Consider the following 283693-nt stretch of genomic DNA (forward strand, 5'->3'; position numbering starts at 1 on the left):
AGAACTACCTGGCGACTTCGCACATGATAGACCAGCAGCGGAAAAGCGCGATGTCTCGGTTGTTCTCGTTCAAGCAGTCTGCTGTGGACACGCCGATGTCAAGCTGCCAGATGCGCTTCGATGGCTCTCTGCACGTGTCCATGGGCCCGGACGCCCCGGGTGCGCACCGCGCGCTGGACAGTTTCGCGTTACCGGCGCCTCCGAGGAAACAGCACGCTGTGGGTTTATCCCATTCGCTTGGCGTCGGACACCCTTTACTGGAAAGCCCGGTGGCCTCGCCCCCTGCTAGAGGATCCCCATCCAGCGAGGGTTTGTGCGCTGTGTGCGGGGACAACGCAGCCTGTCAGCACTACGGAGTGCGCACTTGCGAGGGGTGCAAAGGATTCTTCAAGGTACGGTTTTTTTTTTATCACTGACGCTACAAATCTTTTATCGCTTATTACAGTCACATAGTCCCACTGGGGTAAATGATTAGCCTAATCGAGTTGTCTGAACCTATAGCCATTTGGTTACCTGCTCGACTAGAGATTAGAACAAGAAAATGTATGGTTTCTGCAGTAGCCTAGGCTACCCTTAATTATCTCGGTTGTATTGATTTGACCCAATGTGCACCTAGGGACGCCTCCGTTCATCTCTGCCACCATTACTTTCGTCTAGAATTAAATTGGTTTGCGCTGAGAGTCGTATCGCGCCTAACCGAGCGTAACGGAACTCCCAGCGGTGACATTAAGACCTCTCTTTATGTCGCCGTCGTGATAGAATAATCTCGCTAATCCGACAAGAGGGGTCGCGGAGAGAGCGCCGGGGGACCCCAAATTATGGCTGCCCACGGATCTGTATTTACCGAATGTCTGCTCTGTCCGGCCCTTGAATGTATTACACAGCTTTGGACTGGAGTGCCGGGTTTGAGTGTCCCGTACCATTGTAACTTCGCGCCGTGATTGCGGTTCAAGTTGTCCGCGCGAATGGAGTAGATTTACATGCAATTAATGCGCCGCGTGCGTGTGCCGTTTCTTTGTAGCGCACGGTGCAGAAAAACGCCAAATACGTTTGCCTGGCAAACAAAAACTGTCCCGTGGATAAAAGACGGCGAAACCGATGCCAGTATTGCCGCTTTCAAAAGTGCCTGGTCGTAGGGATGGTGAAAGAAGGTAATGTCGAGCACTTTTTTCACACGTCCAAGCGCTATTTCTTTCACATTTGTGGCGCGGAGTGTAACCAGTGTACATTTTCACAGTTGTGAGAACAGCCAGTTTAAAAGGTCGAAGAGGTCGACTCCCCTCCAAACCTAAAAGCCCGCAGGAAGTCCCTGTCTCTATGACACCCGTCAATCTCCTGAACGCCCTAGTGAGAGCGCACATAGACTCCAACCCCTCCATGGCCCGCCTGGACTACTCTAAAGTAAGCATCAAACTTTCTGCAAAATGTGAATGAATTGAGCAGCTATTTAACAACTATTCAACTATTCAATAGAACGCGAGAGAGCCTTATTTAAGATAACAAAGTTGCATATTATTTGAACAAATATCGAAATTTCCCTTATTGATCTTTTTTTTTTTAAACCCAGTTTCAGGCGAGCCCCGAGTATCACAGCGGAGGAGACGAATCTCTACACATTCAGCAGTTCTACGATCTTCTCACTGCTTCGATGAGCATCATCCGCGGATGGGCCGAAAAAATCCCCGGCTTCACCGAGCTGCCCAAATGCGACCAGGAACTACTTTTCGAATCAGCCTTCCTTGAACTTTTCGTGCTGCGGCTGGCTTACAGGTAAGCGGTCGTGCTCTAAAAACGCTGTCACTCGCCGTTTTTTCTTTCTTTCCTGGATCCAAATAACCGCTTTGCCGATTTTCAGATCTAACCTGGCAGAGGACAAACTTATTTTCTGCAACGGCGTGGTTTTGCACAAGCTGCAGTGCGTGCGTGGCTTTGGGGAGTGGATCGACTCCATCGTCGACTTCTCGTCCAACCTTCAGAACATGAGCATAGACGTCTCCGCCTTCTCCTGCATAGCCGCCCTCACCATAGTTACAGGTAAGACGCGTCTGACCTTTTCCAAGCGATGCGCAGAATATACAGCGCGCTTCGGATCTCTGACGGACTGTTTCTTATCTCCATAGAGAGACATGGACTAAAAGAGCCCAAGAAGACGGAGGAACTTCAAAACAAGCTCATAAACTGTCTGAAGGATCAGGTGTCCTGCAGTGGAGAACTGTCTAAACTGTTGGAGAAGCTGCCGGAGGTGCGCGCTCTGTGCACGCAGGGACTGCAGCGCATCTTTTACTTGAAACTGGAGGACTTGGTTCCCACGCCTGCGATCATCGACAAACTCTTCCACGACACCTTACCGTTCTGAGCAACCCGCTGAACTTCGACAAATTCACAAACCCTTCACGTGTTTAGACTTGAAGAAATGATATTGCCGGATGGTATTTTGTTTTTTTTTGGTTTTTTTTGGGAAAGTTTGAAGCACGGCCGCCTGGGGACAAAAAGCGAACCGCGGAGGATATAATATCAATAGAATATTCAAAACATTGCGAATAAAAAATATTGCGGAGAGAGAAAAGGACTATTATGCCTGTTTAAAGTGTATTCGGTTATATACTGAGAAAAGTGCGGTGTGGTGGAAATGTATTTGTATCGTTGCGCGTCATATCGTTTATGTTACCTGCAAAGCGTTTATATAAAACTTCTCATGTGTTATGCAAGATGTAGCCTAACGATTTAAGGGATCAAAATCATTTCGACAAGGTACTTTAACCACTAGCTTTAAGTCATTCTGCATTAAGAGTATAGATTGTACAGAGTGAACAGAGGGATTTTTAAAACTCTATTTGCAGCGTTTCAGATTTCAGAACGGATAAAAGCATATATAGAGCGCGTTTTGTGTTTATGATTTCATTAGTGCATTTTACTGTTATTAAGAAACGAATCGCTTTTTTACAGTTCAGAAAGTATGCATGGAATTCGTTACGAGCTATTAACTTTCTCCAGCACTTTGTATTAATTTCATATTGAAATAATGTCCGAGGTTTACGTGCAACTGGTTTAAAATTCTTAACATTATCCTTATATATCAGATCATTGTTTTCTATGATGTTATGTTTTTTTTTTGCACTGCATTCTATGTTAAGCTTCTCTCATCTAGTGTATCGCTGAATAAACCTAACTATTATATACGTTCACTTGCTTTGTCTGCATGATTCAGGCTGCTTATGTTCTATTACATTTACGAATTCGCTCATGAAAGTTTTTCCTTCGAGCATTTCATTAAACTGGAACGAATTATTTATTTATTTTTTACTGCGGCAATATTTATAAGCAGCCTTTATGCAAAAGATTTACGATTTAGGTTTGATAAAACAAATAAGCAGGAATTCGTGACAATGCCCCGCGAATGATTCGAGACGTTTTATTGCAAAGAAATAAAAAAGAAAGAAAAACCTTCACTAAAAGGTGACGCCTACCTTTATTCCCGACCGGGTTCAGTTCAGATCGAAAAAAAGCTTTCCCCTTAATTAATACTCTTTTGCTTTACAGTTATTTCGTAAACCGATGTTTAATATTCTCCCCGAATTACCGCGATGATTTTTTTTTAGAGGAAGCGATGTAATGAAAATAACTGTTCTATCGTTTAACAGCGTTTCCGTCTCGGTGTAGCCTGAACTTTTCAAAAGGTCGTATCTTTATTGAGCAGATGAAACGAGAAAACACAATCAGGATGCAGCAGCCTGTGAAACACCTCAGAGGAGAGTGGAGACACTTTACAAAGACCTGTTTTAGCCTGCAAACACCAGAAAGTTTCATGGGGGAAAACTGTGAAGGATGTGCAAAAACACAGATCTGAAGAAATCTGAAGGATGTAAAGATATTTGAAACTAAACACATCATGAGAGACTGGTCTTAAATGGACTAAATGGACCCCCTCCCATTAATTATTATGAGGTGATAAAAATAAAGTTGACATTATTAAAGTCATTACAGATTGTTCTGTTTGGTTCTGGCGTTCGGCTTGAGTTTCACATACTTCTTATTCAATTGTGCCCCGGTCCAAACGTCTCGGATTTGAGTTTGTTAAATGAATGATGGCCATTCCTTTAACAGTATTCCTTTTCGAGATTAGATTTCTTCCCTCTGAACAAGGTATGATCTGATTACGGGATAAAAAAACAAATCAATAGTTTCGTCCGTGCTGCTTAATTTATATGTATTTGAGGATATAGATGAAAAACGGTTTAACCAGGTTATCAAGTATCTCTTTTTGAGGCCAGAATGCGATCTACGTTCTGGACGGAATTCTCTAAATTTAATTTTGAGATGTGACAGGCCTCCGAAAAGATCGTGAGAGCAATCCCGTCCGTTTGTGGACGCATGGCTCCAACGCGTTCATATTTTTTTTCGAACCGAGTCATTAAACATTCCTGCAGTTTAGGTGTTTCTCTCCAGGTGTCAGGTCTCTGTCCAGCGATATGATCCTGTACCCCCCCTCCCACCTCTCTGAGCTTGGGAATATAAAATATTGATTTATGTTTGGTAGAAAGGCCTTATAAAAATGATCACATACACGAAAGGGATTCATGAGCCCCAGATCAATAGACATCCTGTTTCTCAACGCTTCGGACCATCACCGACTGTGAAATGTTAAAATAAAGAAATCAATATTATCTGAGAAATGTCAAATTTATTATAATTATGAGGGTGAAGGACTGGCAAAAAATGTTCCTATGGGAGCGGGTCTGAAAGGAAGGGGTCTACAGTCCCTCCTCTGAAACTAGCTTGTGTGTGTGTGTGTGTGTGTGTGTGTGTGTGTGTGTGTGTGTGTGTGTGTGTGTGTGTGAGTGAGTGTGTGTGTGTGTGTGTGTGTGTGTGTGTGTGTGTGTTGAGTGAAGCCATGCGCTACAGACAATAGATTTGTCATGTTGATACTTTACATGTGTGTGGATGTGAGCATGAAAGAGAAACACGCACTCTTTCTTGAGCGACATATAGCTTAAAAACCTGCACAAAAACATGAAGAATGTCGTTTAGATGAATAAGCTCGCTTCAGGAATCCCGTTCCTCGTCAAGACACACTATTGTGCAAGTTTCTTCAGACGATACCGAGATTTGTTCTTGTTACTTTCTTGACGTTTTTCACATATTTTTCTTGATATTTTCCAAAATGTGCACAATCTAAAGCAAGACCACAGCGACTGGATTTCTCAGAGGAGTCTTCTGTGGTGTAAAACATGCAGATGGCCGGTCTGGAATCAAAGAAGGACCGAGGGACATGCCATTTGCTCCGAGCCCAGACCAGCACACCGACGCTATGTTCAGTTATGTGTTTCATGCGGCCTTTATTAATAATTCATCTACGGTTAATGGCACGACAGGGAACTGTCTGATTCAAAGCTGCAGCGCTTCACTAACACTACGATGAAATCACGTTTTATTGAGCTGTGCGCTGATAACTGAAAAGTGTAAATAATTAAACAAAATATATATATATATATATGTAATAATTCATGAGCTGATAAGCTGATGAAACATCTATCGACTCTAAATGAACTCTTTTACCATCCCCAGATATCCCACACACACACACCATATGTCTGCGTTAGAGAGGAACCTCAAGATAATACATATTTCAGATATCTAGTTGAATTGCAATGAAAAAGTTTTCATTAGCCCGTCCCGTGAAATGCCGAAAAACTCTTAATGTTAGAAAAGAAATCGACTGCATTAAATGCGCTGAGCAATTAAGAGCAAACGGCACATTTGCAAACACCTTAACATTGTTTCATTCTCCCTAGCTGAATTTTCCTGTTTTTCACAATACCGCGAGCGCCATGCCTTTACAGATAGTCATTTGCATGTGACCTTTAATTTAAATGTCTGGAAAGATTGAACGGCAGAGGGTTGCTATTATTTGAGGAAAGGGACTCTAGGCCAACATCCTCTATCCCTCCTCCCTTTCAGAATTCTGATAGAAAAATTGACTATTTCATTGATTAAACTCAATCTTTATCACCATTAGAGATATTTTAGGTTATATTCACAAATGATATTCAATAAAGGCAGAGACACAGTAAAAGCATTTTATAATGAACAAATAAATTCAACTTATAACAAATGTATATGCATGCAACATTTTAGTTTTTTTGTTTTTTTGATAATCTTCAGTGACCAGTACAATAACCCCAATATTTCTAAAGTAGAACAAAATCTAAAAGTTGCATCTTATTTATCCCTAAATGGTGTAGTGGTCAGTATCATAAAGGTACATATTCTCACTTTACATGTGACATGGTGACAGTTTTGTATCTTTTTTTCAAATGTATTCTTTCTAAGCGTAAAATAAAAGCTGAATAATGCTGAAATCAACTTCACTGCTGGGAATAAGAGACCAAAAACTCTCTTATTGTTATTCACGTGGGCTATAATTAAAGTCTTTGTTAATTAGTGGCACACAATTAGTCCTCCGCACAATATTTTTTAGTCATTACAGGTTAGTTATAGATTATTGATGAAATTTGCCAATTGCCAATAATACATGCATATTTTTGGTTATCTTTCTTTCAGGATTAAGCTTAAATCTGACAGTGGCTTAAAGAGATAGCTCTGCCGTCATTTGCTAGTGTTGCCTAAACGCATACACTTGTCCCGTATGCTATGTTTTAATATGTAAGAGAAGAAAAATCATTTCTGGGGCGAACTATCCATTTAAAATGAGCTGTATTTCACGTCTGCTGTCTCTCTGCTTCTCAGCACATTTATCTCATCTTGTGAATGACCGCGCACCCCTTCCCTCGCCCCTTAATCTGCATTTTGAATGGCACTGTAAATCAAGCCGTGGCCCCTCCCACCTCATCCACCGTCGTCGCGCCGAAGGAGCCTCCCTCCACCTCGACCGTCGTGTGCAGACCCCGCCGCTTCATGTCACGGGGGTTGGCGAGTGTGCGATCACCATGGATACACACAAATGAAATATGACAGAGTGGATGCTGTTAATTACTCTAAGAGAAATCAAACGGAGGGGAATCGAGCTTTGAAATGCGAGCGGAATTTAAGTAGTCACGTTCCGTAATAAGGTCATCTTCCACGATAGATCAGTCTCACCGCGTTAAATAAACAGCTGACCCTTTGAGAGGGAGAGACACAACCACCGGCACAGTCATCTAAACAAAGTTGATTCATCCGCATTCCCTCGATGCCACTGACAGCCTTTAAACACAAGCTTCCACATGAATGAAACGCTTGTCTTTAGACACAGCAGAGGCAACGGCGGCTTTTAAATATGTATTTGACTTTTTTCACTTAACGTCGCGTGTTGCCCAACATACTAATTTTGTGATGCCGGTTCTGAGGTGTCTGTATGGCACTTAACCACAGGAATTAGTTCTGTGAACTTTGGAGCTTTTGATGTCAGTATTGATTCAGCTACAAAGCGGTAAGACCCTTATCAGAACTCACGCAGAGGATTGCTATAAGAGCCAGTACTAAGAGTCTATCTGTGACCGATAGGAGCGGGATGGGGGTGGTTCGTGCAAATCCTTGCAGGGCTTAAATTGACAGCCGAGCACATGAAATATGAAGTGGACATCAAAATGAGGAATAAATCGTATCTGAACCAGCAAAACAAGCTTGTGTTATTCAGAGATACAGAAGTTTTATACGCGTTAAATCGATGCATGTCAAACATACCTGTAAATGAACAGCTTTTTTTTGTGTCACAACTAAAAGTTTACAAAATTAGTTTTGGATCGAAAAAGTGACCATTGGAATGGACCATTGGGGAATGCATAGTATGTGTGTATATGTAATTAGTCCACATGGCAAAGTTGTAGCTGTAAAATATAGAGTTAATGGAAAATGAATTAATATAGTTTTTCACAAAAAAAAAATCGAAAAGTTTTTGCCAGTTATGGCCTTAAACACACAGCCACACACATTAGTCCTAACCAATATTTTCAGCTAGTGATAGATTATTGATTTTTTTTCTCAATAATACATCAAGTTCTTTGGTTATCTTTCTTACAGGAATAAACTATAAACTACAAGCAATGGCTTAAAAGAACAGTTCACTTAAAGTTAAAATGATTCAACTATTTACTCATGTTGTTGTAAACCTCTGTGCATTTCTTTCTTCTACAGATGATATTTTGAAGAACACCAGCATTTCATTTTAAAAGTATGCCAAAGTGCACTTTGGTCAAAAAGTGGTCTTATTTTTTCAAAGGGTCATTTCATGTCCGATCATTTCCAAATAAGACCTGAATAAGTCCTCTTTCGCATACTTAAAAAAAATGAGTACTTATTAACGAATATGCTTAAGAGCAAAGTGAATGAAATTATGTTAACTAAACTGTTGGTAAACAGGTGAACTAACACATAAAGTAGGGCTTAAGCACATCTTTATAACTCAATTTTCATAACTCACGTTCATGGTATCGTTTGAATAATATGGTTCAAATGTATTGCTGAATTCACAGACAATCATTTATGATAAACAGATATACCGTAATGTAATTTCTATTGAAACGGGTGTCCTCTATAAACATATTTAAATATAAATACGTGCATTAATACATTTGTAATTACACATCTGTAATGATAATGTTGCAATGGAGAAAATGTAAGTGTGATATCAACACACTAGTTAAAATCACAAGCAGCATGTGATCTAGAATGTTAAAATAATTCTACTTCTTGACAAAATAATATTAAAACGTATACATTTTTAATTTGACATTAATACAAAGTTGCATTTTTTACAGTGAGTTAAAAGTATTTAAGCATGAAACACACTGTAGTCATAAAAGTGTGCTCTTCTTAATTAAACAGCCTTTTATTCTGCTATTATAGTATTTTAAAAATATAAACTACAGAATCTGAAGTACACTAATTAAGCACGCTTTTTTTATGATAGCCCTGGTGTTTTGTGCTGACACCCATCATCTAGCCTAAAGCTATGTATTCAATCTCATGGGACGTTTGAATCCCACCTGGAGTTAAAGCGACTAAATTCACTGTGTGCATCAGTGTTTGTTAGAAAGAAAGGTTTTATTTATTTATCTAGTCTTTTCCTCTAACTCAACCCTGAGGGCAGAGGTTGCAGCCGCACAGCCCATACAAATATCTACGTCTAATCAAGACCGCTAATTACTAATATTTAAAGATTAGATTCTGTATTCTGAAATATATGCTGTCTCTATCCATTATAATTAGTTTGTATACGGATTACTATGAATATTTTGTTTATCACTAGACCTTATCATCAGAATTATTGTCCGGCACTGGTAAGAGGCACAGTGGGATGGTGTTTCTGCCCAGAAGAACATCAGAATACCCCACAGAGACTATACATCCACACCTGCCTGGCCATTAACCCATTCAATTAGCTTCCACCAGAGGGTTCTGCTAATTATCTTAATTGCATCTTTAATGTTGCGAGTCCTTTAAAACAACGAAGACAGCTCATCTAGAGCAATCAAAACGCAATAGACTGTAAGGCTGAGTGAAGCAGTAAATATTACACCAGCAAAGATTTCAAAACACACTCATTGGCCAACATCGTTAAGCAAGAGATGTTTGCAGTACATTACAAATATTTCACGAAGAAATCTTCTAATTTGTTCATTTTTCATCGCAGGCTACTCTACTGTGGATTTCCACACTAAAATATTACATATTTAATTATTATTAGATTAAAGAGTTATTATTCTCTTTGCACAATTCCATTTCTCTATCGAAGGACGGGTTACTTTCAGAAACAGAGAGACGACAATAATAGACTGTTTGATCACAACCAGAAATTTTAGACTATTACTGGAATATGAACAACTATAAAAAAATACGCGAAGGAATGAAAGAGCAGATGCAGACCTTTAAAAAAACGAAACGCCAATGCTGAATGCGAATGGCTAAAACGGAGATGAAAAAAATCAATAAGCCTGGCGGATATGCATTAGCTAAAACAGATGAATTTCATACACACACCTGTCATACTTGTATTTATGCTGAACTGCGTCTCATCCCTGCTTCATTGTAATGGAGAGTCTCGTAGAACTAGAGCAAACAGTTTCACACTGTCTCTCCAATATGACACGGACCGCTGGGAATCAGACCCTATGTTTACCTGTGCTGTGTTTGGTCATTATTCCTCGCCATCAGTATTCAGAAAGCGATGCTCAGATTACGAACAATATGACCCAATTCGGCCTAGAGAAACACACAAAACATAAAGACGCCGTTCCAGAGCACAAGCTCTTTCCATGAGGCATTTTTAACCATTTCTAGACGAAAGCACGGAACCACGGGCACGGGTTTCCTAACTCTGAATAGGGACACCCACCGATCGAAAATGACTCCTGTTTTCTGTGCGAAAAAAATAAATAAAATAAAATGACAAAGCAGTCCTCAAATGGTGATTGAGCTCTTAGCGAAAGGTCATCAATTTTTTGGATTCGTAAAGGATTCATTGAACATGATCGATTGGATTCATTAATGACACATGTGAAGACACACCAGATCAATCTAAATGGTAAACTGGCATCATTGTCATCATTTTGCAGCTCAGTGCTCATAAAGCCTATTAATTTGTGCTCAGAAATGATCGTATATCATTTAATGAAGATAGCATGCAGCTTCGGCGTGACATAAACATCAGTCACTGTTCAACGCGATTTGTAGACAGGAACCCCTTTGTAGTATGTAACATGGCAAAAAGCTAATTAATCTTACGAAGAACAAAAAAAAGAGAGACTTTTAGCTTTGAGTCCACGTCTATTAGCTTTGCAGCCAGTGTACCTAGTATAGTTGACATTTCTTATCAGACGTTGCTTTTTGTCGATCAGGCGGCTGTGAAATTTTAAGCGTGGTCTGTAAATATGCCGTATATCAGAGTGGAGAGTAGGCCGCGCTCGCTCTGTAATTGCTTCTCAGTCACTGTTTTCAGTTTATATCAACTTATATTCAAGTCAAGGCTGTGCATTTAAAGCTCTTTATAGCCCGGTCGCACCAAAAGCCTGAGATCCTTAAACTGCCGGACTGGCAGCATGACACAAATCACTTAGGTGTAACCTGGGCTTTGCATAGGCTGGAAAGTTTTCCGAAGCTTTTTTCCAAAACATTTGCTGCGAGCTTTCCATCAAAACAACAAAATTTTGAGCGGTATGCATACTGCTTTATTATTTACCTCACAAATTCATCTCGGTCAACACGCTGTGGAAATGTATTAAACATCAGATAAAATCTCTTTTAATGGCCTATATTTCCACGTTTTCATGACTACAATGTACTAAAATGTACTTGAAATGTTTCACGGATAGACAATGTTGCCAAACCATCCCCCTTCTCACAGATCTGCTAAAATGACTGTAATGCTGTTATGCATGCTAAGCCAGTAGTGGGCAATGCCACTTTGTAAAGAAACAATATGCACCTGCGCACACACCTATGTATATATGATGTCACCGTATTCAAAAATGTATGTTTTTGTACTTTATACAGAGTTTTTGTAGTTCTATTTCAGGCTTTCAAAACACTGCTGTGTAAAGAAAGGTCAAATTGCATAAAAAAGCTTTCTTTTAAAATGAGCTAAATTGGTTTAGCTCATATAACTTCAAGTGGTCACATCATGCACATTTCTGATACACAAGTTGATATGATTCTTTAGAATCTTAATGAAAGGAAACATAGTTTGGTTAAAATTTCTCGGGTCTGAGGTAAGACCTCGGTCCGGTCAGTGGGAGGGGCCTGTATGTGTGACATCACACAGAGCCGCTGACAATCATAAACTACTGGCCAGATTTCCGAGAGATAAACTAATGATTAAAAATGGCAAACACTGCTGTAATTTCCTCAACTTTATGGCGAGTGTGCATGAGAAGCACCAGTTCTTGCAAAAAATATTACTTCTCCTTATTGTTATTTTATCTGTGTCTTATTTACTATTAAACCTTTCCCCGAACTAAACGTGCTTTTCTACAAGAGTAAGTGACGTTTGAGGCTTAATGCTATATAAAAGCAATAAAAGTTTTACACTTAGAGTTTTTTCAGCTTGCAGTGAAAATATGGCATGCAGTTGCTTCAAACAATTGTATAAACATCATTCAGTGTGAACATATATCTTCCCAATGCTTCAGCATGCTTTGTGGAAAGGGAAATGCATAAGGTCATCTGATTCTGGGGAGCACTAAAGGAAATTGTGCAAGCTTGGACAATCACATTTGGGGACCGAAACGTACCATTGTGAAAATGTTTACACGCCTATATAGTACAAATTGTGCACAAGATAACTGACTAAATGCTGCGCTACAGCAGAGCAGGACTACATTTCCCAGTAGGCATTTTCTAACAATATTTACTGAAGTGTAATCCAGGATGGTGGAAGGCAGTGTGGTTGGTGATTCAGATCAAACTATATCTTCCATAGGAGGCCACTCTCGGAGCATAATTAAGCCGTAGGACCCTGGCAATGACGAATGCCTCTTAACATGAGCATGCTAAGACACCGCTACCGCTGCCCTTTAGCTGTGCATCTTCTGTTAAGCAAAATACCACCATAGCATCCATAATTTTTTTCTCCCAATTCCCTTCTTACAACCGTAATTTGATGAATAACGCCACATTGGTTTGAGTCAGAGATTCTGGTGTTTTCCAGGGCGTCTTGTCCATTTTCTCATGTTCGGAGCATGACAGTGCAACTTGACTGCCGGAGAGATCTTTCTGGATTCTCGACTCTTTTGGTGTTTCCTAGCATCGGCCTATTCATCACCATCGCAAGCCTCTTGTTCTGCTCTGTGTCTTCCTTCATCACTGCAGCTAATTAAAGAGCTCGGAGGTCTGCTACTGTTTCCACCGCCTTGTATTACCATTAATTACAATGACATCTCAGATCCTCGGCATAGCAGCACAGTGATTCATGGCGCAGTGTGTCTGAGTAAGAGACTTATCTTGCACACTCACACACACTCCTGTACATATGCATGGATGCACTCACACACACACACACACACACACACAAACATAATAAATTAGGCTCTACTGAAGACTGATGGGCCACAATGTAACACCATAGATCAATTAAGCGCGTAGAGAACGGGAAGGCTAATCTCTGAATATAAAGAGTCGGCTTTTCTGCCTCTTTTAAAGCAAACATCATATTTCGAGATTGCGCAAACAAATAAAGCCCTATTTGAATAGAAAAAAATATTTTGATCATTTGTAACTACATTCTGTGAAATTGTGGAACAGCACACCAAAATCTGACTGAAGCTTTTTTGAAACTTTTTTTTTTTTTAACAGGGTATATTCTACTGCTGTGGGAGGCTGCTGTATGTTAGACGCGTGACAAACTATTGAGCGTGATCTTCCTGTGACTGAGGTCACTCCGTGTTTCACTTCTGGGTCACAGGACTGATGGAAGACACACATCAAAGAAAGGAAAGGAAAGGACTCAACATCAGCTGTGTGTTTCAGACCAGTTTGAAAAATCTGTATCAAAAAGGCTTATTTCTGCCTCTAACTTTCATTTATTTATTTGAATATCCATAGAAATCCTATAAATATAAGTATAATTTAATGTGATTCAATCAAATATAATTCAATTTGTATTTATACACTTTGCACCCAAATGCAACATATTATATGTGAATAAAAATGTTACTTATTTATTTATTTTTATTTTCTGCATTTGTTGTTTTTGCTTTTAAGTTATTCAGCATTGACAAATGAAATTAATCACAATTTCAATAAAGCAGTTTTTTCTGTTTTCAACACGAATCATAATGATAAATGTTTCTTCAGATTTGCATCACAGGAATAAATCACATAAAATATATATAACTGGAAAACAGTTAAAAATGTACTGTATTTGTGATCAAACTAATTAAAAAAAGCAAACCAAAAAGGTCAGGGCTCTCTTAACCAAACCTTTTGGGGGGTATATTATTCACACACACACACACACACACACACACACACACATATATATATATATGTTCTTTTCTTGATACATTTGTCTGATCATTTGTATTTCACAGAACACCATCTGTTAATGCTGCCTTTCTGAAATATAATTAACATCTGATACCCATTCTGTTGTCTGTGAATGAGTCTAAAACGAAACTGTATAAATGTCCCTAATCTAATACAGCCATGATGAGGCTAAATGCTGCCATTTTCTTTAAATGGACACAGCCACCGCCGCACAGAGAGGGGGTGAATCTTATGGGTGTGTGGCAGAGAGGGAAGTCACGGAAGAAAGAAAGAGAAGAATAGTAGCGTTTTGCTCGGGCCCAAGAGTAGATAAGCAGCACCCAGGGAATTGGTCTGTAAACATTGTCAGTGATTGACACGGCACCCCAGCCTGTGGGAAACTTTACATTTTATTATCGGCCTGTAAAACTGCATTTTACAGATCCACATGCTGCTTTAGCGGTGAGTGCGGGAGGTATATGGGTCGAGGGTGGTGCACTTGAAGCCTGTTTTGATCGTTCCTCACTAAATATCCACCCAATTTTCACAGGTCTGGGTGAGCTTTGAAGAAAATTGAGCAGATTTGCGATGAAGAGCCCCTCTGGAGGAATTTGAGAGTGTTTGAGGATTAGGAGGTTTTTATTCTCAGCATAAGGCCCGGTTGAAGAAGTATCTGATGCCTCAGGAGGTGAAGCTCAGCTGAGTATTCCAGTAAATAGAGATTCTGAAGATAAAGAGTTGAACTGACAAGCTTATGGACTTGGACAAAGTGAGTTGGCATACAGTTCAGCTTTTATGCAAAGCAAATCATATTCTGAAATGCAGAATATTATTATATTAATCAAATAATCGAAACATAAAAGAGAAAAGGGTGTTTACTGCGAGGAATGCTTACATGCGACTCTTAAAAAAAAACTCTTTATGACTTAAAAGGTTTTATAGTTCACGTCTGAATGCACAACGATGAGAAATGAAGAAATTGGGAATCCATTCTAAAAAATGAACCACGGTTGACATCTAGTGGTGATATCGGGGTTGCACGGTTAAATTGCCAAAAGGTGTCGCTATTCGCAATGTGATATAAAAAAGTTATAAATATATTTCTTTTAACAAATGCAACGTTTACATCTAAATATTTTCACACACACCCGCACATTTAATCTGTTTCCCAAGTTGTACTGACTGAGTGTGTTTTTTATGAGTTTAGGACATAAATAATAATTTATTCCATAACTGGTTTATTTCCTATTTGGGTTTATGTATCTGCTTTATTTCTTTAAGATTAGCTGTATTTTCAAAACCGTCATTTGACGCCAGTGTCTACAGATTTGTTTTCAAAAACAGTACCATAGCAACTGTTTCGTGTTACGATATTAAATCTGCATACAACCCCGGAATGGTCTCATAGTAAAAAGAATGGCTGAAGTCTGATTTGTGACGTCGGACATTTAAAATGTAATTATTATAATCTTAACTCAAGTGAAGCATTTTATAGCCTGACGGTTATCGTCAGTGTTGAGTACTGCAAGGTTAACCCTGCCCGCTTTGAACAGTTTAAAAACATGTATTGGAAATTTAGAAACGTAATAAAAAATAACAAAATGTAATCAGTTACATAAGGCCACTTTAAAATAAGTTAAGTAAGCCTTGATACGGTAATTTGTAATCTGTAACCTTTAACGTTACACTAAAAGTAATGCACACAGAAGAAGTGGACAGACCTGCAATAATATGCTGAAGAAAGAAGAAGAATTTAAACACAGTGCTAATTGCACGCGCTCTTCGCCATAAGATCAGAGTTACAAACCCCTCCCCTCTCCTGCAGGGGCGGGGTCTGACGCGTCCGGACCCGCCCTGATGTCCCGATGACAGCACGGACAAGATGGCGGCCAGCTGGGAAGTGAAGTGAGGATGTCAACATCATTTCTTCAGTTCAAACAAGTCGGGATTTTCACCAACCACCCCCTCGACCAATCCGAGTTATAGTGCATGTTCCGCGCGTCCGTTTTAGGAGCCGAAACCGGGGCATTTTTACGCAAACGCGCGCATGTTTTTGCGCTATGTTTTGGAAATCCGTTTGCGCAAAGAGGACCATCAACTCTTGACGAGCGATCTGGCCTGCATGAACCTCCAAAACCCACTCCAGGAGTCACCAAAAGAGCGTTTCGACGTCCGATCGCACGCTACGTCGACTGAAACTCCGCGATCAGTCCGATCGACGCTGTTTTGATTGGTGTTTGCGCTGATTTCCGCGAGGAAGAGCAGCAGTTCTCATTAAAGCTGCGGAAGTGGAGGAGAGCTTTTCACGCCAGTCATCTTTCAGATGCACTTTCTGTCCTCCCGCGGATGCTCTTCGCTCCATTATCCAGCTGTAAAACATCTAAGACCGCATTAAACCCGGGCAAACGGGATCCAGGGGTGCATTAGCTGTATTTTGTCCGGAAACAGTGTTTTTTGCTGACTTGCTGGCCAGTTTTAGTGGCTAAAGTGACGCCATGGCTCATTCTCCAGTGCAGGGCAGTCTGCCTGGGATGCAGGTAAAGATAGCACACGGCATCTTTTATTTCAAGTCTATCTACTGTGGAACACATTTAGTGTATATGTTTTGTATAATATCCCTGACTTTCTTAAGCTTAAGAGTTTCCACTCTCTTGATAAGTTGAAGAAGACTCTAAATCAGTTTGACTCCCTCTTTGTCTAATGTGTGAACAGAGGTGAACACAAACTTGTGTTACGCAGCATGAGTATTTTCTGAGTAAGGCCGTATTATTGCTTTGTACACCACTCAGTTGTTCAGGGGCTTTCAGTCTTGTAGATGCCACTGGAACCCTAAATATGATGGTATGTGCCAATCTAATAACGTAAAGGCATCTATATATTTTCAGAAATAAATAACCGAATCGGTTACATTAATGTAAGTTGAAATTGATACACTGCTTATTTTAAAAAGAGCACCATGTAATCTGTAGGCTAGCCTATTACATTCCCAAAGTAGCCTTCCCAACAATACCATTGGATTTACTCTAAAAGTAATGCAAATAAGACGGGTAGACAAACCTAAAATATGATAATATAAAAGTTTATGAAAAAGATTAATTGGAAAATATTTCTGTAATATTCTGGTTGCTTTAGTAGTGTTCTTAGATGCCTTTATTTTAATCATTTTTATTTAAAAAAGTGTTTATTTCATTTAATCGTATTTTATTTGTTTTAATGTGCAGCCTTACACTACCAATGAATTTGCCAGTTAGGATGCCGGTTTAAAAACCCATTTACTAATAGACTGGAGGTGGTTTGGTTAGGTGTGGTTTAATGTATTTCAGATATTCACTGAGAAACACATACAATATGATGCTTAACAGAAGAGGCTTTGAATCCTTCATCATCTGCGAAGCTTGGAGGACAACAATTTAGAAAGCATTTCCATTAAATATTAAAATATTTTATGTTCTAGCTGTCTAAAGAGCATTAGCACCACCATTCTGGGACATCCTTTATGAAACCACGATCATGTATGAAGTAGGACAGCACCAATGTAGAACCCTTTTCAGGGTCATTCTATTAAAATTTTCATGTCCTTGCCCTCTGGAGAGCATTAGCACCACTGTAACCTTTCTGGGACACATCCTTTATGAACCACGATCATGTATGAAGTGGGACAGTGCCAGCGAAGAACCGTTCTGTTCTTCAAAACACAAAGATCCAAAAAAGCAAGAAGTGGAGGAGTAGAGACAAAAGGAAAGAGGGCGATAAGGGAAGGAGAGATGTCTCCAGAGAGTAGCCATCATAAATGGGTCACTTGGTTGGGTCTCTATTCATGCTGGGCCATATGACTGGTTTGCCCTCAGGACAGAAGAGCAATCTGCCTTATCGAGTAGTCGAAATGGCTTATCGTTCCTTTAGGTTAAATATGCAGGAAGCCATTGTTGGCAAAGAACCTCTATTTTTTTTTTTTTTAAATGAGGCCCTAAAACCGCAATGAGTCCATGTGAGATGAGGAAAACCAAAATTATGTAGGAGGTCACAGACTTCCAGGGAGGGCCACAAGTCACCAGTTCTGAGAGCGCAGTGATGGAATAAGCGTTCATTCTCTACTATTTCCTTATGGGTCACAGAGGAATTGCGGTGGTCATCCATTAGGAACATTTCAAAAGCCAGCATGCTCTCACCTGGCTGTAACGCACCTCATATGGCCGGCCTCAGACTTTCCAGCTCCCTAAAAACACAAACACAGATGGGAGCCAAGGGATGACGTGGCCTTCTAAAAGAATTTGTTGGCTGTTACACCTGTCAGTGTGCATCGGGATCAGGATTACAGAGATCAGCTGGGAGTGTAGGCGAGCAATCAGCATTAGGGCTGAATCAGGGAGCAAAGCCTTCATCATCTCTGTGATGGGACGAGTAGATGACAGCTAATGAATCTCTGAGTGATGCATTAAAGGGCTTCTCTGAGGGTGTGTGCGCTTTGAGGAAAGATGTGCGAAAATCATCTGTGTTTGAGAGGATCGATTTGTGCGCTTCATAGGACGGCATCGCTGACAGAGCGCAGAATGGCAGTCGGCCTCCAAGATATTTGTCAGCATGTGTCATTCATCACGGTGACTACTGTTCACTGGCCTCCTTTTCCCCTCTCTCTTGAAGGCTTTTGTCATCTTTTGAGATATATTGCTTGTTGTTGGAGTCGGTTGATTTGTGTTGTTTTCAAGCAGTGGCGCTCAGCTGAGTTTGTTCTGGGGGGTTTAAACACTGAGAAATGCGTAGGAAAAAATGCAGCTACCCAACATAGCAGAAAAAAAACCCGTTTATAATTGTTCAAGTCTGTGCCCAATCAAAATCTGTGGCATTTTGTTTGTAAGTTCCCTTGGTAAAAATCACAGATGCTCAGATTGTCTCGTCCATGAAAATAATAATGAACAAAAATATACTCAAGGCTGAACTGAGCAAAATACAGCAAGGAGTGTAATATTGTTAAATGTTATTGCAATTAAAATATTGATATTTTTTATGTTGAAAGCACTTGTATTGTGTGAGCAATTATTTTTCTGGAAATGTGTATATATATATATTTTAACAATACTGCATATTGAGTATAGGTTAACCATAGTAATTCAAAAGATTAAGTAGAAAATAATTTCAGTTGTGTTATCCAGCTTATGTTGATAATTTTGCCCATTAATGAGAATGATTCGGATTTCAATCACTTAAGTGTTTGTTAAACAGTAATGGGTCAAAATGTGAAATCTGTGTCCTGTAATAAAACGGGTTCAGAAGCACTCAAATAAAAGAATCTAATGCTATTACTTCTATAGAATGAAATGGAAAACACGTCTTCGATCACTTTAAACCTTTGCTAGAGTTAATCAGCCCTTTCAGCCTCCTATCAAACACGGACAAGATATCCCTAAACAGATTTCCATTTATTCACGGTACCCTGAGGTATGAGGCATTAGAATAATGTACTTTAAGCTGTAGGCGAAATCTGCTCTCTTTCATCTTGTATCTTTGGCGCGCTAATGCTGGGGACGATCGGCTCTGTCGTCATCCATTTAACTGGATTTCACACATTTATGAGGTCCCCGTGAAATCCTGCCTGCATGTACCTCCCGCAGCGCCTCTCGTACGGCACTGGACAAGCTGTTCTGCTGTTGTGTTCGGCATCAGTATGACTCTGCGTTCGGTAGGTTTAGAGTTTACGCTAGCAAAAGAGCTTTGGAGGATTTTAAGGTCGTGAATTTTTGCGGGCTCAGAGGATGGATTCGGGATTGTCTTAAATTCTGATCACACTGATGGTTAGCCGAGCATGGTTTGTGTTACTTTGGGGATGTTCGGGTCGGTTTTGCGAGATTAAGTTAGCATGCAAGTGTTAAACCCAGAGCAGTTTGAGATTTAGTTAGTTCTGTTATTTATTCAAGTGCTGCACAGTTTAACCACCGTGGACTCTGCAACGAGCTGCTTCGTGCTAATAATATCGACGCTGTTTGTAGCTCTCTCTGCGTTTCCTTTTAGAAGGCCTCAGGGTTCTGAGATGTTCAGGGTCATGGCTGAGACCTCTGGGAACTTTGGTCCCAACCAGATGTGTTTCAGTTCTCAAACATGCTCTCAAAGATCCTGATTCAGTAGCGTTTCAGAGAACGTCTAGTCAAACCAAACAATGGATTATAAAAGACTATTTTAAGACTGCTCAGAAGTAACACTGTCATGTGTTTAACCATAACCATTACATTGAGGTCATTTTAGGTAATTGTCATTCTCTCGGATTGCTGTAGGTTAGAGAAATCCTCCTGCTTTTAAAATATAAAATCCTTTATGCAGTGTAGACCGTTAAAAACGTATACTGAAATGTCTTTGTTCTTCTTTTCAGAATTTAAAAGCAGATCCTGAGGAGTTGTTTACCAAGCTGGAAAGAATCGGTAAGGGTTCGTTTGGAGAGGTGTTTAAGGGCATCGACAATCGTACGCAGAAAGTTGTGGCCATCAAGATCATCGATCTGGAAGAGGCTGAAGATGAGATTGAAGACATTCAGCAGGAAATCACAGTGTTAAGCCAGTGCGACAGTCCCTTTGTCACCAAATACTACGGTTCCTACTTAAAGGTGAGTGGTCAGCATATACAAAAAGTCACTTTGAGGTCATGCCGTGTGACCTGAGGGATGTAGGTCATGGTGATCAGAGAGCTCAAGGAAAAGTGATATTTCCTGGGTTAACTGGGTTCCACTTGAACAGTCTGGACCCCATAGGGCTTTATTCAGGTCTCAAATCTTTTTAGCTACACTACCGTTCCAGTATTTTTACGTCTTTGTAAGAAATTGATACTTCTGGTCACCAAGGTAGGATTAAAAGCTTAGTTCACTCAAAAAATCTAATTCATTTGCTCATTCTCGTGTCTTTCCAAAAACCTTTGTTCAACTTCTGAAGCATTAAGACATTTTTAATGAAACCTGAGAGATTTTTGGTCCCTCTGTTGTCCAAAAGATATGATGCGTCAAAAGGTTCATGAGTATTTTGTAAAATAAATCTACCTGAATTGAGCAGTTTATGAAGTCTTATGAAGAGACGTTTTTACGATGAACAGATTTAACATGGATGCACACTCCTCACATTTTGGTGAACATTAATCTTTTTGTGATCCCTTATATGATCTGTAGATCCAATGAGAAAGTGTTTTTTTATGGAGGGAGTCCAATTCATCTGTTTCAAATTACAGATGTTTATTGCAGTTCTGTAGCTAATAACAGGCTTCTCTGTTGAAAGCAGTGTCCAATCATATGTATTTTTCTGTAGGTAAATTAAAAGAATCCCCTTTGAACTAATTTATTTTAGTAAGTTTACGGAGTTCTCGCTTGCAACTCTACCTAAAACGCATTAACTTTTTGTAAATAAAAAAACATTGATCGTGTAGTTAGTCATCGGTTTATCAGGAATTATTTATAAAGTGACAAACGTGAGTTTAAAAAATTATGCGATTTAAACCCAGTAAATTAATATTTAGCATTTTTAGTTAAAACACTTTTTTGATGTCGTTTTTAAGGAAATGTTGGCAAAAAATATATTTGGAATTAGCTCATTATCATATACATAAAACATGAAATGAATGCGTTATCATATGTCTTCGTCACCCTTTTCACTCGTGATGCATTTGCCTCCCTGTTTTAATCACTTAAACATTGATCAGTGGATATGCGCAGAGCACATCAAATACAGTAAACAAGATCTCAGAAGTGCTTGCCTGACATACATTGACCAACGAGGTTTGTTCTCACGTGTCACGTAAGCACATTGGAGCCTCCGCAGGAACTACTGACGTTTGTTTTTGTGCATTAAGCAAGTACGGTTGATCTGCTGTTTACCACACATGATGTGTGTTTGATATGGGTTTGGAATGACAGGAAGGTGAGTAATTGATGACTGCATTTATATTTTTGGGTGAAATGATTTACCCTTTGATTTCAAAGCCTTATTACTCTAGCTTAGAAGAAATCAATGTACCCTCCTTCCTCAAGTACTCATTTTTTGTCTTCTAATTTGGTACTAAAGAGAGCTTGTTTATCTTACCACAGTTGAAAACAGTTGTGCTACTTAATGAAGCATGGAATTGGCAACACAATGTCTTATTTTTTTTATTTAATTTTTTTCTGTTGCTGAAGTGATGCCAGTAGACTGACATTTCTATAGTCCAATTTTGGCTTCAAAGAAACAACTTCCTCTAGAAGCTCATCAGTCTATTGAGAGATGAAGGCTGTTCCATCTGCGAGTGTACAATACTGTCTTGAGTCAGCATGCTGGATTTAAACAGGACATAGAGAAAGGGACGGCCCAGATACGTGCCAGCAAGAGGACATTAGAGTATGAGAAACGGACACCCCTCAGGTCCTCAGCTTGCAGCTTTTTTCAATAGAATATGCCAAACAACAGTTTCATCTAAAACCACGAAGAGCCGACTGGGTTGTGGGCCTTGTAGGCAGGAAAAAAGCCTGTGGTAGAATGAGCAACTCGGAGACTGGATAGTAAATGGTTAGATAAGTGTTATGGATGACTGAAACGAGGTTTGAGGTAATGGGAACAATTTGATACTAAGATCTGTGAGAACTGCCATCCAAAACCATGTGAAAAGCTACAGAAAGTGAGTTTATTAAAAAAACTTCTGCCTAGATGTCATTGTTCACACTTGGTGTGTGTCGCATGTCTTGGAAAGTGATGCCCCTGGTGGCTGGCTGCAGTACAGGTCATAAACCCCGAAATCTACATGTAAACGAATTTATGGTAGTTGTTGTCACGTGGATAAATGTTTAATTGTTTTTGTCATAAGTTTGATTTTAGCTAATAATTTGATGCTTTAAAAACGGACCGCGTCATTGATTGGTTCTGCGGGAGTTTGATGCTGCGGCTCCACCTCATGACAATACTGCACAGACTCTGCCTCCAAATAACGTCATTTACTCTTGATGTCAGCGGCAATACTGAGATGATTTGGCTTCAATTTCCTATAGTGGAAGGAAGCGGAGACGCGTCGTCCATCTTTTTTTACAGTCTACGGTTCACACAAGTTTGAAGAACACAGCATTTTTCTTTGTGACATTATTTTTTCAATAAAGAGAACTAGAAACTTTTGAATGGTATATTTTATGTAAGCAGAGCATTTCTCTCGCACATGAACCCTTTTAAATTGACCATAGAGCGAAATATGTGCATGAATATATAGCGCTACAACAAAATAAATGTTTTACTCATTTCAAAGTCAACATTAAATATGACGTGTGTATATAAAAGCTCAGCAAGCCTCAGAATAATGGCAAGAAATTGCATGTTTATTGAGCTGACCCCACAAAACGAACTGATTCATGAGCAATCAAGTGTTAAAAACTTGTTCTTTGAATTGCTTATGAATTGCTTAACTCACAAAATGTGTAGTTTTGTATTCAGTACGTCACAAAAAAGTTTCTGAAATTTGCATCGTGTGCAGAAATATGTTGTTCATGACAACATGTAGTTAAAAACAGATTTTTGGTGCCATATTACTACCACTCCTAATTTTAAAAATGGCAGCTATATTTAGCGATTTATCCGGATCTGACAGCGGTTCGTACATACATATTTTACGAGCTAGCTAATTTGTACGCATTCGCATGACCCCACTTGTGCAAATTCGTACGACGTTTGCAAAACTGTACAAATTTCACGAGTTGCCAATTTGTATGAATTCATACGAATGATTAGCCAATGAAGTTAGCCACCCTGAAAATACGTCGTAAGATAGCACTTCATAGGTTAATGTGAAATGGTTTCGCGCTTCCTGTTTACATTTATGAGAAGTTGACCATGTTTTGTTCCGTGCTAGTTAGCTAAATTAGGGAAATGTGGTTCCTGTATTACATAGGCAGTATGTAATTTGTACAGTAAAACACATTTCTTTTATTTTTTGTTTCATGTAGGATTCAGACTTGAGCTTACACCGATGACCTTAGTTATTACTCTTTGGCAGGCCGTCAGGCGGCATGATCGGTCCACTTCCCACTGTGAAGAAGTGTAAAACTAGCGTGCGTGGGTGTTGTTTAAATCCGCCTCAAAACCGTTTCAGCCTTTCTGTTTCACGCTCTCTCTTTCTCGACCACAGCATGCGCCAAATGTTCATAATCTTTGATGCCCCATATGGAGTTGCGATTCTCGACATTAAACTTAAGCTGAATTAGCCCCGGTGTCACAAATGGAAGCAGAAAAACGTGGGTGTTCACTTAACGCTCAAGTTAAAAGGAACCGTAGTGAAATCGCATTTCTTTTTCTTGTGCTTTTAAAGCTGCTAGCCAGAATAAGAGAGAAGCACTGTAATTTCGGCCTGGGGAAAAATACGACATGTTTTTTTTGGGAGAGATTCTCAGCCCGTAGCACCAGTTAGCACTTTGAAGATCTGTAAGGAAGTTGTAGAGAACATGTTACTGTTATTTAGGTACATTTTCCTGCCTGTGCAAAACTCACCGTTAATTAACTGTGGCAGTGTTTGCTAATCCATTGCTAAGTTGTTCCGAATGGCTTACGATCTTGCCAAGATATACTGTATGGTTGTTTAGATGTTTCGTATGGTTTCTTGGTGCATTTTTACGGTTGCGTGTTGAAAGAGCAAACCTGTATTTTCTTTAGCATTATTTACACTTAAGGCACTTAATATGGCTTTCTGTTGGTCTAAATTGCCGGAGCAACTTGAACACCCATGTGTGAAATTTTCGATCACATAAATTCCAGTTAATGTCACTGGGTTTTGAGGACTACAGTTCGCTGCACTTGATGCACGCCGATTGCGTAGTTTCCCAGTTATTGGGTTTTAACCACTCAAATTTAAAGCATGTTTTTACTGCTTTTTCAAACAGCTAGTCATTTGTGAACCTTTGTTGTTGTTAATTCACTTACTTTAATAAGCTGTAATAGCTGAATGGGGAAAAAGACAAGATGATGTGTATCTTGGTTTTGTCCTTCAGTGTTTTTTTGCCCATTTTATTCATCTATTGCACTCAAGTACAAAATAAAAAAGCAAAAAAAAAACAGTACATTCAGTAACAAATAATTGTCTCTTTTCTTTATTTCAGACGCTTTAAAAGGTAAAAATGTAAAAGCATTTAACATGACTATTTAGAGGTTTTCATGACGACACGGCAACAAACCGTCCTAGCGTGGAGCAAGACATTGAAATGAATAAATTTCACGGCGCAGCTCATTCTGGGGAAAGAGCTTGTGAGCGTCATGTGAGTGATAGCGGAGCTCAGCCAATGAGGGGGAGGAGAAAAGAGATTGAGATTTATGATTTAATAGCGTTTAGTTATTGTGTGAATGCAGCATGATCTGAATGCAGGGAAATACACGGAACTATCTGAGATTTTAAGATTGAAAAATTACATTTTTGGGAAGATCACCCACCTCTAGTGTGAGATATGCACTGAAGTTTATTAATTGGGATTAGTGGTCAGTATGTTAGTTAATACAAATTAAAAAAAGTGTGCATTTTAGTTTCAGATTGATTTGCCAGGACTGCATTGTGCAGTAGAGTAGAAATGAATTATTTCAGGTGCAAAAGTGAGAGAGAGACACAAAGCGCTCGAGTCAGGCACAGAAAGATGAAAAAGCACATTGAACTTTGGATCTGCGCTGTGGAGAACCATTAGGTGCAATAAATTAATCGTTCACTTTTAAGAGGCTCTCTGCGTGCTTCTTCATTTTCAGTGTCTGCGCACACACACACACACACACACACACACACACACACACACTCACTCACTCAGGCTCACGTTCTCTCACTCTTAAGCTCATCATGTGAGGTGGGAGGTATGTAACCCAATTTTCACTCTTCCCTCTCTCTCATTCTAGCTAATCCCAAATTAAAGGAGAGATTAGGATTATACATTTACCCTCTCACTAGCAAAAGCCCTGACTCCTCTGGTAAAGTTGTTGTTGCTTATTTGTGAGTTGATGGGTTTTTCTCTCTTTTCAACATCCAATTCCTCTTCATCTCTTTCTCTTGCTCTAGGACACAAAGTTATGGATCATCATGGAGTATTTAGGTGGTGGATCGGCCTTGGATTTGGTACGATTCTAAACTTTTATTGATGAATTGTGATGCCTCTTATGTAGCTTTGGCGTCATTTGTAGAATTTTGTTTTTAAACCTAATGTAATGTGTAGTATGTGTTTTTGCTGTCATGATCAGCTAGGGCTTGCAGTTAATCATTGTTCACTTTCAGCTGGAGCCTGGTGCTTTAGACGAAACGCAGATCGCCACAATCTTGAGAGAGATCTTGAAAGGCCTGGAGTATCTTCACTCTGAGAAGAAGATTCACAGAGACATCAAAGGTATGGATTGTGGAACCAAGGTCATCTTGACCTTAACGACCATCTCATGTATATTGCTCTAAAAAACGAAAGAGAATGTTTGAAAGTGTCCTTTGCAACTTTCTGGAGTCAGGATGCACCGTTTTGATCTTTTTAAGTTTCATTTACAAAGTACCACATTGAACACTTCTGAGGACTTTTGTCTGCTTACAACATAATAAGTTATTCGCAGAAATGGTCTGTTAATATTATATTTTTTATATTTATTATTCTCACCAGCACAAGACAAAGTCATATTTTCATATGCAAATGAACTTTCAGTCTATTGCATAAAAACGTCAGCGGTTGCCATGGTTACTCCATTATTCAAAAATCTCAATTTTTTATTTTTTTATTTTTTATATTTATATGTTCATTTATACATATAAATATAACACCAAATTGTTTTGTTTTTGTTGTAAACAGGCTTTTATGATCTTTATCCAGAGGTTTCTAGATCATTTTATTTATTTTTTAAGACAGCAAAATTAAATATAAACAAATTATATTTGCATTGTGCTAAAGCAAGTTGGGAAAAATGATCTGGATATATTTAGACATGCAATAAAATGTTTCGCTATTAACGGCGCTCCACCCAAAAAAATGAAAATGTTGTCATTAGTCACTTACCCCCATGTTGTTCCAAACCTGTAAAAGCTTTGTTTGTCTTCAGATTTAAGATATTTTGGGTAAAAACCATGAGGCTTGTGACTGTTGACATTGACAGCCAAGTAAATAACACTATGAAGGCCCAGAAAAGTGAAAGACGTGGTCAGAATAGTCCCTCTGCCATCAGTGGTTCAACAGTAACGTTATGAAGCATTCCACACTATTGTATGGAAAGAGAAAGATAAGTAAAAGTAACGACTTCATTCAACAAACTTGGCACCGTAGCGTCATCGCAGCACAATTTTGGGGAGTATCACCTCACACAAGAATAGCGGACGTTGCTCTGTGTCAGCTGCGACACACAGATGTGCTGTTTTCAGTGAAATTAAAGCATAAATACACACAGAAGACATATCCTTGTGTTGCAGCTGACACAGAAGAGCATACACTACAAAATGACGCTCTCCAAAGTGACCAAAAAAAAAATTACATTTTCTGGTTTCTCGATATAGTAATATCAGCCTTGCTCAGTAAACACTATTTAATATTTTACACATTTCTGGTATTATAGGTTAAAGCTACAAATACTATAAAATGCTATAAAAATGTTGTTGTTGTTCAGGACACCTTTGGGCCCTCTGAGGGTTCCCAGAGCCCAGTTTGAAACGGTAACACATCTCACTGCTCGTTGGCACACTCTCAACTAAACGCTAAACGCAGACTTTCCCTCCATCCCTTGTTTGTTTCTTTCAGCTGCAAATGTATTATTGTCAGAGCAAGGGGAGGTGAAGCTGGCAGATTTCGGCGTGGCCGGGCAGCTCACAGACACGCAGATCAAACGCAACACGTTTGTGGGCACCCCCTTCTGGATGGCCCCAGAGGTCATCAAACAGTCTGCCTATGACTCAAAGGTGAGGGTCGCCGTAGACATGCCAAGACTGACTCGCTAGCTAGAAATCCATCATTGCGCCAGACGTCTGGCTCTGGATTCGGTGTTAAGTTATCTTGGCGGTTTTTCCATATGATTCATTTAGATGAGCGATGACTGCTCCGCTTCCACATGACAACGCGTTTTTTTTGTTTTGTTTTGTTTTTTTCCTGTCAGGCTGACATTTGGTCATTGGGCATCACGGCGATTGAGCTGGCTAAAGGAGAGCCGCCCCACTCTGATCTGCACCCCATGAAAGTGCTGTTCCTCATTCCAAAGAACAACCCCCCCACACTGGAGGGCAACTACTGCAAACCTCTGAAAGAGTTTGTCGAAGCCTGTCTAAACAAAGAGCCCAGTTTTGTGAGTATGCGCATAGGGGATTCCCTGAGGTCATTTCCTCCTGTCTGGTTCACTGATCCTTCTGGCAAAACAGTTTATTCTATTTCTGCTCCTAAGGTCATGATCTTTTCATCGTTTTCAAGGCATGTACTATAACTGTACTTGCATCGAAAGACAAAGCTGAAGTTTCGTTTCAAAGGACCTGTCTCATATATTCGTTTTTTCATTTTTCTCTCAGAGACCGACAGCCAAAGAGTTGCTGAAACACAAGCTCATTGTGCGCTATGCGAAGAAAACGTCCTATCTGACAGAGCTCATCGACAGATACAAGCGCTGGAAAGCCGAACAGTCCCGAGCGGAGTCCAGCTCCGATGAGTCCGACTCGAACGACACTTAAGACAACTACAGCGCTTTTTATATATGTGCTACAGAAATAATCCACCGAACAAATAATTTACTCTCTCTCGTGTCGGTCCTTAACAGTACGCATTTCTTTCTTCTGTGGAACAGAAAAGGATATTTATTTATCTCATTTACATCCTGTATTATATTTTGTTTTGTATTGTTAAAGATGAAAAACACAGACCGATTCAAGAGTTTTGGAATGAAATGAGACTGAGGAAATAACTAAATGTTTAATTTCAGCTGGTTTTCAATCTTGAGTTTTTTTTTTCAATCTAATACAAATAGCTGAAATATTTACATGCTGTCTTATTATTGCGATTTGTTATTTTAGATTATTAAAGCTTGATATGATACATTGAGAAAAAAATTATATATATATATATATATGGGAAAACCTTAAGGTTAGTATACAGTGTTAAATTTAAAGCTTTACTACCCAGTAAATTCAGCACTTAAAAGTATAAAGAGTGTGAAATGTAAAAGATCTAAGAACATAATCTGGGATTACTTTACTCCAGGGTTAAAGAGTCAACAGAGTTAACAGCTTCCATTATACAGTCATTTGATGCTGCTTGGTTAAACAGTCAAACAAGTTAAATAACTATCTTCGACGTCCTTTAGTTGGCACAATCAACCCCTCTTTGTTTTTGGCCCTCTAATAAAATCTCATGCATTTAATGTTTCCTTCTCTTATCTGCTTAAAACGAATCCCTCTCATTTTCTCGCGTGTCTTTGTCTCAGGGAACCCGATGGCCAGGCGTCTGGCGGGAACGACTTTGGCAGTGACGACTGGATCTTCACTATTCGCGAGAAAGACCCCAAAAAGCTGCAGAACGGGGCCAGTCCAACAGGAGAGGAGGTAGACGACTGAGCTGACTGTTGTGTTGTGCAAGCGGTTTCTTTACCTCACGGCGTGATGTTTTCTGCTTCCACAGGAGCCCAACAAGAGGCCTCTGTCCCAGAGTCTGTCCACCGTCATCACTCCGGTCTTAACTGAGGTAAGACGCATCAATCACCGTCACAGGCGAAACCTCAATACTAAAATCAGAACTCTAGCGAGGCCAAATATCGTCTGTGGTAGCAGCTGTCCAACGTTTTGGGACCCCAAAGTGTGTCTTACGCTATATGTAAGGTCTCGTTATTCTGTGTCTGCTCACTATAGGATTTCTGGTATATAAAAGATATCGGCACGAAGATTAAAAGTGGCCTTTGAATGCTTTATTATATCTTAAAAGCATCTTTTAAAGGCAGCCGTCACTCCCTCGGGCCTCTTACTAATCAGTATGGAGCAATGAGGTATGTGAGGCGGAGAGCGGAAAATAGAGGGATGCTGGGAAAAAAGCCCAGGGACAAGTGACTGCACACTAATTTGTTCCACCCTCTCCTTCGTTCAAGGACAAATCCTTCCATTTCCTGTCATGCTCTTCATGAGAGCGCAGTGCACTGTAGTCTAGACTCTTGACTCCACAAGAAGATTGTTTTTAGTGTAGGCGATATTATGATACATATTATGTAATACAAGTGTGTTGAATGGCAAAGCTATTTTTGTATATGCCGGTATATATTGAGCGCAATTTAAAACAATCAAAGTACTCCAAACCTTTTGTGAAAGGGAGCAATTTCGCTGCTGTCGGATGCTGTCTCTATGACGAGTGTGCTTTGGATGAAAGCGTCAGCTGCATGACAAATTCCGTGTGTCCTCAGCTGAAGGAAGGGGCGGGAGATGCTGCAGCAGCCACCGTAAAGCCTGAGGTTCTGGAGCAGCTCGGAGAGGCCATTTTTCTTGCTGAGGAGGCATATCCAGGGATCTCGGATGTCATGGTCACCCAACTTATTCAAAGGCTACAACGGTAAGGACTGCATACTGCATGGAGCCTCATGTAGCTCTTTACTCAAATTGATCGCAATAGAAGTTGTTTTTGCTTTTGATTTTCTAGTTGGAATAATTCTGGTATAATTACAAGTCACAACGATGTGGGCCTGCTTTAGAGAAAAAGCTGACAGTTTTAACTTTTAAATGTCAGTAACAAATAGAAGCTAAAGTCAGGGTGAATATGAGACATTCAAAAAGTATGATAATATTATTATTATTTTTTTTTTTTCTTTAATGTTTTTAAAAGAATGCACAACATTAACAATATAAAATATTATTCCAATTCATTATTATTATTATATTTTTGAAGTGCATTTCTTTGATCAAAAAGCTACATTTTCAAAAAAACTCAATGTTGGTATTTTGGGTTGCTTTCAGTAATAATGCTGAAATGATTTCTGTATAAGCAATAAAACATATATACCGATAAACTAGCGAGCGCCCTTCATGAGCAGATTCTTCAGCTTTGGTTTTTCTACATGCAGGTTCTCTAGGGGAAGAACATCATCCTCATCACACCAGTGATTATTCCATTAGCCTGTCCATCTCTCTTCAGACCCGCCCCCCCGGCATCAGCTCAGCGAATCCTGACACCAGCAGACTCTGTGACGTCTACCCTGGAGGACCAACTGTCCTTCACTAGCTTATCAAGAGAACTTATCAAACTCCTCAAGCTTCTCCTAGTTTCACTTTTCTTTTATAATCTCCTGGAACACTCTATGGAGTGTGAACGTGTGTGTGTGTGTGTGCGCGTGTGTATGCGTAGTGCGTTTGTAATGGAGACCGCTTAAGCAATGGACAAAACGTAGATGTAACTCCTTTGGCTAAGCACAGAGCAGAGATGGAGGCAGGCGGTTTTGCGTTATCGTACCCGAGCTTTTGGAAGAATGCATTAAGTGTATGCCATCACAGGGCGAGGAGCCCTGCCCGTTGCCGCCGCCGCCTCCACCCTAAACAAAATACAAGATAGTGTGCATGACTCTGAACAAAATGCATGTGTGAAGATGGATGTCTGTCGGAGTGTGTGCGCCTCCGAGCCCTGAAGTGAAGGAGATTGCAGTTCTCACGCTGAAATCTCAGGTAATCTGCCACGAGCAGAACAGTCATCCAGGAAGACAGAGGGCGCTATGTTTGGATTTGTGTACAGATCTGTGTATATAGTCTCAATTTTACAGACCTTTAAAAGAGATGATGGATTTTTGCAAATGAATCACTGTGTACAGATGGCCAAGAGCTTCTGTAGATATTGTTAGAAACAAAAGAAAGGTAAATATTTAAAAATCAAGCCTCTGAAATGGCCATTACTGAAATGCCTTGCCTTTTTATCAAATGTACATTTTTGGGGGTGCTCTGTTAATTTTAATAAGAAATTAAAGGGTTTTACTCAAGGTTTGAGATCCTATCAATGTTTTTTTTTATTTTTTTTTGTCTGTCTGAGCAATCTTACATAAAGTAATTATATAGTAGTAACCATTTCAAAATAATCTGCAAAATATTGTTATTGTGAGACACAAGTTTATTTATTTTTTTATTGAAGCACTTCATCAAACATTGATTTATTCACAGCTTATTGGACCCAATGTAGTTTCAAATCCATTTACAGTGTTATGTAGAAAAAATAATTTAAAAACACATAAAGGAAAACACTGAACTTCAGTGCTCATAGTTATACGCACGTTCTTCTTGTAACCCCTGCAAATTTCACATTGACTGGTGAAAATGAATTAAACTTTACGATACTTTGTTATACCCCTTTGCTTGGTATAGATGAATGGCTATTAAAAATTATTTAGAGGCACTTTAGAATATTTTCTGAAAGATATAATCCACAGTTTTTTAAAGTACAATCAGCATTCAAAATGGAATTTAATAACCGTGTGATGTATTTCCACTTTTCCATAATAACAGTAAATTTAATTTCCCGTAAGAGCGTAACTTACTTCACCTCATCTATTCGTCAATAGTAAACTTATTATACTTATAAATAAATCCCGCCTGCAAAGGCACCAATGCACAGGACAGTGACACACGGCCACTTTAACGCTGATCTTAACCATATCAGACTCTATAAACTACCAAAATCTTCTACCCATGGTTGCCGTCCCAAACACACCATTCAATTTCAGGTAGAATTTACTTTTCTTGGGCTGATTTAGGGCCGTGTTGTGTTTGTACTACTGCATAACAGATCCTAAGCCCAACTTCGATCAACAGTAAAGGGAACACCAACGCTTTCAAACCATAGATCAAGAGAAAAACGCAGCGATGGATCTAGATCTTCGTCTGTTTGGCGTCTGTTTTTTCTGGCGTCTCGTTGTTTGCGTAGGCCAAATTGTCTCTAGTCGTCATTTCAAGCTCTTTCTTTTTCTTATCTTCTGGCTCAAGCTCCATAAATTTAGCCTCAATTTCCGTCGGGTCTATGTAGGTGTAGAAGTAAGCCATGACCGCGAAGATGATACTCACGGCCACCAGGAGACATGCAAACAGCACGTATTCTGCCCACTGCAACGACACGGAAGCGCAGATGAGTCGGTAACAAAACCGATGCAAACGGTAAGTATCGTCTGACTAGGAGTTTTGTCCAAAAATACAGCAATTTATATGGTTTACCTGATCTGGAAGTGAGCCTGCCTCAGCCACGATGAGCACAATGATGTTTCCCACTGCAACAGTCAACAGCCAACCGGCCTGGAGAACCGACTTCATATTGCTTGGTGCCTAAAAGGTTACGCAGCCAAATTATGAGAGAACTGTTAATAAAGAGATTGCTTGAATTATTTTCCGAACGTTCCAGACAGCACAGCATACCTGTGAATAGGAGAAGTCCAGGCCAGTGACGGAGAAGACCACTTCTCCACAGGTCATCAAGAAGTACTGAATGACCTGCCAGGCCATGTGGATGCCGTTCGGTTCAATGTCCTGGATTGCGTTGATGGTATCTGCACACTGCACGCGCATTCAGACACAATTATTTTTGCAATTTCCACTTTTGAAAATGGCAACGAACTAAACTATTGCTAGATCTGCTGCTAGGTCTAGTAGGATGATTTATTTTTTGTTAGAAGAAATTGGGAGGCTTGCTATAATTAAACAGAATATCCAAGACTCTGATTGAGAAAAAAGACATTTGACTTCTAGTTACCTAGATGTTTAAATTAAGTTGAAATATTTTAATATTATTAATGTTGTCAATAGATTTAAAAATGAATCATTATTATTTGCGAAAATCCCCACCTAACATTAAAGTTTTATTAATAATTGCATATCAGAACAGTTAATGCGTGACTGCGAAGCACGACTTACAGATTGTCCAAAACTGAAGTTTCCTGGGATCAGGACTGTGTAGGAGCTTCCGAAGCCCAGTTGAAGGATGTAGTGGCACGTCTCTCCTTCTTCGTTTGTAATGGTAAAGTTGGCTCTGGGAAGGGGGATATCGAATCAAATCAGTGTAGAAATGCAGCTATGATATATTAGTAACTGTAATACAAAATATCTGAAACGCAACACATACTTGCCGTGGGTCACGTTGAAGTAGCCTGATCCTTTTAAGGGAGCGATGGGACCCAGATTATCAGACTTTATTGTGAAGTTCAGATGAGATCTGAAGCCGTTCACAAACCTACAACATACGTCTGCTGTTAATCAATTTGAATAGGCGTTCTAGTTTCAAAACATCTCTTCCAATACATTTTGTAAAGAATGTTCAAAAAACAATTAAGCGGCGCACTAACCTGATCGCATTCAAGCCTTGATTCGGTTTCTCGGTTATGTCATTGAGCTGTAAACAAAACAATTCATCAGAACGCACCGAACAATACAGTAATAATTACTATATCTGTAAAAAACAAATGTAGCACTCACTGTTTGTAGTATTCCGTTATTATTTATCAAAACTGTGTGCCTCGTTTTCATCTCGAAAGAAACTGTAGCGTTTTGTCCTCCGGCAGAAACCACAACGTCCTCGGTGTCGAGCATCATGTATTCATTAGAGGACTGGGGGAGCAGAACACGACTCTGATGATTATGTACAGTTTACATATAGCACATATACATTTTCTTAGGAAAAATATTAATAAAAAAATGTAAAGTGCCTCTCTTGTTAGCAACAAGGTAAAAGAGTTCACATGTAAAATCTGTGAACGTTAATTAACTCTATCACCTTATAGATTTACATAGTTTTATGTATCAGGGCGCAATAAAAAATATATAGAAAGAAAAAAATAAAAATAAAAAGAGCAGCAACAACATGATATAACACCGTGTCATTATTTATTAAATAAAAATAAGGCAAAATGGAAAAGTCACGTGTGAGAAAGTTAGAACTAGCTTTACTGTTAACAAAGAAAATGATTACTTAAGGACAATATTTTTCCTGTGATGTACCGTTTGCATATACACTATTAGACATACAATAACAGTGCTTATTATGTACAGTACATAATTCATGAGACACCCATTTGTTACTTTTTTTTAATTATGGTTCTCAACGATTGAGTTTGATGTGCAATCGTGTGAACTTACCAAACCAGGAACATCAAACTGTTCTTGCCCCTCCACTATAACAGGCAGTGGTGCGTTCTCCAGGTTCAGGAACTTCACCTGGGTTTGAGAGCTTGATGGGAAGCTAGGCATTGTTTGCTGTTGGGTTACAAGACAGGCATGTCAGAAACTTACCGTTTATTGTTCTAGAAAGCTAAGGGCATAAAGCAAGCCGTACTAATGACAATCTAAAAGCGGCATCGGGATTTGTTTCGCAGACGTCGTTGCAAAATATCTACTAGACTGCAAGAAATCTGTTACTCACGTCTATTTGAATCTGCAAAAGAGCAGCAGCCACAAATGCCAACGCGGCCAGCAGCATACCAACAGTCATCCTCCGCAGGGGCCTGGGAAACACCACACACACAGTCACAGTCAAATATCACGGCTCTAAATCACAAAGGCAAATGCAGTACACATTATCCAGGACTTACGTGAAGTTAATATGGCATTTCTTGATAAGGGGATACACTGCAGAGTCCATGATCGGCACCATTATCACAATCAGTATGGGGTTCACAATCTGCCCCAGAACATAAATGATGAGTACAAATGCACTGTATGTAAACTGCAATGTATAATGTTATCATCACATACTATCCTGGTCATTTCACATCCCGTTAATCATAGTAAAACACAATTATGGACACACACAAAAAAAGTTCAGTCTCACCTGCATCTGATCTGGCTGAATTATAAATGCTCCCTATGACGACACAAAGAAAGAAAGGGTTTACCATATAAAATATCACAACACAACTGGACAGTTGTATGTGCATTTGGTTCAAAATAGTTAAAATATATATTTTTTTACTTACAAAGTTACCATTCATAGTGGTGGCTTGAAGAGTCCAGCGGGAGCCCTGCAAAGACGGCAAAACTCTCATTTAACATCAAGCCCAAGAACAGCTGCGTTGAATCTGTATGAATTTGATTGTTTCATTGTGTTTCTACACTGACCTGCTGGTCAAATAAAGCCCAGAACATTGGCAGAGGGATATAGAGGAACAGAACCTTCAACACCATCTTCACCTGAGCGATCAGGAGTTTCTGTAAAAAGACAATGTCTGTGAACTTCTGTGCATTGAAGAGTTGGTGCATATTTAAAACATGTAATCGTGGTGGTTTGTGTAACATACTTCATATTTCTCTTCCGCCCAGTCCATCCAGTGCTCTCTCTTGGGGTATTGCTTACTGCGGTGATTGAAACGGTTCTTAACTGCAAACTGTAGACGATGAAAGAAAACAATCACAAAATTAGACTTTTCCACATGACTTGATGTTACCAGATCAATTACACTACCAGCCAAAAGGTTTTTCAACAGTGAATTTTATATGCTTTTTCTTAAAGAAGTCTCTTCTGCGCCCCAAGCCTCTATTTGTTTGGGCTAAAGTACGGCGAAAACATTTCAGATAAATGCTTATCTTTGTATTCATCAGTGAATCCTGAAAGAAATATTCTTTGGTTTAAATATTGATAATAATAATATGTGACCACATAAGTGACCATGGACCACAAATCCAGCCATAAGGGTCAAGCTTTGGAAACTGAGATTTATGCATCATCCGATAGCTGAATAAATACGCTTTTAATATGATTTGTTAGGGTATGACTATATTTGGTTTACTTTTTGAAAATCTGACTGCGCAAAAAAATCTAAATATTGAGAATATTGCCATTAACGTTGTCCAAATGAAGTCCTCAGCAATGCATATTATTAATCAGTAGTTAAGTTTTGATATATTTCTAGTAAGAAATGTACTAAGTATCTTCATGGAATATAATCTTTACTTAATATCCTAATGCATGTTTGGCATAAAAGAAAAATAAATTTTGACCCATACGATGTATTGATGCTACCTTGCTACTTAAGACTCGTTTTGTGGTCCATCATATCATATGTGGTTTTCATTTCATTTTTTGGCCATGTTTTACATTAATCCACATCATCATAATATTTCTATACTAAACATGCAAGTCACTTTGTCGCTTAACGGAACTGTAACGTAGAGGTCTCGTTTAATCTCTCCCTTTTTCCAAAAAACGTAACACTACTTCTTAAAGAAAGAAATGTCGTCTAAGCTCTTACTCCAATGCATTTCATGACTTGCAGCAGGATGTTGCCTTTGGGGGATTCCATAATGTACATTTTGTGGCCTACGACGAACACAACTGCAGAGAGAAGAGCAAGCTCAGTCAGACACGGCTGCCACCGTGTGGTCATAAAACGTACAAGCAGAGCCAAGCAGCTGTAACTTACTGAGGGCAACCACCATGAGAGCTGCAGGGACTCCAAAAGCCAGCGGGAAACAACTTTGCTTCGAGTAGATACCACACTCTTGAGCTGGACAACGTGACGAATGCACACAAAGACGAGACGTATTGTTCATAAGCACATTCACCAATCTATACTTGTGCATTAACAACAGTAAAAGATACTTTTTTTAAGGTGTCCTTGTTACAGTGTAGTTATATATTTGAGTACATTAATATTTACCTTTAGTCATTTAGCAGATGCTTTTATGTGCTAAATAACAAATTGTAACAGTACAGGCAACTGAAGCCAACAAATGCAATATGCAAGTGTTATGACGAGTGTTGGTATAGTTATAGCATATAGATATATGTTACACTCCACTTTGAACAATACAGTGGTTTCATTTTAATACAAATCTCATTAACTACATGTGCTTACTATATAGTTAGGGTTAGCCTTGCACATTAGCACTTAGCGTTAGAGTGAGTTAGAGTTACTAGCATGTAGCCAAATTATACGTCATTTATTATTACAATGGTATGTACATGTAACGTGTATCAAGGACGTCTTAAAACAAAGATGCTATTCAGACTGTGATTGCTGTAAATACACACCTCTCAGGATGGGCGTGATGAGAGTGGAGAGAAGACTGCCAGCGTTAATGGACAGATAAAATATGGAAAAGAATGTACTTCTTTGTTTTTCCTGAAATAAAACAAAAATCATTAGACACATCATTTATGTACATTACTTTTCAACCATTTGGGGTGAATCCGTTTTTAAAATGTTTTAATATTACTCTTGTCATTATTTAAAAAATATTTATTACAATATTATTACATTTTATTATTTAATTAAAGCTTCAGTTTGAATCATTTTTTTTTATTGCTGTGATAAAGCTGAAAGTCAGTCTTTAGTGTCTTACAATCTTTCAGAAAGCTTTTTTATAAGCTGATTTGTTGCTTAAGAAACATTTCTTATGATTATCAGTACTGAAAACACGTGTGTTGCTTAATATTTTGTGACAATTTAATCCATTCTTGCTGAATAGTTTTATTTTAAACAACAATAAAAACAATTTAACCTGAGTATACCATAATAAAAACTTTAGTACTTTAAGCCAATAAGATCACTAGTATCACTTGTCCAGGTACTACTGGCTGAAAACATGGTGAAAATGTTAGAATATGAGGAATGCTGACTTTAATCTAATAGAAACTCCAGCATTCCTCATATTTGAACATTTGGCAAAAAATATGCATATTTCACCTTTAGACTGGATATCCTTGTGGCAGTGCTGGAGGGGGTAGGAGTCTACAAATCACTTAAGTATCTCTATTTGTTAATCTCTAACACTCAATATCAGAGACTTAACCTTGAACTGATAACAGCTAATTGATTTACACACAAGAATGTGCTGTTATGCTTGAATGCAGCTCTTTCCCCTTGTGTGTGTGTGTGTGTGTGTGTGTGTGTGTGTGTAAGGGTCCACATGCCTGATGGTCTTCAAACTGATCTCCTCCAAATGCCGCCACACAGGGTTTAATACCTCCGGTTCCCAAAGCAATGAGCATGAGTCCCAGCATGGACATGGCACTAAAATAAAAGAAATGAAATTCAAATGCACGTAATAACAATCACGTAAAAAACAGTGGCAGTAGATTTAAAAACGATAACTTAATAGGTTATTTGGGTTGGTTACAATAATATAGCAACAAAGCATATCCCCAGCAGTAACTCACATATGGAAGGTCATGTTGTCAGGTGTACCGTCTCGGTCGGTATCTGTGATGTCATGGATGGCACTGATCGCCATGACCACCTGGCCGATGGTGTATACTATGGACAGATACACGATAGTCCTGCGAAAAGCGGAGAATACACATTTGCATTTTAGAAGAGAGAAAAATCATAATCGAATGTTGTTGAACTAAGCCTTTTGACTGTGACAGTGTACTAGGAGCGTATAAACTGGGGCCCGGGGACCGCCAGGAGACCACAAGGTGGTGCTTGGGGTCCAAGTAAATGTTCAGGGGGAAAAAGTTATTTAAAAAAAAACAAAAAACTTTGGATCAGTATTTATTGTAAAGAAAAGGCAAATAAAATTGAGTTATTGATAACTCTTTCTTAAAAATATTTTAAGAATTATTTTTATATTACTGCATTTTAATATTGCACTTATTATTAATTCGTAATTAATTTATCTTAAAATTTGTTTTAAAATAATCACATTAGGCTGTAAAGATTTTTTTACGTTTTGAAACAAAGTTGCTTATGCTCATTTATTTAATGAAAAATACAGTAAATAATACTGTAATGTAGTTACAGTATTTAAAATAACTTGTTTCTATTTTAATGTATATTTCTAAATCTCATTTCATCCACCATTATTCCAGTCCGCATATACAGTATATATATTGCATTTATTCCTGGTGTAGTTAATAGTATGTTATTCTGAATATTTTCCAAGGCCTAAAACTCACTTGAACTTCCCCAGCCATGAGTCTGCAATGATGGCCCCCAGGATGGGTGTCAGGTAGCACAGAGCCACGAAGGTGTGGTAGATGGTGGTGGACAAATCATTGTCCCAACCGATGAAATACTTGAAGTACAGCACCAGCACCGCTGCGACACACAGAGACGGGAAAGACATGAGTCAAACATGAGATCATCATGTGAAACCATCTACGTGAAGGCTGAGAACCGAGATAAACTCATATTATTTCATGTGCATGCTCTCACCTTTCATGCCATAGTAGGAGAATCGCTCACAGAACTCATTCACCACAATGAAAAATATGCTGACCGGATATCCCAAGCAACTTGGCTACAAAGGAAAATAGCAGCTCTATTAAAATACTTCCTTAGAACAAGAACATTGACAAATTAGTACTGTATATATTTGCATTTTTATATACGATTATAAAACAGAGCTTACTAATGGCGCCGCCATTATATTTATTGCACTATTAAAAAAAAAATCATTACATTTAATAAAAAATAATGGCAAGCAATTCTGAATTCAAAGTCTCACCCTGTTTTTGGTCTTCTTTGTCCTTTGTTCCTCTTTGTCTGCAACAAACAAAACACAAACTGAAGTGAAATGTCATTAAAATAGCTCTAATGCGCGCTCAGTTTAAGAACAGGCTCAGCTCCATGTGCAAAGTTAGTAGAGTTAGCAGGGATAAATATTATTATATTGTTCCATATCGACCTCCAGGTTTACTCACCTTCCATGGTGACTTCTTTGCCTGAGGCTGCCTTCTCGTAAAGAATATCCTTTAGTACAGAGACGCACACTCACTCACTCACACACACACACTCACACACGACCCGGGACAGACAGAGCTGTAATCTGAGGGAGACAAGTAACAGGGTTTTATAGACTCTGGACAATAAATTGTATCCTTAGCCACCACTGGGTAAAAATGAGATTGACGTAGATATTTATGACGGTGTTTGTGACTGTGTGTGTGCGTATGAGTGGGTCCAGTTTAGTTATTTATGGGAGTCTTATCAATATATGCTGAAAATCAAATCATGTGAACGTTTGGCCTTTGTAATGAGATAGGCAAGTTAATGAGTAGTTAATATACTGAAAAGTGCAAAATTATCTTTTTTTTTCTTACGATTGTGTGTGTGTGTGTGTGTGCGTGTGTGTGTGTGTGTGATTTAAATCAAACATTTAAAAAAATAAAAAATATATATATATATATATATATATATATATATATATATATATATATATATATATATATATATATATATATATATATATATATATATATATATATATATATATATATTCATATATCACTTTTCTATATATATAAAAATGTTTTCTGGTCTATAAAAACTTGCTATTTCATTTTGGGTGTCCCAAGTTCGAGTCCCAGCTCCCAGACCTTTCCCGACCCCATCTCCATTTATCTCTCTCCCACTTTGCTTCCCGTCGACCTGTACTGATCTATCTAAATAAAAGCATAACTGTAACATAAATGTAACCAAATCTTAAACAAAATTCTGCTGAATGGTAAATGGAGGCTGATTTAATATAATAATTAACTCTCATAGCTAAAAATGCAGGTTGAAAGAATGTTGATTAGATAGGCTAGATAATTCTGAAACATCAAAACATCGCCAACACATCATATGACTGTTCTAAATAACCCTAATAATTCCATTTATTACCCTGTCCAGATATGACTCCATAACTGCAACAACTGTATATGTTATTACATCACAGACATTTATATATTGTGTGTATTGTGTATATCTGAAGAGCTCTTTTGCAATTACAGGTCAAAAATCATGTTTTTTCATTGTTCATTCCAATTAATATTATTCTAACTGCAGTTGGGTTATTCTGATTGGATAAAAAATACAGCTAACTACCACAATGAAAACATAACATCATTTTTTTTTGAAAAACATATCTGTTTTTGCAAATAATTTATATCATATATAAATATATTTAAAACGGAACATATTTTTGTTAAATATATACATGCGTACGTGTGTGTGTGCACGTAATAAATTTACACAGAACATACACATATTATTGGACGCGAATCACTTGACAGCACTAATATATATGTCCATATACATCCAAAATAAAAGTTATAAATATATATCACATATCATGATTATATTACAATCCACAAAGCACATCGTCAGCTGTTATACAATGTTAAAATGGCTTACTCAAGCTGAGAGCTGTAATTCATTGGAAGAGAGAGGGGAAACAAACAGCCCTCATCCACACAGAGATGCTGCTGTTATACAATGGAGACAGCGGTGGAGAGGGCAGGGGGAGGCCGGTGGGAGCCAGCATGCGTGTAGATCGACAACAAGTCAGCAGGTTTTATTCAGAATGAACTTTAAAAACAAAACTGAAAACTGAAACTTCATCGGTATCATCTACCATATACAGTATATGATTTGAAATGGGCAGGATTCAGATACAAGAACGTAATTAATGGGCTGCATGCGTTTGCAGTGGTGCTAAAGGCCCATAAATACTGTATAGATGAGGTTGTACAGACCAGGCTTTAACGACCTTTATAAGGGTCTCGGTTGGTAAATAATAAAGTTGACAGCAGTAGAGATAAAGTAAGTTTAAGGGCAGCCGCTGATAATAATGAAAACCACATGAAAGCTGATTAAAGATAATACATTTTATTCAGAGATTTTAGGGACATTAATATATTTCCAGAACAGATTCTTTTAAATAAAAATACCCCCCCGCCCCATATCTAACCCTCGATATAAAACAATTTACATTTAAACAAACATAAACGGTTATAAAAATCCTTGTGTTCATCTCTTTTGTCCATATATATTTAGATATTTCACATCTAGCCTTTTCACTTTGGCAAGAGATCTTCAGGAACCAAAACAGGACAAAGAAAGAGAGAATTATTGCACTCCGCTACAAAGAAACAGCAATTGTTTCTTGATTTTTAACGAAAAAAAAAAAAAAAAAAGGGAAACAAATGATGAAAGTGTGGGCTAAAAAAAGCTTGAGTGGCTCAGGTGATCATGGGTATTTTGTACAGTAATGCTCAAACTTCCTGCTACACTAAAGCATAGTTATATTCTCTTCATTACTACTCAATGGACGGCTGCTGCCTTAGACACAGGAAGTGAGGTTGCAGCCTCTCTTGCAGCACAGAGCAGCATAAAAACACGCAGAATTGGTGAATATATGGAAACATGAAACATTAAAATTAAGGAATGTGAAGGTAAAAAGGCAGATTTTTCAAGTTGTTCTGGTTGTGTAAAAAATAAAAGTGATAGTCTCAACAGGAAACCCCTGTGAACGGAGGACTGGAGTGGGTGAGAGAAGAACAAAAGCAATGAGTCTTATGGGAATAGTATGTGGACGTCCCAAACACCAGACACACCTGCTTTTCCCAGTGTCCTGGATGCTGATTGACGGGCGATTCATTCAGGAGTGTCGGACTATGAAATTCCATTCTTTCCTTGTTCTTTCTCTTTCGGCGCTTTTCAGTCTGTCTGTCCGTCTCTCTGGCTGTGGGCAGGGTCAGAGTTTTAAGGCCAGGGGTGAGAGTCAGACGGAGGAGGCGGAGCTAGGTATGCCATGCAGGGTGGTGCCGCTGGGCGTGCCACTGATGGCATTGAAAATATGCAGCGAATCAGAAAGAGAGCTCTTGGTTCCGCCCTCCACAGCGGAGATCTGATGGAGAGGAAGAGTGCAGGTTGAAAAAGAACGGCTCAAACACGCACTTGAACTGTATTGTGTTGTCTTTCATGTATGATTAATCGTATGCATTATTACCATCCGATCTACAGAGGCCAGCACAAAAGAGAGAGAAAATGAGCATGATGAATATGAAATATAAACCAAATATTCAAGTTATCCTACTAATGTTCTGGCGGGCAAAGTTTGAGTAATAGTGATTTTTAAATGTTTTTGAAAGAAGTCTCTTATGCTCACGAAAGCTCCATTTATTTGATAAAAAAATACTGACGTTCCTGTGTTGTTTTCTTAATTCAACAAATTTAGAGACTTGGTGAGATTTCTTTCAAAAGGCATTTATTCCAATCCACTGCCAGTGTATTTCTGTGTTAGTGGCATATGAGAAAGAAGCTTTGCAATTTGCCACTGTGTACGTGTATGGTTACCTGTTCATGCATGATGTGCGAAAGCTCTCTGGCTAGGTCCTTGTAACTGGCCTTCATCTCATCGTGATATTCCTGTTGGTCCTCCTTGATCAACCTTTCGTTCACAGCTAGAGCCTGTCCACATGCCTCAACAAACTGCCTGCATGCACAAATAAACACAATACACACACAGAATAAGAAAGCAGGCACATGTGTGGAGATTTTAGAAGGCATTTCAAATGGTGTCTATGTACCTGAAGACCTCTTTAAGCTGTTTGACTTTGTTATCTGGGTATTTTTTGGCGCAGGCGTCATCAAGGAAAGCTCTGGCATATGCAAGTGGCCCAGCGTTGACCTGAAGAGAAATAGAGAACAGAGATTTAATAAAAAGGTCATCTGCTGGTCGGCTTAAACCTGTATTTGTCACAGGCTAGATACACAATGCCTAGAAATGCTGGCTTTTGGAACAGGCCAATGGTGTGTGTTCATATGTGTCGCACACACACTCTCACACACACGCACCTGTACACTAATGCTTCCCTGCAGCTTAAGTTGCAGGCGGATCATGTCGACCTCACTGGTTGCGCAAAGGGCTCTGAGTTCTGCCACCTTCCCGCTCATCTCATCTATGGCCACCTCGATGGGACTCAGGTCTGTGTGGTGCTGATACATCACTGCTATGCGCTTCTTTACATACGGGAAACAGTGTGTGCCTGAAAGGGACAGATTGGACAAGACAGAACAAATAAGCATTACATGAATGCAGCAGTACGTTCATAGAAGGGGTGGCTAGAAGAACAAACACATTAAGGTCCTAGCTGAAATCTACTCATGTTTGTGCAGTAATCAGGATTTATGTTCCATGCGGATTGCACACTTTGAAACTGTGAAAAGTGGTTTATTTAGAACACGTTCGCTAAAAAGGTCATTCTGCCTCAGTGGCCAGAAGATCAGGGTTCGGCTTTGAAATGTCCTGATTGCTTGTAAAACGCTAAACAGCGTATAGCAATAGCTTGAGACAAAGACAGGGATTCATTGTTTCTGAACGCAACTGTGGCCCAGAGCTCATCAGGCTGTGCAGTATTAATACAGGAAGTACAGACTAAAATCTAATCGTTAAAGATTAGGGTTCAGGGAATAGCTGGGTAAATAAATGGATTACACCATATGGAGGCCAGGACATATGTTCATTAAATCTTGTTTCCCTGTGTACGGTGAATGTAATAAAGCAATGATTTAAGGAAGTTAAAGATTAAGGAACAACTGAACTATACTGTATACTGAAGTAAATTAAAAAATAACTAAAAAGTAAAAAAAAAAAAAAAAAAAAAAAAAAAAAAGGAATGTATACCTTAAATTGATAAAAATGACAGCAAAGCAAATCATCACTACTGAGATTGTCACACTAAATTAAAAAGGTAAATACATTTTAAAAGAATATACGGTAACACTTTATAATAACTGCATGCTATGAATCATTAGGTAAGCATTAGTCTTCTTTATAAAGCATTGTTCCAACATTAATAGTCATTAGTAAGCAGTTCATAAATACAGATATAAATGCCTTTTTCTTGATTTATGAGCATATCTATTACAAAGGAGATTTTAATTATTTTCTATGAAATTGCAGAGGTTTGTTTTTCATTTATTTATAAGTGTACAGTTGTACCGTTTCATTTTTTGCATCTTGAAAAATATTTCTGTGCTCTGTATCCCTCTGTGTTGTGTTGAACTTTTCTGGTTGAAAGATAAATGAGTCTTTACATCTCCTCTGTAAATGTAAATGCTTATAAAACAGATACCTGACAACTACTAAACGTTTTATAACTACCTGACTCAATCATGAATTACATCATTTTATTATGAAAATAAAATGATTAAACATTACATATATGCTATATAAGAACAAGGCATTTATGGCTTTACTTGTAATCTGCTTACTAATGCATATTAATTTTGGAACAATGGTTTATGAAAGATGAATTAAGCATTTACTAATGCTTAACCTATGAATTATAGCGTGCAGTCATCATAAAGTGTTACCGAATATACCCTAATAATAATAAAAGTGCACTCAAAGTGCTATCAAAAAAAATAAAAAAATAGTGTGCAAAACACTTAAAACTCTCTTTTAAAGAGTTTAAAAACCTTTTGCTAAACATGATCTAATTTAAATTTCTTGGTCAAATTGAGTGCTATGAAATCAGGATTATACTTGACTGATCTATAGTATATGCATTTATGTGTATTAACATTTGAAGTGTGCACAATATTCCTATATGTGTTATATGTGTTTTTTGTATTCACTGCAGTAACTATTCTGTGATCAGTGATAGTGATCACTCACTGGTGAGCACCGTCCTCCGTTTGCACTGTTCCTCAACCCCACCATGTCTCTTTCCTGACTCTGTAAATGGCGTCTCAAACACAAAGCGCCGAATGTTGTGGCTCCTCTCAAAGTCAGTCTTCCTCTCTTCCAGCTCCTTTTCCTCTAGATACGGCGTCACGTGTGTCACTTGTATATATGCAAACTTTGCCTCCAGATCTTTAGGGTTGACCTGAGACAGATGAGATGTGATACATTAGGGTGGGAGGAGACCAGTAAAACACTGATAAAACGTGAATAAACAGAATTCTTGTCTGTAAGTGCACTGAGGTTAAGGTTTGACTGCAAACCTCCCATATCAGGAGGTCTGTTGTCAGAACTGAAATCATCTGTGGTGTAATGCTCTTTGTGTGTATGTTTTTGTAAAACTGACTCTTGGATAAAGTAAATAATCATGATACAGCTCTTCTATTATAATATATGCTCCAACAAGCATAGATTAATTTTTGTGCAAATAAACCCACACTAAAATTTCCCTATGTGCAAATGTACTTTAATATGCTTACATAGTTTGATCGATTGGCATTTTTTTCACTGAAATTAAAATAGTACACTATTTTATCATGTCATGGCAAGTTTGTGCCTTTATTTTGTATAAAAGTATTACGTTGTTACCTTGTTTATATTCATGTATCATATGTTTTTTGTCTGACGAGTGTACATGTGATCAGCATTCCTCTCATCACGTGGTGCTTTTATCAACAAGCACTTTGCTCTCTATGACATAAGCATTTGTACATTAGAAATGCACATTAGAGAGTTTTTCAAATACCTAAAGGCCATAGACGGCCTTATTTACCTGCTGACTTCAATTGAATAACATTTCTTGAAATCTTAATAATAAGTCATACAGTTTCGAAACAACATGAGGGAGTGTAAATGATGACAAAAAAAAATGTGAGAATTGTTGCTTTAAGTTCTATAAACTGAGCTTCTACTTATTCACAGAATACTCATTTTCTCACCCTGCCAGAGTCCTGGATCATTTTGACATTTTCTTGACCAAATTTGTCCGAGTAAAGTTTGAGGAGACGCTGGGAGATTTCTGAGAGAGGAGTGAATTTTGGTTCCTTATAGATATACTCCTTTCCGTCCTCGTCTTCGAAGAAACCCTGAAACACACACAATGTTCCAGTCATATTTTGTGTGTGGCATACAGTATGCATACACATTTGAAACTATTAATGTGTACAGCTAACAAAATCAATCCCAACAACCATCCTCTACATCATCACACACGTGGAAATGAAGAGTTATGACCAATGGACACACACGTTGACGCTGAATTGTCTTAAAAACCTCCAACGTATTCAGGATTTCAAAGCATGGCAGAGCTCAGGCTATCAATATCACGTCTTCTGCACTTCAGAGAATTTGTGTTATCTTTTAATAATCAGTGCTATCTTTTATTTTCTGTAGTCAAACATGGATACTTTTGAAACATCAGCACTTACGTAGAACACAAAGCGTTCGCTGAGTTTTTTGTTGAAACAGCTTAAGCCATAAAATCTCATGGCCTCTGTCAGGTTAATGGGCACAGCGTATAGCGAAAAAGCTCTCTAAGTGTTGCCTAGCTCATTTTTATGGTCCAAACCCATTTAAAAATGGCTTCCACAGTAAACAAAGAGTCAGAGTGCTGTCTGGCTCAACCGGGATGAAGAAATGACAGGATGTACAGATGACAGGATGTGTTAAGCGTTTAAAGATTGATGAATGATGCTAGCAGCACACAGAAAAAAAGGCTTTTTCAAATCCAAGGGCATTATGCAAGCAGACAAACAAGCGCTAGTTTAGTGAGACTACTATGGTCAAAGCCAAACTTGCCTGACAATGAGTAAAACAGCACACACACAGTTCACAACAACACTTACCGCAGCCTTAGGAAAGAAAAGAAAGCAGAAAAGATTGATTAACCGAGACCCACAATGCCTTACACATGCTTTAAACAAGACTTCGGCTATCATGCAGGGTATATCATGCATAAAGGAATGCCTGTGTCTCCTTTCCATTTTTAAAGAGGTCACATCATAGACTTTTATTATTCAATGTAATATTAAGGTGGGAAATTTTAATTGCTTAAAATTAGTAGCCAAAAGCGTTCTGAATATTCACATCACGTAAGTCATACAAATAAAACATTGCATGTGCAGACTTGCCAATAGCTCTGTTTACATCACCCTGTTTTAATGCACATTTTAAAAAAAGTCGCATCAGAAATGCTCATTTTCAAGAAAAAAAAATGTTAATGTGAAAAGGGGTTAATGCAAATAATGGGAAATGGAAACGCGTTGGCCAAATAAATTTCTCTATGTGCATTAAAAAAATACACGCTATGAGACGGCAGAACCTCACTAACCAGTGGACCAATCTCGTAGAACATCATCTGAAATGCTGTTATGGTCATTCTAAAATGCACGAGTCTGGCATCAAAGTATTTCTGTATTATTGTAAAAAACTATAAAACACAACTGGCATTTACAGAGGCATTTACAAAAGCAACGACCACATTCATTGTATTTTTCGCCCTGCTCGCTCTGAGACACAAGCCATTTATTATATATTTAAGTTACTATATTGAGTGGCCTCTCACACTTTTCTTAGTGATATTTAGTGCCAGCTTATCAGGAAGTGATGATTTTGTTCTCTTTGGTTTGATTGATGGAAACGGTGCTCATTGAGTGATATCATTGAGTGATTTTGAGTAATAAAAGTCAAAGTATGTTTTCATAATACACCGGTCTTTTTTCATCTCAATGTGATGCCTAATGTAATGACCTCTTTAAAATAAAATGCATTTGTATTGTTTCCATAATGCAGCTCAATTCTTAGTCAAACTGTATAAGCTGGACAAGTTGAAACCACTGTAACCTTTGCAATGTCTCACCTGTCCGAAAAATGCCACTCTAAAGAAGGTCCCAAGTAGCCTCTTCCCAGAATGCATCACTTCCATCACTTTAGTGTAAGCTCGATGTAATGTGTCATACAGGTGGGCCAGTTTCTACACAAAAGCACAAAAACACATTCATACTGTCCAAATACTGCATAATACTATATTTCTGTACAAATGTTCTGTAGCTTGTATGCGTGTCTGTGAGTGTGAGTGCACCTCAAAATCTCTGCGCTGTTCGTAAATTGGAATGATGAGTTTGTAGATATCTGAAATAAGTTCATAACGTTCAGCTTTCCATAAACCATCAGCACAAGCTTCCAGCAACTCCATCAGCACCTCCTGCAGAAAAACATGCATATATCATTACTGATTCAACTCCATTTTAGCAAAAATAAACTTGCATTACACCTTCAGATACAGTACATTATATTCTCTCCACAAATCATTCTACAGCAAAACAGCTGTTGTAAGTTGACTGGTAACTAATCCTTATGTCATCAAGTTTAATCTAAGTATCTTGATAAAGAGGACAATGATTCATGAGGCGCCTTTTTGGGGTTTCCTGCAAGTCTAACTCAAAAAGAGGTCTAAAAGAAAAGATGATTTTATCACAAGTGTAAGCATGGCAAACATGTAGCTGCTACACAAAGAGTTCATTAAACATGCAAACTGATTCTTCACAGCGACGAGGGACTCTCAGGTCTAATCAGGGCTCATTATCTGGACTTCCTTTACTAACACACCCACTGGAAAGGGGCAATTGATACTGATTAGATAAGAAATCCAAGAACATTTTCTACCATGGATTATTACTGACGTTGTTATAAAAACGTTTTGAATTGAGTCCAAGTGCTGATGCAGTCAATGTGAAAGTGTGGCAGGATTGAGGATGTCGCTCATAATTGTGGCTATATATAAATGAGATCAAGAGTGAGCTGGTTTGAACCTCATTGAAGTGAACATCCTGCATGCCCACATCCTCCATCATGGCCGCCTCCTCATCAATGTTGGGTGTGATCACGCGAAATGCTGAGCACCCCTGCCGGAACATTCCTGCCAAGAAGAAGGAATAGTAAACAGAATAGGTCAAACGAGTTAAATAAACTGCCAAACCTTCACAAAACATCAGACATTTGGGCACGCGCTAGGTATGAATCTCCTCCATACATAATGTTGCTTAACACTGCATAATATGTGAATGTGTGTGTTTTTGTGCATACATGTGTTAATTTTCCTGACCCTGTATTATTACAGCTGTTATCACACACACAGAAATTACCTCCTGTAAAAGAAATTCACAAAGAACTACAGATTGCAAAATACAGTTGAACCTTGAACAAGAAGCCTTTATGTATCTGTCACTGTGTGTGTGCGTGCATTCAAGCAGGGAAAAACATTTTTAATTACCTTTCACCTGAATACTAAAAAAAGGCTCATTAATTAAAGCATACAAAGTATATTTGATGAGATTTATTACTTAATTAAATCTATTAATATACAATATATACAATGCATTGTAACTTATGTATTTAATGCTTACTTTTACAAGCAACATTTGTCCAAAATGTGAAATTGTCTTCAATTAATGATTCAATTTAAGTATTTTACATAAATAGATCACAAACTGTGTTCAGTAATGGACAGGAATATATATATATATATATATATATATATATGAATCTTGATTAAAAAAAATAATTTCTGATTGCAATCTATATTGTCCCCTAGTGGACTCCTCACCTTTCCTTTTCAGGTACTCGGACACAAGCGCTGCCACATGCACATAACACATTGCTGCCTATAGAAAAAAAATAAGACACATCCTACATCACCAAACAAATTGATGCTGAATGTTAACTCAAATAATGAGTAGAAGTTAAAAATATAAGATACAGGATGTATTTGATCTAATTTAGCTAAATAAGTTTATTATTTGGAAAGCTTGCCTCAGACAGATCTCCATTCTTCACATGAATTTTAGCCATACTATCCAGCCAGGTTTTGCGCAGCTCAGGGGTGCTGGTGTAAGATTTGGCCAGGCTGTACTGCAGGTCCACCAGCATCTCTGGGTCTTTTTCATGTTCCTTCATCTGCTCAGTGGCCATCAGTACTGTCCGGATTCGCTTGGTCAGATCTTTCACATCCGAGGGAAAAGCAGTGTGCTGGAAGAACAGGAAGAAAGTACACAATAGGCAAACAGTCATGTCTGAAGTGACATATACACTGATTTGAATTGGAAAAGCTGTTCAGTGTTATTGCGACATTCATGTTATTGTTAACATTTATGTAGATGCTTTTTTAAGGTTGGAATACAATCCATGACATGACGACTGAAGTTGATATTATTTGCTTAAAGTAATAGCCAGTGTAGAGGTGCTTTGTAATCTATTCAGACATTCATGTAGGGTATTGCAGCATTTACTCAAATAGACACCTACAGACTAATATGCAATTTGTGTACCGTATAAACAGAAACGTCTAATTTTACCTTTACAGTTTTATCACTGTTGGCACAGTTATTAATGATGGACAGTGACTGCTGGAACCGTGTCCCTCCGATCCCAATGACATCAGCGATCAGCTGACTCACTGCAATCACCACCTAAGAAATAAAAATTTGTATAAATAGCCAGGTATTTCAGCAAGATTGTGTTTTGCATGTAAAAAAAAAAACGGCTAATATTGATTCTAGATTACAAGAATGGGTAGGAATGGGTAGGTCTCTAGAATGGACGGTTCTCAACCAGTGGCCCCACTAGGGGGCTTCATAAAATCTCCAAGGGGGTAGCAAGATGGCTTAAAATAATTTTTGTAAGGATTTGATTGACATTTCTGGTGCTTATTCGACCTCCCTTAACCCTCTTATCCCTCTCTTGCCTGCAGGTGTGTGCGGACAAAGGACTTCCTGCCATTGTACTCAAAGTTGCTCTTCATGAGGAAATAAAGAAGGTGGGCAGCATCACTGCGTATGGAGCTCAGTTTGGAATTACAGCATTTCAGGATCTCATAGCACAAACAGGCACACATATCCGCTCGTCCGTCAAAAAATGTACAGGGAAACTAAGGAAGACAGAACAAACATGAGACTTGTGATCAAAATAATGAACACTAGTATGTGTTAATCATCGGTACAATTATGTGTACGATTACCCAACTACGTGATTAAATAATTCTTAAATAATGACATCAGGGTAAACTGTCAGGGTCTCCATTGGGGATTTTCTTCTCTCATATCCCATGAATCACCAGTGAGGGTGGCTCTTTTGATTACCTTGTAAATGAAGGTACGTAGGGAGGTGAAGACCTGCTTCAGTGCCGTCTCTGACTGAGGGATCTGAAGGAAACAGAGGTGCACCTGGAAAACCTTCTTCATCAGTGGGTTGTGACCCAAATCTGCACACAGCTGTGTCTGTGGATACATGGCTTAATATGAGAATGCTTCAAGGAAGAACTGAACTTTGACTTGTACTTATAAACACACACTTCCACTTGTTGTCTGTACCTTAAAGCCCATAATGAAGACACTGAGTGTGTCCAGCACAGTCAAGCACACCTCCGTTGAGACATTAGCCTCCAGGAGAAACGCGTCAGCATCACCATGGCAATATGCTGGAGGAGAAATAGGAAAAGAAAGATCATATCATTTAATAACTAAACTGAACAGAGGTGAGATAAGCTGCTTTGACCACTCAGTATTGCTTTGCTGTCTTTGGTTGGACAACACCAGTGATCTTCAAACCTGGTCCTGAATAGTATTTCAGAACCAAGGATGAAAAACACTGAGTTTACAAAACCTCTGCATTGAATATAGCACGAAGGATGGCATGTAAAATATGCACAGTACTTTGCTTTCTGGTACCCTTGAAACCTCTTACCAGTTATTCTACAAATTCTCATACTGAAACATACACACACACACAGTGTAACTTTCATGATTGTCAAAGCACATTCAATTCTTCTAAATGCCATCTTAGAGAGGCTGTGAAGAATGAGTAATTAAGGAATGAATGTGATAATGTGTCTTACTGTGGTTGAAAGTGTGTGCGTTCTCCAGGCTGCCCAGCTGGTGTAAGCGTGTGTGCATGACGCCCCCTCTGTTACGAGACACAGGAAGAGTCAACGACTTCCTGTCCGGAGCCATAAACCCCACCCCATCCTGGCTTCTGAGGGAAAACAAAGCCTTTATTAGAGATCTGGTGAGCTGTCAATCATATACATATATATGCAGGGGTCATGTCATAGATTTCATAGAGGCCTGCTTATATTGTTATTTTACACCATGTTCCGTATTTTCCTAAAGTTGGGGGTGTATTACAATTTAAAACTCTAAATAGAAATAGAAGAAGTGCTGCTTAATATATTTAAATGCCAGTGTATCCTTAAACAGCTTCTTTGGCAATGAAATGAGTAACGGCAGCTTATGATCAGCGGTTTGCTGACAAGTCAATACATTTTGCATTATCTATTCTTCAATAAAAGCAATAAAACAACAAAATGTGCAATAAACAAACTATCAAGGTTGGATTGAAATAACTAAGGACCACATTTACAGATTAGTTTCAACAGACACGTTTGTTGGATATTTAGAATTTTTTAAAATTCACATTATTTCAAAATATCAACAAAAGCTTGCTTCTCATGATATGACCCCTGTAAAACACCTGCATTAACTATGGTTGACCTCTACTCTATTTCTGACACTGTATATTCATTACATCATATTATATAAATATAATATGCCACAAAGTTGCACCTGTATTACTGCTCATAAACCAGCTGTAGATGGTTTATAAAAGATGTTAATACAGTGCATTAGATGTTCCATTAGTCATGAGCAGGTCATGTGATGATGTGCACACTGGAGGGAGAATATTATTGTGCTTGATGTGTCGGATGATGAACGCATGCAGGTGAAAAATATCTAAACGGATACCACAAATCATTTTGCTCTTAGACTACTGAGAAAGCATGAATGTGGAAATGTCTCAGCACACATACACACAGAGCAGTGAGTTAGTTGAATGAGTCAGCATGCTGTTAGTGAAGCCCACTCAAAAGCACACAGCAGCTCTTACCCTGTTCAGGGGTGCCAGGATGCTACAGTATCACTGACTAACTGAACCCTCGCCAGCATTTCAGCCAATAAAACATATACACACATAAAGGAGTAGCGTCATTCAAGGTAGTGTAGGACTTGATGCCATGTATGCATGTATGTGTGAGTGCATGTTAAAGGCTAGAGAGAGACAGGTAGATATGAGACAGCAGTGGTGGTCTTGAGCTTGTGTTTGTGTGCCTAGTTTTACTAATTAGAAATGGTACAATCATTTGTGATGAAATTAAAACTGTAGCTATCAACTGATAAAAAATGTAAGCGAATTCATGGTTCATGACATCCTAATAATATCATTTTATTTTTGTAATCTATGAACTGATAAAAAGATAAAAATGCTTTTATCCCTTTTATAAATGCATTTTTTTGATCATCACTAATTATTTTCACCACATGAGGTTAATTCAAATACAATAGGCTACATTGTGGTCACAGGCAAAGAAATCTTTGAACAGACATCGGAAAAAATTACCTTGCAGATAAAAAGCGCTATCTTTTAAATAATTTAATGTTCTAAATTTATCCATTCAATTAATTAATAAATCTGAGTAATTTATGTTCCTGCTAAAATACATATGATTAAGCATCAAAATTGAAAGACTTCAACATTTTGGGGGGATTATTAAGAGTAAAACATTTTTTACCTGGCGATGAATCTCTTTCCCATATACCTGAACTGATGCAGACACACTCTGTGGATGAGAGAGAGAGAGAAATGAGCTGAGTGCTTAGTATTAGGTTACAGGACCTCAGTACTCTGATGCTTTGATGTGATTAGTGGCAGTCTAGATGACTTACTCTACTAAAGTGAAAAAGTCCATCAGCTCAGAGGTTGTGGCTTTGTTCCAGTATGTAAATAAGGCATCTGGAAAAATAATCAACAGTGAGGACAATCACGGACACTCATGTGGAAAATTAAAGCCATGTATGCATGTTCTTACCTTCAGACATGCTTTTTAAGACATGAAGGAAACACATGAGCAGGTTTTTGATTTCTTCTCTGTCCAGTTTATCACAGCGCAGCATAGAGCTACCCAGAGCAGAGGCTGATTGGGTCTGTCATACAGACACACGCATAAGTATATTGGAAGAAACATCAAAATATCACATCACAGCACACTGCAGGTCACCGGGACCTTCACTGCTCACCCCTAAATGACTTTAAATGAGCAAAAAAAACACATGCACAGAGTTGCACAGAAAAAAACAACATGAGAAAGACATGCAACACCCTCATGATGTATAAAAGATTAAAGAGATGGAAGCAAACACACTCCCCAGATGGGGACACTCTAGGGTTGCTCTACTTGTATGGTGTCAGTAATTCTGTTAGTGTCGTTTTCGCAGAGGGCAGGGCTTGAAAGCAGTGAGAAATCCATTGTGACACGTTTGGCTGCCCGGCTGAGAGGGGCGGAGTCGTCTGGCTCAAGGGGGAAGGGCAACACCGTGAGGGTGTGTCTACGTGTAAACCTCTCTTTCGGCTAAGAGGTCAGAGGTCAAGGGTGAGAGGGGAGAATAAGAGTAAGGAATGATTAAGGTAAACTAATTAGCAATGGCTACATGCCTCTAAATAAAGCTGAGGCTCAGTTCAAGCAGTGATTTTTTAAATTTACGTTTGCGTACTTATAACATTTCAATACAATAAAATTTGTTTAGATAAGTAAAACAAAAAACATCCACCCTAAAAGATTTTAAAGATTACATTTGGCAGTTTGCATGCACCCATTACTAATGATGTCATTTTAATGGTTAAACTGAACAATAAACAAACCTTTTAAACAACTTTGTGCTTTTATTTAAATACTTATTATGCTTTTTTTTCTAAAACATTTTGTTAAATGCCTTTATGTATTTTAATATAAAAGCATGTTTCTCTTACATAAAGCATAATATTTTATTTAGAATGGGGACAACCTCTAATACTAAAATAACGTGAATATATATACTTAAATATAAACATATTCAAATAATAAAACATGAATTACAAAGCAGAGTTACTTAAGAAAAGTAACTATGGGTATTTTTGGGATTATTAGTTATTAATTTAATTTACTACTGAAAATGCCCAATATCTATGGAGGTTTTGGCTTTGCTAGTTTGCTAGACAGAGGGACAATAAAAAAGTGATTTCTTTTCGAAATTAAGTTAAAAACTCTGAACAGCCAAGAACTGACCCAGGGAGTGAGAAATGCAGTATAGCAGATGTTTCATGACCTCACATGTTCCTGTAATGTATTAGACACATGTGGAAAAATGAATACATCACAGCTCCATTTAAAGGCCCCTGAGCACATTTGGAGAAGGAAGGAACTCCCCTGAACATTTAATGCATCCATTTACCATTGTTTTTAAAAGACAAAGTAAAGTCCATTTTAATTTGGTAAAGTTCCTTTAAGAGTATATATCATAAAAGCAGCAGATTCTTTTTAAAAATGCAGATAAGAGATTATTACAGGCCTGATGGACATCATAACATCATTGTTCGCCTTTACCTTATCGAGGGAGCTGGTCTTCTCATTGGCCTTCTCAGGGATGCTGTTTCCTGAGTCTGTGCTGACCAGAGAACCTCGAGAGTCAGCATGACGCACAGAGCCGATGTTAGGCGTAGAGGTGTGAGGAGAGGCTATGCACAGAATGAGCGTCATTCATATAATGAAATCATTCACAGAAACATCTCCTGATAATCTCATTAATGCCAGAAGGTGAAAAGCCTTACTCACCAGTTCCTGAGATGACCCCAAATACGTCTTTATGAAGGCTGTTGTCAAGGTTGCCAACAGGCTTTTGAGGAGTTACTGTAGAGATGCTGGCAAGATGTTCATCTCGCCCATTCTGAGAGATGGCATATGAAATGTGTAAGGGTTGCTCAAAGTGTAAACAATACGCTGCTGAAAGATAGTAGTATGAAAGTGCAAAAGATGATTCACCTGGTTGGTGTTAAAATTAGACATGTCTCTCACATTCAGCCTGTGAACGTTTTCCTGCAGCAACCCAAACAAGGGCAGGTAGAGCGTCGCCAACCTTGCCTGCTGACTCTGTGTACACACGTACAGATACACAGCTTAGATATTTACCAGTTCAAATCAATGTCTGTTTAAGGAAAGTCAATTCACTCCATGGCAATCTTGCAAATGTTTCCAGCCACTGTTTTTTAAATAGGCAATTGGCTTGCAAGTACAACTGCTATGTACTTTAACTGGGAGCTAAAATATACAAAATAAGATCATGTTCAACGCACACAAAAATCGCAGTTTCCCTGGTAACGCTGTACAGAAAACACTCACACTCACAAACACTGCTATATCAAGAATTACAGGCTGAAATAATGTTGAAATAAAAATGAGACCAATCTGATCAATCACTGCCGATTAGTGTCACACAAAGGAGGGGTTTGGAAAAATTAACTGTTGAGTGATTCGTTTGGGTGTCGTTGAGCAAGTAAGGTAAAAATGAATGCATAAGACAATGAACATGTTTTTTGACCTTACATGCATGCCAACCTGTTGTCGGAGACTCTCAAAACCAAAATATGAACCTTTAATAACCCATAATAGGTTAAAACTGTTATTTTTCTTAACCTGAGGGGTTTGCGGCAACTGTGCACTGACCTTTGAGGCATAGCGATCGTCGAATGTGTGTTTGATCATCAGACTCTTGAGAACCTGAACGGCAATCTGACGGACTTCCCCAAACTCCTGAAGGGCCCCACACACCTCCCTCAATAACAAGCCCACTAGGAAGTGATTCCTGCAGAAATCATCAGTCAGTGAATAGTCCAACTGTAGATCTACGAGGGTACAGAGAAAAGAGAGAGAAAAAAAGAAAGAAAGACATTATACCGCAAACACTAAACATAACCACCAGCTAATTTAAAAACTGTTTGAAAGCTTTAGCTCAATAACACAGAAAAATACCAAAGAAAACTAGCTGTTTTGCATTTAACAATGCCTTAAACAAAAACAGCTCTTCGGCTTTTTATAATAAAACCAAGAGCACTGATTTGATTTATGCACTTTAAATAACAATTTCGCTGGTAAAGCAAACCACAATAAACACACATACAAATATTTCACAGACAGACTCAACAGCCAGTTTGTGAACAGTTATTACAAAACAAAGGTAGATGGAACACCAAATCAATCATCAAGACTCATGAATGAATTAGCTTGAATTTTGCACATATATATGTAAGACAGACCAGAGTATGTCCATTCCACATCAGGAATGAAACCAACATAGCAGTTATGACACTGAAAAGAGACATAGACTGTGTCATTAAGACTAGACGCATGAACATTGTTCAGTGCCTGGCAAGCAGGACTGCTCACCTACTCTTCTTGCATGATTCTCCTTAATGTGACACAGAAAAGCTAGCACACACAAAGAAAGAATAAACAGTGGAAAGGCATGGCAGAATACAATCATTTGAGCAACAGGTACAGAAAGCCCAAACAACAGAAGCCACAGAGAGAGGAAAGAATAATTCTATTCAATCTAATTCTCCTGATGAACAACTTAACCTTTCGAGAGAGATGCCAGATCATTTTTTTAACTATTTCAACAACAGTGTGGTGTAGGAAAAATACAGCTGTATGTTTACCTTGAAACCTCTGAATGCGACCCTTCCCGAAAGGCATGGGCAGATTGAGGGGGACATAGTGTTCATGATTACACACCACCCGCAGAAACTCAAACTTAAACTCATACAGCGTCTGCAAGACACAAAGAGACACAATTATTATATATTATATTCTATGAAATTACTTTAAAAGAAAACAATAATTTAATAAACAAACATAATTTTACATTTCTATTTCAAATAAATGCTTTTCATTCATCAAAGAATCCTGAAAACAAATGATCACGGCTTTTACAAAAGTATTGGGCAGAGCAACTGGTGAAAATTAACACTGACAATGAACAGATGAAACAGATGTTTCTTGAGCAAAACATCAGCATATCTGAATGATTTCTGAAGAATCAGGTCACACTGAAGACTGGAGTAATGGCTGCTGAAAATTCATGCTTTGCCACCAAAATATATTAAAATAGAAAACACTCTACTTTAAATTGTAATTATATTTTAAAAAGTACTGTTTAAATGTATTTTGGTTCAAAATAAAAAAAAATGTAGCCTTGATGGACATAATAGATTTCTTTTCAAAAAACCTACAGACCCCAAACCTTTGGAAATAGGTAGATTTAAGGTTGGTTAAAGGGTCTAAAGTTTAAGCCGTTTAAGATGTATACCTTGGGATCTCCAGGTACAAAACAAGAGATGTAGTTGTTTATCTGCTTGAAGACAAATCCTCGATCCATAAAGGTAAAACAGCGCTGTAGGGCAGATAACAAGAAGTAACTATTGTTAAATGAACTCAAATAGTCATTAATGACACAAGCCTTTAAATACAACTCAGGACGTCTCACATTTTGCAGACAAATGATCAAATATTAGTGTATTAAATGAACTGTCTGCACCTTTATGAAGACGGCCAGGCTATGATTGGCATTGCGGGCAGCGTCCAGATTGTCCTTATACTTCTGTGTGATGTGGGGCATCAGCATGTTCACCAGCGTCTCCACAGCATGGTGGAACGAAGCCGTGAATCGTTGGTTCCTGGACAGCTACACATAAAACAACACAGCTAAGACAATTCATAAAAGGTACATGGTAAACTTCCCAACACAACATTCCTTATAAAAACCAAAATCTTCATTTACCCTTTTACACGGCCTCTTTCAGGAGAGTAACAAGCTTTCAGAACATGTTTATTTTATACATGTTCATTATTTTATTGCTGATAACAGTAAGGGGAAAAACCAAGTTTTTGCTTGTCTTAATTGAGATATATTGGGGGAAAATATGGTTACCATGGCAAATCTTTTGCAAAGTAAAGGTACGCTTTTAGTAAAGTAGAGTTTATTAAGGTTTATAATTGTGTTTACCTTGACCTTGCCACTTTCCATCAGGTACTGTGCCATTGACTTCACCAGGGCTTCAAAAAAATACCACGAATACTGAAACAGCGAGGTAAACATTTTAACCGTTGACAAATAGAACTCATAACAAACTTGTTGAGATTTAAGATTTTAAAACAGAAACTTTAAAACAAAATTACCTTTAGCAGCTTGTTGCTGGTTAGGAAGTCGGTTGAAGGCTTTAAAATTGATGTCATGGCTTTGGCCAGTTCCTCATGGACTGTCTTACTGTTATTGGTTGAATAGGACTGTGTTTTAAACACGTACTGGAATAACAGGAAGAAAAATATGTAAACAAGATTTTTTTTAGAATCTGCAAAAAACCATGTCAGTGTATGTTGTGTAGAGAGCGTGTATGACAGTGTTTCAGAACTTACCTTCACATAGGACCTTAAATAGTGTTCTAGGCCCTCTTCGTGGCACTGAGCAACAATGTGAACCATGACCCTGCAGGGAAGAGAGACGAACAAAAACGGGGCATGTGAGACTGAATGAGAAAGATAGCATGTTCTGATTTTGGTGACTCTTATTCTCTCACCTGGTGGTGTTTACAGCAACATCCTCATTACTGGCGCTGGTCAGAACATGAACCAGCTGGTTTAAAATAGTCGGCAGGAAGTTGATCATAACATGACCTTCCATAGCATGAAGACTCTGGGGATTTATGGTTAATGTTTTGTCATTTAACCCACCATAATTAGAATAATTAACGCAGAAGAATCCTGCCTCTCTAACATCTCTACGCTCACCTTGAGGTATTTGACAAGCTCACCCTCGGTTGGACGGGTGGCACCAGACTGCATACTCTGGAAATGATGGAAAAAATTGTGCAGGTGCTGATCCTGATGAGATGAAAAGAGATGGTCAAATTACAGACTGTGACGAGATTAATAAGGAACCTGTGACTAATCATGACTGCAAAGCTAAATATACAATATGCACTGTGCATGACATTGACGTTGATTCTCTGTGTTTATAAGACCATAATATATTTATAAGATGAGTTATATATATTCATACCTGAGTGTAGATGGTAGAGACCAGATGGGTAGACACTTTAAAAAGAGGACGTCCTCCATCCACCCACTTCATCTCAGGACTGGAGTGCTGCAACACAACACCAATAAAACAATATCACTTTTAAACAGTTTATTTTGATTATACTGACAGATCACCCACTGAAAGATCTATTTCATGTCTTTCACATAGACATCAATGAGATTAAATGAAGGGCGGTCAGAGACTTCTGCTGAATCTGTATCATGCGTGTTATAAAGCCATGCCCTCTCATATTTCCTAATTTAATTTTCATGAGAAAAGAGCCAACTAATCTTGTGTGTTTTTCTTAATGCGTTTTAAAATAGATCCCAGTAAAGTCCGAGACCTCAATGAGCTATTATACCCGCATAAATGTTACAGCTCTCTATACTCCTAATACTAATACTAATTTTTACCTACCTGTATTTCAGTAATGGTTAACACTTTAGTATACTGTTCAATCGTTAACAAATAACTACACTGCAGCAAATGACAAATGCACCATTAACACTGTAATATAACAAGAAATAACAAGAAACTAACATTTTAGTAAGTAATAGCACTCAGTTGAAACCGGTAGTTCACAATTAACTAATCAAAAAATAGAGTTTTTTATATATTCTGGAGAATCCCTAAGAACTACTGTACACGGGTTGATAATTAATGTGAATTATGCACAATAATGCATAATAATAAATTATCAATTCCATAATTAAGATAATGGTAACCCACGTAATTGCTCAAATGTAACCAAATCCTTCTAAAGGAACTACTATTTATTTGGATCACTATTCTAAAGTGAAAATCATGGTAACCCACTAGTAATTATGGATATAATAATGTTAATCAGGATCAGCTTACAGCGAACACTGAACTAGAACACTTGACCATGCATTGTAATTGGCTGCAGGAGCAGCAGAGCCAATCAGCTTGTGCCAAATGATAAATAAAGTGAATGCTAGCATGTAAAGGACCCATCAGCCTGTACTTATCATGACTAAACTAGATATGTCGCCTATGGAATTTTCAGAGAAATATCTAAGACAAAGTTGAAAGAGTCTCCTGCGCTATTAAAGAGCAACCTCTTCCTGTGTAAAAATGATAGCATGCACTACAATCCACTCAAAAGATCAATAATAATTAGATGCAGATATTCACAAAGTATAGCAAATTGGACCACACACACAAAAGCTCAATTGCTGTACAAAGAACAGGTACAGGTTCACATTTGCTCGGCAAGTGGCTAAATTTTTGCCAAGCATGGCATGTTTTTGTTATGACTGCACATAGTAGGTTTACCTTGCTTACACCCTCCTGACAGCTGAGGTAACCATTTGGTAGGTTGGATGCCACTGAGATGTGCTGTTCACTCATTACAACACGACCATCTTTAAGCAGAGGGAGCCAGGCAGAGCCCACTGACAGAGAAGCAGACAGACGGTGTGATGAAGTGTGGAGGAAAATATTCACCACATCCAAAGACTACTCTTACAAATTGGTCATAGGTTGATTGGTATGTCTCTCACTGATAATGCTGCTGAAATGCTATGCATAATAAAACAAAAACAAAAAACGAAGAAGCAGTTTCTGTAGCCCTAACCCATGCTTCAAAATATAAACACCGTCAGCAACCCAATTACCCAGCATGCTGTACCTGGGGTTTCCACTATGTCCCGCTTCTTCGTGCTACTGTCACAGCTGATGTGGTAAAAAGTGAAGAGCAGGTGATGTTTTTCATGTAGTTGTGTGGGCAACTCGATTTTTATCTGCAGCACAAAACGACATGATTTAAAAATAAATAGATTAAAATAGAAGAGATCGGTATAAAAATTATCAGTATATTTAATATTTACACAAAAAACATTTTATTCTCGTTTAATTAATTAAAAACAAGTATTTAAAATATATTAATGTACATTTCAGTGTACAATGATCAACTTCCTCATATGTGATCTTAGACCACAAAACCAGTCACAAGGTTCAATTTCTTAAAATTAAAGCTAAATAAATCAGCTTTCCATTGATATATAGTTTGTTCCACAATTGGGCAGTATAGTTGTATTTGTTGAGTAGTTGTTAAGATACAACTACTTGAATATCTAAAATCTAAGGGTGCAAAATATCCTTTAAAGGTGCTGTATGACTAAAGTATAAAAATACAATAGTATGCTTGCAGATATATTTGATAATCATGCAAAGTTAACATGTTTATCTGAAAAACAATGCTACAGTCTGATATTCTCCTTTTAAAAATGTGTCCTGGCCCGGATTGTCAGCATCTCGGTTTAGGTTTTTTAAACCCGCCCACTGCCAGTTTACCCAATCATGTTTCGGAACCTCAGATTGCCAGTTGACAGAAAACAGAGCGTATATTACTTCAGTCATGGAAACTGGTAAACAAAAGGGCTCTGAGAGGGAATCTGGCAACCTGAGTGTGTCAAATCTGAGCAGGAGGGGCCGGGTGAAAAAAAAATTGCAATACCTAGTTCAACCACTCTGTGTCAATCCTACATACAGCACCTTTAAAGTTGTTCAAAAAAAAGTTCTTGCATGAAGTTTTGATATTTTTATGGTAGGAAATCTAAAAAATATGTTCATGGTACATGATCTTTGTCTAATAGCCTAATGACTTTTGGCATAAAAGAAAAATCACAAGTGTAACTTGAATTTCATAAAAACTAATGATAACATCCTAACATTTTGGTTTACAGTTTTTCTAATCCTAAATATTTTTCTAATGTAATAAGGTATATTACTTTGGACTTGGCCCATTATTGAATATATATTGCGTCCCATGCATTACCTCATCATAAAACTCTGGGTTCTGCTGGTGGTGAAGTACAGCTGCATAGGCATGTTTGGTGAAGAGAGCACCTCCTGGACGACCACAGATACACTATACATGACAGTGACACACAAACAGAGCAATTTTTTAAAAAGCTGTTTGGCCTTTTTAACTTTACTGCAACAGGGCAATGCAAGGAAGGACAGAAAACAGTGGAAAAATCTTTAAATCTTATGCAAAGGACCTTTAAATTGATTTAACATGAGTTATTTATTGTATATGAAAAAGGTATTAGGGCAGCGTTGTACCTTCAGAGGTTGGGCATCTTCTTCATCTGACTCTTTAAATTCCACACACACTGCGATGTTCCTTGCCTGAGTCACATAAGATAAAGACCGAACATCAGTCAGAAATCTACTTACTGTGGGATCTCTAAGGGCATGTTTTATGAGCGGAGGGTGTCAGCCTTTATTACCCTGACCATCTCATATGCCGATAGCTTTGGCAAACAGCACTAATATTGCAAGAAAATGGAAAATTCAAGAAGCTTTCAGCTGATAACGCTAATGTACCTTGGCAAAAGATTTCTGGCTGTCATATTTGAGGTGTTTGGGATAGACATAGAGATGATTGTTGTAGGTGGTGAAAGGCTGAGAGCACTTGGCGATACAGGGAACAAACTCCTCCACCTCCAACAGAACACCGTCGCTCGGCCCGTCACTCTCAAAAGGCCTCACTGGGATGTAGGATGGAGTGACACAATCTAGCCAATGGTGAGGACAAAAGCTGAGTTTAAGTGACCGATTCATTGCACACAAGTTTCAGGTAGAAAATATCAGAAAGGACGTGCAGTATGTTAAAGTTACTAGCAAGACTTACTAGCAACATCAGGAGGGACATTATCAATGGTAACGTCTAGGTTACCCAAGATGACAGGCAGTTTAGCCATCTTCTCAGGTCTGTTGATGCAATTTTGACATACACGGTTTGACATTAATGGTTAAATATCGTATTAAACGAAATTGGACAAAACATTACAATAAATGTTATAAAATTTTTATTTCGTCCCTTTAGCTCACTGAGGCTACATTCATTTGATTTTATTGTCACATGATCCTTCAGAAATCGTTCTAATAATATCAGTTATTATCAATTATCAATACTGTTGCGCAATTATTAATAAAGTTTTGTATTATTATCAGTGTTGAACATATTTTTGCTCCCTAAAATTTCTGTTATTTCTGTTAGTCCAAAAGAACAGCATTCATTGGGTGGAAATCTTTTGCAAAAGCGACTCACTTTTGATAAATACAATGCATATATTGCCATTTATTTTAACACTGAGAATCATAATAGCATATTATAATGTTGCCTAAAGGATCTTGTCACGCTAAAGACTGAATTAATGGCGGGTGAAATTTTAGCTTTTCCATTACAGAAATTAATTACCTTTTAAAATATATAAAAATAGGAAAGATATATTTTGCTGTAAGTTTTAGTAACCTTTCACAATATCACGGCTTTACTGTATTTTTTATTAAATAAATACATTCTTGGTGAGCATGTTTAAAAATATTTAAACATCTACTTATTCGAAACTTTCAGGTAGTGTACATTCATATAAGAAGCTCATATATCTGTAGGAGGTCTGAAAAAGTGCCCCTCTGAGAGGTACTACAAAACACATTCCTAACAGTGGGACCATCCACAGCTGCAAAAACACTGCAGAAGAATATGAATATTTCCATTTAAAGTTGTTTTAATATACTGAATCCGCTCTACTGTAAAAGGGACAGGAATCTCTAGTGAAGATAAGCCTGATGACATGAGATGAATACTGACTTCCTAAAATCCGCCAGCAGTTTGAAAAGATCCTCTTCTGAGAGTTTATTACTGTCTTGTCGGTACAGTGCGGAGAAGCGAGCGCTTTTATCCAAAGTCCCTGAGGCATCTTTAAACACAGGCCTGTGGAAAAGAACAAAAAGACTAAATATTGTGATTGACACGAGACACAGTGAGAAGAACAGAACATTTCCAGACAGTTTTGGCTCACCGGGCAGCCCATGCGAAAGGCATCCTGTACTGGCCCAGTCTGCTGCAGGCCATCTTGGCATTCTTCAAAACCTTCTGAGCAACCTGTGAAGCAAAACACACATTGTTCTCCACAGCCTCTCTAGAGGCATTTTTTTAACAGTGAACTGGGCAGAAAGCACGTTCCTGGCAGTCTCGCAGGGGTTTTAGACGTTATGCTTGTAGTTTTAGGCAGGGGTCGTTGTGGGATGTGGTAGAACTGCTTGCAAGTTTATGGATGCTAAAACCTGATAATCTTTCCTTATCCTTGTAATAACCACTCTTTGTTTTGATCGACAGTGTGTATTTGGTTCTTCTGTTTTGTTTGGTATATGAGTGTGTGTTTGTCTGGGAGAGCTGCTTTGTTTCTGTGTGTGTGTGTAGTTGTTTAATGTTCATTACCTTGCTGGAGTCGGAGCTCTTCATGTAGGGTTCAGCGCAGTGAGTGATGCCTCCCTGCAGAACTTTCTCGATTCGGGCAATCAGGAAGATGTCAGGGTGAGGACACGTCACAGAGAAGACACCCTGAAACACAACGCATAGACTTTTCTAACTGAAAAGACTGTGCCAGTTATGTATCTCTTTTCTAAACAAGGATATCCCCAAAGGGAGGTTAGTTATAGATAGCTATGCTTTAGGGACAATTTGTCCCAGAAGTTAAGTAAACACACTCAAACACTTCACTTTGTAACTTCGCTCTTACTTTTTAAAAAAATTTATCTATCTAGTTCTCTCTATCATTCGATCTATCTATCTATCTATCTATCTATCTATCTATCTATCTATCTATCTATCTATCTATCTATCTATCTATCTATCTATCTATCTTTCTAGTTATCTGTCGTTCTGTCTATCGTTTTGCCTATCATTCTATTTATCTTGTTGTCTGTTTTATCTATGTCTCTCTGTCTATCTTTCGTTTTATCTACATTGTTCTCTCTATTGTCCGTTGATATATCTATCTGTTTCATTGTCCCATCCTTCCATGTTTTTATTCATCCTATCCATCAATCTATCCATCCACATCTGAAAAAATAAACTGTTAGATCAGTCCTCTTACTTTTTTGGGGTACTGCAGCATCCCCTCCGGCAGCTCACTAAGCAGGGTTTCTCCGTGAGGTGTGTCCACCCCTCCATTTATCTGCATGCTGGGTGATGGGATCATAGAGCGGACCAGTGGGTGATTTAGATCCACATGAAAATCTGCAGATATTTTTCGGCTGTTCTGCACATCAAACAGCGAAAGCACCACGAAGAAGGGCTCCACCTGAAGAAAACAGCAAAGCTGCATCTAATCTGTACCAGAAGTGTGGGTCGCGCTACGAGTTGACATGCTGAACCGCTTCAACAAACAGAGGAATGTTTGCAAGCACCACAGAGACACAGCATTTATACTTAAAGCTTATTGAGAAGTCGTGTAAGCGTGTGTGTACATTGAACTGGAATAGGAGAAACTGGTTAAACCTTGAAATAATTAGACATTTGCCTTATGTAATCATATACAGGACTGACTATCAATGTAAACACAATTCTCCCTATCCCTTGTCGTTTGGTTGGTTTCCACAACTCATCAGAGACAAATGTTTAGCCGAAGAGCTTTATTACCACAGAACAACTGTGACTGTGCATGTGAATCTTACATTAGTAGTAGGTCCCTCTTCATTTTCTGCAACACAGCTTTGAAGGTTGAAGGACAAATCATTGCAGCTGACCAAAACTCTCTTCCCGAACTTCTCTTCAAACTGCTTTACATCAGGTTCAATGCCAGACAAATCGAGTCTCTACAGGCCAAAACATACACGCATAGCTTAAAACCAGTAGCTCACCCTGTGATTTAATGGATTATTTATTATTGGAGCTGCGGCTCACCTGTGTGTCAGGGTCCAGAGTAAAGAGTTTCAGACGAGTTTCACTCCTCATCTTGGTCTCAATGTCTCTCGCACTCTGAAAAGCAAAAACAGGTCGCTAATTACCACAACTGATTGCGTTTCCTGTTCCAGCATATTGCATGATAAAAATCATTTTCTTAATTACTATTTTGTCTTGGTTTCCAGTGGAATATCTACAAATACTTAAAACAAGATTATTGTACAAGAAGTAAAATAACATAATATATAATTTTTTTGCTGAATATTCCTGAAAAATTTAGTTACATTTAAGATTAAAATGGCATGTTTTTTTCTACATTTATTAAACAGAAGGAAGACAAGAATTACTCTTTGTGCATTTGTAACATAATTAGCAATTCCCCAATTATCTAATATCTAGTTGCAGTTACTTTAGAAGTAAATTCATCACATTTTATGAATGTTCAAATATTTTCACTGCAAAATAAGACAAAAGATTTAGCCTAAATACATTCAACATCATTACAGTGAGATAAAATTTGATGTGCGAGAAAATATTCTGACTTCAGAGAAAAGAGGCGCCTAGACGATTGATTCCAGGGGAGAGAGAGACGGCAGACAGGAGAATAAAAAGCGAGATAGAGATGTGTGTGTGTGTGTGTGTGTGTGTGTGTTCCAAAGTGTGGGTGGTTCATTGTGGAATGGTTGGAAAACATTAGCCTAGAGGACTAAGGGTGTGTGGAAAAATTGTGGATGTGTAGAAAGGGCAGACAGCGAGGACGCCAGCGTTGAGATCATACTACATTCAAGACACAGGAGCTGAAGACCAGTATTCACCTTCAAACACACACACACACACACACACAAACACACACCCTGTGAAACTGTAGATGATTGTTTGTATAATCAGCTAAATGGGAGATCATGCGTGTCTATATGTACGTCTATGTGTCCACAATACCTGGAAACTGTCCTGAAAATTCCCCGGCGAGATGTCTGTCTTCCCCAGCTCATCATCTGTTTGAGAGAAAAAACACTTGATGGGCTGAAACCCTCAAAACCAGCAAACACAGTCCATTAGTCTATAAATCAACAAGTAGTGACTTGAAAAGCTGTCAGATAATGGTGTCAAATCGTAACAACAAACACAAAAGTTCTGCTCAAACATTAAAACTGTCAAACTACATTTTTTATGATTAAAGACTGAGTGGAAAAAGTTTTTGAACAGTAAGATTTTTTTTGTTTTTGAAAAGAATTCTCTTCTGCTCACCAAACCTGCGTTTATTTCATCCAAAGCACAAATGTAATTTATTCCTTTGATCAAAGCTAGACTGTTCTGGGTGGTTGCTAGAATATGGTGGGTGGTTACTAGGGCATTACTTTGAAGCTTCTTAGGTATTCCAAACTGGTTTAAAATGATTATAAGTCATACATGGTTTATAGGGTGTTATGGGAGGTTGCAAAGGAGTGTTTGGATGCTAACTATGCAATTTCTAAAGTATTCAGAGTTGCTTTAAAGAGATCCTGTCATTAATTACTCACCATCATGTGGTTCCAAACCGAAGATCTTCAAAGCACAAATTTTATTTTTGATGAAATTCGAGAGCTTTCTAACCCTGCATTGACATCAACACAGCTGACACTTTCAAGGCCTAGAAAGGTAGTATCATCAGTTGGTTCGACCTTAATTAAGCCTTAATTAAGCTATGCGAATATTTTTGTAGCTTCATAAATAGCTAGAACGCCGACTCCTGCATCAGCAGCTTTACAGGTATGCATTGAGGTTCCGAAGAAAAGAAGATAATTTAAAAATTTTTGTTTTCTTTTTGCTTTTTTCATAGGTACATAAAAAGAAGGTTGAACCACTGATGTCACATGTACTAGTAGTCCTCATTGAACGTGGTGGTTCTCTTGTTGTCTATGCAGGGTCAGAAAGCTCCTGGATTTCATCAAAAATATCTTTATCTGTGTTCCGGAGATAGAGAAGGTCTTAACGTGTTAGGAAGGACATTAGGGTGAGTTATTAATGATATCATTTTCATTTTTGGTGAACTAACCCATTAGACATGAACATATCTGTTATGGGTTTTTAGGGTGTTGTGGGTGGCTGTTAGAGGGTCCCTAGAGTGGTATGGGTAGGTTCCTGGATCGTTGCCATGGTGTTGCTACAGTATGTGGCTTCCAAGGAGTAGTTTTTTTTAATAAAAGATAAAAAGGTTGTTTTTAGGATGTTGTTGGCGGCTGCTTGGGGTTTCCTATATAGGGTTAATATGTTCATGTTACTTTCCCAGGATATTCCAGCCCCTATGTATGATTCGGACTCCTCCCTATAGGCAAGTCAAAAGGATTCTTTGCCCATTTCATTGCATTAATCTGTCTATTGTAACAGCACACATCTCCTCAGCATGATTTGGTATCTTTCATGTCCATAGAACAAACATTGCGAGACGCGTTAGGCGCCAAAGTTTAATTCTTAGGGTCAGAAGTTTGTACTGAGCCCAAACCTTAAGTATGACTAATAGCAACAGTCATGCTCGCCTTAGCAAGCTCCACAAGTAATTAGTTATATTTGTTTCTACACTCTGATTGGTCGACAGGTGTTTATTGTTTTATTCGAGGCGAGAAGAAAGGAATGTGCTGTCCTTTGAAACTCATCAAATGTAAATAAAGACTCCCAACCTCCTCTCCTGTGTGAAATCCAAAGGCTTTAAGAGGTGTTAAGTGTTACTGTTTGTGCATGGCTATGTGTGCGTCACTTCAGGAGTGTTGGGTATATGGAACTATCTTTTAAAGGATGTTAAAAGAGTGGGTGGTCTCTTCAAAGAACAGATACGTGAAACACAAACACACCAGCCGGCTCTGCAAATATATGTCTATATGCGTATTCTGTGTCAACAATCTTATATTATCCTATATTAACGTATCAACACATGCCAGCGGACATCCGTGAAATCAGACACACACATCTGTGAAGTGCACACACTCAAACACACACCATCGTGCAGTTCTCCGTTCCTCCTCTCCTGCATGGCAAGCTCAAAGCTGCTGTGGAGGATCTTGTTGAGGGTGCTGATCCAGTCCTCCATCTCTCCTTCGCTGTCTGCCGCCAAAAGATACGTGCTCTTGTCCTGCATCTTCAGCTCAAACGCGAAACGACGCACCTTACTGTTCTGCATGGTGACAGAGAAATAAAGATATTTCTAATCACTGGCAGTGAATATCATAGCTCATATAATTTAGCTTAGGAAGAGGTTGATAAGATATTTTTGACTGGTATCTTGGCAAATTCGAGACACTGTGAAATTATTAATTAATGAGTATTAATGAGATAACAATAAATTCTGGGAACTGAAATCTTTACTTGATCTCCTTTTAACCTCATCGCTGTCTAGAAATACAATTGAGACACAAGTTCTTCTTTTTTACTTTTCTTTCCTATGGGAATGTGAGCACACCCAAGACATTGGAATGATTTTACACTTTATGAATTTATGACTAATTTACACCAGAAATGACTCTGGAAAATATATCCATCCTGCGGCAGGAGCAGAAGGCCATTTACTCCCAGACGACTGCTGAGGAATATCTGGCTGCTTTGCATGTGCACCTGTTGAAATGTTTAGGTTTTGGACCTAGAAATAACTTTTACTATTTCTCTTTTGTCTGAAATGTGGAAAACAGACAAAATGTCAAAAAACAGATGTTGAAAACAGACAAAACAGGTTGCGCATACCAAAGGAGTACTTTATTCTTTCAGGGGGGCTGGTGAATCGAGGAATGTAATTACATTTGCACACACACACACACACACACACACACACAAACACTCTGTGCGCACCACAGGAGAAAATGGAAATATTTGACCCTGGGAGAAATCATGCGTGAATTAGGCTGGACCTCATCTTTTCCTCTCTGCCGCTCGCTCGTTTTCATCTTTCTCTTTCTCTGCAACCCTGAGTAGCCCCATCTGAGGAACTGGCCATCCAAACACTGATATCCCCTCATGAGGATGTTATTAGAGATCTGAACTCCTTCTATAAACTGCTTTGTGCTGCAGTAAATATACAAAACAAAGCATTTCTTCTCCTGGCACCCTTATGAACTTTAAAAGGAATGTTCTGGGTTCAATACAAGTTAAGCTGCTTCGATAAAATTTGTGGAACAATGTTGATTGCATCAGAGTAAGCTTGCTTTGATCGTTCAGTAAAAAACAAACAAACAGCCAATTACAGTACAATACGTTACAATAGAAGTAAACTGATTGATAAAAATAAATAACAGTTTACTTACACACTGAATAAATTTGTATGCATCTGATTATCATTATTTTCCAATAGAAAATATGTTTTTTACTCGTAACTAATATGTATTACATAATACATAATAATACATAATATGTATTAATCATATATGTTTTTGGTGAGTTTGAAAGTTTCTCTGTGTCATGATCATTGTAGCAGTGGTGTGAACACTACTATTCTTTAATATTGGGAATGATTTTTAGAACTATATCTTTATCATTATCTTTATACTTCTCGTTATTGGTGTAAGTGGGGCTTTATACTGGTAGTTACCTGAATGACACCCATGCAGGAGTCCAAGAAGATGGTTCCCTTGGGTTCTTTAGATATTTTCTCATCTTTGTAGAAGTTCAAGTTGTATGATCCATCTCCCAGCTGGGTCAAATGGAAATACCTTCTCTTAAAAGACTAAGGGGAAAGAAAGAGAGAACGCAAAGATCATTAAATGAAAAAAAAACAGATGTAAACACTATGTTTAGATATTAAACTTGTGACCATTCTAAAAATAACATCTAGCGGAATGGGATCATGGGAAAATGGACTAGTGAGAAGTGGCAGTTGGTAAGACCCCACTTCCTGTGTATGGCATTGTGAGCACAAATCTGCTTTTTAGAGCAGGACTAAGGGTCAGAATTAGCTTAGCTCTGTCTGTGACTAAAAACAAACAGATGAACACAAACATGAACATAGCTGCTGGAAGCCGTTAACTTGCATAGTAGTTTTGCTATGACATACTATAGAAGTCAATAGCTACCATCAACTGTTCTGATATTAAAACTCTCAGAAATCAGAAAAACACTCTTGAGGTTTGGAACAACTTGAGAGTGAGTAAATGATAACAGTACTTTCTTTTTTAATTTAATCTATGCCTTTTAAAGAATTAAAGAGATGTTATAACCTATCAGCGATGATTTATAGCATAAAGAAGTTTAAAATAGTACGACTTTTTTCCACATACACATATTGTTTCACTTCAGAAGACACTGATTGATCAACTGGGGTCATGTAAATAACAGATGTGTCATTTACAAGCATGAATTCTTTTATTTTCAACTTTGAGAGATAGATTCCATTTAAGCATGCATTATGGTGACAACAACTATTCAGTAAGCTCACAAATTCCTAATCATTGAATGAAAAGGGTTTGTGTATATTGCTAACTCACCCTCATGGTAACACTGATGGCACTGTTCATGTTTGCTTTATACAGCCAGCCATGTTTGGACACGCCCCCTCTTTGAGAGCCCAATGAGGCGGCATCCTTCAGGAACCAGAGAGGAACATAACAAGCACATATAAGAACACACAGGAGCAATCATCCACCCGCACACTGTGACTTCATCTGTTTCTTCAAGCCTAAATGAAAACACGTCGATGTCTGACGCAGTTTCCAACATTAGAGCCTCTAGACGCTCTCCGTGTTTCAACATGAAGTCCATTTTCACCTGACCCCCTCAATTATTCATGTTCTCTCTCATCCCTACAGGGAACAGTCTTCAAACTGTACAAACAAACTCCATCCCTGAGTGAGAGCTCAGACAAAACGGCAGACATGGAGCTGGAATTCTGGGAAAGGTAGGTGAAACCCAATCAGGGAATCAGATAGCCCAGAGGCAGAGTCCTGCGTCTGCTCTTTCTCTAAGGCTAATGTAGTCCCAGAGGCTCCGCACGAACGCATTACTAATAAGCTGTAAGTTCCTTATTATTTATTTATTCTGCTTATCAGTCAGTGAGAACAGAGAGGAGGAGAGCGAGAGAAGTCGTGTGTTGTAATAGGCTGATGAAGCATGGTGCATGTACCTAGTTGAATACCATTTCCTTTGCCTGTCACCATACTAAGGAAACGGGTAAAGTAAAGAAATAATAGCGCATGAGTTTCTTGTGTGTTTTATCAAACAAAGGTCTAGACAGAGGGATTTGAAACGGCTAAATATGATCAAATTCCTGGCTGCATAAAGACATGAATCACTGTAATTACAGATTAGAGTGCTGCATTCTGAATCACATAAATGTCCTTATTTGTTGGTTAAAAATAAGATAGACAGAAAGATGGACAGAAAGACAGATAGATAGATAGATAGATAGATAGATAGATAGATAGATAGATAGATAGATAGATAGATAGATAGATAGATAGACATTAACAATTTACATAACCTAATTAAAGTTTGATTGTAATTAAATGTATTACTTTTCTCATATTTCATCTTAATCATATTCTTCACTGACATCGTTGTTATATTTAGAAAAAAAAACCTGAAACATTATTTTGCTGCACTACAACACTGTTAACAAATATTAAAAGAGCAATTTTTTTGCTTTTTGCTATCATAATTTGAAACATAATTCAGGGTTCATTATTGGTTCTCAGTGACATCAAAATAATCATGTTCTGACATATAAAAAATACAACCACAAAGAATACAATATAATAATTATTATTATTATAAATAACAATTCTATCATAATAATAATTTATATTTCTATAATACAATTTTTGTTCATAGCTTTGTAGACTGAAAGTGTAAAAAACTTTACATAAAAGTCTTTTAAGATGAAAAATTAAGAAAGCATATTAAAAAAATACAAGACAGTTTTTTTGCATGACAAAACAAAAACATCTGTTAGTTTGACTTAAAATCAACCCCTGCTGCAAGTGTTTTTGTTTGTGTGTTTGTTTTCCCAGTAAAAACAGTCAGGCATCGTGGGCAAATGACTCTTACCTCCTCCTTATCTGCATCTTCGTCCACCTCAAATACGTGACTAGCTAATTTCTCTGGCCGAGAAACTTTACTGTAAAAGAAGTTAAAAAACAAACGTGAGACACAGACTTTTAAATTTGTTTCCCAGTGCAAATGTCATTTATCTGTCAAGTATTTTCTTAACTGTTCTGAGTGTTTTTTAGCAGGTGGCTACGTGGTTTCTAGGTGAAAAAAAAATCTCGACAAGCTAAACGATCATTCATGTCTGTAGCACATATTGTACGTCTAACAAAAAGGTTGAGTGCTTATAACTCAAGGACCCTGTCGCTCTTCCCTCACACACAGTATTTGTGAAGCAGTGGTGGGCGGATCGTAATGTTGCTCATGATGATGATGATGATGATGATGATGACTATGGAGCTTCATGTGAACAGCACACATTATCTCGGTCTCCTCCGTCACCATCATCCCTCCTGCTTCCTCTGCGACCTTTACCAAATGCCAGACGCTGGCTGTCTCCTGATCTCCACAATGTGATTTGCCAGTTATTGACCGCTAAGGCATAATTGCTCCATCAGTTAGTTGAGACAGGAAGTGACATCGGTGGTTGCTGCCCTGTCCTGAAACAGGTGGAGTATTTATGTGCTGAATGACAAAAGAGAGAGGAAGAGAAAGCAAAGGAGAGGAGGAAATGGGCTGCTGATGGGTAGCTGTTGTGTGAAGAAAGGAGGATTTCCCGATTTAGCTCTGGACGAGACCTCGCTGTCAACGCAGGGGCAGGACAGGATGAGGACACTGATAAAATTAGTGAGTTAAATAGCATCTCTCTCTTTCTCACACGCACACACGCTGTGAGCAAACAATGACTCGTTGGCTCTCTTCCAATACCTAGTGAGCTGCCTTGCTGTCGACTACCTGCATAGGCAGCTGCTTTATAAGTAAAGGTCAACCGATATATCTAAAAGTGCAGAGTGGCTAATGGCTGATAAAATTACAGATGCTGTCAAATTAAAAGTCTTGTATCCAATACTTGTAAAATAAAAAAAAAGCCAAATACTGACCGACAGCAGTCAACTGATGGACTTAAAATGATGTCTAATAGCTATCTTCGCCTCCTTCCTTTGCTTTTCCCTTTCTTTGTTCAATTTTAGCAGTCTTGTGGTTCTTACTTTGGAAGTTGGCGGAAGTCTGCAGAATAATCTTCATACTTGTAGTTCACCACATGCCAGTCTGAGTTGTAAGTCTTGATGCACTGTAAAAGAAAAATAAATGAGCAAATCTGTCTTCTCTCTACTGTCATATGGAAAGCACATAAATACATACCAAAAAGCACGAGCGCACGCAAGGACCCAAACTCCCAAAAAGGCTAACGCACCTCTAATAAGTAATCTAATAAGAATCCTGTTTTCCAAAGCAATCTGTGACAACAGCTTTTTAGAAAATAATTTCCTGACTGTATTCTTTTACTAATCACTGTTAAAGCTGTCACCACACTGCACCACAAACAGACACTAATATATCCTCTCAGCATTACATTAAAGCAGATTCAATTCTATTTGTTTTGTTGGCAGGGCAAGCATTCAGTCCTCAGCAGTTCTTAAAGGGATAAGATGAAACTAAAAGCCTATAAACCCAAAACGGCTTTCTCACTCTTATTTTAAATCCAATTAATGGAGAGGAAGAGGAAGGCAGCGAGAGAGTAGATGAGTTGACAAAGTAGATTTTAAGACCATTCTGAACTAAGTATTTATTCTGAACTAGCAGTCTCTTGTGCTCTTGTACTTTTGAAGTTATTGCTTTATCCCGATACTAAAACAAAAATCAACCAAGCAAAACAAAATCAGCGACACTGATGACTTATGCCATTATAAGACAAAAACTTGAAAATAAATAAAAGTTGTTGGGCAGCTCATCTTGTTTGCCTTCCCTTGTGGATCAGATTTAATGAACTCTTTTGAATCTAAATGACATCAGCTCTGGAGTAAGAGCATGATAAATGTTTACTCAATGATTCAATTGCACATATTTTATGTCAGACAATGTTGCTTCCAAGAAGTTGTTTGCAAGTTTAACGGAACAATCCTTCATAAATGCGTGTTGTTCTGGGGTGTACATCGGACATGTGCACATGACTAACGGTCTGCGCAGATGTTTTGATTTGTGAAAAAGTAAAAAACTGTCTGGCTCTGGTCCAGCTGTCCTTGATGACGTCACGGGCAGGAGGAAGTATGGTTTTACGCTCTCTGCTGATGACGCCCAACGCCCGTGATATCCACACAACATTGGCCTAGACCTTACACACGCATATGGTTTATTCTAATGCAAACGCATATGCACATATAATAGAATTATTGAAGAAGTCTGTTTTGACCTGTTGGAAATTTCAGTTTGTTAAATACATTGCTCTGGTTTTACTTGTATCTAAAGTCTTATTCCTTCCGATATGATCAAAGATAGTTCGTGGTAAAACATGTATTTTTATTAAAATAAGATGTCATGGTAAAATGAGATAGATAAACATTTCTGAGAGAGATGATAAGGCCACTTAGAGGCCTTAGAAATTTGCAAATCAAATATGATAATATAGGTTTATAGGCTTAAATTTATATTATTTGTGAGTCATATTATTCTTAGGAGAACTAACACGTCTCATTTTAAAGTAAATAATGCTTAGCCTATTTAATTCCAAATTTTTCATAGACAAAAAAAACATCCAAATGATGTGTTTCCGCAACTGGATAAAAAATAAACAAAAGAATTATTGCGACACACATTTCTGACTTTTTTTTCTCAAAATAGCTTGAAACAAACTTGCAATTGTGACTCACTGTCTCAGAATCAGTTATAAAGTCAGAATTGTGAGATATACATTTGTGAGTTATGCTGTTTGAGTTACCATTATGCATAAAAAAGCTTGCAACATTAATAAACACTGAGATAAAAATAACAAAAATATTCAACCATCACTTTATATGAAAACCTTATTTCCAGTCACTATTTTGACCGGTGGGATTAAATGGGTAAATAGTAGACTTACATGGCATTATACTGCAATATTAAGCTTCTATTGTTTCTATTAGAGAAAGGCAAGATGTTTGTATGCATTTCCTGATCTAACAGCAGTAATTCATCAAGCAATGATCAAATGCCTGAGAAGAGAACGGTAACCAGGCATGTATCCAGACACGCGTTTAAGCCCATTTTTAAGAAATGATGCAGGTGTTTGGACTGCAGCGTAGTACAGCCTCAGTAAAGTGTGCCAGATTGTGGTATTCCACTGCATCCTCTCAGATCCAGCCTTTAAATTGTGAAATGCAAATGCTGTGGCAGCATGCAGCACGGTCCAAAATTATTGGGTGGGTTTGCAATCCGATTAGCATAATTCCTTTAATGAATCGTATGCTAACACAATACAGCACGTACAAATAAACGACGTTATCAATGAATGCGATTCATTAATAATTCACACTCCTTTCGATCTGATCCATGAATATATGTTTTATGCATATGAGGTCTTACCTCCTGCACGAGCAGGCTGCAGGCTCTCTTTTCTGCCCCATCTGGTACTGAAGAATACAGAGTTCTGCCCTGACGCTTCAAAGTGGAGATCTACACAGATACACGTGGAAATGTTTTCAGATACTAAACAGAGATGAGCACACGAACATGCATAAAAAAAGACCTTTAAGTGTAAACCTTGCCATTTTTTTGTAGCAATAAATCAAATCATATTAGACTTTAAACAAAAAAGAGGGGCTCGGGTAACAAGGAGGATTTGGAAACACTCAAACAAGTGAAACAACCGTGTGATTTAATTCTAGTTAATTTTTTATTAGTATAATGGAAATAAATCAAAATATCATTTTTTTTAAAGGCATCACCATAAACTGTTTTAAAGTTATATTTATTTTAAGGTAGTAAATTAATTTAGAAGTCGACTATTGAAAATTCTTTATTTTTAAGTTGGTCCAAAGTATCTTTTTTTCCCAGTGTAGTGAGAATACGGACTGATTTAATAAAACCAGCATATACAGGGTCTTGTCTCTGGCTCTGTCATTATACAGAGTCTCGGATGTGCCTTTCTAGGACACGTCGTCTCAGTCTGCATTCATACTCCAATACACATGTAAATGTCTCTGTGTTGTGGAGCCTGAGGCCTGATGTGAATCTAACATTGAACGTGAAGCTAAATTGTCCATTGCTGTCCAGCCCTGGATTTTACATGCAGCGCCGTGCTCATTTTAACCAGCTTGTCTGCTTGTAAAATCTTAAATAAGCAAACTATGCATTGAAAATAATCGTGGTGAACTCATCCCTAACCACTCAGAGGCGTTATGCTCTGAAGTCAGTTTATAAGACTTGACTATACTGGGCATGACTTTATACACGGCTGAAACATTGTGTGTGTGTGTGTGTGTGTGTGTGTGTTTGTAAATCTATTTTATTACGGGTGTATTTTTATATACGAAATGCATTACAGTCATTTACTGTATATTTATTGTGTAATGTATGAATTACAATATTTAACAATTAGTTTTGTTTGTAATTGTCACCAAAAATAAAACGCTTCATAATCATTATAAATTATTATCTTAATAAAATGCATTTTTGTCCGAGCGTTAAATTTAGGCTTTAGGTAAAATGTGACCACATACAATACAGTATATGTCATACGTAAATAAACATAAACGAGTGCAAGTCTTCATAATACTACTAACACTCACAAGATTTTCTATTTGTGATTGAGAATTATATTTAACATTTACATTTTTACAATAAGATTTAGAAATTCTACTTAGATTAAAGTTTTAATTTAACTGGACTGTTGCCTACAGAACACAGTTATGTTCTGTTCCTCATAAACCAAGGCCCATAACAATGATCTCTCGCATGCATCCACACCCATTTCTAAAGGAAAACAAGTAGACGGACGGTTCCATTCAGAGAAGCAGCTTGAGAAATCCCCTGAGACAGTGTTACTGCAAAGTTAGTTGAGGGTTGTATAATGGTTGCGACGGAAAAGCAGGCTCTCGCGAACACTGAAAGAACAGTGATGTATGACTAGTGAGCCGAAGGAGGAAGCAAACTCAAGACACACCGCTGAGAGACTGTGAAAACTAACATCTGCACAGGTTACTCAGCGCTCAGAATCATGCTGAAAAATAACATTTCAGACGAAACCGCAGCATGAATTCAGATAAGAAGAGAACAAAAAATACTGACGGGACTGAAAGTGTACATGTGCCTCTAGCAGAGAAAAATAGCAGGCAGAAGAATAATGGAATGGATACTGAGGTAAAGCAGATGGTCTGAGAACTGGATGTGTGCAGATAAACAGACGTTCTTACCTGAAAGTCATCAACAGGAAACTGCAGCATGTCTCGGAGGACATCGCTTAGTATTTGCGTTTTCCTCTGGACAAGTACGCTCTCATAGTCCAACGGCTCGATCACTTTTGGTTTTACCTGGAGACAAACGACACACACAGGCTTAACAGGAGTAAACCAGAAAAAAAAAAAAATCAGGACCTAATGAACCATGAATGACCATCAGTTAAAAAGCTTTTGGAAGGGCTTTAACATTTGCTTTTGTTAAGTGACCGCAGACAGACCAATCTGTTATGTTGAATTCAGTCGGGACATTAAAGAAGTCATATAGGTACACTTTTAACTTACTGTGTAAATCATAAGTAAAATATAAGAAGTTATTACACTATATAATATTTATATATAAATGTACAGTATATAAATGAAAATAATCAACATTCATCCATATTTTTATTCCCTAAACTGCATCTTCTAGGTCAAAGGAAATTTAGGAAACAGCACAAAAAGAATAAATAAATAGCAGAAGAGATAAAATTGTAAAATAAAATAGTGTGTAAATCAATACGTTTGTGTAAAATGGTACATAAAACTGAACTTGGAGTTCATTAATAAAAATCTATATATTTGATTAAACTCAAAGATCACATACCGTTAGTGAATATAATGGGTTAAACTTATACTGCAACTGTTAAAATATACATGTATTTTGTGTATATAGAATATGAGTAGTATGAAAGAAATCTGTATGTACTACATGTGTTGTGTCATGCTTTTCCTCCACTATAGGCTATGCTGTATATGTAAGCAAGCATATTTACATGCAGGCTTTGTCTTCCCATTTCAGAAGTAAGACTTGAGAAGTAGTTTCAAGGGACTCTATTCAATTCAACAAACAATAATTTTGAAATGAATCAAAGAATCAAGGAAATAATATCATCCCTTTAGGGAATTCTATTTGTCAGAAAATATATATTATAATATTCTCTACATCAGCATATAGTCATGTAATCCAATACTGAAATAAAGTGGTAAAAACTCTTCAAAATACAATACAGTGAAGGATGTGACAACATCAGCAGTTAGCAGAGTTAAACACAAACGTCTTTGTGCCCAGATACTCTGTTCTGTTTGTTAGTGAGTGAGGGAGAAGAGAAAGCATAAGAGAGTTGTGAATGAGTATTGTGTTGAACTGTACCAGGCAGTTCACACACTGCTTCCCATAACCCACGCTATGATTGGCTATGGTCAGCAATAACAAGCCTACATCATCCAATAAAGACAGAGCGAATAGGTTTCTGTTACAATGTCCATTGTGACATCATTGCTTCGTGGGGACCCACAGCACAGAGCGTCTGGCCTCAGGCACTAACTGGCTAACATATAATGGAGAAGATGCTAACCTCTGGGGAGAAATATTTCCTGTTTAATCCACACACACACACACACACACACACAGATACACACTTTCATAAAGCTGTTTGCCACAACCATCTCTGAAATGTGTTCAGACAATCAAGTAAGCACATATTTAACGCAATATGCCTTTGATTTACAATATGTCTGTGCAGATGCATGCAACATTGGGATGTCAATCTCTTCTTTAATATATTAGTATGCAAACGATGAGCTGGAAAAATGATAAAATTTGCCAGTACACATTTAAATTACATAAAAATAACATAAAAAATGTAATTAAAAATAAAAATAAAATTATAAATCTCAGTTATTTCTCCTACTGAGCAATCTAATTAAATCTCCTTTATCTTCAGTGAATGGTTGCCATCAGAATGAGAGTTCAAACAGCTAATAAAAATATCCCAATATTTGTTTTTGTGTGTAAATGGTGCACGATTAATCATTTGACAGAGCTACGTTAGACAATGTTAAAAGTAGTGTAACATAGCTCTCCATCCAGTCTTTACGAAAATCCTGCAGGGTTTAAACTAACATGTTTGTGTGTGGAGAATTTCTTGGCCATAATCCACTTATTGCGTGCACTGACTGGGACTCCCTGCTGAGGAATGTGTTCCAGTATTATAATCTTACGTTTACAGTGTTACGTTTACATTTCTTGCGTATAATCACATGTAGCGCATTATAGAAGCCCATTAAACTTCACATATCAAATTTATTAGGTCTGTTGTACAGCTCAGTCCACTCAACATCTCTATTCAGGTGAACATTACACAAAGACATAACATCTGTTCTAAACGTACACGCATAAGCCTAGAGAATGTAAAAATTAAACTATGCACTCTGTGAATTGTCGTATCTCCGTCATCTCACACTTTGCGTAGACTTTAAAAAATAATCAATATTCTGGCAACACAAGCAGTCAACGTGCCAGCGTGAATGCCAGCCGCAATTCCCACAGGTCACTCAGCACAGCCAACACAAACACCTACTAATGAATACAATATGAGACTAATTAGGAACTTGCCAAGGCTAGACACACTCATTTAAACACTCGTGAACACACACACACACACGCACACACACACACACACACACACGTATGTGCAGTATTTGGAAGACAGCGATGCTTCTTTTAGAAGAACATCCTGACAAACTTCTGGCACACTCATTTGCACACACACACACACATGTTTATGTGTGCAGGACTGTGTGTTGTGTCAAATGTCAAGCTGGAACTGCGAAGGAAGAGGAGGGAAAAGGGAATCTCATTAAACTGTCTCCCTCCCTTCGGGCCGAGGGAGGATCTTAAGGTAGGAGCAGACGGCCCTCGCTGTTTAACTGGGCTATAAATCCTTGTACTCTCGCTCTGATTTGCCACAGACACATGGACACACGCTATACACACACAGACAAACACACGCAATTTCATTCTACAGTTCAATAAATCAGGAAAGTTTTTGAAGCGAAACGTTGCGAGCTGATCTGAGCTTCACTAAAGGCCAATAAAGAGGGCATATGCCAACGCAGGTGCGACAACTCTAAACACACACACACACACACACACAGCACATCAGCACTCTCACACACATTGTTCATATGCATACTCAACACAGCAAACAAGTGTGTCTTTCTACTTCATCATTTTTATTTGTTGTTTTTCTTTGTAGTTGTGAAATTTAGGAATTTCTAAAAAAAAAAAAAACACATTTTTCTATGTGCAATGTAATTTTTTTATTTTAAAAATATCTAAGATTATTGTAGCATTTATTTTCCTAAGTAGTAGCATGTTTTTGCAATAAAATACTGCTGAAGTTTTTCTATTTCTCACTTTATTTAGTGTGTTAATTGCAGTTTCTTTACTTTTTTAAATGATTTCAGACGTTTCCTACAAATTTATTGTATTTTTCCCAGCATTTATTTTTATTTTCTTTCAGAATAATGGGAGATTATTCGGAATAGTATTCAGTCAGTAAACAGTAAACATTCTGTTTTAACGAGATGTGAAGGGAAATGTGCGTAACATAAAAACATTAAATAAAATTACAGTGCCATTTATTTTAAATCTGACTTCATTTTACTTTTTACACAGCAAAAAAACATTTGGTTTAGTTTCATGATGACACAAATATGGTATAGCACAGCGCTATTGCTGTAAGTCAGAATTACTAGACCTGTTCGCTGTGCTTTAAATGGCCACGTTAAAGACTTACCCCTACAGGCGCTGCTGTTTCCCCCTCTATCTCCATCTCCCCTACACTCCTGCCCTGCTGAGGTGTTTCACACGCTGCATCCTTACGGCCGGCTCGTCCAGCCCTGCCCTGCATGATCCACGACTCGCTCCCTCCAGAAAGACCAAGAGCTAAAGCCTCAAATCAGCGTCAGTCCCAGAATAATAAACCAGGTTATGTCTCACACAGAACTGAGAGCTCTGCAACAGCCTGCACACCCCGAGGGTATTCTTCCTTCTCTGCGTCTCTCTCCCCCGGCTGAGGCTCTCTTTCTGTGCTTCTACTCCTCTCTAGTTTCTGAACTTTACCATGTGGAGTTCTCAAGAGTGTTTTCCTCTATCACAGTCCCTCCTCCCTCCCTCTCTCTCTCTCTCTCTGCGAGAAGCAAGCACCACTCCTTCACACAGCTGTTCTGGTATGGGGGAGTGTCTGTGTGTATGTGTGTTTGTCCGTGAACACTATTGCGTTATGTCACGCTCATCTGTCCTCCCTCTGCACTGAAACAGAGATCTTAACTGTCTGTTTCACCTGCCAGAGAGCAACACCCAAAGCCCACATGTGAACACAGAATAGAACAAATAAAGAGACAAATCCTTCTTTTTATCACAAAAATAGCACTGTAAGTTTGTGAGAGTTACTACTAATGATCATAGTATGAAGGAAGATGTATGAAAAGACATAAAAACATATTTTCCCTATGTTGATGTGTTTCAGAACAACTTTAAGTTTGTAAGTTTAGACACACAAAACAGCCAATAAGGTTAAGATCATCTTGGCAACTAAGTACTTATAAGCGCAACAATTCCTAACTGGAGTTAAACTGACGCTGAAATAGTTGTGGCTTAACAGTTTGACACTGAGTGTATTTAATTTATTTGTGCTGTTGTCTGAAGAAGCGCAAGTGCATGGTGTACGTAATCCAATGTAGACAGTTTCTCTGCCTACAACAGGCTCTATTTGCTTTTGCTCATGTCCAATATAAAAATGGTGTAAAATTGAAATCAAAATGAGTTCAACCTAAAAACTATTACTTTCACATGCAATTTCTAAGGCACATTACAAAATGCCTAAAAGTTAAACTAAAATGAAAAGAAAGTAGGTAAAGACATGTTTAATCTAGAGAGCTTTTGTTTGGGCAAAAACTGTGTGGTGCAAAATGAGTTTTCAGCCAAGCTCATATGGACACAAATGTTTATCTTGATCTGTGTGAATACACCGAAATATCAGCCTGCACTCATGTCTCTTCATATAGAGATCTTTTCATAAGAAAAAAAAATGTGTCTCATATTATAAACAACTCATTTCCTTTTAAGTACGTTCACACAGCAGGATAAGACACACAATTACAGATCTGCTTATCTGCACCAGTCCAGCACTCTGGTGTCCTCGGGAAAGGTCAGGCGACAGTCCGACACAGAGTACAACTGATATTCGTTCATATTCAGAAATTCAGCAGGAGCACATGTACACAAATACATACGCACACGTCCTGTAGTGACATCTCTGAGGTCAAAGGTCATCCTTAGGAAGTGCAAGAAAGCAAAGCAGGGATGCAACGAAACCACCCGTAGTAGATTCTTTCTGTCATACGAACTATGTAAATGTTAAGCAACAAGCTCATTGGCTTCAGATGTGCCATTTAATGATCACGTGATGTCGAGTAGATCTGGGGGCTGTGTATGAACTGTTTAGACTACTCTGATAAAAGTGATCAAATTTCTCTTTTTCTTCAAGACTGGAGGTACTTTTTTTATTTCAGTTATAAAAAGTAAGATTGGTCTTATTTATATTGGAAAAGTAAGGCTGATTACCCCTTAGCAACTGCTAATTGGTCAAACTAGTTCTTAAGACAGTCTTAACACAGCGGCTAAGCAGCTGGGCCCTGACTAAAATAAGTATTTGTATGTTTTGCTCTAAAGGCAGCCATATGGAAATATATTAGCCTATATGACCTTACAATTCCCACAACATCCAAACAAAATATTTTTGGACCTTTTTAAAAGGATATTTTCCCCCCAAAATAACCAAAGAGTTGATGGTAACCACAGACTTCCGAAGTACTGACAAAAAAAACTTAAAAATTTCTCCAGTTGTGCTCAACAGAAGAAAGTTTGGAACAACTGGGCAAGGGCAAGTAAAAGATTGGTTTTTAGTATTTAGGTGAACTATGCAATTAAGCTAGGAACCGTGCAGCATGATTGACGGCACATGAAAAAAAAGATGTCATGACACTTTAACACTGAATGACAATATTAATCCATAGTCTTAAGGATATAAGCATCGTTCTTGTTTTAACAAGCATCACTGAATATTTAAAAGTATAACTTCCTATCGTGTGTCTCCACATTCAGTCAGTAACATCTTGTCTATGAACAACTACAGTCAAACACATGAAACGCATCAATAACCTACACACACACACATATGCGCTCTGTTATCCACACCCTTGAGCTACAACATTAGCTTGAGCGAGTTGCATAATCCCACTTTGACGCAATAATTGGGAAGATTCCCAAAGGGGGTCAGGGCAGGGAGCCAGGGCGGGGACCACTGACTGAAAACACATCCAGAAAAAACACATCCAGAAAGCCCCGACCTCACTGTATACACCCATCCACAGGGGGAGATTCATGGCTGGGCCTGAACTTTAGCCAGCTGCTGCTACGTAGCGGCTGACAGTGCGATAAGAGCATTTTACAGGGTTTGCGCACCTTTTAGTGAAAGCATAAGCTGTGGAGAACAGCACATTATCTAGAAATGAGCTGAGCTCGTCCGACTGAAAGCATGTGTGATATATGATCCCAGCAAAGAGAGGCTCACGCAACTATGGCAGATCATGGAAAAGTCGATTATGTATCCTGCAGTATGGAGGGAAGATTAACCTGCGATCAAGCCTCGGTTACATGCAGCTCTATTGGTGAACAGATGGGTCGCTCAGACTAATCAATGTGTGCAAATGTGGTGTTGTTCTGCTCTCATTCTCCGTCTGGAAAAAAACCTGCCATGTTGTCACTGTATTGCAAGATTATGTGGCACTTGGAGTCATAGTCTTGCTGTTGAGCACATGCTTGAGACAAGTTGTTTCAGCTTCGTGTCCCACATCTCCTTCTCATCTGTGTTACAGAGCCACACTCAGTAAGGAATACATCACTGGCCACTGCTGCATCCCTCCAGATTGCTTTAGGATGGACTCCAGTGCTTACCCTTTAATCATTCTTTTAATGACTTGAGAATGGAACATTCAATTATTTTTATTGATGTAAATATTAATTAAAATGCGCACTACGCGTTTAAATTTGGGGTCTGATTTTTTTGTTTTAATTTAGCAAGATTGCAGAACGTGAAGATTGTTAAATAGTTAGAAAATATAAACTGTTCTTTTAAATGTTCTGTTCATAAAATAATCCTGAATTGTAAACCTGTATCAAAGTTCCCATCCAAAAATATTAAGCAGCACAAGTGATTGCAAAAATGACAATAATAAAAACGTATTCCTAAGCACCATATCAGCATATTAAAAAAATTCTGAAGGATCATGTGACAGTAAAGACTGGAATAATGGCTAATGAAAATCACATAAGTTACAATATCTATCCATCTATCTATCTACTAAGTATTTTTATTATTTACTCACAGAATAATATTTACTCTTTAATTCAAATCAAAATTTTACAAGATTTTAGACCATGCTTGTGCAATGCCATATATACGCTAATATAGTCTTTGTCAAAATTCACTTCATATTTACAGACTTAAAAGCTGTTTCCTTTGGGAAATAAGATTTGAAAAAAAATGTGACTGTCAATGACAACTCACACTGAGATGAATAAGAAAGAATTTCTCCAGGAACTTTAGAATTGCTTGGGTTTTATTTTCCATAGTGTATCTCTGGAATAGTATATAATATAAATAATATAATTTACAATGTTGCCTGGACTAACACTGAGTCAATCCCATTCTCTCTCTTTCTCCCCCTAAATTTTCTGTCCTATCTTTGCTACTTCAAACAAACCTTGTGGAAAAAATAATGTGGATTAATCTTATATGTACCTATATCTGTGAATATACACAGTATATAAGCCACATGTGATATATATTTTCTGATTTCTGATTCCATTATCTTGTCGAGTAACTCAAACCACCCTATAGTAACAGAAGGAATACCCAAGCATACTTTATAACCACTACACGACTTTCAGAGAGATACATAATACATAAACCCACAGGCACACTTCCACACACACACACACACACACACACACACACACACACTTAAAGAAACGTTCTGCTCAGCAAACAGCTACTTCAGAGAGTGCTGAGTAATACTGTCAGAGGAAAGCCCGTAACTCTGTCCCCAATTCATGAGGTATAAACATAAAAATCCCTGCTAAAACCAGTTAAATTGTCTGAAGCACAAATAAAAATGACAATTTCAAAAATCACTCACACACACACACACACACACACACACACACAATACCGATGATGCAGCTGCTGGTGGAGTGATTGCCAGTGATTCTCTACGGCTGAGTGTGTCTTCTTCCTCCTCTGGCTCTTCAGCCTCCAGCTCTGGTTTACACACATATCCACAGTTCCTGTGCAACACACGCCGCAGTCCCTCAAACAAGATCACACTCGCGGTGCAACCCATCGCACCCGGTCCCAGAAACATGCACACACTTCTGTGAGCCGTCCGGATGCGACTTCTTCAGCCTTCTTTCCAAAAAAACACTCTGTTTAAAGACACGGCTCGGGAAGCCCAGCCGGAACTACCCCAGCTCTCAGATATCCAGCCCCAGCGCAAACCTCTCTGTCCTGAGAAACATCACTCCATCATCCGTCCTGAACCAGGATCAGAGCGGAAGGGAAATGAGGAAGCGTCCTCCTCAGGGGTGACAGCAGACTGACTTCATCCATTCAAATGAAGGAGATTAAAAGTTGCCGGATTTCTAAAAGTGTGTTTTTATTCTAAACCGCCCTTGGGGTGTTAAGATGACAAGTTCCTCAGGGGAAAAGTGCTCCAGTGAATCTAGGACATGAGGGAGAGGAATGCTGAGGATTGACAGAAGAGAGGAGTGAGTGATGAGCTGCTTCTGGAATCAGTGCTGGGCGTCGACTTCTCCACTGCCTGGAGATGCTGATCTATTCCTCCCTCTCTCTCTCTCTCTCTCTCTCTCTCTCTCTCTCTCTCTCTCTCTCTCTCTCTCTCTCTCTCTCTCTCTCTCTCTCTCTCTCTCTCTCTCTCTCTCTCTCTCTCTCTCTCTCTTTCTCTTTCTGTCAGTATCACACTCCCGTGCCATGCTCACTCTGTGCTTCCTCTGCACACCCCCCCAGTCTCATTCTCCTTTTAACATTGCTCTCTGTGTTTCCTGACCCATATTTAGCAGCACAGCACTCACTCATGCGCTAACTATAACATATACACAAACATGAGAGCATCTCTGAACATAAGAGCATCCTTTCGTTTATTTAATATGTCTGGAATGTCAGGAAAAATAGCTTAAAGTATTTAAAGTAGTTAATACTAGAGATCAATGAATAATTCGTTTTATTGGTAGATATTGCTAACAGCTATTTTATTGGTTTCATGTGTCTGAGAACTGACAAACAGACATTACATAAACTGTGTGCATGATTTACTAAAACATGCACACGATTACTGTTTCATTCCCTTGATTTGCTAAAAAGTGTGCACAATTTACTAATTTGTTCCCTCGATTTATAAATCCTGTGTATGATTTAGTAAATCAAGGGAACAAGTTAGTAAATCATTTGCACAATTTATAAATCGAGGGAATGAAATACGTAATCATAACCTACTATTTTTTTCCCTGCATGTCATGCGCAGGGCTCCACACCCATAAAAAGATTTTACATTATGCCTTATTTAGTTTATAATTATTTACTAGGTTTCGGTTTATTAGTACACTGATTAAAATATTTATTACTAATTATTGTAATTGAAGTATAAAAAAGTATCACCCAATAAAGTGTCACAAAATTGCATTGAATATAATTACTAAAATAAGTCATTTTACCTTTGGAACAAGTGAACAGAGCGTGGTGCAATGTAGGCTTCAACAACTACTTTTGATGACCATCGATAATGAAAATAATTAACAACTAATATTGATGATTTGTGATTAATCTCTGAGAACACATATGCCAGTCAAGTTGCTTTACAGCAGTGAATATAGTAATTATATGGACAAAACACATTTGAAAAATATTTGTTTTCATAATATGTAAAACATATTTGATGGCTATTTCCTTAAATGTAAATATCAGAAAAAATATGCGTATTTCCATCAACTTGGTGCACATGCATCAAACAAATGGAGCAAATTAAAAAATATATATATTTTGCTGTTATATGTGTGTTTATTGCATGTTAACAATTTTCTAACAAATGTAACTTTTAATAAGAGCATTATGTGTAAAGGGGCCATTGCAATATAGGATATTAATCCTATTTATATATGCTTTTGTATTTTAATCCTAGATTATTTTACGATCCAATGTTTATATCGTAGATTTAGAAACACAAACATCAGTGAAATTTGGTTCAACTGGTTTTTAGGCATTCAGACACACATTACGGCCGTAACTAAATACTTCAATAGCAGAAAAGCCCCTTCTGTCAATGTGCGTTAATATTTCATCAGGCACTGACACAGTCACCTACTTTAGAGTAAATGACTCAGACATATCAGGGATGACATGCTGCAAAGACCTGAAGAATGGGGGTGACGTGTGTGGACACATATGAGCAGATCTGTCTCAGTGTATCTCATACATGACATCAGAGTACATTATGTGTGTCACGTGTACGTAACTGTAAATGTAAACATGTTTTTTTTTTGATGACAATATGCCTCTAATAGATGTTGTGTCCGTCTGCGCTAAGACTGACTTATCCCTGCTCAGGATCGCCAGACATTGGTTGGGCATTACATTTAGAGCAGATTTATCAAAGCCTGCAGCTCACGCTTCAGTGCTACAGTACAGTGACTTGATCACCAATTGCTGCTGGCCAGGGGACCTCAACCAATCAGATGTCTTGTTTTGGGTTTTTTATGGCATGCATTCCTACATACCTTTAAGAAATCAAACTTTAGTCACAGAAACACCCCTTGACGTCATCACATGCACTCCTCCCTGTTGTGAGCTGGTTTGAGTTATTTATTACTTCAGTTACACTTAAAAATCACTGACTTTTATTGCACTACAAGAAAAAACTCCCAAAACAATTCAAAGTCGGGTTGGGTAGAGCACATACAAGGATGATTTCAATATATATAAAAATAAAATTTGATAAAATACTACTTTGTGGGAACGTTGTAACTTTGCTCTCTCAGGTTTTTCTGTGTGAAACACCAAATACAAACTGCTTTTGAGAACATAAAGATTATTCTCTGACTTTTTGCAATGCGAGGTTAACATTCTTTACAAGGGCTTCTTTTCTCACAAAGAAAAGGACATTTTCAGTACAGACACATCACTGCTCAGCTTCAAACGCCCTATCCTGCTCTTTCTCTCTCTCACACACACACACACACACACACACACACACACACACACACACACACACACACACACATTCATGACAGCATATCAGAAAGAGAAGATCAAAAGCGTGCACACTTTGATAACTTTTTGTCTTTCAGTCTCTCACACAGAACTCAAGAGTAGATTCCTTGAAATATTTATTAAGATTCATTAAAATAAAACCAAATCTGTACACGGGCCTTTTCTATTTAGAAACACATAAAAATATTTAAGCTGCTTCAAAAAAAAAAAAAAAAAAAAGCAAATTCAACTGCTGTCCAGCATTTTTGTTTGAAAATAGACTTGTTAACAGCAAAAATGTAAGAGTGTGTAGAACTCCTTGCTACGTAACACACCACCATTGCTCATACTTGGACCAGAAACATACTTCATGCTAGTACATGAAAAGCATTTGGTCACTGGGTGCATTCATTTATTAGCTTCTAGTAATGCAAAGTCGGCTTCTTGCAATGTTATACTGAAAAATGTGTTGGCACAGAATTCATAAATGCAAGTATGTGAAATGGATAATTGTAATAACAATTTTGTTATTAATCCACCCTCTAGTTATTCTAAACCTGTATCAGTTTCTTTCTTCTGTTGAACACACACAACAATATTCTGAAGCAACTTTTGTCGGTTACCAAATAACCAGCAACTGCTTGGTAACCAGCACTCTTCAAAATGTCTTTGTGTGTGCATGTGTGTGTTCAGCTGAAAAAAGAAACTCATACAGGTTTGGAACAACATGAGGATAAGAAAATGACATTTTTGAGCACTTTCTGGTTTACTGGATGCTCCGAAAAGACCATAACAATCGGTGTAAAAAAACAATAAGGTGTAAAAAAAACAACAAAAAAACAATTAATAATTAAATAAATACAATAATACTAATATGTTTCTTCAAATGTTGTATTTGTGTTTATGGGAGGGTCGAATTACAGACTTCATCCTACAGTAAGAGTGTTTTGAGCTGTCACACGAATGAAGCTCAAGCAAGAAGACAGAAGAAGAATAAAGACCATTTGAAACGGTTTTCAGTTTTAGGTGGAGTATCTCTTTAAAATTAGATTTCAATTTACTCTAATTTTATTTATTAAACATTTGTCACATTTATATAAAATTTTTGAGGTGGGCTCATCTGGGCCAATAATCAAGCCCCAGATCCATATGGAAACATCTAGCAAAGCCCTGACAACAACCCACAAAGACCTATCATTTGTGGTGGCTAGTTGTACATGAAAAAACACTACTAACATTTTCTTCACAACATTAAAGCATCTAGTTTAACATTTACAACAGCAATGCAACTGCCAAACTATAGTTTAAAAACTGGCAAAAAGAAACCTCACGAGACATTGCAGAAATAAAATGAAAGTTTGCTAGCTTTAGTTTTCATCACATTTTTAAATGATGTTTTTAAACTCCATTAATTACAGTGTGAGCTGTTCTGCTTTCATGTGAGTCCAGTGTGCTTGTATGAGAGTCTATTTCTAACATTTGTTACTTGGAGCCTGAAGTTTATTTGCTTCATTTTTGCTCCTTGAGGGCACGTTTTGTGCATATTGTTTTGGTTTGCGTCTGGATTTCATTTCGGAGCTGGACCGGGTCGTAGGGTTACTGACGTCAGAGGCCTGGTGGTCCAGGTGACTAACTATGATGTAATGTGTGTGGTTGCCATAGAGATAATATTGTAATACTCAGCGCTGGACATTATTATACGAGGCTGAAAACTCATTCTTGTGCACACACACACACACACACACAGGACAAAGCACAAAACATGGCTGAAAACAATTCCATATAACAGTGTATGCGCATATGGAAATAATTGGTGTAGGAAAAAATGAGAAAATTTGCTTGCAACTTGAATAATTAAACAGCAGGTGTTTCATGGGAGAGAAAATTAAAGAGACAGAAAAGGGTATAGAGAGAGAAAGAGAACAGAACGTTAAAAGTACATTAACGGCTGAGGAACGTCAGCTTACTATTAGCTCTGATCGATACTTTTCAGACAGTCGATAGTCAGAAAACTTCACATGTGCCATGACTGGGCTCTTCTGCCATCTACAGGCACAAAACAAGGTGATTCCATAAAATATGCTGCTTTTCTATTGCTATACTAGTAAATACCAGCACATCAGTTTATTATACCTCTCTCAGGAAGTTGGTCTCAAAATTATATTCGTCGCTGTCATTGATATTCAGGATATGTATGATTCAAATTTAAAATACTTCCTTGCTTGGTATGCATAACACCGTAGGGGCTGTAAGCCATTTGCAATCATATTTTTCCAAAACTTGGATGCTCTATGGCAATATAAAAACAAATATTGTAGATATTGCACCTTGACTGAAAACAGCATTATGGAGGAGTTTATCCACTAGTAGGAATATGCATAGTGCTGAAGTGATAATGTATTTTTGTTGGCAAACCCGAAGTTAGCATCACCCTGTTTCTCTCTACAAAAACCCATCAGGATTTTTCTCCCGGCTTTTTGTATTATGGCAGAAAATAAGCTCTGTGGCCTACAAAAGTTTATAGCACTTACATGGTTTGTTCATCATGATAATATCCATGAACTAAGAGCTTGATGGATTTCAAAGCCTAAACACAATCGTCAAAAAAAAAAATCTAAGCATAGCATGACTTCAACGCCAGCACCATTAAACTTCATAGTAAAGACCTAAATGTTCTATGTTGGAATAGTTTGCAAAAAAAGTTATTATAAACACAATAAAGCTGCGAAAGCGAACTAGTGAGTACATGTTTGGTGTGATGACATTTATGACCCTTTTTCGAGACAACCACCAGCTTTAAGAAGTCACAAGGAGGTATTACTGATGTATTTTATGTTGCAGAATAGAGCATGGAAAAGTGAGCTTGTGTCAACCACAGACTTTAAGCTAACCAAATCCCATTCAAAAAATCCACTTCAGTACCATGGATGCTAACTTCTTTCTGGGCTTTGGCCTACAAAAGTACATTATCCTTGCAGAACACTATATAGCTATATACTACACAGCTGGATCATTCTGAAAATATTAAGCACAGTTTGAGCCAAAATCTGTGTAAATGATATTTTTCTTCTCAGTATATATAGCTGATTTTGAATGTTTTTTTAGAATAACATTGAATAATTTTAGCATCATAATGGCACAGAAATTACACACTGTAGCTTTCCACACACAGCTGGTCTTTAGTTCACATACGGTATATAAAGCCCTGTGTACTATGAGGTTACATCAGGACAAAAAGAGCTGGAGCTGGGCTTAAGTTTGGTGTCCACATGCAGGCTCTGGCTATGCTCACACTTCGCTAACAGTGATCCAGCACAGCGCTAATCAGAACACAGGACAGTGTTAGCATTGTTCTTCATGTGGAAATGTAGCACGCAGAGACCAGGCCCTCTCTGAACCTATACTATGCAGAATGTGGCTGAATGTGACTTCTAATGGCCAGAAATAGCATACAAAATGCTAATTAATTTATATTTTTTTTCGTAATTATTCACTTTGCGATGGAAACCAAATTATTCTATGGGTGGTTCACAAAGAAACAAGTTTCAGTTTGGCTATTCTTAGGTCATTATGCATAATAATGCATAAATACATTTTAAAAAGGCTCTTCCAACAGGAAGTAGTCTATATTTGGCACTAAACTATTTCCAAAATCTTGTGGCTGTTTTTCTTGCTTTGGTTGCATTACTAAAACACTCCGCTGCGCATAAACCAATCAAATACATATTATATAATGAACCACAAATATTAGCAAAATATGTTTTTCACACATGTGAACATCTGTCTAGCCCCCCAAAACCTAAAAATGAATACAACATAAAGTCTTAATCGATCAGCTAGTTTCTGCGTAATACAGTAGTGAAGTATTAATGTGGCAGAAGTTTAATTTTACATTCAAACTTTAGTCATAAATGCAAAAGCTGAAGGCATTACTTAATGGAGCTTTAAATTAATGATGGAAAAACTACACTCACATTTCAGCCTGTTCTCTCACACATGCAAATACAAATGCACGCCTTAGAGTTACAAACGAAAATGGAAATCTCTGCTTGTTCTCTATGCAAAATGACTGATATGTATTAAAATTTAATGGATGCAGAAACAAACAGACATCTCCAAGGCACTGGTATGGTTATTGACAAAACCCGATCTTTTCCCCATTCACAAAACAATAAATCATAGTCTGATTTTGTCAGTGAATCAGATAACCCAGAGTGAACTGCATGCTAATCTTGCATTTGAGATTATTTTTATAATGTAAGAGGAAAAGTAATAATACATCATTAATGTGTCAGATGATAAATTGCATTTGTGATTAATTCTGTCAGCGGCTTTCAAAGCTTTAAAAAGCGATCAGTCGTGGACAATCATTGCTCAGCACAGATATAATTATGTGATAGGGATATAATGTTTTTTTTTTCTCTTGTACAAAAAGACCTTTCATATAAAACTGAAAATTAATACATGCTGGGGTGAGACTATTAGTTTAGAAATCATTTTAATACCTGGCCAGAAACAGCTCCTATTTTCATGGTTTAAGTTTTAAAATGATGACATACAATCTGTGAAATATATTAGTACGTTAGGGCATTGTCCTTTGACCAGTGTTCTTTATGACTAACTAGCGGTCAACTAATGTAATGTTTTTATTTAAATAATCTGACAATTTAAAGACTTATTAAGACCACCTAAGACAACTTATCACGCCAATAAAATGTATATATATTTTACAAAAAAAAAGATATATTTGAGGGTATAACAGCAGAAATCTTCTATCATATAAGCATCCAGACAAAATGTCAAAGAACAATAGCGCAGTTAATATGAGGTTATGAGTGTTTTTTTGTAAAATAAGTCTAAAATTTAAATCTAATGGCTGCATTGGTCAAAGTTTGTGAGGTTTGTGGAATGAAATATGCATTAGCTATTCAAAAAGTAGTGTATATTTCATAACTGCGTGTTTGCCAATGCTGACAATATAGGACTCCTATAGAGATTTATAATTGTTAGATAGTCAAAGAAAAAACAAACAAACTTAGAGTTGGATGAAGAAACTGAGCTTCAGATGCAGGAGCAAATGCGAGTCTATGCTCTGGTTTCTTATCTCTGTCAAAATAAAAGTCCTGCTTTTAAAACATAAAAGTCCATCAGAAACCCAGAGTATGATAATTATGACAAAAAAACATCATTTGTGACAACAAAAAACAATGTTGTTAAACAAGCACAACTTAATCCAAAAGGAACAACCTTCTAACTATAAAAACGATGATTCTCTTTGCAAAGTTTCCACTACTGCACACTCCAGAAACTCAGCTGATTGTCTGCTTGCATGAATACTATGCTTGTGAGTACGCCATATTCCACTCATGTGACATACTGTTTTTTGAATATTGTGTATACACACGGTTGAAGACAGTACACAAAATCCTCGAGATAACCCTACTTATCTCTGCTTCCCTCTTGCTGTGTCTTTCATTTGACCTATTGACCTTATTCTTTTCTTCTCAAATAGCAGGTTCCAGAATGCAAAAAGAGAAAACGTTCCACTTTATGATGGTGAACGCTCTGAAAAACACGTTTTGGAGCAAGAATAACAGTTTGGGTGAAAACAATTTCTCATTTTACTCCTATGTGTACTTATATTTGGTAAGACATCATAGAGCGAATGCTGAATGAAAAGATGAGGATGAATGAATAAAAAGAGAGATGACCACATAAGAGAGCCAGAATCAGTCAGTCAGTGAGCCCAGTCTGACCCACTAGCTGGTTTGCTTAATCTTACACCGTGTACACTGTACAAATATAGGGCGCCAGATCGAGAGATAATCTACTCCTTTAATCATGGGAAATCCTTTTCACAACAAGCAAGCACTGACACTAGGATGATCCATTAGAGGAGGAGGGTTTCAGACCTTCTCTCCTCTGCAAACATGCAATCTTTATTAGTCAAAATTATCCTCATGTACTATACACACTGTATGAAATTGAATTTTACCATTCGTAAGATGCGGTACTTCATAATTTAATCATATGCCCAGTTTAAACACATTTAAAGAACGTTGCGCTTATTCTTATACGTCCTTATAATCCACAATCATATTTCTATGATTTCTATGATCTATGTATATTCAAAAAGAAAAATCTAAGTGTATTTCCTTCATTGCAAAAAGGTGGACATTATATAAAAAATGGAGCCAGGATGGAGGGTTGAAAAAGTAAGAGGGATTTATGACATCAGCCAAAAAAGATTATGAAGACAGACCTTTCTTATTTGGAATACTGTGCACCAGTGAATCACGCACAGTGCAATGAGAAATAAACCAGGTCAATTTTGGGTTCATGTTCACTTTAATACTCCAAATACTTATTAATGGGTGAACGTTAGATCCCTCTCAGTTACTACAGCTTTGTGTGGAACAAGAGTGCATCATGGGAAATGGCTGTACTTAAATATATGATATGATAGATAGGTATGTTGCTGCTGATTTGAGCTCATTTAATCTGGTCCTTTGCTGGTTTAAGATGAGCAAGACATAGGACCAGCTCAAGACCAGCACTCAACAATGTAAGACCAGCTCATTGCCATCTAAGGACCATCTTAAATCAGCTCAAAACAGCAGCCACGCTTTAAAACATACTTCATCAACAGGGAATAAACAAATAAATGAAAGGCCCATTAACCAGTGCTGTGCAAATATAGGATAACAAATTGCCCAGTTTCTGTCAGCCCTAACGCGCAGAGCGTTCTTGACTGGTACATTCCTGTAGCTCAAACAGCAAAGCGTGGATGACCCAGTGAATGCATGAAAACGTGATAATTAATGGAAGTCTAGGGGATAAAAAGGAACACTGTCCTGGGCTCAGTGACAAAGGGAGGTCCACTCTGCAAGACCGTACTCATTAGGCCCTAAGGAAAGGACAAAAACCTCAAACAACCGTCTAATCATGGGTAAATACTTATTATTCTAATATGACCATAATGCATAATGCAAAAGCAACATTGCAGTTAATAGGATAATTCTCTTATTTTTTACTTACCCTCATGCAATCCCAGATATATATATGAATTTCATTTGTCTGTGAAACACGAACTGAGGTTTTTATAAGAAAATAATCCATGTCTGTATAATACAAGTAGATGAGTCGCTCAAAGTTGATGCTTCAAAACAATGCAAAATAAATACTATAGTATAATATATATATATGGTATATTCTATAAGTTTGTGTGAGAAAAACACCAATATTTTAAACCTTTTAAACTATAAACAATTGCTTTCGACAACTATTAGACCAACTGAACGGTGATATAAGTGCATTGTGAAACTCGGTCAAGAAGTGACATTTCACAACGTGCTTCTATCACGTGTCACAACATGCTGACAGGTGGTCTTAGGCAAAGGTTTATGGTTTAATTATTAGTATTTTCTACACATTGGAGTCATATGGATTACCCTTTTTCATTTTCATATTGTTTTTGAAGCTTCAGCACTCTATTTGTGTCCACAGAAGAGAGAATGTACATCTGGGACAGCATAAGGATGAGTAATTGATTCATTTTTGGGTGGAGTGTTCTTTTAACAGCTGTTGAGGAGACTAAAGATACTACATGTATGGTCAACATCATCATCAAGACGTCCAAAGTGAGGAACAAAAAGAAAAACAGCTCTCACCACAAATGACAGCTCAACTGACCGCTTACGTGCGGCGCTTGTGTCCGTGCAAACCAGAGACAGAGCTGTTCTCATCAGACAGACTGCTTCAAAGCTCACAGGGTATCAGATGAAATCCCCTTCTCAGCAGCCTGGTTTCTCACTTAGGCCTGAGTCAACTGGCTTTATGTAACAAAGTCTTTTCTTCTCTCAAAAGGCTGAGTGAGAGAAGAACACACAATATAGTACTTCAATATGACTCCTCGCTCTAAAATCCACAGCTAACTCTGCTGCCTTTATCACCAAAAAGTATTACATTGGTTAAAGTTGTGGGATATAACAATAGTTTTATATGAATGCTTTGTTTTGATCGAGCAGATTTTGTATGATGACTTCATGCTGGATTTCAACTACAAAAGAAAACAAACTTCATACAGTTGAAAAGAATTGATGTGGGCATCTGACGGCATGATCCTATCATTCATATTATATAATGGTGGCTGCAGCAGCATGTGTGTCATGCCTGGGTCAACATTAGTGATACTTCATGGGTCAAGTAATTAAAATGGCCTTGTAGATTTTTAAAGTTTAACCTTAACTTCTGAAACAGCCCGTGGCTATGAAAAAAATTCAATCATAACTCTGACTTTAGCCAGAGTGAAACAAGCTCAGAATGCTTCCCGAGAAGATCATGTGGATTCCACCCACTCATATCATCCAAGATATTATGCTAATTAATCACATCTAATTAAGGCTGGAACAGGATGTCACCCTGCAGGTGGAAGTGAGAGCCAGATTTTTAATTCTTTGGGACTTTTTTTTTGGTCAGTGCAGATATCTTTGCAGTTCCAATATGTTAGTAAGTTTTTTAGTGCCCCTATTACGGATTTTTAAAAAATGACCTTTCATGCAGTCTGTAACACTTTTTTTTCAAACAGATCTTAAGCCGTTTCATGTTGACGTCAACATGAAACATTAGCATATTGCCTGTCCACCTGTTAAAATAGGATTTGAGCTTAGATTTTCATAATGGTCTGAATGAAAATGTAAATTCATTCTTTGCCACTAGGTGCTGCTTTTGGAGCGATAAAAGCTAGCTAGCATTGAACTAAATGAAATCAATCAATCACCAGAGGGGTTTGGAAAATTTTACGAAACAAACTGAACGCTTGGGAGTCAACTTTAACAAATTATTATTATTTTTTTTTTTTATGTTTGGATCCTAACAACCATGGACAGTCAATATAAACTGTTGTTACATAAATGGCACTTAAAGATATATAAACTAATATATAAAACTACATATATAAAAATTAAAATAAGGATGATCTGTCACGTTCGTGGTTACGACGCAAGGAGCACAAGGCAAGTAACATAAACTTAAACAGATTTAATCTTCTTACGGGCAAAAGAATAATAAATACAAAGGCAGGCAGGCAGAACATTAACCACGTAGGGTATAAGGGCACTGACGATCGGACAACGTGAACTCAAAACACAGAACTTACATACACAACGTAATTGACTAAATTAACGAGACACGGCTGAAAGACAATTAACTAGAACTGAAAGTAGGGCACATTGAGCACATGACAACAACAAACGAGTCCAAAGACGTGACATGATCATGGAAAATTTCATACGATACACCCCTAATATATATATTAGGTATATATATGTATATATATATATATATATATATATATATATATATATATATATATATATATATATATATATATATATATATATTATTAGGTGATTATATAATGTTTTAGGTCAACTATCCCTTTAAGTAAAAATATGTGTGTGAGAGGGACAGAAAAAGATTGAGAGAAGTTCCTAAAAACGGAGAATTCAATCTTTCAGTAGTAGTTCCATTCCCTCACTTTCAGTGTGGACGTCAGACAAATTTCCACAATAAAAAAACAGGCTTGATAGATTTTCCAGTGGTGTGGTAAGTGAGGATCTGCAAGTCTCACTAAAAAAGAAAGGTCTCCATCATTTCACCAAAGCACAGCAATATACACTGAGACATCACGACTTCATGCGAAGAAGGGAAAATCATTAGATGAAGTGTCTAGAAGAGACATTTTCCAGAGCTTTCTTCTTCAGTTGTTAATGATGTAATTGGTGGCAGCTGTAAAATTATGGGTACATTGCCATGGAAACAAGCCTCGAGCTCTATGACAATAACTATGCGGCTTTACAGAGGAAGCGATACGAGTTTGTCAGCATTTAAAACAATGGCATTTATGATTTAATGCAAGTTCAGGAAACAATAACAGTCAATACAAGAACTGCATCCTTTTGCCTTTTAGGTGCACAGAGTACCAAAAGATTTAAACACAAGCTTACTAATGAAGTCAAGCTAAACACCATTAATATCACTGTGGACCAATTACACAGAATAAGCTTGACCTGCTGTTTACAGCAGTGCCAGGATGTAATGAGAGAGAGGCGGTAATGTTCTCTCTGATGAGCTGCTCTGTGACGTTTGCTGGAAACTGTTTCCGCTGTAAATTAAGTTAGGACAGCCGTACACCTCAGCAGAACCGTCCAAAGCCCCGCTTTGAGTATCTAAGATTTTTTGCAAAAGATATTAAATAAATAAACAATTTAAAATAAAAAAATATTCTTAATAAACATTTCCAAATTCCATGATTAAACCGTAAAAACAACTGTACTACTTACATTAGAAAACTGAAAGTGATGATAATAATAATAAAGCAAAGTGCCTCTTTCATGTTTCCATTCACTTTCCAGGAAAATAATAAAGAGCTGTCTGCAAGGGAATAGCAACCTTTTTATTATAGTGATTGCTTTGCATCCTAATGGATTTAACAAGCAAAACTGTTTTGTAAACAAAAAATTCTTTAAGTATCCTCTTAATGAATATTCTGCCATCGTTTATTCACCAAAATAATTTTTTGCAGAACTTCCCGGCTACTTTTTTTATTTTTATCAAACCCAGATGATGTTGTTTATGGAACAAAAATTGCAAAGCCCTGCACAGAACATGCCAGATTAACACTTTATTCCAATAGTACACTTTAGACATTCTACTAACAATAAGTAACTTTGTAACTACATGTTGACTAGCAGTCATTACACTATTAGTAGACTGTCTACGTAATAACTTGTAATACTTCCACAGCATACCACATCCTGACCAAGAAAACTTCATGTATGTCAACTTATTCTACTAACCCTGACAGTCTGCTCTGAGAGTAAGCAGACATGTAGTTGCAAACGAATGAGAATTAGTTGAATTGTAATTGATCTGTAGTTAGTTCTACTTAGTAGATTATCTAAAGTGGACTATCAAAATAAAGTGTAACCCAGTTAACCGTGGCCAATAGAAAAACTTGCTAAAGAGGCAACTACATGGATGTGTTACTGTATATCTATGATTGCAAAATACTCAACAACAGTGTTCAGCATAGCAGATGTCAAATCAAATTTGATTTTCGTTTCATTTAATAGCTTAATTTTAGTTTGTTCCTCCCACAAAGTGACTAAATGTCTTTAGAAAACTATAACCCTTTTATGCTGCTCCTTCGCAATTATTGAACCTTGACAGCATTCATTTACTGTTATTGTGTTCTTTGTCAACAGTCAGTAAAAAGACTTTTGTGTTTGATGTAAAAAAAGAGAATAAATTAATTCAGAATGACATGATGGAAGTAAATGATGACAATATTTCTGTGTAAACTACTGGTAACATCTTATAAGAGAATAACTCTCACTGTTAACTACTTGCTTATTAGCATGCCTTGTTATTAAAATATTAGCTGTTTATTAGTACTTCTAAAGTACATATTCTGCATGACGTACTAACTTACTAACTATTAATAAGCAGTAACTTAGGAGTTAATTGAAGGAAACGTTCTAGTTAATGGTTCGTTAATAGCGAGAAACTTAAAACAAAGAGTGACAGAACTATTCATTTAAACCTAAAAGGTCTGAATCAAATGTTTCATCACATCACAAACGAAGCTGTTTCTTCTCAAACTTATTGCATTCCAGGACAGTCAGAGACTAAAGATGTCATCAGACCTCTCGTCATTCAGCGTTCTGTGACTTTCAGCTCAGCATTCGTACCGTCCCGGCAATGTGTAGATCACATGATCGCTGGATTCTCAGTGTCCTTTAACAAGCCCACAGGACAAAGAGCGTTTAAAAATAGAACAGACACCCAAGCTGCTCTCATCCATAATAAATGGTAGTGGATATCCAGTCAGCAGGCGTCACCTGCTCCCTACACACACACACACACACACACAACCACCAGTGCACTAATGAGGCCAGGCCACGATATTTTACACACATTTAGAATACAAATCCACGATAAAACAGCAAGTGAAAAGTATTTGAAATCGGTTTGCATTGCATCGCATGGACTACGGTACACATTCTAAATAAAATGCAAAATATGATACTGTGCTTTTGGTGACCATTTCATGAAAATTTCCTCTCCTATAGGTGATTATTCGGTAACTTGATCTGCAATAGTGAGAGTTCAACCTAACGTATGCCGTCCACAAGCAGGGCCAGTAGCAGTCCATCTGGGAGGGTAACGGACACCGCAGGCAGGGCCTTTGATATGTGTTACGGGACACAGATGCATACACATACACAAACGTCATGAAAGAAACAGACACGGACAGCTGTGTGATTGCCACTGTGAATGAACTGCACCAGCTCACTGAAGCGCGTGTCGCTGGAGGACGTAGGCCATTAATTGAAATGTAACACTCGTATTGATCCGAATGCACATTCGTGCCCCTGGCCGCCTATCCTCATTTAGCTGATCTCACAACAGCCACAGGAAACTGAGAAAATAAGGAGAGATCGGTCACACAATCTATCATTAACCACAGTGTTAAACAAGATTGAATGCGCACAGAAAAAAAGGAGAGATTGGTCACAAAATCTATTGTGCGATTAGAAATGTCAGGCTTTTTATGACACGCGGCTTAAGTAAGCGTATGAGCTTCTGAGAACTTGTCAGTCTCTGAAGCTTTGCGTTAATCTAGCATGTGTCCACGATAAAGAAAACTGAAAAAATCATATTCAGGGATTTATTTTTTTACACACCATAGCGTTCAAATGTTTGGGCTCAGTATGATTTTTTAAAAAGAAATTGATTTTATTCAGCAGGGATGCAATATACTGATCAAGACTGACAGTGAAGACATTTAGATTATTACTAAAAATTTCACCATCGTAGAAATGCTGTTCTTTTAAATTTTCAGGATCCTGGAAAAAAAAAAAAAAAAAAAAAAGTTTCTTGAGCTGCAAATCAGAAAGATTTCTGAAGGATCATGTGAGCCTGAGGACTGGAGTAATTATGCTAAAAATTCAGCTTTGCTATTAAAAGAATAATTAAAAGAAATTTTACAATATTGTACTGTATTTTAATCAATTACTTGCTACCCTGGTGACTTATTATCAAAAAAAAAAAAAAACTGACCCCAAACTTTTGAGTGTTTTCTTTCTTTTTAATAATTTAATTCCTAATAATGAGGCTTTTTCTTCATTATTATATCAGTATCGCCTTGGCATTTTTTACTTCACACCTTCCAGAAAATGTAATACAGAAATAAAAACATAAATGAGCTGTATTAGCTTTTGCAACATATTCCTATGTATTTTTGAATAACAGATTAAGACATACAAAATGAGCATTGTGCACTTAATTCATGATAATAATTACGTGCTGTTTAAGGGGTTCAAATTAAGACCCTTCCAGGCCCCTTCTGTGCAGATCTGTTTGATCAAGTGACCTGTGAACATCAGAGTAGACAAATCCTTTTGGATTTAATTTTACGCCCTGATTTCCCATGAATCCCCTCTAAAGTTGTTTGAGTGACATATTAAGAATAATGATCAAATGGGTTTTTACAAGAAAGCAGGGACAAAGGAACAGAGAGACACCAGAAAGGGAACAATATGCCACATATGTTCATCTGATTGAGAGCTAAAATATGTGAAAACAATTAGGAGGCATTGACCCAAAGTTCCATTAGAGGACCCCAGCATTCCTGCTTACCAGCCATTAACACAAACACACTATCTGTGTGTGTGTGTGTGTGTGTGTGTGTGTGTGTGTGTGTGTGTGTGTACATTTTATAAAGCATCTGTTTATTTTCCATCTTTCAACATGGATGATAATCAAAGACGTCATTAAAATGTACAGCACTAAGTCACAAAGCCAAACTTAATTGATGTCAAAAGGCTAAATCCAAAGTCTAATCGCTGAACCATAAGTAACCATGGTAACACTAGCCGGACAGAAAAACCCTGGACTGATTCAAAACCTCGTGGGCCGACCCACAAACCCAGGGACCTGCCAGTAGCGGGACGTGGTTACACAGAGAGTTTATTTACAGCGGAAGTAGACGTAACAGCATTTTAATGCACTTGGGAGTTAAACAAAAGTAAGCAGAGTTGCTCTGGTGTAACCCTTGGGTTTTATGCTTCGCTAATAGTCATAAAGGTGACCGATTAAGCATGTAAGCTTTAAAATTCAACATTTGTGAATTAAGAGGCCAAGGACAAACACTAAAACTAAAACAAGTGTCACTTTAAAGCAGAAGTCGATCATTAAAACCTTTTTGTTATAGTTTAATCCTCATGCCATGGATCACAAGAAAAGAGCCTGCTCTCATGTATCCAGTAAAAACTGAAGACCAGAGACCGTCAAGGTCTAAAACTGACAAAACACGACCAAAACTGTACAAGTATTGTACAAGTATTATAAAAGTAGTCCAAACAGTGCGCTGATTTGGTGCTTGAGAGACGTTTCTTACTATTATCACAATTAAAGCTCAATTTTTGTGGAAGCCATAATAAATATTTAATATAAACAATTTTTATCTTTCCATAGTAAAAAATCACTTTCGGGTTAAATTTCATGCATTTTTGCTGAATTAAACAAAATGATCTCACTAATAATCCAATTTTAATACACCTTTGAATATGTATATATACATTTTTAAGCTTCACCGTTCAGCTTTGATCGTATGGAAGAAGAGCATCGACATTGCGCTCCACAGAGAAAAGAAATGGGGTTGAAGCGATACGTGAGCAAGTAAATTAAACTACTTTCAAAACTTTAGCTGGAACCGTTCCTCTAAGTGCACGAAATTCCTTCATCTTTAAATGCTGTTCCTGGAACAAAAGATTGTTTTGCGCAAAGCGAGGATGGCAAACTTCGGTTTGGCGCTTTCGTGTGTATTCAAGTGTTACTTTAGTAAGGCAACTTCTGAATTATGGTGAAATCAGACAGCTCCTGTAGGCGATTACTTCCAGATGGAGCTTTCCTTGTTTCTTTTTTTTTTTTTTTGCATAACAGGTAATGGATAAAGAGACGGCACTCTGGAGACTCTTTGAGAGATGAAATAATGCAGGTGACATGTCAGCTGTTAAGTAACGCTTCTGTAATCATTTCAGCTTACAATCCCTCCAAAATGGCTTTTTTCCCTTTTCTCCATCAACGAAGCTATTATTTTCAAAGAGGAATGGCTGAAAAAGATGATGGAGATTTGACAGGTGGCAGGTGCTCGATTTATGAGCTTTCAAACGCGTTTGATCCCTCACTGGCATTCATCTGATGCCCCGGTTTTACCTTTTAGTTAGAAACTCCCATCTGAGCGCGTTAATAGCCCTGTCCTATATTTCATATTTAGGTCATTACGCGAATAAATTACCGAGGTCGTTAAAAAAAATGTTGCTCTGATACAATACAAGTGGCTTGAAACATACGCGGACTTTAAAGCTGAACTTCACTCACCACCAGTACAGAAGTGCGCACCACCTCGGAGACGCTTTGGCGTAACTCAGCGGCGGTGCCCGGCTTACTCAGACCGCGTGTGAACTTTCGTGTCTCGGGCTGAGCCGAAGAGGCCATCGCACCTTGCTCGCGTTGAAGAGATGAGTTCTACGATTACATGTCTATAGGCAAAAAAAAATGGTCCTGCGAGGAAGTCCTCAGTCGGGACCCGTCCTTCACGACAAGACGCGGCGACGCATTCCCGGTCCCTACAGCGAACAGCACCACGGAGCGGGTCATCGGTCCTCTTCCAAACTACATACTTCTGTTTGTTTTCGCAGCGTCGGGTGGAAGCTGAGAGGTGACGCGTTCCCCGGAGTCCCGCGCCGGTGTCGCGCGCCGTGCGTGTCAGCGCGCGCTGGAGCTGCCGCGCGAGCAGCAACGCCTCCCCTCACAAACTCAGCGGAGCCAAGGAGATCAATCGCTTCCAACGCAAAAAGCGTATGTCATACCGAACCGAAGCGTGTGTTATTTGTTCTTTTGAAACGCTGTGAAACTTATTACGCAATTTAATGGCACGTTTTTTTTGTTTTAAACAGCAGGGTTGCGTAAAGCCATGTAAGCTACTCTGAAATATTTTTTTAATTAACCATATGATAGGTTAATTGTTAATAATACGTTACCTACGTTAGGCTACATTTAAGCCAAACAAAACAAAAATAAAATATTAACTTTGTTATAGTTTTAATTGTACAGTCATTATAGTAAAAATATCCATAATCTCCGGATTCAATTATTTATGAAAACATGCGATGCGGTACAACGTGCATTTATGAGGGATTGTGAAGACCTTTATGCAGGCTTTATAAAAGGTGCAAAAAATTATTCCACACATAAATCCTTATATTTTTTACATGTTACCTAAGTGCACGCGCCAATTCTAATGGCTCAATGTTAGAGAAACGTGTTGAGTGCGCCGACTAGTGGTGATACTCCTGTATCGCAATGCCAAGCGCCTTCCTAACAGCGAAACAGCTTTTCATCACACTGTAAATAAACAGAGACTGTGCAAATGCAAAGCATAATTTAATTTAAATCTGCAAATAACAATACACTTTTACAGTCTGCACCTTCTTATACAAATCACAATTTTCAAAATGTCTCAGCAAGGGGTAATAAAATGATTGATCACGACACTACAGTTACGATTGTGTTAACAGGAGAATAACATCATACAGACACTCGTCCACGCACACATGCACAAACACACTAGGGCCGCAGCTGAAAGTATCTTGTGCTCTTTAAGATGCATTTAAAGACATGCGACAGTCAGTTTTGTGTGGATATTATGGGACTCCGTTTATACGAATATAATAACAGCGCCCCGATTAATCATCACTGACATGCCAGAGCCGTTCAGTAACGCAAGAAGGCTTGATTTCAGACCAGAGCTACTTGCTTCATGTCTTTGTGCATAGCAGAAGCTACTGCTCCTGCGCGCTGTGCTTCGAAAAAAGCTTTTCTTAGGTTTCCGTCCGATTCAACCTTTGCCCTTTGTCGACTTCTCGCTCATCAAATGATTAGAAGACGCACATCCCCGAAGGAATAGGTTACAAACATGCAGCACAAAAACCTTTCGCACGACTAGAGACGAAGACGCAAAGACACACTCACACACACATAGAAAATATAGCAAATAACAAGTAGGTCCAAAGCATCGTCAGACAGTCTAACAAGATCCAGAACAGTCAGTTGACCAAGTGCAGCTTTGTCTTGCGTCTCTGAGTAAAGCGAGAAGTGTGACGTCCGCGTCTGATCGCATCAGATGTCGCCTCGGTCTCTGTTTAGTCACACCATTTCTAAATATTGTCTCGAGCGTCTGATGCTGAGATACATAGTGCCACCACAGTGAAACGTGTTAAATTGCTATCTTTTGTAGTCTGTCGGCTTCTTTCAGACCTCAGAAAAGGGAAGCCCGCTGTTATTTTGCGCACAACAGCAGCGCTTGCGATATCAGACGCCGACGGAAACCTCTGTAAGATCGTCTCGTGAATCTCATAGCTGCAGGAAACCGTGCATGGGAGAATATTAGAGAATGTAAACGTATTTAGCAGGTCTGCATGGGAAAAAAAAACGAAAGCTTTGTAACCTTACAAACGAAATGATTAAAGTTAGCGTTGGTGAGTAACCCTGTAACAGGACTTATTCCACGTATTCCGAGTCTGACTCTTTTTTTTTTTTTTTACGATTTTCTTTCTGCACTTTTTATATATTTTATAGAGGTTACACTCACAAAGAAAAAAATAAATATTCTGGAGCACAACTGATAATTAATATTGTCTATTAGTAAATTTCCGTTAGTATAAGATTTTTTTTTTTTTCAGGTCTAGGAGTTAAAATTCCCTGACATCTTAGGAATGTGAGGATTAATAAAACATTTACACCGGTTTAATATTAGGGACCGTTTCAAATGGTCAAAATAATTATGATTTATAACTTCAAGCAAAAGAGTGCAACCAAAAAGTGGCTTACTTAAAAAAACCCATAAACATTAAACTAAAAGATGGCTGCATAGCTCTTTTGGATGTAAATAAGACTCTTACTGTGCTTACAACTGGGTTTAAGTTTAAGACATTTATATGGTCCAGTCCACGAACGTGAGACTTTTTAGAGATTTTGGGTTTGATTATACATTTCTATCGAGAGCAGAGTGAGGTTAATGTTCAAAAGTCACAGTCATTGGGATCTGAGAAGCGAGATCCTCCCAGACCGCCTAGATAAACGGCAGAGGCTGATTTCGGTCTGCTGGTACCGGCCTGATTCTGGTTCTGACCGGGTCCTCCGTGACGACTGTTGTTGTTGACTTCAGCGTCCAGTGTATCTGTGGTGATAACCCAGCTGGCAGGACGCCACTTCTTCAGAGCGTACGGCGTCTTCACTCGCTTCTTGATTTTATCTCCTGATCCCTCCGTCATGTCACCGGCAGACTTGCCTCCTGTGGACGAGCACGTCATTTTAAAATGTATTCATCATACACATGAGAAGAATGGATTTGTGCATTAATTGTTCCAAAAATGACAATTAAAAAAAAAAAAAAATTACAGAGCAATTCGTTATGCGATAGCACTTTATTTAAAGGTTTTCTTGTTACTTGTGCTTACTATATAACAATAAATGATGCGTAATTACACGGTAATAAAAAACCTAACCATATAGTAAATACATGCAGTTAATTAATATTACATAAATGTATAATTATCCTGTAACAAGGACACCTTCAAATAAAGTGTAACCCGTTATTCTCATGCTTCAGGAAAAAAGGCCATATTGGTGTAAACGTCAAACATGAAAATAGTGAAAAATTAACTTTGGCTGGTGAATGTCTAATTCTGGACAATTCAATTTTCCAATGCATTTTGACTCCGCCCCCAAACATCTGATTCAACCATAAAAATCCTTAGTTGGAGACACCCCTAAAAAGGTCAAATGCTCTATAGATGAGCTTGCTATAAGACTATAAGTGCTATAAGACTATGCAAGATATGATCAAAAATTTTGATATATAAACAGATCCAGTTATTTCACATACACATACATAAAAAAACAGCAATACAACTAAAATGGGAGTATCACAACACACATGCATAGGCTTTCCTCTAGGTGTAAACTACTGCAGATTACATTCATACGCATGCTTTCACCCGGATAAAAAAAGTAAACAAGGCTGATTATGTCAAATACGTTAAAGCGCGTGTATGCAAGGTGTCTAAAATGGCGGAAGACATGAGTCAGGGGGTTGAGTAAACAATGTTATTTTTGTTTTCTTTTATGCAAAAAAGTATTATCCTAACATCACAAAACTGAAGTTGAGCCACTTATGTCACATTGACTGTTTAACCAATGTTTTTACTACGTTTCTGGACCTAAATCATTTCAGCTAGTTTTTTGTCTATGGAGGGTCAGATGGCTCTCTGATTTCATCAAAAATATCTTAATTTGTGTTCTGAAGATGAACGAAGGTGCCATGAGGGTCAGTAATTAATGGCAGAATTATAATTTTGGAGTGAACTAAGCCTTTAATTACACTGCTGTTTATGGAAAGATCAGAGAGCTGTGTTCTGAAGGTGAACGGTGGTCTTGTGGGTGAGTAATTAATGTCACAGTTTTCTTTTTTGGTTGAACGTTGATACTCACCAAGTAATGGCAGTGTGGTGATGGACAGATCCAGAGAGTTGGGTCTCTCAGGTCTGCGCACACGGTTCTGTCTGAGCAGGGCCTCTCCTTGTGTCTGAGCTTGGGTTTGGGCCTGTGGTAGAGCCACGGTTGGGGCAGGACACGGGCCGGGCAGCGCAACGGGCTCCACGGTAGAAGCTGATGGAGCATCTCCTGTTGGACCAACATTCTCACTGTTCTCTCCTCCCTCTCCTCCGCCCTCGGTGTCTCCATCGCCCTCTCCCTCACCATTATTATTATTGCTGTTGTTGTTGTTCGCATTGTCAGGATGCGCCTCTCTTCTAAGTAGAGGCTCTTGCTCGTCAGGGCTAGTGTTCAAGAGGCCGAAGGTCAAGTCCTCTGAACTCACGGCGCCCTTCCAAAGGACATCAGCAGCGCTGGCTGCATTTCCTGCTGACTCAGGTGTTGCTCCGGCTGAATATTTACTCACTGCTGCCGCAGCATCATTATTGGCGACGGTAATCGGCCTAACCTCATGTGCTGCTCTGACCGCACTGGCTTTAGCAACACCCATCTCGACTTTCTTCAAATTCGACTTTCCGAGTTTCCCAAACTTCATCCGTAGAGATGAAGACGACAAGGCCGGTGTTTTCCCAGAAGGCTTAGCATGGAGACTTAGGCTGCTCGGCCTCTTAGGAACGTTCTGCTGCTTAGGTAGGATGGTTATTGGGGCGTCAGTAACCCGAGCAGAACCCTGTGACCCTGAAACGTCAGAAGCTATCTTCATGAGGGGGTAGAGAGGGCCATGCGAGGTTGATGTTTCTGGAGAGCAGAACTGCTTTTGCGAATGCTCCATCAGGCTCTCGTCGGAGCTCTCTCTCAAGTTCCTCTGGACTTCACTTGGGTCCAGTTTTGGTATCTCCAGGTCTTCCTGGGTCAGCTGTGCACAGGGAGGGACACTGTTGCCCACTGGTGGAGGCTGTGTGGCATTGCAGGACTCTGAGACAGGAGTGGGGGAGGAGCTATCTGTCCCAGACTGCCGTGATTGGGCCTGCTGCCACTCGTAGTTGATGCAGTTCCTGTTCTTCTCTGAAGGGTTAGACCCACCCACTGAGGGTGTGTCCATTGATGTGTCATTGTGGAGGGGTTTATCAGCGCTCTCGTGGTCTTCAGTGTTTGTAGATGAGTGTTCAAGGAAAGAACCCACCTTAGGCAACTGCCTACCAGCAGAGAAGTTCCTAGAAAATTTAAGTTGAAATAAGAAGCACTTACAGTAATATACACAGACTTACGCACATTGCAAATGACAACAATTGACGATGATTTGTGACAGTTTGTGCTAATTGATTAATCATCTAGAGTTCTACAGACTTATTAACTGAGATTAACTGGTGATGTGCATTGTGCATTAGTAATATTTGATTTGATTTTTATTAGTTATGCAGCAAGTACTGGTTATTTATTACTTGTGGTCGTACAGTGCTGTAATGACGTTGTTCAATCAGTGATTGCTGATTATCTGCAGTTTTAAAGTAAGTGGTCAGTGATTACTGGTTACTGATTACCTATGGATGTAGAGAAAGTGGTCAGTATTACAGACTACCCGTTGCTCTACGGTTATTGGTCAGTGATTTTTAATTACTAGCGATCATACAGTGATTTATTATCATAGAGTGCAATTATTGATTACATGTTATTCATTTACTGTGGTTGTACAGTGAGTGGTGAGTGGTTATTGGCTAAAAAAATTCTGGTTAGCTCAGTGATTATTGGTTATTAATTACTGATTACTTGTAGCTGTACAATTAACGGTCAATGATTATAGATTACTGGTTACTTTTGGTTGTATAGGTACAGGTTATTGATTACTTGTGATTGTACAGTAAGTGGTCTTTATTGTTTTTTTTGATTACCTGTGATTGTACGGTAAATATTAGTTACTGATTAACTGTAGCTGTACAGTGAGTGGTTAATAATTACTTGTTTTGTGATTACCTGTGACTATATGGTAAATATTGGTTACTGATTACCTGTGATTAAACAGTGCAGTGCTGGGGTTGAGAGCAGGACTGACTGATTTTTCCCTGTCCCAGATAAGGAGCAGTTCAGCAAGTCTCTCCTCTGCACACTGTGCCGTCAGCCGGGCTTCAGCGTCCTGATCCCAGCAGTCCTCCATTGTCTCTTTAAGAGAGTGCACCGTCTGCACATAAACACAGACACATACATCAACATCAAATCTATTTTAGTCCACCGAGAGTTGATAAGCTCCATTTGTGTGTGTTAACGTCTTAATTTCTCACCAGGCTATTTTCTTTCCAGGCCTCTGGGAATTTGGGTCTTTCTTTTTCTCGGGACACAAGTGCCTGCATGTCTTCTATGGTAGGGTGATTACCCACCTCTGCCTGAAAAGCCATCTGAAATGCTGGAACTGTCTCACCTGGTGGGACAGGAGATTTTTATTGAGTGCAAACAGCAGCTGTGACATGAAAAGATTTGCACATGTGTACATGCGTGTGGTACCTGGGAAGAGGTCCGCACACCGCATGAAGGTCTCCCAGTAAAGCAAACCCAGCGCATAAACATCCACTTGTTTCAGCGCTGACTCACAATCCCTCAGGTTCACTGCCCCTTCTAACACTTCTGGAGCCATGTATCGCACTGTACCTACCTATTGAGTGAGATGAAGAGGTAAAACATGTGATTAGTCCGAGTTATTATTGTTCAAACCACTGGTCTGCTTTGTATTTTGCTGGGTTGGATCAGACTGGACCGTTCTAAATTGCTGTTTGCTGACCTCGCTGATGGCACTGTTGTCCTCTTCTCCATGCCCGGGCGGTCTCTTTCCAGTCAGAATCATGGACAGTCCAAAATCACTGATCACGCATGAGCCATCTGTCTTCACCAGCACATTCCTACTGTTCAGATCCCGATGGGACACGGCCGGTTTATACACATCTAACAATGAAAAGAGGAGAGGGAAGGAAACGAGAGAGATTGAAGGGTGGAAAAGTGGGATGAGAGAGGATAAAAGGAGAGAAAATGACATGAGAGTGAATCTTAATATCAGAATTACCACTAGAGAGCACTAAGCGCCTCTTGTGTCTCCAGAAATAACCTATGTAACAGAGATTGTGCCAATGTAAGTGGTCCAGTGAGGAACGAGTGCCTAAAACACTTTAAATACAGTAAATACATTTAATCCACAGCCTTGAGTGGCTTATGTTTGTTTGCTCTGTTTTACAAAAGACAATGAAATATATAATTTAACAAATGACTAGTTTATTAAATTTGTTTATTTTATCATTTCATTTTGAATGCATTTTTATCAGTATACGATTGCATTTATTTACTGTTTACTAACATAGGCAATAAAGGGCATTAAACTGTGGAACATCCAAACAAATTTTAGAGCCAGTACATTCTGTGATACATTACTGCCGTGTATGAGAGTATATATGAGCGTGCATTTGTGTGTGGACGTGTGGCCGTAAAAAAACGAGCTGTCGTTATACATCAGTATGACTGCATTGAAGATGAAGACGTAACATCTCTTACTTTAGTTTCTCTTTCTGTCGCAGACTTTGTGCCTTTCATTTCCATGCATTTTTTGAAACTAAATAAAATGTGTACACTTTTAGAGCCTTTCACACCGAAACAAAGACAAAGAAAACTAAAAAAAGCATTGAGAATTACTCCCCATCCCTGCCTTCCTGCTTCCTCAGACTGAAGCTATAAATAAAGCGCACACACCCACTATCACATCCATACGCCGAGCTTAAAATCTAATGAGTATTTAAAATAGTTGATAAAATAGTTCCATACCTTTTAAAAGTTTAGAGGCAGTAACTTATTTTAAAAATAAGTCACCTATGCTCAGGCTGTTTTTAATAAAAAATACAGTAAAAACAATTGCAATTTAAAAAATTTAATATATTTTAAATATAATTTATTTTTAGCAGCCATTACTCCAGTCTCCAGCGTCAGAAATCAGTCTAATACGCTGATTTGATGAACAAGAATCAATATTAAAAATTGTTGTGCTGCCTAATACTTTTGTGCAAACAGATTTTTCTTTTCAAGATTGTTTGATGAATAAAAATGATTTTCGTTAGAAATGTAACAATATCTTTATTTAGCTTTTGATCAGTCTAATGCGTGCTTGCTACATTATAATAGTACTGTACTCTCTCGTAATTGTACGAAAAGAGTGGCCTTTCTGCTTTTGTATTAAGGAAAGAACTTGAGTCTGAAATATGAATTTATTCGTTATTTTGTGTCTCACCCCCTCTCTGTATCTCTGTGTGCAGGTACGCCAACCCTCTGGTGACAGACAGAGCCAAACGACAGCAGCTCAGCCAGTCCACAGTCCGCCCGCTCAGATACGTGCACAGAGAGCCCTGGGAAAGACAGAGGGAGTACTCTATTCAGAGGAAATCAACTGCAAAGTACAGGGAGGAACGCACAGGAAAAACAGGGGGGGGAAGCAAGGGAGGACGAGATTAAAGTGCAGAGCAAGAAAGAAAAGCGGCGGTGTATCGCAAAATTACAGGAGTAGCACAATTAATGCACTCCCGCCATATTTCAGGACTTCCTCAGGGATGCCTCCTGTCACTATGGCAACCTGGCTTGAGGTTAGCCCACAGGAAGTACAGGCTGAAAGCCCACGGTTATGAATAATTGAAAACTTCTCAGCTCAGTCAATAATCGCTCTCTTCCTCCATAGCACCGAGAGAGTGTGTTGTGGGTGTGAGTATGCGGCGAGAGGCAAAACGAGGATATTCTGCTAAATTGTAACCTTTTTTTTGTTCCATACGTGCAAAAAAAAAAGTGAGAGGAGTTGCAGAGGAAAACTGAAGGAAGAGTTTTAGGTGATATCCGAAGATATCGCATTACACTTGCGAGATGCTGTTACCACGAGATCAAACATGACATCAGATCCCACGGGTCTCTAAATATAACCACAAAATAAATGCGTGCGCTTGCACTTTTGGAGCCGTGATGCAGAGAACAAGGAATGTGAGAGAAAAAAAAAACAGGAACAGACTAAATGGCTGAGAGGAAAAGAATAATCAATCTTAAACCAAAATAATGTTTGCTGCTTTTCGGGTGGATAGTTTGGGTTTCTCTGTGTTCTTGTGATACTCACATGCGGGTAAAACTCCAGCAAGAGGAGAAACTCTGTCCGGCCTTCTGTACCGACTCGCTCCTCGCTCTCTAAGAAGCGAGCTACGTTCTTATGATCCAGGAGGAGGCGATAAATCATACGCTCATTAGTAAACTGCTGCCGGTTAGAAGAAACGAAAACTTTCACTGCCACAGATTGGTCTTCCAGTGAACCGCGATACACTGTTCCATACCGGCCGCGGCCAATCAGCTGTGAGGAATAGAAAGAAATATTGTAATGTTCAAACCCTTTGTGTCGGTAAGATTTTTTAATGTTATTGGATGAAATCTCTTTTGCTAAACAAGGCTGCATTTACATGATCAAAAATAAGATTTTATATTATAACACATTATTACAATTGAAAATAACTGTTTTCTATTTTAAAGGAACAGTTCACCCATAGATGAAAAAGGTTGTAACGGGCTGTTTTGAGTCACTATTGACTCCCATAGTATTTTTTTTCCTACTATGGAGGTCAATGGTGACCCAAAACAGCCTGGTTGCAAACTTTTTTCAAAATATCTTCCTTTGTGTTTGGCAGAACAAAGAAATTCATACAGGCTTGGAACTACTTGAAAGTGAGTAAGCGATGACGGAATTTAAATTTTTGAGTGAACTAATCCTTTAATAAGTTTTTAAATTATAATTTATTCCTGTGATGATCCTCAAAAAAATATTTTAATATGCTGATGGAACATTCATTATTATCACTGTTATTATCACTCAAGGCTGTGCTTAATATTTTTGTAAAAAACGATGCATCTTTTTAAGAATTCTTTGATGAAATGGAAAGTTAAAAATATTATTTATTTTAAAATAAAATTATTTTGTGACTTACTTTCACTTTAATACTCACAACAGGGCTACTGGTCTTCTGGATTATTTTTTTTTTTATTTAATAAATAATATATTATACCATAACATCACAGCACTACGTGATTTTTAATCAAATCAAACATTTTAATATTTATTTTTACATAGTCTGTGTCCCTTCATCATTGTTCAAATTTTCCATAGGGGATTATATTTACAATATTTTATTTGCTTAAATGAGGTGGAAAAAACAATCAAGCTGTGATTGGTCACCTCCAGCAGGACTAGGTTGTCCAAATCCAGAGAAGGAGGGGAAAGCGCAGTCTCCAGTATATCCAAGCTATGCAGAGAGTGTTTACCACGTCCTAGAATACACACAGGTATACATAAACTCACACGCATATAGGGAATTACAGTGGCAGGATTGAATCATACATGAAAAGCATCATAACATCACTACAGCAATGCACCTCTTAGCATGCGGTAGCCGAAAAAAAGCAGAATGACGAGGACGGCAACCATGAAGACAGTTGCTAACGCGACAGCTATGACTTCCTCTTTGTAAAGATGGCGGGAATCTTGAAGGATAAAAAGACAAAACGTTAAATCATGGACCAGATAATAAACTGTTAACAAAAGCATCTTTCACTCGCACTCATTTGATTCCATTTGCTGAACACTCTCTGTATGTCTGTGAACCACACACACACACACACACACACACACACTCACGGAGAGGCTGTACGGTGGTGGGGGAAGGCGGTGGGAAGTCCTCAGTAAAGTTCAGGTTGCACATGTCTTTTTTGCAGCAGCAGAATCGAAGCGTTCCATTCTTGGCCATTGACGGTGGGCTGGTCACCACGCAGTGGTCATAGCACTCCTGATGCTCACCCACATTTGTCCAGCAACCTGTTTCAAATGGAGGAAATGAAGGTGAGACCGACTGTAAAGTTATTTCTGTGTGAGTGAGTGGAACTGATTTATTTACCTTGCTTCTCTAGCAGAATTTCATTATTCTTCTTCACCCAGAGTCCAAAGCAGTGAGCTCCATGAGTGCAGCGAATGGTGGAGTTCTCAAGAAAGACACGTCCCTCTCCATGCGGCTTTTCTGTGTACGCGCACTCCCTCTGTTCACTCTGTGCAGCTAAAAAGTCAAAAAGAAGGGAAATGAGTTGAAATGAGAACAAAATAAACAAATAGGACAAACACAGCAGTATGTAAGGATAAGGGAAAATGAATGAGTATTTTTCAAAATATAAATATGAAGTAGGCGGGTAATGGTGATGGTGACTGTTGGCCTCTGCTAGTAATTGGCCACATTTTATAATGATGGCTTGTTAAAACCACTGAATCCTAATGGGGTATGGCCCAAAGCACACTAAAGGAAACCATTTTTAAAACCGTTTTAATGGTTAAAAGTTCGTAATGGATTTGTAGTGGAAACCATTCGAATTTTCGTGATGGTTTGTACTGTTTGCTTTTTCGGTCCTACATAAGGCCTTTGAAGACCTGCCTTACCACATGATGGATTCGGTCTGTCTGGGTCTCAGGGGAGGGCTGATTATGATACGTGCTCAGTACTAACCAGCAGCAGAGAAGAATATATCACAAAGCAAACTCACGCAGGTGATACATGATGATTTCTTTTTCTTAAGAGCTGCGGTTTGAAGACACTATCATTGAGGAACGCAGATGACGCTTATCTCGGAAGGGAGCTCAACTTCGGGAGATTATGTCCAAGGTCATTCCTAGCTATGATGTCCGTAGAGGCATGTCTCTCTCCCCTCCCACTCTCTTCTCTGCTCATGGTCTGCTCGTGGAGGAGGATGTGAATGTGTTCTGATAGCAACACAACTGAGCAGTTACCCAGGGGGCTCTATTCTACTAAACCCACACACAAACCCCGCGAGTGCATGCAAAGACACACACAAACACGTCACAGCTCAGCTGCCTTATGCCAGCAGACACGTGTACGTGCAAACACGTGTTTTTTAGGTATTATTGATGTATATCCATACTACCTACTTACAGTAAGTATAAAAAGCACTGTTCTAAAAGTCAACGGCTATATTTTGTCTACAGATATTGAGTTGTAATATTGAGTTGAGTTATATTGAGTCCATTCGAAAAGTGTTCTCCTGCATTAAAATCATAAACTGTGAAATTGAAATTGACGAGATGGACTAATAAATATATAAGAAAGCCAGTTTAAGGTTTTGTCATCATTTACTCACACTCATGTTCTGCAAACTGATATGAATTTCTTTCTTCTGTGGAACATAAAAGAAAATATTTTGAAGAATGTCGGCAACTAAACTGTTTTAGTTCCAAATATAGAAGGCAATGAGAAACTGTTGGGTTACCAACATTCATATTTTCTTTTCTGTAGTAAAAAGAAAGTCATACACTCTCAGAATGAAAGGTAAAAAAGGCTGTCACTAGGGTGGTAGGTTTCAAAAGGTAGACATTTGTATCATTTAAATACCTGTATGCACACTTTATGTACCTTTAAGGTATGAATCTTTTAGGGGTAAATACTATACGGTGTTGTACCAACTGAAAGTGTACCAAACTGGTAGCTTTTGTACCTTTTTTTCCTGTGAGTGTACAGGTTTGGAATGACATCCATGGGAGTCTAACTGTTGTGAACAAAATATCTTGAAATGTCCTTCAGTGTAACAACAGTGCCGTGCGTTGTGACACACACTCAAAAAAAATGCTGGGATGTTTCAACCCAACTTTGGGTCAAACATGGACTGACCTAACTTTGGGGTTAAAAACTGAATGTAAAATTGAACCCAACAGCTGGGATAGTCGATATTCAGAGTAGACACAGTTGCTACTGGTGGGGTAAAAATCCTGTTCAGGTGGGATAAAATACCAATTTTTAGTGCGGTTCCATTGATTAAAGTCGCATTAATAGGGTCGCTTTAACAGGCGGGAAAAGATCCTGCGGAAAGAGAGTTAAAGAAGCCCAATTATGCGGGAAAACCACAGACTTGGCAACGCTGTCAATATTTGACCCGGTTGGGTTGAAACAACCCAGCATTTTTAGACTGAAGAAAAGTGCTCTATTAAAGCACTCTGCTAACTGTATTATCATTGTATTATATTGTATACAACTCTGATTGTGATTTGTAATGTTGGATGAAAGCATCGGATTTTAAAAGAGTATCAAAAAGACCTTTCCCTTGTGCACATACATATAAAATCTAAAATATTGATCTTTTTCTACAGGATCATTTATAATGTACAGATTACTCTGCGAAGCTTAAAGCTTAATTCAGTTTACTGAAGTCCACTATAAAATCAGCCAATGGTGCTTTCTGACACTGGCTGACATATCAACCTAATGAGTGTTCAGCCAATGAGAAGCTCTGACACAAGTTGACATATCGGGATAATGAATGTGGTCTGTTCATCCCTTTCTGTATTCAAGTGACAAGCACACTGGGGGATAGAGTGTGTTTATACTGTACGTGTATTCAACAGAGATGACTCTTTCTGACAGGGCGAGTACAAAAAAAAAATGACTTGCTGCAGCGTACATTAAAAAGCAAGAAAGGAAAAGTGAGAAATGCCTTAAAAATGTTTCTTAGTCACATCAGATTAAACACAAGGACTCTCGCTTTCCTGCAGCTGAGCTCCACGCCAGCATTTCACTGCCTCCTCATCAAAAAGCTGCTAAATATTATTAAATTATAACTCGAGCAACCTGATATCCCTGCGATCCAGTTTATGAAGCACTTCGGCAGCATAACTGCAAACAAAATCCAACTCAGTGAAGTGGATAATTCATGACTCTCCACTTCTAACAGCACTACAAAGCACAGCAATGTGCTCACGACCTACATTCTGATTCACATCTAATGCTTCCAGCCAAAAAAAAAAAAAAAAAAACTCCCTTTCCCTTTCCTCCAATCTGTCCATCCAGCCATACTTTCACCCAGCTGCTCTGCCTAACCGCCGAGTACGCTAAAATGCTCACGAGATAAGAAATGTATGCGTGTGAGAGAGAAAGCGTGAGTCAGAGGTGAATAAGACTGACTCGCCATCGTCCCGTAATTCCCACAATACGAACCGGGGAAGTGTTTTATCACCTTGAGCAATGGTTCACCCAAAAATAAAAACGTTGTGAATACTTATTCGAATTCAAATATGAAAAATGGTGCTACAAACCAAAAGAGTGACATTTTACTTTACCTAGTTAAACGTCCTTTGCTTAATTATGCTAATAATATTAGTTAGTAAGCAACTTATTAGTTTTTTAAGACATCTTAAAATAAACTGTAACCTCAAAAACATTATTGGATGCACTGCTGGATGTATATTTAATTGTCCACACTCATTTTCCCTTTTAATACAAACATAAGTTCACTCAATGTTCAATGAGTGGCGCTAAAAGTACAATGAAAAATATGAACGTAAATGTTTTTTTTACATAGGATATTGAAAAATAACACTAGTCGGAAATTTAAATGTCCAGGGAGTTGCACTAAAAGGCTAATATTCATTGAAAAAAATGCACCACCTACACTAGACCTAACCATTTGTTAAGCAAAAGCAAATGCGATATAAAAACGCATTGGCTGAAGCGACCATGCCATTTTAGATCTGCATGTCTTTGAGCTCTTTTACCGTGACTCATGTTTCACGAGAATGGCATCTGACTGCAAACCAAGAAGTTTATCTACGGCAGAAAAGCCATGCACATGGAGATGGTTGTGTGACGCAAACACCAAAAAGCATTAGTTTACAAATCTCTGCAAGTGTGGCATATAGCATTGTGCAACTTCACATAGATCTGCACAAAAATAGGTCTACATTAATCAATAATGGGCCACGTGATAATTTGTGAGAAGGAATCAAATTTGTGTGTGTTTTACTGCCTCTAGTTGTCGTTTCAGCTGGAAGCACGGTACATGTTCTCTAGCTGTGCTTTAGAGACACATTTTTCAACTGAATCTGGAAGCCACTGTCGATTTTAACATCTAAATAACACTGTTCGCTTAAAAAACAGCAGATTCCTCTGGTAGAAGAATCTTTAGCAAATGTAAAAATATCGAATTCCCATACTGTTTTGATGCTTACATTTCTAACATTTAACATTTAAAATGGTTTTATTTTTAATTTCCAATGTAGACATACCTGCCATTTTCAGTCTTCAGCCATACCTTAAAAATAACATTATTAGCAATATCAGACAGCATTTACTTTTTTTAGATGTCTTTTTTAATACCCTATTATCACTTTGTTCGTCATAAAAATGTATGAAAAACCCTTGGAGGTGGTCACTTCATTTTGAGACTTTGGCAAGTCATGCCAATAAAGCTCAATGAATTGATATGAAAGTCAAAATATAATAAGAAACTGGATTCTTTTTCCACTAGGTTCACTTCCAATACAAAACTCTGTTTGACAAAAAAGAAAATCGCTGAAATTTTTATACCGTGAACGCTCTAAGCGCACTTTAAGGCTTCCCGAACCACATTAACTTATACTGTGTCTTCTGAAAAGCAAATCTCTCCGTGTTCATCTTGAGGACTGAGTCAAATTTCAAGGCCAGGAACAGAACGAAAAGGTTCACTGTTGCATACATCCACTTAACATACAAAAAGACTAATAATTTGCTTGACCGATTAACTGTTCCATGCAAAACGTTAATATTGTGTCAAAGAGCGCTCTATTTCACAGCAAAAAAAAACATGCATTTGGAATGAGACGTGGATGAGTAAATGATGACAGACTGTTCATTCTGGACTGAAATATTCCTTTAAATCTTGGTATGTAAGCAAAGCTTTTTTTACAGATAAACCACCCTTATCAACATACTAGAGTACAGAACAAATCAGAATCACACAACCGAAAGGACATCGTCTCAAATACACAACCTTCCCTGTCCCAAAATAACACTTACTTCTGATGTACGGTATTTAAAAACACACACATTCAACCACAGACGATCCCACACTATGGAACGCAGTGAATATTTCAGGAAGAGCACAAAATGACTGCTACACACACAAAAGAAGAGAATTTTAATATAATGTGAGAGCATCCCAGTTCATTTACAGAGCAGTGGCTCAAAACTTTTAGAAAAAGGCCCTAATTTTCCATAACAATATTTAAGGGCCACAAGACTTCCTGAGGGTTTTGTTTTAGGGGTAGGGGCCATACTGGATAAGGCTTTTGAAGCGGAAATATATTATACTCACAATACCTACTGAATAAAATATTTTAAAGCTAGAAAATGTACATTTAATGGGCAAAAAAATGCCCAGGGAATTTTATAAATGTAGTTATTCAGGTTTAGAACTTGCTAAATTATGTTTTTTTTTATACGTTTTCACAGGTAAATCAATTTAACAATTTAACATTCTCTTTGAATATTTTTACATTATAGTTACATTAAACATTACAGAACGTACACAAATGTTTGAATTCACTTACAGAAATTTGGGATATTTATAGAATTGTTATTATATTATCAATTTAGACATGTATGAAATGTATTACAGTAATGGAAGTATTTTTGGTGGTTAAGCTATAGCGTTTATTTCTATACTAAATGTATTCAGACTATTGTTTTTCATACAAATGCCTAAAAATGCAAATAAAAAGGTAAAATATGTGTGGTTATTAGGATGTAAATTGATATATAACTCAATTGAACATGCAGAAACCAAGAAATAGATTTTTTTGAATTAGGTTTATACGATACATTTTTAAGGAACTGGAAAAGTGTAAAAAAAATAAAGGTACAAAAGCTGTCACTGGGAAGGTACCTTTTCTAAAAGGGATCTATTTTGGTACCTGAAAGGTGCATATTAGCACTTGCATATTTGAACCTAATAGGTACGAATGTGTATCTTTTGAAAAGGTACCGTCCCAGTGACAGCTTTTGTACCTTTATTTCTGAGAGTGTATAGCTTTCACTTTAGCTGGGTACGCACCACATGACAATCAGACTTCTCCCCTTACAATCCTAGGTAACGTCCCGATTATCTCGGTGGTTTTAGAGATTGTCTTATCAGATTTTTTTTTGTGATGTGTGTTAGGAGTCTGCTAAAACTAAATCTGCTCGAAAGAAGGTCGGAGGTGCCCTAATAATTGAATAATGTGATGTAATCATTTAAAAAAACCCAGCCTTAGGAGCAAAATTTATTGTCTTGAAAAAAGAAATTTATTGTGATAATTACCGACAAAAAAAACATGATCATTTTCTTGTCCAAATCATCCAGCACTAAAAACTTTTATGCACTAAAAGTATTTAAAATGTCAAAATTAGCTTTTTTATTTGATTATTTGTTGTTGCTGTTTTCATTTTAATTTTAAATGCAATATTTAGTTTGTTTTAGTTATTTTGTTATGTGCTTTGGTCATTTTTATTTCTATTTAGATTTTTTTGTTTCCATTTTCCATTTAGTAATCACAACACTAGTACATACATTATCATTTAATTTTTACAAACAGCATCATTTCAGTTACCAAAAACATTCACTCTTTTGGCTTTTTTTTTTTGTTTGTTTGTTTTATTTTCCTTTATTACGATAGGACAGTAGACAGGAAGCGAAGTGAGAGAAAAAGAGAGGACTGGATCGGTAAAGGTCCACAAGCCAGGACTCAAAGGCTATTTTCACCGTCTGAAAACATTCTTTGATAGTTTCAGTTAATGATAACAGCTCGATTCATAACGCTTAACGTCTCAGTGTTAAAGTCAATCAAGCCATCATTGTCTCATTTTTCCACACACTGGTCGTAAAAACGCTTTGACTGACTGAGCGAGTTTGGTACTGCTCCGCAACCAATCGCAACACCACTTTAATAGCTCCGTAGTAACCACAGGCTGGCGTGAAGCTCAAGTGGACATGAGCTAGCTTTTAGCGTTCTAGAGTGTTGTGATGGCCTCGGATATCCGTCCGAGCGGATATCTGGCTCTGGTTCGGGTCCGGATGGTCAGACTGCAGGGTTAGCTGTGAAGAAGGCCGATCTGCAAGCCGTTGGTGTGCCTATTTAAGCATCAAACCGCGAGATGAGAAATTAAGTTTCATGCTTGTCTTAACGGCTAATCAGCGTTTGGCCTTTATTCTCCCCACATGGACCACGAGCAGGGTCAGCTCTTATCTTATCTGTGTGGATGCTCAGTAGCTGTACTGCAGCTCAGGGGCTGGTGCCAGAGACTGAACACACACACACACACACACACACACACACACACAAAAGAGAGATGTATAGCTATTTCAAATGGACGCATAAACACGGATACAAAGGCACAATTGTTTATATATATACACATCCCCACAGATACGGACACAAAAAGTCCAGTTCTCTTGACTCACACACACCTACTGGCTTTGTTACTTATCCACAAATGCACAAACACACACTCACTCAGGAAACGAAGAGTTCCTGATGGATGTGGGTGGCAGTAAATCCACCACAAAACTGGTAAAACACAAACACATACACTCAATGCACGATTAATTACGCCTTCACTTTAAGACACGGAGGGGTATGGAAACTAGGGTGTGGAAGAGCAATTTTACTCTAATTCTATGATATTTACCGTCATCCTTTCTATCGCTATTGTTCGTTAACTACTACTTACCAGCCACGGGACCCAGAAGAACCACCATGGCAATCAGTCCAACGTGAAGAATTGTTATTCGGCCTTCAACTGCCATGTTTTGCTTTTTTTCTCCTCCTCTTCAAAGACAATATATCGTGATTTATCCTCAGTCAGTGCCTAGGCTTCAGACCGAAGTCGCTCAAGAATACCTGTGCTTTGGAGAGTCCAGCATCACGCTTTTTTTTTTCAAAACAGCGTCTAAAAGCAACTTGTTCCTTTCAGAAATGCAACGAAACGGCAAAACAAAAACTATTTTAAAGGTCTTGCGTTAACCATTGCATTGGTTTTTTTTTTTCCTCCAGCAGGAAGCATGTGATGACTCCGATCTATCTACCGAGAGCCCGTGTCTGTTGTAACAAACCGAACGAACAAATCGCATCAAACTTTGTTTTCCCCCTTTGTTCCAAAGCAGGCGCCCTGTACATTCGCCTCATCGGAGTTAGGCGCAGTTATGTGGGACATCCCGAGACCACAAGTCTCCTCGATGGTAACACACAGTTTGTGGTACGGGGTAACATCCGTTTCGTGACTCCCGACTATTAAAGCGTCCGTTTGTCGTCATATTCCTCGCCTTCTTTATCTTTTGATCTTCGCTTCAGGCGTTTTCTCTGCTCCCACGATTCATTTAGCGGAGAAACTGTGCGTTTCGCGCTTTTCGCCCGTACTCCGGACGAGGGGAACGGCGAGAGAAGACGGCACAGCAGACCCAGACAGCGACTGGAAACGCCTCGTCTTCAGATTGTCTCCGGGATCCGATTGTTCGATGTGGGGGCCGATTTATAAGAGAAGAGATGCAAAGCGCCCTCACGCGGCAGACTGGGAGAACGACGCCATTGTGAAGACACTGAGGAAAACATAAAGGCTGACTAATAAACACTGGCCTCAGAGGAGAGCTGCAGTTTTAAAACTTCTTGTTTGAAAAATGACCCAAACAAACGTTTTGCATATGTAAAAAAATATATAGTATAATTTACATTACGCTGAGGCGTTTGGCAGACGCTTTTATACAGAACTACTCACAAAGAAATCGACAAAAGAGCAATAATGCCTAGGTGCTGTGACAAATCTCAGTTATCAGTGCAGTATGCAAGGTTTTTTATATAATGGATGAACAGAAAACAAGTTGATAGAATAGGACAAAAGAATAGGGAACAAAATAAATGTGCAAAATAAAAATAAAACCAGTCTAAAGAATAAAGTGGTGCTGGAGGGGCCTTTTTGTAATAAAAAAACCTTATTTATTTATTACAGGAATAAAAAGTAGTATATAGAAATTGCAAGTATTGTTGTTTTTTATTAAATGAAAAACAAATAGATAAACTAGGCAAGAGTTAGTGCCAGAATTAGAGAGACAATTGAAGATTAAGGAGATGTGTTTATTGTACAAATATAATTTGAAATATATATGATTAAAGTCAAAAATATAAAGTCAAAAATTATATATATAGCTTTTTCTTTATTATATTGTAACATTATATATTACAAATGTTTATTACTTTTATATCGTGTTTATTTTTACATTTGTAATACATTTATTTATTATTAAATATTACAATATATTAAAATATTATCACACACACACACACACACACACACACACACATATATATATATATATATATATATATATATATATATTATATATTTTTTTTTTTTTTTTTTTTTTTTTTTTGTTCTTTGTTCTTTTGTTCTTTTGTGCATAATACAATATATGCTGCTATTTCTGGTATATTTTCTTACATTTGTTATCCATTTTAAAAAACGTAATTATACATAAGAATACATACACCTAGGCGTTACATTGTCTATGGTACCTGTGACTTTTGATATTTTTATGGCATGATAGCGCCCATCTCTGGTGGTGGAGCAGACATCAGCAGCACGGAGGAAAACAGCACCACGCGCCTCAGCAACAGTAACGTAGTGTGGCGCGCGCGGGCACGGCCACGGAAGCGCGCGCGCACCTCAACGCCAGCTGTCCTCTGTGGGGGGACCCTTCCAGCCCCTCCCCAAAAGACATGTCCGCAACCGCATAAACCAGACAATTCTGAGCGCTTTATCCTTCAGCCGACGACACGGATCGATTCATAAGTTCGATATATTTTGCAGCACGGCTCCGGCATCACCTTTTTTTTCACACAGCGACGACCCATCGACCACCAGCAGCGCAGCAACGCCCATAGCAACGGCACTGCGCATCCTCAATCTGTTTCTCTGACCCAGCAACACCGGCCGCCCTCCACCAACAACCACAACCTGTTTTCCGACGACCTTCTGAACGCCGGGATCCTCACCGCACCGTCGTGTTTTTCTTTTTACCGCGAAGGACCATGAACGCGCCGCGTGCGGTTATTGTCTCATCACCAGTCAAAGGTGCGCGTGCAACCCCGTGCGCTTATTTACTAACGCATTGCATGTTATTGTTCTATTGTGCGCGCTGTTTTTAAGTAATTTAATCCCCGAAAGCGGTGCAGGTTGTGAATAGTGTGGCCGGTGTAATCTGTAAAGCGTTGGCACAAACCGAGATGCATGCGGTTCATCGTCTTGTTTTCGTTATTCCTGAGCGCGGGGTGCGGTGCCGCAGATTTCACACGGGTGCCGCTCTGCATCTATCGCGATTATTTAATCCATCGCTAAAACAGTTATAAACGCGTAATCAGGTTTACGCATGTAATTATTTGTTTCGTTGAAGCGGTGATTTTATATTATATGCACGTAATGTTTTGTATATTGCTTTTTAATGACGTATCATATCACCTTATATTTTATTTTATCAATACATTTGATTAATTTGGTCTTGCAGCGTGTTCTGCATCGCTTTAACGTTACACCTTATCAAAATTGGTTGCCATGGCAAACGCCTGACTGAAAACAGTCTTTAGGGGGCACTATGTGGGTAAACAACATTACGTTTTAAACAACAACCATTACAATCCCCCCGCCTTCGGATGAATGTAGGCTGCAGTTCAGAAATGTTTATATTAATGCATAGAAATCTGTTTCAGAGAATGTCACACCAGGACACAAATGGAGTGAATTTTGCAAAGCCGCCTCGGCAGTCTTGTGTTTTTGTTTGTTTAAACGTGGAAAGGAAGAAAAGGACGCTGAGTGTAATACGATTGCGGAGAATGTAGAATATAAATGGGGAACAGAGGTTAAAACAAAATGGAGCCACACGTGATGGATTAAGAGATTATGGATAAAGGCCAAGAGATAATGATTGTTTTACTGCAGGAGAGGAGGGTGAATGCTGGGTCAGCTGGTCTGTGCAGAATCAAAACTAAATCATAATCTAACCTGCAAAAATAACGATAAATATGTATTAATGTCTGTGGGTCTGTATTTAAAATATACTTCTTTTTCATCTCTTTTAAGTAGTCTCTTGTCATTTCGAGAGCCCTTCCTCCAGCTGAAACACTAAGGGATCCCCCTCCCTTCAACTCACCTTTAAGTTCTGGCCTATCAAGGACCTGGCAGCGGCACGGGAGCTCCGCCCACCACACCCTCTAAATGAGGGACAAGGCCACCCAGGTGACACATTTACACTGTTTAAATACTATATATATATATATATATATATATATATATATATATATATATATATATATATATGATCAAAATAATACCATAAGAAGATATAAGTATCAAATATATAGTATGTAGCATATTAAACACTGAAGTAGTTTTTTTTAAAGCTATATGAAAACAATCTTCCACTTCCTTGTGAATGAATCAGTCGATTCTTAAATTGTTCGGCCCAATCTTTTTGTTTGTCTGTCAGACCCCTAGGGCCTGGGTAGATGAGCGGAGGAGAGGCTCTCATAAGCGCTCGGCTTCCTGCGGCAGCACTGACCAGCTGAAAGAAGTGAGACATCTAGAGCTGATCCGCCCTCCTCTTCTCCATGTATTATGCTGTTCATCACCCCTGTGTTGACTTCTTTTAGATTGCAAAATTGCGACAACAACTCCAGCGGAGCAAACGCAGCAGCCGCCACCGTCGGGACAAAGACCGCAAATCCCCCTTTAATGGCAACCATGCCATCATCCAGTCACAGGTGGGCTTCTTCTCAGCGGCCAATGTGTGTGCTTGCGTGGGGAAAAGAAAAAGAGGGTGTTCTTGTGCATCATTGTTATGCCTCCATAACCTGGGCTAGTACACGCTGCAAAATTAGAAGTAGGCCAAACGTCTGGAGAATTTAATAGCGGCCCACTTTCCTGCGTATCTGTCCCAATTTTGAGGTTTGTCTGGCCCCTCGGAGACTGGGGGACAGGGTTGTCTCAAAGGGCAGTGGCTGGTTTTAGAGCTGGTTTTTCCTCTGGTAGACTTTGGATGAACAAGCCGACACATTGTATTTTTCACGCATGTGCATTTTTATAACATTTGTGCAATTAATTCTACAGCGACCTACTGTAGCACGCAAATGAGCTTTTCATGGTTTACCTGAAGGAATATTTCAGGATTAGGTTAAACTCCGTGGGCTAACATTGAAGATTCAAGATTCTGCAAAAGAAACAATAAACGAGTGTGATAGTCGATTTTTACATTGAAAAACAATAGTGCAGTGGAATGAAAAAAAGTAAGTATAAATGGATCTTTAACAATAGTGTAGACATGCACAATGCACATCTTGTGACTATACTACTAAATAATTGAAAGCAAGTTTACAGATTGGCTCCGTTAACTTTAATGCGCTTTACTGTAATACAGATTATTGCTTAGGAAAAGGAGGGCTACACGATTATGACAAGTAATAAATTATTACATTGAATGATGAAGCTTCACGTTCTGTTTTATATGACAATAAATAAACTGAAAACATATGTTTTTATAGTACTGTTTGAAAAAAAAAAATCATAACTTTTAGCAAATTGCATAACTGTGGCATAAGTTCGATTAATTGTGCAGCCCTAGTAGGAAGGAAGCAGTGGGAACTAGTTTTTGTAAAAAATTAATTAATTTATACCAAACCCGGAGTATTCCTTTGTATTTTGAAGACAGGAAAGGTTTCGTCGAGTCAAGAGAACTCAAGAGCGCTCGCTTCTGACAAACGCGACACGCAGAGAAAGAAAAAAAACGGCCAAAATTGTAGATATCCGAAACCGTAAACGGCAAAAAATCATAAGAGCATGGAGAAAATATGGAGAAGGAGCACTTACATCACACTATACTGAAAATAAGCGCCCTCAAGCTCAGCGGTAATGGGCTCTCAATGGTAATGCTCTCTGTAGTCGGTGGTTTGTGTGTAATGATGGAGCTCAGCCTGGCAGAATGTTTGATTTTTGGCAGACTGTCGAGATCGTGTATGTGTGGGCTCAGAGTGAGTGGGAGTCGTTCTAACAGGATTACACAGAAGGATGCTTTCCCCTACAGCGGGGATGTTTGTGGACCCATACGCATGTTTCTGAAGAAGCATTGTACCCTTTTGCTTTTTTTTTCTCTCTCTCTTAGTCTCAGATGCCTAAAACCATCCTGATTCCCATCCCCATCTCTAAGTCCACACCTCCCAGATTTCGGAACAGCATAGAGGGGCTCAACCAGGAGATTGAACGCATCATCATACGGGATACCGTGGAGAGAGATGAGATCATAGTAGTGAGTGCATCTCTTTTTCTACTTAAGTGGATAAAATGATATAACAGTATATGGAAACCAACCACAATAACACTATGAGAAAAGCTTGTTGGTGAGATTGGTTTTAATGCAGTTCACCAAAACTCACATTATGAAAAACTGCAAATGGTAATGAAGGCAAAACATATCAAAACTGTATTCTAGCAAAATTGTGACTCTACAAAAACACAATAGACATGAAAACATGAGACGTGAGAATAAATAAAACTGGCTTAACAAATCGTTTTAACATTTTGTCACATTTCACAAACTGTGAATATACTTTATATTGTAATTACCACTTTTTTACTTTTTTTAGTCATTTTTAGTGCTGTGAAATTATTAATTGTGGACTAAACGTTTTTGTTTGCAACATTTGTGTGTTCTTTGTATATTAATTTTGTATATATACATATACAATATACATATACAATATATATACATATACAATATATACATATACAATAGAAGACAATAAACCTGTTTTTTTCTTTCAGATAATCATTTCGGTAAAACCTGTTAAAAAGAGAAAAAACAAAACTGGAAAGAAATGTTAGGGTTCACAGACAAACAAGGGATGTTTTGGTGCATGCCAGTTAATTATTCATGAGCTATATCATAAAACTAATCGAGAACAGACGACAAATGTGCAGTTTTTGTTTGTTTTGGTATTATTACAGTGTAATACAAAGAAAAACAGTGCAAAGAATGTAGCGCACCGCAAGAGAGATTTTTTATATATAGCTTACGTTAATCTCTTGCCATTTAAAGGACATTGTACAGTTCATTCAGTCAAACTGACGGATGAGATTATGATTATGATTTGATATGATTTGTTTCAGTCTTTTCAAACAGTACTCGTCCGAACCAAAAGTGCCTCCCATCATTTAAAACTCAACGTCCTCGTTAGGAAAAAGGTGGATAGGGACCATAACAAAGCTTATCGGCGCACAATCGATACTAATGTGATGTTTGCTGGGATCCAGTTAACAAGAATAGCTTTTGTCCTGCACATCCCAATTAAGCAAATGTGCATGTGTGTTTTAGCCACAGGATGTTCCCGACGGGCACCGCGCGCCCCCACCCCTCCCCCAGCGCAGCAGCAGCACACGCAGTATTGACACGCAGACGCCCTCCAACGGCGGCCTGGGCAGTAACCGTAGCAACAGCAGCAGCCGGGCCGACTCTGTGTCGCCCTCGTACCTCAGCATCCTCAACGACACCGTCGGAAACAGCCCGCTCGACGACACGCTCAACGAGAGCAAAGAAAGAGGTCGGAAGCACGTGCGTTTTCATCACAAAATAATCGAATTATTTGAAATCTAAATGTTCCCTTTTCCCCCGACTTAGACTTAGGACCTTGGTCTCCTCTGCCCAAATACGCTTCATCTCCAAAGCCCAACAACAGCTATATGTTCAAACGTGAGCCTCCGGAGGGCTGCGAGAGAGTTAAAGCTTTTGAAGAAAATCAGTGAGTTACCACTTTTTGTCTTGTTTGTTGCCGTCTGGTAAATGAAATCGACTGTGACGTATGGATTAAGTATAGAATTGAGCTCGAAACTCTAAAATTAAGTAATTGTTTCTACCTTTTCAATACAGACTCAGTTGAAGGTGATGCTGTACTTTTAGTGAATGTAATTTGTCCAAATTGTTACGAGTCATTTTATTTTGTTGTTATTTTAAACTGATTCTAAATTATGTTTGTAGTTTTTTAATACTGTGCGTGATTTTGTTATTTGAAAAAATTAAAATAGATATAGATATTAAATACATTAAAATAAAGTACATTTACATTTAACAATTATTTTTAAGAAAATTAGGTAACAGGATTGTAGATTCAAACCAAATGAAACTATAATTGCAGTAATCACGGACTAGCTACTTTGGAATTAAATGTTTGTAAAATTACCATAAATTAAAGAGAAATATTTGTTTGATAATTTTGCTCAAATAATTTCAAGCCCATTATAACCCTGCTTTGGTAAATTATAACACAAATAAGACAGAATTATGAGATCCAATCAATTATGACAAAATGAAAAAAAAATCAGAATTATGAGGTTGTGGTTATTTTGCAATAAAGGTTTCTTGTTCGCACAAAAATGGGGTATATAACCACTTGGAAAACTCATATTCTTATCAGTTAAAAGATACATGAAGTGGTCTTTCGATCTTTTGTTCCAGGCCAAGGCCTCTCCAAGAGATTCCTCCTTATCTCTGCCCCGACAGAAACAAGGTGAACTTCATTCCCAAAAGCGGCTCTGCTTTCTGCTTGGTGAGCATCTTGAAGCCTCTGCTGCCCACCCAGGAGCTGAACTTCCGTAGCGGGGTGGGATACCGCAGCATCTCCCCCTCCCTGGTGCCTCTGGGTGGGGTCGCGGTGAGGAGCCTGTCCCCCTCCATGGGTCCAGTCTTGTCCCGTGGACGTCAGTCCCCATGCCTTCCACGACATCTTGAGGAGCCAGAAGGTTAAAACAGTACAGAGGAATCTCAGCTGATGAACAGAGATGTCATTTTTCCCACACTCCTGTATCGTCTGATAGAGTCAGAGCTTTGTTAGGAATTCATTCAAGAACCGGTTCTGAACAACTCAGAGAGATATCAGCCTGAAACTTGAACATGAGGGGCTTTTTTCGTTGTTGTCGTTGTTATCTGAGGGTAATGTTAAAGGAGGATTTCAAGACGGTGTATGTATATAGATGAAACATTTTTAGTATTGCACTGCTTTTTACTTTCTGAACTATTTATTGCATTTTACCATGAAGCCTTTGAATTCTCTTATGTATAGCTGCATCCTTTAACCTACACAAAAGTTTGGAATAATTAAGATTTTGGTTGATTTTTGAAAGACGTCTCTTAAGCATTTATTCAACTGGAATAATTCAAAAACGGTTTAAATTGTTTTCTAAATGTAATTTACTCCCGTGAAGGCAAAGCTGAATTTTCATCGCCATTACTCCAGTCTTCAGTATCACATGATTGTTCAGAAATCCTTCTAATGCGTTGATTTGGTGCTCAAGAAAGCATTTCTTAAATCACTGTTGACAAGTGTAATAAATGAATACTTTAATTCAGCTAGGATGCTGAATTAAAGGCATTTTTATTTTTTTTTAATACATATAAAATGTTCATGTTTCAAATACACGAGTTTTCTATCATCGAATGCTAAAAAAACATCAATCATGATTTTAAGCAGCAATAGTCACAATATTAAGCAGCAAGTTTTCATCATTCTTATTAAAAGTCTGAAGGATCACGTGACACTGAAGACTGGAGTAATGGCTACCAAAAATTTAATTTTGCCAGTTTTAAAACAGCCCTATATTAATGCAGAAAACTGTTCTTATAAACATAAATGACAGTTGCTACTGAGTATAAGAGATTTATTTTAAAAACATTTAAAAAGCAACAATTTTTCCAAACTTTTGACTTGTAGTGTAACTGTAAGTGATTTGATTTACTAGGGAAATGGAGGTTTTAGCTGTCAGTTTTGCTTGCTCATAGTTTACATGCAGTTTGAATAGTGCTGGAAGAACAACCAGAAATGTTGTAGCAGATTTGAGGAGGACTAACAAATGTGCCTGACTCCCACCACTCGTTCATAGGACCCCCTTTGCATACCGCCTTTTTTCTATCATCGTCCGTCCCTACATCCAGTCTCGCCACTTAAATGTATAGAGCCCTTCCCCATATACGTAACCTGTATGTGCTTAATGTGATATGCTGGTCAGAGGAAGTTTTGATGGTACGGCCTGGACACACGTTACGAGGAAACGGATCAGATGTTCGGACAGTATTATGATTATGATGCACTTATCAGTTCTGTTGCTAAATTTCGGTAGAGTGAAGGAAAATAGACCTTTCAGAGCACACTGGATACGAAAAACTTGTCATGTTTAACAAGAGAAAGGGGATGCAAATCATTTCAAAGAAGGAGGCATGGCTTTAGCTAATAGTGAACTGATTTGAACTGTAGCATCTTTATACTGTGAAATTTACCACTAATCACACCGTAAAAGCTTCCTTTCGTCCAAATAGAAAAAAATAAATAGAAAGAATATGGGCAATCCTGAACAAATTGTATGTAATTGCCTTAATGCTGAATTGAAACAGAGAAGTGTGTAAATTAGACTGGTGCCTGTTATTGAGTTTAAGATTTTTTTTTCTTTATGTGAATACCTTTCAAGGTGGGTGTAACTCTGGTTTCCTGACAGGATAAAATTGGATTTTATATTGACAAATGATGAGAGAAATAACAATCAGAAACGGAATTCTACTCGGATTTATTTGCTCTCAAACGCAAGATCTCTCGATCCACGTTCCTTCGATCAAATTGTACATTATTTAACCGAAACAAAGGCAAAAGTTGCATAAAATAAACCGATGAAAGCAGCTGCGAATGGTGTGTCGTACATTCATTTCTTACGAGAAAAAAAAAAAAAGTGATACGGTAACTTCTCCACACACAGATCCAAACACAAAGTGACACGTCAAATTGTTAAACTACTCAAAGACACGAGAAAACGTGCTCCGTTAAATATGAAGTGAAATGTACGGTCAAAGCTATTCAGATCAACGAACATACATTCTAGAACAATCCGAGACTGGATTCTGAGACAATAACTTGATTTCTGGCCGCACCTGATGAGACTAAACGTGATCATCTGGGAAAAAATGAGATGCGTGTCATGTATAGAGTACAGGGTATTTATGTAAACCTGTGCTAAAGGTCTCCACGAACACATTCCAGTGTTTTGCATCACAGCGTGACAGTGAAGAAGATTTGGGAGACATAATTTCACCATTTGTGTGACTAAAAACAAGAATCTCCATTAAACTGTGACCTTCTCCTTCCCACCAAACTAATGGCACAGAACGCTACTTGCATATGTAGTTTACAGTAACACTTTTCTTTTAATTAGATTAATAAATCATTTCATTTATTTCTCATTTAGGGTTAAACTTATCCAGTGAAAGAGGCTCCAAAAATATCTGTGATTTATGCGCAGCTTCACACACTTTAGGTATCAATCTTAATTAAAAATACAGTCTATAATCTATAATAGAGGTTATAAATCGGTAACCCTGTTTGTGGCCATTAAAACTCCCCTGTCGTACGAAGCAAACAGATATACACACACACACACACACACATATTTACGGAGGTTTGGTCCTAGACAAAACAGCCAGCCATACACGAGAAAGGGGGCGAATCCTCATCTTTACGTCCCTTTAAACATGTGCACTTCATAAAGTAACAGATACCTTGCTCTCAGGTAACAACACTATAGTGATATAGAGATGAAGTCTTGATGAACATACAGTAAATTCACACACATAAAGAACGGAGAAAAGAGAGACATTCCCGTGTCTCAGAAACCTTGCTGCGTTTTATATGGATAGAGATTTCCGGATGCTTCCTTGGCTCAGGTTGAACTGTTTCAGGAGAGGTAGAGATCCAGCTCCGAATATAGGCTTGGGATATGCGCTCCTTTCCATCAAAGTATATTTAGGATGTGATACAGCTCCAAGTCATCCTTCAAAGAGAGAGGTAAAAGCCTGCGTTATGACATGCACAGTCTCACCCTGTGAAGCCGTGTTTGTAAATACAAAATACATTCTCAATTTCAATTCATACATTGCATGATTGCATTCATTTTTTAACTAAGATTCCTTTTGCATTTTTTAAAGTGCAAAATGGGGTCAAAATCTCCCTAACAAACAAAAATCCTGAGGTAGCAAAATGCATAGAAAAAGTTCCTGAATTAATTTATGAGTATGTTTTATATATATATATATATATATATATATATATATATATATATATATATAGAGAGAGAGAGAGAGAGAGAGAGAGAGAGAGAGAGAGAGAGAGAGAGAGAGAGAGAGAGAGAGAGAGAGAGGGGGGGTATAAAATATAATTTATGTAAACATTAATGTAACGTTATTTCATTATTATTCATATACTAGTTTATATTTATTCATATTTTGCATTTGCTTTTTTGATTTTAGGTTATCTCTTAATAATTATGTTATGTGCTTTGTCATTTTTATTAGTTTGATTCCTTTTGGGGTTTTTTTGTGTTTTTTCAATGTTATTTAATTTTATTTCAGCCAGTTATCAAGGAAATTTTTGATTTCAGGTTATAGTTTCTTTTCTATCTAATATCATTTTATCTCCTATTTACTGAAACAAAAAAAAAACATAATAAATATCCACAACACACATATATTATGTGAACAAAAATGTTATTTTGGGTGCAATTAATTGCTATTAATCATTTGACAGCACAATTTTTTTTAAAAACCTGGGACTTATTCGTCAGTAATACATACATTAAAAGTCACAAAAACCCACCTCAGGCATTGAGGAACTCCTGATCACTGCGTCCAATAGCGTCTGGGTTGGACAGAGGGTCCAAATCTGCAAAGAGGTTAAACCAGGCAGACATGTCCCTGGAGTTTCCCTTAGGTGCTAAAAACAACACAGAGAAGACGATTCACTACAGAGACCATCTAAGCTTGTCTGTTCATTTTTGACGTCATATAAAACTCTCACCCGTGGCAGATGAGTGTGGACTATTCTGGGCAGGCTGTCCTCCACTGGAAGGTGGCTGGAGGGGCAGGGCTTGAAACATAGGCGGAGTCGTCCATCCTGAACCACAGAGAGAGCGTGAATATGAACGTCACAGAGACCGAATACTAGTTGCACAACAGAACCGTGTTGTTCATTCCTCCAGCCAACAGAGGGCAAATATAAGACGGTGCAAACCTGTGGCGCTAAGGCTATGGTCCAGGAGCTGTGATGGCAGGAAGCCAGCGGGTGTGTTTGTCGTTTCTGCTGGCGGTGAAGGAGCAGCAACAGGAGCAGGAGGGGCCTCAAAACAGCCGAAAGCGTCCTGCCATGCCTTACTGAACTCACTGGTGCCACCCGCAGCCCCAGGACTCAGCAGATCCTGCAGGAAGGCCAGGTCACTTCTCTCTCCCTCCTCTTCTTTCAACCCCGCAGAGTCTAGAGCCTCAGACAACAGATCCCTGCCTACTACATTCAAATTAAGAAGATAATCAGGCTTTAAATGGCAAAAAGCTATTTGCTTCCTCAGTACTGTTGTCTGTTTTTTGGTACAAATATCTAAGCGTTCTTTAAGCAAGAAAAATTTACTTAAGGAGGCAAATTATATTACATACTATGACTTGTTTTTTGAAAATGTATTAAAATTAGGTGAAACAAAAAAATCCCAGTGGTGTCAGAAAAAAAGGGGGAGATAAATGTATTTTATTGCCATAATGGCAAGCATTTTTTTTTTCATATTTTAAGCCTAAACTGACTTAATTTAGGTAGGCTGAGCAAAAAAGATTAGATATTACATCTTGTTTGGTGAAAAAAAAAAAAAAAAAAAAAGTTTAGTTTGAGTTTTAACAAGAAACAAGCTCTGTTAAACTTAATTCAAAAGGAAAAAAACTATCATTTGTCTCAATTTCTTACCAGATGTTTTTAAGCTAATTTGCCATTTCATGTCACTTTTGCTTCACAGTTAAATGCATCTTGGTTTTAGAATATTTAGATATTTTCTACTGGAAAAAAAAATCAAGACTGTAAAAATGTGTTACAGTAGTGCAGCACAGCAGTAGTGTGGTAAAAGAATTGCAGAGAAACTTCAAGAAAACCATGGTTGCGTAATCAAAACATAAGAAGTTAATTTAAGGTTAAATTGTAAAAAAGAAGTCACATGTGAAAAAGTGTAAATAAAGTAAGCTTGAGGAAAGTGGTTTTTAAAAAAGCTTTTTAAAAGTTTTGCAGGAACAGAGTCAGAACAGTGGAGAAGCAAATCTAAAAGATGAATAAATCCTATGGAACCTAAATAACTGATAGATCAGGGTGTTAAAGCACATCCAAAGAGGGGTTTAAGATTGATTTTAGAGAGTAAGAACAGGCGCTAAGGGAGCCCTGGGCATTGAAGAGATGCCCAGTCAAGTATTTATACCTATTTCAGGTGATAGACTGCTGGGTAAAGTGTCTTGCTTTTCCTCATGTGATACGCCTACACCCCACTGAATAGCAGAAGGCACCGAGGCCTCCTGCAGTATCTGAGTCTGCATAACGGACATGGACGGGTGTAGGGTTGGGGTCAAGGATGGAGTGAGAGAAGGGGTCGGGCCAGGCTCAGGGGTCAATAATAGGAGGTCGTCATCTGTGCTATCTCCACCAGTAGGACCTAAATGTTCGATCAATGCTGCAGTGCAGGGGCGGAGATGAAGGCGAGAAATACAAACAGGCATACTGTAAATAAAAGCTGCTCAAACACACTAGCAGCTGCGGCAACAATTTACAACAATTTAAATAGTTCTATCAATATTTGATGCTTTAAGTCTGCGTCAACTGATCACATGACTTCGGCTGTGCTGCTTCTTCACTGCTTTAACTTCAAGTCAAAATGTTTTTTTTTTTAGAAATTTAAAAATATATATTTACAAAAAATCTTTGCCAGCATTTGAAACCATTTTGCAATTAATTACATGACTGTGTGTTTGTGTAAGGAATTGCACAACAATTAAGCTGACTTAATTTACTGTACAAAATAACCATCTTTTGAAGTTTATTTTAAAGCTGCAGTCCACAACTTTTTCGGTAAAAAACTATTCTGAGCAAATACACATTCAATTATATTCCAGTTTTAAATGTGCATCTGATTACAGACAGCTTACGTGGAATTAGAGTTTTTGAATTTTAAAGAGAACCAGCTCCAAAGAAAAATAATTTACTTAAACTAAAAATTAAAATAGTATTAGAACCATTTCTTTGTATGAAATTCGAAATTCGAATGCTATGGCAATTAGAGATTGAAAATCTACACGTAATGCTACACACTTCCCGCAGTGCTGATGTTGTTAACATTAACCATTTCAGAAAAAGAATAAAAAGTTTTAGCTCTGGCAGTACGCAAACCATGCAAAGATAAGGTAAGATAATTCCACAAAAATCTGTGATTGCAGGCTTTCAAACAGAGAAGGCCAAACTTATGAACTGCAGCTTTTATAGTCGACTATGTTTCTGTACGATTAGTCAATTAGTAGCAATGAGTTGTGGGGCAAGGCCTAGTATGCAAACAAACACACAACTTACCAGAGTCCAGACTGGCACACAAAGAACTGTCGGATCCTCTACTTTGTCCGTCTACTGCACGAGTAGAAACTGTTAAAAGCACAAAAGAAATAACATCATTTTCTTTTTGAACTTGAGCCAACAGAAAAACCCCGTGTGCTGCCAAAATGTGTTTTATAAATCATACCAGTATCGGATGATTCACCCAGCTGTTCATCTTCAAGTGAAACAAGACTGAAACGTAACATACAAACACCAAATTAAATTATTAGACACTCTGATGCATGACTAAATGAATGCAGAGAAGATATGATTCACATTACTATGACACATAGCATCAGACTGGAATTACAAAACACCTTTAATGAAATCTAAATTGGCAAATCGGAGTGAGTCACAGCGATATTTCTAGGAAGCGGGTGAGGGTCGTCGCAGTTTTGTACAACAGCATGTCTAACACAGATGGCACAGGAATAAATACACTGCCTCATTTCCCTCTGCCAAGACAGGAAATGACAGTGGAACTTCAAGCAGTGTTTCCCGTTCACAAAGGTAGCAGGAGTTTCTAAAAGAATTACAATGTTGCACTCACAGATCAGTTACCAGAGCCTTCAAAGAGGCCCCTCGCCTGAAGAGACCTAATCTGAGGGACACGCAGGGTTGCAGAGAATGAGGAAAGAGAGTGAATGACAGATCTGACAATGAGAGGCAAATAGGGCGCCTTTCAGGAAAAAGACATGCTTTGTTGATGAAAAAGAATGAAGAAAAGCGAGACCTCTAGATCTGTCTGTGTGAGATTCATTGACCATGCGATGTATATTAAACACAAAAAACAAAGAGGAAGCTGAAAATGACTGGCTCATGACCAGACTGTATTGAACTGTGCTCTCACTTGTCTGGGTGCGTCTTCTTTTCCTCGTCTTTGCTGTCCTCTGTCGTCTGCATGGAGACAATCTGGTCCAATGGGTCCCTTAATTCCTGTAATGAGCCAAATATCGTCAAATGAGAGCTTAAGTTTCATGATAACGGTTTCGTTTGCGGGATTTGCACATGGATACCTACTTTAAGGGTAGTGAACTGGTAGGGTACATATCCTTTGAAGGCCTCATGGATGCCAGACATCACGTGCGCAGTCTTCTCCCAGTACTGTAAGAGCGTTGTCTACAGAAAAAAAATTCAAAAAGATTTCAAGATGAGAAAAAGGTTTCAAATGTCGCACTGAAACAGGTTTTGAGCAATAACAGGTGGAAAAAACACATTTTACCTGGTAAGTACATAAGGAATGTGAAAGCATGTTGCAGCGACTGGCGCCCAGCATGTCCACTTTCTGACACACATCATTCTTCAGCTTATCGAAATGCACTTTTGTTCCTCTGACCTGGGCCTGAACCTGTTCACAAACACAGACACGTCAACTTCCATGCTGTATGCCTATGCCAGTCCCCTCTTCGACCGCTTGCTTCGCGCAGGCTGACCTTGCGAAATTTTTCCAGTTGTTTGTAAGTATCAGGATCCAGTTCTTGCGAGACGTCCTTCATCCAGAGCAGAGCTCCACGGTACTCAGTACGGGCTTTCTCCATCCGGCTCATGGTCAGCAGGGTGTCTGCGATGGCTCTCCTCCGGAACGTCTCCACTTCCTGTTCCAAACGATGGAGAGGGGGGCACAGCGCCAACCTGGAAAGAACAAAGGACAAGATGACAGAGAAAATGTTAATCACATGATGTATAGCACTGAACGACAGAGAAGTTAGTGTGTCTTTAGTGTTTGCAAAATATAAATATTCTATTTACATGTATTTAGATATAGCTTAAATAATAAATAATATAACCAAACGTGTTGATTGGTCAACCATCATGACCCATTATCTATCTGCAATGTATTAAATTAAATCTTAGACTACCAAAGCATCATAAAATAAACTGCATTAACAATCTGAAGCCCTGGTTTGTTCATATTTGCAGAAGAGTGCCTACCTTTGCTTGGCAGAACAGCAGAGGGCTTTACTGGTGGCGTCCATCATACTGCCTGCTTTTGTTTTATCATGCTCTGCCTGGAAGCGCAAGAACAGTCCGAGCTCATTCTCCTCTTGAGAGAGGTCTGAAGAGAGGAGGAAAGAGGAGGCAAAAACAGGTTTGTTACCACAAACATACCTCACGGTATTAGAACCAATATGTGCTGAGTGTTATTAATAACAAGAACCACAAAAACACATTTGTAACAGTAACAGCATCCCTGGAAACCGAGAAAATGTACTGCATGCAAAGGCTTTCAAAACAAGCTGAACAAGACTCTTTGTGTTTGCACACACAATGAGGGTAGAAGATCATGTTTCTCACTTACGTGTGATTCTTTGCTGGTATTTCTCAATCACTTTCAGGAGTTCTGTGCAAGTGCTCTGGACTGAACGGAAAAACTGGAGGAAAAAGATAACATTTTCTCTCAGAATATCTTCAGCATTTACATATTCAGACTGAACATTTGGTCACCCACACTAAAGACTTCAAAAAAGAGAAAAAAACGCATTAGAACACAAAAAAATTGCCTTTCCAGGCTTGCTGTCATGGCAACAAAGGATGTTAAGTCCCTGACTGTCTGCGAGAGAAGGAGAATGTGCTCTACCTGAAACAATAAACTCACAGAAATCACACAAATAATATAAATGACTCATTCTGTCGAGCTGCATTTGATTTAGAGAGAGTTTTAAAAGATTTCAGAAGACAAATATAGGAACAGGACCGATTCCAGAATTCAGCAGTGGGATGAAAACGCTGAGCTACAGAAAATACTTGAGAATAGCAGTAGGCACACAGGGATTAATGCTTTTATTCAGCAAAGATGCAATAAACTGATTAAAACACACAGCAAGGACGTTTAAAGTTTCCAACATTAATAATAATAAAAGCTTTTAAAACAACAAATCTGCATGTTTTATGCAGACCATTAATCCAGACCAGGATCACATCGACACTGATGCCAGAAGTAACGGCTGCTGAAAATGAAGCTTACATCAAAGAAATAAATCACAGTTTAAAATGTATTCAAATAGGCCATTTTTAATTGTAACAATACTTCACAATTTTACTGGTTTGACTGTTTTTTGACCAAATAAATACAGCCTCGGTGAGCGCTGAGAATCAATGCTGAAAATCTTACCAGCCCCAGACTACTGAATGGTAGTGTAGGTGGTAATTTAACAGATGCTCTTATCAAATTATACTTATTACAGGGCACAATGGTGATAGTTAACAGCTCACCACAGCAACCTTCCAGTTAACAGCTTTATGTATTCAAATAATCTCAGTCAGCAAGAAAAAAAACTCTAAAAAAAAAAAAAAAAGGTATTACTGGGGTCATTTAATACAGTATATTCATGTAGATCAAATGAAATATGGCATCCACTCAGACTAAGGTATATGTGTGCTGATGAAGGTGTGAGGCCTGCGTTCAGGTTACTGTTTAACTCTGCGAACAACCCTGACAAACGTGCAAAAACAACACCCTCAGGAACCACGTTTATACAAAAGTCTCTCCTAAATAAACACTGTTATTGAATTTACTCATGTAAAATTCCTGCATTTCGCACCATAAGGACGACGCATTGTTTTAAAGTTAAAAGGAAACAGCGCTTTGTTACCAAACAGGGTAAAAGCCGGCTTGTACGATCACAGCAGCAGCTGCGGGTCAATGGAGAAAGAACATGGATGCACCTGTTCATTAAGAGAGCAGCCGGGGGGCTTACGGTGGCCTGTCTTCTGCTCTCCTCTACACTGGAAAGCAACTAATGGCCAGTAAACCAGGATATGCTTAAGTGTAACAGCCTGAGGCATGGCAAGATTAGACAGGCTCACATAAACAAACACACACACACACACTTCCTTAAACTGTGAGTGGTCTAAAGGTTTTTATTAGCTCTCGATTCCAAGTAATCAGGTACATTCGTTTATAAAAGCTAACTATTAACCGTATTTTAACTGATGTAAAGTAGATTATCTCTCACACACGTCCCATATATGTGTAAGTTTGTGTCTTCTTCTGCTTTGGACTGTTGTTTAAAAAAAAGATGCATCCGCATTTATAGGGAACGCATCGTCTGAGTATGTAAAGAGGGAAAGGGAGAAGAAAAGGCAGTCGTGTGTGCGTATAAAAGAAAGTCAGTCACGACAGAGACAGTGCCGGGTCCGTTTAGACTGAATGTCTGGTAAAATCAAGCAGAGCTGATCAAAGTACAGCATCATCCAGAGATCTGTTCATCTCCTCTCTTCCCTGTGATCACGTGACCTCCATCTATCTCATTCAGTTATTTCTCTGCCGTTGTCAGACACACACACATTAAATAACGTTAATTAATAACGTTAAAAAACAGAATGAGTCAGTAAAAGAAAAGCCTGACTTCATCGAGATTATTTTACTGTATTTACAAGTACGCGCATACCTCCAACTTGGCATCAAGATCTGCGTCAGATGCCACCACATGCTCATCTTCTTTCTTCCCTGTGGCCTTGATCAGAACCTGCTTGGTCTTCCAGAACTTCTTCTGCATCCGGGCCATGACCGAACTGTCCTCCCCCAGAACTGCTCGCCCACTGAACATATCACTGGAGAACCTGAAAGAACATGCCACGTGCTTCAGGTATACTTGTTATTAAAAACAGAATCTAAGAAGAGGAGGGGTAACGTTCATACAAACCCATAGCTGTCCATCTTCTTGATGAGTGTGGCTTAAATCTGCAAATGGCATAAAAAATATTTAAAAGACCAGCACTGCCAAGTTGGGGGTCAGTCATTCTTTTAAGTTAATGATGCTACTTTTATTTGAAATATTTCTAAATATATGCATAACTGTTTGCAACATTGATAATAATAAAAAAAAATCCTTCTTGAGCACCAAATCAGCATCTTAGTATGATTTCCAAGGGATCATACACTGAAAAGTGCAGTAATGACTGCGGAAAATTCACTTTTGTGACCTTAAGAGAAATTTGATAGACCTTTACAGATAAATATATACGCTTAAAAATGTATTACAAAATTTTAATACTTGCTTTTTAAAAATCAATGGTTGCATTCAGCAGACACTGAAATAGCAAAAAATATATATTTTGTAAATCTTTTTCAATATTATAAATAATCGTCTCCGCTGGGCAATTTAAATGAACATTAAAAAAATCTCAGCTTTGAGGAAAGTCCCTTGAAACATAAGAATACTTAATATGACAAAATAAATAGAGAGCCATTGGCCAACTGTTATCTTTTGAGGTGACAGCTGTTAGCTCTCACAGTGACTGCCACGGTCACAAATACCAAGAAAAATAATAAAAAAAATAAAAATAAACTCACACAAAAACAAATGTTCTAAAGAAACTATAATAAGAGCCAAACGCCTGTCCTGACATTCATTCAACGTTACTAATGTTCAGAAGATTAGCGTTTAAGCGATCCCAAATGTTGTTTAACAATTTTGTCGCTAAATACATAATAAACGTAAACATTTCCGCAAAACAAAACACACAGTTTATGAGGTGACGCTGTTGTGATCGCGCCTTCCTCCCCATCCAACTCATCATGGCTCTGGTTACAGCCTGCTCGCTTTTATCACATTTGCTCGTATTTATCCAAGCATTTTAGCGTACGCCACTGCTACTTCGATTAGAATAAACAGGCTGAACCATGTATCCTCAGCGTATACGTGGCTGTCTTCAAAGATAAGCGAAAAAATATTGTGAAAAGACAGTCACCGGATCCCAAACAAGATAAGGAGTCATCGAGCTCTCGCTGCGTTTCCCTATAATAACCCTATTAACTTACAACACGCACTTGACACGGCGACTTCATTCTGCAGTTCGCAACCGACGCTACACGGGTCCCGACAAATTGCAATTTGCATTTAACAAATATAAGTGTATGTATTTTTTAGGAATTTTATTAGGACATCGCATTTCCTTACCCGCTGACGTTGCCTTGAGCACCGATGGGAACGTTCAAGCACGTCATTCCCGTCGGCCGAGAGGCAGCGAGAGCGCATGCGCGAACCAGTCAGCCCCAGACGAGCTCGTAGTTCTCAACCGACTGAAGAACATATTCATAACGTTTAGAGTTATGGGGAGTTAAACAGAGAACTAATTTTCTTGGAGGACTGTAACAGAATATATAGTATAAGAAATAATTTTGTGGTTGTATTGTTCTTTTGTAAAATGGTTTACAGGATAGTAGGCTACAATAACCTTAAAAATACGCTTAAATGCTTAAAAAAAGTTAATGTAATAATAATGATAATAATAATAATAATTATTATTATTATTATTATTATTATTATTATTATTATTATTTTATTTTTATTTATTTATTTATTTATTTATTTATTTAAAAATTTTTGGCGAGAGTGGATAATGGCAAATAGCCATTTATGCCCAAAAGATGGCGCCACTGACAAAGAGAAACCCGTCATGGCGTTCATCTCAAAAGTTTGTACCTTCGTAACTGTAGCTAGCGGGTTCGTACTATGTTTTGGTTGCACAACAGGAACAGGGTCGCCTATGCTACAGCAAATACATCAAATAAATAATATCGATAATAATAATTAAAAACCGGATATAATTAATTTAGCGAAAATTAATCGACGTTTAAAAAGAGTTAAGACTCAGATTTGAGACGCGTGAGGTGCGTCATGGTGCGTGTTGTGTACTTACAACTTGTTATATAACTCCTGATATAATTTATAACTCGAGGTGTAGAACTGAGATAGGTGTCAGAAAAAATCAGGAAGCTGCGGTTTCGCTTGGTACACTCAGTTGCACGCTATCGGAGTGGAAAAAAAAAAAAAGAAGCTTATTCAATGTTGCCTACGTGCCCTAGCTTCTTCTATACAATCTTCTCACACATAAGCAGTCGCATCCCCACCCAGACGTTTGATGTACACACAGACATAACTCATACACAGACGGGCACGCCACCACCACACCCCTCAACAAACAAAAAATTTACCCCAAGACCCTCGTCTTCAACAATGGGGCCTACCTTTGGTTGAAAACAACAAACGATAGGTAGACAAAGGAGTCGAATCAAACTAGCAGTACATTTTCAGAAGTTAATAACAAGCTCAAGCACACCTGGACGGCAGACAAACATCTGTTCACTGATATTGTATCTATATTACTCTATTTTTAGCCATCAGGATTTTTTTAGCTTCCAGCTGGTGAGGACAATGATGACTTAGTCCTTTCTCGGTCACGTCACTAAACTGCAGCTTATGGTAAGACCATGATAATGTAATCACAATCATTACTGACAGAGGTTCAATTCAGATCATTGTATAATCCCTTTTTATTAGCCTGGTGAGACGCAATAAGCATACAGTGAATCGACTAAATCTTATCAGCCAATTAGAGCCAAATGCGGATTTAATTCCAATTCCAATGCTTTTTGTTGCTTTGGGTTCATGAAAAATGTGTGAGTGTAAATACAACCCAAGTTCATTGTGCAAGTTGTGTTTCCAGTCACAAAGTTAAAAACTGCTGCCAATTATAAGGGAGCCGCCCTTTCAATTTCACTCACGTAGGAGTGGTTCATGATCAATAAGCTTAGCCCTTGTCTGGAAAGATAGGAGGAGACTCGTACATGCTAAACCAAAAGTGGGGCAAAAATGAGTTAAACGGCTGTTAAGGAAATTACTCCACCCCGATGTGCAAGTGTTGTTTGTGTGTGGCCTTGTGTGAACTTACATTTGTTGGTATGTGTGTTGGTCATTTAACATGCAGCCTCCCACCCCCAACAACACATATACACACAGAGGATGTTCTTCTACAAAGGATGCAAATGACAGACAGAGGGGTTCGTATCAGTCCTCAGATCAGCCCGTCTAATCCTCTCAAAGACCTGCAACACAATTCAGCCCCATTCAGTGAGTCAGAGTCGGATTTCTAGCCGGACAGAGACTATGGAATATCATTCAAGAATTTTAGAAGGAATAGTTCAGCCTTTGTTAATCAAACCGTACAACTATTCAATGAAAACATACTAAATCTTAAATCTTAAAGAGATTTGATCATGTACCATGCAAGATCCACTGTGGTTTGGTCAAAAATGTGGGTAACCAACAATTTTTGGTCGGTGGGCTCCAGCAGCCATTTCACAAATTATTTAAAATGTTCTTTTTTTAAATGTTTTTTTTTATGTTCAATGTAAGAAAGTCTGTGTAAACCCGGAATACTACATCCATATATTCTTAAAGGTAAATAACACATCTAAAAGTTTCTCCACAAACTCCCATTTTCAGTCTAAGAAGATCATAAGTAGATTTAAGTGGTCTCTCGTTGACTGGAGCTCTTATACTGTTTCTTCTCACCTGTACAATTCAATGCATCAGTGAATGGGCTAGCTTTTGCTTAGTCTCCAATGGCTTTTAATTAATAAGGGTCTGTCACCGACTCTGTTCCCCCATTATAGTCTTTTCAGCTGTCTCCACAACCAAACAAGCCGGGATGAAAGAGAGAAAAAAAGATCATGGGCAGTGGGCCATTCAAACAGGTGTCTCCTCTTTCCCTAATTCCACCTCTTCTTTCTTCCCCCTGCCTCTGCTCACCTCTGTGAATGGGCCGGCCAAGCAGTGATTTGTTTTCCGTCGCCTTGAGGCTGGAACTTTAGTGGCCAACGTACAGACTTCAAGGCACCAACGTGCTGCCTGGCAGATCTGCAAACAGAACTCAAGTTTCTTTTCGGCTTGTTCTTTTCTCTACTTCACGCAACAGTCTGGTTCAGAGGCAGCACGCTCTTATCTGAATCCTGTCCTCTAAATTCATCTCTGTTTAAATCATTATTAGTTGATAAAGTTAGGAAGAAAGACACATACAAAAATGCATACAGATGGCCTAATGACGCTCAGAAAGGCCAGAAATTCTTATCTGGAATCATCAGACCTATTGTACCCTTATCAGAGCCTCTCTGCCCTGTCCCGAGGGCTATTGTCATGGCCTATGGAGAAGGGAGGAAACCCTGTGCACTAGGGACATTTTGCATGTCTCTGTGTGTGTGACTTTTTTTTTTTTAAGAAGCAAACTGGCATACTATTTTGTATTTTGTAAAGATTAAACTGATGCTGTTCACTTTTACACACACTGAATTAATTCGTGTATATTCTGATATTGATGCATGGTAATATGGATAGGACGATGTTAATGTATTTGGTCTTTTTACCATGTAGCTGCTGTAGATTATCGTAGCTGCAAAATAATCACAGGAACTTAGTACACAATGCTGGTAGGGTTCTATGGTGGTATGGTAGTATTTAAGACATACTTCTGCTGCACAAACAAATGCACAAAAGCATTTAAAATAACCTGTAGCAGATCTGTACAAGTGAAGCTGGAAAAAAAACAACTAATAACATGTCCTAATCGGCTTGTTTACCACTTTGAATCATCATTCTGCACCATCTATTTTTTTGAGGAATATATTGACAAAAAAGGGTGTAATTAATTCACTATAGTTGTTTGGTAATATTGTGTATGTGTGTGTGTGTGTGTGTGTATATATATATATATATATATATATATATATATATATATATATATATATATATATATATATATATACAATTAATTATATATAATTATATTACATTTATATTATGTAACACTGTTTTCATAACTTTATAACATATAATGTTAACTAAAATAGGTTTATAATATAAAATGTTTAAATATTTTATTTTAGCTAGTAAGGCAATTTAGACATACAAAATAAATAGTAAAAAAAGAAGTAAAAAATTTAACTAAAAACCAGTTCAAAATGCTAATAAAAACTATAAATTTACCAGTAAGTATACTAAAAAACGATTTAGAGAATTAAATCAAATGTGAAATTTATATGACTGCTCCAATGATAAGAATAAAGAAACATCCCTTTTCAGTGTATTAATCTTAATTAGGCCATGGGAACTGCCATTTAAGCCACTTATGAAAAATAAGTTTATTGAAGTGCCATTAGTCCCAATGAGTACTGACATAGCACACTTACAAGTATACTACTAGTACACAGGTATTTGTATACTTACTACACAAAGTATACTTACTAGTATACTTACACACAAAGCACCAAAATGGAACAGTAATAATAGTGCTTGTGCGATATAATATCAAAAATGTATTTAAATATATACTTCATGCACAAACAGATTCTTAAATAAACTACGCTTCTGCTATTGTTCTTCTCTTTTGCCACAAGCATGCGAACCTCTGAGGACAGCTGTCTTTAAACCTCTGTCATCAAACCAACGGTCAAACCTTTTTTTGATCGCAAGAACCAGTGAGGCACAGGATGAGGAAATTATACATTCATGGATGGCAGGTTCTTTCCAGCACTGACACGAGAGAAAAAAAAAACAAACGAAAATGCATCGATTCTGCATGCTTTCATTCTCCCGCCAAGCCTTTCTTTATGCGTCTGCGTCTTTGACACCTCTGTGGTCTCTGCAGACATAAAAGGCACCCGGTTTGTGTCTGACTGCAGCAGCTTTCTTTCATCGTCCCACACACATACACACAACCACACATAAATACACACAAAAAAACAAAATCTGATTTCTTAATGTTCCTGTGGAAAATCTGTCAGACACAAAATCAAACTTCAGAAGAAAGAGCAAGCATTAAGCCATGACCTAATTAAGATTTCAGATTTCATACAGTGACTTTAATGTTATTTTACAACATGCGTACAACACACACACACACACACACACTTCACACAAATAAACAGCAATTGTTCTTATAATCATAAGAACTATTTTGGAGCACATAATCAGCATATTACAAATATTTTTGGGAAGTGAATACAGAATTTGCCATGACAAGAATAAATTACATTTTAAAAGAATATTAAAATAAAAATGCGATAATTTTTCTCAAAATATTACTATTTTCCTGTATTTTATATCAAGTAAATGTAGCCTTGGTTATCAAAAGATTCCTCCCAGAGCCTTCATTTAACTGTATACATTTATTAATTCATCAAATATGTACACATGCAATGCATTTTGACTATAAAATGATAACAGAACGGATTTCGAAGGCACACGCATGCATGCAGATCACTTTACAACTCTCCCCGTTTGTGAAGCCGCTCTCTGGAACCCATCTCTGTTGGCTGGGGGCAGGTGAAAACACATGTTCTCCCAGAGGAAAGCACACACACACACACACACACATTGCCAAAGGGTTTTTGTCTCCAAGAACTGCCCTTCCCTGCTCCCTACAACCAGCGATAGGTCTGACCTCTCATTTTAGCCAGGTGTCCCAACCACGCTCTACGACTCCGTTCACTAAGGAGCATCTGTGCTTGTTACAAGCCAGTATTGAGTGACTGAGATATTATAGAGTATAGAGTATGGGGTGTTCTCTGCTTAAAAGTAAAAGAGGCTGATCATTTGTGGGTATGATGCCAAATGGCTTAGCCCCTATCACAATGATCTTCACAAGATCTTCTCTACAGTAAACATATTAAATACAATTCTTAAATGTCACATTTTAAGGACATACATGAATATAAATGAGTTAAGTTAATTCTGCTATGGGGTTTGGGTGTTTCAAACAAAGGGAGGACTGTACGGTCACTCAGACTGCTTCTGTGATTTTATCTGATCATTCACACATTAGCACCTCCTAAATGTGATAAAACAGCCATTCAAGGTATGCAAAGCACGGACAGCTCAGAGCACTTAAGGGATTAACATACAGTATGTGTTTATATGCTCCAAAACCTCACTTTTTCCAAATTAATTTCATTTATTCTTCACATGGAAAGTGTTTGTGTATACTTTTCACAGACCGACCTCAAAGCACGGCAACACTTTCACAAGTGTGCGAGTGTGCAATCTTCTCATCTGAACCGTAGCTTCTGCTTGAATGACATTTAAAGGTGTTTTGAAAGTTGTGAGTGAGCCACTTCGTTTGGGAATTTAACGTCTCTATCACAATTCAACTGACAGCCATTTATGACGCACAACAAACAATATAGGTGATCTCTGACCGCAGAACTCAGAAGTGGCATGGGTATATCTGCAGCAATAGCCAACCATACATTGCATGTGTCAAAATCATTATCTGTTCTTTCATGCCAACGTCATTAGGATATTAAGTAAAGATCATGTTCAATTAAGATTTTGTACCGTAAATATATTAACCTTAAATGCATTTCTCTCTCTCAACCTTTTCGATTTTTTGCAGATTTTCAAATAGTCTCAACCAAGCGATACTGTCCTATTCTAACAAAGCATACATTAATAGCAAGCTTATGTATTCACCTCTCAGATTAAAAAAAAGACCATTATGACTGGTTTTGTGGTCTAGGGTCACATATAGCCTATAATATAAACGCAGGCAAAACTCTTATAATTATAAAATAGGCCTACTTTGTTGAAAATGTACATTTATTCATTTAACAGGCGCTTTTATCAAAAAAAAAGGTGAGAACAACAAAAGCAGTCAAACCAACAACAGAGAAACAGTACAAGCGCGGTCACGAGCCTCGGTTTTAACGCACTATTGGGACAGGAAAAGTAAACCGGTTATGCGAAGTTTCTGCAGATATATAGCTGATATACAGATTGTCGTTTTCTTCAATCACATACATCAACCTACGAGCACGAAAACAGGAAGAGAGCGAAAAACGCAGATGGGAGCTATCTGTGAGCGCGCGCTGCGAGGGGCGGGGCTTCCGTGAAGCGCGAGGGGTATTTAAAACCGCCTGAGAGAAATCTCCTCAGAGCAGTGTAGAAAGTCACTGGAGGAGTGTGCTTAAAGATGGCATATTACGAAGTAAGTCAAGAGTCTGAATGTTTATTTTGTAGGTGAAGGTCTGTTTATTGTTTGAATGTATCTAACATTGCCTCTTCAATGTTTTTGCAGCACATCGTCTTTGAAGATGATTTATCGGCTGATAACAGCTCCGAGTTCGGCTCGGGGGACATTGGAGTCAACTTTGAGGTTCCGTGCGACTTGGAGGTCAGTCACGAGTTCCAGAGGATCTTTCTTCCGACCGTATACGGAATCATATTTGTTTTGGGTCTCATCGGGAACGGACTGGTGGTTCTGGTAATGGGCTGCCAGAAGAAATCCAGAACCATGACGGACAAGTACCGCCTGCACCTTTCAGTGGCGGACCTTCTGTTTGTGCTCACCCTGCCGTTCTGGGCCGTGGACGCGGCCAAAGACTGGTACTTCGGAGGGTTCATGTGCGTGGCCGTGCACATGATCTACACGGTGAATTTATACAGCAGCGTCCTGATACTCGCCTTCATCAGCCTGGACCGCTACCTCGCCGTGGTGCGCGCCACGAATAGCCAAGGACCGAGGAAACTCCTGGCCAATCGCATCATTTACCTGGGCGTGTGGCTCCCCGCCGCGCTCCTCACCGTCCCGGACCTGGTGTTCGCCAAAGCGGAGAGCAGCTCTCTCCGCACCTTCTGCGAGCGCATCTACCCGGAGGAGTCCCTCACGATCTGGGTGGTCGTCTTCCGCTTCCAGCACATCCTGGTGGGCTTCGTGCTGCCGGGGCTCGTGATTCTCATCTGCTACTGCATCATCATTTCCAAGCTGTCGCGCGGCTCCAAGGGCACGCAGAAGCGCAAGGCGCTCAAGACCACCGTGGTTCTGATCCTGTGCTTCTTCGTCTGCTGGTTGCCCTATTGCGGGGGGATCCTGCTGGACACGCTGATGATGCTGGGGGTGATTCCCCACAGCTGCGAGTTCGAGCAGGGCCTGCAGAAGTGGATCTTCGTGACGGAGGCTCTCGCGTACTTTCACTGCTGCCTCAACCCCATCCTTTACGCGTTTCTGGGGGTGAAGTTCAAGAAGTCCGCCCGCAGCGCTCTGTCCCCCAGCCGGGGATCCAGTCTGAAAATTCTGCCCAAGAAGAGAGGAGGAATGTCATCCGTGTCAACAGAATCCGAGTCTTCTAGCTTTCACTCTAGTTAACACAAGCACGCTCATTTCGGACTGTGGCTATACCCAAATATTATATTAATGACATGAAATTAACAGGAAGAATACAGGCTGAGCCTGAGTGAAAAGTTGTAAATATGTCTGTCAGTGAGGCATCGCATGACTGACTTCCAGTATTACTGTAAAATGTCTCTTTGTAGTGAGAAGAGGTATTGTAGACATGTGTTGATAAGATGTTTACTGTATATATCATGTATATAGATTGTTTTTATCTGGTTCCTTTCTGCACTTACGTAGACCATTGCATTTATTTATTACGTGATAATAGGACTCGAATAGGGTCCGTTCAAGTTTTAAAAGCTGCTTTGGCAATTTGAAGTCTTCTCAATAAAATTTTTGAGTACTCAAAAAATATCGCGTGTGTGTTTTGGCATTATTTTTTTATAGAGCACGTCGACGGAGTTTCCCAGTGCCCACCAATTATACTTTCACTCTGCGGGGACCTGCGCTCCGCGACTTCTTCAAAGCAGTCTTGTGAAAAGCTACTCAAGCATGTGGAATGAAAAAGTACAACAATAACAGTCTTCTCAGTTTGTGATCTCCCCTCTCTGATGCTAACACGTCAACGAAGGGGATTCCCTCGGATGTAAGCTCTCTCATGTGTGACCAAACACACTGCACATCACTTTTTGGCATCCCCAAAATGCTGCAGAACTCATTCAATCATGAACAAACACACACACATGAACTTGCTTATATGCAAAATAGCTCAGCCTTGCGTTGCAGTCTTGTTTTGGTTAGCGTTCTAAATTTCGCTCACATCTTCTTCGTTTAGTGTTTTCTGGCGTTTGCCCTCCACAAATGAGCTTTTGTCTACTTAGGGGGTGGCATAACAAAACAATGTTGCCATGTCTCTGGAAATAATTGGCAGTCGAACGCACGGCCTATATGAGTCAAAACCTCATTCTGTAAAATTATTTGAAACTGGTTTAGTGTGCTGCAACAGTGAAGTTTAGGTAAAAACCCACTATTCAGGTTAAGGAGATACAAGACAAGCATGGTTTGGTAGACAAAAACACGCGTTAGTAGTACATGATTTCCCATTCTGTGAATTCTTTAGTACTCAACATGCTGTAAAATAGCTTTCACTTACGTCAAACCATATGATAATCCTACAATAATGAGGAAATTCATCTAGAAACTGCAAAGAACTTATGCTAGAGTTTTTATCAGAATCACCTTCATTTTTGTAATAGCCGAGTAGGTGATTTTTAGTGGATGTGTGAAGTAAGTACTCCTGAAATTCACGCAGGTGTTCTAGGAACCACAGTTTGTCACATTAACTATAAAAACCAAACATTGTGGGGCATTAATTATACATATAAATAATACAAATGATATGAATAGAAATATATGACTGCAAATGCATGTAAACATTTGTGCTGGGACTTTTTAATAGCTTGAGGCTGGCATTTAGTGCATTTGAAGTGAAAGTGCTTGATGAACTATGTGAGGACAACATTCACTCAGTACAGTTGGCTTTTACAGGCTTTTCAGAGTCAGAATCAGAATCACTTTATTGCCAGGTATGTTTGCACGTACGAGGACTTTGTTTTAGTGACAAAAACTCTACAGTGCAACACGATAACAAAACAAGACAGATATAAAGAGTACAATATACAAAATATAAAATGTGCAACACAGCAAAAATAAAAATAGAAAAAATATATATACTATAAATCTACTATATATATACTTTGCATCTGAATTCTATATCTGAAATATCTGCATATAATAAATATACACAGTAAGCACACATATATTATTAAATATGATTATTTTGGACATGATTAAGCACAATTAATTAATTGACACCACTAATATATATATATATATATATATATATATATATATATATATATATATATATATAGAGAGAGAGAGAGAGAGAGAGAGAGAGAGAGAGAGAGAGAGAGACAGAGAGTGTGTGTGTATGTGTGTGTTTAATGTTGTTAAAATTATGTGGGCAATAAAAAATGCAAAAATTAGTCTTATTTAAAATGAAATATATGGCTGAATTGTCAGAAGCCATTACTCCAGTCTTCAGTGTCACATGATCTATCAGAAATATAATACTCTGATTTGGTGCTTTTTAAGACATTTTAAGACATTTGAATACTTTTTTATTTTATTGTAATAATATGTTACAACATAACTATGTTTGATCAAATAAATGCAGCACTGGTGAGCATAAAATAAATGACAAATGTTTGACTCACTTCTGTATATATAGCCTGTACATAGAGGAAAGAACGGTACAATGGCTGTCACTGGGTCAGTATCCTTTCAAAAGGTAATAAGCACCCTTTAGGATTAACACTAAATGCAATAAAAAAAAGGTGAGTGGACAGTTCATTCTGGTTTTGGTAGGTCTCCCAGTTGTGGGTGCCTTTCTGGTAGCGAAAAGTGATCATTTGTAAATCCTTTTGTTTGGAGTTTGCGTATGCAGTCCGCATTTATTACCCACAATCCATGACAGTAGCGTTCAGTTCAAATGGGGTGAGGATGAACCACAATTAAACCACGGGAGGTCTTTACAGAAGGAGAAAGTATTACAGCAGCGCACAGCGGCGTAGAGCTATAGGAAACAAGAGCCCGTGACCCCTGCATTGCGAGAGCTGCTAACCAGGCCGCCGCGTTAAGAGGTGGAAATGTGTGAGAGTCGACCCATTGAGAAGCGAAAAGCATGCGTAAGAACAATACAAACTAACACCGGCGGCTGGACGGCCCGTTGAGTCAGAGTAATGGCTTCTAATGTAGAGTGTGAAAGATTTGCATGTCTGAGAGTGTTAAGTGCCCATCAGGCCTCTGTTCCCCCGGGGGCTGTAAGAAAGGAGAGCGGTCAGTGAGCATTCCTTAAGAGCTGGTCATTTATTTGGCCGTTAAACCCCTTAGTTCACCCTGTCAGTCTGAATATATCTCACTCCATACACGTAGACAGACACAGAAAGGGAGTCTAATCGCCTCCTTATCTCGTAATCTCCTTCGTATGAAATTCAGAATCTCGACCAATCCCGAAGAACGAAAGTGGAAATGGAAACTCTGACATCATTTATTGTCCTTGACGTCGTTCCAAACCCGTTTGACTTGAATTCAACTGCATGGCAAAATGAGAGATTTTGAACAAATGCACTGGCTGCTCTTCTCTGCGCGAATGCAAGGCGTTCTTTCTTCTGTGGAACGTAAAAAAGGGCTTTCTGTAGAAAAAAACGACGACCAAAACGTCTGGTAACACTTAGATTAAGGGACGCCATTCACTAAGATCTAGCCTCTTGTTAACATACGCATTACTAGCACATTAGCTGTTTGTTAATACGTAAAAAGCACGTGTTAAATGTCTTCTTTTGCATTCAGAAGAATGAAAGTCACACAGGTTTAGTACAACATGAAGACGAATAAAGTATGACTTTTACTTTTATGACTCATGTCCCGTATTCAAAATCTTTTGGAAAAGGCCAAAAGCTGACATCGGCAAATCCATTAGAAAAGTAGCAATGTCTGATTAATGAACAAAATCTAAGCTTTCTATCAATCGGTTGATAGTAGTCTGTTTCTCAAAACCTTTCAAGTCACACAAGTTCTTGAGAACAGCTCATGAAGATTTTCAGTGAACAACAACTTTTGTGTGAATTCAGAAAACATACAACACCTAAAAAACATAATAGAGATAACTTTGATTGAAATAGCAGGGGAAAGACAGACTACACGTTCTTCGAAATGCCTTCTCGTGTTCTACAAAGAAAAAACTGGAACATGAAGGTAAGTTTATTGGTGAATTATTAACACTTACAAGAAGTATATCCCAAATGAACCATGTCCTATATACCAAATCTTCTGAAGCCTTGTAATAACAGTCGTGAGATAAAAAGACAATACTTTATTGAACCTTTTCTCATAAGAAGTGGGTTTTTCGTCTGTCAGCGGCATCTGGTAGCGATCGTATTTCTAATTCGAGGCTGTGCTACATTGATCATGTAGTCCAATCTGTGTTGTTTTGAATGAGCCGCCTCAGTGTTCCCTTTATTTTGCTTACAGCAAGCGGCGCGACATAATTGTAACGTCGTGACATTTGACTGGCCTGCTCGTGCGTCACTCAGAAAAGAACAGGCCAATCAGAAGAGAGGCTCATGAATAGTAATTAGACAGGCCAAAATCGAGTTACTTGAATGCAAATGTATATTCTTGAAGACATCAACACCTAAAACGAAACTCTAAAAAGATGTACAGTGTGGAATTATTAAGGTTGTCCAAATAAATGAATAGTTCAAATTAAATTTCTGTCATCTGTTTTGGGTCACCATTGACTTCCATAGTATTTTTTTCCTACTGTGGAAGGCAATGGTGACCCAAAACAGTATAAATGATGACAGAAATTTCATAGAAACTTTCTTTAAAATATCCTTTTTTTTTGTGTGCGTTCAGAACAAAGACATTCATACAGATTTGGAACTACTTGAGGGTGAGTAAATGATGACAGGATTTTCCTTTTTGGGTGAACTGTTCCTTCACGTCTTTAGCAATGCGTATTATAAATCATTATAAATCTTTGAAAATGATACTATTTTTGTAATATTTACACCAAGAAATTGACAAAATAATTACTGGAAGAAGATCTTTACTTAATATCCTAATGATTTTCCTAAAGATGTTTGTGGCATAATAGAAAAATCGATCATTTTGACTTATTTGACATATCGTTGGCTATTGCTACAAATATACCAGGGATACTAACAACTGGTTTTGGACATTTTTCTATCTCTGATCTGTTCACAGAACTCATTCTGAATGATTTGTTTGCCGATCTGACCTGATATGTTTAATTCCTATAATAACATGAGAAACAGCAGCTAGTACATTCTTAACATTATTGTCTTCTGCAGGAGAAAGAAAATCACACGTCTTTAGAACGACACGAGGGTCCGTAAATGATGTCAAAATGCAAATTTTAAGGCTAAACGATTCCTGTGACTGTGAGTAAAAGCGTCCACAAACCCCACCGTGGGCTTCGTTTCACAGCTCTGCATGTGTTTTTCCACTTATAAGCAGCGTGAGGGTTAGAGGGTAAAGCTATTGACATCCACAGCGCAGGAAGGAGATCGTGTCTGGGACCATTAGCGGCCACTCACAGTTCCTGCTAGATTGACCCTATTGGGGCGAAGAGACACTTTACGACCCCAGTGACCCCCAAAACCTTAGCATGTTTACCCAAAAGGACCGGAGTCACAGAGGTCAGTAAAACCAAGATCATTTACAAATGAATCGCAGTTCCAGGGGGGCTTGAACAATGACCAAACAAATGCTACTGTATCACTGAGCAGTTTAACACATGTCGGGCGGTTATTACGGGCCCAAAATAACTTGAACATACACTGATTTACACACACTGTCATCGCCATGTACAACCGTGATACTTTATACATAATCATAACACTTTACGCGTATCACAACACTATCTCACCACCCAAGAGCCCGCTGTGCGATAAACGGATAAATGCGTGTGTTATTGTAGGGGAAGTGGCTGTTTGGAAGGCAGTTTCCTGCTGAAAACCCACAGGGACACCAGCTCCCGCTGTGAAAATACTTATGGGGTCTGACTGCTAACCATTTCACATTTTTCACTCTAGAACAACAATGCTACATTTCAGCAGGTTATACAGATAACAGCAAGTCAATAGAAAAGCCTCTTTAGCCTGCATACATATATAACGAAATACTTAGAGATAACCGGTTTGTTCATTTGAGTTAACTAAATCAATAAAAACACGTTCATTGATTGAAATAAAATAAACAGGATATTAAAAGAGAACATTTCTTAACTGCATGTGCTAAATAAAATGAAACAAAAAAAAGAATAAAAATTAATTAATAAAACTGACAAAACACAAAACTAAAACTTCAGAAAATGTAAAAACAGACATTTTAAATATTAAAAAAATTATATAATATCATATACATTATTTTATTAGCTTTTAAATTATATTTCTAATATATAACTAATATATCACAAGCATATAATTACTCAGACTTTTTTAAGTGTTGCGTGCACGTTGTGTACACGTGTACATTATTCATATCTAATATTCATATTAGCCTGTGGCGAAACGGAGACGAGCGGTTGCAACATGTACGTATGGTTGGCATGGAAACACAGTTTGTTTGGTGATGAAAGATTATGCCATTTATACTATAGAGGTGAGTCAGTCATATAATAATAATAAAACATGAATAGCTGGCTGACTAATATAAAACAAGGAAGAAAAAAAACATAGACTGCTTCAGTTAGAGATAGAGAGGACTGGCGTTATCTTCCAGAAAAGCAGTTACACCCTCCTCATTTGTGTTGGCGTGAGATCAGTTAGGAAATTTCCGTTTCTTAGCGCTGGAATGCTGATTAGCTTTGATTGACTTGTGTTTTTGTCAAAGATGAAAAACCCGAAAGTTGGCTTGGTTCTTTGAAAGCATCTTATTTATGCCAGTAACGAATGCTATTTCGTCTTCACGCGCTATAAACCTTTATTCCCCGATGAACACGAGCCTCTCGACTCTCACCCGGGGCTATGCTTGGAAATATGATCTTGGGGGATGTGCGTTTCGAAGGAGGGCAGCTGCCCTTTTTAAAGGCTGTAGATGAATGATGGGATTAGACGCGGTATATCCGAATGTTTGCGAATGTTCAAGTTTAAGACGTGCGTCTTGTTTAATTATAAGTGATACTCTGAACCGATAATGGTGACTTGTATTCATCCTGTTTGTTTACACCACAGCTCCTCTGATTCGGTCATTAGTGATTTTGCGGTCTTTTAAATTTTAATTCTCACCCTTCGTTCCTCTCAGAAATATGATATGTTTCTAAAGAGGATCTGAAGAGGATTCTTCAAGTGATTAGCGGAAAGAAGAGCTTGTATCAAAGCGAGCGGGTCAGTGTTCACTTAGCACACACGCGAACACGCATACAAACACGTGCACACACACACACACACACACACACACTGTACTGACAGACGGGCAGGTGCTCGGGCACCTGTTGGTATAAAAGCGGACTCACTTATGTTCTTTCTCCACCTGCAGTCTTTCTAACATGATAGTCATCCCTTGTGGGAATACCAACCATACACACCGCTTTTGGACCTAGAGGCTCTAACTTTGCCCACAGCATTAAACATCCTCTCTTCTCTCGATTCGGTTGTATTGATCATAATGGACAGTTCACATCCATTGGGTCTGTGAAGTCCGGTTAAGGATGATTTATTGTCTGTCCTACTATGTAAGAGAGACAGCAATAAAACTTGACAATATGAGATCATAAAGTAGAGTACATGCTAGAGCCATGCTTATCTCACATAATTTAGAGCCACACCACATGTTTTCTCAGGCATTGTGCGACGAGCATGACCAAGCAATCAGAAACATATTCAGGTGATGACATTAATTATAATCCTTTAAACTGAACAAATTGTTCCACTGAGTTTTTTTAACTCCAGAATAGAGCCCCGTGGACTTTTAGAAAGTTAAACGTTTTTTAGAGGTAAATCCCACCACGTTTCTATTGCATTTTTGCATTGTGTTTAACAGCATTTTGTGGTAAAAAATAATTTTCGTGTTCATTTTAGCTAGAATTTTACACCTGAAATGCACTATAAGGGAATTTTTCTTATTGTGTTTCACACGTCACATATCTTCTCTCAAGCATGCAATCATTTTCTTCTTGGGAAACAAGCACGATGACTTATTAGGGCCAAAACGGTATAGTTTTCACATCTGCTGTCAAGCGAATTATTTATAATCCAAAATAAAAGTTATTGTTTGCATAATGTGTGATGTGTGCTGTGCATTTGATCATTTTCACAGTTTCACAATTAGTATTAAAACATAGAAAGGCAAAACCATAAAACCCATTATAGTAAGGGGATTTTGAACACAGGCAAAAATGAAATGAAAGCAAAAAATGGGGAAAATCTTGAAAAAGACTTTTTGATATTTATCAAGTTTTAACGTTGAACGATTTCAAGATATATCTGAAAAAACAACGATAATGAAAAAAACCTGCATATTAGAACCAAAACTGTACAAAGATAGGTGTTCATAATTAAAAACACTATATATATATATATATATATATATATATATATATATATATATATATATATATATATATATATATATATATATATATAAAAATGTTAATTTTTTTAATGGTTCATGCTTACTTCATTACTTCCCTATATCATATCATATATTCATATCCATAATTCTCTTAATATATATATTTTTATGAGTATTAAATAATTGAAAGATGACATCCATAAATAATGCGATTTTGAAAACATGTGGCAATATCGAAAAGTTGGAAGACTTTTTGGAAATGTTTCAAGGTTGGAATAAAAAAAAAAATCCACCAACCCCTGGGACATAACAGTCTCAAAGTAACCCCCCCCGCCGCCGAACAGCTCAAACAAACACTAGTCTATTGGCATGTTTGAAACACGAACGAACCATAAAGAGCCATGAAAAACATATCAGCTCATCACAGGGTTCAAAGTTCGCAACATGCTTTAAACGTCCCGACATCAAAGCACACATAAAACGTATGAAAGCGAAAAAGCGGAATCAGACAAAGCAAAAGCTTCTCTTGGCGAGCGTTCACATGACGGTCATTAACCTCGTGGCTTTAGCCGTCCCCACCGGAGCGTTAATCCCAGACACTGTGTCTAATTAGACATGATGTAAGAGAACCTTCAACTTGTAACTCACACAAATCCAATTCACGCTTATAATTTAACCTTCCCTTGGAGGCGAAGATAAAGGCTGCGGGTCGACAGAGCGAAAGACGAACCCATGCGCTCATCTGACCTCCTCGCACCTCTTCAGCGAGGAATAAATCATCTCACCAGAAGCTCTTTCTCCTAAATGGCCCGCTTTTTCAACAAAGAAGGGTGTTTGAATCAAAAGCAAAAATCGTGTTTTGCGCGATTTCCCCTTTCCTCAGCGCAAACACAATGGTTTCGCGGGCAAAGCTTTAGAGGAATCTGAGCGCTGAGATGCTGAGCGAAGGTCTGGAAAGCGTTTTTTTTCCCACTGATTCAGAAAAGACTTCCCATCAGGAAGAGGGAGAAATAGAACCTGGAAGTTTACTCAGAGGTTTTTGCCTTGTTTTTTGCCGATTTCCTGTCGCGGTCCGCCCTCGGCCCGAGGAAGAGAGGGCTTAGGCGAAGAAAGAGGAGAAGGAAGGATAGTGGCACAGTAAACGGAGGAGAGGGTTGAAAGATGGAGGCTTCCCCCTCCTCTTCTTTCTTCTCCTCGGCCCCCTCCGACTCCAGCTGTCTAAATGGAAAGGTGGCACGGCAAGGAGGGAGGAGGAGGTTACAGTCGGAGGATGCTTATTGTTTTGTGATTCCTGTGTTTAGGGTTCGGTTTGTGTCCCTCAAACAAAGGCCCATTCTGCTGGAAGGGATATCAGCAAGTCATTGTGTTTACAGGTTTAAAAACACGCAGAACCGAAAAACAAACTCAGAAATTGCAGCGACTTTGCACTTGCAAAATCACAAGTTTTTATCTCTGAAAAGCGCCATACACGTACTTTGTGAAGCTTATCTCACGCATATTCAGTATTCATGTTCATATTTTTAAAACGACAGTTGCTGTGAAAAAAACCCCACATGTAAATGGCGTTTAAAACTGTTTTGTGTTGTTTTTGGAAAACTGATGATGTTGCATTTACCATAATATGATTAGTTATTGATTCATATTCATTCATAGCTAATGAATTGGTTAAATGTGAAAATATATTTTTTAGTGATAAACCAAATGTTTGAAAGCAGTCGCATTTGTTTTTTGTTTCTAAAAAAATGTCTATATGGCCGATTAGTTTCTAGTGTTTATACAATACAGTTAAATAAATCTTGAGATATAATTAATTTGAGTAGTTTGTGGGCGTGGATTATGCTAATTATTTATGAACGTTCGCATGCACCCAATTTACAAGTGATAGGAATTCATTAACATCTACATATTTAACTATACTACTACTACTACTACTACTACTACTAATAATAATAATAATAATAAACTAAAATGTATTATGTTTATAGCATGAAAATTCAAAAATCTAAATTTTAGCACATATAACATTGCGTCATTTATAAACGGTCAATTAGTGGATTCATCATCATTCAGTTAGTGTCATCATTTTCATCATTTGAGCACCTTTCCAAAATAAGGTTAGAAAGCCAAATAACACTGGAGTCCAATCACTTGTATTGATCATCCCCAGCAAATCACGCGTGATGACTTTCTGCGTATCATATCATAAAAAGATCGATAAGTGACGCACAGCGAATCAAGTGCAGACATCACGCCAGTGGTGTGAGAACCAGATGATAAAGTTGTTTATATTTTATGGAACATAACTCTACAAAGAGATTGCTGATTTGTTACAAGCTGGTATGTGTTCCCCGACTCGTTTCCTTCTGTTGTCGTCCGTCAGTCTGACTGCATCTTCTCTCAGCTCCACTGACAAAGAAAAGAAGTCTGCACTGTGATGATGTAAACACACACACACACACACACACACACACACACACACACACACACATCATAACAGTCAAATTCTTAAATGCATTCCAGTAAACCTGTATTGACTGGGACAGGCCTGTCAGGACACTGTTTACTGCTTTGTGGAATCCTGCTTGTTAAAGTGCATGTAGGTGGCAGTTCTTTGATGCATTTCTTTTCTTTTCTCACCTGAGGAGGCAAGGGGTCATAAAGTCATCAAGGCCCAAATGTTTTGCAATTAATCTCCTTTGTCTGCCGACGCTTCACGCTTGAAGAAACTGAGAGACGATGACTGAAGACATTAAAATGCTCATACACCCAACATACAGACCTAATAAAACAAAACCTGTCTGGGGCACAAAAAAAAAACAAGAAAGAAATGTGTTGATTTATTCAGCTATGTTTTTTTCTATCGGCTGCTTACTATTTTCCAACCTTTTTCTTCCTATTGTTCAATACATCAACACTCAAATTGTAATAAAGGTTGCTGTTATGCCAAATATGGCATAATATATTAAAATATTGACCAATCTAGGGTTCACTTCCATCCATAAATGCAGACTTACTGGTATCACCATCAGACAGAAAATTCTGTGGTGCTGGCAGCTAATGGTGTTTTTTTTTTTTTTTTTTTTTTTATTATTACTATTACTATTTTAGATCATTTGACCTAATGTAGTTAATTCAAAATGACTACTTAAATGTATTATTATTTTTGATATACCAGTGTGAATCTAAAAGTGCATCGTATATAAAGTTATTGTCTCTCAATAAAATTCTTTTTAAAAAGTAAGAGACCGAGTAGACTTGTTCATTGCAGCAAGTTTTTAAGATGAGTCTTAATTTGTTTCATATTGACATCAAAATAAAACATTCTATTTGCCATGTTCTGAATTAAAAAGTGGAAAATACATTCTTTGCCACTAGGTGCAGTTTCGGGAGCATTAAAAGCTCACAAACACTACTTTAAATAAAATCGACCAATCACCAAAGGAAAAAGGAATCGTTGAACAAATAATCTGGGGGTCATTGAACAAATATGGTAAAAATGAATGCAAGTTATTTTGACCTTGCATGCATTTCAGGATGCTGTTTAGGACTCCCAAAATCTAAATATTATTCTTTTATAACCGAATACGGGCACTTTAAATAAAGTGAAAATAAACGATTCATTTTAAAGAGGAAATGTTGCTTATTTCAAAATGAAACGCTGGTAACTGAGACAGTGACAGGAATAAAGTGCTATTCATCTCAAACGATTACGAGCAAATGAAACTATTAACATAACCCCACGCAGACATGCAAACATCCACGTATCAGCCACGGCCTCTATTAATAGAATATTTACTGTACGTCTGTCTGCAAAACAACAGGAACAAGCTTTTTCCGCTTCGTTTCAGGAAAGTTAAAAAGTCCAACAGGCAACGCATATGTTGTAGTGATACAGTGACGGAGAAAACACACACTGACGCACACACAAACAAACACCCTCACATCCAAGCTCAGACATCTGTGCCATACAGGTTGCTTTTGGAACCCAAACACACGATATCTCACGCACAGGCTGCTTGTTTGCAGGATGCTAAAAATACAACAATGGGTCAGTCACAATATGATTATGCCGTATAATAGCTTCCTTCCAGGTCAGGTCCCACTCATCTGTCTCTCTACAAAGCTGTATTCGGCCACTGATCAACCGAAGGGTCCGTTCACTCTTCTCACGATCTCAGCTGTGTGGAGGATGTCCTCAAAAGTCCAACAACATCCTGATAGACACCTGAGAGCGAAGAGTGTGAGCTGGTCTATATGTGTGTGTGTGTGTGTGTGTGTGGTTTTAACACATCTGGAGAGCTGAGTGTGTTTGTGACATTTATGAGCGCGTGGGAGATGTGAGCCGTGTTTTGGTGAAGCACCAAAGGAAAGGGACGTCTTTTGTTTGAAAACCCCTCTATTACGTTTGCTTTTTACCAAATCCAAGTTAGCGCAAAAGCTTTTTAAATCTTCGAACTAAAACCACCAAAACGCGCCATGCATGTGTTAAATCAACCCATTCTTCCATAACACTAACAACTCAACAAATGCAGAAAAAAAAAATACAATACATAGCATACAATGTTCTTTTATGTTCTTTTATGTTCTTTTACGACATGACCACCATATGCTACTTGACTAAAAATATATGTTCAGTTAATAGATTACATTAATAGCATGCCTTTGCCTGCTTTTAGCCTTATCCTGGAGTTGGTTCACTCTTTGGTTATGAATCTAATTAAATATAACCATTAAATAAATTAGCGCGGTAATATCTTGGCGACAGGATGATATGAGTATGGAGCGTATCGCCCAACAGTAGCAGGTACGTATAGCGTTGGCTGAGTGATAAAAGAACAAGTGTAATCATTCGATGCATATTGTTTAAAACCAATAGAAAACTGCTGTTGTGTGAAATGTAGAAAAAACGGTAAGTGAAAAAATGGGTTTGTGGACAGGTGTGGTATCAGGTGTGTTTTATTATTTATGACTAAGCCGCTGTTATGCAGGGCCTGTTATCATAATTCAGATTCATGGTCAAGCTCAATGGCTTCCTAACAGTGACCGGCTTTCCTGTGAGTCTAGGGTAACAATGGTGGGAAAAAAGGTCCTTCATTGACGGGCCCTGTTTTCACACGTCCACGTGAAACCGACGACAGCATGCACTCTACGCCCTTGACAAAGACCACCAGCTTCAACAAAGACGCTTCTGACAACAAAAACAAACCATTAAAGGTGTACCTGAGGTTGCCAGGCGGCCCGTGGGAAAATGGAGAGGGTGAGGGGTTTACCGGATTTTCCAAATTGAAAGGTGAAGTGTGTAATTTTTTAAACGTCAAAGTGCTTATTCAACTATAAGGAAGCCATTAATAAGTTGATTACCCTGAAGCTGTGGCTCTGTGGTGCTATCAAAACATCGATGTGTTTGTTTGAGCATCCGGACTAATCTTATACAGCAACACGGACTCAACCCATCCCATTCTGAAGTGATGCTTGCCTGAACAATGGAAGACTGTTGACAGTTTGCTGACACACAGCGCACATGTAAATGCATTATATGCGTGTGAGATTAATATTGAAATTATATGCATTTGAAATTAATATTAGAATGACATGCATTTGATGTCAATTATGCATGTGTCGAATAAAACCTCATTAAGGTAATATTCCTTTTTGACCAAAAACATGCCTGCATGACTTTAAATATTGTATCATGTAAACATCATATTCATTATGAATCAAAAACCACCTAGAAATTCAGCTGAAATGTCATTAAAATGCTGTTTTATATCTTTATTCAGCATTTAGTGTGCATTACATTTGTCATAAATGGCAGTAATGGAATTCATAATGTTCTAAAATGTTTGCACTTCAACTGAATTTCGAAGTACATCAATCATACTCCTTTAAAAAGTAACAAGGTTTCCACACAAGTATTTAGGAGCATACCTGTTTTCAATATTGATAATAACGACTTTTTTTTTCGAGCGCCAAATCAGCAAATTGCAATATTTTCAAAAGATCATGTGAAGACTTAAGTTTAAATAATACGTAAAGTGAAAAGCAGTTATTTAAAACTATAATAAAAAAACACCGCTTTTTACTAGTTTCGGACACATAAATATAACCTTGGTGAACGTAAGAGACGATATATATATATATATCTTACGGCCCCCAAACTTTGAAATGGTAGCATATGCAGGTATATTTCATTAGAACAGAAGCATTTTTCTGGTCCTTAACCTAAAAAAAATTCCGCGTAGCTATCCCTGTCAGAGAACAGCACGAATGGCTGGATGAAAGGCTTCTGTCTGTGCTGACAGTGCATGGATCGTCAGACGTTGTGTGAAACGCACAAACACACACCTGCTGTTAAACACAATGATCTTCCTCCGAGGACTCGTTTTCTCACTATGTGCTAATGAGAGAGCAGCTCAGTCAAAGATTCCCACCAATCTACCCAATACAAACAACAGGGACTGCATCCAGCCAGCGGGAGAGAAAAGCGGTGGGGTGTAAGGACATCCAGGTGCTGACACAGACAGACGTGCCATTTTATTCCCATGCTTAAGAACGCATCTTCCCCGGATATATACAAGCGCAAATACTGTGTGCAAATACGCCTACCCCGAACGCATGGCCTATATGTAGTGAGCGTGCAGGTCCCTACAGGTATTTGCAGCCTGTGTAATTATAGAAGCCTGTTAAAAACACACCTGAAAATCAGGATTATGGGGGTTTTGCTTTTGCAACCAACACCATTAAATCCTTGCTGGATTTTCACTCTTTGGAAACTCAAACCGAAAGACTTTGTTTGACCTCAAACAGCTCTCGGAGCTCTAAGTGCTCCTGTGACCTTTTTTTTTTTTTTGACCTTTGACCTCTGACATCTGTACTTTGCTCTCTTGGTGGAGGTATCTGAAAACGATGTGTCTATATATATTTATCAATTCAAAATTCAACTTTTAGCCAAGTCTGCTAATGGTAGGTAGATGAAAAAAAAAGCAAATTAGTTTTTTTGCGTTGTAACATTTTATAAAATATATATTTAAAATGCACGCACGTTTTGTTTTATTCTTTCTTAAAAGGTATCTTATGCTCACCGAGGCTGCATTTACTTGATCAAATAATAATCAAATTATTTCATTTGATATGAATAATTATGTCGTGACTCATGATCATTTCATTAGCTGATTTTGTAAAAATAGTCGTGTCTCTTAATATTTTAGTCAAAACCATATGCATTTTTTCATACTCTTTAATTAATTACATTTTTACTGTCAATTTTGATCAATTTAATGAACCCAGAATGAATAACCATATGAATTTCTTGCATTTCTTGTATCAATTTCTGTAAAAAAAAAAAAAAAAAAAAAAATTATATATATATATATATATATATATATATATATATATATATATATATATATATATGACAAACAGTGCAGGCCACTGTCACTAGCAGTATTATAGATTTTAAAAACTGCATTTATCACAAAAAAGGCAATCCACTGCCATTTTATGAATTTGCAGCTTATTGCATTGTAGTTTAATTTAAGAAATAATCAACATATATCATTATAAATGGTTAACAGTCATAATGAAGCAACTGAATGCTTTGACATGCACTTTTCTCACAAACGCAGTCACAAGAACACCAGAGTGACTTCAGCACAGCTCTCAGGAAACAAGTCACTTTTGTCTAGCTAACGTCATTCAGGAGGGGGGCGTCTACACATGATCACGGCGACACCACCAACCATAAAAACAACTCTTATATTCTCCAGTTATTCAAAACGATATCTGTCGTATCTTGTTTTATATCTTCATAACCTTGTTTTCACTCCAGGGAGATCTGGCAGTCATGCTGTTGTGTGCAGGATTTTGAAAGACATAAATCTCCTGACTAATGCAATATCTTAGGCTCACGCTTTCAAGCGTGCAAGAAAGTCGTGCTGCTGTGCCAAAAGTTACGAAACATCTGATGCACCGAAGACGCCCTGCGGCCAAAACCGTCTAGACGCCGTTCGCCTTAACGCTGTATACCTGGCTCAGGTGTTTGTGCCGTGATTCAGCCAATGTCTTAGCGTATGTTTATCATATTTACCGAGTAACATCTTCAGCAAAGCGATTTTACAGATTGCAAAAAAAAACCCGTTTGGGTTTCAAAGGCACATAAACACACACGCACCCTCACGCAAATAGAAAGATTGATAGGGTGTACAAATGAACCGAACCGTTAAAATAAACATAACTGTGTTGATTAAGAATTTTGAAGCGTTTCTTTGACGTCCTCTTGTCTTTATTATGTCTACCAATGAAAAAGTCACTTCGAAATTTAAAAATGCCGCCACAGGATGAAATCAACCGCCGTGACCACAGCTCAGGATCCGCCCCAGAAGATACTAAAAATTCTCACAGACACATACATTCATACGCATACTACAAAACTGTGGTCAACCAGCAACTGTGGTTTTTATCTCAATCGAGATAGCAGTTTGACAATGGTTAAAAAAAACTAAATGATTGTATTTCTGAAGGCCTTAAATCAGGGTATTAATGTAATACTTTTACAATAGCCTACTTATATTATCATCAGCAACAGGCCAACATTGCCCAAATTGTCTGAATTTACTTTTGCATGTTTTTGACCGTATTGTTCATCACCTATATGTTATGTTTCCCTAAAGTCTAGTTTGATCTAAAACGACTGCCCTGTTTTGAAAAAAATTCATTTGGTGTTGCTATGTTTTGGTATGTAATCCCCACTTTTGACGTGACATCAAAGTCCTTTTTCTTAAGAACATCCTGTTTCACTTGAAAATGCATCAGATTAGACTGTAATAGAGTGACAGTTTGGCTTTCACAACATATTTGCTTCTTTTTGTTTTCACTTAAGTAAAATTCATGCAAAGAGCACTTCACTCTAGTACCGGACAATTACAGGGGCTGGTACTATGACTGGTGTATTTTAAAATTAATCTATTCATTATCTGATAAAAACATAATATTTGTTGATTATCTATAAATGAGAGCTATATTGAAGTGTTTTACCACAAGCCTTATGATTTTAGCTGCATGTTTTGAGTATTAAAAATATACTGCATTAGAAAAATATTACTATATTTATTTGACTTGCATGTTTGGCATATTTTATGCACAAACTTATTCGCTGGTGCCATCTTCTGGCTTGATTAAAAAGATCTCTGTGTACATATAATATAGCTATAGCGCCATCTACTGTTACACAAGGCACTTCCTTAAAATATATTTCAATAATTTCTTAAAATACAACACTACTCTCTCTCTCTCTCTCTCTCTCTCTCTCTCTCTCTCTCTCTCTCTCTCTCTCTCTATATATATATATATATATATATATATATATATATATATATATATATATATATATTTATATATACAGCACAGCAACTTCTATAAAATTGCAATACAATGACCTTATTAGCATAGCAAGTATCACTATTTCATCATTACCTATTAACAAATATTTCTTTTTTTAAAATGCTGGACATTTCATCTTTTGTGTAACTCTTTATAGAATCTGTCTGAACCTCAAGATGATGACATGCCCCCAGAACAGAAAGCTCGAGAATGATTGGCCACTACGGTCCAATTGCAGTAGCAGCACCGAAAGACAAGAATCCGATTGGATCCTCGTGGCGCGAAAATAATCACGTGGTGCAACATTTCGCGCGAAAACTTCTGAAACGGCGCGTGTGTTTCTCGAGGTGGACGGGACGGAGAGTACGCTATTGTTATAACTTCGTAATAATAACTTATTACAAAAATGGATCTTATCGAACAAGGAACAAACCCAAACGCTGGCCAGACGATCAAGGACGAGCTGGCGGAAAAATGCCAAAAATTATTTCAAGCTTTTTTGGAAGAGTGAGTAAATGCGGTGCTTCTTATTGTTCCTCGGTCTCATGAAAGTTACACGATGGGCAACGTTAACCTTATAGATTACTTAAACACACGATTGCACACTAACATTAGTCGTATAATTTCATGTTAAACTCTGAATATATTTATATGGAAATGTTTGCATGAACATTGCACCCGTGCACGCGAACACGCATGATCCTCGCTTTAACGCGTAATCGATGTTTTTCGTGTGGTTTGTATACATTTTTGTTGGTGATCAGAGTTGCATACTTTATCGTCGTGTCAGGTTTCAGAATAGCGACGGAGAAGTGAAGTACCTGCGGGACGCAGAGGAGTTGATCCGGCCGGAAAGGAACACGCTTGTGGTCAGTTTTACCGATCTGGAGGGGTTTAATCAAGAACTGGCAACCGCCATCCAAGAAGAGTTCTACAGGTGTGAAATCAGCCCTATTAAAAAAAAATCTATATTGTTTTCATACGTTGCTTTTAGTCATATATGCTATGTTAACCTTGCCGTTGAAATATAAGTGCACAGTATACAGTTATACATAATCTCAGATTTGAAGTTATTGTGTAGTGTGTGTAATATAAATGTGAAGTGCAAATTGATTTAGATTTGGCAACTTAAAAGCTGTTCTTACATTGTTTTTTACATTTTTTTGTTTTAGACTTTACCCCTACCTGTGCCGCGCTGTGCGGAGTTTTGCTCGGGACCACGGAGAAGTTCCTGCCTCAAAGGAATACTACGTTGCCTTTCAGGATCTGCCAACTAGACACAAGTAAAGAGAATTTCAAACTAAATACTGTATATGTGACGAAATGATATATCAGTTCTTTTGAACAAATGCCTCCTTGACTAATGTGCTTCCGCTCTGGGCTGCTGCAGGATCCGTGAGCTGACCGTGGTGAAGGTTGGTTCGCTGGTGCGTATCAGTGGCCAGGTTGTCCGTACTCACCCGGTTCACCCGGAGCTGGTGAGCGGGACCTTCCTCTGTTTGGACTGTCAGGGAGTGATAAAGGACGTGGAGCAGCAGTTCAAATACACTCAGCCGAGCATTTGCCGCAATCCCGTGTGCAACAACCGCAGACGGTTTCTTCTGGATACAAACAAATCTAAATTCATCGACTTCCAGAAGGTATGTCCTGAATGTGTTTTAGTCCCCTTTCCTCTCTTGAAATGACAGACAAGTTACAGCGCAAAGCATGTGTAGGTAAATTTCAAAACAGGTTCTTTTCCTGCAGAATGCAAGCGACGTGTGAAAACCTATTTTTTACACGATCACTTGCAATAACATTTGTATAAATTAAATCTTCAATTTAAAAATCGAGTTCACATTCGTAGCAAATGGAAACAGTCCGGGAAACAAAATAAACTAAAAACAGATTCTTATTCTTTTTAGGTCAGTTTCTAGCGTCGTATGGATGAAAAGTAATTTATATTTTTAACCTAATTGCGACATTTCGAAAGTAATAACAATAATTCTGATTAAAAATGTAAGTAAAAAAAGCACAAGGTTTACTGTGCTGATTTTTATGACTGCATAATTAAGCCAAAAATGTATATACATTATATTCAAACATGCTTTAAAGTAACATTAGTTATTATTACATAATGAAAATGCAAGAATTAAAAATACATAATTGTAATATTTCACTGTAATAGATATATATTTAATAATATAATAATATATTTAAAATTGTCTCTCTGAAACTGTATTTTCTCTAAATCTTCTCTATTCTTTTGCACTCTGTCAGGATGGTTGAGTCAGCTGTACTGTTTCTGAAGTGTTGTTTGTGTATTTTGACATTTTACTTGTCGTGATTCCAGGTACGTATTCAGGAGACACAGGCTGAGCTGCCACGGGGCTCCATTCCTCGTAGTATGGAGGTGATTCTGCGGGCCGAGGCTGTGGAGTCGGCGCAGGCCGGTGATAAATGTGACTTCATTGGCTCCCTCATCGTTGTGCCAGATGTGTCCCAGCTGTCCACACCGGGTATGCCCCTCTCATCCAGTCAGCCATCGCTGTAAGTCTGAGTACTGACTGTGTTTGTTTCAGGTGTGCGTGCTGAGACCAGCTCTCGTACAGCTGGGGTGCAAGGTTACGAGAATGAGGGTCTCCGTGGGCTTAAAGCGCTGGGTGTCAGAGAACTTTCCTACAAACTTGCTTTCTTGGCTTGTCACGTAGCCCCGACCAATCCCAGAGTAAGAGCCAAGCCCATTGTAGGCACGGAAGTCTCTTTTCTTTCATTCCAGATTGTTTTAACGGGTTCGTCTCTGTTTGTAGTTTGGCGGGAAGGAGATTCGGGATGAGGAGCAGACGGCGGAGAGCATCAAGAAACAGATGACGGTACAGGAGTGGGAGAAGGTGTTTGAGATGAGTCAAGATAAAAACCTCTACCACAACCTCTGCACCAGCCTCTTCCCTACCGTTCATGGTTAGTCAGTTCGAACATCTGTAGTTGGGCACGAACACGAATTGATGCTGACAACAAAATGAATTCATATATAAGTGGTCAAGTGGCCAGTGGGAATACAGGAGAGTGCAGATCATGCAGAAAAACATTGTAAAAAGTGAAGATTTGCTCCAAAAATTGTATTGTTTGTTAGGATGAAGTATGAGTAAATGATCATTTTTGGGTAAACTAACCCTCTTTAAAGAACTATTTCTACCTGATCTGTCTTTTGAAATGACTTAACCAAATGTAGTTGTGTAATCGGAATAGATTAAATGTTTTTTTCATTGCATGATGCGGTTAAATAAACATTTCTGATAGTAAATCTGTTGTTTTCAGGTAACGATGAGGTAAAGCGCGGCATTCTGCTCATGTTGTTTGGAGGTGTTCCTAAGACCACCATGGAGGGCACATCTCTGAGAGGAGACATCAACGTCTGCATCGTGGGAGACCCCAGCACAGCCAAGAGCCAGTTCCTGAAGTAAGACTTTTTACAGTTCCTTCTGAATTGTGTGTAAAAGTATTAGTTATCTTTATGCATTAGTTCTCATGGTTTGGCTGTTATTCAGGCACGTTGAGGAGTTCAGTCCCCGTGCGGTATACACCAGCGGTAAAGCCTCCAGCGCCGCCGGTCTCACAGCCGCTGTGGTGAGAGATGAGGAGTCGCACGAGTTCGTCATTGAAGCCGGAGCGCTCATGTTGGCCGACAACGTGAGTTTATATTTACAAATCATTCGCGTAAACCCCCAAGTCAATGCAATCCCTATTAATCTGATGTTGTTGTCTATAGGGCGTTTGCTGCATTGATGAGTTTGACAAGATGGAAATGAGAGACCAAGTAGCCATCCATGAGGCTATGGAGCAACAGACCATCTCCATCACCAAAGCAGGGGTCAAGGTGAGCATCAAAGATTAAAATGCAGATTTATAGGTCACTTAAACTATCATCTAGGACGTATTTCTACCAGCAGTTTGGGTATAAAGACTTTTAATAAGGCATTTATTAGGCTGCTGTCACTTTAAAGCATTGATTTTATATACTTACAGGTGTTTTTTTCAGCTGTTAAAGGGATACTCCACCCCAAAATTTATATTTAGTCATTAATCACTTTTTCCCATGTCATTCCAAACCCCTTAAAAGACAACAAAGCTTATATGGGTTTGGACCAACACGGGGTAAGTAATTAATGGCAAAGTCTTCATTTTGGGGTGGACTATCCCTTTAACATTAACTAAAGACCTGATTTTGAAAATACTTGACTGTTTTTTTGGATAATGCTACACTGTCAAGGTATATTGGACACCACTGATGAAGCTATTTTATACTTGCTCCATATTTAATTGTAGGCCACTCTGAATGCTCGCACATCCATCTTGGCTGCAGCGAACCCAGTGAGCGGCCGTTACGACCGCTCCAAATCTCTCAAACAGAACATCAACCTGACGGCACCCATCATGTCACGTTTTGATCTCTTCTTCATCCTGGTAGACGACTGCAATGAGGTATGAGCAGTGTATGAAGATGATCGCACACAGGATGCTGTGAGACTCTTAGTGAATGCCTCTTTTATTTCAGGTCACTGATTATGCCATCGCCAGACGTATAGTGGATCTCCACTCCAGAATTGAGAATTCTGTCGATCGTGTCTACAGTCTAGATGAGATCCGCAGATACCTGCTGTTTGCCCGCCAGTTCAAACCCAAGGTGGGTGACGTTCTCGACTGAAATAGGGAACGGTCGCAAAATATTTAGAAGCTCACATAGACATAGAGGTTTCTTGTTTTGCGTTCGGTTCAGACCTACACACATGGGCACTTTGTTTACAGTTTTTGTAGGAGTGGTATTTGGCGCCACACTGTAACGTTGTCACAATGTCAGTTATTTCTTATCTGTGTTTCAATCTGTGTGTGGTATCAGATCTCGAAGGAGTCTGAGGAGTTCATTGTGGAGCAGTACAAGCGCCTGAGACAGCGGGACGGCTCCGGAGTCACTAAATCAGCTTGGAGGATCACAGTCCGCCAGCTGGAAAGCTTGATTCGTCTTTCTGAGAGCATGGCGAGGATGCACTGTTGTGATGAGGTGTGTATGGAAAAAAAGAAAGACGAGCACGTGATTTTTGTTTCCTGAAATGATCTTGATTAGCTAGTCTCTTAAATAAATTCCAATATTAGTTCATTTTTTTCAGCACATACCCATTAATATTAACAGAAAAACTTCTATTAATAATAACGTATCAGTAGATGTTTTTGTTTTTACCATTTTGTCTGTTGACAGCATTACAAATCCATTTGAATTCACCAAACAATTTCAATTGCTGTTGTTATTTCAAAGATCCTTGCAGCCTATAAAAGTGAACGAATCAAAACCCACATAGACATTCACTAAGCAAACAAATATGAGGTTAAATAGGTTAAAAATAACAATTTCCATCATTTTCAATGGAATGACCTCTTATCTATTGATAGCATGCATCTGTTCTTCAGCTCTCTCCACACCGTCATACATACTGTACACACACAACGAGAAACACATACAGATGAATACAAACACTGGACTACTGTCCCACAGTTGACTTTTTTTTGCAAATGTATAGCAACAAGGTGGTAATGTCACGGACATTTAAAGCAGTTTAATGTACAGTTTCACTGCTGAACATAATGGAGAGGCGCACATTATCACCTCGGGTGTGCATTATTTTTATAATTCAACAGCATGTCACAATTCTAGTTCTATCTTTCAGGTTCAGCCAAAGCATGTTAAAGAGGCTTTCAGGCTGCTGAACAAGTCTATTATTCGGGTCGAGACTCCTGATATTAATTTGGACCAGGAGGAAGAGGAGGCCATGGAGGAAGAAGAAGATGTCAATCAGATAAATGGTAGAGTCATTCTCTCTTTCTAGATTTGTAAACACTTCATTCAGCACATACATAATCTAAGTCTAGAACAATATGCTTCTAAACCAGCATTTCTCACCTGGGGTCCCCAATATGTCTTAGAGTTTGGGCACATTATTTTTACTTAAAGGTATATCGCACCAAAAAATGAAAAGTCTATCATCATTTACTTAAACTAATTTTTCTGTGAAGCGCAAAAGATATTTTAAAGAATGTTGGGAACTGAAACTGTTTTGCTGTCAACTCCCGGAAGAAAGAAAGTCATACAGATATTGCTGTTTTTAGGCCACGGTGCACCTAACGGAGTGAATGGAGATGTTAATGGAGAAGTCAACGGTCACGAGCATACAAATGGTGTTAACGGTCACGGGGTCAACGGTGAAAGCGGCAAACCCTCGCTGAGACTGTCGTTTGCGGAGTATAAACGCATTTCTAACCTGTTGGTGCTACATCTGCGCCACGTTGAGGAAGGTGAGCACTCCGTACAAGTCTTAACAAACTACTATGCATTTTCAACACTGCATGACAATTATTATGCACAAACTACAACACGGCAAGCTTAGACAACACAACACAGCCCACAGGAATCTAAAGTGCTTTGTGCCGTTTCTCCTAGCCGAGGACGAGACCGCGCTTAAGAAGAGCGAAGTAATCAACTGGTATTTGAAGGAAATCGAAGCAGAGATCGATTCCGAGTTGGAACTCATCAATAAGAAGGCAATGATCGAGAAAATTATCCACAGACTGGTTCACTATGTAAGCAAACACTTTCATGTGATTTAAATCTCTGCGCGTAATGGGAATATTTTGTGTGGAGATTGCATTAAGTGACATAACAAAATATATATATTGGCTTTTATCTTTATCAGGATTATATTTTGATTGAGCTGACACAGTCTGGACTGAAAGGATCGGCTGAATCCAGTGGAACAGACTCCCAGGAGGAAGACGTTACGCTGGTGGTCAACCCCAACTACACATTTGATGACTAAACATTTGGATCTTTAGGTGTATTCAGGAAGTGGTGGAGTGTTTTGTCAGTCCTTCTCTTTTTGTACATTTTTAGCTTTTCCCCATATTTTGTTTTGCATTGCTTCATAAGGGTGGTTATAACCTTCCTCATTTTTGAGGATTTGAGACCTTGCTAAATCTTTGTAAATATGTTTTTTTGTTTTTATCAGATGTTTTAGAACATTTTAGAATGTTAGTGGTAGGCATGCATAAAGTGTTTTGAATAAATAGTTTATCATGTTTTGTTAAGTTCTGTGTGATGTCAATATAAGTTTATGATTATGCAATAAATAATAACAGATGTTGAAAAACACGATCTGCTGAAAAATATGGTTTATTTATATGAACAAATATGAGACGCTATGTTTGCAAATCCCTTATGATGTTCTTGGCCAGTTGTCATTAGAAATTGCACGTTCATTTCCATATATAAAAAATACAAAATGTTTTTTGTTGTCAGAAAAAGTTATATTTATACAACATTAGTTTCTAAATGAACTCTTTTGAAATGGTATATTCACTAATACTAAAGTATTACGGTTAAACGAATTGAACGCGCTCCCTAAACCTCTTGTCATCGCGCCCACAAAGTCACGTGAACGCGCTTCTCTTTTTTTTACACAACAAAGATGGCGGCGCCCTGCAGGACCCTGATGAGGTCGACTTTGCAAGGTAGATAAACGTGAACGTATGATTTAATAATTTGCTTTATTAACCAAGATACATCTGAACAAGCCGACTACATTATTGCCTTATGAAATATTTTAAATCTCTGCTGGTGCACTTTCAAGTGATATTTTAACACAGAGGGATTCGGGCAGCAGTCATTTACTGTACTTGCATTTAGTTGTATGTAAAGAAAGAAGATCAATTGGAGATAAATGTGGCTAATGGGAAGGTAATAGTTCAGATTCACAATGTCGAAATGTAGCGCGGACTCTCACATGTAGCAGGTAGATTAGATGCCACTGTTTGAGGGAATCCCAACAAATAAGTGACATTTAAGTGATAAATAATGAATGAATGAAGTGATAATTACTTGAGCAAACATTTTGTTTGTCGAATATCAGAATAAGCGGTTAAGCCATGCGGATGTATAGCTCATATACAACACCTGTTCAGTAAACAAAGTTAATATTAACTCAGCATAGCAATGGTGTTTTGGTTTTGCTTTTGCTCGGTGTTTTTGTTTAAACATCACGCCGTCATAGAAGGACACGGGTTATGGTTTTAGTAAGTTTCAGGAGTTTTATTGTACTTTGTTATAGACTATTTAGATACTTCATCATCAAGCAGTAAGCTATTCATAAGCAGGTGCTGTTGTTTTATTTTTTTATTTCTCCTTATGAACTTTAATTAGACTGCATTGAAAATTGGTTAATTTTGGTTCTTTTATTTTTCATAACCTATGAGATAAACAGTAACATTTGAACTGATACGTGGCTGACCCATTAAAAACAGCTAAAATAATATTTTCTTGGCATATACGCTCTTTACACTAAGTGCAAATAGATGGAATCTATTTACACTAATTGAAAATAACAGCATTATTTTAAGTGCAAATAGCATTTTCTGCTCTTTACACTACTTGTTGAAAGTACTGCACCTCAGTATTAAGGTACGTTATAAAACAGAATGCAACTTATTAAGTGCAAATGTTAATTTTAACTAAAATAATGAAATAGATGCCATGGCTGACACCCTTATTGGGACAATAAAGCCCTCCCTACACCTACCCCAGCCCTACTCAACACTTTATTTTCAACCTTTTGATTTTTTTCCTTCATTATGACTGAAAAAGTCAGCAGGCGGTTTCATTCACACCTTTTTTTTTTACTTAAAATGATTCTATGAAATCCTGGTATTCTTTTTGGAATTTATTATAATTAGCTAAATTATTTCCTATCACCATTATCCCTAAACATAAAAAATGAAACCCATGTAAATGCAGGAAAAATGAGATTCATTCAATTTTCTGCCCCACTTCTGAAACCAAAGTTACACCCTCGATCACAGAAACATCCCAGCTGAAGATAATAGAGAAATTACATCGCTCCCTTTGACAAGTGCATTCCAAACGACTAAAATGCACATGCTCTGCTCACTCAAGTCTCCACTAACAAGGGGATAGGGATGATCATTATGATTTGGAAAATGTGCATAAATGGTACGATACTCGAATGTTACACCCCTACTAAATAAAGACAGTCACGTGTCACCACCTACTGGCATTAATAAGAAGTACTAACAATGTAGACTAGGGATGAAACTGAGTTTGATAATAAAACATAATTGGTTTTGGATTAAAGCATCTGGCAGTTATCCATATCTATATGGATGTGCTAATATCTACAGTAAGCCTTAGCCTGCAATGCAGATGATAAACTGGACCCATTATCTACAAACCATCTACGGTAGATGAAGTGGATCAAAACGTCCTAAAGTCCTAAAATGCTTCGTCAACAAATTTGAACTTTTTTGATCCACTTCAGATGTTGATTACTGTAGTATAGAAGTATAGAAAGGACGCACCTACACAGTAGGATGAATGTTGTTAAACATTAATGTCTTTCACATTTTTTTCAGGTTTGTATAAGTTGTCAAATACAACGTTTTGGATTGGATCTCGCTATGAGAAAAGAGTCGCACATCCCAGGCTGCAGGATAATGTTTTGCTCAGCAGAGCTCTATACTGTGGACATTACACTTTACAAACAAACACCAAGACAGAGTCTCCAAACGTTACGAACACACAAAGAGCAGCAGAACCCGAAAACAAGACCAACCGACAAAAGAAAGAGGACGAAGAAGAGGAGGAAGATAACAGGCCTGAGTACATCCCCAAAAGAAAGGCAAAAAACCCAATGATGAAAGTTGGATATGCATGGTAAGTACTACCAGAATAAACAAGTATCGAAAATTACTTCAGACCACTGACACCGAGATGTTTTTTTTTTCCAGGATGATCGGTCTGCCTACTGGTATCATTGGCTTTATCCTGGCAAAGAGACAGGTGGACAAGAACCGACTGAAGCAGCTGAAAATCAGACAGAGAATGAAGAGAGCCAATGAGGGAGATTACGAGAGCGAGCGATATAAACCGTCCACCAGGATCCAGTGAAAATGACTCTGTTGTGCTGAAGAATGGCTTCATTGTGCATGTAATGGTTGGGTTGCCATGGAAACAGTGAACCCAGCAGGATATAACAAAGACATTGTAGAAGCCAGCATTTATTATGGTGGCTCTTTTGATCTCATGGATGAAAAGTTGATGAAGACCCCAACTAAAGGATTTCATTGCAGCCTGTTTGAAAAGTTTTGTATATTTTGATGCAGTCTTCACTAGGTTTGTCCATAAGCATAAAGAAAAGCAATCACTAGTAACTATTAAAATCCATTAAATAATTCTCAACTGTTCCTTTTATTGTGATTATCCTTACGATAACAATGATTACATATCAAATTAAATTGTTGGCCAACTGTGCCATGAGAGCATTGCAAAGCAAAATACGGGTTGATTTTAATCCCTTTATGACGACTACTTTTTTATGGTGTATCTTTGGGCTGAACAGAGGAAAGGCACCATTGTACATCACATAACCGTGACATGTAGTATTGTAGTATGAAATCCATCAAGTAAAGACATTTACAAAAATTAAAGCAAAAGATCTGATGTAGACTTATATTGTATATAAAGATGTCTGTGTGATAAATACTCTAAATACATAAAATACAGTTTAAGCTATACCCTCAACCAAAATGCACTACACGCATGTAATATCTTTAGTAAATACAGCAAATCCAAGTCTATACAGTAGAAATTTGCATAATACAGATCGATTTCTAATTTCCATTTTCATGACAAAGTAATGGCTTTATAATATCACTCATATTTTACCGGAACATATGCATATGGTTAATAAATCATGGAAATGATATTCATGTCTTACCAGTTGTTTCATCAGTATGAAGCTAGATACCTTTCACAAGTACAGTATTATTTAAATACATGTTAGTTAGGTCTGGATTGCGAACACACTGCATAGTACATAAACATTAAAGACAGAAAACAGCCCCGAAGCTTCTATCTCTCTGCATATCCGATAATTTGCAGGAGGAAGATGAAGATCTGGACAATGTCAACGTAAAGGGAGAGAGCCGCAAACACGTACTCCTCTGGCTCGATGGAGAGCTTCCTGTTTCCGATGAGCAGCTGGGTATGATAGGCCAGAAACTAATCGTTCGAAAACACACAAATGCAAAAAAGTGAAATTAAGCGATGTTCCCATTCAGAAATGAAGCATTTCAAGAAAAAGGTTAACAGGCATACCAGAGTGAATGCAATGGCCCCTATTGCTGCATAGAGCATGTGAAGCCATGGAATCTGAAATGAAAAGTGAAAAAAGTTAGGTGAATGATCAGATGACGACTTGCGTGCAAATACAACATGCAAAGTCACGCTTACGTATTTGAATGACAGCACGATAGCCGTGATGATGCCGGTCACAAACACTACGATTCCCAGGACACAGAAAAAACCGGAACATTTAGTGAAATCCACCTATAAAAGAACAGAAAAGCCTTTTAACACCATGATGTAAAGTCAAGCTGACGATGTGCAAATTATATGTGTAGCCCACCTTAGTCTGGAAGCAGAACACCGTCACCGCAATGGACACAAGAGCAGTGATGCCCAGGGCCAGGAAAACCGCCTTAGTGCTGTAATAGCTAGAAACAAAAAAACAACATATTCATCATTTTGGATTATTATAAAGCTGAACTACCATTCAAAAATAATTATATATATATATATAAAGTTTTTAATTTTAATATAATATCATGGCAGATACACATCAATAGTACAAATCATTATATGGGGTGGGAACAAAACTACTCTATTACTACAAACTAAACAGACAAAGGTGTTGTCAAAAAGTAAACAGGGTTTATAAGACATTCATTAAAACACTGTCTCAACAATCCAGTATCCCACCCACTTTATCTCACCACTGACGCACATGTAGCGTGACATGTCTCACCTTGCTATATTCCCAGTCATGAACGATAAGGCCAGTGTCTAAAATAAGAAAAATAAGCATGTTATTTAAAAATGTTAACATCCTTGATACTTTGCCTACAGCTTTACGTGTAAAAACAACATTGCCCATTGCAGGTTTGGCCACACTCCCTCTGAATTCCTTCAGAATGACTCAGAATCTTCCAACTCACAAAAATGGCCAACAGGATCAGGTTCCATGGGAAACGCCTCCTAAAATGGAAGGCAAAGGACTGGGCTATAATCACTGGTTCACATTACAACAGTGGCTTTTATTTTTAGATTCAATTATTTTTTGTTTGTAATGTCTGGTATTACTAAACTACGATGTCACGTTACTAAACTACGATAAAATTGCCAACTGTTCTGTTTATTATTGCGTTTATTATTCAGTAAATGTGGCAATCGTCTCACCTGGGACCCTGACAGCAAACCAACACCATGTGTGTGACAAAATAGACAGCACTGAAAAAAATCATTTCAACATTCGCATTATTCCTCTTTACTACATTTGTATGCAATGTTGCAAATGTTCTATAATTGAAAATGAACAAACATCTCCTCCTTACTATGAAACCCAGTATATGGCTGGATTTTTCCTCACAAAAACCCCAACAGGTTCCCTGTGTGAATAAACGCAAATGAAAGTTTAATGACAAAGTCTACCGGAACAAGCAGAGATAATATTTATCCTTTATTTTGTGTGAACACAAAGCAAAGAAAGTAACCACACCCCTCTAACAGACTCACACAAATGTGAAAATAGCCACGATGGTAGCCGTGACCAGAAGCTGGGCAGCGAGGATCAGATAAACCTGCAAGACAGACAGAACATTTTCCCAAACTTATCCTTTCAGGACCATGCTCATTACTCACGCACAAAATCCATAAATCGGAAATAATGACAATACTGTAAAACTCTTTTACTTTGAAGCAAGTTTATGCAGATGACAGAAGAGTAGCTCCTTACTTTTCGTATAAAACTGTGACGGACACTGATATCATCGAATCCTCCTGTTGTGGTAAATCCTTCATTATCACCTGTAACAATCATATTTTTGGTGAAAACTACATCTCCTGAAGCGCTCTTTGCAGAAAGCAGAGTATGAATGTAGCACCAGTATAAATGTAGAAATAAATCATCATGCAACTGGGAGTTTCTTTAGCAGTGAGCACTTTAATGAATCTTAGAACACAAAAACACATCAGACACATATTAGCATTATACGTTTAAACCATGCGAAACAAAAAGTCAAATAATCACAATATCTCGTGTGAGAATGATTTTTTTTTTTTTTTAAATAACACTGACTCACAGTTGAGCAAAATATCCAGCACGCCAAATTATTTTTACCCAATAAAGCTTTTTATTAACCGTTAGAATACTTGTTTACCGTCCCACTGAAGAGCATGCCCGAGATAAAATATGACACTTGAGAAAACTAAATAATGAAGAGAAATGAAATATTACTTATAAATCAAATATGCTTTGCAACTGCAACAGTTGAGTTCATAAAATGTCTACTATTTCATACTTGGAATGCACCATCCAGATTTTTTTTGGGGGGGTGGGGGGAATTTCCAGTGTAAACGCACTATTTATACAACAAAACATCACAGAATAGTGTACAAGCACGTTATTTGGGATGAAAAAAAGTGAACAAATTTGAAGCTTATTTTCTCAAAGTTCACAAAGCCTAAAGTGCTCCTTGCTGAAGAAACACCCAACTATATAAGGGATAATGTACAACCCAAATAAACCCCGGTCTCACCCTGAAAGACTTTTGTGATAACGGCAGTGTGGTGTACATTATTCCTCTACTTAGCAAATAAGTAAATGGACATTTAAATATAGTTTTACTACATTACAAGAAAGAGACCACGGAATGATATAAGAGACATGAAAGTATCACAGATACATCTGCAGGTAATCAGTTGCCAGGAGCAACAGTAAATTATATATAAGTGTCTTTAGAATTAGAATGCTGCGGCGGACCAATCAGAAGAAATCATCTGAGAGACATCTAATGAAACACTACATCACTGGCCTATCAACGCTAATCAGGTTAGAGCCAGGCTATAGGGACCGCATTAAGAAAAACGCCGACCTCCGTTAAAATTCAATTCAGCATGCGATCTGCTAAAATTACATTTCCTGAACAACGGATCATTTAAGCAATGAACCAGATCCTAAAGCTGATCTGGAGGCCATAATGCATTGTTCTCTATGGAACATAGACACTGGGTAAAAGTAAAAAAGCTGAAGGTTTACTAGAAATAATCTTACCTAAATTAGGAGGCATGACAGGGATGACGGGTAGAGCTGGTGGGGGGTATCCCGCAGGCTGTCCTCGGTATGGATCATTGGGCTGTGGGTACGGAGGCTGTCCCCCATACGCACTGAAGCCATACGGGGGGGCAGAAGGAGGGTAACCTCCACCGGGCTGAGGGTTATTGAGCGGCCGTGAATCATCGTAACCCGGAGGGAAATCTGATCTTGACATGCTGCTTTATCGCCTGTTGGATACATGAGATACCATAATGACAATATGTGCTACTAAAGTACAGACACGCTCCAAAACAATGTAGTTACTTTTTACTCTTTCTTTAAGAGCAAGCGCTGCCTGCGATTATCAAGATTTGTTTGGTTGATCTGCCTTTTCGAAATATTCTTCCCTCCAGCCTCAAAATATATTCAAATAACACCTTATACTTTAATCCATTCACCCCATTAACTGTCTATTATTGAACGCGATCTATAACTTTTTAAGATTGTACCTACCTTTAGTATTATAACTGTTCTAAGCAGGAAAACATCTTCATCATTCAGCTCTGAAAACATTTCACTTCCTGCTTCATGGGATGCATGCACACTAACAAAAGTAGTTCACTCTGTGGTCACTAATGGTTCCTTCTAGAAGGCAGTGGTCTCTTTTTTTTAGACGAAACGTAGAAATCCATTTAAATGTTTTAAAACACTTTAAATGTAATTTGGAATAGTAAGTCACTATAGAATGATTATTTAAATTTTTGGAGCACAAAATTATGCACGATAACATACATTTTACAGTTTAAAATGTAAAGGTAAAATTGATGCTTTAAAAAAATAAATAAATCAGAACAACCCGGACAAGGTAAGGAGTTAAAAATGAGAATAATTCTAATAATTACATAAGAGTATTATAATAATTTACACGCAATTATTACGCATTAACTGTTGTGTGTAAATAATTATAATACGATGCATACAGTTGTCATAAATGTCAGTGATGTTAAAGATATACAAAAACATCTGAAGTACAGAACTTTAAAAACAGTAGAAGTAGTAAAAAAACACAAGCAGTTCTTATATACACTATAGGCCATGTGTGAATACTCTTGTAATATTCATTGATATTAAAAACAGTACCATAATTGTTTTTGTAATACCTGAAACATCAACCTAATTAAATTTATCAGCGATGTTACTGGTTCTACAAATTAGCTCATGAAGTGGGTAATAAAGCAGATAACATAATTAATATAGCACAGCCAGTGTGAGAAGTTCAGCACCGACAAGATTCATTTTTTCAATATATACAGAAACGTACAACGATCTTAATAGTTAAGGACAACATTTCTTCAAGAGCCCTAAACTTAGAACATCCTTCCTGCCTCGTCCCATCAAGATCTACAAGGTGAGGGGGGTTGAGAGGTAAAGATGTGAACACCAGATAAAGTGGGCATAAACTGGAGCCTGCACTGCACCAAACACCAAAGCTTCAAATATTATGGTGCCTTTTTTTACTCTCACAGTACTGATCGCAGCAAAAAAGCACTAACCGCACTTTAAACAGTCTTCCTGGAAACAACCAACAAGGACCGGCCCATGAAAGGACGTACAGAGAGTCGTGTGAATACACCTAGTTTTACCTCGGCGACTACATTTTCCTACGCTCAGGTTAAGAAGCGAAGTTTGGAAATTTGAACGATACTTGTTTTTTGTTTGTTTTACGTGTTAAAACAGTACTTCCTGCTATCAGTCGGGTGAAAAGCAGCACACGGTGAGGTCAACGTGAATACGTGACTCACATCTGCTGAGGAAAATCTTATGAAACCCAATTAAGTGTGAATCGGTTTATGAAAGCATCCCGAGAAAAGGCGTTCCCGCATGTCAACTTCAGGAAGGAGTGACTGTCGAGTTATCTTCAGGGAGCTACTAAATTAAGCCTAGCTGTTTCTAAATCAACATTTTCCACGATGTGTGACACGAACCAGCTTTAATGTTACTTTTTGCTTTCAAACTGAGCAGCATTGTCTCGTGTGTATACCTCTGTGGTATGTAGGCCGATTAAAATGTTTACAAAAACACGGAGGGCGCCGTGTAATTCAAGACAGACAGGAAAAGCCTTTCTTGTATCGGTTCAACACCGCCAGCATGACTCAAGCGAGCCTGCAGCAAACTGTTACATCATTATGTACTCTGCTAAGCAACCTATGATATTTAAAGTGGAAAATAAATTACACTTTCATTTCCTTACTGGTCCACCCTACTGCTCGAGATTGGCCAAAATGTTACGCAAGCAGCCATGTTTAAAGCAGATGAAGTTACTTTTAGTGTTGTTGTTTGTTTTCGCTCGTGACACTGTTGATCTGGAATTATATATATATATATATATATATATATATATATATATATATATATATATATATATATATATATATATATATATATATATATATACCCGAATAGAAAATTTGGTTAATGCAATAAACCTGTAAAACAGGTTGTGTTTCAATATCTAGTAAGCCTACATTACGATGTGGGTGATGATGTTTAGAAAGGTATCTGGGGGTTTGAAACAAAGTCACAAGCTGCTATGTTTCTTCGCCAAGGGCTCCCATATTCCTCCATTATCTATAAATATAGACTACGGACTAAAATATAGACTAATACAAACCGGTTATGTTGTTTTAAACACAGGCTAAAAGCCACAGCTGTATTCTGCAGCTGTTGAACATGTTCACATATTTTGGCCTCGCTCCCCCCCCCTCGCAAATATTTACCACGGTTACCGTAGTTTCCGCCAAAACAACAGGTAACTTACTAGTTATTTAACTACCGTTTAGCGCGTATAAACCAATCCATGTAAAAAGCCGTCGGGACAGTGCCTTATTCATTGCGAGAGCGCGTGATGGCAAAATAAAACAGCAACTATCTTACCGCGCTCCCTCTGAAACCCAGAAACTTCACACGATGGATACCGAAGCCCGGAGAAAGAAATATCTGGTAATACAATCCGTCACGCCGAGCCTTTTTAAATAAAAACGGCCGGTCTGGCGCGCTGAACCACCTTCTTCGGATCAACTCGTGTAGAGACAGCGGTCAGGCGACGACGCTCAGCTCTCGAGATGCTCGCGAGCCAGCAGGTGGAGTCAGCCTGAAGCGTGTCGCGCGCCACTCAAACACTTCTCGCTGCAAATAAGCCGCATGATTGCTCTTACCGCGGTATAGTCATGCCTTGGCTCTGGGTGAAGTTAAAACTACATCTAAATATCTAATATCTGTCCGTCCGCTCTCTTTACGTAACGCGTCGCCAAAAACTCACGTGAGGAGTCATGTCGAGGTGTGGCGCTGAAGCAGACACACCCAGATAGCGTACTTGTGTTCCGCACAGAACAAGCTGGCGCTTTTGTTTTCTTACACCAGGTGGTGCTAAATCGCATTCAATATCAAAAGTTCATTTACGACATGCACAGAACGGCGTAGTGCGGCAGGCGATGAGGGTAGCGAAACATCTAACGATAGAGACTTGGACTGGCACGGAATCCAAGCTGCTTGAAGTCCAACGTGAAGTTTCCGAAGTTTTATCAAGTCCGTGCAGCCGTCTATACCAGGAGGTTTTGGAGCACTTTATGCTTCCATCTGCTGACAAGCTTTATGGATATGCTGATTTCATGTACCATCAGGACTTTAAGCACCTGTCCACAGAGCCAAAACCACTTCCTAGTGATATTACTGTGCTTGATTGGTCAGCCAGCATGCCTGACCTGGACCCCGTGTGGAATCTATGAGATATTTTCAAGAGAAAGATGAGAAACCAAAAATCCAGACGAGTTGAAGTCTCAATAGTGCCTCAGCAGTGCTACTTTTTATTATTATTACTATGATTGATCTTATGAAATATTCTATTATTTTGACTTTCGTGAGCTCTTAGCTCTGATCATTGATATTAAAACTAAGAATCGAAATGTTTTATTTTACATGTAATCACTCTGGAATATCTAAAAGTTTTTCACGATATTCTGTTTTTTTAAATGCATCTGTAAAATTCTTAAATTCAGTTTAAAGGTGATTAAAATAAGTGTGTCCCCACCAGTCGCTGCGTGGATGATGTATGATGACAAAACAAAGAACAAGCAAGCTAGTGTAACTGTGGTTGAATGTGGTAGAAAAAAAAGCACACTTTGCATTGCTTTATCGTCTAATAAAGAAACTGCCCCCGGTTATTTATTTATTTTTTTTTAAGTACAGAATATGTGTAAATGTGCAATGCAACATGCTAAGTGACGTCTGAACAGTCTTCAATGCACCTGATAAATGTACAAAAAAAATGAAAACACGAGTCTTTACGGTTATTGTTTCTTCTGACCAATCATAGCTGAGCTTTTTAAGTGCGTCACCGTCGGCACGCCCACTATAATGGCGCTTCCGGAGTGGACCGTGTATTTACTTTGTTTCGCTTCGGTATGCGGAGGGTTTTACATCTGTCGTGTTTTTAAATGCGCCAGAATAAGTGCATGGAAAAACAGCCTGATCGCTAAACTGATGGCTCGCACGGAGAAACCGCTGTTTTGGATAGCGTAAGTGGCTTGTTTATCCTGATGCGGGCTTTTTTGTTTATTTCAATAGGCTACTGTTTCTTATCCTCACCCACGCCAAATTATATTTACATGGGTTGTTTTTTTTACGTGTTATTGAAATATAATCCGTTTACATGCGTGGACGCAGCAAGTGTTTGCTTCAGAGAAAGACACCGATTTGTCATTTCATAAGTACGTCCTTATTGAAACTGTACAGTTTAAATATTAAAATTGTAATATTTTTGGAGGCCATGGTTAGATCTAACGCCATGGTTAGATCAATGACGTTATTGTTATGAAAAACATGAAAAACCTAACTATTTAGAAACGAATAGTAGTTGTAATGAAAAACAAATCATAATATTTTACTCGCATAATTGATTATTTATATTGATTCTAACATAATATCACAGTTACACTAGTTATTATTGCAATGATACGGGAAACAGTTTCATAGAGGATATGCACAATGGCATAAAACAATCAGGCGTCCTCTTTATAAAACACTTGCAGGTATTCTCTATATACACGGACCAAACTCGGGTACATATTTCATAAGAGGCAGATGAGGAAGGCACGGGAGAGGTTCCTGCTGGCCACTCCAGAACTCAACCCACTATAATAAACGGTGAGCAGAAACACCTTTTCCATCACACACTCAAAAGCTGATTATCAATAACTGAAGTCACGCTCTTGTACTTTTAACAGGCATCAAGATCATACCAGTGCCCATCTTATCAGACAATTACAGCTATGTGGTCATTGACACCGCATCAAATATGGCTGTTGTGGTTGATCCCGCCGACCCTCAGCCCGTTCAGGTTGGATTCAAGCAACTCTGCTGTGGTTTCAGAAATAGTTTGCTGGGTTATGTGTCTTACTGGAGTGAGTTTGCCAAACCCATGTGGTTTAGTGGAAAGCACTTGTTCTTCCTGACTGGTTTACCAGAATTGTGTAAGATGGAATAATAATCAGTTATTTTTATTAGAAATCTGTCACTGCAATGGATAGATTCCAGCTTTCTTAGTGCAATAAGGGGTTTATATATATTTTTTTTTATACAATTATTTAAAGCCTATGATCTAATATTATAATCCGTGTTAAGGTTAGGAAATATCTAGGATCCTTCACATACACTGAGACATGCTTTACTGGGCTTGTGTGATATATAGTCATGTTTTATCTTACTTAGGACGTTACCCAGAGCCCTGTTTTTATTTCCTTTCATGGTCTAACTTTACACCCACACAGGCATGTCTAGAGGAAGAGGGGGTGGCGTTACAAGCTGTTCTCTGCACACACAAACACTGGTAAGACCTAATTGTCCGAAAAAAAAAGAAGTTTCACAGTTATTTTTAGCATTAGCAGCTATGATTTGTTTAATCAGTAGCTAGATATGTTACATACAGATGGTTAAGACTGATTTGTTTGTGTGTTTGTTATGTTTAGTATGAAGGCATACATTGAACCAGTTCTAAAACATATGAGGCATTCAACCACCTTTATACCAGTTCACCCAAAAATGTAAATTTTGTCATCGTTTACTCAAATCTATTTTGTTACAAACACGTTAGACTTATGTTCATCTTCGGAACACACATTTTTAATATCCCCTCATCATTTTTGCCCATCTATTGAAAGTTCACACCACCAAAGTTTGCATGCCATATTAGTGAAACATGATGGAGAGAGATGTTTGTTTACATGTAACCATTAATCAGCGCATATTCATTCTTGATGATTTGGTTTAAACTGCTTAATTCTTAGGAATTACTTTTTTTTGATGCGCTTTTAAAACTTAAAAAAAAAATGGTTGATTGCATGGACTTTCAATGGATGGACGAAAATGATGAAAGAACATTAAAAAAATAGCTTGAAGCAATGTGAGAATGAGTAAATAATGATAGAGTTTTCAATTTTGGGTTAACTGAACATGATCAAGATGAACTATCTATACATCCAAATGAAATCAACTATACTTCACGTTTACTAACCAGGGACCACAGTGGAGGGAACAGGGCCCTAAAGAAACGCTACAGGTCCTGTCGAGTTTATGGGAATGCTATGGACAACATTCCAGGCCTTACACAGTCAGTACCTTTAAATGTCATGTCATTTTAACTGTTTAATGGGTGGTTTTAAAAATGTATATTCTGCCATTATTTACCATCTCGCATGTCATTTTAAACCTATATGACTTTATTTATTCTGGGGTCACAATAAATATATTTTAAAGAACTGTTTTTGTCCATACAGTCAAAGGCAGCGAAGTCCAAAACAACCATTATAAATAAGAAAGAGTAAATAATGACAGAATGTATTAAATGTAGAAACATTAAATATCTCCAAAATGTGTTACAATATAAAAACATTTGGACATCTACAAATACACAAATGTTTGGTTGAGAGATTACATCAACTCAATTAAACTAAACCAAACCTATTCTTTTTACTTTATAATATATAACAATTGTTATTGTTTAGTCCTCTTTCAGACAAAGATACAATAGATTTCGGAAGTCGGCTGCACTTCAGAGCCTTCTATACCCCTGGACACACAGTGGGTCACATGATCTATCTGCTTGACGGCCGAACTATAGGTGGCCCCAGCAGCTTGTTTTCGGGGGACCTGGTATTCCTCTCTGGATGTGGTGAGCATGGCATTAATCACCGTGTTGTCTCAGTGCGCGCTTTAAAAGTCATTATGTAACTTTGTTTATAATATCTGTAGTGTTACTGTTAGCTGCCTGCGGTGTTTGACATCGTGTGTGTATACATTGCAATTATTTAAATGACTGTTTATCCAGTATCAGTGCCCAGAAAGGCATGCCAAATCTGCAAACAAGAATTCAGCATTCTTAAATCCAGCTTACTCTATTTAAAGCTCTGACTTATTTCCATCCCTTGTAGGGAGAATGTTTGAGGGTAATGCCTCAACTATGCTGTCATCTCTGGATACAGTGGGATCATTGAACGACGAGACTCTGCTTTGGCCTGGTAAGGTCAAGTCTTCTATCTGCGAGTACAGGACACCAGGGGATTGTATTTGTCTCTTCATGACTTCAGTTGAAACTTTTGAAACTAACCCAATGCATGATAGTTTCTGCAACTATACAAAATCTATTAATCAGTTAGAAATGTATTTATGTGTGGTTCCCAAACTCTTTCACAGCATTGTGAAATGAAGAGGTAAAAGTCATAAAAAATCATATGACTTTCTTTCTTCTGGTTTGCACTAAAGAAGAACATCTGAATAACGTTGATGATTTGGTTTCCATACAAATGTTTTTTTTTTTTTGTCCATACAGTAGAAGTCAATAGGAGCCGAAAGTTTATTTATCAACATTCTTCAAAAAAATGGTGTTCTGCAAAATAATAATAATAAAAATAAAAAAATCATACATAAGGGTAGGTAAATGATGACAGAATTTTCATTTTTGGGTGGGCTGTTGTTAAAAGTGGCTTTAACCCAGAGTTAATTGTAACAAGACAATGTTTGTTTATTGTTTTTTTTCAAGCTAATATTTGAGTGTATAAGGAAAAGCTTCATGGTTATGTTGATAAAGTAGGTCTTTCTTTTCAGGACATGAGTATGCTGAAGATAACCTGCTGTTTGCTGCTGAAGTGGAGCCTTGCAATGTTGTCCGTGAACAGAAGTTGCAGTGGGTGCTGCACCAGAGGGGTCAGAGACTTTGCACGGTAAGGAAGACAAGAATTCTATGGACCAAAATATTCCAAAACATATTGTCACGTCTCTAGACACCTAATATTATTCTTAAACTTCTAAACAAATATAGGAATATTGTTTAGAAGTTTTAGAATATTATTTGGTGCCAAGCTTGATTTTAAAGTCATTCTCTGTCCGCTTCTTAGTGTCCATCCACCCTAGCAGAGGAGAAGCAATACAATCCCTTCCTGCGGAGCCACTCCCAGGATCTCCACCAGGCCCTGGGTCTGCAGCAGAAGCAGGACGAGGACTGGACGTCATATCGCGCCCGTGTTTTAGAGGAACTGCGTAGACGCAAGGACATTTATAAGGACCGATAAGCGTTTCATGCACCGACGTTTGAAAGGCGCAACCACTGAAACCATTCCAAGCTAAACATCTACTGCTCCTTACGTATTATTATTATTATTATTATGCTGGAATAAAAAAAAGCACTAATGTGAATTTGAAGTGTGACCTGAAAGAAAAAAATTAAGTAGACATGGGCATTATTTTGTATACAAAGATAGATTTATGTGGAAAGAGTTTTAAATTGTGTGAACCTTTCCATTTTTCTTTTATCAAACATGTTTTCCTGTTATTCTTAAAAAAAAAAAAAAAAAAAAAAAAAAAAAAGCACAATTTTCCTTATCCTTGACTCTGTTTTGGAGATGTGAAGTGAATCCCATTTACAATGACTTTTAATCTGTTTTGAATACTTAGGGTACAATGAGCACTGATATTTATGAACGGTTCGGCATAATAAACCTATGAATTATTAACAAAGATGTGTCCGCATTGAATACATGTGAGAACATTGGCGCGACTTCAAGAAGGTTTACGGTAGATATTAACTACAGCGTTACTAAGGCAACCAGAGATGCTAATAAGTTTGAACGCAAAACACGTCTATGCCATATAAAAACGAGTTAAAGGTTTGGTCTGCACGCTCTTAATAGTGTGTACTATTTCGTGTAATATTAACATTAGTCATTTAAGTCATTTTAAAGTAAGTTTGTTGATTCTGTTTATTTTGATAGCATTAGCGAAGTAGCTCATGTTTGTTTGACATCTGTCGAAGGACTGAACAGTTGAAACTCAATATACAATCCAGGTAACTTAAAAAGAAAACAGTTCTTCAAATGGTGGGATTTCAGAGATCTATGTAACGTAGTATAAATATTTATATGTTCCATGTTTTTGAACTATTGCAATCGTCTCGTTTTATCTGGACATTATAAGACACACATGGAGGAGAGTGAATCCACACAGAATGAAACTGAAGAACTGAAAGCTTCAGTTAAAGCAGTGGACTTTATTTACAGCATCGGTAAGATAAACATGATTATGATTTAGTGACTTCTAAAGTTTGTCAGTCATAGATGCTATTTTAGGGTCAGGGACCATCTGTTAATGGCATCCAAGGTGTGAATTTCAATTACCCCCACATTCATTAAATAGCGTTGTACTAATGCTTAATTTTTAATGCTTAATACGTAATTTGAACAGCTGATTTTCCATAAAGCATGAAGCCCTTTCAGATCGCTGTAAATGAAACTTCAATCAAGACTAACAGTATATAATACCACTCTGGACTTAGGACTGCGATGTTCTTCTGCTGTCATTTGCAGCACCCGGGGATCTGGACCAGTGTTTGTTCGCAGATTCGCTTGTGACCGTGTCAGATTCAGGCCGGGAGCTGGGAGACTTCTCTGTGAGTGTCACCAAGGCGAGCTACAACCACGAGCTATGTTATCTGCTCCATGCCAACAGTCATGGAACCGTTGATGATGTTCCTTGTGGTACATCCATTATAGGTCAGCTTGCATTATATAAGGGCCTTTCCTTCTCTCTGTAGGTTAGTTAGAAGACGAGCGTGAAGATGTTAAACCCTGTATTTGTTCTCTTGCATGTTACCAGCCTACATATCCAAAAATCTTGAGATACTGGAAGAGAATCAACATGAATATGTAAAGGTAAAAGTCTTTTCTAAAGCACAGTTTAAAGCATGCAGAAATTTGCCTTGTTAACCGCCAGATTTTGTTTACCATTATAGAAACAATTAATGTAAAAAGTCCAAATTGTAAGGTAAAGCCTCACAAATCTGAGTTGATGTAAATATTCCAGTTAGAAAAGCAGACTGTGGACCGGAAAGTACATATTGTTAAACAGGATGATCAGCTGGTGTTAAACCGAATGGTCTCAGAGAAAGGTGAGGTATGTATTATCTTATTATTATAAAAGAAAAAAAGTGCACATTAATGCATGCATTAGTGTCTGACCATGTATTCCAAATGACATGAAATTCAGATGATTGATTATTATTGAATTTTAATTGTGTCAATAATAAGACAGCCTCATCTTTCATTCCATAGGGATTGAAGACACAAACCCACACATTTCCACTGAGCTCTATAAAGGGTTTCGTGTCTGAAGCGTCAAACTTAATGATCCTGCGTGTGCTGGCTCGGCAGAAGACTGTTCCAGAAAACATGACATTCCTGTCATTTGATGCAGATACTGTGCTTTCTAAGTCGGTTTATGTGAGTGCAGAGGGATAATTATATTTCAGCCTTTGGATGTTATTTAAAAATCGATGTGAACAGTAGACGCATGATGGCGGATGATGTGCTTTTTTTTATCGAGGCATTTGTTTGCTTTAGAAAGCACTTGGGTGTAAGAAGCAGATGATTGGGGAAGAGTTAGTCGATATCTTTGGGATTGAAAGGACCGTCTCTTCTGCAAAGGACTCCTCAGGAACTTGGCATTGCTATTTCTTGCCTGATGGGTAGAACACTCTCTTAATTTTTTTCACGAAAGTGACGAATCACATCTAGTAAAATAATGACTCATTGCCAAATGCTTTACAATTTTATCTTTTTGCTTATGTGTAAGGACAGCCTCTAGCTATTGCAATGCTAGTGACAAATTTCGTTGCTTTATAACAGACATCTCTGTGAGAAAGTATGTATATTCAGAGTTTTGAACCTTAACGTTTCCTAAAATATTTTCCACGCAGGCATCTAGCAAGCAGAGTGCAGTTGGGCTCACCTACAGTTATGAAGCTCCTGCATTTGCCTTTCTTGCTTGATGGAGGTTTGAAGGCTTTATCTCTCTGCATTCTGCTCCTTTGTTTAATTAATCTTTATAGTCAAAAATGAAGTAAAAGTAAAAAGTTTTTGCTTTTATTTTCAGTGGAGAGAGACCAGATTCCTATGTTTGAGAGGAAGCCATTCATTTGGGAGGAAGACATGGAGCTGTACTCTAAGTTCCTTGACAGAAAGGTGCTTTTAATGAGCTTTTAACATATATTACTAATAAATATATTGAACATATCATTTCTCAGTAATTATAATTGATAAATAATTTCTACCTGGAACGATTCTACCTGAAACAAAGAACCGCATACAATAGGATGAATGTCAAATAAACAAATTTGTGACTCATTTCCACTCGTTCATGACACAGGAGGAACTCAAAGCGGACTACTCCTCCTACGTCAGACAACACCCTGAACTGAAGGCTTTATTGGCTGACTTCCTGCAATTCCTGCTGTTGAGGAAACCTCAGGATGTCTTCTCATTTACTCGTGACTTCTTTGCTCCATTTGCATCCCAAAGTCCTCCAGGAAAGTCCCGTGTAGACTCACAAAACTTTCCATAGGAATACGAAACACTAACCAAGCGTTTCATGTAGAAGATTGAAAATATACGTTTTTCTAATAGTGCCTTGATATAATGCTTTTGATTCTCTGTCTTTATTCGGTTCCTCTGGATGACACGCTGATTATTTGAGACAGTAATTTATAAAACTTTGCAGTGGTAAAGAAATTTTGCCCGGAATACTCGAATAATACAAACAGAATAAAACAGTAAACGTTCTAGTGTGTACAGTATTAAAGCCTTGACTTTTTATAGAACTATTTGTGTGTGTATGTGTGTGTGTTTTCTTATTACCATTAGCGATACACATAAAATACAGTCTACTTAAAATATGTACTAATGCTTAAAACGAACTTTGTTTTCACAAGTCCTTATGTAACTTCCTGTTGAAATCGAAAAGCTTGAAAGGCAGAAACTGAAAGTAAAGCATAGGAAACGTAGTAGCGTTAGCATGTCGTTCAGACTCTCTTGATTTTGGTTCTACGACAGTTTACCATTTTATTTCAGTTGGATGCTGTTAATATAAAGGTAAGATGAGTTTCGATCATTAGACTTAACTTTAATGACTCGTCATAATCTGTTTTGGTCAGAAAGTTTGTCATCGTAAAAACATTAGCATTATACCCGCTATACGAAATGTAGCTTATTTGACGCCGAACGCTTTAAAGCAATGACGGTAGTGTCTTAAAGTGTGTTTTGATACACATCTAAAACATCGATTATTATTCTATAATTTTATAGTAGTTTTAAAAATGGTCGAATTTAAAATGCGTCAAACAACTAAAACTGGCTAGAAAGTATTTAAACCGGGGCTAGTTGTTATATGGAGAGGTTGCAAGAAGCCTATATCCAAAACTGTTTTTGGATCAAAAGTGTTTGAAAGGTTTTGTACGCCTCGTTTAGATACCCAGGTCTATTTGTGAATTCTGTCTCAAACTAAAATAGTTTGAAATCATGTGTAAACAATAAACGTACTCTGGAAATGTATCATATGCTTTCTTAACGCTATGCTGTCAGGACAAGGATGTTTTTTTTTCGTTTTGGAGTTGGGCAAGTCGTAACATGTTTTTACTCAACTTCTGGTTACCAGACTTGCCAAAGAAAGGGCTTTCTCTCGTTAAGTTGTTTACAGTGCGTCTTTGATTAACAGAATATGGACCCTGAGAAGTTTCACCGGATTGACGAGAACCTGACAAGTAATGAAGTGGCCCAGCTGAAGTTTCTGTGTGCGGACCTAATTCCTAAAAGACGGATGGAGACGGTGACCGATGCCAAAGAACTGTTTCTACGAATGGAAGAGCAAGCACTGCTCGATGACAGGTTACTTGTCCCAGAGCTTCTGATCACTATTGGACGCCTTGACTTGCTTGGCATTCTGGGAATGTCCAAAGTTGATGTGGAAAGAAATCTGCTACAGCGTGACCCGTCTAGCAAAGGTGTCTCAGCCTACAGGTATGAAGAAAACACACGCTAAATGTCAATTATCGTGATTAGAAATCCCCATTTAAGCTGATAGAGCACATGTCAAACTAGTTAGAAGTAGTTGTCAACGCTATCTGTATCAGTGTTGTCTGTATCTGTAAAGGGTATTATTGTGCTGTGAATATTTTATGTCACAATGCATGTGACTCACTTTGTCTGGCTTTCTACTCATCTCAGAAAAATGCTATTTAGCCTGTCTGAGGACATGACAGAAGAAAACCTCCGCGCGGTGAAGTTTCTTGTGGAACTTCCAAAGGCAAAATTAGCAGCGTCTGCTGTGAGTTGCATACTTTGAGTCCTGAAGTAATAATGTCGGTGCAGCTTACATACAAATGTACACTATTAAATTGAATAGCCACCTTGACCAGCTTTGTAAATGTTGTTATTTAATTAAGAATGTGACTATTATGGCTTGCACTTTAACCTGTCAGTACGAAACGTATTTTATGTGAACCATACAGACATTTCTAGATATTATGATTGAGATGGAAAAACTACAGAAGCTTGGGGAAGACAACCTGGGTGAGCTTTATGACATTCTAGAAAAATGTGACAAACAGCTGGCCTGCAGGGTAGATGACTACAGGCCCCGGGACCAAGGTAACTGATCAAATCAAATTATTACTTATTATATTAATTATTTTCTTTTCTCATTACCCCAAACATAAACAAGTTTTTTTTGTATTTTGTCCAATAGGAGGCAGGCTTCCTCTATCGGAAGTATCTGGTAACTTTGAAGTTTCATTTCCTGATGAAAGAATGCCAATATATGTAAGTATTCAAAATACATTAAGATGCATTTGGAAACACAATTTTCACATGTTATGACCCATACTTTCAGAATGAAAACACGGTCCGTGTTAAGAAAGCAGGCGTGTAAGAATAAATTAACGGCATATTTTCAGAACTGATTTTATTTTATTTTTTTCTGTGTTCTGTATCCATGCGACCCAATCGTGTACCAAATTACTATTTTTGTTGTAACATGCAAAATTGGTGCGATTCTCCTCAGAAAATAGTGATTATCCACCACATGTTTTTAATATAGCCTGGGTCATATTTTATTTTCATTCTAGGTTTTTAATGCTCGAAAAATGGCATTGTCCTAATTTGGCAGGTTTAACCAATTAGCAGGTGAATTTGAACCAAAATGCCACAGAATCTGCATTTTATTAATTGCATTTACTCTTGTTTTTCCCCTGCTGGAATTTTTTTGGTGGTCACAACCCCAGCCTACGCTCGCTATTTTTAACTTCCTCAAATGAATGCTTTTATGTACATGAGCATTTTCAAAATGACGTGTCTTTTAAAATACCAGTAATGTTTGTTTATAATAGTTGTGGTCTTATTTGAACAGATAGTCCAGTGTTTTTTATTTTAAATATACTGCAATTCAGGGCAAAATAACCTATATTGTTTCTCTTCTCTACACATTTTGGCTTCATCGCAGGAAATGGAGGCAAAAAATGAATGTAAGTTTTACTCTGATGCAAACTTTCAAAACGTTACTAAACAATAATGCTCTTTGCACATATCTCTATATCTCTCACCCTATATATTTTTCCTTAGGGAGGAGAACCTCACTTGTTACAGATTCAGACACTGAAGCCAGAGTAAATAAGTAGCATTACGTTTCAATCATAATATTGTTTTATTGTTCCGTCATGCTGTAGTTGAATGTTCTAAATAACTATTTGCAGCACCACTACTTTTAGTGGCTTTTATAGTTTCTGTAGAAGTTACAAACAATATCATACAATCTACTCGCAAACAGCGGTTTTTAATTTTCATAACATTGCTGCTATTTATGATATTCTAATAAAGGAATAGTCCAAAAATTTAAATTACGGCATATTTTACTCACCCCAAAGCCATCCTAGATGTACATGACTTTCTTCTTTAAGACAAACACAGTCTGAGTTTTGTAAAAAATTATTTTGGCTCTTCCAAGCTTGGTAATGCCGGTAAATTAGAGGGCAACCAAGATGCAGAATGAGGAACATGCATACGGCCGATACTTGCGGATATACCTTATTTACAGAGCTTAAAAATCATGGCCACCATCCCACAGCAATACCAGAATTAAGAAAGTCATGTACACCTAGGATGGCTTGGGGGTGAGTGAAATATGCTGTGATTTTCATATTTGGGTGAACCATTTAATGAGATGTTTAAGTGTTATGTAAGTTAAATATCTTAACATGACGTGCTTTGCATTCATGTAGACTGGGGATTATTATATTCTTAATCAGCGACCTCTTGGATACTGTTTAATCATCAATAACTACAACTTTAAAGGGTCCACATTGTCCAACCGGCCAGGAACCGATAAGGACAAAGGTATTCCAGCAAATGCATTTGCATCTTTATCTGCAATGCTTAAAAAAGTGCTTGTAAATTCACACGCTCTCTCTCTCTGTTTCTGTAGAGGACCTTAGCAGAGTGTTTGGCAGAATGCACTTTAAAGTTGAGGTTCAGAACGATCTGACGGCTTCAGATATGAAGGATGTGATAAGGCACTTTGCAAACAGGGATCATACTCGGATGGGTGCTTTTGTCTGCTGTGTCCTCTCACACGGATTGAAGGGCACAGTGTTGGGTGTAGATGGAAAAGAGGTTGAAATCAGTGAACTCACAGTGCCTATTGCTGAATGCCGTACACTAGCATCCAAGCCCAAGCTTTTCTTTATTCAAGCCTGCCAAGGAAAAGAGGGTCAGAATGGTGTAATCGCAGCAGATGCACCAGGAAACGCTACAGTAGAAGACCCATATGAAGAAGATGCGTTTAATCCTGCAGCCCGCTATGTTCCTGTAAAAGCTGATATGCTCATTGGAATGGCCACAGTAGAGCATTACCAGTCTTTCCGCCACATTACAGATGGGTCTATCTACATCCAGGAGCTCTGTAAACAGCTGGAGAAATGCTGCCCCAGGTGAGCTCAAGAGGAGGCTGTCATGTCTTGAATGAAAGATGAATGTGGGTGGGATTGTAGAAAATCATTGTTTAGTTCAATATGGTGATTGGACATGACAATGTGATGGGAGAATTTACTTTGCAGTTAACCTTTAGTTACCACCAGTTTGACCCATGGGTTCTTGTCTGCTTTTTTTGACAGAAAAGAGGATATCTTGTCCATCCTGACAAAAGTAAACCATTACGTGAGTTTGAAAATCTTGAGGGGTCACAAGCAGATGCCTGAGCCTCGGTATACCCTCACCAAGAAGCTGGTACTGCCCATGGACTGACTTCTGTGTGATTGGATTCATGCTGGAGAAGTTTCCGTTATTCCATCACTCAGACTCGATTAATCCTTCTGGGAGAATCGATGCACTTTGGTACTGTAGGCTCGAAGTGATCTGGTCTCCCAGTGAGTCTGATCTTAGTTATTAAATAAGATTTTGAGTTGACGTTTACTGCACTGAGTTATGGTTGTGTGATCTTCTTTAGACAATTCAATTTATAAGGAATAAAACATTTATATTTGATACTGGGAACAAATATTTTTAAACTTGTGTTAAAAAACGCATGATGATTTTGAAAAGGTACCAGCAGTCTAAATGATTTCGATTTAAAGGCTGTTTGTAAATGCATATTGTTGGCAATATTGTCTTCCTTGGAAATCTGAATGAGCTTAAGTTTTTAAGTTTGAAGTTTAAAGACTTGGAACTTACAAGAAATCACTGGTGTCTAGAAAAGAGCTACATTAAATATTAAACATTGTTAACATTGTCTCATTATTTATATTATTGAATTAGTTTAGCATATAATGACCATATTTTTCATCACAAAACAAAATGTCACTTTTTGCTCTCTCTCTGACCGTTATGTGGACTTTTTCCATTATTGATATTTTATTACATCTTTAACTGCTAAATGCTCTGTTAAATGGAAATGGAAAAGAACAAGAAGCCAAAAACTTACTAGTTTCTTATAATAATGTTCAGTGTCATCTGTACTCTTAGACTTACTTAGACTATTTATGTTAAAAAAAAAAGAATGTGATCTTCTTAGAATATAAATAAAATATAAAGGCATAGAAAATGACGTCAAGGATCTTATCTTTAATTTCTATCACATTTGTCTAAAACTTGTTGACTTCACGCTCCCATACATTATGCAATACTAGCGTACAGTATGCAGTACTTAAACAAGTATCATTTCTGTTGTGAAATAGGTGACTGGAATATCAAGTTATTTTGTGATTTGAATATGAAATTATTGTAATGTTTTAATATTTTATGTATGACATAAGATTATTGTTAATGTATTAAGACTTTAATTGATCTTATTCAAGAATGTACTTTTATTCCTGTAAAAAGCAATAAAAATTGTGAATATGAACAGACGTTATTATGAACAATACAACAGGTATTGCAGCTTTTATATTTGCTAGAAACGGGTCATTCTGGGATCTCCAGCCATGATGAAAACCATCTAGGTTGTTAAGTTTGTGGGCTGAACATCTTCAGAATTAGTTCCACATTACCTCAAAATCAGACTCTAAGAAAAGGATGAGGAAAAATGTACTAAATGAACAAAAATGTCATTGTCTTGACAAGGTGTTCAACTGTGTGATATGAAATTTTTCATGCATGTTATAAAGCAGCTTTCCCCTGTGCTTATTATGTGCACAAATACAGAATTATGTACACCCTGTCATTTCTTGGGGGATGAAAAATAATGGTGGAAGCACCCACAAGGAGGAACCAGCTATTTCTTTGGGAAACCTTTTGTTGGGCGAGAGAGGGCGCAGCATGTTCCTTTTAGAGATGGGCCTATTTCCAGTTGTTTGTGTTTTGCCCAAAACGTTTGGGGGCCGGGGGTAATAGTGACAGAAGTTAAGAAGCTGTTGGGACATGAATTTAAAAATAGACATCCTAAGGGTGGTAAACAGGACCCATTCTTCTAATATTAATAGGCAAATTGATATCTGATTTTAAAAGTTTATTTAATTGTAATGAAAGAAAGAGGCTACTTTGTGTTTAATATGTTTGAAAGGTGTTTTCCGATCAATTGTTTATCAGTGTGTTCTTGGTTGTTATAGTGCATGTACTATGTTCTTTACACGACAGCCTTTCGAAGGGCGGAGATCGGGAATCTCAGCGCGAGCGACCTCTGATCATCTCTCTTATCTCTCTCTCTCTTTCTCTTTCTCTCTCTCTCCGGTCCACTCGTTCAATCAACTGGTTTAAATATCCGCGTCAACAGACCCGGCTACGTCAAAATATTTCATTTCTGCATTGTTTTTTTTTGTTTGTTTTTTTTAAAGCATTATATGTTTTTCTGCTGAGGTGAGCGTTTAGCCTTTGCACAAAACGGCGCGAAGAACAAAACTTCCTGTTTTCTGTACGCGCGCCGCGCTGTGATCTGAGCAATGCTCCGAACGTTTGCAAGTTCTAAGTTTGATGCGTGATTTCGTTGATATACAAACGCATAATCTTTCTGTTATTGCAGATGGATACAACTGGTGACGGCAACAGAAATAGGAGAAGTCAAAGGAACAAGAATCAGCAGGTCAACGCTTCAGCCAGCTCGAAGAGAACAAAGGCTGTAAGGAGAAATTTACACGCAAGTATTCAATTCTATTAATACGTGAAAATGATGCGTGCAGCCAAATATCCATACTGGGTATTTGTACTCGGCCAGTAGCAACGAAGAGCCATTTCATGCAGCGCCCAGGGAACAATTGGGGTTGAGGTGCTTGCTATAGGGCACCAGTTCTGGGCTGCACTGTTTATGTTCTCACTTTCTAAGAACTTGAACCCATGAGCTTTCAGGTCTGACTCTCTAACTATTAGGCCACGATTACCTACAACAGATTAAAATGTCCAGTTATTTAGATTAAATGCTTTTTTTTTTTAAAAAAAATTACATTTCTAAGCCATTTTTACATTATTGAAAGTATTTTTTATGTCTTGTAGGAAGACAAAGAAAACGTCCCTGTAAGTGTCCAAAAGACAAATGAACCTAAAAGAAAGCGGGAGCCCCTTCAACCTACTGGCAGTATTCCTGATCATTACCCTAAAAAGAAACGTTTAGGTAAGTCATTTAGAAGCTGTTAGGTCAATAAAATATTAATATTAATCAAGTCTATCCTTCTCCTAACATGCAACTTTTTATTTCACAGTGTCAACACAGAAAGAGTTTTATTCCATGTCAAATAGACCTCTTGGACATTGTTTGATCATCAACAACTTTAACTTTGAGAAAACGTCGCTTGGAAACCGGAAAGGGACAGATAAAGATAAAGGTATTTTTGTGAATTTGAGGGACCTTGATGTAAAATATTTATAGATATGTACTTTAATATAATCTCCTAATCTCCTTTTCCCTTTGTCTTCTAGAAAATCTCATCAGAGTGTTTAAGAACATGTTTTTCGAAGTTGAGGTGTGTGATGATTTGCAAGCTTCAGATATGCAGAACGTGATAAAGGAGCTTGCAGAGAGGGATCACTCTAAGATGGGCGCTTTTGTCTGCTGCATCCTGTCCCATGGAGAAAAAGGCTCTGTTCTGGGAATAGATGGAAAACCAGTTCTGATCCGTAAACTCACACAGCCTTTCGCTGAATGCCACACTCTAGTTAACAAGCCAAAGCTTTTCTTCATTCAAGCCTGCCAGGGTAATGAGGCCCAGCAAGGTGTGTGGATGGCAGATGGACAGGAGAATACTAGAGAAGAAGGAACATTTGAGGAGGATTCTCATACTGGAGCGTCCCACAGTATCCCTAAAGATGCAGATTTTCTCATCGGAATAGCAACTGTTGAGCGCTACAAATCTTTCCGCCACACAAAAGATGGCTCCATCTTTATCCAGGAACTCTGCAAACATTTGGAAAGTGGTTGTCGCAAGTAAGTGGTTTTCATTTAGAAAGGGTTCTGATTTTTAAGCTTATGTTAGAATTTAAGACCCTAGTTGCATTCAGGGTCTAGAAGAGTACATTTTGCTGGCCATCCAAGATGTAGGTAAGCGTGATTACAAATATAGTATTACATCATTTGTTCATCAATAGATCAAGCTCTCTTAGCAAGCTATGGAGAAACTAGCAACCAGGCAACAGACAAATGACAGATCTTCATTGGCGACATAACACGCATGCACTCTACCAGCACGGTTAAGAACGGTTGTCTATCCATGCAGAGAATTGCGGGCTGAGAGCAGTTTGTAATCGTGCCACGCTGTTCCACGCTCACGTGGAAACACAACTGGAACCTTAACTGAGAGCTCTTAAAATCGTTCATCCCAATAGTGGAAGAGCAACTACTGTAGTCAGCTCTTAACCATCTGCATATAGCCACATTCCATTACTAAACAATAATGCATTTTGAGTGTTACAGACAACACCTACTCATATAACTGACTTGTATCTTTTTGTTCTGGCAGGAAGGAAGACATACTCTCCGTTTTAACAAAGGTGAATAGAATAGTGAGCTCCAGAATCCTTCAGGGTTGCAAGCAGATGCCCGAGGTTCGCTACACTCTAACCAAAACACTGGTTCTGCCCATAAAGCAAGGCTCCTGATTTGCTACAGAATGTCAATCTGGCATCCATCGATCTGAATGGATCTTGTCTGAAAAGTATCTTTTTTAAAGCATTTGAAATTTTATTCCTGAAAATGACGTACTATTGACAGCTAGCGGTTGAAATTGGTACTGCAATATAAATTCCAAATATTGGAGAAAAACATTTGTCCCTCATCCTCCATCTTAAACTCAGTGCTCACACTGGATGCCAGATTGAGGACGGAACAACAAAGATGAGCTCAGTTAACAATGGAAGTCAACATGCCTTACACTGCAAGTTGATGTCATTTACCCAAGTTTTATTATGTTTCATTATACAGATTATTGTATGGATGCTGAGGATTTTAGATCAGGTTGAATTTGTGATCACTGACCCAGTTTGTTTGCTGCAAGGCTGCAATACGTCTTGTTTTCTATGAACTGGCAACACCCGGATGTTAAAATATAGTTAAAGTATATTGTTCAGACAAAAGCAGACATTCAGACACAGAATGCACATTTCAAAGTGGTATAACTACAAGTTACTGAAATTGGCATTATTGGTATAACTGGAAATAGCACTGTTCTTTAAAAAATGGGTACAAGAATTTATTAACATGGTATTTTTATGGTTTAGTAAAGCCTAAAAACGGATAACTGCACCTTTTAATGGCTGTGCTTTTGTATGTATTGTTTTATTTTTATGGACATATTTACAAGGTTAATAGAATAGTGAGCTCCAGAATCCTGGTTAGGTTCACTAAACTCTAACCAGAACACTGGTCCTGCTCATAAAGATTTTTATTTTAATCCTTAAATAATTATGTAATTATGGAAAGCTAGCTAAATTCAGAATATTTCACCTTTTAATGACTGCATTTTTGTACGTGTTGTTTTATTCCAAGACATAGAGAATTTTTTTATAATATCTCTGTTCTATTGAGCTGGAACAAATGCACATGTATATTAAAGAATACTTTCATGAAAGATGTGTGTGGTATAATAGAGGAACGAAGGATGGTTCTTAAGGTCAACCGTCTGTTTTCTGAAAGTAAGAACAAGGGGAATCCACCTTGTCAGAATTCACCTTTTAACCTGGGGGGTTTCAACCTTGACCTTGGCCCATGTGTTCACCTTTGTACTATTAATATATTTCAGGTGTCAATATGCCATATGGTTTTAGCATTTTTTGAATCCCAGTGTTGACTTGTGACCTTAGAAATGATATCCGGCTATTGATATGGCATGGTTTCTGACCCATGACCTCCGTAGGTAATATAAGGATTAATTGATTTTGAATCTTGACAGGACAAATTTGACCTTTTCAGGTTTATTTTTGATGACAAATAAATTACAGGTTAAAATCTATCAATTTTAGATTTTTAGAAGAAGAGAATAAAAATAATCAAACCTTACTGGTCAAAAAATAGGCATATTATTATTATTATTATTATTATTATTATTATTATTATTATTATAGATTGACAGAAATGCCTATATGAAATGTATATCATTTTATATTTAATTTACATTTTCATTATTGTTATGTAATATTATTTGCAAATATGTCTGCCCTTTGAACTGTAAAATTATAATATTGTCTGTTTGTATATTGTTATTGTTTAAATGGATAATTTGTATGTTATTGTTATTTTATAAAAAAAAGAAGGGAATAAAACTCAGTATATTGAGCTTGTGTGAACCACGGACCTAATGTTAGGGGATTTAAAGGTCCCATATTGCCAAATCTAAAATTTCCTGGCTTTTTTCATAAGTGAAGTCTAGGGGCTATGAAGTTTCAATTCTCAGTAAACTGTACACAGCCTGCATAAAGTACCTTTAATTTTTCACCAGCCGTTGTGACTTAAAACGTAAAAACGTGACATCAGATCTACTCGGTCACCACCTTCAGTCATCATCTGAGCACCGTCCACGACATTACTGAGCAACAACAACATGGAAACATGTCGAAAACATTAACTTTCATAGACGAAGCCAGGTTGGCAGACCTGTAGCTCACTTCAAGGATCTATAAGGACTGTTACTGTGAAGTCCATCGCATCTAACACCTAAAATAAAACTATATGGGACCTTTAACCAAACTCCCATTCAAATAATGTTGGTACATTGGAACCGGAAGTACTACAAAGTGACATCGTAGTTCCCACGCTTTCCACGTAACAAAACCAAATGTCATATTGACAACAGGAGATACTTAAAAGATCACTGTAATTCCCAATATGCTAAAACCATTTGAAAGATTGACCCCAGGGATTATCAATAGGTCATACCCCTAAGAGTAAAAGGTCATCAGTAAAAAAAAAAAATTGAAAGGTAATTCAGCAGAGTGACAATTACTACAAGCCGATGCAATGATGTGTATACTTTTCTCATCTTAGAAAGCACCCCAGAGTGCACATCTAATCTTATTGGTCTGCAGTGCTGTTAAATGGTTTTTGATTGTAGTTCCGTGGAGCTTTTTATTTCTGTTGTTTTACTATCACTCTGTTCTTTAAACTGTTAAAATGTAATGCAATCGCCACCTTCTGACATTTGACATAGTTTGCATTTTAATCTAAACCACTAGCACAGCGTTAGCTTCCCATTAGCCTATTAGCTCCATTCATGCCTACCTTCTTTTTCTCAATTTCTCACGTTATTTTCACACAAGTTCATTTTAGTCAGAATCTTTCAACTGTTATTGTATAGTAGTGTGGCCATCTCTTAATGAATACACGTACGCTGTATGTTGTGCGCAGGTGCACAGTTGTGCCATTAAGGACAGGGACATATAGTTGTGGGACAAAACACCAAAAACATTAAAAAGGTTCTCCCACTCAATGATGTGATCACTTAGTATCCTCAATTCTGTTGTATTTAAGGGTGCGACAAATTACAGATAAACAGATAAAAACACAGATAACCAATTGATAAAGCTTGGTTTAGAGGGTGTTATATCCCTTTTTTTTTACAAAAGATCTTTTCGCAGATAATATGATAACAGATCGTAACCTGATTGATGTTTGCGTGCTATGTTTGAAAGAAATATGGCTGAAACCAGATGAATGCATAACTTTAGCCCCAAGATTACTGTAATAATCACAAGCAGCATCCAGAAGGTGTTTTTACAATTTAAAGCGTTATATTTCAGTTTTTCTCAAAGGTCTGGTTTCAAGTGTAATTCATTTAAAAATAACATCTAGAGTAAGAAGCGTTAATGGTAAATCCCTTGTGACATCTGTACTGGTTACTGTATACAGGCCAGCAGGGCACATTATTAACTTTGTAATTTGTCTTTATTTTAATATTCACGTAGATCATGAGAAAGATGCACTGGGATCAGCTTTTATAGACTCTATTGGGGTTAGACCACCCGTGTCAGGACGTACTCGTACTCATTGTCATAATCATACTTTAAATTTAATAACATATTGATGTCAGTAGAAGAATCGAGAAAAAAAAGGCATCTATTAGCTTGTTTGATCCCAAGGTCACCATAGCTACACAGATCCAGTCCATATACAAATCCATTCCTTATGTTGTCTTTTTAGAAGACATGTCATAATGGCTTGTTTGAGGTTTTATTCACATCAGTACTGCATTTCATCATATTTGTGTATGTGTAAAAATAAGAGGAAGGAATTTTCTTCCTCTTGACAATCATATTTTTGCAGATATTTAATTTTTTTTAAAGGGAGGTCCGGGAAAAATGAAATCAGACTAATCCTGAGAAGGACAAGACCTGACCAAGAACATAAGTAGCACAGTCGGCGCTAACAAAGACTAACAAGAAAACAAGTAGATGATAAGTTGGCACTAAAAGGTAACTACAGATGAAAAAACAAGACACTATAAAACAGAACGGGGGATATTTAACGGTTTGCAGATTTATTTAGGTTCATAAACTTTTCAATCGGTTACACTCAAAAAGAGCAACTAATCAAAGCTATAACATTCACTATAGACATGCCTTTTAAAGATCGAATACCTGAGAATTACAATTTCAAAATGTTTAAGCGTAATAAAGAGTGTGTATTTCAGTGAAATTTCAGTTCATGGTAAAACTGTTCCCTGTGAAACAAGTTAAGATAAAACTTTGTGTCTTACTGCACTGATAAAGCACCATAACAATAACACTATGGCAAAGATTAATGGTTAATGTTTTATATATATACATATATATATAGCATTACTTTTTCAGGATGAATTAAAAGGTTATTTTTGCAGTTAAAGGCAGAGGAGGTCACTGGAGGTTTGGTGGCAGCAGGACCAGCTTCTTCCTTATGGCAACTTCCTGGACGGGCATTTGTTTGGACCTCAATCCCTGGCTACTAACATCATCATTCACTTTAAGCAGGATTGTCAGGATGTCTGTACGCCTGGAAACATTAAATAATAATTAGCTTTTTAATAGTGCATACTGATTTTTTGGCATGTAATCCTTCATTTTCTCTACATTGTATACTCAAATGATCCTAATGAACATCACAATACCGCACGGTATAAACTTACGTTGGGCAATGGAGCTCTAGGTTTTGGCAAAGCGACTGAATAAACCAGGAGCCTTGCTCTGGCTTTCTATAAGAAAGGTGACCGTCGATGGTTGACCTGGCAATAAGGAAATCCGTGTCGGCCGGGAACGTGATATCAAAATCATCATCATCATCCATCTCCATCTCCATCTCAGACTCTCTGCCACCATGAGCATCTGCTTGGACATGCACACCCTGTTGATTTCTTAACCCACGGCATGCCTGTATGAAGAACAGCTTGGGCTTGCCGACTAGCGCCTGGCATTTATTGCCTTTGAAAGGCTCTCGTATTTGATCCACAGAAATAACAGCACCATCGGTTCCATAGACTCCTTCCTTCATGCCATGTGAGAGGACGCAGCAAACAAAGCAGTCTCCATCTACGGTCCTCCCCAAGTCCTCGAGAAGATGCTTCATCTCATCTGCAGTTTTATTTCTGTGCTCCTCCACTGTAAACCCCAGCCAGCTGAACACTTTGGCAAGACGCTCTGGGGTTAAAAAGAGAGAATGAAACTCTGAACAAATAATTCCAACTAAATAATATTTATATACGAATATAATCATTTATAACAATAAAATAAAACGATATGTATTTAACAAAGCCTAAACAGACAGCAAATTTAATTATTTAAAGTTTTTTTTTTTCACGCAATGACTAAAATTTAAATATGCTTAAAGAATATTTCACCTCAAAAATGAAAATGAGCTGTTAGCGCAGTTCGCCGGCGCACAACTGGCGTAATTCTAAAATTCTCCAAATCTGTTCTAATGGAATAAACTAATCAATATCTTAGAATGCTAAGTGTTTAAAATATCAGCAAACGTTCATTTGTGGATGAACTATTCCTTTAAAGTATCTAACTGCCTAAATACATAAAAAAAAACTAACCTTGGTCCTTATCCGATCCCCTTCTTTCACTCATGGTTGCAAATTCTACATTATTGATGATCATGCAGACGCCACGTGGATTTCGTTCTATTTTGTATTCAGAGACCTGAAATAAAAGCACATACGCACATCAGTGGAACACGAAATACGTGACTTCTGCATTTAGAGTGGCTTGAATCTCTCCAATATATAAAGTCACCTCCTGCACTGGATGCTGGAATGGCACGGCTGGAAAAGCGATGACCGCGTGATTCTTTAGTTTTGGAAAAATTTCCAATATTTCGTCCTTTCTTAGAAGCTTTATAAACTGACAACAAGTTTGCTCCCCCCTGCCCATGAGTCTGTCAAGCAGGTCGATGACTTTCTGCTCTCTTTTTGTAGTATCTGAGAGATTCCCGTAGTCCCGTTGAGTGATAAGTTTATCCTGGTGCACATGTTGCAAGATGATATTGGGATCTGCAGATAAAGTCTCCAAGAGGAAAGTTTTATTTTGTAGGATTTTGTTAAATGATTCTTTTTCGTCCATAGTTTAAAATCAGCCTGAAGAACGAGAAGAAGAAGAAGAAGAAGAAGAAGAAGAAGAAGAAGAAGAAGAAGAAGAAGAGAGGGGTTAGTCTACGTAAGTTCCTGATTGTACGCAAAGCACCTTCAAGACGGTAAACAGTTCTTATTCGCTTTAAAGAAAAGATGTTTGCCATGCAACAATAAACAGAGTTTAAAAGTAGCCAGTAAGCTAATCGCTAATATTGCTGACAGGTGAAACAAAAGCTGTGCTCGTACATTATTAACACCAAGTAATACAAACCAGCTTGTGGCAGCTCGTGCACGCTGGCAGTCTGTACATTACACAAAGCCTCGATGTTCACACAGGGAAAATTTCACGTTAGAGCGTTCAGGTAAGCCATATGTTCACTGTTATGCTTCATTTATTAATAGTTCTACATTTTATGGAACGCTTAACAATTTACGATTGTGCGTTTATGACTTTTTGCTTTCGCTTTCCTTGTAATTAATTTCTTTTTTTTATTATACACAGCACAGCCTACTAACGTGCAATGATAGCAGCGTAGACGCTTTAAGATATGCTGTTGTTAATAAACAATATGTTTCATTTACAAGTTTAGAAGTCAATCACCCACCGTTTTATCAGATGATGTTTTTCTTCGAAAATCGCGTAGCCACGCCTAGTCTCTGGGTTGCCAGATATTCAAGGTCGCCTAGTCTTCTCTTGAGTCTAACGCTGTAAACAGTCAATGAAACAGTAATAACTATCTTTTTTTGGAATTATATATTAATTCTAAAAATGTAAATAAAAGTGCCATATATTATGCTACTTACTTTTTTCCCCAGTGTAATAAACAGCATTTACAATAACTCTAAAATATAAATAAAAGTGTCATTTATTAGGCTATTTATTTATTTATTTATCCAGTTGTCTAGAAATAAACACATTGAGAAGTGGACTGTTATGGATTTGGATAGCACCGGTAAGTTTGATCCCTCTCAGCATTAATAAAAGTAAAGTGAAAATAAAAATAAACAAAATTGTGTAAAAATTGTCCTGTATTTTTTGCAGATATTTATTATTTCTATTGAGTGTGTATTTACAATGTATATGGCAGAAATTCAGGTCAAGCCCAATTATATAAAAAAAATTTAAGTTGTGTTTTTTTATTTAATGCAATTATTGCTAGTCTTCTCTTTTGTGGTCAATTTACGTGTCATTTGACATATTTCTCCCATAGAAGATCTAAATGAAATCCGTTCCGCAGTGTACCGAGCTGCTCTAAAGCTTCGCACGCTACAAAAAATATGCCAGAGTGAGTTTTTCCATGTTTGATTTGAAGTCAAATACATCTGGGAGCATTACCATTATATTACGCGATTTTCATCTCATAGTGAGTATTTCATTTCTATCTTCAGTGCATCTGGTGTCACTGCAGGATTTGCGCCCAGTCCTAAATACTTTGTGCAGTTCCGGGGATCCGATGATTAATCTCAGTCAAGAAGATGTGCGTCAGCATCTAGAAGAGCTGTTCCAGAGCATTTCGCATGAGCTTCCTTATGAGACTGTCCCCGAAGCCACAGATCAAACCACCAGGCTTCTCTTTAAACTGTTTGACAGGTGAAGGGTAACTCTGTTGCTTCAACGTTGTATAGTCTGCTTTCATATTTATGCGCATTAATCTTTCTGCTTTCCTTTAGAGAGCAATCTGGTGTTCTTCTGCTCAGGTCAGTGGAGGCCGCGCTGATCGCCCTCTGTGGAGACACTCTCTCAGCTAAACAGAGAGGTCCGTCCCACGTCTCCTCTTTTAGGATTAAATAATGCTGCTGGGATCACGGCAACATCGTGTCTCTTTTGCAGCTCTGTTCCGACTGGCTGAGAGCTACAGTGGGAATCGGGAGAGTGACAGGGGCTCCATCGGTCGAAGTGCACTCAAAACCCTGCTGGAGGACCTCAGCCAGGTGAGAAAAACAATCCAATAAAGTAGACCTGCTTCTGAGAAATACTAGCCAATTTCTAAATAAATTGTTCCGGTTAAGGTTCCAGCAGTGGTTCAGGAAAACAATGTTTTTGGTCACGCTGAAGCTGCAGTCTGCTCTTGTTTTAATGGGGTACAGTATATTTTCCAACAACTAATTACTGTATCTTTAGGTTAAAATAAATCAGAGTACCGTTATATTTTGTGGCCCGTGGCAACAAGAAGTTCCATGAAAATCCATGATTTAGCAGAATCATGCAATACTGATTTTCTCTCAGTTAAACAGTGCACGTGTGACTGAGGAGCATTTCATTGGCTGGCTGCAGTCAGAACCCCGGCTGCTGTTATGGCTGTCCACTCTCTACAGGGTTTCAGTGAGTGAGGCTGTACAGCACAGAGTCCGCTGCCATGCCTGTAAAGCCTTTCCTATCACTGGCCTCAGGTATGCTTTTTAGTATAACATTACCATACATACTTGATGGGGTTTTAAGCTAGTCGGTATACGACGAATGCACAGTATATGATGTGTAGAAAAGGGTCAGGCAGGGTCGCCAGATCTTTCACAACAAAACCCACCCGATCCCCCTGGTATTGGGGTTGTTTTAACCTGTGAACATGAACAAGTTTCCAGGGCTATTCCTGTTAACTATAAACTGAAATAACGATTTCAAGAAACATAGATGACAGAAACACATAATAACTGAAAACACAGCTAAAATGAAAACAGAAAATATAAAAATGCCTAATGCCGTTACAGCATGTTTGTATTAGGGTTGGCGTGCATGCTGTCTGGTAGATGATAACGGTGTGACCTGTCCTTAGGTATCGCTGTTTGAAATGCCTGAACGTACACCTCTGCCAAAGCTGCTTTCTGACTGAGAGGCGCAGCAGGAAACACAAACCCTCTCATCCTGTTCTGGAATATTGCACTCAGGTGTGCAAACAAGCAATGTTTATTAACTCTAAGGTTTTTAGTTCAATGCCCAATGTAGAAACATTATTGAATTGAAATATTAGACGCTCGGCAGTAGTCTAATCTAGTAAGTAGTAACTGTAGAATATGAAATTCATTAAATAAAATTCTGCGATAAAATGGTAAATGCGTATGTGTGTATATTTTATTATTATTATTATTATTTTAAGCAGTTTGGTTTACTAGGACACAGGAACCATTTTGCAATTTACCACACATACAGTATACCACCATTATGTAATCTCAGGAGGTATTACCAATTAATTAATTACTCTGTTCAGCCATCCTGGAAGGAGTCGGTGGCTTCACTGGCCTCTAGTGCTCGACACGCTTTGGTCCCCCGACACGCTCGGAGAGAAGCAGAGAGGAAGAGAGCCCTGAGAGCCAGCTCTAGTGCAGAGCTGCGGTACAGGTACACACTCTGTGGGTTTTTCATTACTGGAATACAGCGTATGGATGATTTCACGTCTCGATGTGTGTGTGTGCAGTGCCCCTTCTCCAGCGCTGCGGTCTGTAGCAGATCCAGACATGCATAAAGCTCCTGAAATAAGTCCGACTGTCACCCCTGCTGCGGTTCCAGTTGAGTCTAAAGGCCTGCAGACAGAGGAGGCAGAGATTCCCCAGGTAACTTACCTGCAATCCACTCAATAGATTATCATAATGACACATAATAAATCACGCCCCGATGTGGATATGTTTAGAGAGAAACAGCTATTCTCCAGAAAGACATCAGTATTACTCAGAAGGCCATGAAAGATCTGCAGAGAGATAAATGGTGGGCCCTTTTTCAAAATAAATCTATTGAGTATTAAAATTTGTATTTTTGTATTGGGCATCAGTGTGTTTGTGTGTTACAATCAGGCTCCTGGAGAAAGAGTTTCAGGTGTGGAGAGTCGCAGCTCAGTCGGAGCATGATTCACTGGAGGACAAATGTACTGAGCTGAAGAGCATGATGGATGCTCTGAACCAACATAACCAGCATCTGGAAGAAGAACTGGACAGAGTCAGACACGTGAGAGGGGTCATAAAAAGGGCAAAAATATCTGGGCATAAAAATAAAATTCCTGTGTTTGAATTATCAGTTTTAACGCAAACTAAGAAACTAAATGTAATGCATATTTGTCAGTTATACAAAAAGAAACACTGAAACGGGTAAGATTTTGTAATTGTACTTATATAAAATGAATGTATTTTAAATATATTTAGAACACATTCAGCTTAAGCGCAATGGCCGTGTGTCACGGTAGTGGTTTGCAAGAGAGAGCACTCAATGAGGAAAAGTCAACTTAAACACTTTTAATCTTCTATGAACAAAATAAACAATATCTTCAGAGGCTGGCAGGCAGGCAGACAGGACCGAAAGTGGGTCACACTGAACACATGGCACAGGACAACACAACAACAAAAGAGTGTTTATCATCAACTGCTTTACATCCAATCTGTTTCAGTCTCATCATTTCACATTTTGCAGCTAATTACATATTGCTTGTTCCAAAGCTGAGTATATTAATGAACATTTATGTGGAATATGATTTTGTAAAATAAATGGACATTTAAATGATTAGGTTTTATTTTAATCATCTAATAAATATAAATAGGTAATAATAAATTAAACTGTAAAAAATGAAAAACTGAAAATGCTACAGTAAAAACCTGTTAAATGGTTAACAGTAAATTCCTGTAAACATAACCAGGACTCCCTGCACTGCATTTCAAATTTTGATTTGATGTTTTTTCTTTGAAATCACAATGTTTCTTTTTTTTTATCAGTTATGTTTATTAGGGTTCTATGTTACATCTAATATTGTTAAATTAATGTTTAATATTTATTGTTTCAGTTTAACGAGTCTCACCCTGATGGTGTTTAGTGTTTGTGTAAATGACACTGAGCACATTCTATATATGTTCATATTTAAAATCTGCTTGTAATGGGCTTAGCTTCATCGCGTGACTTTCTCATCACCAGTAGTTTAATAGGTTGGTATATTACATTATATCACTTAATGAAATTACGGTATTTAGCTTGAAACCGTAAAACCAAAAATGTTGTCATGGTATTTTTACGGTAGAATTCCAGCAAACACAGCTGCCAGTTCTTCGCTGTAAATTATACATAATTTTATTTACAGTGTATGGCATAATACTGTGCATAAGTGCATAAGTATTTATTTTAAACATTATAAATATAACTATAAACTGCAAAAAATGCTTTTCTAGCTTTTTTGTCTTGTTCACAGCCAAAATATTAAAATATAAATATTGTAGTTTTTGATTTTAGAAAAAAGTAAAAATAAGTAATTGTTTACTTGATTTTTTTCACTTAGACTATAATTTTTGATTTAAGAATTTCAAGAAATTTTGGAAATGAGATAAAAAACCTAAGCTTTTTTGCAGTGATAGGTTTATTTATGTTAAAACTGTTTTTAATTTTTGAGCAGATTCAAGAGATGAACCTATAACAGGTTTTTTAATAGTTATTTCTTTTTCTTTGTGACAGATATTAACTCTGAGGGACAGAGACCAGCTCAGAACTGACTTTCATTCTCATTCAGAACTTCAGCCAGAACACGATAGCAGCATTAGTGAAAACGACTGGATTCAACCTGGCTGTTTAAAACCTCAAGACAGCTCCAGCGGAGAAGAGCGGCTTCAGGAGGGGAGAGACGCATATCAGGAAGGAAGCATAGAAGTGGATGAGGTATCAGAAGACATCTCCACAAATCTGGATGACACGGAAGAGGATGTCCATACAGCTTCGGGGCAGCAAGAAGCCGTGGAGGAGGGGCTACAGGAGGAAGAGGAGGAGCTACGGCATAAAAGACAAGATCTCTCTTTACTACATCGATCCATGTCTGATTTAGACTCAGAATCAGATGACCCGGAGACGGATGACGAAGAGGAGCTTTGCGAGCTTGTACAGCGACTTCGGAATGAGCTTTCTCTACATACAGCCACAGGTTTGTGCCATAATGCTTTGCCTATAATCAGCGACACATCCAGATGGAGCAAATGCTTTTAAGAAATGTCAATAAATTATTTTAAATATATTCAATAATGATAACGTAAAGTGCACATACATTTTTGTGTCCATTTTTTTTCTGTCCACCAGGGTCGGTGAGTCTGCAGAAAGAAAAGCTACTGACGGCAGCAGAGGGAGTCAGAGATTCTGTTTCTCATCTTGTCACTTCTGTGAAGACCACCAGCTTGGCTTGATGGCAATCCAAATAACGTTTGCTTACCTGAAACCAATGCAAGCCACTTTCCAGCACTCTTTCCATAAGAAGGTCGATCATAACAGAAGATGCTTGCGGTGGACTGACGGTTGGCGATTCAAAATTGAATAAAACTTTAATTAATTTCACTATATATATATATATATATATATATATATATATATATATATATATATATATATATATATATATATATATATATGTATAAAATGAGACATTGGTTAATATTAGAGAGGCACTGATACTGACATTCAGATGACACAGAAAAGGCAATAATTATATTCCTGTTACTATGAAAACACTGGAATTTAATTGGTCTGTTGAGACATTGCACGATCAAATTATTTGCATAATTATTATTATTTCCCACTGTCCAGGACAAAAGTGTTTAACACCTAATATAGATTTGGGTCTTTCTGGGTTTATTTTGAGATAATGACCAGGTGACCCTTAATTATAGCCCGTAGCAATAGCTTTACAATATTATAGATTATTGCAATTCTGTCTAAAAATATAGAATATAAAAATATAAAACTAAGGAAAAAAAGCCACAACATATAGAAAAAAAATAGCCTACAGTTGAATTATTTTTGACAAAAATATATGAGAACAAGAACTATAGTCTATGGATTATAGGTAAATAAGAAGTTGGTTATTTAAGAGTTTTTGAAGTTAAATTATAGAAAACACATACAGCTATTAACAAATAATAGATATAAGAATGAGATGAGCAGAAAAGTATTTCACATGTGTATCTAACGTTGGGAAAACTAATATAGGTAGAAGTCAGTATTTGAGACTGATACCATTAGCAATAAATGTAGAAAATCTAATATAAATTATATTAGATTTATATTCAATTAAATTTATTAATACATATTTTTCATGCCTAGTTAATGTGTGATTTTTTTATATGCAGTTTTTTATTGATTTTTTAAACACCACACATTTTGGATGTTATTTACTAACAGTCTGTTGGACACAAAAAAATGTAATATGTGTTAATATAAAAGGGACAGACTGAACGTACTAAAAGAAAGAAAGACTTCTGAACGGATAATGTGTTTGATGTCAAAATAAAAAGATCTCAAAGTTACATTTTTTTTTTTTGTCAAGTTTTTTTATTATCATTATTTGTAGTTTTGGCAATGTTTCCATGGGAACATGAGATGGCTGTAAAAGGGCTCAGGGTTTAGAAGATGAGTTCAAAAACCTGATGGTGTAGATCAATGATGGTATAGAAAAACACCCTCTCTTTCTGCTCTTATTCCATTGGCATAGGCCCAAACTAGAGCTCTCTCTACTGAAACAGCTCCATTCTATTAATAATATTTTAATATCACAAGTGCCTCAATTATGCTGTCCCACACAGATGACAATGACGTTTTCGTTTTCAGAAGCTGAGATTTTCATAGAAACATTCATTTTAAGTAATCAGAAGCTTATTATAATGTCAAACATAGATGGCCGAGCATATAAAAGACTGCCTTATTAATAATCCGCTAGCTTGAGATCGATTTCATTGTTAGTCTCAGTTGAGAATTCTTTACCAAACCGTAGGGTTTGTGCAATGTTTCCCCTTTGCATAGTAAGTAAATGTTAACTGTTTTTCCTTTGACATGCAGATACCTTGAAAAGCGCAGCAGGCTGTGTGGGCTCCGCCCCCAGTGCAGTTACATCATGCAGCTCTCTGATTGGCCAGTGATGGCATTCAGGTTAGGGCAGACCTACGGGCCCAGCCAGTTTTTAATAGTTTTTTTTTCTTCTTTGTTTTTTTTGTTTTTTTTTATGTTTTCAAGGGGAACAGTAATTGACGTCATTAGGCATATATATAACAGTGATGTTTTTATCATGCAGCAGTATACGCTGCTGGCCAAATGGACTGATTTTTTTTTTATTTTTTTTTTTTTTTTTGGGTTTCTTTGTTTCATTAATACTACAGAAAATGCCTGCAATTATAACATGCTGAAATAACAAAAAAAAGTTATGCCTTGAAATGTCTGTCCAATATGGGTCCCTCTCTTAGTACATAGTCGTTTGAAACACATGGGTGTGTTACCAACCTACTAGAACTTTGAATCATTCGTCTTCCTTTTTTTTGTGGAAATAACAATATGTTTGTCTTGCATTGGTGTCCCTCCTCTGCCATGCGAGGTCCACAGCTGAAGCTGGTCATGCCTGGGTCGGAACCGGAGGTCGGGGCGTGTAAACGTGAAGTCATGCCCCGATGAGTGGTACCATCCACTACCAGTTATCAGGGTTGCTAAACGGCTCAGTGTGGATGCTCAGGGCCAGAGGGGTAAAGGAACGGGGGCAGCGCTAGAGAAGCAGTTCTACGTGACTTTGGATGAAAAATGTTCGACCGCTCGGTCCCTTTCTTCTCTCGCTTTCTGTCCTTTTTTATTCAAGTAACGCCAACGCCGTCGTCAGCGGCGTCAGCAGCAGGAGAGGGTACAGTCCGGCGGGTTCTGACAGAACCCAGGGGCACACTAGGCAAGGATGCAGTTCTCTTAGCCTCTTTAGATGGCACTGGCGTTAGGGTCATATCGTCTTTTCTTGACATTTCTTGGTGATGAGGACAAACGGGACAAAACAAACGAGAGGGGGGTTAGTGCAGGCAATGCCAGAGACATCAACATACAATTCGCTGCCTGTCTTGCCGCCTTAACCCGCAGCAACCACGTGGGTAATCGTTCCTTTAGCTTCTTGATCGATTCAAATCATTCGTCGAAAGCTACCCGTAATGTTTAATCGCCGTCGGGTTGCGGCGGGTAAAAACGGCAGTTCTTGGCAGCGACAAGGAGAGACACGGAGTGTCCCTCCGCTGACTGCAGGTGAGTATGTGTTAGAAAGACAACGAGGGATGTGGAAAGAGAACATTACCTCCTGGGAGAAAACACGGACATAGACATAGAAAACAGCAAGAAAGAGTGTACAACATCGAGGGTCAGAGAAGGACGTCACACCCACAACATGAACGACGACGATACCACCAGGAACAACAAGAAAGGCAACAAGAACTGCAACAACACCAACAACAACAGGGGTTTGACACAACCTCCCCGTAGCGTGGCTTGATGTGGGGCATCCCAGCAGTTTAACATGCACCTGTCCATAGAGAGGTTAGGTGGGAGACGCCACTATCGCTGTGTAGGGGGGTGACTGGGGTAGCATGCAGGTGCAGTGCAGCGCGTGTGTCTGTACCAGGTCTCTGTGAAGCAGGCAGTAAAGGCAGCGGTGCCGGGCGAGTCCGGGTGGGGGGTGAGGGCTCTTGCTCTGTTCTAGGTTTTCAGGGGGGCCCAGGGCCTTCCGGGAGATAAGAGGGCGTGGCAGCCAGCCATGGCACAAAGGCTGCCTACGACACAACCTCCACCCCTCTCCGCTCAAACTCTCACCCTTTCAGACAACGGAGGGGGGATTGAGAGAGAGATCACGGCGAGGAGAGCGGGTCAGAAAGTCGTCATCCCTGCCCACCCCGTCCCGGCCCCAACAACCCACCCCGCTTCTCAAAGCAAGGAAAACAACAAACACCCCTCCACTCCCTTCACTTGAGGTGAGCCCAGCCTTTGTGCGATGCTCTGATAGCACTCCGCTTTAGCTCTGGCTTGGTGCCAGTCCACATGCAAACTCTAAATGGGCTCAGTCAAGATGCTATGTGCAAACGAGCATGCTGCGGTGAGCTAAGTCCTCTTGGATGATCTCCAGATCTCAAAGCTAGCTTTCCAGAACTTGCTCCTAGTTTGGTCTATACTGGCCATTAGAAAGGTTTTACATGTGCTCGGACACACAATTGCTAATCTACATTTAGATACTGGCAACCAAATGCGCACACATTTACTGGAATTTTTAAAGCCACACTATGTAACTTTCGTCCCTCTAGCAGTTAAAGCCCTATTCTGGAGGACTTTCCTTATTCTGGAGGCTTTCCTAGTGATAGGAAGTGGAGAAAACAATGGGAAGATGACTGTGAATAAAGAATAAACTTTTCCAAGTTTTGCTGGTCACAGTTTGCAACCATTTGATGTTATCAAAGTAATGGCGCCACCATAGTCCAGATAAACAGTGGCTAGCTGACTAATATGCTATCTAATAAGACCAACTGGTAACTGGTTTAGAGACTGGCATTGTTAGCAACGTTCAGAGTAAATGCACAAACTAAACCTATTTTTGGAAAGCTAAGCTAGCACTGATTTGTTTTTAGCGTGGACACTGTTGCTTTCATTTTTACTCATTTTAACTCTTTTTGATACGAGGTTCATTTGTTGTGGTCTGACCTTTTTATACTGTTTATGGGGTGTGCAATGTTTACAAACAAGGATGAATGACTGAACTATGCAGTTTCCCATTAAATCTGTCCTCAGCGCTTTACATGAGTATGAGTATAGTGATTCAAATTAAGGCAAACAGCGTGTTAGATGTATTTATGCTGCTCTTGAACAAAAAAAGTTACATAGTGTAGTTTTAAGTAAGCACACAATATTACTTTCTCCAAAAGTTCCCAACACTCACTACATAAACTAGTCATTGCATTACTAATATTATATACGTTTTAAATGTTAGCATTTAGTTAGCAAAAAAGGCTACACATTAATCTCTTTGATACTGATGTTAATTCATACCTGTCATTAAACATCTTGCTCAGTATCCATTTTACCATTTTGCTCGCATGCATGTCAAGCGATGGGCCAGACTGCAAGAGGTTCTGCTACAGTCTACAGAGCGCTAAACCAACTGGGTTATATGTCTAAAACTAAACTAAAGCTGTAATTAAGTGGTTTAGAGATGTAGCTGGATGATTAGTGGCCATTTTAACAACAGCTAAACATCTAGCTAGCATGTGCTAATGAGCTAAACTACCATCTGCTGTCTTACCTGCAAACAATGTATAAGCATACTTAAGAAAATGTTACATTTAAGTAACTTACAATGATATATTTTGCTACAGAAAAAAAACAACAAATTACACGTCATCCCTTAGCATTCTATCATAGCATGTAGCTCAGAATTTTACCTAGTTTTGGTATCTGTTGTCTGTAGCAGAAGCCCAGGCCCTTGTGTATGTGTGAATGTGAGTATGTAGTGGTAAGTGTTGTGTGCATGTGTGCAAATGTGTGTGTGTGAGAGTGTGTATGTTTAAGTGTGAGTGAGCCTGTTCCAGGCTGGCAGGCAATAGGAAGCATGCGGTGTAGCTCTTACTTAAATCCCCATCCCGTCCCCCCCAGCACTATGGCTGCCATCAGGATGGCCCCTGCGATGGAGCCTATGATAAGGTTGGTGGCGCTAGGACCTGTAGAAGGGCATGATGGGAGAGAAACATGACGTGAGCTGCAGGGGGCACCTGCACAGCATGCAGGGTTTACACATCAAATGCTCGACTTCATTTATGTCATACACTCTTTCAGTCATGTGTTTACTCAGGATGGGAATCCGTAGGGTAGATCACGCTCAACTTACCCTTGATAGCACAGTGTGTGTGTGTGTGTGTGTGGGATGTTATTGGACTTGGGTGTGGAGAAATTAGGGGCTGTAGATTTTGGCACAGGGGAGTAATCAAAGATGGATTGTAAGGTAAGATCATAAAGCACTGAGGCGTTTTGAGCTATGCTACCAATACAGGACTGACGAAAACAAATGCACAGACGCGCACACACAGACACACACAAGAAGAAACGTTAACCTACAGACACACTCATGGTGAACTTTCACACACTCGCACACACACACACACACGTCGGACCTAGTTAGAGTGGAATATTTAGCTCAGCTCAGAAAGTGGGCCAGTTCTGAGGGGATTTTGTGTCAGTTAAAAGACTCTACGGCATCTTATGTCAATGTCAGTCCAAGTCATCTCATGTTTTTCCACCTTCCTCGTCTTCTTCATTCTTGATCCGCCTTTTTCGCTCTGAATCTTTTGTTCTGTGTTAATGCCCCACATGGACCAGAAAGGGAAGCACCGCAACACTCCATTAACACAGGGTGAGAATAAAAATATCCATGATAATAGCAGCCAAGGGAGAGGAGAAAATAAGAGATATACCAATCAATCAGTCCAATTACACAACAAAAATTACAAGGCACCATCACATTCAACACAACGGACAAAGCCACTGGGAAAACACGTACACACAACCGCACGTACACGCGCACACACAGGGGATCACAGGATCTCCCTCTTGCTGGGGGAGTGGCATTAAAGGGTTAAGAGGTGCTTACTCTATTCCCCACCCTGTGCCTCCAAAAATCACCCCCAGGGCCAGAATGGTCCCTGCCACTGCCCCTATCAGCCTGTTTGTGGCCACGCTCACTGTGCAGAGGAAATAGGGGTGATTCAGCAGAGAAAATGTCACTCAAGGCCCCATTTTTTTTTTTAAATTGTACACGTACTAGTGTTTGTGAGAGTCTTTGTGAGTGGGAAAAGTCACAATAGCAAAATGGGCACCTAGAAAAAGCAGTGATCTTTGGAAGTGGCTTTGCATGGGATTGGAGTTAAGTTGTGTATGCATTTGAAGATTAGGATGTAAGTTCTTTGTATGTATATATAAGTTTTTTTAGGTTTAAAGAGTTAAGAGAGGTCACGAACCCTTGGGACCTGGGTCCTCGATGACGGGCGGCTCTTTTGGTGGGTCGTGCATGCTGCAGTCAGTCCCTGCCCATGTAGCATCACAGGTGCAGGTTGCTTCATTATTGCACACCTGAAAGAATGGGACAGTTATGCTAAAAGTAGGCCCGTAAGCTTCGGCTTAATATTTACAGAATAGCCAGTATAAATTTTACATTTGGAAAGTTTTTACTGACACTTTTGATGAATTTAACACACCTTTGCTGAATTTAACTTTTTAAGTTTTGAACATTAGTGTAGCTGTCTTTATATTTTAAGAAGGAGGTCACTCACAAGGGGAATGCCATGTCTGAGAGGACTTGGCTGGCATTGAAAAGTATGAAAACCCCATGCGATTTTTTTTTACCAATTTCAATACCCACTCTTCAAAACATGTCTGCAAAACCCAAAATGGTTCACAGGCAGACATCGTGTCTGACTGCTAGTTTACTGATTGACACTGCGTGCTGTCCTACAGCAGATTTAAGCCCAATTAAGACACAAATCGACCCACTTCTTATAGATATTGGACACCCATGACAATGTGTTATTTTCAATTGTTACGGACTAGATTCTCATTCCTCTGTATATAAACAGAATGCAGGGGATGAATTCAATCCCTGACGTAAAATTTTGGGATTAAAGTTGTAAGTGGATTTGAGTGGATTTCTGGCTTTGGTGGGTTGGAAAACTGAATTATTTTCAAGGCTGACTGTGGTGTGACATCCATCTTAGCAGCAGAGAGTGTCAGATGGGGCTCACTCACGCCGTGAGAAGAGCAGACTCGGCCACCGGGGCCAGACGGACAGGCTGTGAGGTTCAGGGAGGAGATGGGTAGACATTTCCGTTCAAGGCACATCATAGAGGGGCCACACGGCGTACCATCTTCCACATACCCTAGATCAGTGTCATCATCCAACAGCACGTGTCCCCCACTACAGAGGTTAAAGAAAGACGTATTTCAGGAGTTTTCGTTAAATCGTATTGGAAGAATATTTGCAGAGATCCAGGAGCAGACCTGCAGTCCACCAGCCGCCCCTGGTGGTTAAACGTGGTGGGAGTGACGTCTCCTTTCAGGGTCCCGATCCTTGGGATTCTCCCAATGTTAGTGCACAGCAGGTACCCGCAGAACACATCGCTGTAAATCCACAGGATTTGAAAAAGTATTAGAGATGGTTATGTGATCATGTCTAGACGGTAACCTTTGTTCTGCAAATTTTACGTGGGATTCACATATAGATTTTTACAGCCTTTATTGCTAGAGCAAGCATTCGCTGCTTTTTCTCATTGCCTTACACCCACAGAGATCAGGTTGTTGGCGATATTATCAGTAACTTCTGATAAACACATCATGTGAGTACGCAAATAAATAATACCCATTCCAATCAATGGTAATGGTAAAAATAGGATTCATCAACTGGAGGTTTTCCAAAATGGGGGTTATTAAGAGAATAGGGTTGATAAAGCTATTAATAAATCCAGTTTCAGCAAGAGGAATATATAATAGAAGTTTTCATATAGGATTAAATATACTCACTCCTAAAATTGCCATATATGACAACATATTTTACATTAACCAATATCAGAGAACCAGCACAACTTAAAATCTCAGATAAAAAAAAAAGATCAAACTAGCAAGAGTCATATCTCATTTGCACTAACACAAAATGCGCAGGAAATTAAATTAGACAAATGTGACACTGGACCGCAAAATCAGTCTTAAGTCGCTGAGGTATATTTGTAGGAATAGCCAAATATATAATGCATGGGTCAAAATAATAGATTTTTCTGTTATGCCAAACTCATTAGAATTATGTTTCATCATACTTTCTAAATGTCATATCACAAATATATAAAAGCTTCATCTTTGCTTAGTGATATCCATTGCTAACAACTTAATTTGGTTTTTGGTAATTTGGTAATTTGGCTTTAAAGGGCGATTTTCTCAGTATTTAAAATGCACTCTCATATTCCAGATTTTCAAATCGCTGCATCTCAGACAAATATTGTCCGATCCTAACAAAGCAGGCATCAAAAGTTAACTTACACCATTCAAAGTCTGAATGATACCATGATGATTAAGCTCTGTTTAAAAATTAATATTTACTCGAAAAGCCTTAATTCTGATATCACTGCGACAGAACACATTAACCTAATGTGCCTACAGAAAACGAGTAAAAAGTTTTCGATACTTTCCATCATTTTCGACAGCGAAGAAGCATTAATACCAAAGCACATGCCCAAGAAAATTGCAGAACGAGAGCCGCCATCTAGACTTGACCTGGTTTTGTACCATATTAAAGTTTCATGGTGCCGCATATTCCTGCTCTCCAAATAATTGGGCGAACTGACTCACTGTTTGCTGCAGGGCACCCATTTGTCTCCGTCTCTCCCACAGTTCCCTTTTTCTGTCCCCTCTGTATTTAACTTCTCGTAGCAGTGCTTCTCTGACCCTCCAGCCTCTGAGGGAAGAGAAATGGACAGAAAGAATGAAAGGAGCGAGACAGAGAGGAAACACAAGCGAGCGTTATTGAAAGACAGAGTGGGTGGACTGCGGTTATTTTAAAGCGCTGTCTTTGGTAAGAACAGTTGAAGCGCTCTGAAGGCAGCAGCGTCACTCACTTGGACCCCAGATGTATTTGCACTGACTGTCCCGGGTCTTACATTCACCGCTGTAACAGCGACCCTGGAAGAACAGTAAGCAATTCGTAGAGGGTTTTTATCAAATATAGTACGTCGGTCTTCCATATATTTATTTATAGCTTTGTATCTCTGACCTGATTGAGCTGACAAGAGTAGCCATCTTGCTTATGAAGATTAGGGGGGCACTGTGAGAACAACAAAGATATTTACAAAGTATACCGACAGTGCCTTCGCTATTTAGGTTTTAGTATTTTATTTATAATATTTACTTTAGTTACTGGATAGCGGCCGACTATCAAAGTTACTCCTTCAGCCCGGCATAATTTTTAGAAGTGTTAAAGCGGCAGGAAGGGCTGTCATTTAGCAAATAACACGCCTTCTGTTATGGCAGATAATGAAGCTTGGGGGTGTATTGTGTGAAACACCATCATCCCTGCGACTGTCATGTAAAAAACTGTAGCAACTTCTGAATAAATTAGTGGCCCATTATCAAGAAATTGTGCCCTATTATGTAGCAAGGACTTACTACACATAGCTAAAAATATTACTTACAGGAAGAATCGGATACAGGACATTTTATTAAACCTACTCTTGCTTTAATTCGCATAGTAATAAATCATGATGCAATCAAATCAAATGCGAATAAACAAATCATAATACAAAATTTGTGAGTTTGTTTTTCAAGGGAAGGTCAGAAAATGTGCACATGAATCACTTTTGATGAGCTGTATAGGAAACTAATATAACTAATTCTGTTCAACCCTTTATACCATAATATTTCCACTTTGAAGTTTTCTAATGTCACGTAAAAAAAAAAGAAAAGAGCGAGACCTGTCCCGAGTCTCCTGAACAAGTCTCTGATATGTCACAATCGTTCACAGCATATCGACAGCTGTATCCGCGAGGGTAGAACTGAAAAATGTGCAGAGGGAGAGATTGAGAGAGAAAAAGCTGTTCAGCGCATTACAAGACACTCAGTAGTAGAGGATGGAGGAAATTATGATGAATAGTGAGGCAAAAGCAAAGTGTCTTACCAGGCATGTGCCGTTGCAGCAGGGGCCGTTGCTGCAGTGCGCTCCATTAGATAGAGAACATTTTTTACAGCAGTCTTTATAGCACTCCTGCGTAACCACATCAAATATGTGCAGACGAAAAATGGTTAGAAAAATACAATGTTTTGCTACTGTCTGTATTGAAGCATGATTTACGTAAAAAAAGTACTTACCATTCGGGCCCCACAGTCACACTCCTCTCCTACTTCTACGTAACCGTTCCCACATTCTGTAGCCTCAAAGAGCTGCCAACACAAAGCACCAGTTCATCCAGGATCACGTCTCATATATGATGACTGTAAGTACTTGATTTTAGTTTGATGTCAATGACAGTCTGTCACAATACAAGCGAGAACCGATGACATTTGATGTCACTGCTATCAAAGCAGCTTCAATTTCAGCTTTCTGTCGAAGACCCCTGTTTTCTGTGGGTTGCAGGTACATGAACAGAACAATCGGAAAGGCAAGTGGCTCTATAAATAGATCAGTTGGAGCGTAAGATCCCAAAATAGCACAGAAAAGTAGCATCCGTTAATAAACAGAACTGCACTCCAAGAAAACAAGATTTCTAAGAGAGTAACATTTGGAACAGAGGCGACACCCTCCATCGCGTCTTTAAAAAAAAAAACAGTTCAACCCAAATTTTTAATTTTGCTCACAAGTGAATCATTTGTAGTGAATGGGTGCTTTCAGAATAAGAGTTCAAACAGCTGAAAAAACATCACAATGATCCACACACCTCCAGTCTATCATGTAACATCTTGTGAAGTGAAATGCAGCATTTTTGTAAAAAAAAACCCATTTAATATGTGACCAATGCTGGCAAAATTAGTCAGAATTTGAATTATACCTTTAAAATACACCATGACAATATATGACTTGTTGAAATCAGATAAAAAAAATAGTTTAATGACGAAAGTTTGAGTTGATTTTGAGAAAAATCAAGTTTTCTAAAGATTCCAAAGCAAATTCGCCAAGCAAGCAACGTCATTGATTAACATTGAAAAACATCTGTATGCATGAATCTAATAAAATGTTACAAATCAGATTTTTCTCCAACCATTATGTTCGTGTGAATCTCGCCAAGATATATTTCACAAAAAGACCTACTTCATACAATGATCGTGCATCGAAAACGAAAGGCACGACTTATGCCTACAACTTGTGGTGAGAAGCAGCAGGTGAAAATGTGTTTTTCTGTTGTCCACGCTATTCTTTAAGCCTACCTTGTTGGGTTTGTTAAACAGACATGAAGCACCACCTCTTAGAAGAAAGTTCCTGTAGTCAGTAATGCTGCATTTGGAAAACCTGCGTGGGTGTTGCACTCTGCGGAGGAGAACAGAGAAACACAAACCTACGCAAACCAAGAAATATGACAGGAAACTAGGAGCTAAAATGCCCGGCAGGAAGTCAGGAGAGGCTACAGAATAATGTGTGTGTTTAACGATACCCAGTGTCTTCCATTATACATCCCACCCATGAATCCATGCAGCCGCACTCCTCTGAGAGGACACAAGAGCGAGTGAGAAAGCCTGTGAGGTGACTTTAAATCTTAAACACTTACAAATAAACAAGCTAGAAATCCAGTAGTTTGACAGAAGGAGGTGAAACAAACTTACTCCTCCTGATCACAGGATCCCATTGGATACCTAGATTCTGCGCTAGGCTCTGAGAGAGAGAGGCAGCCATTGTCCATGTGCTACCAAACTGAAACGGAGGAACAGAAACAGCACGGGTGAGATGACTGACTGTAAGGTAAGGCTTTACTGTAAACCGCCCGGTCTGTCTACCCAGAATGCTGCTTGCGTCAACCATACCTCATTAACACCTATTCCTCTTTCTTTGGAACACACACCACCAATATATGCAACGCCACTCCGACCGTAATGAAACGTCACATTCCTGCAAGCGCAAAGAGATCTTTATGATTGTCCTTCTTCTGTAACTATATTACCAAACAATGGCATTCAGCCGTATTCATTTCTAAGCTATGATTCGTATTTGACCGTACATGCTTTGCGCCAACCGTGTTACAGTTAGATTATTTTGGATTTATTTATTTGGATTACATGTGATCAGACGATCGTTATGGCTTGCTACCTGAAATCATTGTCCTGAACAGTGTTCCTGTGCTTTAGTGAAAAGAAAAATTATGATTTTTCCAAAACAGATGCACTAACGATTTTCCCAGTATCAAGTTTAAAAGACTGCGAAAGAAATTCTCGTTTGAATATGTACACGTACATGTTTGCGTATGTGTTTATTTGCAAAAAATCATGTTTTTTTTTGTTATTTTTAACCCAGTGGAAATAACCCAACTGCATTTTGGCTGAAATGAAATGCACAATGAAAAAACGCGATTTTTAAATTATTTGCTTTTGCAAATGAACACACACACATTCAATCTTCTCTAAAAATGTAATGCCGATTAATAAGAATAAGCAAACTGGCTGATATATTCCGGTCTTTAAAAAAATGTAATGCTTTATTTTTAAAGTTGTATTATATTTTCCATTACCAGTGTTAAATGACATATCCAGTGAATGACGCACACATATTCAAAAGTTTTTCAGTTACTCAGTCGCTCTTCTACACCAGACTGTTACCGGCCAACATCTTTAACCACCAGGATACCACAGCTCGCTCGTTCAATAGACGTGAACTCACGTGAAGAGGTGTACGGCGTCTGCGTTGACGTTGATGTTCTGTTGTCTGTACTTGGAAAAGTCTCTTAACATTTCCAGTGGTTTCACGCTCAGCGGAATCCGGTCCCTATCGGTCCAAATCTCCACAGCAACTAAAACCACGCGCGTATTCAGCTGCTCCTTAAAAATCTAAAGAGAATATTGTTTGAATTTTAGATTAAGTCGGGCCACTGTTAGGGAAATATTATTCCAGAAACAAATGTGCGAACATACAGCGTCTACAAAGTTGACCACCGATTTGGCAAAGTTCCTGGTATGCTTTTTACTCTTATGTCTTTTAAACTGCAAAAACAAGAGATGAAAAGAACACAAGTTTCAAAGTGTATTCTGAACATTTTTGGAAACGTTTCAAAAATATGGAAACATTTGCATTCAGTGCCATCTAGTGGATACTTTTAGCAATCCCCTTGCAGTCATTTTAGTTTAAAAAACTATTAAAAAGACATTTCCAGAATAAGCTGATTTATACGGTAATGCGTTGTGGATGGACCCACCGTGTTGTGGTCAGCGACAATCATTATTTCCAGATACTTCATTTCCTCAAAAATGTTGCGTGGCATCTTGAAAATGAATAAAATCTAAGTTATACATTTGCAAAGCATAACTTTTAAGTATAAGGTAGCATTTCCGGCAGAGCACATGTAAAGGTTGAGAGTGCTTTCTTACAGCTCTTTTCCTCCTTCTCTTTAACCAAGGCATACTAGCAAAAATACGTTTCTCCTCTTCTTTTTCCTCAACTGGGTCATCAGCAGCTGAGGGAAACAGACATAAGGTAACCATGGAGATGAGGGTGTGGATAAAATATCTCGCCTTATATCTATTACCAAGACCTTGGCACACTTACCCCAGTCACCTGGGACAGAGGTCACATGGAGCGACGACGTTCGGCGCAAAGTGTGGGGTCGCGCTTCGGTTTCCTAAAAGGTGCAAAGATTTTGCCGTTTGCAGATGAGCTACCAAATCCAAAAGGATAAGCTACGACGACGTGATCTTACCACGGATCGAGTCTGTTTCAGTGGCTCGATGAGATAGACAAAATTACCATCGTCAAACATCCCGCTGGAAGAGTGAAGCACGAGAAGGGGGTTGAGGAAAGAGTCAGGGATGTCAATTAGAAAAGGGATACGCGAACAAGGACAGATAAAACCGCAATGAGTCAAATCACTTGTCAAGACGAAAAAAAACACAACCGAACGAACGCTCTGCTCTCTCTCTCCCTTGGCTGCTCTCCGTGACACTCAACCACACACTAACATGGTGACATTCAAATCTTTTCATGTGTACCAACTGCCATCTGGCCTCACAGTAGGTCTCCAGGTCAGGTTTTCTCTCTTACTCTCTCTTTACGTCACGCGTGCACATTTAAACAAAGCAAGGTTTCTTACTGAAGCCCGTTGCAGGTGGATAAAGCCACACGGGAGTCTTCTTTTCCCCTCACGCGGCCGTGGTAGTAGCAGTGTTCCCCACCCTAAACAAACGCACATTCATCACTGCTATGTAGTAGTTATTTTCAGGGTTCTGTTTGATATTTGCTGCTCTTTGTGTCTTACCCTGGAGAGAACGGGCTTGTCTTTCTCATAGTGGATTTCCATATAATCTGAAGAGAGCAGATCACTAAAATCAAAGTGAGAGAGAGAATTCAAAGGGGCAATCTTGCATTAATTATCCAACAACACAACAATAAAGCTACAGCCCTGGATCCCATGCACCTATGCATCTGTATTAGCTTCTCTAGTTATTCTGTATCGCTAATTCTGTCACATAGGATTGTTAAAGCGCAGTTAATGTGCATTTAAATGCATTAAATATGTATTTGGAATAGCGGTTCGTGAGCTACATGAATATTGTTTGATAAATATATATATAACAGAATCACTAGCTGAATTCACTGTCGACGTTTTTTGAAGAAAACAGGAAAAGTCTTTTAATCTCATAATCACACACACTTCTGTTGTTGCAGCTGATCCTATTTTTATAACAGTCACAAGCTGACAATTAATCAGCCTAAATGCATTTTAGCTGGCGAATCTGGACAGGCGCAAGCATATAATTCATCTCGCAAAAATGTAGTAGTTAGCAATAATAATTCTTATTTACGATTTAAATATTTACTAAGAGACTAAGCGAAATGATGTGCACATTACATGGAACATAAAACACTGGACTGCCTTGTGTTTCACTTTAAGGACTAAAAACCTCTTTCAAAATACGATCTTTTGTGTTCCACAGAAGACAAATGTCATACAGGTTGGGAATGACACGAGGGTGAATAAATGATCGATTTTTCATTCTTTTAAACAGTTAAAATCTCTGCTATTGGCTGTTCCTGGTGACATGACATGGTTTCTAAAAAGCTGATGACTTGTGATCAACTTTCTGACCTAAAAACTAGTGAGCTAAGTATTTGTGCTTCTCAATTTTGAGAACATCAGATGACGCCTTGCATTAAAAAAATGTGCTGCGTTCTCATTTTAATTATGCAAGACTTGTTCATGTGAAGGAATATGAGCAGAAATAAATGAAGAATTCTTTCTACGGGTTGCCAACCTTCAACCCATTTTCTGTGACCTCACAACTTTGAAAGAGCAGCCGAAGACACGGCTCTTCCTGCAGGCACTTAGGCACTCCAAAACTAAAGCACTTACTACAAAAAATACTTTCTCCTCTCGTCAGCATTTTACTTTCGCTCTAGCTTGTTTCCTAATCTATATTTCTACTGAAGCGGGTACTGCATCCTCAGAATACCGTTGGCTGCGTGACAAACTCCTCGCGATGTTTCTCTTTTGAATTTGCTTTGGATAAACGAAAGAGATAATAAAATGTTTTATGATATTATCATGTTTTTATTGTGTTGGTTAGCCGAGTTAGTCGACTCAGATTAGTTGGAATGCACAATAAAAAAAAAAATTATTTTGAAAATTGTTAAAAATGGAGTTACCCTATTGCTGATTAATTCTTCAAATGTAAATGAACAGGGAGGAACTCTGTCAGACATCTAGAACCTCATATTCCAGAAACTAACAAAAAACGTTCTGAGAAAGCTTTGTTCTAACATTCCCATTACGTTATGAAACCGATTTTCATAAAATATAAAATATGTTCTAAAAATAGTTTCCATTGGTTACTAGAACGTTTAAGGAAACATTATGCCAACGTTACATTTTAGCAGTTTAGCAAACATTCTGGTTAAGTAAGATTTAGTTTTGTGGACCATCTGAAACTAATGTATATTGATGTTTAAAAATAGTTCCATTAGCGATGAATAAATAATGCCGCTGCGCTGATGTTTTGAGAATATCGTTGAAGACCAGATAAGTTTGAACAAACATTACATTAATGTTACTGGAAGTATGCTTGTTGATAACTCAAATGAATTCAAAATGTAAAATATATATACATTTTCTGTAAAAAGAAATTATATTTGAACAGTGCACAACTAAACAACAGAGAAATTCTATGTTTTTGGAACCAAATCTGCCTTTTGCTACTAAGACACAGACAAACACTTACTTGTTTAAAGTAAGGTCCAAAGTGAATGTGATGCCAAAGGCGTCCAGCTGGAAACTAGCTTGGGCCAGGTGGACATCCTGTGGTCAGGGAGATAAACAGGGGCTCATTAACACTTCACAAAACAAACATATGTTACTGCATCAAACCTGCCAGCAAAGCCTGCGAACGTTACTCAGAAAATCTTTTTGCCAAAATTTCATTTCTGCAGACATCGCACTCACAGTGAGCAAATCTCTCTAAGTGCATCTATAGATAAAACATCTGCTCTAGAGCATCATAAATCACACAGCTGTGCTGTTTTACAGCACAAAAATACCGCACTGGCAAAAGTAAAGTGAAAGTGTGTGCACAATGCAGTCCCACAACGTCTGTTCGGCACGGGGAGCGGGGGGAGGTGAAAACTGCTTCTTTTGCGAAAATTGCGTTAGATTTGTGAGGGAGGGCCGGTGAACCTGGATCAGCTCGGAGAATTTGGACGTACTGCAGCACTCCCGGCAGCTCCTAGCGGTTCGAGCGTTCTGACACCGGTGGGGGCTAAAATATGCAGAGCTGGGGATCTTTACACTGCAAGACGGCCCACGTCTCACCTGTCCGTCACCGGCCTGGTTCCTCGCCCGAGTGTCCAGGTCATGATCCGTGCTCTCCGACTCCTCGTTCAGGTAGTAGATGAGCCGGGAGGGATATGCGACGGTGACCTCGTGCTCTCCGGCCGTTCTTCCCGTGGAATTGGCCGGTGCTGTCGCTTCTCGCGGGGTCTCAGACACGTGCTGATCCCTGAGATCCTCATTCTGCACGGAGCTGGAAACTGCAGGACAGGAGGAAACTGTTTACTGCTTCACAGTCTCCATCTCGGAGAGGGATCCCGTCAATTATATATGAACGTGTGCCAGCAGTTGCAGCCCTGTGATGCTGCAGAGAAGCTGCGCACAGATCTCCCTTATGCAGATCTCTGGGTATCGAACGGAGGCACTACGGCTGATAACCAAATAAAACACTGAAACATGATCACACATTCAAGACAAGAGGGCGAGACGTGATACATGTTAATGGCAGAGGAGAAATAAGAGACGCTTATTGGCAAAACATAACCGTATCAGTTTTTTTCTCAACTTTATCAGCTGCATCTTCGGACATCTGATATCTGAATTGTAAAAGCTTTGGACGTGCATCATGTCAGCTAATAATAATCCATTGTCACGGTAATCGAATTAAGATTCAGCACGCCTCACTAAGTCCTTACCATGTTCCCATACGGCACCACACTAATGGGGCTGTCAACCCATACAGAGGCCTTCAAAAGCTTTTACCCCCCTCTGCATAGATTGACACGTATAAACGGCCGTAAACACAGTTAAGTAATGGAGGCTGCTCAATCAAAGCCTACACAGGGAACCTGCGTATTTAGCTGGGATTTCCTACCGCAACAAAAGGCGCTGGAAAAACACCTTGCACTAATACCGACGCTGTATTATGTAAATAATAAAAGTTACGCAAGATCAACGTTGCACTTACCCGTTGAGGCTGGGGCGATAGAAGATGGCACGGAAATAAATATGCTAGCGAGCAGACACAGATGGAATATCAGACGCATGATTCATATTTGAAGACTAAATAAAATGTCATTAGCGCGTCAATTTACAGCGAGCGTCGCAGTCCATTATTATGAGAGCGATTTTGGTGCGCATCCCGCGGGAAGAGGGGGAAATCCTTCATGCAGCATCGGAGACTGAGGGGTGGGTAGCACGGTCGGGATGCTGAGGGGTGGGGAGGACTGGGAAGACGGCGAAGGGGTGGCAGCTCGGATGGATGGAAGGCGGTGGCCAAGCAGCTCGTATCGTACGGGAAGCCAATGCGATTGCGCAGTGCATCTTCTGCTGCGCTGACGCGTCAACCGTCCTCACTTTGTACACTCGCCAGCACACTCATCCTGGCTGATTGGAAATTTACCGTTTACTTCTCAATACACTGAGACAACTGGAATGAGTGTGCACTAACCCACGAGCTCTGAAATAAGAGCGTTGGTCTTGTATGGGTAAATAGAGACATTAGGTGGACGGTTAACTGAAAGCATATCTGTCAGACCGCATTGACAGACCGACTAAACGTTTCAATGTTTTTTTTTTTAAATATATAATTTTTCAGTTTGTACACACACACACACACACACACACGAACATTATATAAGCTCATTGCTCTTCTATTGCATTTATATTTTTTTCTACCCATACCACTTCAATTTTGTACTAAAGGATATAATCTATTACTGCTGTTTTTTTACATTGCTTGTACATAGACCCTAATACTTTTTTGTTTTGCTCCCTGTGAAGCATTTTATTACATTTACTAACATATAAAGAGTTGGCCTTGAGAAAACCTTTTATATTAAGGCTTCCATAGTCACTCTTAAGACATTTGTATTTCATTTCTCCCGCCACATAGGAGAGAAAAGTCAATGAACCAACCTCACTATATTTTTTAAAAACAATGTTGTAGCTTCTGCCCCCTTACATGGAATATCACAAACCTTCACTACAGCTGCTGGGCTCTTGAGATGCTTTGATCTCAACAACCATTAGGCAAAGTGTTAGTGCAGCAATATATGCACAAAAAAGTACTTTATCTCTGCAGTGGGAGCAAACATTAATCCACATTTAGATTACAACGTGTAAAAAGCCCATAAAAGCATTTGTATTGTGCGTTTGTGATAGAGAGAATGAATGGCTGATTCCCAAAGAGACATTTGCTCCTTGTGTAAGCTCTGTATTGCTGACTTGAGCAATTTTTGCCTTTGTAGGTTTGCAATTTTTAAGACAATTTTATAGTGTCAAAACCCATTGTGGAAAAACATGCTCTAATATACTATTATCAAAGACAAAAATTATAATTATAAATTTAATTTACATCCATCAACCTTTGAGAAAATACCCATTATAAACTTAAAAAATATACTCATTACAAGTTAAAAAATGCTTATGACAACAAACATTTAGAGACAAAAATGAACTTCAACTAGAAACAGTCTGCTGAAATTCAACTGTGCAAAACTATACAGCATTTAAAGAAGAGAAGACAGCTTATGCTCATGGCTGGTGTCTAATAACGTTCAGTCTGCTATATGTACAGTGGCGGTCCTCCCCCTCACTCTCTTCTGCTGACTGGCACTGAGCATTGTATTTATTTGTTTAGAAGAGGATGTAATAATCGGCTGAATCGCCAGTTTAGAGGATCTAAGTGAGGACCTAGCAGGGCTCTTGTTTCTGGGAGATGTCCTACATTCTGCAGATATACGGGAGCCAACAGTTTCCTGGAGATTGGCTTGTGATTTTGCTTTGCGCTGTGGTTTGTGTGACTTCCTCTTGGTCCTGTAAGGGGGTACTGGTGGTCTCTTGGCTGGAGTCAAAGACCCAGCTCTCCGTGAGCTACGTCTGATTGGTGTTTGGTCAACTGGCGTCTGTTGGCAGCGTTCCTCTTGTTCCAGTCCTCCAACCTTATAGGAACTGCCCGCACAAGAGTGAGAAAGTGCTTTGGAAGAATCATCCACATGGGTAGATGGAGTGAGGTGTCCGAGGAGGAAACGACTGCTACTTGAGATAGAGGAGCGGGTAAATAAGGCTCTTCGGCTGCTAGACAAAGAAGAACCAGGTTCTGAGGGGCCGGCGCTATCCAGTATGGAGTCTGAGGTGGAGGCACATAGATCAACCATACTGCTCCTACCACGAGCCTTCCGAGAAACTCCTGATGACTGCCCCTGCCCCAGGCCCTGTCTCTCCTTATTAATATCTGGGCTAAGGCTACGAAATAGCTGTCGGACATGTGAAAGAGATTTGGAATTAGAGTGTGAAGACATGCCTTTTGGTGGACTCTTCAAGATCCTATTGGTCAAAGGGTCATAGAACTTCAGAGGTGTCTTTTTGTATTTGTATTTCAGGCCAACGTCGCTATCGCATGACTTCCGTTTCCTCCCGGCTTTCTTAATAGGAGTAGGCTTAGAGATTCCTTGACCCCCATCGGGGGAAGAAAGCACATATACCACAGTTTTGGGCTGTAGAGGACTCATTATCTTGCAGTAAGAAGCTGGAAGCTTCAAAGCGCAGAGTCTGGTCTTCATATCAGGGGTCCTTTCAGGGCTGGGGCACTGCTGGGGCTCTTCACTGTGTGTTGAGGGAAATGTTTCTTGTGACGGTTTTCGTCGTACTACAGGGCAGCTAAGAGGAATAGTCTGTGTACTGTGGCTTACTTTTACCACTTGGCAACGTGATGCAAGTCTGTAAATTTTTTGCCTTGTTTTCTTTAACAAAACAGCTGAATGCCTGGGGTCTTCTTCGTGGTGATCCGTGAGTGGCAAGATGTCTGTAGGTTCCAAGCAAGCATTATCAGCCTCCTCATTTCTGTCCTGCTTCTTTTTTTTTCTCCTTTTTTTATTGTGCTTCCCAAACCTAGCTAATGATTCACTGTCAAAATAGCAACGGAACTGGCCGTGTTGGAATTCTTTTACTATGGAGTCTATCTTCATGTCGTCTTCAAACATCACTTGTGTCATTGTTTTGCCAACAAAAGACTGTGGTATGTGGGGAAGATCAGGAAACACCTTCTCAGCAGAACTCTCTATGTTTTCCTCAGGCATTCCCACAGTGTTTAGGGCCGTCTCCAGCTGAGTCTGGTATCCTTGGTCTTCGAGATTTATATGCACTTCCAATAACTCTGCTAAATTTTTTTCTATAGATTTTGCCTTTCCCAAAGCCATCTGTATTGCATTGTCCCATTCTTCACTGCCTTTGGATTGATCCATAGACTGAGGACTAAGAGCGAAGCTCCCATCTTCCTCCCACCGATCAACATTGAGACTGTGGCCATAACAGTATTTTTCAATAACCTCCTCTATCACATCTCGAATCTGATCAGATAGATGACTGAAAGTCTGTTCCCTATGGGGGCCTTTCCAAGGTGGCAGTGCTGAAATCCACACTGTGGACTCTTCAGCCACCGATCGAAAGGTTGAAGGCTGGTCCTTCGAGGTAATGCACTTTGCAACAGGTGGGGCACGGGAAGCTTTAATGGAGTCGCTCCCCTCTTTATCCCTATTGGTTTTCTTGTGTGCTTTCCTGTGTTCAACAGCTCCAGTCTTCGCGCATGGTGGACCCTCTGAAACACAGGGATGTCTAGAGGGGTTTGTTTGTAAACTCTGTCTCTGAATAGGTAGTGTCAATTGTGATGTATGTGGTTTGTCACTAGTCCTGTGCAAAAAACCCTGTGTGGGGGAGTACTTTTCAGAGGGAGGTGGATCAGGCACCATTTTTCCTTTTTGGGAAGTTGCTTGAATGTGTGTAGATGCAGTAAGGTCAGTCATCACTGCTGGAGTTGAGGCTGCCATTTGCAGCATTTCACAAGACTCTTCATCAGAGGTAGGCATCTCCTCACGTGTCCCAACAGAGACTCCATCATCGTCTGATCCACAGTACACCTCTGAGAGCACCTCTTTTGGAACGAGTGGGGTGGTTAGTGAAGGCAGATCAGCATGAGTAGGCCTACAGAGAAAAAGAAGTGTTAGAAACAGCAAGCGAACACTGCGTTGTTGTTGTTTTTTTCCATTCACAAAACACCAGGCATGCAGTATGTTGTGAGAACATGTCAACAAGGCTAAATGAGAAATCTGATGTGGATTGGATACCGTGTATCACTATAGCGATGAGGATGATGCTGAAGTACATCCTGGAGAAATCTCTCTAACAGACTTCCAGAAGATACATTAGCTCTAGCAGCTCGTACCACTTCTCTATGTTGGGCACTCAAAATGTGCTGCAGAATACAAAAAAGCCATAATAATTCAGAATGTCATGTTAATAATTATAAACAGGTCTGATGATCATAAATACATTATCTTTAAACTTCAATACATAAATCTATTTGGTATTGCAATATTGGTACTGCTAAATTATTAACCCGATTATTTTACCACAACAGTAATTCAAAAAGGTGAATGATAGAGAGTAACATACCTGTTCCACACTATTGTACAAAACTTGACAGCAGCTGCAGTAACCCTGTCTTTGGGAGCTGGAAGGACCAGCAACAGCCTCTTCTCCTCTACTAGTCCTTCAGATCGGGTAAATATATATAAGTTTTGATATATATTAGTAATATAAACACAATATGAGCTCGATAATGGATTGCTGCAAATTTATTTTCAGACAACTGACCTGCCAGACATGCCAGCTGGACGCCTCTCTGCTTCTACAACACATAAAAAAAACATTCACATGCGTTCTCTGAAACAATGATGCTTAACTAGTTTTGCTCCATGACACAGAAGTTACATCAGCGGTGAAAAAAGACAATACCAAATTGAATGAACTTTCACATGTTAACAATAACTTTAGAACATTTAAATTGTTCTTAGTTATTAAACATCTTAAAGCAATGATTCCTCTTAAAGCAATTTTCATCTTCATTTGCAGATTTTTTTTTTGTAGTCTAGATATTCATTCCCTCTTCTTTAGTGTTGTTCATTTCTAACAAACTACGGCTCGCTTTCAAAAAAAAATACAAAAACAACACACACATAGAAGGCTTTTAATCTCTTTTATTATTATTATTATTACTATTTTATTATCCTAATGGTGTATGATTATTTAATTTGTACTTTAACAGTCCCTCCAGGCTCTCAGATGCTCAATGATTTAAGAAAAAAAACGAAAGTATAAAAACTGGCTTACTTTTAGCAGAGGACTGTGGTTCCTCCTCCAAGGGCATGGTGCTGTCTATAGCAATCAAACACAGAATAAGAGAGAGTTGTATGGTGCATTATTGTACTGCACACTGTATAGGTGAGACATAAAAAAAAACATCTGTTAAACTCACTGTTTATACCATTTTAATATGCATTTACACTTAATTTTTCCACTTATATTTTATCTTTCTTGCTCTGGGCCTTGCAGAAATATTGCTGATATGCAATTACTGACTTTTGGTGTGTTCTTGCATATTTTATAAATAAACTTAGCCTTAAGCAATAGACTATGCCAAAATAGACTATTAAACAAAATTCAATAAACAAATCAAAAACATATCTATATAAAATATACAAAATATATACTCGCCTACATGGAGGAGAGGATGACTGTAAATGTTTCCGTGTCACATCACCGCGTAGATGTGTACAGCCACGTGTGGTAAGTTAAAAGTCGCATCTAAAGATATAGGAGATATATATGGCAGAATTAGAAAACACTTAAAAGTCTTTTGTGAGTGCACTTGCTTATTATTGTACTTGTGTAACACGAACTAATAATACGTTAAGAAAGAAACATTAATAAAACTATGCATCTTAAATGAGTCCTGATACTTTAAAGCATGCATATAATGAACTTGTCGTTAATTTGAAGTGTGTTTATGGTCCGACTTTAACTACTGATAAATAAATAAACACTCGTATATCTACCGGCCTGCACACGCAAACACGTCCACTTAAACAGCGCGTCCTAATATTTCCACGTAAATAAAACGAATTTTAAAAATGCTTACATTTTACACCGTCTCAGACTATCCACATTGTTTGGGAACACACAAACAGTAGTTTTAAGCTAGCCAGCTATGCTAGTTCACTTAGCAAGCTAGTGACACTTAGCATGACAACGTGGACAGCGGGACCGTGACATGGTAAATATTCACTTATTTACGATCTACAAAACACATGAACAAAACGTGGCTGCAGTCTTCATCGCGCCGTCACCTGATAATAGATGTTATTCCACTTAGATCCCATCGGTATCCGTATTTAGCTTAGGTCTGCTCGTGGAGTGACGTAAGAGTAAAGCGCGGGAATCCGCCCACTATAAAAGTCTAAAGCGGAATTTAATCAATGGGCTGCGAACTCAACGCTACAAAAAGGACCTTTATAGGAAAAGTCAAAAAAAAAAAAAAAATATATATATATATATATATATATATATATATATATATATATATATATATATATATATATATATATATATATATATATATGATTGCAAGCGTCAAACTATTAAATTAATATTTTTCCCAGTCATGGGAAAAAAAAAAAAAAAGCGCTTCAAATTGCATTTAAACCAATCTGTTACTTCTACATTTAAAAACTTAAAATTTAAGGGGTGAGAGACAAGCTGGACTAAGTGCATAAAACATGACAATTAACATTTTCAATTCAAAGCCACACAGGGAATATTTTCTCAAAATAAAATAAAACCACATACAAAAAGTGCATTTGAAGTGCTTTTATTGGATTAATGCTTTGTACTGTGGGCTTTCAGATCTTGTTGAAGGCTGCCACGTCCATGGACTGCACGTAGTCCTCAAAGGCTGTGATCAGTTCCTCCAGCTGGTCCGTTCCAACTTTATCGTCCTCCACAACACAGGCAATCTGCAGCTTCTTGATGCCATAGCCGACAGGCAACAGCTTAGCTGAACGGGAGAGGTCGGGTCAGTTAGTTTAGCAAAATACAAAATATGGACAAAACTTTGACTTGCATGCACTACATTGACTTACATTGTCCCCAGACTAAACCGTCCAGCTGAATGCTGCGGACACACTCCTCAAGTTTGGCCATGTCCGTTTCGTCATCCCAGGGCTTGACATCCAACAGGATGGAAGACTTGGCGATAAGTGCAGGTTCTGCTCAGACAATAAAAAAGGCAAAAAAAAAAAAAAAAAAAAAAAAAAAAAGTCAATGATAAAGCAAAACCAGGACACCAACAATCACCACTAAATGACTAGTTAATATCAGGCAAAAAGAGTGTCAATCACATCATTCAGCCGAAAGATGGTAATAGGAAGTCATCACTAAACTAGTCAAATGTCAAAAGTTTGGAACAGTTAGGATTTAAGTATTTTAAAAGTCTACGGTGCTCAACATGGCTGATTTGGACACTGCTACTGTACTTTAAACATTTTTTATATTTTAAGTGTAACATTCATGAGACAGCAATGCTTTTTTTTTTTTTTTTTTTTTTTTAACAGCAATTTGTTTAGTATTTGGCGTCAAATGATACTTTAGAAATTATTCTAATATGCTGATTGGGGTCAAAGAAACCTTTATTGATGTTAAATATGTACATTCAAAAAGTTATTTGGATAAGACTTATTAAAACACTAATCGTTTACACAAAAATATTAAGCAGCAGAAACGCTGATAAAGAACCGTTATTGATAACAGAGCACCAAATCAGCATTAGAATGATCTGACTTTATTGGTCAGCATGAAACACTTCAAAAAGTAAATCCCAATTATTGCAAACTTTTGACTAGTAGTGTGCATGTAAGAGTAAATCAATACATACTCTTTGCCTTCTTTGCGTTGTACGCTGCAAGCCTCTCCTCTTTGAGCTTTGTGGCTTCTTCATCCTGTAAAGAAATATCCACGGTTAGGTCCATGATCAAACACACAGCAACTGCATGGTCATTTTTTTACTAACTGGCTTTCAGGAAGAAAAGGTTGTCTATCACAACATCAGCCGAAAGATGGTAAGAAGTCATCATTTGACCAGGCAATCGGATTAAAACAAACCATCGCTTCCGTTACTGAACTCACCTCTTCCTCATCAGAACCAAACAGATCGATGTCATCGTCGTCTTCGTCGGCCGCCGCAGGAGCTGCTGTAGTCGTGTCCTCCACACCAGCAGGGCCGTACTGACCGAGAGGCTTCTTCACACCTGGAAGGCTGAAAAAGGTCAAAGAAAGAAGAGTGAATTCTTGTTTTGGTGCAAAAGCGCCAGATAGGCTGAGAACTGCCAGCCAAATCAGAATTTGAAAGATTATTCATCAGTCACTCAGGCGAAAGATGGTAATAGGATAGTCATCATACATTGGTGGATGTACCTGCAAATGATTATATACTACAAAACAAGCTTCAGGTTACCTGCCCTTCTCCTTCTGGTAAGACTTGATGTGGTTGTACCAGCGCAAAGCATGGCAGAGGTCAGCTGAGGGGGCGCCAGACAGGGCATCAAACACTGCAATATCAGCCTGAGAGGGCACATAACTGTTTCAAAAAAAATTAAAATAATATTGAGCTATCAAATTTGTAGTAAGGCTGGTGTTTTCTCCATGAGCTATGGAGGCATTTATGAATGGATTAAATTATATAATTGCACAATACTACTAGTATACACACCCTGCAATGTTTAATTGTTCATACATATACTATTCGTAGCTACGAAAAAAATAACAGTGATCTCCGACATTTATAACTGCATCCAAAATCAGTTTAGCATTATAGCATTAAAAAAAAAAAGTTGTTACAAGCCTAATAAGACTAGGCAAATAAAATAGCTTACCCCTCGATGTAACTTTTGTCTGTCAGAAATTCATTTAGGACCTTGAGTCCAGCGGGTGTTTTAAGATCACCAAAGCCCATTGTTAGAAGTCGCCGGTGAGACCTCGTGTACAGACGTGGAACCCTGAGCTTGGAGGAAGAGCGAAGGAACGAGAAAAGGACGTGAGATGTTCTTTATACCGCTGACGACATGACTCCGCCCACTCTCGACACGTTTAGCAAAATCATACGAAAAAGGAACATTTTTTACAACTATTTGCCATATTCGCGAAAAGCTTAATTTTTATAGACAATAAACACGGCACGGCAATCATCTCCCGTTTTTCACAGATACCGAAAACAGTGTTGACTGGTGGGCTTTTAACTTAAAAATAAGAGAAGGAAACGACCTCTTTTATGAGCGGAAATGACGTTGAGTTAATGTAAAAGGTCAATCACAAACTTTAAATTAATCATATTACGTTTATTTTACCTTGCTGTATTTTAACACACGTATATCAATTTCCTATATTGTAGAACAATCTAACTTAATGAAATGTTTTTTTGTCTTTTTTTCAAAGACTAATGTGCATCGGCTATTTCCGTCATCTCCGAAACCTCCCGAGTACACATTCACAACTGAACCTACGGCAGTAACGCTGTTTTGGTCTAGAAGGCCAAATAGCGTCGAGGTAAGACTTAAAGATGGTCTTTTGTGTAGATTTCAGCGTAGAGGGCATAATGTCTGGATAGTTACTTTGTGTATAACGGCTGGAATTATAAATGCATGCGAAACATGGTTAATTTACAGTAACGTTCTCCCTGTCCTTGAGTAATCTGCAGTGCTAGCCTGCTAACCAGTGTGTGTATAGATGGTAATGTCAACAGCATTAGTTTTACATTATAACGATTTGAGATGCTTTCATTGTACAGTGCTATACCCAGCTACATTTTAAATGGGTTGCTTTATAAATATTGTGCGTCATGCTTATGTTAAGAGCAGAAATGCGTTTTATGAGTGTTATAAAGTTAGGTTTTGCAATCTAATGATTTGTTGTGCTCTTTGCATTATGCAGAAATTTAAATAAAAAGAAGTTCTAATTAATACTGTCAACTGCATATCTAGGGTCTGATCCGTATGATTATATTGTGTATATTTCTTTACAGTGTCCTTGTGATTCAAAATAGAATGGCATATTTATCCATTGTTAACCTAGATACTATTCATTAAATACTAGGGATCAACATGTTACGTGTGCTTCTAATCACCTGGCATTTTCTTCTACAGCAACATGTTGCGTTTGCCAGCAGTAAGTCGGGCTTTGGCAGGTGCTGCCCATTCCAAGGGCTCCATTGCCACCAGTAACAATGGTAATTTGCGTTCTTTTTTATCTTTAAAAATCAAGTGTAATTCCCTTCTTTAAGAATGCCAAACAATTTATTTGACTGAATAATGTTCTAACACTGGCTTGTTTTTACAACAGCTTTTACAACTTCAGTCCGGGCCTCGAGCAATATGGTTGAGGTGTTTGTTGATGGAAAACCTATAATGGTGGAGCCAGGGACCACTGTCCTACAGGTGATAATGCAGTGGCCATTTCCTCTTATTAATTCAATGTAAGGTTATACATCTCATGTGGTATGTTGACATGCTTAATGTGTTTAGGCTTGTGAGAAAGTAGGTGTGCAGATTCCTCGTTTCTGCTATCATGATCGTCTGTCAGTGGCTGGTAACTGCCGCATGTGTCTGGTGGAAATTGAGAAAGCACCAAAGGTAACCTATTTATATGCACTATGATTGTAACATCACATATTATTGATAAATACATGACCAGTCTTTGTATAAGCATTTTTTTTTAAATCTGTGCTTCATCAACAGCCTGTTGCAGCATGTGCAATGCCTGTTATGAAGGGGTGGAACATTTTGACCAACTCAGAGAAAACACGGAAAGCCAGGTTTGAGTTGTTTTTTTTCTGACAAATAATGTTTACGCGTCACATTACATAGAGTGCATTTGTCAGTTTGTATTTCTTGTGTCTCTGATAGAGAGGGAGTTATGGAGTTCCTGCTTTCCAACCACCCTCTTGACTGCCCAATCTGTGATCAGGGAGGAGAGTGTGATCTTCAGGTAAAAAAAAAAAAAAATACTGTTCACAGCAATTTAATGGAACTTGAATGTGAACTTGAGTATGCACTCAAGAATGGAAATGGAATTATCCCTAATGAAGTTTTTACCTATCTTGATGTTGTGCTGGATATATAGGACCAATCGATGATGTTTGGTGCTGACAGAAGTCGTTTTACAGAAGGGAAGAGAGCAGTTGAAGATAAGAACATCGGCCCACTTATTAAAACAATTATGACCCGTTGTATACAATGTACACGTTGTGTTCGGTGAGTTGGAGGTTTATTTACATTGAAAGGAACATAAATGCATAAAATGCATGTTATGCATAACCCAACAACAAGATTTTTTTTTTCTGGCTCCTTCATCAAAAATTACATTTGAATTATTAAATTAATCTATATAAATTAATATGTTTAATTAATATAAACTAAAATGTATGTGTGTGTATAATTTTTTCCCCTTCACAGTTTTGCCAGTGAGGTTGCTGGTGTGGAGGATCTGGGAACCACAGGACGTGGTAACGACATGCAGATTGGCACCTACGTAGAGAAGATGTTCATGTCTGAACTGTCTGGTAATGTGATTGACTTGTGTCCTGTTGGAGCACTGACGTCCAAACCTTACGCTTTTACCGCACGACCCTGGGAGACCAGGTATAATCCTGAGAGATTATTTGTTCTTCTGTGCACACTTTGATCCTTATTTCTTTATGCTGCTTTTTAATAGTGGGTTGCGTGTTGAATTAGTGTCCCATGTATAACCTTTCTGCTTTTTAAATGTGTTTTGCTGATGTGTCTACAGAAAGACTGAATCTATTGATGTACTGGATGCTGTTGGCTCCAACATTGTGGTGAGCACCAGGGGTGGTGAGGTCATGAGAATTCTGCCCCGTCTGAATGAGGACGTCAATGAAGAATGGATATCTGACAAGACCAGGTGAGCACAAATGTATTTCCTAAAATATGAAAACATTCTCCTTCCATTTACGCATGCTCATGCAGACTCCACTGTCCTGTCTCTGGCTCACCCTCTAAGGTTTGCATACGATGGGCTGAAGAGGCAGCGTCTGACCCAGCCAATGGTGAAGGATGCCAGTGGACAACTGGTAGCCACTACCTGGGAGGATGTTCTCACACGTGTAGCTGGAGCAGTGAGTGATTGCAGAATCCAGAATCAACCACCTTTTGTCATTTAAAGACAACAATTTCAATGGTTGTGGTTTTTTTGGGGTTTTTTTTTAGCTCCAGGGAGTTCAAGGTTCTGAGGTAGGAGCTATTGCTGGTGGGATGGTAGATGCTGAGGCACTGATGGCTCTGAAGGACCTACTGAACAGACTGAATAGTGAGACCCTCTGCACTGAGGAGATCTTTCCAATGGCAGGTGCCGGGTGAGTACTAATCTGATCAGATTTATCTTTCTTGAGACTGAAATGAGATTGAAGTGTGTTCTGATATCAGTGATATCTTTACATAGTAATGCTTGAAGTACAATTTTTTTTACTAACTACTATCACTTAAATAGTGTCATTGTTCATTTGTGTCATTTTTTTTTCTTCAGCAAATAACTTTTCCTTAATCCACCTTAATTTCAGCAACTACTTTGCAATGCAAGCACAACTTAATTCTTCAGAAGATGTAAACATGTTCTTTATTCAAAATGCAACTTCTGATCATGTTATTATCTTGATGTTGAATGTACTGATTGTACTGCTTAAATTGATATTTCACCCAGAAATTAAAATTCTGTTATTATTTTCCCACCTTCACGTTGTCATGAAAGTCCAATCCATCAAACCTTTTCAAGCTTCTAGAAGTTCATAAAACATATCTATTTAAATGTGGGTTTTGGCATTATTTCTTAATGAAGATTCAATTCAGGCTTTTATTCACATACAAATATACAATCAAGTGCAGTTCATCTTGCAGGCGCATGCTTTAGTGACATGCAAGAACAAAACTTATTTGTCAAGCAAGAATTAGATGATGTCTCTCAAATTCTAGCTGGGGATGAGTAATTGATGGCAATTTACGTTTGAACCTTTCAATTTTACTATTAGGGATTTAAACCATTTTTGTTCTTTTGTCTCCTTAGAACCGACCTGCGCTCCAATTACCTCTTGAACAGCCGTATCACTGGCATTGAGGAGTGTGACCTTCTGCTTTTGGTTGGAACAAACCCACGTTATGAGGCTCCTCTCTTCAATGCACGTGTTCGTAAGAGGTATAACCATTGTACATTCTGTCGCCAACATTAGTAAAAGGTTGACCAGGTGTAATTTTACTCCACCTCACCGTGTTTTTTTTTTACTTCATGTTTCAGTTGGCTGCATAATGAGCTCCAGGTGGCCATGGTGGGTCATGAGGTGGACCTGAGCTACTCTTACAGCCATTTGGGTGAATCCACACAAGTTCTGCAGGACATTGCTGCTGGAACACATCCGTTCTGCAAGGTAGCATTTAATAGCACTGAAGTTTATTTGAAGCTTTAAGACCCCATTTACAGTAGTGCATTTTCATTTTAAAACACATTTTAGAATAAAAATAATCTTTGTTTACACTGGTGTTTCCGCTGCATTTCAGAAACTATCACTTTTTACACTACACCACCTAAAACGCGTGTCACATGACCATTTATTCAACTATAACCATAGATTATGTATAGGTAGATGTCCTATTATTTAGATGGCGAGACTCGTCTGCCTGTTTGGAGTGATTGATTGGGTTGATTGGCAATCCCAATCAATCAATCAATCAATCATTTAATCGAAAGCATGATGTCAATTTGAATTAATTTTTGTTTTTGTATTTCAGGTCCTAGCTCAGGCCAAGAAGCCTGTTGTAGTGGTGGGTAGCTCTGCTCTCCAGAGGGAGGATGGGGCAGCCATCTTTAAGGCTGTATCCACAATTGCTCAAAATTCCCGGGCCAGCAGTGGTGTTGAGGAGGGATGGAAGGTGCTCAATGTGCTACACAGGTCAGCTAGTGCCACAAGCCTGTTCATTTCTGCTATTGTTCTCTGTGATTTTAAAGAATTTTGAATTTTGTCTCTCTCCTTTTTTTTTTTTTTTTTTTTTTTTTGGTCATGCCTTGTCATACACATTTCAGGGTGGCCAGTCAAGTGGCAGCCCTGGACTTGGGTTACAAACCTGGTGTTGATGCCATCCGGAAGAACCCTCCCAAAATACTGTTCCTTCTAGGAGCCGATGCTGGTTGCATCACCAGAGCAGATCTTCCCAAAGATAGCTTTATCATCTACCAAGGTCAGTGAACACACTTACATATTTTGTATACTATAGATTTTGTGTCTATAATGCGATCTAAAGGCCTTAATCAATTAATGAACTGGTGTGGCATCATTTTTTGAGTATTGTGGCAAACAATTTTGAGTATATTGGGGCATCCAAATATATTTAATGCCACTACATGCTTATCAGGTCACCACGGAGATGTAGGTGCAGTCATGGCTGATGTCATCCTGCCCGGTGCTGCATACACCGAAAAGAATGGCACATACGTTAACACAGAGGGTCGTACCCAGCAGACCAGAGTGGCAGTCACTGCTCCTGGTATGGCACGTGAGGACTGGAAGATTTTGCATGCTATTTCTGAGGTACGCTCTTAAAATCTGGTCTTTAACAACGTATACTCTTGTTCATATACCTTTCCTGAGCTCTTTATTTAACATAAAAATCATGTTTTTGTTTGCCCAGCTGGCAGGAGTCACACTCCCATATGACACGGTGGATGAGGTGAGAAGTAGGCTAGAAGAAGTCTCTCCTAACCTGGTGAGATACGATGATGTAGAGGAAGCCAATTACTTCAAACAGGCCCACGAGCTTTCAACGGTTGGTGTTCTTTCTCAGTTTCTATTAGAATCTGCACTACTAAAACAGTTCAGTAATGTCATCCTGTTCTTCTTAGGCTGTGAATCAGTCATTGCTTGCAGCTCCTCTCGTCCCTCCTCAGCTCACAGTCAAGGATTTCTACATGACAGGTCGAGTAACAAATATATAAGTTCCTGTGCAAATAGAATGCTGTAACCAACTGTATGTCTTAACCTATAATTTACCATTGCCTTTTAATTGTCTTCATCTACAGACCCCATCAGCAGAGCCTCTCAGACAATGGCCAAGTGTGTGAAGGCTGTGACAGAGGGAGCCGCAGCAATTGATGAGCCCTCAATTTGTTAAAACTCTTGCAGGCATCCAGTCTATCCATATTAATATGAACAAAAGTAGTCCTAGTCAAGTACATGTACAAACACATACCTGAATTTTGGCATACTTTGCTGTTTGTCTCACATCTCCTGCATAGTCCGAGTTCACCAGAGCAGTAAAAAAAAAAAAAAGTGTGAAAATAATCTTGCTCATATTTAATAGGATTTGGAAGGTGTTGTAAAGTTTTCATTCCCGTGATTGGCTGAATGAGGTCTGCTTTGTTTTGGAAAGCTCTTATTATGATAAATAAAAATGTATTATATCATTATACAATTGTCACGTTCACATCCCTGGTATAAATTATTCAAAGGAAGGGCGTAGTAGAAAAAAAAAAGTTTTTGGTTCATTTAGAATCTAGGATAGGAGAAAATGTGTGTGTATATATATATATATATTTTTGTTGTTGTTGAATTGAGTGCCTGTTTTGCTTTACAAATATGTATTTAATTTTACATAACTGTATTTGATGAGTTAATTTTAAATGGTTCATTAAATAATTTTAAATTACATTAAATAGCAGAGTAATGGATAATCATGAGTTAGTATATTGATAAAACTTCTCACATGCCCTAAAGTCTGCAAGAACTTTGTATACGTTTTGCAACTCAGTCTGGACCATTGTGACATCACTGAAGAAGATTGATAGGGGGCAACCTTAGTTACTTCAAAATCTCTTTACCCCCACTAACACCTGCTTTAGACTTTATATCACAAGCTTTGTCGTTTTGATAACGTTTATTGACCGCAGGGAAAGGAAACTATGACTGACAACAATGTTATCTTCGCACGTGAGGTTGCACTGAATTTGAAGTCGGTGATGTCATTCCAGGCATGGATGAGACGCACGAGAGGAGGCTGTCGGAAAAGACTTTGGGGGAGATCCCTCAAACTTAAAATCAATGACTGCGGCGTAGAAAAAAATCCCGCTGGTCTGAACGCTTCTGAGAGCCAGGCACACAAACGTTTAATCAATATTATGGGTTTGCGAGATCTGTCATCTTTCTGAAAGCCGACAATGAACATACAAAGTTGAATTCCAAAATGGTTGCAGAGGTTGTTGTTGCACTGTTGGCTGTTGTCATGTCCCCCCAGTGCCTGTAGTTGTGCTGTAAGAAGCCTCGCATCCGATGACTAAACCAACACCCCCTTCTCCTTGTGTACGGCTAGTTTTATTTCTATAATCGGCAAAGATATGCCGGTAGGATTAGTATAAAATTATATCCACGCGTTAAAAAACTAAATCTGCTAGCGTTAAGCGTAAAGGTAGAGGCGGAAAATCCCCGTTGAAAGTAATAGCCGTCGACCGTATGAAAAGATCAGCGTAGCTTGTTTAGCACAGGCCGCAGAGATCGGGGACTGAGCGGCTGCCGGGAAGCAACGGACTCAAGCAAAGGCGGAAGCGCGCTTACCACGCACTGCAAGGCGGGTGCCTCGTTACTCGACTCGGGGGATTCGGAAGGTTTCACAGGCCAACGGTAACTACGAATTGCGCACAAAAATAGGAATACTTGCCGTCAGAATATGTATCTGATACCTGTTTTTCTTTCAATATTATTACAACTCAAACCCGTGAAACTAATCTAAAATTTCCTGATAAATAATACCCCAAACTTACAAATATCTCCGGTAGTCGACAACGCGTATGTTCGTTTGACAGGTTATTTTGCTTATTATCGGTAACGAGTCTCTCCTGCTCTTTACCAAATATTCCGATGACAGTTACAAAGTTTCAAAATACGTTCGAAATATTTGAAAGACGCAACAAAGAAATACATTATGCCGCGCTGATTTTGCCTGTATCTTCCGTAAAAGAATTAAATTGTTACTTCAGGCGCTACACCCAACTTGCTCAATCCTTGCCTCAAAAGTAACTGATAGTGCTGCCCAAGTACATGATAGAGTAGTAGGCGGGTTGTCCACCGTCCCCTTGCGTTTTCAAAGTTGCTTTGCATGTCAAACGTATTGTACTCTGCCCAAACACTTTTATGAGCCATCGTTTTATGATTTAGTGCTTCACCTGCTAAAAGCTCTGCTTACACCAGCTGTTTTTTTTTCCATGTGTCATTGATTGCTTAAAACAGGGGCTACTTTTCCTGCTTCCTGTCAGTTTAATATTTAATGGTTTGAGCTGTTTATGCCGAACAGCCTGCATGCTGCATTCTTTGATGAGTGCTTTGAAATGCAGAGTTCAGATTTGTTCAGTGTTAGAGGTGACCGCAACGTACATTGAAATCTACTTTTAAATCGATGTGACTTGACCTGAGGATAAGCAAGCTTGTCATTATTATATCCATGCTTTTATTATAGCCGTTTGAATGTTTCGTATAGATGCATCGTATTTGTAGTTTTATATACGTTGGTTCTTATACACCATGAAGGAGCACAATAATAATGGAAGAGCTGAGAGCTTTGATTTCTGTGCTCTACAAATGTCAACTATCATCATGCCTCTGCAGATTAGACAGTTTACGCAGCTGTGTTGTCAATGGTAGCTGTCTCCAATTGAGATTAATACAATGGATATTAGCCTACACCATAGGAGAGGCTGGAATATACTACAAGACTTTGTAGATTTTAACAGATTTAAAAGAAATAGACATCATTTGCTTGCAGATTTTGTAAATGGTTACAGAGAAAAACTTGGCACTAACTAACACTGAGGATCACCCTATACATCAGAACAAAGCAAACTGCTTCGAGATTCATGACAGATGAAAACAGTGTGTTATAAACATGTTTGAAATCTTCCAGCATAATGAAATTCAGTCATAGACTATGCAATTTCCTTGGAAATCTGTCAACACTGACTTCTAACTTCCAAAAATCTGAAGACTCTCTGACTTTCAACATTGGGCACCAACCAGACTAAGCAAAGTTTGGGCAAAAGTCGCTCAATGTTTTCCAACCCTTCAAGTACAATGCATCTTATACCTGGTTGAAAACAATAGATACATTTTTTAAATATGTGCATGACATTTATATAAATTTGAAATATAATTACAATTGTAAATGCACAGCATATTCAGTTTTGAGTAAAAAAAAATTCTCATTGAATAGCTGTCTGCACTCCAAAAGAAGCAGAATCAACTTCACCTGTTTGTCTCATACACATACCGTGGTTTTTTAATTATTTTTTTTATCAGCTGATGTTCCGGAGAGTTCCAGCCCTGGGATGTATGAAGGCAAACACATCCACTACTCGGAGGTGGACCACAAGCCTCTGTGTTCATATAGCCCAAAGCTTTGCAAGCAACGACGGCTCAACGGTTATGCTTTCTGCATCCGTCACGTGCTCGAGGACCGGACTGCTCCTTTCAGGCAGTGTGAATATGTAGCCAAGTACAACAGCCAGCGCTGCACCAATCCCATACCCAAGGCTCATGAACGAAAGTAGGACTTTTGATTAACAAATGTTTAAAGAAAATAATGTGCATGTTTAAAGAATACTGAAAAAAACAACTTCTGTCTTTTAGGTATTGTAATAGTCACCTTCAGGTTATGGGTGTCCTCCCCAAGAAGGAGCGAAAGAAGAAACAAGATACGATAGAGTCTCTGGCCCTCAACATTACCGTTCCATCCCTGGCTCTAAAGACTCACAACGGGCTTGAGCTTTTACCTCCATCCCCACCACCCTCTCTGGCTTGTCTACTCCCCTCAGATCCCTTCGCCTTTTGCAGGGGGGACAAAATGCTAAAATCAAGTGGCACATTCCTGAAGAAGCCCCAAGAAAGCCAAACTCTGAACCATAAGCCGAAACCGCAAGATCGCAGTGTGGATCCAGCCTTCCCAAACCTTCTCAGAACCTCTTCTCTGTCTTCAACTCTTCCACGTCCTTGCCTCCCTCCTCCCCAGACTGGAAGAACCACACAAACACCCAAAGTTCCCTCCTCCCCTCGCGCAGAAATCTCACAATCCCCTGCAGTTCGTTCAGGTTCGTTATTCAAAACCTCATCAACTCTTCAGGACAGCCGTCAGGGCTCAGCAGAAGCAGCTCCAGCTGATGACAAAATTAAACTGGACTTTAATCATGCATTTGACAAAAAGGTTGTCCCTGCTGCTTCAGGGACAGCACCAAGCCGTGATGACATACATAGACGTTTAATAAAAGTGCACTCAGTTGCCATGCAACAACAAGCTCCGTGTTTGCAGAAGTTTCACCGAATGATGGACCAACACAGGGGGAGGTACCAAGATCTGAACCCACATTTAGGTAGGTAATTGGGATTTGAGATGTCGACATTTATTTGAGTTTTAGTTTGATTTCATGACAGACACAACTTGCGTTCTAGGGCTTGACTGGTCAGAAGACAGTGAAGAGGAAGATGGAGACGTGGGGAAACTAATGTCATATCAGTGCCAGAGACTACAAGAGAAGCACTTTGAGGAAAGGTACAGTCATCCAAACACAACACCAAATACAAATATCACTAATCTCAAATCAGTATGTGTTCTCCAGTTTCATAAATGGGACAAACACTGAATGGATTTTCAATGAAAGCTTGAGTCTTTCAAAGTAATATTTAGAAGATTAGATCAAGAGTGTATATTTTCAGTCTTTTTGCCCACCTCCCAATGTCCACAGCAGTATTCCAGGAATTCCAGGTTTCCAGAAGTTTGAATGTTCCTATAAACCATAATATTTTTTTGTTGTTTGTTATAAATCATTTTAGATTGTATTGGGGAAAAGGCATGGTTTAGAAGATAGATTTTTGGCACTACTCTCTCATTAATAATGTTATATTTTTTTAATTAATGTATAGTGAGCATTGCTGTAATTATGGTTTTTATTAATATTTTTCATTTATAACTTATTACAAGTTGATTTCCGGTCTGTTTTGTCTTTTTACATAATTTCAAGTGTGGTGTATGTTTGTTTCTTCAATTCAGGAAAAAAAACTTTCTTGATCTGTGACACAAGTTATGACAACCAAAAACTAGTTTTTATACTTTCATACCATAGTTTCCTATTTCTGGCAGTGCATGAATGCTCACACTCTGCAACCCACAGTTTGAAAAGTGCTGATCTAGAGAATTCTCTTTCCCATCTCACAGTGCCAGCAGTCCCCGTGCTGAGCGTTTGGCAGGCTTCTGCTCATACCTGAGACAAAAACACACGCACCTCTGCAGAGAGCAGAGGGTCTTCAGGAGGGAGAGGAGATCCCAGCATGCCCTTCGTAAAGCCCTGCTGCAGGCAGCAAGAGAGGAACCTCACCACACTGCACAGCTTTTTCAGGAACAATATGAAAAGACCTCCACACCCTCCAGGTAAAACTGTGCATGTGTGTATTAAGGGTATGAAGAAACGATATTATCGATAAAATGACTAACAGTGTGATGTATTGCTGCAGTCTTAAAGAAATTGCGAATATATTTAAGATGCACATAAATGCTAGGTGAGCATTTTAGAGAACACGAAAAGAACAAGCTACTGAAGAGCTCTCATCAGACAAGTGATCATCTCATCTTCTACTTGGATTTTATTCACTATTATTTCTATTTTTCGAAATGATTAAAAACCTAAAACGTCTTTTTAGTTTCAGATTTTCCAGTTGAGATACAGGATTTGCAGTTTGCAACGACTTAAATTTATTATTCATACTTTGGTTTCTTTCGTGAGTTAATAAAAATGTAACAGACTGTAAAATATCGCATAATATCGTAATGTCGATATGTTAGGTGCAGGCCTCTGAATCTTATCAAATTATAATTGTATTACGAAAATATTTTATCAGCAAGAGTATCATTGGTGGATTTTTTTTTCTGATAAAACACTTACGTCACTGTAAAAGCCAGTGATGAGCTTTTATCAGACAACTGAAGTGTGACATTTTTCTTTCCTATTTTTCTCAATGATGTAATATTTTGATTGCATTTTTAGCAATTAAAATCTAACTGGTATAACTGTATAATAGACACAAAATATCTTAAAATTGCCCTTCAAGCTTATCAAAAGTTTTTGGAAAAATCAGCAAATATTGTAGAGTGAGTGTTAGATCATGTCCTAATGAGTGTTTGATTTACTCTTATGTGCGTGACATATCATTAAGTACTTCACTGATTGATTCGGTACTCTGCTTTGTAAGATTTATGTAGCTGTATTTTATATGTTTACATGTTTTGGTTCCACAGCACTGCAGAACCGTTGGCTGGAGATGACTCAGGGTTGTGTTCGGCTGTCGTGAAAGGAGACGACTGTAGAAATTCAGCTTTACCGTTCACCAGACACTGCTTTCAGCGTATCCTCTTAAAGCTCTTATTCTTTGAATAAGTCTGAACTGAACTAAAATGTACTTTGTAAAAATAAAAGCGAACTTCTTTCCTTTCTGAACAGTTTGTCCCGTGACTTTTCGACAAACCATCTGCTTCGGTGATTGACTAAAGTTTTACGATTGTCTGCGTTCCCTGTGTTGTGTCCTTAATGGCGCTCTGTAGATATCCTTCAGAACCGTTCTCAGCAGCTGTTCTCAAGCTGCACCGCTCGCTTTGCAGATGGAGCTCAGTGTTCCATTCCTGTCTTTGACATCACACACCAGACGCCACTTTGTGATGAGCACGCCAAGAAAATGGTGAGCAGCAGTAGACTATTTTATTGTGTAAAAAAACTTTTGCTAGTAAATAATTCAACCGTGTGTGCTCTAATGGTACTTTACAGGACAATTTCCTTCGAGGTGATATCAGCCGGAGAACGTACCACCACCACCAGCAGATTCAGCGGCACAGGCCACTGAAGAAAGCCAAGCCTCCAGCACTCACTAAGAAGCATAAGAAGAAAGGAAAGAGAGGGGCACCAAGGCGACCTCAGAAACCCATTCCTCCTGCGCAGCCTCAGGGTAACCTGGGAATGCCTTCCATCTTGTGCCTGCCCACTCAGCCCTCTGGCATAAGGTGAGGGCCAAGTGTGTTTAAATGTGTGTGTGTGTGTGTGTGTGTGTGTGTGTGTGTGTGTGTGCACTCATCATCTTTGTGTCTTGCAGGAGCCCTTTAACTCCTGATTTAAGTGCAGATGAATTTCCAGATGACATCACTAATGACATCAGCGACATTCCCCACGACCTGGAGTTGAATCAGGAGGATTTCTCAGATGTGCTTCCTCGACTCCCTGATGACCTGCAGGACTTTGATCTTTTTGAAGGTAATATAACATTTTTAATGGCAATAGTGTTTTTGAAAGATGTCTCTTAGGGCTACCAAGGCTTCCTTTTATTTGATGAACAATATAGTAAAAAGAGAAGTATTGTGAAATATTATTGCAATTTGAAGTAAATTGTAATCAGTTTGATATTTTTTGGAGATGTAATTTTTATGTGATGTCAAAACTGGACTTTTAGGAGCCATTACTGATTACCCCAGTGTTTACTGTCACACTATCGTGCAGAAACCATTTTAATATGCTCAATTATTTTCAAGAAATTACTTAATATCAATGTTGAAACCAGCTTAAATTCGGGAGAAACAAAAAAAGATTTCAGAATTTTAAAATTAAGTTTGAAATAAAAATCTTTATATATATATATATATATATATATATATATATATATATATATATATATATATATATATATATATATATATATATTATTATTATTATTATTAAAAAAAAATATTTTATATATGAAAATAACCTTTTTATGAAAACAAAAACATTATTTTATGGTTTGACTGCAGACAGAATAAATATCATCTGTCTTTCCAGTAGAAAACACTGCCATAGAGTAAAGGTTTAATGCTGGAATTTTAATTGTTGATATCTAATTAGAAAATGTTCTATGTCTTTTTCTGGTCTAGTTACTTGCCTTGCTTCATTTGTCTGTTTACAGTCATTTGGTATTCTATAATTTAGTTTTATTTGTCATAACAGGCAAGAATGGTGAGCTGTTGCCCACCTCCGAGGAGGCCGAAGAACTGGTTCGTGTTCTGCAGGCCATGGGCTCATACCCAGAATCCCTTGCATGTCTAAGCGGAATGCCTGAGCTCGGTCCCGTAGAAGCTGTAGATTGTCGAAGCATGCCAGGTGGAGTCGTGGATCTACTGAGTGGACGGCTTTCTGCTGAGACTCTCTCCAGCCTGGAGCTGGACCCCAGTCTGCTCCCCACCTCTGAAGATGCTTTCCCCCCGTCACCTCCGTCACCACAACCCCCTCTCACTCCTCCATCCTCTGTGGGGCATCTCACAGACAGCAGCACATACTCGCAGAGACAGCCTCATCTCCTAGCGAAGATGGATAACTCCAAAGCAGATCTGAGTGAACTGCCGCTCGGAAAGGATGAGGACATCTCTCACGGCTCCTGGGGAGTTCTTGCCCTCCCCCTTAACGATTCCTCACAGTTTCACAGCCTTATTGCCTCGGATGGCCTGCTCATGTCCACAGCCCTCTCAACGCCAATGACCCCAGTGCCCTCGGCTCCCTCTCAGCCCAGTTCGGCCCTCTCCAATTTGCCTCAGACTGCGCCCGTCACTCGCTCCACACCCACATCCTCGCCCTCGTCGCCAACATCCCAAACCAAGCACCTTCTACCCCCACTGTTTAACCACTGTGGGATTCCAGCAGACTTGCAGCCGCACCATAGTACACCGGCGCCACCTATGGACCAGGCCTAAACTGGAGGCAGAACCAATTTGCTACTCAGTGTTCAGGGAACATGTTGCAGGTGATTTCCCGTAACCCCTCCCCCCCCAAACGTCAGGGTCATTCTGTATGTCTTCTCAGTCCTCTACATCTTTTTCCCCCCCCAAGAAAGAACATCAAGCAATAAATTTCCTCGTTGGCTCAAAACAGTTGCTTTTTTCGAAAAGCAAACATAGATGGATTTTAGCCATTAATATCACTTGTATCCTTAAATGCATATTTAATATATTTATAGAGTAGCAGTCTGCACAACTAGTTTTATCGAGTGAAAATGTGTGGTAACTGGTGAACATGTGGTTCTTGTTTAGAGGTAATGGGCAAGTTTGTCAGTGGCAAACACAAGGGGAAAGGTGTCATGGTTGTATCACTATTTTGTCCCGTGTGATGATTAAAAAGCATATTGTTTTGGCAGATGGTGTTTATGTGCTTTTAGTAGCCGTTAAACTATGGGGTCTTGCTCTAAGTGTAAGTGCCTGCCATCAAAGCTGTGTAACACCTCTATAATCAGTGTATTGCAAATCAACAAAATACACCTTGCATTGTCACTGGGTAAAAAAAAAAAAAAAAAAATCTGTAAATGCACAAAATCTCACTCTTGGAAACATGAAAAGTGGCATTTACTCCCTGTTTTTCGATAGGAAATTACCTTCTCACATTACCATGAAGTTACTTGAGGGTGTTAAACTTCAATTTTGAGTGTTCGATGTGCTCCTGTGTAAGGCCTTTAGCTGAAGTGATAGCAGTTGTGGGAAATAAATGGTGTAAAGCTATAGTCGGTTATCTTGTTATGGCTTTTAAAGAGAGTAGTTACGATGCCTTTACCCCCATGTCATGCCCAGTCTTCATTAGCCCTTTCCCATTTATCTTCTTTGCAGATGCTTTCTTACCAAAGTGGCTTGACAAGAAAGCCTCTTTTTATGTCCACATCAGACAATATCTATATATCAGTATATCTAACTGACCAAAATAATGAAATCGTGTTTGGGCAGTTAAGCTTTTAAAGAGAACAGTGACGTATAACCTTAATTCGATATCTTTATAAAATGGATAATGATATAAAATTGTGGTTTGGTAGACTTGCCGTTGTACCAGATAATGCTGCTTTTACCAACAACAGGCATACTGACAGATATCCTTGCACACCGAGGGTCGTCTCATATACTTTTTATACTTATTCACTGAATGTATCAAGTCAACAGAAAAGTTTATTATAACCTATTAAAATGTTATGGTCCTTTTCTTTGTTCAAGGTATTTTTATGTATTGACATGTTTACTTTTGTTACTTAAGTGCTTGGATGTGGGCGTGTGTGTAGACAATGTGTAAGAGAAATTCTATTTGTTTTATTTGAAATGTGTGAATTAAAAATGCTATGACCACGACTTTGTGTTGCGGGGAAGTCACTAACAGCGCTAGCTAGAAAGCGGTAGCTGTATTTGTGAGGCATTCTGTGGGAGAGCTAAAGAGTATCAGACAAGCATCGTGATTCGTAACAGATAGCGCTTTTGGCTGGCTTTCTAAACCGATTGTAATGGCAAGCTAGAAGCTGTAAGCTGTAATATAACAACCGATTTAACATTGTGGGATATTACTTTAATAACGGCAGAGGGCGCCAAAGGAATTAGAATGTGATTCAGTATTTCGCAGCGAGAATATGATAGCGGTGCATCCCAGTGAGTCGAATCTTTTGAATCCCTTACCCAAAAAGATTTGTTTATTCGGTGCGGATTATATATTGTAATATCATTTAATAATGATTTCCTCAATAAATACGGTAAAATTGGCTGATAAGTTATTTTGATGAATTCATGAACGAAATGTCCTTCGAACACCAAGTTTAGGCAAGGGTTTGTCAAACTGATGAAATGCTGCAGTTAGTAATCGTATGCTCGTTAATCTTGAGGTGTAAAGGCGAGCTTTTCGATGTAGCTTGAGTCGCAGTTCATTATTACTGATAAATAAATATAAATAATATCCAATACACCGATCTCAGAATCATTTACCCGTGTAATAATCTCTTTACAATCAGAACTAAATGCCGGCATCGCGAATGATTCAATCGCGTATGCGATTCACAAAACCGATTCAGTTTGATTCATTTGGGTATTTTCTACCCGGTTTCTCGCGCGTAACACGAAATATAGACTACATGATCATACACGTATATCCGAAAGTATATATGGGGGCTGGTTTTTGACCAGCGGGGAGGCAGTAGGCTGGAAACGCTCTCGTTCAAAACTACTGACTCGTTCACGAACGAAACTCTGCTAGTGCGAATGGCAAAGTGGAGTGAAATGCACGATTCTGTCGAGGCATTTTTTTGCATTTTTCCATCCGCTCGAAATGATCCTGCACATGTAACATGAAACAAGCGTTTAAGGGTGACGACGCTGCTCATAATGACAGCGCTGATGCAAATCTATTTTCCTTCATCGCACCGCTAAGAGGGGCGCGAGGATGCTCCTCCGCGCGAGCCCGGGGCTCTGGCGTTACCTAGCAACGGCTCCCATACTGTACTCCCGCTCCAAGTGCCTGGCTGCCTTCAACTCTAGCGCTGTTTCTATTTCTGTTGTAGCGTTGCAGTCGCCGTCTGCTAAAACATTCATAGCACAGTCCTCTTAGCATGTGGCTTGCGCGGTAATGTTTCAGTTTGAAGCAGTACCCTACCCAACGCGCCGCAGAGTGATACTGACAAATGGCGCGTCAACTGATGGGTGACAGACCAGTTAATCATGGGCCGCCGTCTCCAGGGACTCGCTGATTGAGTCTGATGTAATGGATGTTATTACGGCCACTGACATGACAACTGCGACCTCGCGAGCGGACGTCTTTCCAACATAACAATTGTTAAAGCAGGTGCCGAGAAAATGTGAATTCTCTCACGCTTTTGGTACGGGGGGAACAAACAGAGCCAAAGAGGGAGGGAGAGGACCGAGAGACTGGCAGAATAAAATGGCAGTTGCATAAACTGTCAAAGAGATGAGATCTTATCATTATGGCTCCAGATACGCCAGGGCCGCCGTTAGGCCGTGACAAGGTTTAACGCCCCCATGATTCCACATGAACAGCTTCCACAAGCGCAATCGTGTGTAAGTATCAAAGTGGTCCAGCGCACAATGGTGCATCGCACGTATCTGTTAGCGCCAAGGCCTCTTGACCCGCGGGCACCGAGGTAAACTGGTGGAGCGGACACATTTCACAATGCCTCAGAAAATGGATCGTCCTTTACACCCACACGGTTCTTTCAGTCCAATAACCAATAGCTTTTTTAGCTGTTCATCAGCCTCTTCGTTTCTGTTGTTATAGCCCACGTGTGGGCTCGCGTCTTGTGAGTCGCTAATGCTTTGATCAGGCCTCTTTTAGAAATCCGAGAACTGTAACCTTTCTAATAGGCTGCATTAAAAAGAATAGCACACCTGTCACCTTCCAAGATATTTTGAATCATTTCGGTAACCAGTTTTGGTACCCGCCGACTTTTAAGCAAGGACAAAAAAATACAATTAAAGTTGTTAAGGGCATTATTGTAAATATCTTCTTTTCAAAACTATTGATATTAATTGTTTAAAATATGTGTGCGTTATGGATCGCTGCAAATTGGGTCTAGTACACTATGAATAATGTCAACATTATTATTTTCTGTTTTTAGAGGAGCTATTGATCTATTTACAGCTCGGATCCGATTGCAAAAAGAATTGATTTTTTTCATTCTGACATAAATCGTGGGTTGACTCCCAAGGTTAGCACTCTGCAGAAGATTTATTCCATGATATTTAAATAATTTGATGTCAGAATAAATGCAATTTAGAGATGTTCATCGGTTGCCTTACCCTAAGTTATTTGACTCATAGTAGTCCCATCTTAACTGAAATAATCTTCATTTTTATGGCGTAATAGATGTCTGAATTTTGACACTATTGTAGTATCATTGTTTTTATAGTTTCACTATTACTATTACTATCTATCTATTACTATCCAAATAGTATTTTCCACCATAAAGAGCCATTTAGGGAATGGAAAGTTTCGGTAGATTTCCACCCCCAAAATTCTGTCATTAATTATTCATCCTCATCTCATTCCAAACCTGCAAGTTCACCTTCAGAAGACAAATTAAGATATTTTTGATACTTTTCAGACCCTGCATAGACAGCAGGTATAAGGACATCTGAAAAATATTCCACTTGGCATCAATGCTTCAACCATTTTATAAAGCTACAAGAATACTTTTTTGTGCACAAAAAAGCCTTCACGAACAATCTTTAATTTATATTTTCTTCTGTATTTTTATCAAAGTCAGTTCAGGTTTTTGCATTCCTGTAGCGACACTGCTTTCAAAAAGTTGCTTAAAACTTTCTCTGATACTGATACTTTATCTGTCACACGGATAATTTCATTTTTGCTCAAGGTCAAAAAATAATCATCTTCAGTGACTCCAAACCCTGGCAGCGCTAGATCTGTGAGCTGTGTGATCCTGTATCAGTCTTTTTTATTGAATATTGTCTTTAAAAAGGCATGTCTGTATATCTAATCATCCCTTTTCTGTACTTCTGTAGAACAATGAAGTGTTAAATGGGATGGATGATCTGCAGCGAACTGTCCGAAGTGCATCACTCGGATACAACAAGCTGGTAAATGGCACACTTCCTCTGAAACGCACCTCAGAACAGACAGTCCCTGCAGGGAACCTCCACACGAATAGAGCGTTCTGTTCCTACAATTTGATGCTGCCCTCATGTCCATCCAGCCCTTAAGCTATTATTTATCTGTGGCAAATGCCATCCTGTGCCGACCTCAAGGAACATGGCTCTGGACAGGACCCTTTTTGCCCTGTGTAAATTAAGTTGCTATTGAACTGGGACGATATGCAAACCAACAAACACGAACAGCTGACCCAGACGGCTTGAGATTCTAACCACCTTCAAAACAGCAAAGATTTGATCCGGGAGGTTGTTAACAAAGGATTTGGCTTTGTTTATCTATAATTAATGAGTAAGAGCCTTTCTCCATCTACTCCATCATCAAAGCGGTTCGTTTTAAATGAGAGTGATTTAATTTTCACCATCGGAGAGCAGAAACAATTTAGGAACTCATTAATGGTTATTTGAAAGTACATTAACTTAGCTAATCTCATATAGGATGGGATTAGATCACTAAGTATGGAACTGATGAAATGAAATAAGGAACGTTTGACATCAGGGCTGCAGGGGAAAATAAATTAAAAGGGACGAAAGGTTCTGAGAGCTCTCTGAAGAGATGAGCAGGTCACAGCAATAATGCTCTTTAAGCAGAGCAGGTTGACCTTCACAAACCCCTTCTTTTCATCTGAATCTGACATTTAATGACAAGATAATATTCTCTCCGAATTTCGCCAGCTCCCTTTCAAACACACACAGACGCACGCATTTTTATAATTAGCTTCCTGCTGATAGAAGTTCAGGATATTGGTCCCCTGTGGAGAGGTAATGTGTTAATGTTTCTTAGGGAAGTCGTATCGAGGGATTCATTTAACGGTGAACCGCGTGGAGCCCCCGCGGCTTGTATATCTAACGTAACTCTCACGCATTGTCTCTTTCACACTTCACATTTCATTTTGTTCCGAAAGGCGAAGCTAATAAATGCCTGTATTAGATGCAAGCTGACTTTTGCGGTTACGACTTGTGAAATGCTTTACTACGTTTTGCATGGCCACCGGGGTACACGGAAAGGACAAACCTGCCCATTTGTTACAGAAAAAACCTTTATTATTCAACTTAAGTGTAATAAATAATAAATCATGATAAATAAATGAAAGCTCACGTGACCTTTTACTAGGCAGACGTCTGTGTTTATTTTTTGCGGCACTTGCCTGTTCCATTAAATGTGAATGAGAAGTCGGCTTTCTAAAATTCAGTGTGCATGTGGTAAAGTTTTTTTGTTATTACAAACCACAACGGTGATCAAAAAGCGGGCAAACCTTTTCTTTTCTAAATTTAGCTTTCTCTGCGCAGAAAATTGATGTTCTTTCATTCAAATAGAATAGAATTCTCTGGGCATTTGAAGCAATCTAACACCTCCAAAGAGCAGCATTTGGGCAGCAAGCTGCCAGTCATCCACACAGCTGGGTCAAACCAGATCAAACTGCTTTATTTGTGGGGAAGACCTCTGCCAATACCAATGAGCTTATATGCGTCAAACATGGGCAAGTCCACCCATAGCTTCGATTCATTTCTGACTTATTTTGTGATGATGGATCAGGTGGAGGTTTGTCCTTCAGCACGTTCCTTTTATAATAGACTTGTAACACGTCACAACACATTTATTACAGTATTATAAACCACTCCAACTGCCATTCTAATATTCGTCAGAAGTAGAATAGAATGTATTGAGAGAAACACAATTAGAAAACTGTAAAACAATCGAACGCTAACATAACATAAGGTACAAGATTTTTCCAGTCAGAAGTTCCACTGCAATTGCAAATCTTATTGCTTCGTTTTTCAAACACAAGAGTTAAACAAAGCCATAACAATGTTGACAAGGTCTTATCTATAAAGAATATTAAAACAGATATACACATCCATTGTGCTCTTTTCTGTCTTAGACGGGTGTACACCCCCACTTCATCCATTGCAATACTCAAGTCATTCAGGTCAGGAAAAGATTTGAACATTTCAACTAAGTTTAAACTTCTAAACGGAGAACAGCAGGAAACAATCATTGACAAAACATCATATATAAAGTCAGAGCCAAATGTGAAATGCTGTGAGAAAAAACGTATTCTGCCACAAATAGCTCAATAAAGCTGTAAAAAGTCAAACTTTTTAAAAGCTTTCCAGAGTAGTTGTCTACGATGCTTGGTATTTTACATTTGGCTCTTTATATTTAAGGCTTATTCTTTGACGTGAGATAATCTGGCTTGATTATGAAATCATAGATCATGCAATAGATTAGAAAACAAGAACAAAACCTGAGTCGGTTCATCCAAAAATTTGTTACATTTCCATAAATGCACAGCGCCCATTTCTTGAAGTCTAAAAACCACAGTAACTAATCTCTCACTGATGAAAAAAAACTAATTGCTAACTCAGGTTTGGCTTCTTTAGAAACACTAGTTACCATGGATTATCAGTGAACACTGACATTGCATTCTGATAATTAAATTGATATTCTATCGTAAGATATACATAATATAGGCAAGCCCTCAAAACAAGTTTGGCTATTAGGCTAATATAAAAGAGATATACTGAATACTTGTTAAATAGTTCTGAGTATTGTTATATTATCTGCAATTAGATGTTGAAAATGAATTCTCCTTTCATGCTGTTTGTGGTAAAAACATGCCAGATTGTGCAGAGGATTAGCATTAATCTAATATTTTATCCATATATAAATTGCTATAAGTATAGATTGTCCCTTTTACTTAATTTCAATTTCAGAGGAGGTAAATGGGCAAACCGTGTGTGTGTATATATATAGAAGTCTGTTCATTTTAAACTCAAGCCCGTGAACCTCTCTGAATTCATTTTTCTCAGTTTGGGAGGCAGGTGACCATCCATTCGTCCTCCGATTCCGACTCCACCCACCCCGACCCCTCCAGCCAACCTTTGCAGTTTCGGTGGCAGATCTGTCACCGATTGGCTGATGGGTTCAGCCCCGCCCACCAAGCCCAGCTTGGGAGCCAGTCTGTCCTCATTGGAGCTCAGCATAGCACTGATTGGCTGAAGCCGCTCTTCTGCCACACCCGGGGCCGAGCTGATTCGCTGCAGTTTGACGGGCAAGTCCCCCAGGTTGTAGGTGATCTCTGAACTCATGCGCAGAAGCTTGCGGGGCATTCCGTCCCGGATGGGGGCCTCCCGTCCTGTAAGCTTCTGAAGTTTGGCAGGCAGTTTGGTGGTTGGCATGGGGGTTGCTATATTAATGGAGCCAGTTTCTGCATCGCTCTGAAGTTCCAGACCTTCGAGAGTGCCGCTGCCCTCCGTCACCCCACCTGCACTGTGACACAGAGAGGGCGCCGTCAGAGGCGAGGACAGGAGCAAACTCTCCTCTTGTTCTTTAACGCTGTGCGGAGGTGTGGGAACCTCAAAAGTGCCATGAAACTGCGAATAGTCGACCTTGAAGAAGCCCTCTTCCAGAGAAATTACCGGGAAGAATCGGTGACCCCACAAAACCTCATCCTCCGTGTACGAAGTACGAGCCTGGCATGTCATACCTAGGATAATACAAGAAACAAATGAATTTAATGAATGAAACAAAGTGCGAGTGAAGGCGACGGTGCAGCTCATTAATAAGATTCTACATCAAGTTCTGTTCAACAACAAATCTGTTTCAGAAGAGTGTACTGTGCAACAATGGTTCGGTGACTAAAACTAATAGATGCATTACTGACAGCGTGTGTGTACACACACACACACACACACACACACACACACGGGCGCATTTACTGTTGAGCAACACCCACGGGAACGTCTGTTCACGGTCCATTTGGTTGCATGAAAACAAGAGCTTTATCTGTGGGAAATTCATTAGATCTGTGTATCACCCACACCAGCGAACATCCCTCCTTAATTAAAGCGTGCAAAGCCTTCACTATAAAGAGCTCATTTTATGAACCCCCTAACAAGCGAACGGATTTGCAACATGCCGTTCTACATCACTCAATAGCAAGGAATTTAAGATAAGACAATTGCCGACTGAAAAGCAAGAGAACCCTTGATGACACAAGAAGGGTGCATTTTTCTTGCATTTGCAAAGAATGTCCCTTAAAAACCAGGATCCTCATCTCCATGTATCCATGCAGGAGTGTGATTCTTTGTCTACCTCTGTGCCTCAGTGCGGTAGGGGCCAGAGGAGCCGAGATTTGAGATGTTTGCAGGAGAGATACTGTTGAGGACTTTGTTCTATACAGGGATTTGAGCAGCTGGATGAAGGTGCTTAGAAAGCGTTGGGGCCGCTGTGCCGCTCTCCTGACAGAAGGAAGCAGACGCGGTCTGAAAAGAGACGGCTGCCGAGTGCACATTATAATAAACCTCAGACCTAAATATAAAAACCCAGCAAGACAAAACATACATTATACATTTTTGAAACTCAAGATCGTTCTTTTTTTCTCACGTCGCCGCCTACGACCATCGCACACCTACACACTCTCACACACACAAACACAGGCACGGTTATCCTCCCTTACTACGGTAAAAAAAAAAAAAAAATCCCTGCTTTCCGAGCTGACAAATCCTGGGCTTAGCAGTATAACATAATATTATTCATCTTATGAAATATTTAACAGGCTTTCTGCTGTTTGCTGGGAGAGGGGAAGGTAAGGTCTCCGCCGGAGTTGAAATCCGGTCTGGTTCGCCGCGATTTCGGCTTACATAATCATTCCATATTCTTCCATTATGACAAATTTCATTTCTGCATTTGGGAGGAACGTTCGCGCACATTAGCTTCCACCAGGAAAAAAAAAAACGGTACCGCTACACTCCAACATCTGACAGTTATGAGAACAATTTATATTTCCAAGAGGGATAATCTGTTTCTATGGTGACCGTCATCAAGTGTTCGGTTCCATTGCCACAGAGGTGCTCTGCCTGACCTGTTTCTGTCATCTCTGTCTTTCTCTCTTTCACTCGCTCCCTCTCTGTCATTTTCCTCTACTCGCTCCACATTCCCCCCTGTCCATTTTAGTGTCTCTTCCAAACACACCTATAGCACTAACCATCATCACGACTCTCTCTCGGTCCCTATCTCACGCTCTCCCTTTCTCTCTTGTTGTCTCTCTCTCTGTGGTGTGAGATAACAGTAAACTCTACTATCGGGGCTGCTCTGAACGGTAATTGACCATGCAGCTGGGCCCAATTCTCTCCTGTATCTCGCTGACACACAGTGTGTGGTCCTGAGGGGATGAAGCAGTGCCTCCCTTTTGATTTGCTGAGGCCTCTTGGGACGGTTGCGCCGAGCTGCCCTGTTTACTCGCACTGCTGAAAGCACAAGAAATAAAACTGGAATTCTCAAACCACAGGCCGAGGACTAAAAATAAAATGTCAATGAATAACACCGATCCATTTTTTTTCTAAGCATAAATGTTTAATATTGAGTGCTACTCCGTATATTCTAAGACGACTGAATCTGTTTTTGAGACACCGTTATAGCGTGTAATACTTACTTGAATTAGTTTTTATTTTTTATTATTGATTTTCATTTCAGTTAACGTTGATTAATTTGTTATGTGTTTTTGTAATTTGTATTAGTTTTATTTTTTTTTATATACGTTTTGGGTACACTATTTTACATTATGTGTACTTGCAATGTACTTACCCAAGAAAGTACTGGTAGGATTAGGTTTAAGGGTAGGTTCAGAGTTAGTACGTAGTTATTATTTAGTTATTGTAATACTTATAATAAGTACATAGTACGTACATGAGGAACAGGATCGTAAAATAAAGTGCTACCTACATCTTTATAGTTTTAAAGGGGTCAAACGATGTTGCTAAAATGAACATTATTTTGTGTATTTGCTGCAATGTGTTTATGTGGATTAAGTTTTAACATTATTATTTCTCCTCTAAGGCCCGCCTTCCGAAACGGGTCTATTTGTACATAGCTTATCGCTCTAAAAAGGGAAGGTGTGCTCTGATTGGCCGAATGCCTCAAGTGTTTAGCGCAAATGTTACGCCCCTTATCATAACATGATGCCGCATCCCGGTGCTATGACACCTAAACAGTAAAACACATTAGAAATGAGGTATTTGCTGCATGCAGTGGAGAAATACTTCCTGATTGTCATGACTTAGTACTGTCTATTTAAGCGTTGCATCGCACCTCATAAACATAACAACATGTCTGCATTTGTGATCGGAGAAGCGACAACAGCTGCTTAAAACTCACATTTGAATAGTAAATTATTTTAATTAAAAAATGTAACCTTACTTAACGGTTGTGAGTCAGAAGCGCCAGACAGTTAGAACTGCCCCAAAACCTCTGCGCACAGCTAGCATACCGGCTCCCAGGTTCAGTAAATAGTTCTCCGTAAATGTGCTGAACACACTCTAATATTTATGTTGAAGTGTTATAAATAAAACCTCCTGATTTCTAGTTGTGTCCTCTTTTGGAAACACAAAGAAATTAGTTTCACCTTCACAAAGACACAACGCATCTAGCACTATATTTAAACTTTGTGATGTCACAAAGTGGGTGCGGGTTTTCATAACGCTGCTCCAATGTTTACGCTAAGTAAGAAGGCATCCAGCATTTTAGTATGTAAAGGTAAAAGGGAAAAGCTCTCCTCCACATGACAAAAAATAATATCTTTATCACATATATACATACTTACATACATTTATTTATTTATTTTATATCTAATTACCCTTAAAGATTTATTTGATAATGATAATGTTAAAGATAATGTATTTTCAATATATTTCATTCTGACAAAAAACACTGATCTACTTCTGTTTTTGACATGAGACTTTTCTGAAGCTGTGACAGTTCTGGAAGTGCTAGAACATTCTTGATTTGTAACAATTGCTTTAGGAACACATTCTTCACAAAATGCTACTCTTGAAACAAGCATACTTGAAATTTAAGCAATTTAAAAAATCTAATGGGGTAAATAAATGACTTTAAGAATACTTAAGTTATTTATTTAAACGTCAAGGGACACGCCGAAAAAAGTGCAAGTGCTTTTGCTTATATATATATATATATGAACAAATTTTTAATTTCAAGGTTATTACATCTTCTGAAGATGTTAACTACAAATGATTAAAAGATGAACACTATAACTTTATGCAGTCTCCACTAAAATCGGTTGATATTCAAAATCCATTAATATTTCTAATGGCTAAATTTATGTTTCAAAAAAAAAAGAATTCTTAACATATTTTGTTTTTGCTTAGTGTCAGGCATATTTTTGCAAAATTTAAGAGACGCATTTTTGCAGTGTAATGTGAAAAGCTGTAAATAATTTGACAGATGTGAATGCTGGCACAGCTGTCATGTTTATCTCTGAGGGCAATGGATGGCTCTGGGCCGTTCCTCTGAGACTCCTTGGCCTTGAAGTCGCTGCCTCTCTGCTTGAAGAAAATTAATGTATTAATGACTAAATCTTCCTCCTGCCACATTGTGAGAACCATATAGAGAAGCTTGGAATGGTTGTCGCACTTGTTACTCTAGAGTCCATTTCTGTATAGGGACACACACCTTACATTTTCAGCTACAAAATAGCTGTTTCCGCTGTGATTGTCCAGGAAGAAAGATACAGTTCACTGAACATACCTTTAGTGACAGCAAGCTCTAATAACAGAGCAGGGGTACAAAAATGTGTAAAAAAATTGTACCTTTAGGTCTATAACAGCTTGTCATTGAGGGAGTATGCTCGAAGGCACTTCTTTGTACCTTTTATCCCTAAAAGATTCATTGTAGTAATGTAATCGCACATTTTACTACCTCAAATGCAGCTTTTAGGGCTAGATGAGTTACAAAGTTGTCCTTTTAAAGGTACTGCATCAGTGACAAGCTGTTGTACCTCTTAAGGTACAATTTTTGTATATTTTTCTGACAGTGTGGGTTGTTATCGCAATTTGTAGCTGCCATTTAAAAGCCTATCACTGTCTGTTTAATAGCTCTTTAGATAAATGTAAAAAGTAGAACAATTCATGAAACGTCAAAAATATAAAAGGTAACGCCATTCAAACTATCAAGCCATTGTTTTTGCCAGCGGATTCATGTTGTGTCCTTTTGCATAAATGCAGTTGTAAAATTATGCATGTTAAACTGATTCCAATTTAAAGGAATAGTTCACCCGAAAACATTTTCTAAATACATGTAACAACCACCAGGCCATCCAAAAGGTACTTTATTTTGTTTCTTTCACATAACAGATTTAGCAAATCACTCATGTACCAGTGGATGCTCTGCAGTGAATGGGTGCCGTCAGAAAGAGAGCCCAAACAGCTGATAAAACCATCACAATAATCTAAAAGTAATTACCTTGTGAAATTAAAAGCTGTGTTTGTAAAAAAAAAAATCAATTACTGAAATGTTTTAACTTCATACCACTACTTAGGGCCAAAATACAGTTCCATTATCCATAATAAAGCTTCCTCCATTAAAAAAAAAAGACCAACATATTTGATTAGAAATGTTTTCACTTATAAACAGTGGCCAGTCTTTGCATATTTGTCTTCTGACTCAGACGATATGATTTCATTTTAGAAAGCAATATTGTGAATAGAGGACTTGCAGCTTTTCACATCACAAGATGCTAACTGGATTCATAGATTTGGACTCTCATTCTGACGGCACCCATTCACTAAAGTGGGTCTATTAGTGAGCAAGTGATGTAATGCAAAAGAAACAAACTCATCAATTTATTAAACCAACATAAAAAAAAACAATTATCCTACTGAGATGTAGCCCTTGTGACAACTAGCCCCGGTACCCACTATGTGAAATATGAGCTTTCATATACAGAGTCGTGTCCGAACAAAGACTTTAATCCTGAAGATTAGGACCGAAGGACACAAAAACACTCACACGCATACACACATGCAGAATGCATTTGTGCTGTATTCCCACATGCACATGTCATAAACCTAGTCATAATTACAGGACATAATTAAAAATGTCTAATGAATTATTTGATAAGTAGTAATTAGTATTTGATTTATGAAGCTGATAAACACAAGTTTCGTCTCCATACTTCAAACAGCTGGTGAGACTTTACTGTATGGAGACCGCTAAAGAAGGGGCCGATTTAGTTGCTATGGAAACTGATTCACAATGGGGAGAACAGAGTGCTGACTAACTGTACATAATTCTGCTTTTTTTTCTTTTCTTTTCTTTTTTTACCCACAAATCCCTTCACTTTCTGTAGGCGGAATATTCAGATGTGCCATCAATAAGGAAAACCGGACGGCATATATGATTTTCTTGATTATGTTAATTAAATCAAAAACATGGAAGCATGCGATTCTGAATCTAATTGAGTATGTACATATACGACATGCACGCTGCAGAGATTTTCCGCCGTTGCTTGTCGCCGTTTCTTACTGTAAACAGCGCAAGGCTGTGCTGTGTTATATATGTATGGGTCGATGTGTTTGATGCTGCAGGCTGAGAAAGTAAAGGTGAGCTCTGATTTGATTGACAGGTGGCTTAATCTCTAAGCTTGCCAGACTATGGAACCATGAGGCAGAGAGCAAAATGAAAGACTAACTTTGTATATCATCTCTTACATAACACGTCTCTCTCTCTCTCTTTCTCTCTTTCCATCTTTGCTGCAGTAGACACCACCATTCATTCTTTTATATCATAAAAAGCCGATTTGCACCAGCAAACTTGCTTCTGCAGACCGATTTTCTCACACACACACACACACACACACACACGCTGAAACTCACATCCGTAGCATAACCTTGACGCGTAAGAAAAACATTCAAAATATAGGGATTTGGAAACTTGACTGCGTGCAGTGGTTTGTAAATAATGCGTATGATTCAATGAGAACATTTATTTCTCAACATTTCCACGTATTAAAGATGAATAGAAATGTACTGTATGTAAACATTCAGTGGATCCAATTTCAGCTTTCGGATACAGGTTTCGGTCGTTTGTTTGACACCTGAACATATTTGTTATTAAAACTCACCGGTGGTCTCCACGATCCCCTCTAAGATAACCACGATCTCAAATTGCTCTGTTTGCATGGACCTGAGCGAGAGGTCGTAGAACGGGCTCTTGGAGTCGATCACATGGCAGATCGTCAGAGGTGACACTAAGAAAAGCTGGTCGGCTCCGGTACTGAAACCGACGTCCAGCTCAAGTTGGTCCAGAGGCAAAAACTCGCCTTCAGGAGTCTGGCGGGACTGCGGAGAAAGGTTAGAAATCGAGAATTACTTAGGGCAAGACGGGGAGATGATGGAGTGTGAGCAAGAGAGAAAGACCGGCTCTAATGCATCTAGAGTGATTCAAAAAGGACTGTTGCATCCAAGTCGAATAGAGTGGATCAATAGCCTACTTTGTCCACTGTAGGTGAACAAATCAAATTACAGGTCTTTCTCATTTGTCTCGAGGTAATGCTTGTACTAGGTTAAAGAACCAACCTCAGCTCGAACCCTTCAAATATTCAGCATTTCTTTTAAAACTCACACCTTTGCGTTGAAATTCATTGATGCACATTTCTGCCCTGTACATATACGTTCCCTTTCCCTCTCTTTAATTGGTTCCAGTCGCACATACTCACTTTGAGCAGTTTGCAGCGTATTTGCGCGGAGACCATATGGCTGTTCCTCAGGTTCCCCACTCGGAACATCAGGGTCAGTTTGCCGTCACGCATTGAAATAGCCGCGTGCTCGCTGAACATCAGCGTCTCCGCGCGTTTCTTCGGCTGGGACATCTTGATAAACATGCAACCGATCAGAAAAGCGTCCACTATAGAGCCTAGGATGGACTGGAAGAGGAAGAGGATGATGCCTTCCGGACACTTGTCTGTAATGTAGCGGTAACCGTATCCGATAGTGGCCTCGGTTTCGATGAAGAACAGAAAAGCGGAGGGAAAGTTGTACACGTTGGCCACGCACGGCGTGTACTTGTCATCGTGGGCCTGGTTCAGGTCTCCGCGTATAAAGGCAATGACCCACCACATAGATGCCATGAAGAGCCACGCCACCGTGTAGGTGAGGATGAAGATGAATAGATTCCAGCGCCATTTGAGATCCACGAGCGTGGTGAACAGGTCGGACAGGTACCGGCTGGTCTCTCCTCCCAGGTTCCCGTGCTGGACGTTACAGCGGCCGTTCTTGTCCACAAAGCGCTGACGTTTCTTTTTCTTCTCGGGGGCCGCCTGGTTGAACCCGCCGCCGCTGGACGAAGTGGTCACCACTTGGTAATCGTCCCCAAATTTTTTCCGCAACGCCGACATCCTCCGCGGTTAAAGTTGTCCCAGATATAGGCTGCGAGAATGCTTGACGAGCTCGTTCCTGACAAACTGTTTTCGGTTTTCTTCACACTTCGGATGCGCCAGTCTCCCGCATCTCCGGGGCGGATGATTCCAAAAAAAAAAAAAAAGTTATTTTTAGGGCTTACCGCGGGTAAGTTTGTCAATAGCAGCGCGTCGGTCTTGGGATGGAGCGATGCGGGTCTCTTTGTCTTCTCCAAATCCGCATATCTAAAAAAGACTCACTCAGCCAAGGCTGTGAAATGTGGAGAAAAATGGATGCGAGTAATTTGTAATCTCAGATTGGCTTGGCGCAGTCTAGCACTTGTGCGTTGGCACCCTCCTCCTCCTCCACCTTCATCTACTCCTCCTGTTTCCCCAGGTGTATCGCGCCAATTTGATGAGATGGTAGTTGGTAGACGCCCTGAGGATCCTGTCCAAGTTTTAACTCACCGCCTCTGCTGTTCCTCGCAGCTGGCGAGCTTTGTTATCTGATTCTGCTCGTCTTCTCACTGTCCTCGGTTCCTGCGCACTGCGCGCCTCCTGCTCTCCAACTCCATCTCCAGCCCCGACAAATAAGAGAAACTTCTCCGAGAGGGTGGTGGAGACGGGAGGTGGGGGAGGGATGAACACGTGTTCTTGTGTTGGATACATCTTTTTTGCTGCGCTTGTAATATGCCTCTCTGAATAGGGCTGCATATATAACGTAATCTCTGCGAGATCTGTTGGTTTTCAGGCGACGCGCAGGATGCACACTGGAGGGGGTCTGGGGCTGGTTATTAACTAACGTCCCCCACTGGAACTCAAAATATAAAGTTAAATGTCAATTGCATGTTCAGATGCTAGTTAGCACTAGTTTCGATTTCGAATCGGTCGTTACAAATTGCATTATTGTGAGAAAAAGAAAAAAAAACCCATAGCAACAGCAGCTGCTTGAGCACTTTTGTACAATGACTTTTTTTGCATCTAGAAGACGCGAGACGAACCTATACAATTTAAAACAGAAGGTTTCCAAAAGGGGAACAGTTACAGTGCAATTATGCATTTAACTACTGAGTAATATTAATAACTACATGCACTTATACTATATATGGTTAGGGTTACTTGCATGCAATTATGCATAATTTATTTGTATTATAATAATAGGTAACTGGAACAGGTGCTCAGTTCCCAAATAGCCCTTTTTTTTTACTAAATATATATAGGAACCTATAAAGATTCTTTTATGGAATGGAAAGGTTCTATGGATGTTAGGTTCTTTATGGAGCCACTGATGCCAATAAAGAACCTTTATTTTTAGAAGAAATTGCAGGCAGGAATTACAACTGCAATCAGATCTTTCTAGATACAAGAGAATGCTAGATTAACTGTATTAATTTGGCATTTGACATGAATTTGAAAACGTAAACATACACGTGCGCACTGAATGAGTCCCCAGAGCAATTAAAGTTGTTACGTTTATTGTGAAATAGTAACATATGTTATAGTTCACAGATTATTTAACTTTATGGTTAAACTCTTGTGTTTTTAAATCTATTTTCTAATAGTAACAGTTTGAAGTACTTTGATCTTGCCGTGATATTTCAGACAATAATTTCTGTAAACAGTCCCACCCTGAAGGTCATCTAACATTTCACACCGATGTACAATTTATCAGAAAATAATTCATGTCCAGCCTTTAATATATTTGGCCCTTTATGTGTCAAAATGACGGATGAAGAAGATGCAGGTGATGAATATACTGTCACATCAGTGTCAGATAGCGCAGAGAGAACAAGCTTTCTTTAACAAAACACATTCTTCATTTGATAAAGCTTCTGAAGCAGACCGTTATGACCAGGGCTTATTTATGACCCGGCTATACATGTCATGTTCTGACACTATCTTAAAGAAAAACACTCATTGCACTTCTGTCTGAAACCGTATTTGACATCTGTGTGTCCTTTTCCAAACTGGAAGATAAGGACACAATTAGTATGTTATTTTGGAGACTTGCAAATGACTCTCGGCATATAATGGACTGACTCTGCTGCTCTGGAAGTGTCAGCACTATCCTCAGTGGAAGACTGTGACAGAACCTCATCAGCTACACTATTAAAAATGGGGATGGGGTTTTCACAGTGATGCGATACACTTTTAACTAAAAGTTCCAAAAGAGGGTTGTCATAGCAATGCCACGGAAGAACCATTTTGGGTTTTTCACAAAACCTATTGCATTATTTAGCAGAACCATTTCTTCTTAGTAAAAAGGATATTCAAAAATTTAGAGAACCTTTTTCCACTGTGAAGAACCTTTGTGATAATGGAAAATGCCAGGGAACCATCAAAACCAATGAAGATCATTTTGGGAGAACCTTTTTTTCTCTTGGTGCGAAGAATATCTAAAAAAAAATCTAACCTTAAGAAGCTTTTGCATAATAGAAAATGTCAGGGAACCATCAAAGAACCTTTATATTAACAGTGTAGAAGAACCATTTTAGGTTCTCCAAAGAACATTTTAGTGAAAAGTATTTAGTATGACCAGTTTTTCTTAGAATATTTAAAAAAAATCTTTTTCTACTATGCGATATGCAAAATGTCAAGGAACCCTTAATATTTAAGAGTGTAAAAGAACCATTTTGGCTTCTCCAAAGAACCGTTTGAAGAGTATTTAGAAGAACCAATTTTGTCTTAGTATAAACAATATCTAAAAAATCTACATAACCTTTTTTTCCCACTATGAAGAACATTTAGCATAATAGAACATTCTAGGGAACCCTCAAAGCCAATAAAGAACCTTTATTATTAAGAGTTGAAAATTCTGAAGCCTTTATGTTCATTTTAGAAAACGTATGTTCATAATAATTGACTAGATAAAAAAAAAAAAAAAAACGTTTTGTCTGTGAGTGAGTGCAGTTATGTTTACCACAGGCCTAAAGAATCCTTTTTTCTCTGCAAGAACCTTTGGTGCAATGGAAAGATTCCGTGGATGTTATAAATGTAGATAATGAGCGTGCATCTCTCCCATTCTCTTCCCCTCTTCTCTCTATTCATATCATACAGTAGGTTGCACATTCACACATGCACAGTGTTTGAGCTCTTTTGGAAGCAAATACAAACACAGGATGTGGCTATTTTAAGCCCTTTTGCTGAACCTGCTAGTTGTTTTTGGAAGCGTTCAAATCCAAGTGCGCCATTAGGATGCTCTGTTTGTTGTGAAGTATCGGGTTAGTGTAGAACAGGCTTAAGGGTGTCTGCGCCAAGGACAATCCCATGTACACATGCAAACACCAACGGCATGCTTACTAGACCAAGCATCAGACACAACACGCGCTTGTCTGAATGCTGCAAAAGCGCATCGTGATTGTTAGCGTAGCGCAACTGCTTCGTGCCAGCTGAGGTTTTCCTCAAGACGCTCGCGCCGTCTTCTCCAGAAAGCCTTAACGACCTAAAGAAACAATTATAGCGCTGGAGGACGACCGACAGAGCATAATGAAATGTGACGAAACGTGTCCAGACAGCTTCTAATGATGTCACTGGTGAGAATGACACATAACGATTGGAATAATACGAGAGGACTTTTACCACCACCGGCGCTGTAACTAAAAACGCCCTCTCTGACTCTCGACAAGAAAGTCTGCCTATTTGTTTACTAAATAGATTCATCGGCGCAGTGGGAAGCTAATGACAGGTTGAGGAGGTCCAATCAGTAACTGCTATTCCTCTCATGTGATAATCACTAGATGGCAGAGTTCGTCAGAGTGATGCCTTTAAAAGCCCTGACATTAAACATTCTTGTCCCCAGAGCTTAGGAAGAGAAGCAACGTGAAGACTGTACCAACAGATAAATATCAACCAGCCGATGAATCTCGAGCATGTCACACGATTTCGCTTTTAGATCAGAACTGCTCTCAGCTGCTTGGTAAGCAAAATGCATATGGTTACATAACTAAAGATACACCATGTTTGACAAAAACAATTTATGACCTGCCTAGTAATGGTGTAGTTAAAACGCAAAACACACATTCTTAAAAATAAAAATTCAGGTAACACTTTGGAATAGGGAACACTACTGTTCACTATTAACTATGACTTTTTTCTCTCAATAAATTCTTGATTTGCTGCTTGTTATATTTGTAAGGCTACTAATATGTATGTAGAGTGGTGGAAAGAAGTTCTTTAGTTTATTAAAATGTTCTTTTTTGGGGGGGGACACGAAATGGTCCATCTCTCTGACAAACCTTTTATTTATGACCTCTTAAAAGAGCCCGCGTCCTCATATGAGCACATTCAGGGCTTTTCATAGATACTAAATGATTGGATGTTTCCACTCCATTTTTCTGGTCTTCGAAAATGTCTGAAATTAATTTAGTGACACTCTTATGGAAATGCGATCATATTTTGTAAACATCCTTCAAATCTGTCAATTTTTTTAAATTGTGCATCATAAATCAACATCTCGGGAAAACGTTATGGGGTTTCTAAATATGACAGGAAACGGGACATTGATTTCATTGATCACTCCCATTACTACACTTCCTGTCTCATTACATGAATATGCAAATCAGATTTAGTCTATATATACATTTAGTTTTTTACATTATTTTAACGCTCTAAACAATGTAAAAAAAAAAAAAAAAAAAACATTTACAAAAAATATTTTTTATCTCTGGCCTTAAGAGGTTAAAATATGCAAAGCTTTTAAGAAAATGGAGGCAGTTTTATTCATATTAGGAGGAAACTACATCACATTAGCGCACAAATATAAACGGCATTGCCAGAAGAGTCACTCATCTTTGGTCATTTGAACAGATTTGAACTTCTACCTGATCAACATCATCACGAGGTTCACTTTCTATAAAAGCGTATTAAAATTTAGCCCGTTTTTCCCTCCGCAATCATCTCGGATGCCTTCTTTGCCTTGTTTCTATCTCTCCTGAATCTCTCCATATGACAAATTTCTGTACTCTTCCATCTGTAGCCTGTTCTACCCATAACCACCCACACTTCTTCCTCCTCCCTCTCTCTCTCCCTCTCTCTATCTCTATTTCCCTCTTTGCCTCCACCACTGAGGGAGAAAAGCAAGCGCTCAGTGAAAGCATTTGAAGAGAGCGCATTTCAATGTGCACAGAAACACCCAGACAGGAATAGCACTATGTCCTGAGAGCACATCCCTCTCTCTCTTTCTCCGCTGGATAGGTCTGATGATTCATATACACATAGAGAGGGTGATACGGGACAGAGAGGACATGTAAAACAGGCTTCACGTGCGAGGACCCTCAGTGCTGCTCGAAAGACCCTCGTTGACGGACTCGCTCTAGGAGGCGCATTGTGGGATGTGTTTACATTGCGCAGATCCTGTTTACCGGGCTGTTGATTAAAAGGCCAGGTTTGAGAGGATCTAAGCACCCTCCATGATCGATTCTTCCTCCCACTACCGAATGCTTCACAAAAGGGGCTTTTAGGACTTATTATATGCCTGATATCTGAGAGCTTTGATGGCGCTCAGTGCTTATTCAAGACACGTTTAACCCTGAAAGAGCGTAAAATAAAACACGACTGAGATGCGGCGATTTCAAAGCAATATGAATACTATAACCCGTGGTTAAAGGAGCACGCGGATGATTTATTGGCCGCACAGATTTTTTTACCTGAGACTGTGTAAACAGAAGCATATTAAAAAGATTAGCTTTAAGTGCCACGTTGCACAACCCTCTCGGTGGCTTCTAATGGAAATATTGCTCCCATATATCTCCATGGTAATCCCGCCGTTCTCCATCCATATGTTTACAAGGGCATGGCTCATTCCTGAGGGTTTATATGGTTTCATTAATTATGGATTTCCGTCTTCAAGTTAAATCCAGCTGCGAGTCACGGCGCGGTGACTCGGTGTTTGACCACGTCGGATTGTTTAGGTTGATCGTCTGATTAAAATGTGCAAACGTGATCTTGTATAATCAACATGGCTGTAATTAAAACTGTCTTTTCTGCATCCACATGACAGCAAAGAAAACAGCATTGGTTTGGACACATTTTAGGAGCAACTCTGCCCTCTGCTGCACGCCTGACTGCAGCCCACCTCCTCTCCTCACCAGCTACACTCCCTTCAGGATTCAGCCAATTAGCCTTGACTTATCCTGAGCAAAAACACATTCAGAAATAAAGGAAATAATGCTTCAAAGCCAAACAAAACCGGACTAATGCATCTAACGCAATAAGATTAACGCGCAATTAGTGATCCAATGTTCCGCAAGACATTGCAGCATTTATTCCTTAAACCTTTTATCTTATGTCACTGTTACTTACATGAATTATTAGTAAGTAATTCATTACTGGCTAGAATACGTGTTTCTCTCTTTCCTTAGTTTTGATTAGATGCAGATGATTATCCGTTCCACTGATTCCGGTTACTATTAGTTTTGCTAGCAACTATTCACTGCTTATTATTAACCGGTTAACAAAAAATATGTTTTGCTAGCCTTTCCATTAAGCTATTAAAATCTTATCGTTTAAAGACCTCCTTTTTCACATTTTATAAATAGAAATAATAATAATTCCCTAGTTGCATTAAACATTTTTCTATTTTGAAAATTGCTATTAAATACCAAAACAAATACTCTATTAATGATCCTTACTAGAACATTAGCCAAGGTTAGCCTTGTTATGGGTCACTTATTGATAGTATCTGCAGCTTTACTAGGCTTACTATTACAACAATTTATGAGACGTTATTACAAAACTATCCAATTCTTCCTAGTAACATTTGAACAGTTGTTTTTTTACTTCTTAGAGTCAGATTATGTAGCTGTACAGACTGTTATGTTATAGTTAAAGTGCCCCTGAGAGGTTTATATTTTTGGTTTTTGGAGTCCTCAACAACAGGTTGACA

At 38.5% G+C, this 283693-nt stretch overlaps 23 protein-coding genes across 49 annotated transcripts in view; 13 read left to right on the plus strand and 10 right to left on the minus strand.

The window, feature by feature from the left end:
* Nucleotides 1-3183, plus strand: part of nr4a2b (nuclear receptor subfamily 4, group A, member 2b) — a 4485-nt gene extending 1302 nt beyond the window's left edge. For all 4 annotated transcript variants that reach the window (XM_043240958.1, XM_043240957.1, XM_043240961.1 and 1 more), the window contains exons 3-8: nt 1-392; nt 1022-1151; nt 1238-1401; nt 1568-1770; nt 1856-2034; nt 2121-3183. The exon at nt 1-392 is cut by the window's left edge. In XM_043240958.1, coding sequence (XP_043096893.1) covers nt 1-392; nt 1022-1151; nt 1238-1401; nt 1568-1770; nt 1856-2034; nt 2121-2356 — 1304 coding nt within the window. In that variant the 3' untranslated portion in view covers nt 2357-3183. The remainder of the gene's footprint in view (nt 393-1021; nt 1152-1237; nt 1402-1567; nt 1771-1855; nt 2035-2120) is intronic.
* A 12628-nt stretch (nt 3184-15811) lies between these two features.
* stk24b (serine/threonine kinase 24b (STE20 homolog, yeast)) lies at nt 15812-31853 on the plus strand. The gene is made up of 11 exons (XM_043242714.1): nt 15812-16496; nt 20321-20551; nt 25969-26025; nt 26182-26290; nt 27671-27828; nt 28023-28208; nt 28426-28571; nt 29334-29451; nt 29528-29590; nt 30297-30442; nt 30951-31853. Exons 1-11 carry the CDS (start codon nt 16455-16457, stop codon nt 30988-30990), a joined length of 1296 nt encoding a protein of 431 aa, XP_043098649.1. The 5' UTR covers nt 15812-16454; the 3' UTR covers nt 30991-31853.
* A 127-nt stretch (nt 31854-31980) lies between these two features.
* Nucleotides 31981-40649, minus strand: slc15a1b (solute carrier family 15 member 1b). Its single transcript, XM_043242713.1, has 23 exons — nt 40493-40649; nt 40297-40334; nt 40005-40089; nt 39746-39887; nt 39005-39124; nt 38759-38858; nt 37877-37967; nt 37266-37349; nt 37095-37177; nt 36144-36230; nt 35965-36054; nt 35823-35867; nt 35678-35710; nt 35439-35527; nt 35270-35351; nt 34987-35103; nt 34327-34458; nt 34197-34243; nt 33977-34084; nt 33769-33883; nt 33274-33411; nt 33076-33183; nt 31981-32967 (listed from the first exon to the last, which is right to left on the minus strand). Exons 1-23 carry the CDS (start codon nt 40497-40499, stop codon nt 32737-32739), a joined length of 2172 nt encoding a protein of 723 aa, XP_043098648.1. The 5' UTR covers nt 40500-40649; the 3' UTR covers nt 31981-32736.
* Nucleotides 40650-42720: 2071 nt separating this feature from the next.
* dock9b (dedicator of cytokinesis 9b) lies at nt 42721-107489 on the minus strand. 11 transcript variants are annotated; one of them, XM_043242710.1, is made up of 56 exons: nt 88452-89064; nt 80349-80465; nt 78520-78609; nt 76170-76252; nt 75022-75091; nt 73464-73559; nt 72572-72706; nt 70993-71167; nt 68959-69014; nt 68020-68094; nt 67791-67931; nt 67211-67417; nt 66553-66675; nt 66134-66216; nt 65923-66045; nt 64960-65039; nt 64653-64843; nt 64389-64454; nt 64099-64191; nt 62950-63061; nt 62595-62713; nt 61278-61364; nt 61007-61099; nt 60796-60911; nt 60635-60704; nt 60398-60523; nt 60225-60296; nt 59757-59903; nt 59529-59612; nt 58879-58990; nt 58607-58648; nt 57887-58065; nt 57206-57313; nt 56999-57110; nt 56771-56901; nt 55220-55334; nt 55077-55143; nt 54923-54970; nt 53192-53328; nt 52668-52774; nt 52437-52574; nt 52043-52225; nt 51654-51767; nt 51112-51327; nt 50906-50963; nt 50112-50218; nt 49382-49504; nt 49160-49273; nt 48147-48152; nt 47241-47387; nt 46237-46447; nt 44412-44602; nt 44144-44244; nt 43911-44049; nt 43564-43571; nt 43328-43461 (listed from the first exon to the last, which is right to left on the minus strand). In XM_043242710.1, coding segments are annotated over exons 1-56 (6237 nt in total). In that variant the 5' UTR covers nt 88644-89064; the 3' UTR covers nt 43328-43460. The 11 variants fall into 11 exon arrangements, with proteins under 11 accessions (XP_043098640.1, XP_043098637.1, XP_043098636.1 ...); XM_043242705.1 differs by lacking the exon at nt 43564-43571 and having other exon boundaries at nt 42721-43461; nt 53192-53259; nt 88452-89063; XM_043242702.1 differs by lacking the exon at nt 43564-43571 and having other exon boundaries at nt 42721-43461; nt 53192-53325; nt 88452-89063.
* Nucleotides 107490-108035: 546 nt separating this feature from the next.
* On the minus strand, nt 108036-126531 carry bmpr2a (bone morphogenetic protein receptor, type II a (serine/threonine kinase)). The gene is made up of 13 exons (XM_043241128.1): nt 125725-126531; nt 118105-118260; nt 117849-118025; nt 117587-117694; nt 117390-117481; nt 116286-116513; nt 115422-115536; nt 113934-114094; nt 113660-113807; nt 113440-113576; nt 113170-113339; nt 111161-112377; nt 108036-109961 (listed from the first exon to the last, which is right to left on the minus strand). The coding sequence occupies exons 1-13, from the start codon at nt 125798-125800 to the stop codon at nt 109690-109692; spliced, it is 3057 nt and encodes a 1018-aa protein (XP_043097063.1). The 5' UTR covers nt 125801-126531; the 3' UTR covers nt 108036-109689.
* Nucleotides 126532-127624: 1093 nt separating this feature from the next.
* On the plus strand, nt 127625-135756 carry fam117ba (family with sequence similarity 117 member Ba). 2 transcript variants are annotated; one of them, XM_043241133.1, is made up of 8 exons: nt 127625-128118; nt 129121-129276; nt 129527-129610; nt 129690-129800; nt 131195-131338; nt 132404-132629; nt 132707-132827; nt 133541-135756. In XM_043241133.1, exons 2-8 carry the CDS (start codon nt 129256-129258, stop codon nt 133827-133829), a joined length of 996 nt encoding a protein of 331 aa, XP_043097068.1. In that variant the 5' UTR covers nt 127625-128118; nt 129121-129255; the 3' UTR covers nt 133830-135756. The 2 variants fall into 2 exon arrangements, with proteins under 2 accessions (XP_043097068.1, XP_043097067.1); XM_043241132.1 differs by having other exon boundaries at nt 129124-129276.
* Nucleotides 135624-146508, minus strand: ical1 (islet cell autoantigen 1-like). Of its 3 annotated transcripts, none has more exons than XM_043241129.1 (16): nt 146405-146508; nt 145148-145185; nt 144893-145064; nt 142801-142873; nt 142434-142557; nt 141935-142133; nt 141724-141849; nt 141522-141620; nt 141352-141437; nt 140647-140693; nt 140481-140549; nt 139342-139590; nt 138129-138398; nt 137916-138011; nt 137715-137831; nt 135624-136893 (listed from the first exon to the last, which is right to left on the minus strand). In XM_043241129.1, exons 2-15 carry the CDS (start codon nt 145159-145161, stop codon nt 137716-137718), a joined length of 1740 nt encoding a protein of 579 aa, XP_043097064.1. In that variant the 5' UTR covers nt 145162-145185; nt 146405-146508; the 3' UTR covers nt 135624-136893; nt 137715. The 3 variants fall into 3 exon arrangements, with proteins under 3 accessions (XP_043097064.1, XP_043097065.1, XP_043097066.1); XM_043241130.1 differs by lacking the exon at nt 146405-146508 and adding an exon at nt 146266-146382; XM_043241131.1 differs by lacking the exon at nt 139342-139590.
* Nucleotides 146509-153113: 6605 nt separating this feature from the next.
* On the plus strand, nt 153114-154803 carry cxcr4a (chemokine (C-X-C motif) receptor 4a). Its single transcript, XM_043241098.1, has 2 exons — nt 153114-153266; nt 153357-154803. Exons 1-2 carry the CDS (start codon nt 153252-153254, stop codon nt 154422-154424), a joined length of 1083 nt encoding a protein of 360 aa, XP_043097033.1. The 5' UTR covers nt 153114-153251; the 3' UTR covers nt 154425-154803.
* A 17442-nt stretch (nt 154804-172245) lies between these two features.
* mcm6 (minichromosome maintenance complex component 6) lies at nt 172246-179152 on the plus strand. Its single transcript, XM_043241040.1, has 17 exons — nt 172246-172439; nt 172723-172869; nt 173105-173215; nt 173323-173572; nt 174265-174430; nt 174494-174639; nt 174722-174872; nt 175230-175371; nt 175460-175601; nt 175681-175788; nt 176238-176393; nt 176467-176595; nt 176809-176970; nt 177632-177767; nt 178071-178256; nt 178402-178541; nt 178655-179152. Exons 1-17 carry the CDS (start codon nt 172339-172341, stop codon nt 178775-178777), a joined length of 2496 nt encoding a protein of 831 aa, XP_043096975.1. The 5' UTR covers nt 172246-172338; the 3' UTR covers nt 178778-179152.
* A 223-nt stretch (nt 179153-179375) lies between these two features.
* Nucleotides 179376-182208, plus strand: si:ch73-71c20.5 (DUF4748 domain-containing protein). Its single transcript, XM_043241700.1, has 3 exons — nt 179376-179468; nt 181383-181683; nt 181758-182208. Exons 1-3 carry the CDS (start codon nt 179426-179428, stop codon nt 181915-181917), a joined length of 504 nt encoding a protein of 167 aa, XP_043097635.1. The 5' UTR covers nt 179376-179425; the 3' UTR covers nt 181918-182208.
* tmbim1a (transmembrane BAX inhibitor motif containing 1a) lies at nt 182190-189487 on the minus strand. 2 transcript variants are annotated; one of them, XM_043241699.1, is made up of 12 exons: nt 189337-189487; nt 186140-186369; nt 184823-184893; nt 184603-184667; nt 184422-184475; nt 184267-184317; nt 184026-184065; nt 183836-183873; nt 183437-183524; nt 183262-183357; nt 183127-183180; nt 182190-183030 (listed from the first exon to the last, which is right to left on the minus strand). In XM_043241699.1, the coding sequence occupies exons 2-12, from the start codon at nt 186354-186356 to the stop codon at nt 182881-182883; spliced, it is 924 nt and encodes a 307-aa protein (XP_043097634.1). In that variant the 5' UTR covers nt 186357-186369; nt 189337-189487; the 3' UTR covers nt 182190-182880. The 2 variants fall into 2 exon arrangements, with proteins under 2 accessions (XP_043097634.1, XP_043097633.1); XM_043241698.1 differs by having other exon boundaries at nt 189056-189481.
* A 1034-nt stretch (nt 189488-190521) lies between these two features.
* pnkd (PNKD metallo-beta-lactamase domain containing) lies at nt 190522-195187 on the plus strand. The gene is given in 10 exon segments (XM_043241697.1): nt 190522-190695; nt 191209-191279; nt 191282-191323; nt 191404-191516; nt 191947-192005; nt 192693-192785; nt 193180-193346; nt 193606-193692; nt 194279-194394; nt 194569-195187. Coding segments are annotated over 10 exon segments (1083 nt in total). The 5' UTR covers nt 190522-190534; the 3' UTR covers nt 194743-195187.
* A 118-nt stretch (nt 195188-195305) lies between these two features.
* Nucleotides 195306-198342, plus strand: LOC122346885 (ciliogenesis associated TTC17 interacting protein). The gene is made up of 10 exons (XM_043241749.1): nt 195306-195515; nt 195644-195731; nt 196033-196218; nt 196322-196377; nt 196529-196618; nt 196777-196944; nt 197065-197189; nt 197421-197497; nt 197597-197685; nt 197870-198342. The coding sequence occupies exons 2-10, from the start codon at nt 195650-195652 to the stop codon at nt 198062-198064; spliced, it is 1068 nt and encodes a 355-aa protein (XP_043097684.1). The 5' UTR covers nt 195306-195515; nt 195644-195649; the 3' UTR covers nt 198065-198342.
* A 114-nt stretch (nt 198343-198456) lies between these two features.
* On the plus strand, nt 198457-203275 carry casp8 (caspase 8, apoptosis-related cysteine peptidase). Its single transcript, XM_043241745.1, has 10 exons — nt 198457-198591; nt 199214-199515; nt 199723-199822; nt 200007-200145; nt 200243-200316; nt 200996-201017; nt 201115-201158; nt 201771-201885; nt 201974-202478; nt 202662-203275. Exons 2-10 carry the CDS (start codon nt 199217-199219, stop codon nt 202789-202791), a joined length of 1428 nt encoding a protein of 475 aa, XP_043097680.1. The 5' UTR covers nt 198457-198591; nt 199214-199216; the 3' UTR covers nt 202792-203275.
* A 141-nt stretch (nt 203276-203416) lies between these two features.
* casp8l1 (caspase 8, apoptosis-related cysteine peptidase, like 1) lies at nt 203417-208532 on the plus strand. Of its 3 annotated transcripts, none has more exons than XM_043241746.1 (6): nt 203417-204837; nt 205001-205114; nt 205468-205585; nt 205674-205796; nt 205891-206395; nt 206928-208532. In XM_043241746.1, exons 2-6 carry the CDS (start codon nt 205001-205003, stop codon nt 207064-207066), a joined length of 999 nt encoding a protein of 332 aa, XP_043097681.1. In that variant the 5' UTR covers nt 203417-204837; the 3' UTR covers nt 207067-208532. The 3 variants fall into 3 exon arrangements, with proteins under 3 accessions (XP_043097681.1, XP_043097683.1, XP_043097682.1); XM_043241748.1 differs by having other exon boundaries at nt 205001-205096; XM_043241747.1 differs by lacking the exon at nt 203417-204837 and having other exon boundaries at nt 204849-205114.
* Nucleotides 208533-210914: 2382 nt separating this feature from the next.
* Nucleotides 210915-212994, minus strand: LOC122346881 (caspase-8-like). Its single transcript, XM_043241743.1, has 4 exons — nt 212668-212994; nt 212469-212574; nt 211560-212067; nt 210915-211426 (listed from the first exon to the last, which is right to left on the minus strand). The coding sequence occupies exons 1-4, from the start codon at nt 212992-212994 to the stop codon at nt 211291-211293; spliced, it is 1077 nt and encodes a 358-aa protein (XP_043097678.1). The 3' UTR covers nt 210915-211290.
* On the plus strand, nt 212964-220253 carry dytn (dystrotelin). 2 transcript variants are annotated; one of them, XM_043241741.1, is made up of 15 exons: nt 212964-213087; nt 213901-213955; nt 214214-214288; nt 214392-214593; nt 214674-214759; nt 214834-214934; nt 215013-215084; nt 215230-215393; nt 215774-215885; nt 216206-216336; nt 216413-216548; nt 216626-216699; nt 216786-216936; nt 218422-218881; nt 219034-220253. In XM_043241741.1, exons 2-15 carry the CDS (start codon nt 213937-213939, stop codon nt 219135-219137), a joined length of 1887 nt encoding a protein of 628 aa, XP_043097676.1. In that variant the 5' UTR covers nt 212964-213087; nt 213901-213936; the 3' UTR covers nt 219138-220253. The 2 variants fall into 2 exon arrangements, with proteins under 2 accessions (XP_043097676.1, XP_043097675.1); XM_043241740.1 differs by lacking the exon at nt 212964-213087 and adding an exon at nt 213231-213364.
* Nucleotides 220254-220255: 2 nt separating this feature from the next.
* On the minus strand, nt 220256-237496 carry adam23a (ADAM metallopeptidase domain 23a). 5 transcript variants are annotated; one of them, XR_006251179.1, is made up of 27 exons: nt 237178-237495; nt 236253-236470; nt 235666-235742; nt 233706-233769; nt 233541-233623; nt 233151-233214; nt 233000-233072; nt 232822-232907; nt 232650-232715; nt 232369-232437; nt 232118-232284; nt 231268-231352; nt 231070-231157; nt 230901-230952; nt 230677-230776; nt 229624-229695; nt 229433-229519; nt 229230-229310; nt 228533-228583; nt 228378-228441; nt 228112-228217; nt 226774-226893; nt 226522-226690; nt 225738-225849; nt 224354-224444; nt 222362-222553; nt 220256-221722 (listed from the first exon to the last, which is right to left on the minus strand). XR_006251179.1 is itself a non-coding variant. In XM_043241737.1 (26 exons), the coding sequence occupies exons 1-26, from the start codon at nt 237254-237256 to the stop codon at nt 221677-221679; spliced, it is 2370 nt and encodes a 789-aa protein (XP_043097672.1). In that variant the 5' UTR covers nt 237257-237496; the 3' UTR covers nt 220256-221676. The 5 variants fall into 5 exon arrangements, 4 of the variants coding, with proteins under 4 accessions (XP_043097672.1, XP_043097671.1, XP_043097673.1 ...); XM_043241737.1 differs by lacking the exons at nt 222362-222553; nt 224354-224444 and adding an exon at nt 225371-225461 and having other exon boundaries at nt 237178-237496; XM_043241736.1 differs by lacking the exon at nt 222362-222553.
* A 353-nt stretch (nt 237497-237849) lies between these two features.
* zdbf2 (zinc finger, DBF-type containing 2) lies at nt 237850-243513 on the minus strand. Of its 3 annotated transcripts, none has more exons than XM_043242869.1 (7): nt 243395-243513; nt 242763-242852; nt 242379-242423; nt 241863-241896; nt 241662-241758; nt 241334-241461; nt 237850-241190 (listed from the first exon to the last, which is right to left on the minus strand). In XM_043242869.1, exons 3-7 carry the CDS (start codon nt 242413-242415, stop codon nt 238769-238771), a joined length of 2718 nt encoding a protein of 905 aa, XP_043098804.1. In that variant the 5' UTR covers nt 242416-242423; nt 242763-242852; nt 243395-243513; the 3' UTR covers nt 237850-238768. The 3 variants fall into 3 exon arrangements, with proteins under 3 accessions (XP_043098804.1, XP_043098806.1, XP_043098805.1); XM_043242871.1 differs by having other exon boundaries at nt 242767-242852; nt 243395-243453; XM_043242870.1 differs by lacking the exon at nt 243395-243513 and adding an exon at nt 243187-243384.
* A 386-nt stretch (nt 243514-243899) lies between these two features.
* Nucleotides 243900-246136, minus strand: eef1b2 (eukaryotic translation elongation factor 1 beta 2). The gene is made up of 6 exons (XM_043241375.1): nt 245975-246136; nt 245557-245679; nt 245229-245358; nt 244978-245041; nt 244187-244312; nt 243900-244101 (listed from the first exon to the last, which is right to left on the minus strand). The coding sequence occupies exons 1-6, from the start codon at nt 246052-246054 to the stop codon at nt 243947-243949; spliced, it is 678 nt and encodes a 225-aa protein (XP_043097310.1). The 5' UTR covers nt 246055-246136; the 3' UTR covers nt 243900-243946.
* A 397-nt stretch (nt 246137-246533) lies between these two features.
* Nucleotides 246534-252563, plus strand: ndufs1 (NADH:ubiquinone oxidoreductase core subunit S1). Its single transcript, XM_043241374.1, has 19 exons — nt 246534-246644; nt 247241-247323; nt 247437-247531; nt 247619-247726; nt 247832-247908; nt 248000-248081; nt 248217-248347; nt 248549-248734; nt 248883-249017; nt 249117-249231; nt 249323-249468; nt 250173-250301; nt 250401-250530; nt 250892-251052; nt 251184-251338; nt 251513-251688; nt 251789-251923; nt 252000-252072; nt 252177-252563. Exons 2-19 carry the CDS (start codon nt 247245-247247, stop codon nt 252266-252268), a joined length of 2205 nt encoding a protein of 734 aa, XP_043097309.1. The 5' UTR covers nt 246534-246644; nt 247241-247244; the 3' UTR covers nt 252269-252563.
* A 154-nt stretch (nt 252564-252717) lies between these two features.
* On the plus strand, nt 252718-262706 carry ino80db (INO80 complex subunit Db). The gene is made up of 10 exons (XM_043241373.1): nt 252718-253770; nt 255439-255685; nt 255769-256505; nt 256585-256684; nt 257348-257560; nt 258425-258531; nt 258728-258861; nt 258948-259180; nt 259270-259427; nt 260154-262706. The coding sequence occupies exons 2-10, from the start codon at nt 255468-255470 to the stop codon at nt 260891-260893; spliced, it is 2640 nt and encodes an 879-aa protein (XP_043097308.1). The 5' UTR covers nt 252718-253770; nt 255439-255467; the 3' UTR covers nt 260894-262706.
* Nucleotides 262707-267020: 4314 nt separating this feature from the next.
* On the minus strand, nt 267021-277474 carry kcnj3b (potassium inwardly rectifying channel subfamily J member 3b). Its single transcript, XM_043240976.1, has 3 exons — nt 276133-277474; nt 275539-275755; nt 267021-269106 (listed from the first exon to the last, which is right to left on the minus strand). Exons 1-3 carry the CDS (start codon nt 276808-276810, stop codon nt 268382-268384), a joined length of 1620 nt encoding a protein of 539 aa, XP_043096911.1. The 5' UTR covers nt 276811-277474; the 3' UTR covers nt 267021-268381.
* Between the last annotated feature and the right edge of the window lie 6219 nt (nt 277475-283693).

This window comes from Puntigrus tetrazona, chromosome 6 (assembly GCF_018831695.1).
Source record: "Puntigrus tetrazona isolate hp1 chromosome 6, ASM1883169v1, whole genome shotgun sequence".
NCBI lineage: Eukaryota > Metazoa > Chordata > Actinopteri > Cypriniformes > Cyprinidae > Puntigrus > Puntigrus tetrazona.

What these genes read in the sequence shown, in the direction of transcription:
- ical1 (XM_043241129.1), bottom strand. An exon ending in CAGTCTATCACCTGAAATAG is followed by an intron (nt 138,399 to 139,341) that starts GTATAAATACTT and finishes ATTTGAATGTAG; the next exon opens with TAGGCAGGGATCTGTTGTCT. An exon ending in TCCACACTCATCTGCCACGG is followed by an intron (nt 137,832 to 137,915) that starts GTGAGAGTTTTA and finishes TGTTGTTTTTAG; the next exon opens with CACCTAAGGGAAACTCCAGG.
- casp8l1 (XM_043241746.1), top strand. Translation starts at nt 205,001, where the DNA reads ATGGATACAACTGGTGACGGCAACAGAAATAGGAGAAGTCAAAGGAAC. An exon ending in CCCTAAAAAGAAACGTTTAG is followed by an intron (nt 205,586 to 205,673) that starts GTAAGTCATTTA and finishes TTTATTTCACAG; the next exon opens with TGTCAACACAGAAAGAGTTT. An exon ending in TTGGAAAGTGGTTGTCGCAA is followed by an intron (nt 206,396 to 206,927) that starts GTAAGTGGTTTT and finishes TTGTTCTGGCAG; the next exon opens with GAAGGAAGACATACTCTCCG.
- tmbim1a (XM_043241699.1), bottom strand. Translation starts at nt 186,356, where the DNA reads ATGTCAAGATCAGATTTCCCTCCGGGTTACGATGATTCACGGCCGCTC. An exon ending in TGTCATGCCTCCTAATTTAG is followed by an intron (nt 184,894 to 186,139) that starts GTAAGATTATTT and finishes TGATTGTTACAG; the next exon opens with GTGATAATGAAGGATTTACC. An exon ending in GCCATATACTGGGTTTCATA is followed by an intron (nt 184,318 to 184,421) that starts GTAAGGAGGAGA and finishes GATTTTTTTCAG; the next exon opens with TGCTGTCTATTTTGTCACAC.
- LOC122346881 (XM_043241743.1), bottom strand. Translation starts at nt 212,994, where the DNA reads ATGGACGAAAAAGAATCATTTAACAAAATCCTACAAAATAAAACTTTC. An exon ending in TCCAGCATCCAGTGCAGGAG is followed by an intron (nt 212,575 to 212,667) that starts GTGACTTTATAT and finishes CTTTTATTTCAG; the next exon opens with GTCTCTGAATACAAAATAGA. An exon ending in GGGATCGGATAAGGACCAAG is followed by an intron (nt 212,068 to 212,468) that starts GTTAGTTTTTTT and finishes TTTTAACCCCAG; the next exon opens with AGCGTCTTGCCAAAGTGTTC.
- slc15a1b (XM_043242713.1), bottom strand. An exon ending in CCACTATGAATGGTAACTTT is followed by an intron (nt 35,711 to 35,822) that starts GTAAGTAAAAAA and finishes GTGTCGTCATAG; the next exon opens with GGAGCATTTATAATTCAGCC. An exon ending in TTCAGCCAGATCAGATGCAG is followed by an intron (nt 35,528 to 35,677) that starts GTGAGACTGAAC and finishes GTTCTGGGGCAG; the next exon opens with ATTGTGAACCCCATACTGAT.
- casp8 (XM_043241745.1), top strand. Translation starts at nt 199,217, where the DNA reads ATGGACCCTGAGAAGTTTCACCGGATTGACGAGAACCTGACAAGTAAT. An exon ending in CAAAATTAGCAGCGTCTGCT is followed by an intron (nt 199,823 to 200,006) that starts GTGAGTTGCATA and finishes TGAACCATACAG; the next exon opens with ACATTTCTAGATATTATGAT. An exon ending in CTACAGGCCCCGGGACCAAG is followed by an intron (nt 200,146 to 200,242) that starts GTAACTGATCAA and finishes TTTGTCCAATAG; the next exon opens with GAGGCAGGCTTCCTCTATCG.
- kcnj3b (XM_043240976.1), bottom strand. Translation starts at nt 276,810, where the DNA reads ATGTCGGCGTTGCGGAAAAAATTTGGGGACGATTACCAAGTGGTGACC. An exon ending in TACGCTGCAAACTGCTCAAA is followed by an intron (nt 275,756 to 276,132) that starts GTGAGTATGTGC and finishes CTTTCTCCGCAG; the next exon opens with TCCCGCCAGACTCCTGAAGG. An exon ending in GGGGATCGTGGAGACCACCG is followed by an intron (nt 269,107 to 275,538) that starts GTGAGTTTTAAT and finishes GTATTATCCTAG; the next exon opens with GTATGACATGCCAGGCTCGT.
- adam23a (XM_043241737.1), bottom strand. Translation starts at nt 237,256, where the DNA reads ATGCGTCTGATATTCCATCTGTGTCTGCTCGCTAGCATATTTATTTCC. An exon ending in TATCGCCCCAGCCTCAACGG is followed by an intron (nt 236,471 to 237,177) that starts GTAAGTGCAACG and finishes CCTGTCCTGCAG; the next exon opens with TTTCCAGCTCCGTGCAGAAT. An exon ending in TTGGACCTTACTTTAAACAA is followed by an intron (nt 233,770 to 235,665) that starts GTAAGTGTTTGT and finishes CTTTGATTTTAG; the next exon opens with TGATCTGCTCTCTTCAGATT.
- dytn (XM_043241741.1), top strand. An exon ending in GCTACAAAAAATATGCCAGA is followed by an intron (nt 214,289 to 214,391) that starts GTGAGTTTTTCC and finishes TTCTATCTTCAG; the next exon opens with TGCATCTGGTGTCACTGCAG. An exon ending in GATCTGCAGAGAGATAAATG is followed by an intron (nt 216,700 to 216,785) that starts GTGGGCCCTTTT and finishes TGTTACAATCAG; the next exon opens with GCTCCTGGAGAAAGAGTTTC.
- ndufs1 (XM_043241374.1), top strand. Translation starts at nt 247,245, where the DNA reads ATGTTGCGTTTGCCAGCAGTAAGTCGGGCTTTGGCAGGTGCTGCCCAT. An exon ending in AAATTGAGAAAGCACCAAAG is followed by an intron (nt 247,727 to 247,831) that starts GTAACCTATTTA and finishes CTTCATCAACAG; the next exon opens with CCTGTTGCAGCATGTGCAAT. An exon ending in GCACGACCCTGGGAGACCAG is followed by an intron (nt 248,735 to 248,882) that starts GTATAATCCTGA and finishes ATGTGTCTACAG; the next exon opens with AAAGACTGAATCTATTGATG.
- ino80db (XM_043241373.1), top strand. Translation starts at nt 255,468, where the DNA reads ATGTATGAAGGCAAACACATCCACTACTCGGAGGTGGACCACAAGCCT. An exon ending in ATGAGCACGCCAAGAAAATG is followed by an intron (nt 258,862 to 258,947) that starts GTGAGCAGCAGT and finishes GGTACTTTACAG; the next exon opens with GACAATTTCCTTCGAGGTGA. An exon ending in ACTCAGCCCTCTGGCATAAG is followed by an intron (nt 259,181 to 259,269) that starts GTGAGGGCCAAG and finishes TGTGTCTTGCAG; the next exon opens with GAGCCCTTTAACTCCTGATT.
- si:ch73-71c20.5 (XM_043241700.1), top strand. Translation starts at nt 179,426, where the DNA reads ATGGCGGCGCCCTGCAGGACCCTGATGAGGTCGACTTTGCAAG. An exon ending in GATGAGGTCGACTTTGCAAG is followed by an intron (nt 179,469 to 181,382) that starts GTAGATAAACGT and finishes CATTTTTTTCAG; the next exon opens with GTTTGTATAAGTTGTCAAAT. An exon ending in ATGAAAGTTGGATATGCATG is followed by an intron (nt 181,684 to 181,757) that starts GTAAGTACTACC and finishes TTTTTTTTCCAG; the next exon opens with GATGATCGGTCTGCCTACTG.
- stk24b (XM_043242714.1), top strand. Translation starts at nt 16,455, where the DNA reads ATGGCTCATTCTCCAGTGCAGGGCAGTCTGCCTGGGATGCAG. An exon ending in GATTCACAGAGACATCAAAG is followed by an intron (nt 26,291 to 27,670) that starts GTATGGATTGTG and finishes TGTTTCTTTCAG; the next exon opens with CTGCAAATGTATTATTGTCA. An exon ending in CCAGTCCAACAGGAGAGGAG is followed by an intron (nt 29,452 to 29,527) that starts GTAGACGACTGA and finishes CTGCTTCCACAG; the next exon opens with GAGCCCAACAAGAGGCCTCT.
- dock9b (XM_043242701.1), bottom strand. Translation starts at nt 88,643, where the DNA reads ATGTTTCTGGGACCGGGTGCGATGGGTTGCACCGCGAGTGTGATCTTG. An exon ending in ACGATCGCTATGCCTCAAAG is followed by an intron (nt 57,314 to 57,886) that starts GTCAGTGCACAG and finishes GTGTGTACACAG; the next exon opens with AGTCAGCAGGCAAGGTTGGC. An exon ending in TACGTACCTTCATTTACAAG is followed by an intron (nt 52,226 to 52,436) that starts GTAATCAAAAGA and finishes TGTCTTCCTTAG; the next exon opens with TTTCCCTGTACATTTTTTGA.
- eef1b2 (XM_043241375.1), bottom strand. Translation starts at nt 246,054, where the DNA reads ATGGGCTTTGGTGATCTTAAAACACCCGCTGGACTCAAGGTCCTAAAT. An exon ending in TTGGTTCTGATGAGGAAGAG is followed by an intron (nt 245,042 to 245,228) that starts GTGAGTTCAGTA and finishes ATTTCTTTACAG; the next exon opens with GATGAAGAAGCCACAAAGCT. An exon ending in CGGTTTAGTCTGGGGACAAT is followed by an intron (nt 244,102 to 244,186) that starts GTAAGTCAATGT and finishes TCTCCCGTTCAG; the next exon opens with CTAAGCTGTTGCCTGTCGGC.
- mcm6 (XM_043241040.1), top strand. Translation starts at nt 172,339, where the DNA reads ATGGATCTTATCGAACAAGGAACAAACCCAAACGCTGGCCAGACGATC. An exon ending in CCTCTTCCCTACCGTTCATG is followed by an intron (nt 174,873 to 175,229) that starts GTTAGTCAGTTC and finishes TGTTGTTTTCAG; the next exon opens with GTAACGATGAGGTAAAGCGC. An exon ending in CCCGCCAGTTCAAACCCAAG is followed by an intron (nt 176,596 to 176,808) that starts GTGGGTGACGTT and finishes GTGTGGTATCAG; the next exon opens with ATCTCGAAGGAGTCTGAGGA.
- LOC122346885 (XM_043241749.1), top strand. Translation starts at nt 195,650, where the DNA reads ATGGAGGAGAGTGAATCCACACAGAATGAAACTGAAGAACTGAAAGCT. An exon ending in GGACTTTATTTACAGCATCG is followed by an intron (nt 195,732 to 196,032) that starts GTAAGATAAACA and finishes TGTCATTTGCAG; the next exon opens with CACCCGGGGATCTGGACCAG. An exon ending in TGGTCTCAGAGAAAGGTGAG is followed by an intron (nt 196,619 to 196,776) that starts GTATGTATTATC and finishes TTCATTCCATAG; the next exon opens with GGATTGAAGACACAAACCCA.
- zdbf2 (XM_043242869.1), bottom strand. Translation starts at nt 242,415, where the DNA reads ATGCCCTTGGAGGAGGAACCACAGTCCTCTGCTAAAA. An exon ending in CCAGCTGGCATGTCTGGCAG is followed by an intron (nt 241,759 to 241,862) that starts GTCAGTTGTCTG and finishes CCCGATCTGAAG; the next exon opens with GACTAGTAGAGGAGAAGAGG. An exon ending in CATCGCTATAGTGATACACG is followed by an intron (nt 241,191 to 241,333) that starts GTATCCAATCCA and finishes TTTTCTCTGTAG; the next exon opens with GCCTACTCATGCTGATCTGC.
- bmpr2a (XM_043241128.1), bottom strand. Translation starts at nt 125,800, where the DNA reads ATGGCAGTTGAAGGCCGAATAACAATTCTTCACGTTGGACTGATTGCC. An exon ending in ACAACAGTGCCATCAGCGAG is followed by an intron (nt 113,808 to 113,933) that starts GTCAGCAAACAG and finishes CTCACTCAATAG; the next exon opens with GTAGGTACAGTGCGATACAT. An exon ending in ACTGCACTGTTTAATCACAG is followed by an intron (nt 112,378 to 113,169) that starts GTAATCAGTAAC and finishes TAAATTTTCTAG; the next exon opens with GAACTTCTCTGCTGGTAGGC.
- fam117ba (XM_043241133.1), top strand. Translation starts at nt 129,256, where the DNA reads ATGAGGGACAAGGCCACCCAG. An exon ending in TGAGGGACAAGGCCACCCAG is followed by an intron (nt 129,277 to 129,526) that starts GTGACACATTTA and finishes TTTGTCTGTCAG; the next exon opens with ACCCCTAGGGCCTGGGTAGA. An exon ending in CAACGAGAGCAAAGAAAGAG is followed by an intron (nt 132,630 to 132,706) that starts GTCGGAAGCACG and finishes CCCCCGACTTAG; the next exon opens with ACTTAGGACCTTGGTCTCCT.